The sequence below is a fragment of the Ciconia boyciana genome, chromosome 4, assembly GCF_034638445.1.
Source record: "Ciconia boyciana chromosome 4, ASM3463844v1, whole genome shotgun sequence".
Classification (NCBI taxonomy): domain Eukaryota; kingdom Metazoa; phylum Chordata; class Aves; order Ciconiiformes; family Ciconiidae; genus Ciconia; species Ciconia boyciana.
In genome coordinates this window covers 93,342,325-93,630,682 of record NC_132937.1, presented here as the reverse complement: position 1 = coordinate 93,630,682, position 288,358 = coordinate 93,342,325, and the positions used below count along the sequence as shown (strand labels likewise).

The 288,358-nt window shown below is 42.7% G+C and overlaps 6 protein-coding genes and 1 long non-coding RNA gene across 18 annotated transcripts; 4 read left to right on the top strand and 3 right to left on the bottom strand.

The window, feature by feature from the left end:
- The first annotated feature begins 6,200 nt into the window (after positions 1 to 6,200).
- On the top strand, positions 6,201 to 78,587 carry GRIN3A (glutamate ionotropic receptor NMDA type subunit 3A). The gene is made up of 9 exons (XM_072859182.1): positions 6,201 to 6,932; positions 36,239 to 36,843; positions 42,380 to 43,427; positions 59,362 to 59,507; positions 60,930 to 61,045; positions 63,375 to 63,526; positions 73,387 to 73,551; positions 74,324 to 74,397; positions 77,726 to 78,587. Exons 1-9 carry the CDS (start codon positions 6,201 to 6,203, stop codon positions 78,060 to 78,062), a joined length of 3,375 nt encoding a protein of 1,124 aa, XP_072715283.1. The 3' UTR covers positions 78,063 to 78,587.
- Positions 78,588 to 79,931: 1,344 nt separating this feature from the next.
- RNF20 (ring finger protein 20) lies at positions 79,932 to 98,743 on the bottom strand. 4 transcript variants are annotated; one of them, XM_072860646.1, is made up of 21 exons: positions 98,685 to 98,743; positions 97,055 to 97,117; positions 96,626 to 96,796; positions 96,324 to 96,491; positions 96,062 to 96,209; positions 95,719 to 95,901; positions 94,376 to 94,494; positions 93,365 to 93,511; positions 93,099 to 93,176; positions 92,669 to 92,788; positions 91,191 to 91,370; positions 90,860 to 90,995; positions 90,066 to 90,187; positions 89,337 to 89,734; positions 88,608 to 88,725; positions 86,847 to 86,996; positions 85,679 to 85,891; positions 84,841 to 84,966; positions 83,625 to 83,765; positions 83,168 to 83,287; positions 79,932 to 82,933 (listed from the first exon to the last, which is right to left on the bottom strand). In XM_072860646.1, exons 3-21 carry the CDS (start codon positions 96,752 to 96,754, stop codon positions 82,757 to 82,759), a joined length of 2,973 nt encoding a protein of 990 aa, XP_072716747.1. In that variant the 5' UTR covers positions 96,755 to 96,796; positions 97,055 to 97,117; positions 98,685 to 98,743; the 3' UTR covers positions 79,932 to 82,756. The 4 variants fall into 4 exon arrangements, with proteins under 4 accessions (XP_072716747.1, XP_072716748.1, XP_072716750.1 ...); XM_072860647.1 differs by having other exon boundaries at positions 98,715 to 98,733; XM_072860650.1 differs by having other exon boundaries at positions 79,934 to 82,933; positions 83,168 to 83,269.
- An 11,392-nt stretch (positions 98,744 to 110,135) lies between these two features.
- On the top strand, positions 110,136 to 121,541 carry PGAP4 (post-GPI attachment to proteins GalNAc transferase 4). Of its 2 annotated transcripts, none has more exons than XM_072859541.1 (2): positions 110,136 to 110,193; positions 120,143 to 121,541. In XM_072859541.1, the coding sequence occupies exon 2, from the start codon at positions 120,270 to 120,272 to the stop codon at positions 121,455 to 121,457; it is 1,188 nt and encodes a 395-aa protein (XP_072715642.1). In that variant the 5' UTR covers positions 110,136 to 110,193; positions 120,143 to 120,269; the 3' UTR covers positions 121,458 to 121,541. The 2 variants fall into 2 exon arrangements, with proteins under 2 accessions (XP_072715642.1, XP_072715641.1); XM_072859540.1 differs by lacking the exon at positions 110,136 to 110,193 and adding an exon at positions 117,744 to 118,310.
- Positions 121,542 to 130,751: 9,210 nt separating this feature from the next.
- Positions 130,752 to 142,103, top strand: ALDOB (aldolase, fructose-bisphosphate B). 4 transcript variants are annotated; one of them, XM_072860642.1, is made up of 10 exons: positions 130,752 to 131,068; positions 134,296 to 134,359; positions 138,042 to 138,163; positions 138,426 to 138,637; positions 139,168 to 139,222; positions 139,377 to 139,537; positions 139,761 to 139,844; positions 140,322 to 140,496; positions 140,648 to 140,847; positions 141,072 to 142,103. In XM_072860642.1, the coding sequence occupies exons 3-10, from the start codon at positions 138,052 to 138,054 to the stop codon at positions 141,165 to 141,167; spliced, it is 1,095 nt and encodes a 364-aa protein (XP_072716743.1). In that variant the 5' UTR covers positions 130,752 to 131,068; positions 134,296 to 134,359; positions 138,042 to 138,051; the 3' UTR covers positions 141,168 to 142,103. The 4 variants fall into 4 exon arrangements, with proteins under 4 accessions (XP_072716743.1, XP_072716745.1, XP_072716744.1 ...); XM_072860644.1 differs by lacking the exon at positions 134,296 to 134,359 and adding an exon at positions 133,292 to 133,364; XM_072860643.1 differs by lacking the exon at positions 134,296 to 134,359 and adding an exon at positions 131,196 to 131,307.
- LOC140651324 (uncharacterized) lies at positions 133,928 to 143,367 on the bottom strand. Of its 2 annotated transcripts, XR_012042349.1 has the most exons (6): positions 143,154 to 143,367; positions 140,100 to 140,199; positions 138,413 to 138,564; positions 137,766 to 137,918; positions 135,147 to 135,412; positions 133,928 to 134,016 (listed from the first exon to the last, which is right to left on the bottom strand). It is a non-coding gene; the product is annotated as an uncharacterized lncRNA (long non-coding RNA). The 2 variants fall into 2 exon arrangements; XR_012042348.1 differs by lacking the exon at positions 133,928 to 134,016 and having other exon boundaries at positions 134,418 to 135,412.
- MRPL50 (mitochondrial ribosomal protein L50) lies at positions 143,340 to 144,904 on the top strand. Its single transcript, XM_072860645.1, has 2 exons — positions 143,340 to 143,543; positions 144,384 to 144,904. Exons 1-2 carry the CDS (start codon positions 143,458 to 143,460, stop codon positions 144,772 to 144,774), a joined length of 477 nt encoding a protein of 158 aa, XP_072716746.1. The 5' UTR covers positions 143,340 to 143,457; the 3' UTR covers positions 144,775 to 144,904.
- A 4,370-nt stretch (positions 144,905 to 149,274) lies between these two features.
- Positions 149,275 to 283,998, bottom strand: PLPPR1 (phospholipid phosphatase related 1). Of its 4 annotated transcripts, XM_072860639.1 has the most exons (10): positions 283,746 to 283,998; positions 222,306 to 222,414; positions 208,036 to 208,251; positions 207,624 to 207,780; positions 184,295 to 184,483; positions 170,430 to 170,562; positions 160,547 to 160,797; positions 154,917 to 155,093; positions 152,825 to 152,956; positions 149,275 to 150,801 (listed from the first exon to the last, which is right to left on the bottom strand). In XM_072860639.1, the coding sequence occupies exons 5-10, from the start codon at positions 184,472 to 184,474 to the stop codon at positions 150,769 to 150,771; spliced, it is 906 nt and encodes a 301-aa protein (XP_072716740.1). In that variant the 5' UTR covers positions 184,475 to 184,483; positions 207,624 to 207,780; positions 208,036 to 208,251; positions 222,306 to 222,414; positions 283,746 to 283,998; the 3' UTR covers positions 149,275 to 150,768. The 4 variants fall into 4 exon arrangements, with proteins under 4 accessions (XP_072716740.1, XP_072716739.1, XP_072716738.1 ...); XM_072860637.1 differs by lacking the exons at positions 207,624 to 207,780; positions 208,036 to 208,251 and adding an exon at positions 257,742 to 257,823 and having other exon boundaries at positions 149,276 to 150,801; XM_072860638.1 differs by lacking the exons at positions 207,624 to 207,780; positions 283,746 to 283,998.
- Between the last annotated feature and the right edge of the window lie 4,360 nt (positions 283,999 to 288,358).

Here is a 288,358-nt window from a genome sequence, read left to right as displayed (position 1 = left end):
CAGCCTGGTCCTACAAAAGTCCATGGAATGGCATCCTGTTTTCATGGGGGATATCCTGAGCCAGGCCATGATAGAGGATATCCTACTACCTGGAAGAAAAATTCGGGAAGGGAGTACCTGCCTGCCTGCTGACAAAAAGTCAGAAAAAAACCTGATGTACTCACAGTAATGACATACAAACACATGCACACATCATCCTAGGAACCACTTTCACGCTCTCTGCTCAGGGCTTGCCAGCTCAGGGAAGCTGGCCTGCAGTGGGGATGACTTTTCTTCCTCAACAGCTCCCTGTGGATACTGGGATAGCACATTTCTGGCATATAGCTAGTGCTTTTTTGTTAGAGATTAAAGGCCCCTGGCGAGATCTCTCCTGTACCTTCAGATTTGGAGTAGCCAGACAGCTCTTCCCTGTGCAGTTGGCTCCACCAGAGTTTGACTGCAAGATTCAAGAGGGAGACTTTACATTCAACCAACCCCTGGATTCTCAGATAACCATCCGCCTAAACTGAGGGTCTTCCAAAGGCTCTCTGTGCCACCCAACATGATGCTGTAAGCAGTGCTGGGACCATTCCTATATACTGAAGTTGTTTTCATCACCATCATATTAACTATGAAGGAACAACAGGGGAGATGTGACAACAGAACGGAAAAGACTTAAAAATAAAAACAACTACAAGCAGTGGCAGAAACTTCAGGTAGTTACAGCCAGAGGCTTAGTACTCAACTGAGTCAGTATGGTGCTTCTCTACTAGTTGTAGCTCTGCCCAGGATTAATTTATCTCAAAGGTGAGAACAATGGGGAGCACTGAAAAAGGACCAGCAATGAGAAAAACATGACTAAGCATCAAACTCAAAATATACAGCATGAACAAAATATGTGGCAAGTGGGGATCTCATAAAGGTTTTATAGCTACTTGTTTGGGAAGATATACACCGCCACCTCAGACAAGGAGCAATAAAAACAATTGATCGGATCACTCACATTAACAGAGAGAACAGCGCTTTCACCTGCAACTAAACTCTTCCTTCCTCATTCTGGCAATGAAAACAGGTCTCACAGTGAGAGTATATTCATGCCTACTTTAGGCACCTTTATACAGTTCCAGTGGTGGAAAGAAGCTGTGACTGAATACTAGTCATTTACTTACTTTTTTTCCATTTATAGATACCTGGAATGTCTTGAGATCTTCCTGTAGTAGCATCAGTTTCAGAGAGGAGACTACCAAAATCAGAGGAATACGTGGGCTGTGTGCCACTATCTGGCAATGTTACAAGATCTCCTGCCTGCCCTTTCCAAAAAGGACTAAAGACACAAAGTGGTTCACTGTATGTTTTCCTCACTGACTCTTTTAGCATCCTCTTGACAGTATCAGAGGTTGTCTGGATTTATATTGCCAGAAGAAACAAAATGGGAGTTTTGTTTAGGGAGCCAAAACTCTCTCAGCCTCTTTTCTGGGGCAGTAAAGTAGCAGGTAGACCTCACTGGTGAAAATCAATTTGACTTCAAAGCGATTGTTTGGATTCAACACCAGGCCTGCCCACAGGAGGATAGTTGCAGGCGTAAGTCTGCAGTAGCCAGTGCACTGCCAATTCACACCAGACGAGCACTACAGCGACGTGAAATTTTTCAAACATAATACCCTACTTGCCATTCTTAATGCAGTTTTAGGTATCTGAAAGTATTTGCAAATTTCTTCTGGCTGGAAAAAGAGTGTGGAGGACAGAAAGCAAGGAACACCCAGATGACCTTTTTTTTCCTTGAAATGGCAAATCAAATGAAAAACATAGCATTTTGAAATGTTTGAAACTGCACTTAGATAAACTGAGGGATCTAAATATAAACAAAAGTTTATTCCTAGTCCATTATTCCTAAACCATTATTCCTGAATGCTTTATTTTCCCTAATTCTCATTTTTCAATAATGACTATGAAAGGAAAAAAAAATTTCATTCCAGGCTGACCCAAAATAAATCCCTCACCCTCTCCAAGGCTAAAGAGAGAATGTGTGGAACCCTGCATCTCAGCTAGTGACTCGGGCATTTTGAAAAATGTGAGCGGCTAAAAAAGGGGCAGATGAACATGAGTTTAAGCAATCTGGCTATCATGCTCTGGCAAGCCCAAGGAGCTTCTCCCTCAGACCAAAAGGAGCAGAGCAACACAGACATGTGTGGACAGCGATAACCTACTTCCAAATGAGCCAAGTTGCTCACAGGGAACAAACCTTGCAGAAGGTCGCTGTGAAACACAACTGTTCTGCAGCACAGAAAGCAAACAAACCAACCCTACTTCAAAGAAATGACAATGAGCCAAGCAAGCGGAAAGAGCAGCAAGGGAAATATGAGTGGTGATTTTAATCACATTTCCCTACTGCATTTTTCATTGCTGAAGGGTTTTCACCAGCTTTAACTGTGACGCTCAGCCACCCATCAAGAACGAATAGTTTCTGTGGTCACCATTCCCCAGCAATCAATGCCACCAGCTTTGCTGTACTCACGGTTACTGATAGTGACAACAAATTCAGAGGATGTCCATCCACTTGCCCAGATCTGCCTGGTCTTATTTCAGTTGAATATTTAACATAGGAGAAGAGCAGAGTGGACATTCCTACTGCAGCAATGACCATGAGAAAGGGAAAAGGAGGGAGGAGAGTAGAAGGCATCCAATCCTTTGGCTGAAGATGAAGAAAGTCAAGAATCTGTCAAGAAGTTTATTCTGCTGGCAGCCTTGGAAGAGAGACTGCAGTGTTGCTAAAAAGCAGGGTGCAATTGACACACAGCAGTCTCCAATTCCTTTATTAGACTAAACCAATTGTGCTCTTTTCCACATGCATATGTACACAAATAAAGCAGAAAAATTAATGACACAACTTTCCAAATGTTACATGTATATACTTTTGTGGGGTTTATATCCTTTTTCAGATCACTTTTTGAAAATATTCTGGCCTCTTACAAAGCAGCACTTAAGGATTTAAATGTCTTCTTAAAAAAAGCCTGTGTTTAAGCACTTTGGTATATCAGGGGTATTGCAGAGAACTTTATTAACAGGAATATTTGAGCAAAGAATAAAAATAAACACCAATTGCAAAGAAGGCAAATTCATAATTTGCTGTTATAAATAATCAAGCTGAAAAGATAGCTTCAAGAGCTAGAGTCATTCAAGTCAAAATTATTACAACAACCGTGGAGTTTGCCGCTCTGTACAGTTCAGGTTTCTAACTGTGAGCACTTGCTATGGCTTGCTCAAAAATGAGCTCCAGACCAGGAATTATTTACAGCAGTAGTCCCAAGAGTGATACTGCGTGATCACCAGAAAGAGCAGAGATTGCAATCTGGTCATTCACATCCACAACTGAAAAAACAAAAGATGGAGATACTGAATTATTTCCCTTTATTGATCAATTTCTTGTGTAATTTTCAGAGCTGTTTCAATAATAAGCTTGATTACATTTTCTGAAACGCTTGCTTTTTTAAACTAGTGTCACCTGTGCCGTAAAGCCAGAGAACGATCCACTCCTATAATGAAGCTTCAAATAAGTGACAATTTAGGGCTGTCTGTTAAGACATGAAAGAGTAACTGTCTCTTATAAAAATAATTCCCACATGAAAACCAGCAATTACCTAACTGCACAGTAGAGAAGTTAGTGCTTACCAGTTTTTTCCAAACCTGACAAAAAGAATGCAAATACAGATAACGCCTCTAGAGTTGTACAGCTCATTCTCACAACCTGAAAGCTAACTCTGGTGGTTTGGGGAGGAAAAAAATAATTTTTCTCTGCACTGTGTGAAATTTACCATATTCAAAGCCAGTTCTGCCAGCCAATAATTCCTTATTGCTAACAGAGAAGACTTTGAATACCAGTGTTAACACAACCCATTCCTTAAAAAAAAAAGAGGAAAAGGGACAGGAGGAATCTGGGTTGATCAGAGAAAAAGATTCCAAGAAATAAAAATGTGATTACAAGACTAGAAGAAAAAGGAAGAAGAAAAGGGGAAATAGGAAATTGTTGTTAACTCTTAACATAGCATTAGCTCACCTTTACTCATAGAAGCCAGTATAGTCAGTCTCGGCCTACAGACCACCACGCTGCCATTCATCATTTTCCACCTAGGAACCAATTTTGCAACCACATATCAAGTTAGAGAGAGCAGTATGAGAGAAACACTAGCTTCCCAAGTCATTTGGAAGACGGTAACAGCAGGCAGGTATGCCAAGGTGCTAACATGGTGGAGCTAAGGACGTAAGAGAAATATCAGCACAGCAGCACAAGAGCTTGGTAAGACCTCACTTTGAAGACTGTGTACACCTCTGGTGACGTCCCCTCAAGAAAGATGAATTTAAATCAGAAAACATCCAGTTCAGATCTGTTGGAGGGTAGTGACCACCTCTTTTATACAGCATGATGAAAAGTGTTTCCTTCTACTCAGATTTTGTGCATACCAAATGACGAAAAAGAAAGGGAGCATATAATGTTTCTTCATAAATAGCTCTGCAGAGAAATCTGAAAGCAAGGGGAAAGATGGTTAACATTCGGAGGAGAAAAGCTCTTTAAGTTAAGGAATAAGGCTAGCACTAGGTCAGGGTAAACTGCTCATGAAGAGGTTACCAGAAGATTTCTAACCATTCCAGGAGTGAAGGTCTCAAACTGTCCTTCCACGCGGGACAGCAGACAGCAGGAAAACGCACTGCATTCAAACAGGGCTGAATCAGCCAGTGAAAGATGACAGGAGTCCCACTGGCAGAAAATATATCCAAGTCTCTGGGAATCCCCCGTGTCGGTAGGCAGCCTGCACCTCAATGCCGGGGAGAGCCATGAGGATTATTTCCCCTCTGATGGACAATGTGGCTGTGGGAGAGGGCTTCCTCTAAGATCCTGGAGCAGAGGACACCGTGACATGGAGCAGAGACACCATGCTGAGCGTGTCAGTGCCCTGACTGGAGTATTAATGCTCAGACCTAGGGCTAGCATGGCTCCCGACTACCCCAGGATTAAACCCAATTACCAGAATGGAGGCAAGGCCAGGACTTTCCCCAGCCCCTTGCAGTCACGCACACAAACGCCCATCTCTGCTCTGCCCCATTTTCTCTTAGGATAAGGGTGTTTATCACAAAATCAGTTTTAGGAAGTATCCATGGCTTGCTGAACAGGGATCTCAGGTCCCACGTGTCAAAAAATGCTTCGGTTTGAAGCAGCAGCGCATGAGAAAGGCATCGAGCGCAGCCAGCGCTGGCTTTCCCGACGAGCACGCTGCGGCGGCGAGGGACGCGGTCCGCCCCCGCCAAGGGGGCGAGGGGACCCCCCGCGCCAGCCCGCACCCCCCCCCCCCCGGGACGGAGCAGCCCGGGGTCTCTTCTCGACGCCGGAGAACTTTCACTTCTCCGGCGCTGCGAGGGGGGAAGAGCCCCGAGACAACACCCGGGCAGAGGTTTCCGTCGGGGCTGTCCCGGGACGCTTCCCCGGGGCAGCAAGCAGGCGGCGCGGAGGGAGCGGCCGATCCCCCGAAAACCCTCCTTCCCCCGCCGGGCGGCCCGCGGGGGCGGCGGCGACTACAAGTCCCGGCTGCCCGGGGAGGAGCCGGCGCGGGGCTGCCGGTCGCCGTCCCTCCCGGTGGGAGCGCAGCGCAGCCCAGCGACCGCCCGCAGCCCCGCCGCGGCCGCCCGGCAACTTTTCTCGCCTCCGGAGCCGGGCAGGGGAGCGCGCCGAGGGCTGCGGAGGGGAGCCGGGCGAGGGGGCTGGAGAAGGGAGCCTTGCAGGGAAGCCGGGCGGGGGGGCTGCGGAGGGGAGCCTTGCGAGGGAGCCGGGGACGGGAGTGCGGTGCAAGCGGGGGCTGCGGGGGGGAGCCGGGCAGCGGAGTCCTGCGAGGGAGCCGTGCAGGGGAGCGCACGCTGGGCTCGGAAAGGGGAGCCGGGCTGCGGAGAGGAGCCGGGCAGGGCAGCCTGGCAGGGGAGCTTCTCGCTCCGTGCAGGGCAGCCGCGCAGAGCGAGCGCCCGGGCGGGGGAGCCGGGCCGGGGCGCCTCGCCGGCGGCTGCGGGGGGCGGCGCGGGGTTCCGCCCCGGGGCCGGGCCGCTCCAGCCCCGCGGGTCCGTGGGGGGCGGGCCGGGGGCCGAGCCCCCCCCTCCAGCCCCGGGGCGTGGGTGCGGCGGCGGCGGCCCCATGGGCGGCGGCGGGGGCGGCTCTGCGCGGGGGCCGCCCGCCGCGGCTGATGCCGCTGCCGGCCGCCCGCGGGGCGGCTGAGGCGGGCGGCGGGGCCGGGGCCGGGGGAGGCGGCGGCGGCGGCGGGCGGCTCCCGGCCATGTGGCGGCCGGGGGTGCGCGGGCTCCTGGGCCGGGTATGCCTGCTGCTGCTGCCGCCCTGCGCCCTGGTGCTGGCGGCCGTGCCCGGCTCCGCGTCCCACCCGCAGCCCTGCCAGATCCTGCGGCGCATCGGGCACACCGTCCGGGTGGGGGCCACCCACCTGCAGCCCCGCGCCGCCGCCTGGCCCGGGGAGGCGGCGGGCGGGCGGCGGGCGGGCGGCAGCCCCGAGGGGGGCAGCGCCGCGGGGCCGCGGGGCCGGCGGCCGGGGGGCGGCGGGGAGCGGCGGCCGCCCCCCTCGCCCGCGCCCTCGCCGCGGGACGCGCTGCTGCTGGCCGTGGCGAACCTCAACGGCGTGGCCGGGCTGCTGCCCTACAACCTGTCCCTGGAGGTGGTGATGGCGATCGAGGCGGGGCTGGGCGACTTGCCCCTCTTCCCCTTCTCTTCCCCCAGCGCCTCCTGGAGCAACGACCCCGTCTCCTTCCTGCAGAGCCTCTGCCACACCGTGGTGGTGCAGGGGGTCTCCGCCATCCTCGCCTTCCCGCAGAGCCGCGGGGAGATGCTGGAGCTGGACTTCGTCTCGGCCGCGCTGCGCATCCCCGTGGTCAGCATCGTGCTGGGCGAGTTCCCCCGGCGGAGCCCGGTAAGGGGCCGGGGGGCGCGGGGCGGCGGGCAGGGCTCCCCCCGCCCGGAGGCAGGGCAGCGCGGCGTCCCCGCACCCGCGGGTACCCTGCGGGGAAGGGTCGGGGTCCGGCCGGCTGCCGGCTGGTCGCGGCCGCGGGACCCGGGCAGCGGTCGGGGTGGGGAGGGACACGGCCCGAGCCCCGCCCGGGGAGAAGCACTCTGACGCTGGGGCCGCCGGCATCGCTTTTCGGGTCTTTCCCTCCTCTTGCATCCGCTCCGTGCTGGCCCTTGATCTCAGCCCAGGGGTGGAGGGGGACGAGCATCGTCTCCGTGGAAGGGCAGAGCTCGGTGGCAAAAGCTAAGTTGTGAGCCCGAAGTCGTATCCGCGTCAAGTTGTAGAGTTGAGAGGAGAGAGGGGGTCCAGGACTCGCACTGGAGAGAAGCTGCTCTTCTGGAGGTCATTATCTTGGTTTTTGGAGAAGGGCGCGCTTCCCAGTCCAAAAGAAGGTTGTTAGCAAAAAGGGAAAAAAAAAAAAAAAAGGCCGGCATTCAGCATTCAGTTTATTTATTGCTGGTCTAAATGCTGTGCTTTGTTCGTGTGTGGGCATGGTAGATTGTTCATCAGATGACACTTCTCACGGAAGTTGTTCACTGTAACTTGACTTTGCACTGAGCTGTCTAAAGCATTAGGATTTTCTTTACTCGTAGTTCATGCGTCGCTGCTAGATCAGATTTTTGCTAAATCTAATTGCCTAACTAAAGTCGTAGAAGCTGAAGTCTGACTGTGTCTGTGTTTGATTGTGTAGCTAAAATAGTAGAAACTAAATTCACTGTGTGTGTCTCGGGCACAAATAGTATTAGTGTCCAAGGGGAGCTAAACTTTCCATCATACAGAGGTGGCAACTTAGTGTTACACACTCTGGAAAAGGGTGATAGTTCAATGTTTTGCAAACGTGTGTTTGATGCCAGTAATCATCTTCAGGCAAAAGAATTGGAAGAAAATGCTCTATGTCTGTGTGGCCCATGCAAGGGAAGTCATGAATAAAATGGCAGAAGCTGCCATTTAAGTAGCCAGGGGAAATAGTTGTTTTATATAAAAAGAGATAGCTCAACTTTGCTCTGAAAATGTAATCAGAAAAAAGATTACCAAGTGTATTTGCTTTGCAAAAGCAAATATAAAACCCAGCCTGGATAACTTCTATATATTTTTGTATTAGATTGTGACAGAAAAGGTAGGAAAAGAAAGTCTGTGCTAGGCAGCTCCTAGTCTGTAATTGAAGGTGTGACTGCTGTATGCTGGTCTGAACTGAACTAGTTTTCTCTACCTCAGCAAAACCCATGAAACTCGGGTTTCTGTAGATTTATGCAGAAACTCGAGGGTAATCAGTGCCACCGAATGCCACTATTGGTGCGTGTTTGGTGCAATAGCATCCAAGTTTGCTCAGTTACATGTACCAGCGTTGCAGCTACACTCGCAGTTGTGCCGGAGTCAACAGCCAAAGCTCCCTGAAGATCAGATCCTGAACCCAGCATCTCCTTGTTCTGCCTGTTAAAATCAGAATTTTTTTCTCTTCCACCTTAGAGATGGGTCTAAGTTCATCCAAAGCTGCCTGAGGACACAAGATGAGTTAAACGCATATAGCACAGGGTTAGAGTCATTGCTCCTTTCCACAGACTTCAAAGCTCCTGCTTAACTTTCAGATTGTTCTCAGTGGGGAGCCAACTGGATCAATCTACCCAAATCAGGATTTTGTTCTTAAGCAGACATTTAAGTGTCATTGTCTTCAGTGACAGTGAAACCAATGCCTGACATTGAACCTGTGCTGAACAGAGTCCAGTTTTTTTCAGCTGAGCTAAAAAAATCACTCTTCAAGGCTCTGTGGATTTAAAAAAAATCTCAGCCTTACTCAAAGGGCACCAGGTAATACAAGTATATTAGTCTCTCAAGATTGTCTTGGAGGGCCTGACATCTTTCTGAACACTCTTTTTTCATACCTTCACGTAATAAATACCATTTTAAGGCTAATTCTGGAGGCAATGCTCCAGCAGTCTTACCTTGTATACTTCCCAGATTTACAGGATTTCCAAGAGCATCTTGGACCTGGGTGACCACGGAGATCACCGTGGCCTCAGCAGCCTCTAGTGTCTTATTACCTGCTGCAGGCAGGGATTTTGTGTCACTCACAGTCCCATGCCACCACTGGCATGAAATGAACGTAGCATGGACCTCCCACCTTCCCGTCTTAACAGCCCTGGAGCCACAGACTGGCTGCTTCTACTGACTGGCCATTTTAGAGGAGGCAAGTGTAAATGACATCTTTGTAGGCGAGACAGATTTTGCTAATAGGCCCATCCTGCAGTTTTGCAGAGAAGAAAAGTCGGGAAGAAAAGACTGAGATCTAACCCTGCTTCTGAAATGTGAAGCATCGGCCTCCCTGGCGTCACCCTTCCCGCTGATACTTTGGCAGAGCAATCCTCCCTCCCTCCGGAACACCACTGCAGCACACCTTGGGGGGCTGCCTGCAGTTAGCTTTCTTCCCGGCAGGAACAGAAGCAGACCCCAAACTTGTTTGCCCTTGAAGAGCATTTCCCACTGTCTGCCGTATGAGGAGCACGGCAAACATGCTAACAAACATGATGTTCACTAGATGCTGTCTCAAGCTGCTTCTTCTCAGCGTTCAGAATTTGTGTTAGGATGGTTTTAAGGTAGGGATGTCTAACAAGGTCTCATTTTCCACATCATGCCAGGGCAGAAACGTATGCACACAATACTTGTACTGAATTATACTTGTAGCTACATACTTGTAGCTGAATGTTAACATTATTACTTCATACAGAAGCTTATCATAAGCAGATATTCATTGCAATTGAAAAGCACGTTGATCTTTGAGCAAATCTTCCCCAACATGACAAAAAGCAGTACTTAAAATGAAAAGGAAGATAAGGATCCAGAACTGAATATGTTTCAATAATACTGGCTGTTGCCTCCGTGACATCTGATGATATACTTCAAACATGTAGCATCGGGAGGTGATCCACAGTGTCACAGCTGGGCAACGACGGTCGGCTGGATACCTAGAATGTTTTCAAAAGTTTTGTGGTTGCTTGAGCATCTTTGAAAGTCTGTTTCTCATTAAATCCTACTCTCCTGAAGTTTCAAAAAAAAACCCCAAAAAACAAACAGTCTTCCCCCATGACAATTAACAATCGCAACAAGACAACAACCATCCCACAGTGTGGTACAGCATTTGTTCTCTCACAAGCAACAGCTTTTGTTGGATTGTGTGTGGCAAAATGCACACATGGCTTCAAGGGATGCTACACAGAGTAAAATGTGACATACTTTCTTTGTTTTCATTTGTATATGTGATTTAATGACTAACATATACTGACAGTAAATCCAGATGCTGTTGTGACCTGAAAAAAGCTGTTTACTTTTCCGAGTTTACTGTCACTCCAGTAAATTTTCACACTCTCAGTAAGCAAAAGTAACAATTTATCACTATCACTCAGCAAGCAAAAAACCACTGGATTTCTTTACTACTGACATGAATGCAAATTGCACTGAGGCTTTGACAGATCATTATTTTGGAGACAGCAGCTCACAAGCACAGATGCCATTGAGGCAAGGCTTGCCACGTTACGTATGTTTGTATGAAGAAACACACTTTATCTTTTTGTTCCAAGACTGCCAACATCATTAATAGTTTTCCATCATTAATAGTTTCCATCATGGAACAGGGAACAGATCCGGGGAACATGAACCATAAATAAATACTTCTAGTACTACAGTTCAGAGCCGAGAGTTTGGGAAGAATAGCCCATAATACCCATTTTATAGGTGATACTATCAGAAACACAGGGGAGATCACGTTTGCAGCAGCGTTCTCTGAACTTCAGAACTTAGGGAGTATTTTCAGTGGGTTTCAGATAAATCAGTAGTTCTGATGTCTTTTAACATGAAAAGGAATCTTCTCAGAGCAATGAAACAGAATAAAGTAAATCTGAATCATCAGTCCCTGCATAGCTGGTCTGTGCTTTATCTAGTTTCCTGAGGAACTGGAATTGCCGGCACTGCTGATTACTGCTATGACTTCAGACGGTCAGAAGAATAAATAAATTCAAGTCAGGGTTTTAGCTTAAACAGTGAATTTCCTGGTGAAGGAGCAAGTTCAGTCTCAGAACAGATGCTGTAAAAAGAAACTGACCATTAACATTTAATTTTTCGTTTGTTTTTGAAGGAATTAAGCTTTCTTTTGAAAACAGCTTTATAGTTTATACATATCAAACCACCAAGGGTGCGGAATTCTACATCTTCCCCTTTTGGAAATGGCCAGGAATACCACTGTATGTATGATATCCCCAGAAGTCATACTGACCTGCAAGACACTGGCTGTGCAGAGCACCAGCAAGGGCAGGTAGAAATTGCATCAAGGGAATGGAGATGTGGAGAAGCTTCTGTCCAATTAAATGCTCAAAGACACTTTTTTTTCTCCTTCAAGCCAGAATTCCATTTTTGCAGAAAAGCACTTTTGATCAGAGAGGAAAAAAAAAGAAATTAAAAATCTCATTTTCCAGGAGAGACTGCAAAACACGTGCTTAGCTGCAGGCTCCAGTAATTCAAACTATCATTGCTAATCTGACTTATTCCAAATGTTTAAGTTTGTACTAGTTACTGTGTAGATGAGGAATGTGTATTCAGTCTTTCCCTGCGATCACCAACCCTCCTCACCTCATACTGCACAAAGAGTACGGCACATACCTTTTCAAGAGGATTTATGAGAGGTGCCTTGAGGGAAAAAAGGATGGAAACGGAAAGGACGTGCAAACAAATGTTCAGCTGCTTCTCTTTCAGCCAAAGGTCTCTCTGCAGTTTTGCTCATAGTGAGCTTTTGAAACTTGTACAACTTAGGCCACAGATCTGCTATAAAGTGAGAGCCCTTTTACATTGCCAGCTAATATAAAAAAGCTTTGTGTAACTAACAGTTTTGCTCCGTAGCCAGGTATCCTGTAGAGTCATTAATCCTTTTAAACACAGATTTCAGAGGCATAACTGACGTTTTGCTGGCAGTGTTGTGGTCCTAGCATCATGCAAGAGGTCTCCTCATTGTAACAGTCCTCTGTTAAAAAGCAATTGTGCAATATCTACCACTATTAATCTCCTGCCTCTCACATGCTGTTGCCCAATATCATAGATTGTCCTCAGGTTATTGCTTTGAGAATGGTTTTACTTGTGCTCCTGTGCTGTGTTGAACATCATCAGCTATGAGAGTAGCACAGTTTTCATAGTTCACTCTGTTGTCAGCTGAAGCCAATCTATCTGTTACCTTTAAGTTGATAAATTATGTGTGTTGAAGGGAAATGATTCCTTGTTTATATTCTTGTCCATGGTCAGAAAGCCCTCAAGTTTTGTGAAAGTGATGTTGGCATAACGTTTGGGAGTTGTATTGGCACTTTTGCATTTTTTCACCTTGTTTAATGCTCAGGGTCTGTTTTCTCTGTGTGTTGCATGCTGTCCTGGTTTTGGCTGGGATAGAGTTAATTTCCTTCCTAGTAGCTGCTATAGTGCTGTGTTTTGGGTTTAGGATGAGAATAATGTTGATAACACACTGATGTTTTAGTTGTTGCTAAGCAGTGCTTACACTGGTCAAGGGCTTTTCAGCTCCCCATGCTCTGCCAGGTGCACAAGAAGCTGGGAGGGGGCACAGCCAGGACAGCTGACCCCAACTGGCCCAAGGGCTATTCCATGCCATTTGGCGTCATGCCCAGTATAGAAACTAGGTGGAAGCTGGCTGGGGGGCCGCTGCCTGGGGACTGGCTGGGCATCAGTCAGCAGGTGGTGAGCAATTGCATCATACATCACTTATTTTGTATATTCTTTTATCATTAGTAGTAGTAGTAGTAGTAGATCAGTATTATTATTTTCCCTTCCTTTTCTGTCCTATTAAACTGTCTTTATCTCAACCCACAAATCTTACTTCTTTTTTTTTTTTCTGATTCTCTCCCCCATCCCACTGCGGGGGGGAGCGAGCAAACGGCTGCGTGGTGTTTAGCTGCCTGCTGGGTTAAACCACGACGCACGCTTGATAATACAGGAAGTCATCCTTGTCCCTTGAACTGTCAGAGTCATAATAAACACTTCTTAAAACACCACTAAAGGCATCCAGTCATGTAAAACAGAACATTGCAGCCTACCTACCCATGGGGACTTCTCTAAGGATAGCTCCTCTGTCAACAAGCACACACAAGCATGGGACAGTGAAAGAAAATAAAGAACTATTCTCTTTATTCCAGTTACAGTGTTTAAGGAGGATTCAGTTCATCATGACTGCAAAAGATCCTTTTTCAGAATGCAGGAAATTGGTGAGAGTATTTTTACTTTCAGTTCTCTCCTCTGGATCCTTAATTTTAACATCCCATTGAGACAGAAGGAGCCAGAACTCTGCTGGGGTGAACTTGTCCAAGTAGCACCTTCCAGTGCTGTCTCCAGCCCCTTTCCTCTGGAAAAAGCCCCTCAGAAACCCATTGAATTCACTGTCCTGCCACTGGGCTTTTGAAATTAAGCTGTCTTGCAGCTTAGAATACTTTAGCATGGTATGTGATAAATGTGTACGACACTTCGAGGTATGAGAATGTATGATTTTTCCATGTGTTTTGTTGCTTATGGATGAGCAAATTTTTGAGGTGAAAAAGTGTTTTCAAGCATATTAGTTCAGGACTTGAAGTTCTTTGTAATACTAGAAAGTAAGTTTTACCACCCAAGTCTCAGTGAACTCTTACAGCAGGCTTCTTTCTTAAACTCCCCTAAGTTTCTTCAACACTTAGCTTAGATAGTATAAAGGTGTTCTTATTTTATAGTATTCATAATTGGTAAAACAAGTTGTGAAGCTTGGTTTTGACAACCACCATTCACAGCATTATTCACCATCCATAACTTTCTGTACATTCTTCTTTTCCTTTTCCTGGCAATTATTATTTAAGGAAATGTTGGACATGCCATAGTTTGAGTGTGTGCTTATTTCCAAGTTAGGGGGATATAAGTACCTACATATTGCTCTAAGACTTTGAAAACTGGATAGTGCAGCATTATTTGAAATACATACACTAGAGATTCTTCGTTTGAGTGGCTTCAAGTCAACAGTGAGAAATCTATCTCAAATACAGCAAGGGATTATTACCCAGATTTAGAATGTGCATTGAGTCTATAATTATTTAAGGTATCTGACTCTGGGAATCCTTAGATAAAATTATGCCAATGATCACTTTGTTCTTGAAATACATTTAGTTTTGTCAAGTTTTATCAAATCACTTAGGCAACTTCATAAATTCTGTTGTATGTTCAGTTATATCAATTCCATGTGAAAAGGGTGGTGAAGAGTTAAGATTTGGGAAAGGGGTGGAGGGAAGGTGATTCTTGTAGTTAAATACTATACCAGTAGACATTTCCAACCTAAATGAAAACAAATGTCTGTATTGAATTGATATGAAAACTCAAAAGCAAAGATACCTGCTTTGTAGTTTGATGTGCATTTCTTTATTAGTCTCCTTCCTCACTGTACTCATGATATCATACTAGGGTCTGGAGAAAATGTCTGAGCTGGCTAGTAAGAAGATTTTCTCATTCCTCATCCTGTGCTGCTTCTCTTATGCAGAAAAAGCTGAGTTAACATCAAATTCAATACCATGCATGATATTTTCTTCTGTGTTTTTTGCTGTTCTGGGTATTCACAAAACAATGTCTTCCTCATTGCATAGCTTAGAAGAGGTCTTTCATAATACACTGCACAAACTCATGTTAATAATGAGTGATTAAACTATGACAGGGTTAAATCGTTTATTACTACTTTACTGAATGATGTGCATTATTAGAAGAAACACCAAAGAATACTTAGCTGTATTCACTAAGTAAAAATGAAAAATTTGGCCAAAAAAGACAAATTCAAAGACAATTTGCTAGCAGATACTATATTAATACAAAAGTTACGGTACCAAACAGATTATTAACAAAGAAAACACTCTCTAGCAATGTAAGTTGGGGTGTTCAGTATAACTTCCCTCAAGAATTTGTCCACAAAAGTCAGAGAAAGCACCCCATCTTTCCACTAAAATACGTGGCAGACCTAGATAAGCAGAGCTATGGAAATTAGAAAACAGCCAAGGATCTTTTCATGCTATATGTTACTCAATTCAGTGCTCACAATTAAGTTCAAAGACTGCTCACAAATGTTCTCATCTAGAGTATATTTAATTATTTAAACCCATGGAATATTGAAAACTTGCATCATTAGAACTTTAGGCTGTGTTGGATTTAGTTATAGTTTTAAGTCATCAAATAAAATGTTTATCTCATGTGTTCTGTTCTTTTTGTCTGTGGACTACCATGTAATTTTTTCACGTGAAAGAAATCCAGGCATAGCATGGCTAGAATTTATGTATTTATTGTAATTAGCAGAAAACTGGAAAAAGCACAGTTTCTTTTTAAATTATAGATTTGTCTTTCAAAGAAGAATCAGGCTATAAATCCACATTTCTGTAGATCTTACTGAAGAGCTTTTAAAGAGGGGAAGGATCATCTTTTCAGTTTGGTTGAACAAGAGAGTACACCAAATCTCACTGCAATACCAATAGCTATGCATTGCAGTGCTTATTCTGAATAGCTGAAAGGAGCCAGAGAAAAGAAAGGGAAGAAAACAAGAAAAGGAAGCAAGAAAACTAGAAACTTAAATGTCAGTGACACAGGGAGGCAGAAGGACAAAATAAACTGAATTGAGAAAAAAAGGAAGAGGTACCCTTCTGTGTCTCTTTACTTTTTGTGATTCCAGAAGCATAAAAACAAGGAAACTGAATTTTACATGAAAGCACTGTACAAAGAGCTGGGATCACCAAGCACAGAGCGAAACAGCTTGCCCAAGTCAGGGTTGAATTAGCAGCGCTGTCTTGATCCCTGGCTAAGGACAGTTACTTCCAGCATGTAATGCTTCCCCAAAAAATAGCGCAGACCTCCCAGGGAAGTGCTAAGCCAACATCTAGGAAGCAGTGAAAGGAATAGGGATTGGATCAAAGGTAGATAGCAGTTTATTGCTGCTGCTGAGGGGGCTTCTTGCCCAGGGTGTGAGGCCTCGGTGTGGGTGGGTGTAATTAGTGGAAGCCTTTTTTCCTCCTCGGTGCTGAGAATTACAGGAAGAGAGATGCACCTGGGTGTCTCAGGACACAGTCCCACCTGATGTTCTGGTACCTGGGGTCAGACGTCTTCTGGTCAGCAATTCAGAGCATCAGGAGACAGACCAAGGTCACTTGGATACATGCAGCATCATACCAATAGGTACCCAAAAGGGATTTCCTAAGAAATGGGAGCAAGTTCAGGCACAGCAGCTTTAGGATTGCAGCTTTGGACATCAGCGACTGTTCCTTACCCTGGTCTGGCCCTGAAGGTCTCCCTGTTTTCCCAAACACCCCATCGATCAGCCAAACTGGTTCTCACCACCGTGGGGAGAAGATGTGCAGATGGTGGAAGTAACAGCAGAGCTGGGAGAAAGATTTAAACTTGAGTAGGCAGCAATGATAGATGATTCATTTATTAAGGGAGTCACACTCGAGCAAAGCCATTTGTGCAAGGGACTCCTTGTCAGCGTGACTAAGAAGTTCACAATCTGGCCCCGAGTGCTTCACAGCTGTCACATCAAGCTACCAACATTACTCTTGGTAATTATGGACAACTACATGAAGAACTGAGAAGGGACTCGACAGCGCAGCGTACCACGAACTACAATAAACCACAGTAATTGTTACGTGCTGCCTTTGCAGGGCGTTGCAACCAAATGTTTATTTGCATCTGGCCTCGGGACTTGGTTTTGGCTGCCAACAGGGTTTCAAAACATACCTCTGTTCAGGCTTAGTGTTCACCACTCGGTCCTGAGCTTCCCGTATCCTCTCCCCACAGCGTAGTACAATACACCCATTCATAAGCGTCTTGCATTCCTGTAGCATATATATATACCCTGTTGGTATAAGCAGAGAGCACGTGCGTACCGCTGCAGTGCTAAGCAGCCGTCCCTGTCTCTGCGAGGTATGTCAGTGCGTTATCAGCAAGTTGAGAGATGATGCTGAACCTCCCGGATGTGCCCTGCTGCATGGAGTCTCCCTTGCAATGGACTGCGCCCTTGTGGGAGCGGTGAGCTGGGAGAGCATTCCGGAGCTAACTGGAAGGTTTCCACTTGGCACCGGTTTGAAAAGATCTGGTGTGCAGCGTGCTGGCTAATTAACTTTTATCTGAAATGTTTCAGTCACCTGAATCTGCATGGCTGCAGGCAGCAGATGGGGAGGTGGAGAAGGAGGGGGAGAAGAGGGAACGTGAACAGGGATGCACCTTCAGCTGCCACTAAAGCGCAGTAAACAGGGAAATTACAGTGATCATTTGATTGTTATTCTTATATAGGAGAAATCAAATGTTAGGGAATTCAGAAGCACGCACCAGTTTTTCCTTTTCTTGCTACAGTTTTTTTATTACTTTTTCTTCAGCAGTGTTCATCTGTGATGATAGTTTCCAAAGCCTGTTTTACAATGTGGAAAGTATTTGAAATGCGTTATAAAAATCTATGAATATGCTGCACTGGCATATTTTAAACTCTTAGTATGTCCCTAAAGGCATGCTATTCCACTTCCAGCTTTTTTAAGACTGTGAAGGAAATGATTGCCCATGCTGTTCGTAAGATATTTTACAAGGCTTTCAAACTTAAGACAGAGTTAAAAGATGAGATAGATCTTCAAGCATAAACCGAGATTTTAAAAATGAAGTTTTGCATTTGTTGCAAGGAAAGAACTATTAGACATAGCAATTAATAGCCAGAAAGAGCAGCTGTATTATGCGCCAGGCTCTCTCAATGATGCTACTGATAAAGCAGTTACATTTCACTCATCTTAATAGTGTACTCACTCAAACCGGCTTAAAAAGAACTTTTTTTGCAAATCAGATGAGAAGTCAGTATTACAAGTTCACAGTTTGATAATTTTCCAGTGCTATTTTAGATGAAAGCATAATTATTTATCACTTTCTCAGCGTGTAAGGCTCACTCATATATATCAGTTAAACAGCTCTCTGTAGGAGAACAGTTGTTTTCAAGAATTTACTGTACTCAACCTAAGCATCAGAACATGGGAAAAATAGATCTAACCTTTACTTGGAGCTGATAGCTGCCCTCTTTCGAGAGTGTACTGGAACTGTTTCAGCTGTGATTTACATTTTCTTAGTACAGTAATACCATGGACTTGATTCTATTCCTACATTGGAAGGGCAACAAGGTGAAAGAGTTATGTGCCTGGGTTTCCTCTTTTTAAATTGCATGTGATAGGTGATAAACTACAGAGCTCTGAGGGGACAAATATATACCCAATAACAGCCTTGAGGCAAACGTAGGTAAACAGCTAAAGCAAAAGCATTGTTTATTTTGGCTTAAGCTTTGAGACATGAAAACTTCAGACGTCATTGCACCATGTTGTACTTGCCGGACAGGAGTTTCCAGGAGCTTATTTCTAGAGTACAAAATCAAGCAACGCTTTGAAGGAAGGCTCTGCTCTTCTGCCGTCTCTCTTTCCCCAGTCACCCAGCAAGCACACAACCTGCACCAGTAGCATTTAGTGATGTTTCCTTGCTCCAGGACCGCAGAAGGAGGTGGTGTGGTGCTGTATGATCCCCACATCCCCTCTTCGTTCCCAGTTCTGCAAAACCAATTGCATTGCCTGGTGTGGCAGGCAAATGATCTGCTGCTGTTACCAGCTACCTTCCAACCACAAAGCTCATGCCAAACTCCCACTGGCATCTATAAAATTGTCTGCTGCAGAGCTAATGGGGGGGAAATGATAAAACATGGCATCAGTGTTTCTTCCTCAGAGATTTGGGGGAGGAAAAAAACACCTATTAATCACCTCTTTAAAAGTTCGTATCACAATGTATCAGTAAAGAAACAGACTGGATAGGCTGGTACAGTTAACAATACTCTTGTGGCCTCTGATTAGGAATCTTGCATCAGCAGTCAACACAGGGAAGCCAAAATGATGATTATTCAGTCACCCTTATGATCATCCTTTTATACACATGAATTATTTACATAGTACAGGGTACTTACACACTTGTTAATTAAAACCTGCTTTTTTTCATTCAGTTATACCCCTAAGATCTCCTTAGAACATATAATCCTTCTAATGGCATTTATTTCACATTCATTATGCCATATTTGGTTTAATGTTATCTTTCATTGTATAAATAGAAAATCCTTCAGTGCAGAATACTTGTGGGAAAAGATTCCTTCACAGTGAGAATTTCTTTTGAGAGAGAGAGATGGGTGATCAGTCTGTTTTGAACACTGATGCCCAGAATCCCCAGGAACCCTCAAATTTTTTTCAGCGACACCAGTTTCTACCTACTCTTCCATTTTCAGTGTGGCATGCTCATTTCACCCTTTCTTAATCTTGCCCATTCGTGTTTGTTCTGAGGTCCTGTCTTCCACTGTAGGATAATACAGATCCTAAGAGTCTTTGACTCCAGAAAAAGACAGCAAGGCTCTATTGTGATACAAATGATCAGGAACATAAATTGCTCATCACTCGCTGTTCATCACATTCCCTGAAGAGCACCAAAAATAAGACACTTATTTATAAATAGCTCAGCCTGCTAGATTCCAGTGAAACTCAATTTCATATCTTCCCACCATTTTGACAGTGCATATAAATATGTAACATGTAGTTATGTGAAAGTTAGCTGTGCTGCAATGTCCTCCTTCGCCATTCACAACCCTTACAGGCTTACAGCAAAAGAATAAATTGCAAATTGAGACCTGTGGTGGGATGCAGCATACCACATGATTAGCATAAGAAAGATGCTTTGCTTGACAGAGAATGGAAGCTTGTTGCCCAGGTCATACTGCTCTTGTATTCCTCCCCAGAAGTGTACTTTAAGAGGAAAACAAAGTGAGAATTCACAGTGAATAATACATCTGATAATCACAGACATTTTTTTCTGCCTGAAAACGACCTGAAGTTTCTGGAACAAGCATGAACAATATAAGCATTAGGAGTAACTGCATCCCAGAGCCTTCCAAAAAATCTATGAAAGTGCTTCCTTTTACTTCACTGGCTTTGAATAGGGGCCAGCTTGAGATACGGTTTTGGTTGTTTGGCTAAGCTGCATGATTATTTTTTTTTCTCTTCCAATCTGATAAACACCGGAATTGGAGATATACATGGAAGCTGGAACTTGTAAATACTGCAAGTGTTTGGTTTTGCTATTCATTTTCTATGAGCATTTGTCTTAGTGTAATTTGATTACTGGAATGTTCATGAAAAGCGAATGTTGAGGAGAACAAGAACAGCTGAAGCAAATCATTTCATTCATGTGAGTATCTATGTGTTGTTTCTGATGCAATTGCTGTCATTAAAAAAACCAAACCAATATATTCAGACTTCCTGTTCACTTAAGTGTGGTATGGCTTTGCTTAGGATGAGGAACTAGTCCAACAGGATCTGTGGCTTGCTGCGTGATATTAAAACTATATTCATAAGCAAACTTAACATTTCTGTGAATTTTAACCTTTAATTTTACCTGGCCTTGCCCTATTTTCTGGAACACCAGAGAGTTCCCTTCACTTAAAAATCTATAGAAAGCCATCCACTGACTAAGATCAAGGATAATTCAGACAGCCTTTTTGTGGATCTGTATTATGCCAGCATTATGAGAACAAATGCATGTGTTCCAAGAGTCATACAAAATTATTACAATCTTATTAGAGAATAATAAGCAGCAAAATGGCTTATTATTGTCAGTAAGAGGGGGACAAATGAGTATGCAATCTGACCGTTGAACAGGGAACTCAAATGGGAAAATCAGTCTTCTCCAACACAGTTAAAAACATACAGGAAAATACACTGGGCTGAGTACTGGAATAGTTACTGCTCTACCTGTCCAGGCATGGAGAATTGCAGCTGAATTTCCTTGCTTTGTAAGAAGTTTCCTCTGGAAGGTTAAAAGTTGTCCAAGGCTGTCAAAATCAGCAGCAACCCGTTGCCTGTCTGTAAATGACGCGCTGAGTCTGCGTGCCCGTTTGACCACTACCCAACGTAAGGATGATGTGGTCGCCATTGGAGATGTTGTGCGGTGCTGCGGCATCCATCCTTTTTAAGAGTATTAGTGGTGAGAGGAAGAAACAGCCAACCCAGAGAGCAAGTTCCCTGCTGTGCACGAAATCTCTTTTTGCAGAGGACTTTATTTGACCTGAGCGGTGCTTCCAGTCGCACGGCATGGGCCAGGAGACCGACGATGCCCTCCTGGTGGGATAGTTCCCTTTGCCTTCACCGTGAGCTTGGAGAGTGTTGTTCCAGCAGCCTTCGCACCTCTTTGCCTGGTGTGTGTCCCCAGTTTAACAGTCTGCATGTGTGCCAGTCAATATGCTCAAGCATGTATAAAATATTCAGTCATTTTAAGCGTGGTCTCCAAATGTTGCTTACCTTTCAGAAAAGAAAAGCAAATCTTTCACAGAAGATCCTACTTTCTGCGAGTGTCTCTCTGTCCCTTTTATTCCCGCAGCTGGCTGGCTCTTTCACTCCAATTTATTAATAATACACCCTGGTGTTCTGTGTGCTACCTGGTAAAGGGTTTTAAGCAGGGAATTCTACAGAATATTTCAGTTCCCTTGCTCAGATGGGGCAGTGCAGCATCCATGTCAATGCAAAATATCAAAGCAATATTACAACAAAATGCAGAGCTTACAGTTTTTCACCTTCCTTAGTTCCGTCCCAGGTCACTGAAATATGTAGAAGTATAATTTATCTTTTGGAAAACTGACCAAGACTTATATTCAAGTGCTGGCATCATGTAAACAGAGAAAACTGAAATGGGGAAAGAAAAAAAAGTTCGTATTTCGTGAGGGAATATACATTTTTTGTGATTTTTTTTTTGTTATATGTTCTCTCTCCCTGAAGTAGTACTGTTTCCTGCAGAGAGAGACAGCAGTTTTGATCGTATGTTCTTGCCAAACTCATAGGAGTGGTGGTCTGTCATCCCTTCCTTTCAGGTTGTCTGGGGGAATTAGATACTCCTCTGCAACACTTCCCCTTGTTCAGAGAGTTAAAAAGAATCACGGCACCAAAAATAGTCGATGTAGATTCCTCATCCCCAGGCTTGGTTCACCAGACTCTGCAGAGTCATCGCAGATTATTTGCATGGAGACGGATAGACACAAACATCTTGCTGAGATTAGTGAGACATGACGCTTTCCTATTTTATCACAAGCGCTTATCCATGTTAAACTCCCAGGGTGCGCTTCATTTTCGCTGGTTCTTACCCTCTCCTTTAGGAGGATACAATCACCCACTCAAGAAGCAGAAATAGTGCATGACTAACTATGTCATGGAACAAATGATTAACACTAAGTATTTTGTGCTAGCTGTTTGCAAACAATCCACGTGCCGACAATTATGCTGAAGCAATTTTGTGAATACCTAACTCAATGTATTTTGCATAACTCAAGACAGGCTCCCAGATCATTACATTCATAACTTCTGTCTTGTTTGTTAAATTCATAAATGTCATTTTTTGTTCTAGTCCATGGAACTGGTAGTACTAGACTCAACTGTGATACTGACCGGTAACACTGGACTGTCGAAGGCTGTAGGAAGGATGAATGAGTTGCTGTTCAAAATGAGTTACAGCTGCTGTGCTTTAAGAGTTTATAAGCCACAAAGTGCAGAGGAGGGCAGTCGTACACAGGCAGATCCGTTAATACATTAGATGCTTTTGGATTTGCAGCTATGCAAATAAAGATGCTATTTGCCCCAGCTGCACCCAGCCTACCCACAGAGAGCTTGGTCTGGCTGCCCAAATGTGTCAAAATGCTCATAGAGTTCATTAGCAGGAGCTGAGGGCCTCTTCCTCAGCTGTGATCACTCATCAGCCATCTGCTGACATCACAGTTGAAGAGCTGACCTAGAGAGAGCATAGCATCCATACGCATCATCCCATGGGCCAGGGCAGGAAGAGCCAAGCTGTGAGGAAGAAGATGTCTCATATGTCAGTAGGAAGCTCGAGCACAGACAAGAGTTTATTGATTCATTTGGTTTAGAGTATTTGAGAGGCTTTTGGCTCACAGATATGTGCAGCCTTACGACATCCTAAAGCACAAAGCTCTTAAAAAATAAATACTCAACATACTTGGGTAATTGGTGCTTAGCAATGAGTGTAGTGGTTTTCACCTGCCATGGAGTTGCACGAGCCCTACATAACTTTAAGGAGAAGATACATTATTTTATAAGAGGGGGATACGGAGGCAGTAGAAATTTAAAGGAATTGCAGCAGAGAAGGTAGAGCCAGTATCAAAAAGAAAACTAGATTTGTAAAGGCCTTTCCCCTCATTTCCATGCTGCAAAGCATTCTTCCCATCAATAACATCCAGCCTGTTAAATTGTTGCTGTTACTTTCATTACCGTCTCATAAGTGAAGCCAACCCCTATTAACCTGCCATAACAGTTTTTCCCCTTTCCCCTTCAAGAAACGTAAAGTAGCGGTACAAATAAGTTTTTGCATAAATAGGTAGGATGAAGAATTTTTATTTACAATGAAGTAAATTTGGTACTTAATTCCATCACAAGAGTTTGTCCAGCTACTCCTCACTAGTTTTTTCTACAAGGGTAAAAAGTATATTAAACTTCCCCACACCAAAGGTTTTGGTAGTAAGAGCAGTATGCTAAGTTATTTTTATCCATATGCTATTGAGTTTCTCATTAACAAGGGAAGATCTTGTAGTTCTTTGATGAAGTATGGATTTCCACATTTTTTTTCAATGCTATGCAGTTTATGCGGCTCTCCAGCGTTATTGGTGGCTGCGGTGCTGGCCTCTGCTGCAGAGCTTGCCCCCGGCTGCGCACGGAGCACTGGCGGCACAACCAGAAGGGAGGGAAGGCTGTGAGGCAAAAAGCTCGCTCTTTACGGTAGAGCTGCTGCCCCCAGGCAGTTGTTGGGCTCTGTTGCCACCAGTAGTGATTTGTCCATATGGTGCTTTCATGCAATTGCAGCAGGAAAGGGATCTACAGGGGAAGGCTGACGAGCTTCTCCTGATGGTGTGATACAGGGACCAACCGCACTTCCCACAGGCAGAGCCAAAGGAAAAAAGAATTACATTTATTTGGCCAGTGCCAGTGTCTTGTGATTAGTGCTATCTTCTAGTGAGTGATGGTGTCAGACAGCAACACGAATCTTCAGTACAGCCAGATGGTCCCATCAAGCATGGCATGCTGTTTTTCCCAGTGTGCATGGTCACATATTTATCTTCAGCCTGTGCCCACTATCACATGCTGCATACATATGGATGGACACATTGCTCAAAGCCTACAAAAGTATCAATTACCACTGCTCCACTTGAGTCCAAACTCAGTGGCCAGTACAAAGGAGGGATAAATAAGTATTATTCATATTTCATACGGATTTACAAGCTCCATGCAATCACTTCATTGTTGGTCTAAATGTCCATGCCAGGTGCAGAGTAAAAGAAAACCTGGTAGCAGTAATCTATGCAAATATTTGTGCATAGTAGAGAGGTGATGGTATTGTGTATTTTCTGTCAAGCATTTAGATGAGAGTGGAAGATTGAGTCAAGGCTAGGAGCTGTAAATGTTCACCTGATAATCTTACACATTATAAATCAAAGGATGAAACAGGCATGGGTGGTGATTTTTTATATATTCTCTCAACCCTCACCACAATACTTGCTGTAAACCACTTTCTGCTCTGTGCAGTACCTACTACAGTAAGGTCTCATTTCATGCTCTCTACCCAGGATTCTTGGAATACAGTGGATAATTCGTAAGTTGCTTATCCACTTAAGACTAATGCGGAAATCCAGTATCCAAATGCTTGCACACATGGGGTCCTGATGAGGCAAGTATCAGTGCGATGGGTAACACTTTCAGACGAAGGACAGGCCAGTGAACTGTGAGTGGTGTAATGGTACAAATGCCCAAATTATTTAACAATAACCCATAAAATAAATGTCTGTTTGTTACTTTGCACATTCTTTTATCTATTGAGGCAGCTGTGTCTAGCACAGGAAGGAACAGGAGATTTGAGCCCTAGGTTCTGTTTCTGGCAAAATCTTGGTATACTCTCCAAGACGTGTGACTTAACTCCCCCTTTCCCCCCCCTTTCGCCCTGTGATCCCTCCCTGTGTAAAAGGGTGTGAAATATTTATCTTGCTGTAAGCCTTGGCATGGGCAGAGAGCCGTTTCACAGAGGAGCGAGAAGCCTGGTGCTGGGGCAGTGGTGATCTGTACCCCCAGGGCACTGTGGAGGGGGTTATCCCCATTTTACAGAGAGGGGGTTGCTCGCAAAGGGAGCACAAGACGAGGCAGGGATTTCAAACCCGATCGCTCAGTTTCTATATTCGACAGACAGCCAGGGCCCCTTCCTCTTCCTCCTCCTCCTCCTCCTCCTCCTCTCCCTGTGTGCCTTGGTAACAGGCTCTGTGCAGTCACACACTTTTGCGGGTAGTTGCTATATGCTTTATTGGAAACTCAAATGCTTCTGCCTTTGGGGGTGGGGGGTAGGCGCCTTCTGATTACAGGATCATGCCTTATTTTGTGTTTTGCATGCCCAGAAAAGCAATTTGCAAACACTGCCACAAAACTTATAAATTGTACAGTTGTCTTTTGGGGTTTGTTTTGGGTTTTATTTTATTTTTTTTAACGACAATGAATCAATTCAGTATTAGGAAGAAAAATAGAGAGCATGATTAAAAAATTTACAGTGAATATAAGTCACTAGGCTTTGCTGCATTTTCAAAAGTCAGATTCTTGTCTTCTGTTGAAAGATAGTAAATCTGCAGCCGAGGAGCTAGCTAACAAACATCACACCTCCCAGTTTATTTATTTTTTCCTCCTGCAGCAACTGCTGCTGTAGAGCAGCACTTATCCTTAAACTTAACTATTCCTTATGCAAACAGACTGCCTCCTGCTGAGGAAAGTAGCTTCACCGCATGGCTCAATTAGTGGAAGGTGCCGAGCAAGGTGAGGATGCCTGTGCAGGATGCGACCCTCATACCCCGGCTGGCGGGGCAGCATCGTGGACTTTGGGCAGGCAGCGAGTGGCATTTCACGGCCACTCAAGATGGCATGTCCTGGTGGCCGGTCCCCTCTGTCAGCTCCCTGCCCCACCGCATGCAGAGTATATTTGTTTTTAAAAGAGATGTTTGATTTTTTAAATTTTTTTCCCCTGCTTACCCCCTGCCCTGAGAGCCAATTATAACACTTCTTTCTAATTTCCCATCTTTCTAATTAAATCCTTGGTGTATTAAATAAGAAACCTCAAGTGGAGATGTTTAAATTCTGTTCCTGATTTTAAGCCAAGCAAGTACACACAAGAATTCACCTTAGGGCCATGATTTAAATGTCTAGCCTCAGAAAGATGAACTACTAACTTAATCTACCCTGGCCTCATTTAATAGAGTTAAGAGATCAGTCTTTGCAAGCTTAAATCTCAGCTTTCTTTCATACGAAAAATCAATATAGAGCAAAATGCACCTGTAGGTAAAATTAATCCTGTGCAACATGCCCAGAGCAAGGCTCAGCAGAATAGGATGCGATGATGAGCTGGTGCTGGCTTTCTGAGGAACGGGACACAGGTCGATTAATTTCTCCCACTGTATTTTGCCACATACAGCTATCATTTCAGTGACTGCTCCAGGCATAACTTGCATGCAGCACAACCTGTGGGTATTTCTCTGACAGGCAAGGACCTGTAGAGACAAAGAGGCTAATTTGGTCGCTGGTCATTGTCCTCAAGGTGCAGCACCCGCTGCCCTGCAAGGAGCGTGGGGAGTCCCACAGCAGCCAGGGTTGTCCTGTGCCTGCAGCAGGACAGCCCTGCACGCCACATCCTGAATGTCATTTTACAGCATTGGCTCAGGCTGAACGGGGAAGGTTTCTTTGTTGAATTGCTACCTCCTTCCCTACTTGTCTCCAAGATCAAATGACCTAGTTTCACTCTGCTGAGCTGCAAACACCAGATAGGGTTGCACAGCCTGTTGGTAGGCACATAGTCATTTGTAAAAATAATGAGACACGGGGGCACAGCTACTGAGGGTATGGGGAATGCAAATGCTCAGGAAGAGTTGAAGACACTTTCAAGCTATGCTGGATTTGGACTGGTGAGTGAAAACAGTGCTCCAGATTTTACTCCTTGCTGCAGGTGTTAATGGTGAATAAAATCTAATAATTGGATTAAATGCTGCATGGGTACACCAGGTGCATATCAGAAAGGACAATGGTTGCTTTTGTAAAATGGGATCAAACTTCTTTTGCCTACATAATGTGACTCAGTCTTCTCCATATTCCCTCTCCTTGTATTCTACATTTTCTTCCAGATTAATTCCTTTTTATTCAGCCAGAATTTTGCTCATGCCTAAAAAGCTAGGTCATACAGAAAGTGAACTCATATCCTGTTGTGCTTGTGAAAAAGTAGCATTTTCTAGTGATACACTGCAACATGCCCATCTTCCTGATGGAAAGGTGGAAGCTGCTGTAACAGGGCAAGGAGGGGAATGCCATTGCAAGAGCCCTTTATGCTGAGGAGCCTGGCAGCGGTTACATGCCAAGGAGCCCGGTGTGGAGCAATGCTTGGCAGTGTGCATTGTAATTACAGTCCTGGTTGCCAAATTCTCTGCGCACTGTGCTAATGGTAGTCCTCAAGAGCGAGGCATCAGAGCAAACACCGCATGCCATTAACATGAGCTTTAGAAACCCATTCTATATGCGAAGCCAAGAATTTTTTATTAGTCTAATTAAAGTCCTCGCAGTCTAATCAAAGTAGTATTATTGGTCCGAATGATGCTAACACAGGCAACTTATCCAAGTACTACAGCTCATTCTCAGTAATGACATGGTTCGAATTGTCATACACGCAGTTCCTGTATCTCTTTGCTCAGGTGCTGGGCTCACCGTTCCCTGCACCTCTGGGTCCCAAGGTCAGTGTCACAAATCTTCTTTAGGGAGACAGAGCAAGTGTGTTTGTGTTTTCAGGGGATGGGGGTTGTTAGTGGCAAGTCATCTGTGTCCCAGGATGTCTAAAGGGAGGAGTATTACATTGATGGCGAGAGTTTCTTCCTCCTTTGGATTTGCTTTTGGTCACGTTTATATGTTTGTTAATGCTGTCTGCATGTCTGCTGTATTTACTTGCCCATTCCTCATTTGTTTGCAGTTCCACCTTATATCCACAGTTGTGGTATCTGGTACATATTACATATTTGATACTTGTTCTTTGCTCTCCCTAAACCCAGTTTTACTCAGCTCCCAAGGTTGCAGTCTCCTAGTGACCAGTAGCTGACCATTGGTGAGTTGTGATTTTTAGCCCTGGCACCTCTGGTGCCATCCTGTGCTTGCAGTGTTACGGCTTCTGCTGTCATCTTGTGATAGCACTTCTGTGGATCCTTGATACAACCCCGTTTATTTTTTCCAACAGCCTTTGAGCTGTGATTTCTTGATAATCCAAGTAACATTTTATTACTGCAGCCTGATCACACCTATATCCTTGATCTAGCGTCATTAGTAATCACTCTAAAAGACTAGTAAGAGTTCCTCCATTAGCAGACACACACACAGAGTACTCTGGTAGCTACTTAAATAATTTTCTTCAAGTTGAAACAGCACCACTGGTGTGTTATCAGAATTTCTTTAGAACAGGGTCTTCCTGCATCACACCTCAGACGTTAGGAGGGTGAGGACCAAGGAGGCAGATCTCAGCAAGCCCGAAGTGCATTCCCTGTCTGCTCCAGGTGCTGCCACAGTTTTGGCTCTGCTGCTATCAAAAGTTGAATTGCTGCCTGCCCTCATGAACCAAAAAACTGGGAGAAAAAAGCCCTTCTGCTGGGCATTGCCTGAATAACACACGTGGGAAAACTCCAACTACCTGCTTGGGAGTGGCTTTAAAACAGAGCCCTTCTGACTGATAGCCAGCATGCGAAAAGCACCAATGTTTGTGAGGTGCTTCTCAACAGAGAAGCACACGAACGCCCCTAGACAGTCTGCGGAAGAGCTTTGAGTTAGTTGAATGCCACATCTCCTTAAGGGAAGAATTAAATTCTGCTGAATGCTATTTTTCAACCATTCAAGCTTATAGTGGCATTCAGAAGAACACCGAAAAGATACACCTCTGTGGAACAGCAACTGTATTTTGCACCCTTTACAAGTGTGGGAAGACCTGTAATGGAGTAGCTACAGCACAAATGCCAAATGAGAAATCCTGCTCACAAACGTGACAGTCTAGATGAGGCCAGCCAGAAAAAAATGTGTTACTGGGAAATGGCATTAGAAAGAAAGCCTGGGGTAGAGCTAGCCAAGATCTCGCTCTTGTTGGCAAGTGCTCACCTACGTGTGACAACCTGATTCTGTAACAGTGTTGAGCTTATAGGAAATAAAACCATGCAGTAACATATTGTCCATTGTGGCTAATACTCACACTCCGTATCTCCTGGCATCTTTTGCCCAGACATTTGCAAGGGCTTTGCAGACATGGATTACAATACTGTAGCACTTGGGAGCACGAGTCACAGACGTGGACCTGGCCACCTCTTTCTCCTATTTGAAGTGTACCATGGAGCAGAGGTGCATTGCCATTTTAATGACGGAGGAAAGCCTGTCATGGAGAATTAATGCAGCTCCCCCTGATCTATTTGTATTAGCAATCATCTGTCTTTTCTTAACTATAATGACACTTTTTAGGGAAGGAAAAACTATTTTGGCTCTTGGCATCTGTATGAAATATTCTTTGTCAGACTTTAAATGTTGGATTCTTTTTTTGTTTCCTCCTGAAGGAAAGAACACCTTGAAGTTTTTGAAGTAGTATTACTTATGATAAGTTATAAGTGGCTATGAAGATAAATAACGGGTCTTACTTTCCAAGAACAGCTGAAAGTTCATATATTATATTGCCTCTTTGACCTTGTAGAGAGCTGTACGTATTCAGATTAGTTTGGAGTATTTGTATGTAGGCATTAGAGATGTTAAGCAACCTCTAGTCATGACTGCCTGGTCTAACAAGAGAGATCATTTTCAGGACAAGCTGCGTCAAGACTTAAATTAATGTAACTGTTGTGGTTTTGTGGTTTTTAAAATCAACAATCAGTGCCTTGTTAGGATCTGCTTATAAGTGTTGCCTGGATGGATGCCAGGCTTCTTTTGCTGCAGGAATCAGGACAGCTCTGGCTAGTCTAAGCTAGCTTTTTTCTCTCAGAAGCTTTTAAACCATCTGCAAAAAATAGCCTTTAGTGTGGGGATCTACCCTGTTTCAAATTACAGTCTTGGTCCAGCAGGTGTGTATGTGGAGACAGATGCACAAGACAAGAAAAAGAGGAATTCATGAAGTCATCCTCCTCTTTTTGGGCCAAAGCAAGTCTGGGATTTTCTTCCCCAGAGAACCAAAAGTCTAAATAGCAGGAGAAACGTACTACTGATATTTTTAATCATACTGATGCTGCTGCTTAAACAGATGCTTAAGTGTTTTGCTGGATGAAGGCCTAGAAGCCACTCTAATGCTTACTGATGTCCATGACAAGGCTCTGGGGGTTTAACTGGGACCAGGAGAGAGCCCAGGAGCAGCTCCTGATGCTCTTCACTGGGGAGCGGAGGGAGGCATGCCTGCCCCGCGCACCGCTTGCATCTCTGCGGAAGCTGCAGAATGGATTCTGAGAAGAAAACCCAGATGCTTCACCCTCCACTGTGGGAACCTATGGGTGCATCTTGGCCACAGCCTCCCCCATGGGCAGAGCAGGTTTCTGGAGGTGGACGTGCTGGAGCACACCTTCCCTCTGTTGCTGCTGGGTAGACCGTGCAGCGACTGGGATGCAGTACGGTGGGCAGCTCAGCGACTGGTGGGGCAGGGTGGCAGGTCCTCTGCATCCAAAGTCCCTCCCGTGGTATGTCAGCTGCCAACACAAAATCCTCCTCGAAGCATTGCAGTTTCAGCAGTGAGGCAGATATTAAAAAAATAAAATAACATTTCATAGCATCTTTTTTCATGGCATGAAAGGAAGAAGCAATAGGTGTGTCTGTAGCCTTTAGGGAACTGGGTTTTAAGCCTAAATTTTGTAATTTCAACCATGGAAGAAAGAGCTTCCCAGTTTTTGAAGCTGTGGCATCAGCTTGCTCACAGCTGCCGTTTAGCTCTGTTTGTAAAGCTGCGAGTCCCCACAGTTGCACTGCAAGCCAGAAGGCTTTTTTTTTCCCTTAGGTGGAGCTTTCTCTGATGTAATTATATAGCCTGTTTTCTCTTTGGTATTTCTTCTCATAAATATATATTTGAGCACTGTCTTTGCCCCCAAGAGTCAGAGGGGAATAATATTTTCCGTGTATTACTTGCTTTTACACAGTTAGCAACAGAATATTTACATATATGCTTTTAACTCTGCTAATGAAGCTATCATAATGTCAAATAAAATGTCACTGTGACCATGCCTAATTAGCATTACAAATTTGGTTGAAGAGATAAATGGCCAGATCCTTCAGGGTGTAAGTCAGTCCAGCTCCAGGCATTCGTGCTCACAAGATTTACAAGGGCTAAGGATGGGTCCACAGATTACTGAAACGGAGACTTGAAAAATATTGCATTAATGAAATGCAAATCATGTTTCAGTTGTTAAATGAACCTGCTATCTCAGGTGTCTCAGCAAATGAAACTGTAAAGCCGCTCTGGTTGGGATACAAGAAGCAAATAAGTAGTTACAGTCTCTGCTGAGGTATGGGAGCAAAACATACCAGAACGAGTAAAACTTAATATTCCATGAATGGCTTGGTCCAAAGCCCACTGAAAGTCAGTGGAAAGACTGTTGGTATCTGGTCCAAAGGCAATTAGTCAGAAATTAAGGATTCTAGGCCTGTTCTTTACCCAGTAAAAACTTAAGTCAGTTGATCATGGCTGGTTTATAAAACAGGAGCTAATGACATGCAATAAAAAATTAAGCCCTCATAGACGCAGAAAATGTTTTTGCTAGTGACACTATGTAAATGCAAACACATTATTAAAAATAGATCACAATTAACATTATTCAAATGAGGTTTAATTCTCTGTTTGTATAATTTGAAGAAAAACTGACGCAAGTTGTATCTTTAATGACAGCTTAAAGACAAATTTAAACAAAGCAACTGAATTTCCATATGAGCTTTAATTGACAGTTTAACAGAAATAGTGAAATTTTACTTATTTCCAAAGTGAGGTAATGAAGGAGTTTGCCTAAGAACTTCAGTAAGGATGGATGGGCACAGTTCCATACACTGATACTCATAAATCTGCTGTTCCATGACAAGTACAAAGGTATACACATCTAAACTATCATTTAAGTTGTCAAAAGCCTTTGCTATGAAATTATGCAGTCTCAGTGCTTGCTACTGAATGACAGAATAAACAATTTTCGGAAGTTCCTCATTAAAAAGCAGTAATTGTTTATTTTAAAGAAAGACAAATCAATAAAAATACGTAAAAGCATTAAGAACACTGTAGTATCAAAGGATGTATGGTGACGTGACTTCTGTGTAATTTTTTTCAGGGCCTATATGTTCAACTGCATCTTACAAATGACAAATAAACCTTTCAAAATAAAATTAAGAAGGTATTAAATCCAAACATCTCCCCATCCTTTCCTAAAAGGATCTTCTTTTGCATATAAAACTGGTGAGGTCAACTAACCCCTCACTAGATGAGGCCAGAGAGAGTTCTTCTTGGTTGAGCTGTGAAACATCGTGGCCCATCAAATATCCACTTCCCTGAGTCCCAGTACAAAGCAAACATTAATTGCTATTCCTCTTCAACATCTACAGGGGTGTTTGCATGGTGGGCTGAGAATTCGCTGAAAGTTAAGCAGAAGACAAACTTCTAGTGACTGAATTTTATGTATATTATTGTATCAGAAAAATTTTGAAGACAGGTTTGCAGTCCCAATACACTTAATAAAGAAAAGAGACTGTGTTTGCTACTTTTTCAGGGCTGAATGTTTACCTTTCAAGCATATTGACAGGGAATTTAGCAACTAATAAATCACAGTGGTGGTAAGTGCCCACGTAGATGCACCTGTGGGCTTTTGAAAGTGACAGCTGAAGCACAGATGGTTTCACACCAAGAAGGACTTTTAAATGCAGTCTGAGTCTAAGCCAGGTTATCCCAAATCCATCTCCATTCAGTGTAGGAGCAGTGTCTCACACTGCTGGACCACATCGACACATCCAAGTATATTGCACATAAGACAGAGACCAACGCTAGAGCTCCTGAGGACTAAGCCTGTAATTGCACTGCTATAGGAGAGTCCAGCCCTGCACCTAAGAATACCAAGTCAGATGGAAACTGCCTTCACCTGCACTGCTGAGTAAAATTATGTCCAGTTTTCTGTCCTTGAGGCAGAGTTTCACTTTCTCTGGACTATGTGTGCTTGGTGCTATGTTTGCTCTAGGCCCAGTGTAATGCCCAGTGACCATAAGGTGTAATTTTTACTTTTTGTGTATCTTGACCAGTTCAAAGTGTTTTAACACTGGAAGAACTGTGCCTTAGACAAGCAGAAGCAGTCTTGCATGTGTGAAGCTGTGCATATGCACTGGGTTTAGCATGAGGACGTAGAGGTCTTCAAAGATTTAAACTGCTGGGTGAGATGGAGAGCCAGGTCTCATGCAGTCTTATCCATATTGCCTATTGGGAGTGATCCTCAAAATGTGATAAGACCCAAACTGCCAGTGCATGGGATGAGAAAGCTAATTGGCATGCGCCAAAACCAGACCAGGTACAAACTAAGCACAAATGCTCCAGGTTGTCTCCTGGGGCTGTTTTAGTCAACAGTATGGACACAGCTGTTATTGCTAACTTCTGTCACTCATCAGTGCATGGTTGTTTTTCTGCATCCAATAAATTTTTTTTTATACCTGTGCCTATACCGTAACAGCTATAGTACTATGCTTGGGATGTTATGCTTCTGAATATACTGAAGACATTTGCTCTTCCTCGTACAGGTATGGTCAGGTTGTGTGCTATTATTTATATATGCAAAATGTTCTATGTATACTGAATAACTAATTTCTTCTCCAACACTCAAATTAACTAAGTCAATAGGCTTGCAAAGTTTTGCTGATTGGAGGCAGGTCATCATGTAAAAAGTGTTCATACTTTTACTTGATCTTGGACAGAGAGGACGCAAGGAAAATCCTTTCTACTCCCTTCTGTTTGCAGTGAGAGACAAACTAAAGTTAATTTACCTGATCATCTCATAACCTCAGAAAAAATGTTTGTTGTGATTCAGTTTGCAGAGACTAATTTATTCAAATCAGCTTCCCAAACCCAGATATTATGCACAATGCTTTTTTTTCTGAACTAATCATGTATTTTAATTAGTAGGCAAAGTTTTCCAGCATAGAACTCGCAGAGTCTGCACAGCTTAGCTTCTTGTGCACTCAGTAACTTGTCCTTGATCAAAGAGTCAATCCTTGTGTCTTAATGGCAGTACATGATGTGCATCGATTGTGGACAGTGATCTATTTAATTAGCTTGTTCATGTGTTGGTGTAAAAAAGGCCACAGGTACCAAAACCAAGAGATAACAAAAAGAGCTGAGAGCATCTTCATTTGAGTATTCTCTTTATCAAGCTCGGAATTTAAATTATCTGCTCTGGAAAACAGATTATGAGTTCATGTAACTGCAAATTAACACAATGAAAGCTTGCTGTTTACAAATGGTGTTTAGCTCTTCAGGTTTTTGTCTCATTCCACCTCTTACATCTGTATTGGAGAGCCCAGGATTTTATTTTAGTAAAACTAGTGCAAATTGAGTGATTATCGTATTATTCCAAATTCAGAATGACATTTCTAAGATCCATACAAACTGGAACCTATAATGAACAGTAAAATACTATTAAAATCAAAATGACAGCATTTTTTACCAACTTTAAGCACAGTAAAGGTTTGATCCCTCTTACACATAATACATGTTAACTACTGAAAATGTAAGCGAATGAAGAACAGACCTTAAGTGTTTAGTAACTTAATGGATAGACAGATAAAATTCAGGTACTTGTGTAGGATAAGATATAATTTGAGGGGGCATGAATACAGACAAACGTTGAGATAAAGTCACAACAAAGATCTCACAAACCAAAAGATGCACTGAAACAGGCATCATAATTCACATTTTTTTTAACAGTCTCATGGCTGGAATCAAATGCCAGTGCAAAGTAAAATAACTTCTTTAGAAAAGCTGCACTGAAGACTGTCAAGTTCTCAGCTGAAACCAAAAGTTGGAACAGTGAGTGTACAATGTGCTAGCTGAAGGCCTGATAGAAACATTTTGGTAGAGCAGAGAATTATTTCATAGCAAAATGCCAGAAATTGCTTGGATTCTTTGATTTTTTTTCTTCCTTACTAAATATATAGGTAAAATTTAACTGTATTTTTGGGACCAGGAAAGGGGGAGGAATAGGAGTAAGGGAAAAGTACTTATGGATCAAATAATAAGAAAGAAAGAAATATTTACCTTAAAAGAACAAATGAATTAGCCTCACATTCTTCTTCCTTTTCTGGAAAAGATAAAGCCAAGGGCAATGGTATTGGGAAACGTAATGGGTTAAGTTATGGTATATCATCAATGATGTGGAAAAGATGAGTACGGAATGCTTATTTGTCGACTATTTTTCAGCTCAGAAATCACAGTCTGTGTATCTTAACCTCTTGTGTGTTCAGTAACTTGTCCTTTACCAAAGAATCAATCTTCTCGTGCTTTATTGGCAGTACATGATGTGCATTGCTTGTAGACTGTGATCTGTTTAATTAGGTTACTCATGTGTCTGTGCAAAAAAAGCCCTCAACTACCAGAAAAAAAAGAAATAATGAAAAGAACTGAGGGCCCTTCATTATTTTTCTTATTGTTTACCAAAGAACTTGTCAGCATCCATTGAATTTGAGCATTAACACCAGGGTTGAACCTGAACAGTGAGGGCATACCTTCTCATACCCCTGGTAGGAGACCCAAGGAAATCTTTGCTTGAGAATGCCAAGAAATCCAAAAGTACAAATGGTTTGAAAGAAATACAAATTCTTGGAAGCAGACTCATTAGTGACTACTGAAGTTGACTCAAACTCTAGCCGAGGAAGCCCATGAATCACAGTCCCTTTAAGCTGGGTAGGTATAAGTTTCCCTGTTTCTCACACAGTTCTCTTGGTTGACAGGTGATTACTTTGAACTAAATGAGTGAATAAAAATTAAGGAAACTCATTAACTTTGGGTCCAGCATATTTCTGAACAGTTGTCTTTCGTATTTTTAACTACAGAATCCCCTTCACCTGCAGATGAGTTTAGAAAACTCACTGAGTTCTGATGCTGACGTCACTTTCTCGATCCTTGCGATGAACAACTGGTATAATTTCAGCCTGATGCTATGCCAGGAGGAGTGGAACATCACAGACTTTCTCTTCCTCACACAACAGAGCTCCAAGTTCCATCTGGGATCCATTATAAACATCACAGCAAACCTCACTTCAACCAGTGACCTTCTGAACTACTTACAGTTTTACCTGGAGAGCATCAAAGACACAACATCTACCATGGTGATGTTTGGATGTGACATGGAAAAAACACGGAGGATTTTTGAAATAACCACGCAGTTTGGTGTGATGCCTCCAGAACTTCACTGGATTATTGGGGATTCACAGAACGTGGAAGAACTGAGGACAGAAGGTTTGCCACTCGGTCTCATCGCTCATGGCAAGACAACAGAGTCAGTCTTTGAGCATTACGTACAGGATGCAATGGAGCTGGTAGCAAGAGCTGTAGCAGCAGCCACCATGATTCAACCTGAACTAGCTCTTATTCCAAGTACAATGAATTGCATGGACACAGATGAAAGGAATATAACTTCAGGGCAGTATTTGTCAAAGTAAGTTTTTCCTTTTTTTCTTTTTTGTAGCTAGTATTTGTGGTATACAAGAAAAATTATTTTCCTCCCCCTCCCCACCATTCTTAGTGGCTTAGCTATCATGCTCTTAACCCTCCCTCACACACACATTTGTTTCAGTATTTCCTCCTGCTTCATTACTTCTGGGCACATAATGAAACTTAAACTTGGCCACAGAGGGAGATTAAGCCAGTTGTAGAAGACACTGTTCCACAGAAGTAGAGATCACATAGTAAACATAGGCTAGGTCACAGACTATGATCTGAAAGTATCTTGTATTTATGTTTATGCATATTAGAGGGAAAAGTCAGGGCTAGTGTCAAATTCTCTGAGGTTTTGAGATACCTGAGAGAATACAAAACACAATAAAAATATTTGCACTGCCAAAGCAATCAGAGAGTATAAAAGCAGATGTGTAGCCCTTGCTAGTATGCTTCCGCGGAAAAGAACCAAAGAAGATGCACCTTGACCACCTCAGAGGCCACTGCTGCTGGTGAGAGCACTCAAAACTACAAAGTGCTCTCTCTGTTACCTGGTGCGGGAGGCTCCTCTTTCAGCTTCTGCTAAAACTATTCCTGTAGACCACTGCACGTCACTATACTGAAGTTATTCCCAAAACCGCTCGGGGATTCATGTCTATTAATATTCTGTTTTTTAACATGCGAGAGGAAAAATTGCATGGTTCTTTTTGAAAACAAAAAAAAAGGTCCTTGCTAAGTATGTAAATTCATTAACGGGTTTACATCCAGTGACAGTTGCATGTTTTTTCCCCCATTACACCTGGTTTTCAGCCTACAGATGTTGTTGGATGGAGTTAAGATAAAAGTTCTTGAAGCTTTTTATATGTTTGCAACTTTTTTTGAAATGATATCTGAGATGTGTCTTCACAGTAATGTGGTAACAGCACTGCTCAAAACACAACCGTTTGAGACCCTAACAGTTCCTTAGTCAGCACTCATCCATAATTTAGGGGTCAAAACCCTCCTGTTTCCAAAGACTGAAACAAGGTTTAGGAATAAATATTGCACTGGCTTGCAATATCCCCACTGACCTGTGATATTAATTGTATCTCATTATTCTGGGTATTTTAACTAGATCATACCTAAGTCCCTGAAAAGTGAAACTCAGCAAGAGACTTCTTAAAGTAGCAAATATTTGAGGACAGTAGTTTTATGAACAGACTTTTTGAGGGTTAAGGAAGGGACAATGAAAAATGAAAGCAAAATTAAAGCTCTTAAAAGTATTCCTGCAAAATATGTCTTCATCATTGCTTTCTACAGAAAACTATTAGCTCTCTCATGAACAGTAACTGCTGTAACTTTTGTTATATTTTGGGAGACAATATGCAATTTCACATCTATGAAATTTCTTGTCCCTTCATCTCAGTAAAGATATTGTAGAAGAGAAAAAAAGGATCATATGCTTAGCCTTTTTTTCCCTAGGCATCTGCTTGTGGACGCTATTAAAGACAAAATAACAGGTTAGATAAACCCTTGTCCTGAATCACTGCAGCTGTTTTTATAGTGTATAAGTGAGGCAGATACCTGATGCCAGTACTGACGTATTTGAGTTAGCAGCATAACTATTAACTCTGAGTGGTACCAGTAATTTCTCAGGCGTGAAGCACCTGTGAGTGGCTTAACTGTGACCAACCTTGTCCATTGCACGAGTGCTTTTAGGCAAGTGGTGCACCTCCAGAGATGAAACTTTTGTCTGGTGCTTAATTGAGTGTTTACTAATGTGGGCATTTTTCTGTCTAAATGAACCATTCTGCCTTGATACATAGCCTTGGAGCTGCGGTGGGTGGGGATGGAGTAGGCACAGTGGCACAGAGCTTCACCTCCCTTAACTGCACTGTGTATTTAACAGCAGTCCCACAAACTGCCACAGCTGACACCTGAGCTTTCACTGCCAACACTGCACTTATACATTGTCTGTGCAGACATTTAAATGCCACCCAAGAGCAGAATAATGATTGTGAACAAGACCAGGATCTGGTCCATGGCAAAGCATGCTTTATCTATATGGTTACAGATACGGATATGGATATAGATGTACAAACCCCTGAAGATTATACTGTTGTAAGTCTCCATCCTTCATTCCTCTTATGATGAGATCAATTCCCTGATCTATTCCTGCCTGATCATGGGAGCTTCGTTGTTGACGGAACAAGGCATTAAAATTTCAAAGCCTCATCTTGTCTTATAGCTTTAATTAGTCTTACAGCTTTAACTCCGCTTCTTGAGTAATTTCAGCAGCCTGCTATTTGCTTGCCCGTTATAGTTCTTGCCTCCAGTAAACTTTCCAAGAAAGATGTGGAATGACCAAGCCATCAAGCTTGAAAGAAAATTAAATAATTTAATTAAATCATTCTTAAAGGTACTACAAAGATATCGCTGCTGGAGTATGGTAGTACTGCTAAAGCTCTAATGAGCAGTTCTTACAACAAAGCACATGCAAAACAAAGCTGAAATAAGCAAATTACACATTCTGGACTCATTGGTCAAACTGAAGTGACGCTAGTAAAGCTTTGATACAGCTATCGGTGTGATCATTAGCTCACACGTATTGAATAGCATCAAGGAAATCTATTCAGCTGTCAGACTTGAGGATCTGGCCCTTCGCGTTCTGAAATTTGTACACGTTGTCTTTCCATACAAATCTGTCAGTAGCCCTACTGAAAAGTTATTGCTCAGATATTGCCAATGCGTCTATGCAATACTCGGCACTTGTAATTCCCAAAGATTCACACTAGAGATTGCTGGCTTAAATAATGTAGTCAGATCCTCTTATCTATTTCCTAAAGTTATTGAGTAAGGGAGTTTTTACGTGAAGTCTCTGGCATGAGTTTCCCTAATGCTGCATACAGCGTATGCAAATGATTAGCAGCCATAGCCACTCGCGTATAAAACAAAGTGTTGTTAAAATGTATTTCCCACATCGTTCCCCTCATTTATTTTGATTAATGTCCTGTCACTACCAAAAATATAGAACACACAAATCAGCTGCAGAAGTAAGCCACTAACTCGGTAAGGTAGCGAAGTCATACATTTAAATGCTACTAAATCTCTCAGGTAACCACCACTAACACAATTCAACCACAGGACAGGTACAGAGGGCTCGATTCACCCTCATGGGCACACTTATTTCTACAGTGACAGTCAGAGAACACAGTGCATAAATTCCACTGTTCTCATTCTACCTGCAGAAAATAAATCTAATGCATTATTCCATAGCTTCATCTACTCCCAAAGCACCTGGTCTGCGGCATTCTGATATCCAAGTCATGCTGTAGTAGCAACGTGGGGCCAAATTCATCAGAACTTTGCTAGCTTATTCCCTCTGAGGACTTGTCGCCATCAGTTTTGGCATTTTGTGAACTGTTAACACTATTTTCCACACTTAAACAATTCTTTCAAAATTTTACATACAGACCCATCTATGCATGCAATGGTTTGTCATAGTGATGGCTTCAGCATATAAGCCTTGCAAGGCTTGTAAGGAAGAAGTTGCACAATTTTTTACAAAGGCTGAGGAGGAGAGATAAAAACTAGGTAAGTTTATGGGCACATAAACCTTTCTTTAGTGCTTAAGATTGCCTTCCCCTATAAACTTTGCCTTGATAGTGTTTACATACACAAACATGCAAGTACACCATTAAATATGAAATACAGGATAGGAGGAAAGGACTAGTCAGACAGTGGCAGACACCACTGATTAATGAAGTTACAGTATCATTTAGCTAACTCTAGACTAAGTGGTAAAAGATTTTACAAATGAGAACCACATTTATGTGTCTGTGCCATTTATAAACACCTATGTGTGTTTTTAGGCATAATTCTCAGGCCAAAATTAACACATGTACAGATCAATTGCTTTTGACAGTATTGGCTGTATCATCTTTCTCCAAACTCAACCTACTCAAAATAGACTGCATAAGAAGAATTTTGAAGCCATCTCAGAAAAGGCTGTCATGCACACAGCCACGCTCAAAGCTGTATTACTTAGTTTCATAAATTTACCCTTTGCTGAGGACAAAAACTGATACGATCTTGAGACATACACAGTTCAGAGTCTTAACTGCTGAAACTCCATCAAATTCATCAAAAGTCATCAAAACAAAGGTAGAGACTGGGCAGAAGTATGCATGCACACACACTTGCTGTGGATTTATCCTTTTCAAATCAATTTAAGGTTATTTTTTTATCTGTTCTAACTATTGATAAACAATTAACACTACTTAAAGTTTATGTCTTGCTTATTGAGGCTGGAATACAGCTATAGCCTTTATACTTCTTTCAATACTTGCTTTCATCCAATTCCCAGAACTAATGTGAGGTGTTACATTCCACTATGACAGCTAAATAGTCTGTCTTCTGAATGCCTCTTACTGAAAAATATGTGCCTGACTTACCTTACACCGTACTAGCAGCAATTTAACTTAGTTGTTTTTAATGGAATCAGCATACTAAGACTTACACAGTCTTAGTAGGGTCCCTCTTACAGTGCCTGCAAAATGCATAGCAGCTTTCTTAGTAACAGAGTGCAGTTCAGCTGGTCATGGTGTTTACACTAAAAAGGATTTTCTCCTTATAACACTTATTTCCTGCTCAATTCCCTGCTCCTTTATCCATGTCACTTTAGCCTCTTTGATAATGACTTACTAGAAGCTGAATTCAACATATAGGGAGGACAACTACTAGCAAACGTTGCCACCCAACACAAAGGAAATACTTAATTTTATTGTGAATATCTGGAATAGTAAAAGCCCAGAAATCTCAATGCAAAACGCAGTGCAAAACTGCCACACTTCATGAGATCTGCTACAATGTCAAAATTGCACTTCTAAGGACATTACTTTTGCAGATCCTTTAAGAAACTTCTTTTTTTCAGTAAGAATTAAAACTGACTGTCCTAGGGCAACCGTCTTTCACTGAGTCCCTTTGTTCATTCTGAAGTGGCTAACAGTGATTTACCAATGCCAAATTTGCATTTTCGAATCCAGATTGGTTCACTTCAGAGTGCTTGAAGGCTGTTGACAGCACTTCAGTAGCCTCTCTTACGTAAGCTAGATCTTACTGAGATTATAGGATTTTTCTTGGAAGGGCATTTCATACATAATTTCCATTATTCCATTTTCATACATATTTTTATCTAGGAAACTGACTACAGATTTGGTGAGTTCAGCTTAGAACTAACCTATGTTTCATTAATTTATGAGGCAAAGGTATCTGAAAAAATTGGTGTTCCCTCACTCATTTTTTCTAGTAAGTAAAAATAATATCTTTCCTGAAGAGTTTTCATTTACATTAGATAAGATATGTAGGAGAGCATTCCCAAGTACTTTAGTTGTAAATTAAGTGGCTTGTTCATTGTGCCATAGGAAAGCTATTAATGATCCAGGTGTTCAGCATCCCCAATCTATTCTCTTAAACGTAAATTCATGATGTCTGCATATGTTTTAGCATCATGACTTCAGTTGTCTGCTTCTGATTACTTTGCATTCTCCCTCCAACAGGTTTTTAGCCAACACAACTTTTGATGGTCTCAGTGGCCACATAAAGGTGAAAGGCTCCTCCATTGTCAGCTCAGAAAACAACTTCTTCATCTGGAATCTGCAGCACGACCCTGTCGGGAACCCAATGTGGACTCGTCTGGGGAGCTGGCAAGAAGGAAAGATAATCATGGACTATGGGATATGGCCAGAACAGGCCCAGAGACATAAAAATCACATGCAACACCCCACCCGGCTGCACCTCAGAGTGGTAACTCTCATTGAGCATCCATTTGTCTTTACGAGAAATGTAGATGATGAAGGTCTTTGCCCAGCAGGGCAGCTGTGCCTGGATCCTTTGACCAATGATTCAGCCGTGCTGGATAACCTGTTTGAAACCCTTCAAGGAGGGAATGACACTGTTCCCATTGAGCTCAAGAAGTGCTGCTATGGCTACTGCATTGACCTGCTGGAGAAGCTAGCTGAGGATATGAATTTTGATTTTGACTTGTACATTGTTGGTGATGGAAAATATGGAGCCTGGAAGAATGGCCACTGGACAGGGCTGGTGGGAGACCTTCTTGCTGGCACAGCTCACATGGCAGTGACATCATTTAGCATTAACACTGCCCGCAGCCAAGTGATTGATTTCACCAGCCCTTTCTTTTCAACCAGCTTGGGCATCTTGGTGAGGACCAGAGACACAGCAGCTCCTATTGGAGCCTTTATGTGGCCACTTCACTGGACTATGTGGCTGGGGATATTTGTTGCTCTCCACATCACAGCTATATTTCTCACCTTATACGAGTGGAAAAGTCCTTTTGGGATGACCCCCAAGGGAAGGAATAGGAACAAAGTCTTCTCTTTCTCCTCTGCCCTGAACGTCTGCTATGCGATCTTGTTTGGAAGAACAGCTGCCATCAAACCCCCCAAGTGCTGGACTGGAAGGTTTTTAATGAATCTCTGGGCTATTTTCTGTCTGTTTTGTTTGTCTACATACACAGCCAACCTAGCTGCTGTCATGGTAGGAGAGAAGATCTATGAAGAGCTTTCTGGAATACACGACCCAAAGGTAAAGCATGTCTGTTGTTATTAACTCAGCCTTTTCTTCTTCCCAGTCAGAATTCACTCCTGCATAATTTATGGTTTCTAATAAAATCAGAAAGCCATCTGTGTGCAAAACAGCAGTTGCACTACAATTTGTTACCATCTGACAGCACTTCAGTAGGAAAGTTCAGTGAGAGAGGATCTTTAAACATCCATGTAGCGTAGGGATGGGGAGTGTCGGGGGGGGGGGGATTTCAAAGATTGACGGTGAGGAGGAAGATGAAGGATTTTGGTGTTGCCCACTGCAGAGAAGAAAAGCGGTTTCTACATGCAGATTAAGGGTTAGGTTTTGGTTCTGAAGTCCCTTTGGCTGTAGTTGTTTTGATCAATTGGATGATTTAGGTCATCCTGAGATCGACTCAGACAAGACAACCACACAGCATGAAGACAAAACCACTGATGTTCTAGGTAGGATTTTGCAAGTATTTCACAGGCCATAGCGGTGCCTACAAAGGCATTACTGGCAAAATTCCCCATGAATGCTAAATCAAATGGAGCAGAACTGAAATCTTTTGAAAAATCCTACCTTCTGCATCAAAGCAGTGGAATTCACTTTACAAGTAGTCAAACATTTGATCTGCACTGTTGTTTCTGCTGAGGAACTGCCATGGGAGGAGATGAATTGTGTTGTAGACAACCCATCTGCAAATAGCTCAGGCTTCCTAGAACTTTTTGGTAAGACAAGGAAAAATGTAGAAGCAGGACTGCCTGCACCCATTCTCTCCCCCACTCCCAAGGGGGGATGAAGGCATCTTCAGTTGGAATTTAAGTCCAGTCATTTTATAAGACTATTCTGATTTTATTTGCCACTAAGTAATGATCATGAAAATGTGTGCAGAAGGGTTTGTAGAGAGAATACATGGCTGCAGGTGACACAAGAGCAGGCATCCTCGTCACCTGACAGCCACTCTAGGGCACAGGGTGGCAACAGCAAATTTCCCTTGTTTGTTTGGCACTTTCTCCAGTGAAGGTGTGATTGTATTGTCCACAGTTTTATACTCATGACCTAACTGCTGGTACATAGCTTTGAAACCATCCACCATTAATTTGTCTCAGGTGACTGAATTGACACAACATTGTGCCACTGGAAGAAGTCATTTTAAGAACTCAGGAACTGAACATTTATTTTGCTTTTGTAAACTGTGTAAATAAAGGTTACATATGTCCCTCCAGACAGCAAAGGCCAAGCTCCATCTGTTATGTTAGTAAAACCTTGCATTCAGACTAATGACCATACAGTTTTGACTTTGTGAGTACGACTTGTGACTCACTTCCTCCAACGTTATCTAGATTGTTTCTACCAAAAATATTTTAAACAAAGAACAATACTTTTTATGGTTGGCCTGAGGCACTCTAAAATTGATTTATGGCTTAAAGCAAATTGCTACTAATAATCTGCCCTTCCCCTTCCAGAAAAAACATCATAAATACTGCATCAATAACTTCATCAATTTAAGCCACAAAAGTCCAGGAGTCATGTATTTTTTTTATTCAAAGCATTCTGAATAAGCAAATGAGGGCTTCCAGCTGAATTTCCCCAGCTCCAGGCATATCTCTGTTACAGTCATTGTTGTGTGAGCCATAATACCGGCTTGAAAATGAGATTAGTCTTCTATTCTTTGCATGGGCATCACCTAATCCATCAAATCAAATCACATCAGATTACATCCTATTTTTCTGCATCATTATTGTGACCACACTTGAAGTTCCTAAGACAGGTATTGGGAAATTTGTGCAATGGCAAGAAATGAAATTATTCTAAAGCTGCACTGTAAAGCTTGGCTGTTGAGTTACAAAATTGAGTGCAGAGTATTGAAGCATATCAGGTGCTGCAAACACAGGTCTTAGTCCTGAACAGAAACACCGATAACTCATGGTTAGTAACCTCAGGGGTCCCATTAAATCAGTGGCATTACTGGCCTTTCCTAGACAGGCACTTCTCTGCTTCATGGACTAGATCTAAGCTTCTGAGTAGTTGCCAGTTTTCAATGTCGGAATAAGACAAGGTAGATTTTATGGAAAAGGATTGCCTGCCATTACATGAACTACAAAATAGTTTCATGTATTTCATTCATGCATCTGCCTCCAAAGTCTTAATCTCTAAGAGTACTTATAATAGAAAATGTACTGGTTTAACCTTCTCTCACACAAAGCCTGAGCTGTGCCTTTTCAAAGTTCTCTCTAAGACTTAAAGCTTAGCTTTAGGAAATGTTTGCAGAGTTGCAGAGGTACCTGCACCACGTTTTAGTTAGTTACTTAAAGCATTTTTATGGGATTTAAATATTTATTTTTTTTTTTTCCAGATCTGCTTACCTCTTTCTTTTCAGTCGTGGAGCCTTGTTTCAAAAAGAAGGCGGCATGATGCAGAAATAATCTTTTTAATGTTAATATATTTTTGAACGTTCTCTTGCTGCTCTCAGGATACCTATGCCCTTGTACTGTGCTTTTGAAATGTATTTAAAAAACAAAGTCCAAAATAGAGGAGCAACCTTCTTGAGGTGATAGAAGACATGTAATTTCTTCAGGCTGGCAGCCATAAACAGCAAAACCCATCTGATATTGCAAACAGTCAGGAAGGAAAGCAAGATGGGAAAAATTAAAAGTTTTTTTCCAAGATTAGAAACCTGGTATCTAAAGTCAGTATTGCCAGGAATATTTATGCTCTCTTGTCTGGTTAGAAGAAGACAAGGTTAGATATAGCCTGAACAAATAGCATCTGCCTTTCTAGAAAAATTCATGTTACAACAGTGATGTTTAATTGTCTAAGCTGTACAGTGTTTTAGGAGCTGCTCATTGCAGCTCAGCAAAGGAAGCGTGGTCCTCCCATGTTGCTGAAGTCTCGAAGGTACAACATTTTCATCAGAAATCAAAAGAAAATGAGTTGTGGTACAACCACTAATCACAAGGTAAAGTGGCATACAGAATTAGAGATACCTCAGTTGGACCTTTAAATGCACTAACGATGTAGAAGTAGAAGTAAGGTAATATAGAAATATCATGACACTGCTGAAAGAAGAAGCAGCCAGTGCAGCAAGACAAACCAGAGCAGAAGGCAAGCAATGGGAGGCAGGAGAATTAAGTTCCTGGAATATGTCTTGAATTTTGGAAACTTAGTATATATTTTCCATGTAAGAATCTTAACAAGGATGGGTCACTAAAGCCAAACGTCTGGAGTATCCATCAAAGCTGGCTACTCCCCTTACTAGGTCACATTTCAGGTGACTTTTTATGGTAGGAGCTACAACATAGCCAGTAAGTTGCAGAAATATTAAAGCAATGTCCTGCCACCTTAAAATCTTACCCTTCTAAGAGAATGGGCAATTTTGGGCCACAGCTGCCTTCTCTCCCTCATTTTCTAATCTTACACATTTTAGACCGTGCTGTCTTGCCAGAGGAAACTGGCAAATGCAGCTTTTGGGGAAGAAACTCACTTGAGCATGTTCAGTCTGCTGTTTGAGCACAAGAGGATAGCTACAGGATGAACATGCCATTTACCTGGATGAAAGTTGCAGCAGTCTCCTGATTCCTTCTTAGGAAGCTCTCTACAGTACATGGCAAAGAAGTTTGCAGACAGAGGAGACAGAGGAAAAACATGGTATTTGGATCATTTTATACTGCTTTTATCCCTTCTCTCATCTGAATCCCAGAAGCTTATTTCAGTTTTTCTCCTAGTGTCACATCTTTGGATGCACAAAAAATGACAGCATTCTTCTTTGTCAGAGTGCTTGGCAGACCAGGTACGCTGCTGTACGAGTCGACTTCTTTACAAGGTCAGTTATTCAGCCTACAGGCATGCAGACCAGCAGCCTGCCTTTGAGCTGGTCTGATCATTTGTCGTACCTACCTGTAATGGCCTGGAGACAGCTGGCTTGATTCCTGACATCTCCCAAACCTGTTTATCACCTTGTTTATTGTATAGCTCCTCAGCCCCTTGGTGATGACATTATACTCAACTATAATTGAAAAAGCCACCACCCAAAGTTTTTATCCTTCACTGGGGCCAATGCACATTTTCACAGTGGCAAGACTAGGTTGCAATAGGTAACTCCCTAAAAACAGAGCCGGTGCTAGAGGAGCACATAGGTACACAGATGGGGACAGGTAAGTCTAGGACAGCTGGCCACTGTCGTCTTTTTCCTGATTGACAGGTGGTAATTGTATTACAGATCTATAGCAGCAAGCTGAGTACGCAGCCTCACAGGCACAGGCTGAGCAGAGAAGGGGCACGTTGTTAAGCAAGGGGCTCTGGGTACAAAAAAGAGAATTTGCTACCATTCTGCTTCAGAAGCATATATCTTTATGGCTGTTGTCTCTTTTAGCCAGTCTTGTGACAAATCCAGATATTTTATGTTTCAGTTTCCAGCATGGTTTCCATAAAGCGGTATGATCTGCATGTGAGTAATCTAGGTCTCAGTGCCACAGACAGGGAAAAGAAGAAACTATCTGTGTAAGTAAGTACATCACAGTGTCAGTGCCTTCCTTTGCCCAGCGAGCCTGAAACTAAGGCCCGGATCCAGTAAAACTCTTCATTATCAAATCCAAAAATAGGGTCTTGTGTTACAGGAACTCCCCAGGGAGTGGTTTTTTTTAGTGGCAAGGGGACTTGAAGCAGGGACTTTGCTTTCAGGCTTCTAGTGCAAGGGCACATGTTGGAGATGCACCATAAAGTCAGGAGCATGTTGACTAGTTCAGATTATCTGAGGCAAAATAATTGTGGAAGCCCAGAGGACAGAAGAAACATTTCAAACGTGCCAACAAGAAAGCATACAACAGCAGAAGCTGAGGAGCTGGACAGATTTTCCATGAGGTGGTCCAATGCGTGGCCTTTCTTTCCGCTAAAAGTGTCATTCTTTCAACAATATAATGAGCTTTTCAGGTGCTTTCCAACCATTGTCACTTCTGTGACAGCTGCCAGCTTTTCTTTGCCATCTTTAGGATACGCTTGAGGAGGTATGCCTGTTAATTTACTATGGTTATATTTTTACTTCTCTGGATTACTTTACCTTCAAAACACCCTTCGACAATGGCAAAGTTCCTTTCCACATTGTATTATGACAGAAAATATCGAACCTATTGAGATTCATTTAATAAAAAGGGCTACACCTGTGATTTCCACCATCAGCAATTTCGTTGTGTTATCTCACCTAACTTTACATGTCTGCAGTGGAGACATTATGTATGATTCACTCAGTCTAATATGCTTTTACAGTTAGTTGGGAGAGGTAGGCACATTGTGCTGCTGTTGAAGGCACTTACTTCAGGATGAGATCACCCAAACCATTCTCTGAAAGTGCCTACTTCTCTGCATCACGCATGATGGCGTACTTGCGTGGCCAGCACTGATGTCTCGCAAGGACTGTAGAGGCCCCAAGGAATACACTGCAGACACCTACAGTCACTCTGGCAAGCCCCATCCAGCAGGTCCTTTCAGCAGCCTTGGTGTGCTTCAGGATTAGTCCTCAGACATCTCTGCTTCTCTTCCAATCCATTGTCTGAACAGCTCTTACGAGCTGTTCATCTTTTTATTAAAACTAAACACTTTGAGTAATCCAGATGAGATATTTCTGAGATTTTGTTACTCAGGAATTCAGTATGTACAATCACCCAGATTTTTTTTTTATAGATTTAAAACACACAGTGTGAGGGTACAAGCTCTCATTTCTGATTTATTAAAATCTCAGTTAATTTAAAGGCCTTATAGCCATTATTATACCAGTTAAAACTCCCTGATACATGTATTAAAATAGTCCAGAAATACCAACTGGCAAGTAACTGCAGATGAGCTTCAGCAATACCAAACTGTAGAAAAGGAAAGGTCCAGCCACTTTTTCATCGTTAGAGGCACAATTCAAATACCCCTGCATTTAATGATATTTTCCCTCAAGTTCAGCAAGCTTTAGAGTGAGGCCATAACTGTTGTGTGTTTATTGACAAATTTTCCTCCTGAAAGAAGGAAGCCTTGTAAGAATTACACTGAAGAAAATGCTCTTAAAGACTGCCATTGTCTTTCACTGCAGCAACCTAAGATGAATCATTATAAGGAGTGCCACTTCCACTGCTATGTATTAAATGTGTAATGAAATAGCATGTATTTAAATATGCATTAAATGCATTAAATTGTATAGCAAAAAAACAAGCAACAAACTCAGTGGAGTTAACAGGAATCTCATTGCTCCTCTGCGGTTTAGTATCTGTACAGGACTGCAGGATTCTTTTCTTTTTACAATTAAAAGAAGTTGGCTGCGAAATCTGTAGAGTATACCTTTCTGTGCAGGAAGTCATTGGACACAGGAAGGTCATGACTCACAGCATCACAGCCTGCTAATTAATACACGGTGCATTTCTGAGTATTAATGAGTCAGTGAAGGATTTGAACTCAAGAGGACTTGAGTGTCACAGAAACCAATGTGTCACAGAAACCAATGTGAAAAAATCTCAGACAAAGGAAAAATTAAGTATCAAACTCCAGTCAGAATAAAGAACAGGCATTGCAGAGCTATCTCATATAGGAATGAAAGACACCTGCAATTTATGGAGGTGAAATCTTGGCTTCTTTAACTTCCCCGTGCAATTTATGGTGGTGAACACTTGACTTGTTTAGCTGTCCCATCACCTCATTAAAGGTTTCTTGTAAAGTTATGGCTTTGGAGGCTCAGAATGTCTAGTTCGGATTTTTATCATTCTGATGTCCAGTTTATCAGACAATGCACTGCAGTGTTCTCCAAATCAAGTTTCCTTTCCCATCAAGACCTGCTTTTATGGCTTCTTGCCAACAATTATCCTTTCAGTATCTTTGCATATTAACCCCTACTGCTCCAGGTCTTCACCTACATAGAATGCCTTGTACTGTCACCTACTGTCTTGGCCACTCTTTACCTCACCATGCTAATTGTTTGATCCAAAGAATGTAGGGGTAGCGGTGGAAGGGAGGAAGTCCTGCTGTCTTCATTCCATGTGGTGTAGGTCATGAAGGTTGTTCTGTCAGCATCAGAAGGAATTAATGTGTTTTATCATTTTCCCAGCTGACTTCACATCAGTTTCTCACTCTCAAGCTGCAGTATACCTGTATGTCATGTTATTTAAAAAAAAAAGGAAAGCGAGCCCACCACCAGAAATAGCAAACTGCATCATAGATGGGGCTCAGACCCCTGCAAGAAATAATTAAAGCAGGGAAATATGAGGAGATGTTCCTGAAGTAACTGGCAAAGAGGAGCAGGGAACAGAGAAGATGCAGAAGGTTGATCTTACCGCCTGGCAGATGGAAGATCATCGTACAGCTGACTTAGCAGCATTGAGGATATTTATTATTGTTCACAAAAGTCACAGCCATTGTGATCTATAAACAGAGACCTGGATGCTAGCCTGGGTCACCTTCCTAGTGATAGAAGTCCTCAGTCAGCTCCTGCACTGATCCCCTGGATTTCAGGGATGCCAAGGGGTCAAGCCCTCTAGAAAAAAAGTAGTTTTCATTGAGTACAATACGATTTGACTGAACACCAGGTAAAGTCAAATACTGTTGTCCATATTTTACTGTGCAAGAGGTCAAGGCATCCAAATGAGCCCATCATTTTTCTGTTACACTTCATGCTTAACACATGCCTTGCTGTTCCAAATGGATTCCAAGAAGAAAAAATAACATTTAGTTCCAATGTTGGATCTGTCAGTAACAAAGGACTCCTTCTGATTTAGCTTCATTTGATGCTTTCGAACCAAACGTCAATAGCAGATAACATGTTTAAGAAACTAGGGCTGCGCTGGTAGACGGTTCCGTGATCTGCAATTGGAAACCTCTTCGTCTTAGTAACTGGTGACCCATTTGCAACACGAAACCATTGTCTGTTCCTTTCCTGGAAACCACAGAGCACTAGCCTTGCCTTACAAGTTTAGACTGTGTCACCACAGAGGATTGCATTCAGCCCTGGTACCGAGGGGACAATTGCCATATGGCCAGGGGCAGGGGGACTGACAGTGTTGCCCTAACACTGCTCTAGCACTGCCAGCAACAGCTGGAGCAGGAGAAATTTGTAAGAAAAAGGATTTGAAAGACGATTGTTTTGCAGGCGAGAAAGCTACCTACGCTTGAAGCTACTGTCACATTAGGTTTCACCCTCCAGCCCTCAGTGGATTGTAGACAACTGTGATAGCTTTTCAGCCGCAGACTTGAGACTCGGGATGAAAGGACAAGAGGGATTATTTAACCAGAAATCTCCCACATCTCTTTGGTAGTTTGAGCATGTATTCAGCCAAACAGCTTTCCTTCCCTTGCTTCTAATTTGGAAAGGATTTCACCTGCCTTATAGCAGCATTAGCCCTATTTTACAGGTAGGAAGCAGAAGAACATCGTTGAAGAGACTCAGTCTGGAGCATCTTTATGCCTGCTTTGTGCTGCTGAAGTACAACTGGAAACAGTGATCTATTGCCTGTTGGGAACTACGATAATTTACTCTACCTTACAGTTCTCAGCTCTCCCAGAATAAATTCCAGCTCAAAGATCCCTCTGTCCAGAAAACTCTTTATTAAGAAACAGGCATAAACACACCATTAGGATCATATTCACCAGAGTTCTGTTCTTATGGAGCTTTCTGTAATAAGCTACAGTGCCCAGTGACCCCATCAGCAGGGCAGCTTTCAGAAATTAACTTACTACCACAGACTGGAGTCCCCAGTGTCATCCCTTAGCTGTACAGCTTCTGCAGCACACAGAGGAATAGAGCAGATCTTACAATTAATTATTAGCACTCACCGTGGGAGTGTCAATACAGAGGCTTTATATTTTTAAACAGAGGCCTAAGTCACAATTTCTTTTCATGTATGCTTTTGTTGCAATGCAGGAGAATAAACTGTCAGTACTGGACTGTGCATTTGTTTCTAGATTGAAACTGCTTATTGACTTCAATGCAGCAGTAAAGATTTATGCCAACTAATGACCTAGCTGAGTTGGATTCAAAGTGACAGGATTTTAACAAAATCTGACATTATCCTGGCAAGCCAAGAATCAGCTCCACTGACACTTTTTGCAACTGAGAAGAGAAAGTGATCTTTCAAACGTATTCTGCATACACCATCTCCTGGAGGCCCTGGGAACATCTCCATTTCCCAAGCCTGAACACATGGGACAGTTTCTGAACAAAGCCTCCACTTCCAGAAGTTCATCTGTGAATTTTCATCTGCTAAAATTTGAAATTCATGTGCTTCACTGTGAATAATTTTATTTTCTTTCATCTCCTTCTGCACCCCATAAATATTCACTAGTTAGTTTTCAAAAGCTCTTGCAGAGAAGTAGGGAAAAGCCCATGAAGAGTTCCACATTGTTTGGGGTTTTTAAATTTTATTTGTTTTGTTCTTTTTCCCCTGAAACTTTGCTTAGCACTAGCAATTGCATTTCAGTGGGTCTTGAGAAATCTGTTAGCAGCTAGATGACCACTTAAATGTATTGGTTGGAAAAGGCAAGATAAAATGCTATTACTTCATACACTAAAGACAGAAGACTCATTGCAAAACAGCAGATCTCTAAAAGCATATCAGTTCTTCACAGTAGAGCAGACGACTTAATGCTACACCTCTCCAGCAATTAGCAACTGAAACTGAACAGTTTTTCAAGATTCTGCAGCAGTTCCCTGGCAGAGATTGTGCTGGCACTAACAGCAATTCTGCTGATATATGAGATGTCCATTAAACACTACACTTGGTGTTATACCAGGTAACGAGCACTATAATGGGGCAGAGCTACTGAAACCTTTTCATAACAATTTTTCCTCAGAAGTTGCTGGAAAAGTTAGGAAAGTGTTTTCAGCCATGTTCCCCCTTTCTATATCCTATTAAAATTTAAAAGCAGTACTGTAGGTGGTGGTAAAAGCTGAATTTAACTGGTAAAAGCTGAATTTAAATGGTAAAAGCTGAAGTTAACTCTGCATCTGTAACTGCAGGGTGCAATCACTGGCACTGCACTCCAGCGTATACTGGGTTGCCCTTTTCTGATTTCCCTCAAAGAATAATTCGTGGAGTTGAATTGTGGAAAGGAGAGGCTAACTGAATGAATGATGAAATCATTTTAGTGATTTGAGGTGCTGATTTGAAATTGAGTTCCTGAAGCATTTTTCCTCCAGCCAGCTGTCAAGATGCACAGAATAGTCTTGAATCAGATTCAGTGAGGCAGTTAGTGCACCCCATCGATCAAGTACTGGGAAAGCATTTCCTAGATTTCAGTCACTTATGGGTTCATTGCTTATAGAAAATAGCCATAATTTCACTTCCCAACAGTTGTTCTGTTTAGACCTTCCTTGTCTCGTCACAGCTCCCTGCAAGCTCAAACTCCATGGCATCAGAAGGCAATATTGTATTGCCTGCTTTTTTGGAGCTGAGACCATCTTTTCACTGTATTTATATTCGGAACACCTGGGTTTCCTACACACTGCAAAAACACACAACAACCAAATGCGATGCAAACCTCAAAATTATAGTAGAGCCAAATCTTCTAGCTTTGCAGCACTGAAAGGTCATACAGAAGCCAGAACCTGGTAGAAAGACCTCAAAACCCAACAGCCCAACTTTGGAGTATGTCAAGGTTAACTGCTGGCAGCATCTCATGCTTTTCCGGTTTTAAATCCCAACTTGCATAGGATATTTCTATGCCTGAGTCTTTTCAAGTCTGAGTCTAGGTGTTCTCAGCCTAGCTGATAGCACTGAATGCAATAGCACTGTATTACATAAGCCGGAATGTGCCAAGTAATGCAAAATCCCTGACATTTAGGATTGTATTTTCCTGTTTCTGCTCCTGTGGTTTTATCACATTGATATTTTCATGCATAATTGGCACCCCAAGCCATAGATGTATGCACATGCCCAATTCTTCTCAACATCTTCCCAAATAAAATGAGTTCTCCACTTCCCACTCAGCAGATGTTTTAACAACAGAAGACAGAAACCAAGAAGATCTAGAAGTAAGGTGCCAAGCTAAGGGAACTGGTAGCTGCAGTATTTGCCTTTGGCAGTAAGCAGCACAAACATCATTTGTCTAGTAGCACAATGCTATACAAGGTACAGAAGACTCTGAGAAGTCCCAGATCGTTTCCTGGCACTGTCAGAGAAGCTGGATGTTCTGTAGAGCTCTTGGCTTTCCTTAAACACTACATGACCTCCCTGTCTCAGTGCTCAAGTGACCCAACAACCATTTCACCTTTACAGCCCTTGGAGGCATTCACATTACCCCTTGTTTTCTTACACAGTGTAAGAGAACATTACCCCTTGTTTTCTTACCCATGGTATGTTTTCTTACACAGTGAGACTTGTTCTTGGAAATACCAGCACAGCCCATGCATCCTACAGTAGATATTGTCCTTAGAGGTCACAGGGACAGCACTGGTGCCCCCATTCCAGAAGGAGTAATCACTTCCAAAGTTCTTTAGCCTTTCTCCTGCACCTTCATCCTGCACTTCTCAGCAGCATTTCCTAGTCCTCCCTCCCAAGATCTGTCTTCACAGAAGGTGGGTCATCTTCCTGAACCATCTGTTTCTGACCTATGCAGCAAGATTCTCTGGTCTTGGCATTCCACAGTGCTGAACCTGTGAAGTCAGAGTACTGATTCAAGACAACAAGTGCTCAGCCCCCTCTGGCACTACATCCCTCTGCTGCCAGGGCTCGCACGACCATCTCTTGAGTTTGCCCCACACACTAACCCAGATCCAGATGGGACGTCACCATGTGTCTCACAACTTCATGTGCAACAGCTTTCTCACAGTACACTGGGGAAATGGTTCTAAAAATTTGGGATGCACCTAAGTAGTATGGCCATTCATGGTATACACCAGTGCTTCAGATATAAAACTCAGTTTACTAATATGAAATCCATGATCTCCAGTATTTGAGCTGCAGAAATTATATTGTTAGCTGCTAGAGCCTTCACCTTTTTTGGGAGAGCCACTAACAAGAAACACTAAGTAGCTTTTTAACCCCTGAAAAATATTGGCTTTTAACTACTCCATTGATATATTCATATACACACTGTTACATTTCCCAGGACGTTGGCACTCCCCTACTTCTCCCACTCGGCAGCTCGTCCAGTGCAGTTTGCAGTTCGCTGTGGTGCTGTGGTGGCCTTGCTAGCTAACATTCAAAGGACTGGTTACTTGCTAAACACTAATGAGTCCCCCACATGGCAGCAATGCTTAGCTCCTGTGCGTTTGCATGAGAGAGGCTGCTTGGGAGTAAAGAGTTAGCCTACTGGCTGAGGAGCAATTATATTCAGGAGCAATGATCCTTTTAAAAAAATGAGTGATTTCCTTTGCTCCCAGTCTTCAAAAAGGAGGTCTGGCAGTTAAAGAGATGAATAAAGAGGGATATATCATCTCTACCCATAACTATCTTTACATCTTGTTCAATGAATTATCAAGCCGGGACTTCATTGTCCCGTGAAAGCCTCTCTCTAGGTCAAAACAAACCTTGTTCTTTCGATTTCTTACAGCCATAGATGTTTGATTTTGGAGGGACCTTGTAAGGTTATCTAAGCTGAGTGCCAAGAAAGCTCATGTCTGGAGATGGATCTGCAGCTTTTGCATTCATTTATTTTTAATCATACTCAAATCACCAGCAAATACCCAGGCACTCTACAGATACAAAAAGTGTTAACAGTGCCTAGTGCCCATCACCTGCTTTGTGATGGTTACTCACCTTTCACACTGACTGAGCTTTGAATGAAAAAAACACAGTAAAGTATACACAGAAGTGTAGTCTCCACATACTAGAAATACCTATAATTTGGACAGCTATTTCTTCTCAATAAGAGAGCTTTTATATTTGCTATTACTGATAAAAAAGCAAGTAGCTGTCTCCCCCAAATCACCAGTTAGAAAAAATATAATCCATTCTTGGTTCTTCAAATTGTGATTCTTCAAATGCTGATTTTTCAGAGTTCATGGTTTCTCTGAAGCCCTAGGCATTAGGATTCTGTTACTGGTTTAAAGAAAGCAGACTCTTTCAATATAAGACTCTTAAAATATAAGAAACACAAAAGAAACAGAGCATGAGAAACAGAAAAGATAAATATAAAAGGAGATAACTAATAAGGCAAGACTCACAGGAAGACTCTGACATTTACCTATCCTGTTGGGACACAGATATTTGTGGTTTCCATCTTTTCACAGAATTTTCCCAGGAGAGGACTACAAAAAGTAAGAAAGCAGCAGTGACAACTGATGAGTCTTGTTTCCATCCTGAAGTTTTTATCTTCTGTTGAAGCAAGTAACCCTTAGCAGTCTTAGTAGATTAGCAGTAAAGTTAGTGCAGGTAGTCCTTTATCTGCTTTTGGCAGCATTTTGCATTGTTAATCCACTATTCATATAGCTGCAAGCAAACCTTTTCCTCATGTGGATAAGCAGCAGTAAGAGGAAAACAGAAGTCCCAAAAGACATTAGAGGATTAAAACACTATTAAGATTTATCCTTCATAAAAGGAGTCAAGAGTCATCAAATACAAAGTTGCAGACACATAATTATACTTAAGAAAAGGCATAAATTACCAGAAGCAGGAAGAGCATAGGAGGCAAAGGATCACTACATAACTTCCCTACATAGACTTTCCAAGACTTCCCACCAGACATATGGTGTTGCTAGAGACAGGATATTAAGCCAGATGGACTTTTGATCTAATACATATTCCAATGTTGTCATCATTTGTGGTGAAATTTGACAATGTGCCCAACACAAAGCAAAGCATGGACAGTCCTCAATAAAGCATTTGGGACAGAAAAGTGCATGGAGGTGCAGTTTACTCTCTCTTTTGTACTAGCCTTTCTCATAGAGCCCTAAATATTTAGCTAGATGTAGACATTGGTGACAGTCTGAGTGAGGATACCTTCCAGTGAAGTCACTGGGAGATATCTCTTCCAGTGAGGTCATTGGAAGTCCAGGTATCAGCAGGCTTTATCTGCAGAGCAGATGTTGCACTGCAATTGGCATCACTAGGTGGGCCACAAATATCCCAACAAACACCAAAGTTGACTTGGAAGGTGGCAGTATGGTTCAGGGTTGAGACTCAGTGGTTTTTTTGGTCTCTTCACTGAAACTGCCAAGAAATAAAACCCCCCAAAATAGTACTGACTGTGGTGACTAGCTTCTTAGGACATAGAGTGCATGGAGCCCGCTCCAAGTTCATTCTGTAAGCAAGTCATCTTCAATGTCTCAAGACTAGACCTAGATTTGGGCTGACAGCATTGTGCTGGAAGTCTCCATGATGTATTGTCACAGCACCACTTTCTGTTACTTATGTCTTCTGGCACTTGAATGCTTTTTCCACACTTCCAGGCAAGAACATTTCCCTCTGCGCCCACAGTCCTTCTGGCACAGCATGCACTATGGCCAGCTCCGGATGGAGGCACACCCTGCATTGCTTGTCCCATGATCATCCAGACCAGAACACCTCAAAAAACATGCCAAGACTCCCTCCATGCCCATAGTCTTGCATTTACCCACAGGTCTCATTCCTGGGTTGCAACATAGGGACCAGATCAGCAGAGCAAAATGTGGAAAGCACCTGCCCACTTTCCATATAAAAATTACCAGAAATACAGCATATTCATAGCTTCCGGGACATCAAAATACCATCCAAAAGACCTTTTTCTGTTCCTTTTCAGACTGAACTAGATGACTCTGCATTTACAGTCTACCTCTGTTATTCTTAAAAAAGCTAGGAATATTCTTTTATCCATGGGGTCATTGAAGAGAAGAGTGCGAAAGGTCTTTTGTATAGCTTTGTGTTGCCCTACACTCTGTTTTACATAGATGATAATGCAGAGAGCCAGATGGACCAGCAGAATGCCTCTTTCCTTGGTCTTTGCAAAGCAGAGCATGGCCATGGTGAGATCATCTTTGCAAGCTGCTGTGAAGACCATGAGCTTCCTGGGAAGCAAATAGAGCATGACTACTTCAGTCTTAGCTTTATTTGGCTTCCTGTGCTCTGAAAGTTTGACCTTTTAGAGGCTGGTACATTGCTGAAGGCTTTCCAATTAGTATGGTCTTGGCAACACTCAGCCATCTCAAGGAAGTGCTCAGCGTGGTAGAGGACACTGCCTGACACCTCCACTGCAATTTGAAAATTTCCCCATGAGTCATTAAATGTTCCAAAGACAAACAGGGTACTTCAGCAACAGAGGTCTGTGAAACTTGTGAACATCCAGACTACGCAGGGCTTTAATACAGAAGGTGGAGCCAGTTGTGAAAAGGAAAGGACATAGAATTGCAAAAATTGTCTGTATGTGTATAGCCTGGTAATCAAGCTTACAGCCTGGGCTATGCTGAGAGGTATTCTTCCTCCTTCTCACTGCCAGGGGAGACTTTTTGGTGCCCACAACATTTCAGTCCTTAGTTTCTCTGTGGAGAATGGCAGCAAAGACAGCAGCGGTCTGTAGTATGGTGTCTAGGCTTCTAGAAATGAAATGGTGGTACTACCCTTCTGCAGAAGACTCAATGTCATCCTTAAGGAGTCAATAAAAGGCATTTTGGCAAAACAAATCCAGACTGTGGGTCCTTTGCTGGCTACCCAGAGCCCCAGAAAGTGGATCCTAGCAAGCCTAGAGGCTTCTCATGACATTGCCTGAAATGTTGACTAGTTTAAAGGCAAATAATACAAATAATACAACTAAACATCTAGATTTTGGGGTTCAGGGTATCTCAAGAGAAATGTTTTTCACTTTTGAAGAAAATCCTGAGGGTACACAAACAGGCTAATCAGTCATCTGGTAAGTCTTTTCAAACTTTTTCTGTGATGTGGAAAGCTGACTGCAGGAAAACATCAGAGGCAGGTCCATGAATGCTGAGAATTTCTGACAAACTGTTCACACATAAGACCAAGATACCAGATGTGAAGGAGGCAAATTACTTTGCTAATCTGTAATTTCATCTCCTCAGCTCCACCACCCATCCCAAGGGTTTCGGTTTGGAACCGTGCGAGAAAGCAGCGCAGAAGACTATGTGAGGCAAAGCTTCCCAGAGATGCATGAGTACATGCGACGGTACAATGTTCCTGCAACCCCAGATGGAGTAGCATATCTAAAGTGAGCCTCTGCATGCAACAGCAGATCTGGTCCCTCAACCAGAATGCACAGCAGTGAGGTGGTGATGGGTTTCCCACTTTCAGTGTCACTTATCCCACAAAACAGTCATTGAAGGGAGTGTGGCAGATAGAGAAGAAAGCACGTAATCACCTGGAGGGTGTGATACTTGGAGAGCAAGCTAGCATAGCACCAGCTGGAGGGTTTCCAGGGGAAGCAGTGCTTCGCACTAACTGCTAGGGTGCCATCAAGCATGGGCAACATATAAATCCTGGCAGGTTTCTGTGCTTGGGAGCCCTTCATCAGGCAGTGAGAAACATTCAGAAGAAAACATCACAGTCCAAGCAAAAGCTGCGAATAAGGTTCCTCAGCATCGTCAGCATGCTGGGAGGAGAGAAGGGAGAAACGTTAAAGCATTTATCATTAAAATGAATAAAAGAAGCATTAGACTGGTAAAAAGTAATAAACACCAAATCTTCTTGCTTTAGGGAATCATGGCATCACTGTGTTTCAGAGATATTTGTGTTTCAGAGACATTTGTGCCTAACAGTCTGGGGTCACACAATTGATTCACTCTGCCAGGAAACAGGAGAGGTGATAATAAGCCTGAAATAATTCATTCATTTTACATATAGAAGTTGCATAACAGATGGCCTGAGAATTTTTCACCAGAAGTTGTTTCCTGTTTATGTATTTTTCCCAGACCCATCCTAATGGTAATTAAGATACATGGCAGTTCCTTTGGGTTAAACTGGAATCAATCCATCGAAATTAATGAAGTAATGTAACTTCACATCAGGACCTTTAAAGTGACAGGAGCGGAAGGTGCAGTCCCTGGATCAGATGAGAACAGGCACTGCAACTGTTCTCTTATATCATCATTTTATGCAAGCGTGCTGTTTCTAAATTATTATGTTAGTAAAATTCAGTGCTCTGTGTTCATGAAGACTGAACATAGAGAAAAGCTGATCTGGGTGAAGGAAATTAATTTACCTCATATTTAAGGAGAAAGGAGGACAAACACCTTGGTATGAGTTATCCTTCTGCATTTTTGCTCTAATGAGAAACCAAGACAGCACTAGTATTTTAGCAATTTTTTATTTTTTCCAATAAAGCTTTGTGCTACCTTTCAATTGAGTCGAAGTCTAACATATTGTAGTATTTTCCATGTTTCAGATCAGTAGTACTTCATGGGAGCAAAATAAGTCCTACCCCCACTGTCCTGCTCTAGATGCACAAAGTTTGTATTTCATGGATAATTCCTTTCTTGACAATATAAATCAGTTTTGCATTTAAAATAGCAGTCCCTGGTCTCTGTTTTCATTGAGTAATCTTCCAGAGAACTGCACAGATAAATGTTCAGTGAGCATCACTGAGTCTTAGACTGTGAAGTGATTCGGATTCTGACTTTGATGTTGAATACAGGCATGATCCAGAGAAACTCGATGCCTTCATCATGGATAAAGCACTCTTAGATTATGAAGTATCAATAGATGCTGACTGCAAGCTTCTAACTGTGGGAAAACCCTTTGCCATTGAAGGTAATAATCAGTTTTATAACATACTGCTCTATTTCTCATGTGTTGCGTTTGCTTTATGGTGATTTGGTATTCTCAATGAAAGTATGCAGGTGAAACTGTGGACCCCTTGAAGATTATGGTAAAATTCTCAGTGATTAAGCAAAGCCAAGGTTTTGCCCTTTTTTGTGGTTTTTGAACTTTCAGATCACTTGTACCATCTGTTGCCGTGCTCTACACAGGAATTATTCAAAGGGCTGAGATGGTCCGTCTCCAAACAAGTAGGAGGCATAGTCCATTTCACTGCTCACAATGAAATACAGTAGCTCCTGAAATAAGGCTTGCTTTTTGTAGGCTCACTTTCATTACACGTGTTCAAAACTCAGTGGAATACGTTCAAAATGCTGTTCTACAGTTTCACTCTCATCTGAAGCAGATAAATACATTCCCATTTTAAAGGTCAGCTTAAGATTCCCGCTGAATCTGTAGCTAACTGAAGCTAAAGAAGGGAGCCTACCCTGGTACGCAGCCTCCCGCAGCCCTGGTGTATTAGCAAGGACAGATTGGAAGGCAGCCTGGAAGCAAGGCTCATCTGAAGCTGCCTCCAGCATGGGTGATCACGTTAGCAGCTGTTAGACTTCAGGAATCACTTTTGTGATAGATGGCCGATGAAAATGATTGAAGCTCCCTCTTTCCTCCCCTCCAAGGGCAATCACTCTGGCCGCTCCCATAGCACATTAAAACAACCTCCTTCAGAAATGTTTAAACCTGATTGAGGAAGGCAATATGCTAAATGAAGGCCAGAGGAAGCTGAGCATTTTAATCATTTCAGCTACAAGTCACCAGCACTAGGCATTTTGTAGAACGCTCCTTTTTGCTATACCTCATCAGTGTCTCCCATTTGAATTCACACCAGAGACCTGAAAGCAATCCATTTTCTTCTTTTCTTTTTGTTGTCGGGGAGGATAGATGCACAGAGAGCTGTTCAGGCTGTAGCAAGATTTGTGTGTGTGCAGCTGCATGTTTCACCATGCGCGTGCAACCTGATAAATCTTCCATTTCAGAAAGGTCAGCTCTACTGAAGTAAACCATCAGCGTCCACAACTTTGAATCAAGTAGAGCAAATTTCAATACAGAAAAAACAAATAAACCCCAAACTATATGTTTTTACATAACTGGACTTCATATCACCTAATTACTAAACACTTCAATATGCTGAAAATGTGGTATTCATGAACCCTAGCTATGCCTTCTCTGAAACCATTCCTTCAATGTTAGCAAACATATTCAGGTGTAAATATAGGCACAATGTACAAAAATCAGCAGCAAGGGAGACTATTGCGTTGTAGGTACTCATATCACCACATCACGCTGCATCATTGAAAAGCAAGCCACTGGGATGGCAAATTTACCCCTCGTACCTTTTTTTTCCTTTCTTCCTGTTTTTTTTTTAAAGGAGACAGTCTAAAATTCTGAATTCTGAACTGAAAAACAAAAATCCACAGTGGACTAGAAAGGCATCTCTGCAGGCAACTGGCAGGACATCTTTGCATGCAACTGCATGTCTTCCAGGCATGAATTGTATTTGTTTTTCTAAAGTCAAAACCCAGATTCTGCAAATAGAAAGATCATATTTAGAGTTACTGAATCCATTTTCACTTACACTAAGTCCTTTACCAGCACTTTAAAGTGGTAAAAGACGACACAGTGGCTAAAAACTGTATTACTATCTGAAGGTCCTTGTCACTGCCAGAGCAGAACTACACAAATAGAAAGCATAGTCCCTGGGCTTTAAATTGCTGTGTGACAACGATACAGACTGCTCCCATATACATTTGCATGCACGCAGCTTCTCATCAGAAAATACATAGGAAGAAAAGAAAATGTGACATCTGACACCACAGTCACATCCACTGATCTAAAAATGGAAAGGGATCACAGAATAGTTTACTTGACACTAAGGCCCTTTTGCATTGCTCAAACAAGGTAAAAAAAAGAAGAACCCAGGGCAAGGACATGCAAAAGGCTGTGTTTTTAGAGATAGACAGATTTATTCGTCTGTCTGTACCTCCATCGCAAGTTTTTGAATGTCCAATTTTACATATTACTTTTGTGGCCTTAATAATTTGGAATTTGCATATCCAGTTTGTATTGGGCTACTTTATTTTGCACAGCAAAAAGTCTTATCTTGGCATTCTCAATCCACGGTAAGCCAGCATCCAGGTTTGAACTGGCTTGCTGAAACAGAATGCCAACTTGATGTTCCATGCTGGTAGTTAATAGCTGAAATGAACATACTTTAGCAAAAAGCAAACAAGTAAGAGAGAGATGATTGTACTGGTTTTCCTTCTAGGATATGGTATTGGTCTTCCCCCCAACTCTCCGCTCACCTCAAACATCTCTGAACTGATAAGCCAGTACAAGTCTCACGGTTTCATGGATGTTCTGCATGACAAATGGTACAAGGTTGTTCCATGTGGGAAAAGAAGCTTTGCTGTCACGGAGGTAAGCGCTGAACTTGGGTCACATAAATGAGGATTTGCTCAAGTTGGCAATTATTTCCCCTCATTCACAATGTGCAGTAGATATACACTCATGACAGACATGGGCTGAAGGGAAGCATTAGGCTTCAAACGCAAGAGATGCTAAGCCCAGCAACGTTCAGATCAAAGCACAAGAAAAACATCAGTAAGACTGTGCTGCTAAGTTAGGCGTGCAGTGCATGCATCAGAGAGCACTTCTGGAGACAAACGGGGCATGTAACGTAGCGTTAAAAAAAGTGATCTGGCACACTGCACAACAAATCTATCTGATTCCACTCAATTATGTGTATCACCATTTACAGGATCTGTCAGTGATTCTGGACTATCTTACACAGGAGCAATAGCTAAAATAGCTAACACAGAGACCAACAGGAGCAAAAGAAGCAGAGAGAGTGGGAATTTAGTACATCCCAAATTTCTAATATAACCCTGACCGCTTCCTAACATGGGTGGCAGCTACTTGTACCAAAGATAGGACTTCAGCCTAGAAACGGTCCACTAAGATACCACGCTAAGAACGGAAGAGAAGCAGGTCTCGTGTCTAAGTAGAACTACAGGAAATGGAAGTAAATCTCCATGGTTTTACGCCCTGGTATCAAATCAGAGGAGTTATGCCAGCTCGTGGCAGCTGAAGATGCAGGCCATTATTTATGAGAAAAAGACTCCTCTTATCAGAATAGCAGGTTTTCGTCAAGTTCCCTAGACTGTCAGGTAAAAAAAGATAAAGTACTGAGGAATCAAAAGATCCAGCATGCCTGAAGCATAGAGTATACACTTTTAGCTCAAGCTGTTCCAAAAGACGTAGGTTATGGGTTCTCACTGGTACAAAATGCGTAGCTAGAAATATGCTGTCTCGTCCTCAGAGCATTCAGCCAAATATCAAACCAACCCTATGTGCTCCCTGAGGAAGTGGTAGTATGGCCATTCGCCCCTAAAAAAGAAGCCCAGTTTCCTAGGGCTCTGACTCCTGCCCTGCAGTGGTCACCTGAGCCTCTTTGTCTGCAAACCTCTCGCTGCTGACTAAATCACTAGGAAAAACTGCATTTTTTAGAGATCAGACAAAGAAAACCTTTATTTGACTGCTTTGATACATAGATTGTTGGGGTATTTCTGCATCTCTCATTACATTTTTAACTTTTTCATTAAGATTGTGTCAATATGAAATAGGTTATATTTTAACATCAGACATTCATAGAAGAAAATTCAATTTATTTTTATTCAGCTTGTTCAATTTTTTTCTTTTTTTGTGTGATTAATTCAACACAAGAAAGCACATTTAAACAAAAGTGTGCATTCACTGCTATTTCTGATCTAGCTTATCTGAAGATTATATTATCATCTAACAAGACAGGTATCTGGGGAATTTTCTTTTTAATGTATCTGACATATCTGTTCCTGACAAGCACTGTCATTCAATGACCTCTTGTTACTCTACATTTTAACACAATCTTTTGAATTAAATCTCAGGAAAATTACCAGATGGTAATGGTATTAATTACCACAACTGTCTTAAAACGGAAAACTCTTATAGCAGAGACAAACTTACCCTCTTAGTAATTCCCCATTGATGAGACATAAGGAGCTTCCTCTGATCACGAGAATCTTACTCCAGTAGCTGTATCCAGGGCTCTATTCTCTGTATTCCTGGAGAAATAGCTAAGACACAGAATCAATTCTAAACATCTTTCAGTTAAAAAATATGGTTTTATTTAGTACTGGTTTTGTCCCAGAATATATATTTGCTCCTTTAAGCCAGTGGTCTCTAGAGTGGGGTGCATACAGCCCCTGGAGGTGCGTGAGATGATCCACTGGATTTCAGGAAGAAAATATGAGAACTTCAGTACTACACATATATATATACACCCACACACATATATATATATATAAAAATTATAAATATACATATATGGGGGGTGCATGCTCAAAAAGATACTGATAGAGGTGCATGATCAAAAAAAGTTTGGAGACCACTGCTCTAAGCCTTAGGATCTCAAGACTGTCTCTACAAACAGGAACTTTTTTCTGCCATAGCAAATACAGTAATAGAGAAAATAAGCCCTAGCTGGGCAAACTGCAGAAGGCATATTATAAAACTAATTGGATTTGTCTTTTTGTGAAGAAAAGCAAACACGAGCAAAGATAGAATAAACCTTGCATTCAAACTGGAGAGAAAAAAATCTGATAGGCAGCATGTCATTTTTACAGTTACTCTTCTGAAAGCCCTTTGCAATTTAAAAATACAAGGAAAGACCATACCATTTTCCTGCACAGCTATTGCTAGTACATTATCTCTGAGGCAAACCAAGTTCTTTCGCTTCCCTAGATTTTCATTAACTCCTTCATGTTCAGTGATGCAATACTGAGAGTCACTGGTTTCCAGGTAAGCCTTAAACTTCCCTCTGTTCATGGCATGAAAAAACAATGGCGTGGTTTAAGTACTCAAAGATTCCTCAAGGCCTGCCAACAAAGGGAGAGGAGGTGAGAAAAAAGCTGCTTCAGTCTGAAAAGAAAATTCTGATTTTGTCACATGAATAGTCCCATGGACTTCCTTTTTTCTCACTGTTGAATAAGTTTTAAGCGTAGGGTTTTAAGGGAGGTTTTAAGCATGGGGTCACAGCTGGAAGACATGCTGTGCTTTAAAGTAATTCAGACTTTTGAGTGTAACCTCCACGTGATGGCCAGAAAGGAAGGCAGGTCTAGGTGCTCTGGGGCTGGTTAACTGACTGTAGTCCTTATTTGATCTTCAGTTGTGCTAACCCAACATGCATAACTGAGTTTTTCTCCAGAGGCCAAGGTCGAACAAGCTGGTTCAGGTGACTGAACTGAAGGACTCTAAAAAGTCACTCAAAGACTTTGTCTTTGAACAAATCCTCATGTACTCAAAGGCCTTATGCAATCAGAAAGAGTAAGTAGAAACAAAAGACCACTTCCAAGTCTGTGCCGTTGTGGGGTAAGTTCTCCTAAGTCCAGACCTTCCTTTTCCTGAATTCTTCTACTTCTACTGCATCTCCCATGAGCATCCCCTCCTCTTCATCCACTCCTCTTGGCCAAGAACTTGCAGATTTTAGAAACTGCAGTTTCACAGATGGGACAAATTTACTAAACTAAACAGGGGGGACAAGCAGGAGACACTCTCTAAAGCATAGCTTCCCCATCGTTACGTCAAGAAGCATGGGAATTATTCCTGGTCTTATCTTTATGTCAGTTTGTATCCGTTACTCCTGTACAGCCCAGAAATCTCCGTTATTTAACTCCGTGCAGTCAGTCACAGTAACATGCAACAGATTCACTGAAGTGTGGACAATGTTCAACACAGACGCAGATAATTCATTTTTTAAAAAGTCTCAGCTTCTAAGTGGGTAGTCATTCACATGTGTTATATACCAAACTAAGACCCAGCAATTGTCTTTTGATAGCTAGAGTAAGGCTTTGCATTTTTCTACATCTTTTTGATAAATTCGGTCTGTGACACACTGCACCTGTTGACCAAGAGTAATGACCCAAAAATGGGAATATACGTAGGTGAAATATTGATCAGTATAGCCTTTAAATGGGTGAAATATCCATCTTCCTTTTTTGTCGATACCTCTATAGGTACCTGATTCTTATACACTTGCCACTCCTGCCCACTGAGGTTAATTTTTCTTTAGATTTGTTTTGAGATTCATCTTCCTACTCATAATTTTTTTCTAGTCTTACACTGGGAATGATATTTCCTGTGGCAGAACTCACTGCTAGCTCTTTCCATCTCTCTCTATCTGGCAGCACTTTGCTATCCTAAATTGCATTTGAAAACAAAGTTGTCTTGGAAAGGCATGGTCCAGACCGGGGCTGCAAAATTTGCAGTGACTTCTCAAGCTGAGAAGCCAAATAAAGATGAATTTGAAAATGCAGAGGTCAGTAGGGCTTGACTCCACTGTTTTGTATGAACCTCTTCAGCAGAAGCACTTGCCCAAGACATCTTACTCTGGCCAGCACCCATTGGATCATTCATGGGGGATGCAGCTAACTCAAACTTGGAATTAATTGCTTCAGTGAATTGCATCTTACCCTCTCCACCACAAGTAATTAATTGTTGGTAGCAGTGGCTGTTCACACTGATTGCTAGTCGCTAGCAATATCGCCTGAGTACTCTTGATTTAAAGTTGTCATACTCTAGTCTCAAAGGAATTCTTTGTAAATTTGCTAAGTCCCTACTTAGGGCAGAGCATAGTGCAGGAGGGAAGTGGGGTTAGCAGAGTTATGTTTGCACATATTACATCTGGACATAATCAATATGTCATTCGTTTTCAATTTGCATACAATACACTCGGCCTTTCCTCTGCCCTACTGTTATTCTCATTAATGCCACTTCAGCAGGAGCCAGGCTCCTAGGACTTTCCTCTCCAGCACATTAGCTGCACCCAAGCTCAAAAGAGACTGCAAATTCTTTCTTTCTGTGGCATTTTTCAGGACCAAAATACAGTGAATTGGCAGCTTTGCAACTTCCTGCTCATGGTAGCAAAACAGCTATGGCACTAAGCCACTGTGACAGCAGGCAGGGCGGATAGCCTGAACAGGCACGTTGCCTGTCAATTAGCAGCAGTTTTGACTGTTCAGACCAGGCAGTAATGGTCAGGGCAGAGTGCAGAGGAGATGAGCTGGCACACCACAGTTTCTCAAGACAGTATGAAAGAGAAGGGCCCCTCCTGGTCCAGGGAGTAGTCAGGCTTTGGGAAAAGCTAACTATGTGTACAGACTGTTTCATAGCTTTTAAGCCACATTTTTAAATATGTTATTGTTAAAACTGTTTCTTCTGTTTCCCTTGAAAGGTTTATATATTCTCCGTTCGCAATTGTCACAGGACAACTGAAGCTATAGAACTTCGAGACTGATTTGCAGTTCAGTCAGATAACAACCAATACATGGAATAAAAAAAAATATATTGTTACATAACAGTATCCCAAGTATTAAAACCAACAACTTACTGATGCTTCACACAAACAGCATCTAACCTGACACTTACAATAACAATATATGCAAGCACACAAACAACACCAGCCCAAACTGACCCTGTTACTGCAGAGCCACCACTTTCCACAGGTGGTGACACTGGGGAAGGCACAGTGCCACGCACCTCCTGCTGGTGCATGAGGGAGAGGTCCATGCTGCTAATGGTGAGGATCAGTCACTGACCATGGGCTTCTGTCTGATCCAGACCAGGCACACAGCAAAGACAAAGTCCTTTCATCCTCTCTTCTTCTCTCATCAGTGGTGGGATCTACTGACAGCTCTTCTCTGGAGTCTTTGAAGGAACTTTCTCAAACTTGACCTGCCATGGCTTGTGCCTGAATTGGTGATCTTTGGCCTTGGCATCACCCAGGATGCACAATCAGACAGCGCCTCATTCATCTTGCCGTGATTTTATCCAGTTGTGATCCAGCAAATTGTGCCTTTCTGCTCTGAGCTTTGCCTAGTCTCCTTAAAGGTCAACAGTTAGTTGCCTTTTTTGTTATGCCAATCACCAGACAACTCAACAGTCAGTTTTCTAGCCATTACCTTGAAGCTGTGGTTTATATGCTTGTCTCTGGTGCACTGCAGGTGTCAAGGGAAGGCCATGCAGACCCCTCCACAAAGGGAACGAACTGCCCTGTGCTCATAAATAAAAGCCGCCCGTCAGTCACCTTTCATGGTACCTTGTTACCAGTGTGTGAAAAACAAACACAAAGAACAGGAACGACGATTTTGCTGCCAAGACAATTTGCTCAGTCTGTATGTATGCTGTCTGGGGAGCAGAGCTGGCCCTTGCTTACTGGAGGACTGGGAACATTATGAAGAAGGGTGTCACAGAATGACGGACGCTGCATTGAAAAGGGGTCATCTCAGTGTGGGGAGTGGCATCTGGACTTGCCCTGGGGAAAAAAATGCTTTCCACAATGGTCCTGAAGAAAGGAGTGTATGGGTACGGAGTCTGACAACAAAGTCAGGAGAAGCATGTTTTGAGTCTCCTGGAAATGAGTAACAGATTTAGATTCACCTGTCGAAACTGAAAAAAAAAAATAGTTCACTCTCTGAGGAGACAAAGCTTTTATTCCCAATTCACCAGCCTGTAATATCACAGAAGCAAACATCTTCTCAGTACCTAATTTGGATGATATGTGTATTGTTGTTCTTCCCACTAAAGACAGGGCTTGGATAATGGATGAGTTGAAAGAAAAAGATTTATTACAAAAGGAAGTATTTTTCAAGATCTGTGCAAAACTCCTCACAGCAAGAGGGGAAAGGAACTTGTCTTGCTAATGCGAGACAATGATTTACAGTATCTTAAAATTTGGCACTTGAAACCCTAAAGCCATGGTCAGCAGTCTTTGCTAAGGATAATCTCCCTAAAGACATTAAGTATATACTACTTCAATGCTGCCACTTCTTTGAGAGCACAGAAAGCCATAAGGACGAATAATAAATAAATAAATAACAGTCTGCAGCTACAAGAAATGCTGTGATCTGGAGACAGGGACAGGTTTTAATACTGTTTAGCTACCTAAATACAAGCATCAGCATCAGTAGGATTTTGAAAACCTACTGAGATGCCCAAATGAGTTTAGAAATCTGCCCTTCATATCCATTTATCCCTAGTGAACCTGGAAATAATTCCTTCTTCACAGAGGTGCTGCACAATTTAACTTCCTCATCTCAGCGAAGCTTTTTAAAATCCTTATGGGGAAAATGCTATCAAAAAGGATAGCTTATTCTTATAGCTAATACACACATGATATCCCTATTTAGTGTTTGGGTTCAGCAGTGTGTAGCACCAATACCTGTGCTGTGCTGCCAACCTGCAAAGTATGCACAAAACTCTCTAGAGGCTTCTCATTAGTCAAAGCTGGACCACAGGCGTATTTGTTGGCTTATTCACTGCTCTTAGTACAACCAGGGAGAGTAAAGCATTTACAGTCTCTTGTAGTAGGGAGTAAAGCAGGAGTTTTGCCTATGAAATCCAATAATGAAATCACTGAGTCCTGTTTTTTGTCTCTGCTCCCCTCTTGAAATATCAAACTCTCATCTCTGCATCCCCTTCCTTCTCTTCAAGGCCCAAAGAAAAAGCATATAACTACAGAGGAGACGGCAGGAAATATTTAGGTAGGAATTGCAGATATGTGTTGAAAAATCAGAAAAGTCTCTCCAAGGTTATATAAAAAAGCAAATACCTCCACTTCTGGTTTTGTATTTGTCGGTTTTCAGAAACTGCCAATTTCCCAATTTGCAAGTGGAAAATAACTTGGAGGCTGTTGCTAGTGTAGCATTTAGCGCCCATTAGCTGTAACCTTCACAGGATTGACTATGGCGGCTTATTGCTTCAGAATCACCACATGGGCATAATTAAGTTCTTTCTCCTAAAACACAGGGAGCTACCTCCTGAATTTATGATTACGAAGTTGGAGCAAGGACTGTATTTTTATCCTGGGTAACCCAGGAGAATATGCCACATTATAGGCTTTTATTCCTTAAAAAAAAAAAAAAAAAAAAAAGAAAGAAAAGATATTGCAGTGGAGAAAGTAATCAGTTGGTTTTCTATTGCCAGCAAAGACCTAACACACACACACCTGACCCCTACCACTTCATCAGACAGGAAAGCAGTGATACTGAGAATCCAGTTTATTGCTGCTCTTTCCAAATATATTCTATATATGCACCCACAAATACATACACAAACTACAAAGTAAGTAGAGCTTGCTTCTCTGATACTGGTCAGCACGAAGCTATGAAAATGAGAGGCGCCTGTATTAGATTGTGTCCTTTATTGTTTAACGTGTGTGTCTACAGTAATTATGAACAGCTGATAAATTGCCTTTTTACAATGGTATGTAAATGTGCTGATATTGCTATAAATAATCACTCCATACACTGCAAGACACACTGCTAATTATTTCTCCCCTACCTTGTTTCCCCACTTAATTTAGTCTCAAAAATTTCCCTCTACTGTGCAGCCTTTATCAGGCAGCTCTTTCAATGCATTATCTTCTTTATTGCTAGATGAAATATTACCGATGCTTTGTTTTGGCAGTTCCTTTCCTAGGAAAAGATGTCTTGTTTGGGACAATTTCAAAAGCTATCCATTACAAGTGAAAAACGCATCTGAGGTGCCAGTGCTGGAATTTCTTTCACCTGTTTCCAGGGAAGGTAGAAAACTATTCTGCAGAGCTGACAGGACAGTGAGCCAGACCCTCATCAGCATAAATCAGAGCAGCTTTACTGAAGACAAGGGAGTTATTTTTCATGTAAGGAGCTGGCCAAGCGTTCTCTCTGCAGCAGTACTGGAGTGGCATCAAACACCGACCTCAGGCTGGAGGAGACATCTCATGCATGCAGGAATCCCCACTGCAATTGCCACTGTGTCTCTTTTTTTATTATTATTTTGAATGGCTAGAGTTTTATCATATTCCATTAAACCTAGTTCCTGTTCTCAGAGCAATATAAATGCTCCCTACCATACAGCAACCTAACACTAGCAGATCAGGCCTCCTTACCGATCTCCCCTGCCTTTGGGGACTTCTGCATTACTTCTCAAGTAGCTAAGCAAAAGGATTTTCACCCAGCTGATCCACTGGTTCCTGCCACCAAAGGAGTTTATGGCAATGCCCACCCGTAGACTGTTGTTCTGTATTACACCAAACAGCAGCAGCCTGGGAGCATATATGTATAGGTGTGTTCTTCAGATTTTTCAAAGATTCTGTGATTTATCTTTCAGCTGAATCCAGTTTATTTTCTGGATTACACAGCTATAGTCATAACAAAGTACAACCCCACCACCACCCACCCACGAAACTAACAACAAACTGAAGGAACACACAGGTCAATTATCCAGGGTGATAGCATCCCAGGTATCATCTCCTGACACACAGTTTTCTGCTCCTTTGTTTTCTGACGTGGAGAATAACATTCTTTAATAGAAAGGTACAAGCAGATCTTGTATTCTCGGAAATATTTCTAAAGTAGTCGTGGGCAGTAATTATTAGCAAGAGTTTTTAGTTATTGATAAACTCATGACTGAGTTATAGAAGCATAAGAATAAAGGTACTGAGATCATACATAACATGCAAGCCTGACCCACCCATTGGAGCACAGGTGTTTGTCGTACAGATTGCTGCTGCACATGGCTTCTTGGTCTTCAAACATGATTCATGCCAATAAGAGACTCAAATGAATTAAAGGCTTCCTATCCTACATGAAAAGAGTAGGTTGACAGAACAAGTTGAGAGCGCTCCTGTTTTTCCTGTTAGGAACCCTGCCAGGGTTCCTAACAAACACAATTTCAGCCCTGTTAATGTAGGGAGTGGAGAGGTGCCATGTTTGTGCTACTACTTCAAAACATTTTCTCCATGACCTTCCATCAAGGGTGAAGCACAAAAAGGGGAAGTTAATGATCAATTCCCAGAAAATACAAACAGTCGGTCTTAGCTCACTGCTGATGAAGGACTTGCTCTACAGTTCATTGACTGTATTCTGTCAAGCAATATTTGCTTTTACAAATGCAAAGCCACCACCAATACTGGATTCTCTTACATGTTCAACACTTAATCTCATTAGGGAAACAGCATGAGGAAAAAAATTCCCTGGTCTTTGGCTGATTCTCATTCCCCTGACAGGTCCTTTGTTCTGACTGAACACCGAGCTTTCTGCAACACAGAAGGGCTTTGTTGTGAACAGTATCCAGACCATTCTGCAGTATTTCACCATGGTGTATTCAGTCAGACCACATTTCTAAATGAGAAAACGGAAGCATCTGTTAAAATACACTTAACAGCCTACTTCATTAACTTCCCCTTTTGATTTTATTCACAGACACTGCAAATGGGCATCAAGCATTTTTCTGGGCTCTTTGTGATGTTGTGCATTGGGTTTGGCTTGTCCATTCTCACTACCATTGGGGAACACATCGTGTACAGACTGGTCCTACCACGAATCAAGAAGAAATCCAAGATGAAGTACTGGCTCCATACAAGTCAGGTATGTATTCAGAAGTAACCCTGTGAAAGTCATGTGGCTGATTAAGAAAGCCTGGACAAGAACAAGGTGTAAAAGTTTGTAAGAGCTCTGATGATTGGCATTTGAAGTGTGACAGCAGCTTCTGGAATTTGAAGGGGCTTACTTAATGATGGAATGAGAAGCACAGAGGAAACAGTTCAAGTATTCACAACTGCAAAGCCTACAGAAGCCACCTTTCCACTTGTGCTTGTAACTTTACAACTCTTCTGGACACCAGAAGCAAGAGTGTTGTTATCCTGAACTGGCTAACCAGAACATTTTATCTCAGTTATGGGTTCCCAAACTTTTGATGCATGCAGGAAGTGCTGGGTAACTTCCTTCATTATTCTAGGGAAAATAATGGAAGAAAATTGCTCTAGGTGTTTGCTCTAAAGGAAGAGGTTACTTTGCAGCAAAAGGCACAAAAAGGAAGAGCTTCTATTGCTTTAAAGCAGCACAGTGAAAGAGATCTTTTAGAAAATAACGAAGTTTGCCAAGATCCACTTTTTTCCTGAGGAATTCTAACACCAAGGATCGTTTGCAAACTATTTATCAGCCTTTCAGATTGCCCTTCCTTGGGAAACTACAGGAAAATAAATCTGTTGTAATGACAAAGCACAGACATTGCTTGTATCCTTGAACGTGCAAAATAATTTATGCTCAAGTCCATCACACAAAGCCCAAATTGTTTATCTATTTATGGAGCTATTCTTAATCTTGTTTTTACTAATTTATTTTCTTCTTTTCCCTCTAGAGATTACATCGTGCTCTGAACAGTTCATTTATTGAGGACAAACGCCAGTCTAAGACAAAACGAGTAGAAAAGAGGTAGGAAGTTTTGCATGCCTTAAAACACAAACTACAAAAGTTACTTTGAAATGAAATATGTTGTGTCTGGATATCTACTTATGGACGTAATACACCCCAAAGATAAAAGAACCAAAAAAGAGGAAACAAGATAGAAGTGACAAGGGTCAGGGAGGCAGAAATTAACTGTTTCCAACAGAAAGTATTAAATCTAGAAATTTTGTTCTTTCATGATTTCACATACAGCTAATAAAAGCACCCCCATTCTAAAGACAGGCTTTGCAGTTTAAGTCTGCTGCCCTTGGCTTTAGGTAATTAATTACTCACATACTAAAGCACTGGCAGATAGCTAGGGTCCTGTGAGATAGCTTCACAGTGAATGAGAGATCAGGCACTATGTATGTTAGAAACTTTTTCAGCTTTCTTATTTATTAGAATGAGAAATAAAAAATCTGAGAAGAGGAAAATTCACTCCTTTCAGAAACCTTTGTCTCAAACAACTCTTGCTGGAGAAAAGAAGTAGGTAACAACCTTGCCTTGTTTTCATAGCCTATGTCTTCTGAAGAGGAGACAATCTTGTCTATAGCTCCCAGGAACACAAGGCATTTTATTAAAACTATACATTTGCTCAGTAACTCAAAACTATTAGTGCACTTTTTAAAGATGCAGGCAGCAGTATTGCTTTTCTACAGATAAATTCAGCCACAGACTATAGAAAAATGTCTTCCAGGCTGTTGCTAGGTATTTGGCACGAGTAAAACCCATGTAAGTAAATGTATGTTGTGTTTAGTTTGTCATTCCTGCACTAATGGCAGCAAATGTAAGAAGTAAACATCTATAAGCTTCTAGACTGCCTATATACAAACAAGTATATAAAAGCACATGCAATTAATTTCCTCTGTTCATTCTTTCATCTTATTGCCCCACAAAACCCCATAGTGTGGCACCTCCTTGCACACAGCAACTCCCTGCTTTTGATCTTGGAACAGCAGGACCAGGAGCTGACTGCTGCAAAACATTTCCTCCTCCTACACCCTCCTCGCTGGGTGGTAGCATTCACACTCCCACAGCCTGAGGCACTAATTCAGCCGGAGGGAGAGTCCCAGGGGAGGGGGCTCTCTGTATATTTGCTGATACAAAAAGCACCAGCTGAATTACTTGCCAGATATTGAGCAGTGCAAAAATTTCATAACATGAGATGTCACTAAGACCCACAGAGAATGGCTTAGAAAAGGAACCACACAAATATTCTGTCAACATTGAGAGTGAAGATGTGCTGCTGCCCAAAAACTTCAGCCCACACAGCATCCAGCCTATGCGTGTGTGCATGCACACCCACCCACCGTCCTTGCTCTTCTCATGGTCTGAGCTGCTCTTCGCACAGAATTATGGTGAATTTAACTCAAGACACCTAGTAACATGGTGCCCAGCTTGTCATGAACACTGATATGGCAAGGTATGACCCAGGGCTCTCAAATCCATTATATTATTACACTTTATTTTATTCCTGCTGGGGACTGTGCAATTATTAAAAGCACCACGATATAGAAAAGAGGTGGAAAGAATTTGTATTATGCTACTGCTATTTCCCTCAGGGAAGAAAATCCACAGTTTTTTTCAGGTTGTAACCTTCCAAAATCTAGGAGAGCTGCTCAGCATCAGTAGCCAAGTTGTGAAAGGTTTCATTTACTTGACAAAACTTGAGTGTTAACTGTGGACTCCGGCCTTTGTTAAAACCACCTGCCCAGACCCCCAGACAAAAGCACCACCACCACCAGCAGCAGAAGCTATGTCAGTTACTAACGCTTAAAAAAAAGCTGTGTTTTGATTTGTGAGAGGAAAGAAAAATGTATCGGAAATTATGGATTAACGATATGACTCTGAGAAATACGTACAAAACAAAGGGCTGCAGCTTATCGTATTCCCTGTCCGAAATGTGCTTAAGAGGTACTTGTTTGTTTTCATCTCTTCAGAGGATTAACATAACTGCATCACAAAACACACATCCAGTTTAGCACAAGACTTGAGAGTCTTCCTCTCTTTTATTTTGAAGTATCAGAAAATCTACACAAAAATAAACAACCCTACATACGTGTCCCACTGGGGTTCCCTGAGCCCTCCGGAGCATGACCCAGGCTGGGGCTGCCACTCCTGCCTAAAGCCTCCCCTCCTCCCTCTCTGCCATCCCATCTTTTTGCAAATACTCCCGATTGCCACCTGCTCTAAAGAAATTTCCACTTTCTAACTTCCTTCTCTGCAGGCAGATGAGAAAAGCATCTACTCCCAGCTCCAGACTCCTCTGAAACCAACAGTTTTCAGCAATCCCAATCCTGAAATGTTAATCCTCTTCCTTAACTTGCTAATTGCTAGCTCACACTAATAGGCATTTTGTCCAAGGATACCCACAGAAGACCTCTATGATGGAGAAGTTTTAACAGCAGCTACTTCAGAGGTTCAACCTCAGTTTATAAAACGAATGCACACAGGTCTAGCCAAAAGGTAAAGCAGGTAGGAAGCCAAGCTCCTCTCCCACAACAGCAGACTCCGTGCGTCCTATGTTCCAGTTGGAGAGTGGAGGCCACAGGGTGCTCCTCTATTTGGGAAGAAACCCTGGGAAATGCTCTGATTTGGGAGGGCTGCGGAGTGAAATTCCCAAGAAAGAGGGAAAAGATTCTCTGGAATCAAAGTATTTTGGAAAGACTTTTCCACAAGAAAACATTGAAGCATTTGAAAAAGTTCCCAAATGTTAATTTCTCCCCCAACATGAAAACTCCAAATTCTATTTATTTTGTCAGGAAGCTCATGTCTGTACACTGCAAGGTTTGGATACACTTCATTGTGTCCGTCCCCCAAAGCGCAAGCAGCTCCTCCTCAAGACTTCAAGTCCAAAGGGCACACCTTCCCCTCCATCTCTCCACACCAACTCTAGGCAGCTTCTTTCCTCCTCCGTGGGAGCAAATGCCCAAGCTAGCACAGAGTACTAACACACAAAGGACTAATACTGTAATGAACTTAGGACATTGCAACCACAAAAGCTTTCAGAAAGCTTTGGAGGAGGATTCGCGTTCTCCTGAGCCAGAGTTGAGAGGATTGTAATTTTATAACTAACAAAAAAAATATATTTTAGGATTCTGTTCTAATCTCTGCTATGGTTTAATCACAAAAACTTGGCTATTTACGTTCATGATTTGTGCTTCTCAAGAAAAATAATTCCAAGGATAAAGGAGTAATATTTCTGTGTAATTCGTAACAGCAGCATCATATTTTTCCAGTAGGATGGCTCGTAGGGGAGGTTTGCATACACACAAGAGCAGGCTCTGATTTCATTAACTCTCACATCTCTGTTCAGGTCCCATGTAGGGAATAGCCAGCATGCTGTGTGGAATACAGCCAGTCTGGGCAACTGTCACCGGAAGAAATATATCTGCACCAATGAAGGGCAAAATGAGGTGACAATCCGACAGCACCAAGACATCCCCCTGCCCCAGGTGAGGAGAGAGACTCCGGCTTCTTTAACGACCAACGGGAAAGCAGAGTCCCTCAATATTGCTAGGACCTCAGTGATGCAAGAGCTTACGGAGCTGGAGAAGCAGATCGAAATCATCAAGCAGGAGCTGCAACTCGCCATGGACAGGAAATCGGAGCTGGAAGAGTATCAGAGGACAAACAGGACTGCAGAGCCCTAGGGCAGCATAGCTGGGCCCTTTCCCCTTTTCTTCCGTTCTCCCCTTCCTCTGTAAAATTTGTAACACACTTTTGTAATGCCAGAAAGAGGTGCAAAAATAAAGCAGGCAATATGCTTTTCATGAGAGCAGGATTGCAGCAGCCCACAGCCACTGCCACCCTCCTGAGCCCTCCTCCTTTCATAACAAGTTTCTCATTCTCCTGGCAAACATCAGCCATTCCCAAGGGACTGGAGAAACAAGGAGCATCCCAACAGCAAGAGTTCCTGGTTCCTCCGCTTGACAGTACAGTGAGGTTCCCAGATTTTTTAGCCCTTTCTGTGCATTAATTCAAAAAAAGAAAAAGGAAAAAAAAAAAGAAGGAAATTTAAACTGCTCATTGGAAGCATGTTCCTTGTTGGTATGTTTTTGTTGTGATATCTATGGGTGTAGTCTCCGTTTATGCTAAGGCTCCTTATGGTTGCCTCATTACACCAGGTGCTAGTTCTGTGTTGGCAATCCCTTCCCTCCTGGCACAGGCTGGGGTTTCACGAGACAAATTCGTGGTGGCAATCCCAGTACACGCCCTTCCCTCAGCTCTGTCAGCACAAACGCAGATGTGGCTGCTCTGTGACTGTGATAAAGGAACTCAACCAGCTTAAAAATATCTTGGCAAAAACCAAACCACCACCTCTGTCTGCTTCTGAGCCTAGGTTCAGCTTTCACTCCCACCCAGAGAGAAGCCATGCAAACAGCTGCACTGGCAGATGTGAGGGGATGGGTTGATGGTGGCACAGAGCAAGGATGAGGGGAAGGGAGGGGTGGCGGTACTGTAAATCAGTATTTACTGCCAAGGGGTGAAGTATTTACCAATGTGAAACTATTCCCTTAATATTCTCTGTCTTCAGTTGACACGAAGGTTCTTTCTCACAGCCAAAGTGACATAAAGGGGCTCTGGTCCATGATTTATTCTGACACTAAGCTCCCGCCAAAGTCAAAGGGAGTCACCAAAGCCTCCCTGTGGACCAGGGCTCACTGTGAAGGAGAATGAGAGCTGTGGTTTCAAAGGCAATGTACTGAGTGGAGCTCCCTCCCACCTGGATGAGGAGTAGATGGGAAGGAAGGGTAAACTGTTCAGCATCTGAATAAATACTGCATCAACTCAACTGACTGTGTTATTTAACAGGATTTCTATGAATTTTTAAACAACACTTCCCAACACATCCCATATTACAGAGAAAAAGAACATTTGCCACACTGACAGAATTAATTCTGGTCTCCCAGATACATCACCAAAGTCATTTTTACCCCACCTGTACCTCCAGCCACCTGTGGGAATGTTGCCAGGCGTGGTGTTCTCACCAGGCATGGTTTAAAGGCTACGGGCAGATCTGAAACTGTATTTTGGGATTTGAAAAAGGCATCCTACCTTTTTGCACCTTTAAGTTTTGAAAAACACTTGCAAATGAAAAGCTCTGCATGGACCACTAAAAGCTGATAGCAGTGATACCCAGACTAATTAGCCTCATCAAGAGATGTTCATATTCTATTCCCTGCTCAGTCCTTGGCCTCTGTTTTTGGGCAGCAAGCAGGTCTGCTTCTTTCCATACAGTCAGTAACACAGGAAAGAGTAATTAGGACATAAAACAGGAAAGTGGGATCCAGAGTCCTGCACATCAGATAGGTCTGAAAGACCTAGGATGTCCCTTCTTTCCTTGCTCCTGACAAGCTAGATGACTACAGGCAAGTCACTTTGGTTGCTGTTGTTGCCTTCCCTTACCCTCCCTCCCTCATTTAGATAATCAGCTTTTTAGGAAGAGCTTTTTATTTGTGTAGCATCCAGTACTTTACAACCTCCAGCATCATTTGGTTAGAAGAGATGAACACTGCTTTTTTCATTATTATGAGACAAACACTATGAAAGGAATCTTTCAGCCCAATTTTATCAGTACATTTATCAACACTTTGTTATGTCCTTCTCTCTACATGCATGAGCCCAGAAAAAGATTTTTTTTAAGTAAAAGCAATTGAAAATGCTAATGATATCCTAAAGAAAAATGTTTTAGTTCAAAGTTCCAATCCAAACACCCAATCTTTCAACAAATCACTCTTCATTTAAAAACAAAAAATTAAGTGAAAAAATGCCAACCACCTAATAATGAATGTTAAGCAAAAATCTGTATTTCTGGTGGGTGCCTTAGGGGCTACTCCCATGTCAAATGTAGAAGAGGGATTGCTCCAAATTACTGCAGCACCAGCTAGAAGCCTTTTGGGAGAAGGTCCAAGTTATTGTTGCCCAACAGAGACACATTTTGGCGTGTTATTTTCTTACTCAACTATTGCTCCAGCCTGATCCACAAGAGACAGAAAAAAAAGACTGTCGTAGCTTTCTATGGGATAGGGAGTATCACATGTCAATACCTGCAGACTGCACAAGCAGAAGAGGCACTGGAGAATGTAGATGAGGCTTTTTCTTTGTTTACACTTAATTACTCTGGCTCAGCCATTGAATTTAGACATTTTTGATAAAGAATACTTGTCACCCCTTCCCTTTTACCCCAAAATGCTTCTAGTCTTGATAAACTTTTAATTATTTCCACTCATTCTGGCAAGTCAAAACAGACCATCTAAAATTTTCACTGTTTCTCAATGTTTAAATTATAATCACAAAGAGAAACTTAGTCACTTCCAAAATTAGCTTCAAGGACTTCTGAGCTTAAAATAAAATATTATTTTAAAATAAGAAAATACATTTTTCTTCATGAGGTTTGGAAACTCCTGTTTTCTCTTTCCTCATCTGTGAAACAAATCCAGACTGTTCCAAGTGTTTGTTTCCTACTGTGACCAGAGTGAACCCAACACTGCCAGTATACACACAAAAGTTTCAAGCTTGATTTGCAGTAGGAGCGTGATGTGACTTAATGACTGGGAAAGAGTAAAGGGGCTTTGCACCTCTACAAGGGCTGTTTAAGTCAAATTGTTGTTCACAGCTGTAAAAGGAAGTCTGCTGTTATAGCAAAGCTGTTTGAAGATCCAGACAATGTTTGTTGGTGACCCAGATCCTGGTCATTTGTACCACATTTGTACCACAAAATCTACCATCAGCATTAGTATTCCCAATGCACCATTCTTTCTCCAACTTGACATCACAAACTGTAATCCAGGGAGCAACTTCCAGTGAAAGCAGAGAGAGTTCCTGCTTTCACTTCTTCCACACATGCTGCAACAGAACTTAAGCCATACCACAAACTCTCAGCATCCCAGCTTCCCCTTGCAAAAATAGGGTCATGTGTTCCTTCTCACTTTTCAGGATTCATAATAACTTATAAGGTTTAATTCATATTTTCTGAATGTTTTCAGAAAGATAAAAATAATAATGCATACTATAAGACAGTCTGCGATTAATCACTTTCACTTTACTATTGTTTCTATTATTTCCTACAGTGAATACACGAAGGTAATACAGATTTCATGATTCAGGGAAGGGACACAGATGAGACAAATCTCTGACAGTTGCACCTTCCAGGAAAATTAAGTTTACAGGAAAAACACTGTGCCCTATGAAGGCACGTTGTAAATAAATGACTTTGCATTTTGATTTTAGGAGCAGACTTCAAATACAGCCTTGCACTACAGGGAGCACAGAGACTATAACCTATGCCATGTCCTTTCACAAAATTCCCACCGGCCATGACAAAATGACTGCATAAATAACCCAGCATCTTGGCCCTTCTGTTGTGTCAAGAATAAGGTAGTGAAGATACAGCCAAAAAGGACAAAGGTTTAGTTAACCATTTTTCAAAGCAGAGGAAGGAAATAATTAATCTACTTTAGAAGCGTAAAGCTTGTGAAAAATGTTTCCAATAACTGGACAAAGGACAGGAGCACAGACAGATGCTACCAGAGGCAAGAAAACCAGAAAAAGAACCTGAACAGCTTTTATTAGATTTTGTGCGCTACAAGATTAATCTTTGTGGCAAAGTTGCAACAAAGTAACCCCTACACATTCTTTTCTGGAAACTAAGGACAATGACAGCAATGCCTCAACCTAGGGGAAGATGTCCACATCAACCAGGGTTCATCAGTGGAATGCTATTTTCAAAGATTCCCCAATGTCTTACCTTTCTCCTCTTCTGGATACCAAGATGTGCGTTTGCTTTTGGGGGTAGGGAGGATGTTTAGTAATGCACCAGCCTTCACAGATTCTTGCCCTGACTTAGGAAGATACATGTCTAAGGAGTCAGTCCACTGAAGTCTACAAATGTACCTGTTCATTTGTTATTTGGCCCTTTAACGGGGCAACTATTCACTCTCAGAAATACTACCATACCTTGATGGGATTTAATAATCAACATGCAAAGCAAACTCCTCAAATAAAGGCCTCATTTATCGCTGCTGCACCACAGACAGCTTCCATCCCATCAAGGCAGGACTTGAGTTAGATGTTCCCAACTTGGCAGCGTGAAAGTGACGGATGGGAAATGTCCTCTCGGGCAGAAAGAATCCACAAGAACTGAGGGCAAGAATAAAAGAAATGGGACAAGAAAGGAACCAAGATCCAGAATCTGTTTCTTTCCATACCCTAACCACACTTCCCAGAAGAGACTGCAGATCAGCTGACAGAAGCACTGACTGCCCCAAAGGTGACAATCACAGACATTGAGGGAGGCTGGGTCGTCAGCATAAGCAGCAACTTTCCGTCACTCCAGTGGAAAGAATCAACCGATGTAGATCCTATGGAAGTCGTTGGCACCAAAGGCAGCATTGCACTTGGGGCACTTACGCTGCCGGGTGTCATAGCGAGTTTTCACACACTCGAAACAGAAGACATGAAAGCACTTTGTGAGCACAGCGTCCTTTTTGCGCATGTTACAGCATGGGCAGGTCAGGCGGGCCTGCAAGACACAAACGTTATAGTGAGGGCCCACTGCATTGCACTAGGTATGTTAAAAGATGACTGAAGATGAAGGTCCTTCCATTTCTCATAAGGAGAAGGTGGTTTCTTCAGTGCAAGATAGGGCTACAATGCCAAAGTACAGACAAGAGATGTCAAATACTGAAAACATGACTACACAGCCTTTTGACTAAGGTCGAGTTAAAGAGGGAAGCTGATAGAGACAGCTACTCACCTTGTAATCCTTGATTTCTTCCATCAATATCTCATCACAGTTGGGAACCATGTCAGGCTTCTTAGTGGTCTCCAGCTTCCTGCGTAACCTAGAAATATCTTCCTGCATAAAAACAAGAGACTGAATAAATGAGCAGTGTATTCTTTGTCACAGCTTCTTCAGAGACCAAAGAGAACAAGCACCTGGCCAACAGTGCAGCTGGCTAAGTCAGTCCACCCATACTTTCATCCCCGATAGTCCAACAGACTTACAGCAGGTTACATTATCATCTGGTGCCACATGTATTGTCTGTTATCAGTGGACAAAACCTGAAAGAGCCAAGACCTGATGAAGCTGAAATCGAAGTGAAAGTGGACCCCAAAAAAGTAGTATAGTTGAAACCCACTCCAAGCTCAATGTACAAGGAGACAGACACCAAAGCAGACAGATATTGACGGATTGTGCATGAGATATATACCTCAGCCCTTTTGAAGTTGAACATCTCTTTCTCTCTAGTTACTCTGTTTTCCACAATCTCATCCTGGAAGTCATGTAACTTCTTCTGAGCCAGCTCTAGCTGGGCTTTCAGATCATCTGCAAGCTGGGCTGCATCCATGGCCTGAAAAAGAAAACCAGTATAGAAGTACCAAACATGGAAAAATAGCTTTAGTGATTTCTAGTCCCTCTACCTGGTAATCCAAGACTGCTCACAGAATACTCACCGGCCTGTTGGACATCTTTTTCAATCTAATTTTGGTACTTCAAGTAATAACCGGAATTACTCCCTAAACATTACTTCCACAGCAAAATATCTTATTATTAACAAGCTCTAATAATTTAGCTTCAACGTGCCTCTTCAGTAGAGCCAACCCGTCACACTGCAATGCACATCACTTAGAAAAATACTAACGACCACACAATTCTCTTCTTGTTCAAGTATTTTCAGCGTTCTACATATTCTCTACTAAATTGTTTAGAGGCAGTTCTATAGCTGAACTAGACAGAACTGCAAGATAAGTGTTTATTTTTTAATCATCATCTCTCTTCACCAGGTCTCCTATCACTCTCTAACTGTCCCTGCACCAATAAATCTATTGGCCAAATTCCCTCAATACCAAAGATTGTCATATTAAGCACAAGTGATTGTGCTGAATTCCCCCCATCTCCTCTTCACAGTGATATTTCTGCTTTCCTTTCTGTCTGTTTTGATGTTAAATCTCTAGTAGAAATGCAGGAATGACAACAAAGGCAGGATCAACCATGAGCCTTAGTCTTACTTTGCTCATAACAGACCTACTTTACTGATCTTAGACGTTTGTTAAAGGTCTTAACATTCCCCAGCCATATTTTCCTTTTACTTACCCCACCATTCCTATAAAAGCTTTGACCCCAGTTAACTTCATCTGGCTGCTGCCTCTTCTTTCACAATAGGCTTCCTTTTAAAGGCATCTTACTTCAGCTCCCTAATCAGACTTTCACAGAAACACCTATGACCTGCTCCTCCTTATCAAAGGAAACACCAGTCTACAACACTTGAATCAGAACTCTCTTCAGGACCCCTCAGCCTTCTGGTATACTAGTCCAAAACCAGGGAACATCAGGTTCTGTAATACCAATGAGAGCTAGGGGCCTCCTATGCTTCCCGCAAGACAACTCCATCTTACAATGCAAGAGGAAATCAAGCAATCACTCACCTTGCGTTTGTTCATTTCCAGGGCCTGTGTTCGGAGACCTAGTTCTTTCTCGCCTGTTCCAATACTGCTTTGCAGTAAGTGTTCCTTCTCCTCCAGCTTACGTACAACCTGCAGCTGGGCATCCACCTTGGAAAGGGAGAGAGGAGGTACAGAAGGACTGAAATTCATGTTCTGCAGGTCTTCAGAGTTGTCATTAAAGCCTCATGCTAAAACTATCCCTGCCTCCCCATCACCAAGGAGTACCTCTTCAGCTTGCCTTTTTCTCCCTGAATGGACAGACTAGCAGTCTAAGAGCTGCATTCCAACGTCTCCGGGGAACACTTCAAAACTTAGCAGTCAAATACTCGCAACAAAGATGTCTTATTTTTGGAAGGTGGCTTAGAGAATTGCTGCAAGGCAGTGAACCTTGGTTCCCAGGATGGCAGAATATATATGTAGAAGTACCATTACAACAGGAAAATTACTTCCCACTTTCCTTCTCCCTCCTGCTTTCCATAGCAATGAACCTGTAGGACATTTTATATGCATACAGCAGTCTCTGTTTCTTACTAAGACAGGTCCCTTTGAAGTCTTATGCAGCATACCTAAGTTGATTAGGGGAACATTCCCTCCTGTACTGATTTTGGGAGGGATACAGTTAATTCTCTTCATAGAGATGAACTGTCTTTATCTCAACCCACCAGTTTTCTCACTTTTGCCCTTCTGATTCTCTCCCCCATCCCACTGTGGGGGAGCAAGCAAGCGGCTGCATGGAGCTTAGCTGCCTACCAGAGTTAACCCACACCACCTCCACCTCCCCCCATCAGTTCTGTTATCCTGTCTCCTTCTCCCAGGTTACCTGTGTCTTCAGTGTCAAAACTTGGTCTGCCAGCTCCTCCTTCTCCTCTTTCAGCAGCTTGTGAATCTGGTTGGACTTGATGCGTTCCGACATCAGCTTGAAGTTGGCATCATCCTTCTCCCGGAGCTGCTGCATCAGGCGGATGTTCTGCTCCTGCATGTCTTCAAAGGCTTGGCCTGTGACATCCATTTCTGACAGCAGGGCCTCCTCCTCCTGCAAAAGAATCACAGGCTCTGGCAAAACTGTCTCCTGTACCCCCTACAATGACCCTGAACATTTTACTCAGGGACACCAAACCTAGCGCAGATGAAGGAAGATGTCTCACTATCAGAGAACAGTATCTTCCCAGCAACCCGAAAAAAGCGCTCCCTAGAAATCTGCACCACAGCAGAGATGCCCTGAATTAGAAGGTGTAGAAAAGAGATGGTCATCTCCACAAGCATTCAGACTGTGGCTTGTCTGCTGGCAAAATCACCTGTGACACAGTCGTTGCCAGACCTGGGCAGAAACCGATTCCCAACTTCAGGCAGCTAGCTGAACAGCTGTCATATACACTAGGCCAAGAATTCTACATGTGCACAAGTCAACGGCTTCCAACTAACAGGCTGCCAAGCCCCTTAAACTCACTTAGGCCATTTCAACATTAAAGGAGTAAGTGACAAGACAGAACAGTTCTGAACTATAAGGAAAAGAATCTGAATTCTAAAAAAGTACATGTCAAGTCACTGGCCTGCTTCTCCCCTACTGAGATATCCTGCTCTCTTATTGTTAGATTAAGCCCTTTTTTGTGGAAGAAGGTATGTCATGGTATTAATTATATGAACTGTGCAGATAATACTTTTAAAAAGAAATTGTAACCTCCTCCCCTAAAGGCTGATCCATCCATCTCTCCCCTGTGCTCTTCACCTAGGCCACAAACAGTTAAACGTTCCCCACCACACTCCACCATGAGCTTTGTGACACCCTGGTGTTGTGAGGTTTTTTTGATCGTTGTTGGTTTTTTGGCTGGTTGGTGTTTTTCCCCTTCAATAAACAGGGACAAAACTCACATCTCTGGCACATACAGAGACAGAAATTCCTTCTCTCAGGTAATCTTCCTGGCTGTAACCTGAAGGCAGTTCCTTCCCAGGTGCTCCAGCCAAGACAGAACTTGTCAGAAACTTCTCACCTGCTTAGCCATGGCTAGTTTCTTCTGTAAATACTCAATTTGTTCCTCCACTGCTCGGATCTTGCGGAGGGCATCCTCATCAGCCATCTTTTTACTCTCCTTTTTCTCCTTGTCTTCCAATTCTTTCACCCTCTGCCTCAGTTCTTCCAGCTATAGCAAGGATAAAACAGAAATGACACTGAAGACAACTACGTGGCCTGAACTTTGTTAAGAGCCTGTTTTCTCCACGATCCTCTGAAACATTGGAGAAATTGCCTTCAAGGCATGGGAAAAGAAAACCCATCTCATCTTGACTGGACAGTGTATTACTGGCAGATGGACCATTAAGATAGGCTGTAAGCCCAAGATCTTTATTTCAAAACCTTTGAAAATTCCATAACATCTTTTATCAGAGTAGGAACATCAGTCTCTTGCAGTTGTATATGTAAGGGTATGTGAACAGAGAGCATCTGCTCCTTTAAGGGCATCTGCTCAAGGACCTTTTTCAATACAAAAAGGGATAATAAGAAAAGGAGGAAGCCATAAACAAAACATACAGATGCACAAACCTGACAGACAAATGATAAGGGAGGCAGTGATGAGAACCAAACCTGGTCAGTCACACTAATTGATGACAGCATGTAAGAGTCTGAGAATGTTTATTCCAGCAAGGTTGGACTGTGGACCCTGTCAATTGGGAAACTAAGGGTGGGGATGGGGGGCAGGGAAGGAGGAAACCAGAAACAAAATATACAGACACACACCTGACAAAACAAATATGGAGACAAATAAAGAAATAAACCTCCCCAGTCACAATAGCTGATAGGCTACCAAGAAACTACAAGCACCACTTCCAGGAAGATCAACCTCGACTTTGCAATTGTTAAAACTGAACCAGGGGTGGATCCTGAACTGGGAGGGCTGTGGGAATCGACAGACCTGTACAAACCCAGGAGGGACGTGCAGGGGAAGGGAGAGCACGGGTGAACAAATTGGGGTTAGACAGAGAAGGTTATAAAACGAGCTGGTCACATGTAAAATGAGGGCAGTCAGTACACACTTGTCTGGCTCAGCCCTGCGCATGGTCACCACAGCCTGTGCTATCTTCTTGTATCTTCTTATTAAATATTTTCTTAACTATATCTGTGTAATGTCACTCTATACCCCATGTGTATGTGTGCTGCAGAGAATATGTGCCAGCAACAGGTGAGACTTGTATGTGAAGAAGTTAAGAAGGCCCGGGATCACGGGGGTACCAGGCAGGCAGAAGGGCTGTGCTGGTACTTGAGGGATCTGCGAATGTGTGTGTGCGTGTGAACCTAGAGATTGTTGTGTGTGTGCCTGCACTAGTGATGTTGTATCTCTACCAGCTGAAGAGGAGGAAGGGTACTTGTCTGTCTATGCTTATGTTTTATGAGTCCTATATGTACATCCTACCAAAGGCAGCACCTTGTCTGTGGCAGTCTGGCTGGGTCAGTGTCCTCTGTGTGCGTATGTCTCTGGGACATGTGCTCAGCTTCACTACTGGTTGAATCTGCAACTGAGAAAGCGGGAGCCATGTCCTTCAGCCTGGGCAAAGGGATCATCCTTTCCCAGAGGAGGGCATCCCAAAATCTCCCTGTTCATCTCCAGACCATTCCAATCTCTATTCTAAGTGGCAAAGATGAGAAGAAGAACAATCTCACTTTGAAGACAAAACCAACACAGTTCAGGTGCAGAGTATCCGAAAAGAAGTGTTAAGTAACACGCCAATGAGAAAAAGGGAAGAGAAATGAGATTTACCTCAGCTTTTGCCTTCTTCTCAGCTGCCATCAGCTGCACTTTGTCTCTCTGCTCTTTGGGGGCAGAGCGGTACATATCTAGCAACAGCTTCATCTCCTTCTGGCTCTCCTGGGCCTTCCTGGAGACAGGGAGATAGACAACTGTGAGAACACTGCAGGAAAGCTAGGCTGTTACACATCCAGCACAAGAGTCAGAACAATATTCTTTCCGTCTCCCACATGGTATGCATATGGAGTCATCCTTGGCTCATCTGACCCTGGTAATGTTAAATAGCCAAGGAGTACAGGCTGGAGGCTGAAAAGAAACATGTTCAGGCACATGGGTTGAAAAGCCAAGGGAAGTGGTGTGGGGAGGAAACATGTACCCTAATAGTTAAGCAACAAACTATCCACCTCTGCTTTGTTACTGATCCAAGAAGACAGGGAAGACTACTATGCCCTTTATTAATAACCTGCTGCTGTAAAGCTTTACACAATTGTTATGACGGCAACAAATAAAGATTACTCGACCCACACCATGAAGCATCTGTTTTGGTAATTCATGCTTTAGGCTGTCATAGGAGAAATGTTACTACATTGTCCAAATTACAATCAGATATAGAGGGTGCCAGAAACCTCTCACTTCCCTTTAGTGAACCTAATCTCATAAGAGTGAGCTGCAAGTCATCTCACACAAACACCCCAGTTTGGGCACTACTCAAGCAGGAAAGGGAGAGACAACAACTCTTACTTGAGCTCAGCCTTCAGTTGCTTGATCGCTTCAGCCTCCTTCTTTCTTCCATCTTCATGCTTCCCTTTCTCCTTCTCTTTGGACTCTCTCTCCTTCTCAGATTCCTTCTGCTTCTGCTTTTCCCGCTCTCGTTCCTTTTCCTTTTCTTTCTCTTTCTCTCGCTCTCTCTCTTTCTCTTTTTCCTTCTCTCGTTCCCTTTCCCTCTCCCGTCTCTCCCGCTCCCGTTCCTCTTCATCTCGCCTGGCCTTCATTTCATTAACATCTTCAGAAGCAGCCTTGGGGACAGACGCTTGGGCAGAAGGATCATCAGGTTCCTGCTTGATCTCTGGAGGTTCCTCCTTTGTGTCTTCAGTGCTGGACTGGGACTGTAAGAGAGCACTACCACTGCGAGAGCGGATCTGTTGTGGAATAGCAAGAAAGAAGACACACAATAAAAAAAAGCATTAAGTTCTTGGCCAGAAATCTACCTTATCCCTCTTCCCTTGTCTTCCCAGATACATGCTTGCATGCCCCCTCCTTAATTGCTACTACTTTTCATCGAGCACTATACAGCTACAAAGGAAGACCATTCATTTGGTAAGTGGAAGCAGCAGAGTGTAGAGCACCACCGAAAATTACATTGCATCCTGCATGTCACATCAGAAACGCTGATATTGCAGGCAAGGGTGACAGCATTCCCCCTTCTCCTAAGCACTTTCTGCTCTTTTCTGGCATTTCCTGCTCTGATACCTTGCTCAAGTCAGACTGGGCCTCTCTCAGTTTGCGCTTGTATCTTAACACCTCTCCCTTCAGCTGGTGGTTGTGATTTTGGAGGCTGCTGATGAGATGACGCATCTCCCGATTAATTGGGCCTACAAAAACAGAAACACAACTGTAACAAACCACACTTTTGCCAACCTTAACCTTCTGCGAGGACTTTCATGGAGATGGAGAACAAGCTAAGTGACAATGGCAAAGAACCAAAATAAGACTATTATCATTCTGCCACACAACAGAGCAACACAACACATTTGCACATGCCAGTTTTACGTGCAACCGTAAGTCCTTGCAAACTCCCAGTCCTAATTTCCCCTTAACATTACTTTTTTCCCACGCTTCTAAGGAAAATGTGTCATGCTACAAAAAATACCTATGATTTAAATGCTACTTTAGAAATAATTTCTTTATTTCCTCTGATGAAATTTGAAAATTGCTGGTTTCCTATCCAGGTTGTCATTCCAGACTTTTAAATGAATCCCACCAGAAAGTAATTTTTAATAATGCAAAATACTGTCGTAAGCCAAATTATTAGCAAAATGTATGTATTTTGCAATATCTAAAAGGAAGTCAGGTAACATGGAACTGGCCTCCCATAAAACATGTGAAGAGCTTTGTTTTTTGAGACAGAGACCTGCCATAACAAGTATTTAACAATAACAAAGAATCAAACCAGGCTGCAGTGCAGCCTCTAATGGGCATTGGGGCTGGGGAAGGGGGGGTGGGGTTGGCTGGTTGTTTTTAAGCACAGCAGAGAAACTCCATACCTGCTTGTTCATTGGCAGCAAGTGTCTGTTCAAACTCTATCCTCAACATCTCATATTCTTTGCGGACTTGTGCCAGGGTGTCCTCGAGCTGAATCACCTCTGTGCGTAGTTTCTTGTGAAGGCTGACCTCATCCCTCTGAGGAGTAAGAAGGGGACAGAACTTGGTGCCGTGACCCTGGAGTATCTGTCACCTCATCAACATGAGGTACCAGAACAGATGAATCTTTGCCAGGAAGATAAATTTCCTCAGCATTCCCAGAGCCACCCAGACCCAGCAGTGATGCTCAATCAGATGACAATGTTTCCTAGTCTGATGGAGCAGAGGTGCTACCTCGATTAGTTCCACCTGGCGCTGGTGTGTGGTGCGGGTGCCATGAAGCAGAGTGCGGGCCTCATCAAGATGTGCCTTCAGCTGAAGACTCTCATTATACAAAACAGAAAATTGGGACTGCATGCAGCGATATTCTGGGGTCTCCTTCACTGCCTCTTCCACTGCTCGTCGCAGCTCAACCTAGTCAGGACACAAGGAAATGCCACAGAAAGAAAAATTATCTCCTTGTCTTTGGCATCTATTTTGCAAGGTAGGAGAACAGTAAATCAAGCTGCCACAAGCAAAGACAAAAGTAGAATTTTAATAGCATTGTTGTGAAGCAGATGCAAGTGATACGCTTCAATATCAATTTTAAAAGTCTATGCTTTCTCTGTATGCGCTAGGCTGTTTCTCTTGCCTAGTCACATGACAAAAGTTTTTGATTCTCAGGTTCTGCAATAGTTTCTCTCGAAGATATGAGCTTGGAAAACATTATATACCTTTTCAATGGATTTACTGTAAAACCATAATCACCTAAATCAATAAAGATGGACACATAGAAAAGTATGATAGAAAACTAGAGAAAATACATTTGCAAGTAGGCATTACATTAGCTTTCTACCAGTAAGAGACATAATGACTGAAAGGAAGAGAAATGAGAGAAAGCAGAAGTACAGAATCTGAATTTTCCTTACCGAAAGAAGTTAGCAAATGATTGTGACTATCAGCGATGAAAGACACACATATACACACATACAGCTTAACACTAATTAAGAGAAAAAGAAAGTTGTAAGCCAAATGGTATTTCTCTCACAACAAACTCATGTGGATAAACCAAACTTAGAGGTGCCTCAAGACAGTTTCTGGAATCTCATCTCTGAAACTCAGGTTATCAGCTCAGACATTTCTTATAACAGGCTAAGAGATCTATTGATCGCTAAGATAAAACTTAGATTATTCTTTATATCATATACTTATGTACTATAAAGTCACAGCTTTTTGTGTTACCACCTTTCAAACATAAGAAACTCATATGCTGTTTCCTATCTATCCATTCTACCACACTGGGAAAGATTTAAGTTCATCAACTCTTTCAAGTGCCGAGCTCTCCTACACAAGTTCCCCAGTTTTTTCAGTTCTCTGGTTCCACTTGCACAGGGCAGGGGAAAGGTGGAAGAGGGGTCAATACTTGTAAAGAGGTGAAATTACTTTTAACTAGACATCATTAACATGTACTGAATAGACCAGAATGGAAAACAGGAAATAAGAACCCACTACAATTTCCAGTGATGACCACCTGGTGTCACCTATGCACTGAATTGCAAGTGTAAGTCACACAAACTTGCTAAATTGTACCTTGTACAAAATCTAACCCAGCTAAAGAGCAAGCACAGAATAGAATAGTATTAATGAGGTTTTCCGGAGACACAGTACAGCAAGACAGAGGGCAACCAACCACATAGAACACCTTCATCCTCAAATAGGTACAGATGTCTCACCTTGAGTTTTTCATTCTGTGTTGTTACTTCCTCAAGATCCTGCCGTAGCTCCTCCAACTCACTGAGGCGATTCCCAGCAAGCTCTTTATTCTCTTCCAGCTCTGCATTCATCTCCTCAAACTGTTGGGGATAAACTGCTTGTAAATCCTAACGTTAATGTATCTACTGAGGGTACTAATTAAGTAACTGTTTATACAGTAACAGAAATTACAGACTTAACAGTCAGGTAACATTACCAAGCGAGACAGTCCACTTCCTTCAGGTCCATTTCATAAGTAGGAAACTTGTACACAGACAAAATGGCTTGCCCAGAGTCACCCAGATTTGTGGCAAAGGAGGTATCTAAATTCTGTTGCAATCTATGGCCCTACACACAAGCTCTCCTTGACTTTCTTATTCCCCTTGCCCACAACCAAGCCCTTGACATTACCTTGCGGGCATTAATGGTGATTGTGCCCCCATAGAGGCTGCTCCCAGCTCCATACACCTTGTAGCCTTTGGAATTGACCTACAAAAAAGGCAACAGATTTCATCAATACTCAATTAAATGCCAAGACTGCTGATACAGCATATTCGAGACCAAAGACTGTACACTACAGATCCTCACTTCTCACAGCAAGGTACCATAAGATGATATCACACATCTCAAAACTACACCCATTTCTCTAGTTTCCTGGCAAAGAGGATGGTGCTTACTCGTTCCAGAACATCTGCTAAGTGCCGGTTGAGCCTCTGCTCCCTTTTGCGTATCTTGTCAATGTCCCACTGCAGGTCATCAATCATAGTCTCCAGAACAGACACCCGAGATTCTGCTGTCTCCACTCTCTCTTGCAGCTTGGAGAACTGCAATCAAAAGAGTGTTTCAGCCAGCATACTGAATAGAACCAACATTTTCTGAGACTGCTCAGTATTAATTTTTCTCTTATTCATCATACCCTGGATTCATGTGCTTTCCACCCATCTTTCACTGTGGTGACAGACTATTCAATGAACTGTCCTGAAGTTTACACTGGCTGAACCCTAACACAGTAATGAAAATATGACAAAACTGAAAATGGAGAAAGAGCAAGAAGCTGGAAATATCTGGCAGAGTACAGAGGCAGCAACCTCAGCTTATTCAAAAGCTTTTTTTTTTTTTAAAAATCTTTTCAATCCGTATGTTCATCTGCTCTACAGACCACTGAAGTGCTTAGTGGTGTAACACTGAGCAAGGCCAACGTTAACACAGTTTTTAAAGGAACTAAAACCGCTGAAACAAATACTGCCAATAACGTGAACCCCTTAATGACTGGGATCATCTCGTAATTAATGTCGTTACACTTTCATACATGACCCAGAGAAACCAAGGAATTTGAAATGACAGGGATGTCACGTCAAGTGTCTCAGGTGTTTACACAACCACCTTAGCATCACCTTACCACTTCCTCTGCTCTGTTTTCTTTTAAAATTAAATTCATTCAACTCACTGGTTTGGTTATACTCTTTCATTCAGTGATGTTGTTACAAATCAATCCAAATTACACAGAAAATCTATGTACAGTTCTCCACAACAACCACCCTTTCCACAACCTTTGTTCAGAAGGCAACTTTCAAACCGTGTTGCTCCTCTCCCTCTCCGAGGCAATAATTTGCCTTCCAAACTATGGTAACCAAAAATTATTCTAAGCAGGATCCCAAAGCAGATTTCTTTCTCTCTCCTTTTTATACCTCCTGAGACATGATTCGGTGCTTCTCCTGCAGAACATCAGCCAGCTCCTGCAGCCGTCCATTTTCATGTGAGAGGTAGGTATTAAGCTCCAGGACTGCTTCTTCCATCAATGAAATATCTGAAAGATGCATAAAGAAAAGGAAATGAACAGAAATCAAGGAAGACTGTTTTTAATTCTTGAACAGCAAAGAGAGAAAAAAGAAAACAGAAATTTCTGGTTTTAACTTCTGCTTACTGTATCTCTGCAGCAGGTGGTTCCCGAGGGTCTGATCTCCAGCCACAGAGCTTTAACTTGCATTCACTAAGCAAAAGGCTTTGCAGTTTAACGTACTACACATTTCTGATTGTCAGTTACCATCCCCTAATGTCAGAGATCATTCCAACTGTGGCAGTATCAGCAACACAGAACATGCCCTTGTAACCCAGTGACACCCTAATGCAGATCAAATTCATGCGTAAACCTGCAACAACAGGTGGCTTGAGCTAACATACCAGATGACAATTACAGCAACTGAGTACAGGCTCACACTGCACTAATGCCAATGCTACTACAGACTTTAAGACTGCCAACTAAGGAAGGTAATATTTCGCTACACCAATGCTAGACTTGCCAGAGCTCCTTGATCAGAGCATATAGAACACTCTGGACAGAAGGCAAACCAAGGATGAGTTGATATTCCACCTAAATTTTCATTCAAAAGATTAAAATTCTAACCTTAACCTAATGAAGTTTTTCAGAGAGTCATCTGAGTGTAAACTGAATCTGCTACATTAATTTTCAGAAGCTAGTCATTCGGCCTTCTTCTACAGAACTCTGCTTTGTGTTCAAAACTGACAGCTACACTAGGCATACCAAGACATTAGATGGCTACCATTTTGCTCAAAATTCAGTGGAAACTGAGGAGCTGGTTATTCCTATGCCTTTTACTGAACCGCAAATGAGAAGGAGTCCAACATCAGTTTGCAATACTGATTTCAGTTCTTCACTTGTAAGCATGAAGCCTTTTACACAGTGGCTAAGGACAGCTGGGTGATAAGGTTCAACTGTAATCTCTAATTTCTCAGGTACATGAATACACTAGTGGCAGAAACAAGCCCTTCCTTAGCCCAACACACTGGGCAGAGTTCTCAGCATTCAAATTTAGAGGCAGTTATAATACACTTCTAGCATATAGTACTAGTCTTTATTAGAGGTTTTGGAAAGCTAAGTCAATTTATTTTGGAAAAATAAATGAGCAAGAGAAGGACTAGGCCTTAATGTTTACAATGCGGAATCATGTCTAAGCTGGGGGTAGATCAGGATTCTTGAGTGTCAGCCAGGGATCAGCCACCTTGGTCATACCTCCACTATTCAGCTTGTGGGACAGCACATCAACTTTCTCCTGCAGCTTGTCGTACATCGTCACAATTTGGGCAACAGCACGGCGGGAGGACTCTACACGCTCCTGCAGCTGAGATTCTATCTCCTCACTAGTGCTGCTGGCTAGAGTGGCTAGGAAGGAGAATGCCGGCTCCAGTCCTTCCCCTGGGAACAGAAGGAGGTGCAAAAAAGTAAACGTGCTCTGGCAGGCAACATATCACTAGTCTTCACAATCAGAGAGCCTCTGTCACCCTTTAGAAAGGGACATCAACATTGTCCACAGCCGAAATTCATCTTTTCCACTGTCCCCAGCCAGGTGCCTCACCTCGTTCCCTCTCATCTTTGCGCTCCTGATTACTGTCCGAGTCTGGTTCAGGTTCTGGCACCACCAGTGCTTTTCTTTCAGACAAAAGGTCTCCAAGACCTTGGTCCAGGTCGAAGCGCTTAAGGATGATGCGGATATTTTCGTCAAACTGAATGATGGGACAGGCAAGACAAGATAAAGAATGGATGTGAATAAAAGGAGTGCAGTGGAACAGAAGACAGAAGAGAACAATGTATATAAAATAACAAAGCATGTTACTAACCTGATTCCAGTACCGATTGATAATCAGCAGAGAGGCATCATCAGTGGCCTGCCGACGCTCCAGCTTCTCAATGTGCTCCCGTAGCTCATCTTCAATGGCTTGCCGCTGGTCCAGCATCTCTGCTAGTTTCCGGTTCTTGGTCTGTAGGGTCCGGATGTCCATCTCCTCCTGTGCAGAGGCACAAGTCAGGGCACATTGCACACAAGCCAAATCACTGGACTCATACAGAAAGCAGAGAGATATTTTTGTTTCCAAATGAAAAAAAGCAAGAGGTTGAGTGGGGGTGTGCAAGGAAGACATACCGTTGAAGAAACACCACCGAGCTTAATGGTCTCCACTGTGGTCCCTGAATCTTCAACCCCTGCCTTCTTCTCTGGAGGTGCAGAAGGGCCAGGCTCTCCAGCTGCCCGTTTATTGCCAATTCCTGACATGGTGGCTGAAGCATATAGACTCCCACCTTCTCCAAGTTCTTCCTGAACATTAAAGAACACTATTAAAAAAACCCAGCAAACACACCCCCACACAATCAACTCAATTTAGGGTTTTTAACATACTGATCCATCATCACAACAAGATGCCCAACACAGTACAGACCATATGACTCAAAAGGTTTTGGAAAATACTAGTCAAACATTAAGTCTTAAAAGAGTCCACTAGGATTAGCACTGCAAACAGCAAGTTGATGGGAAAAAAGTCCACTGCTCTGTAATGTTAAAATGGAAGCGCTGTACCTTATCACGCTCTTTGGAAAAAAATCTTCATGCAGGTTCAGTCTCTGCTTTTTTGATCTCTCTCTGTATTAACAAAAATGATCTAGGTTAGACTTTAACAGGCGACTGAGACTGTGTAGATGTGGCACCAGTTCACTTCATACCAACCAAATTGTTCTTTTTACATCAACATTCAAAGTCAGTTAAAGCCAAGAGCAGCAACACCTTGAAAATGAGCCCTGTAAAGAGCTTTCATAAAGATCTTACAAATCCTATGGAACTGAACAGTGATTGCAAGCCAAGGTTTGTAAAGACTCATTTAAAGAGTTTTCCTGTGTATCAGGAGAGACGCAGACATGTTTGAAGACTATTTATCCCCAGGTTATGCTCTCCCTAATGAACAGGCCATTGGAGGGGCTGGGGGGAGCAGCTGTCACTAAAAACACCTGCGACCTATCGGTCCAGCGAGCCAGCAGTGACTACTGCCTTTCACACTTTTTGTCCACGGACAAAATATTTCTTCCATTGGCTGCTGACACCATCCCTCACAGCTCTAGCTCCCCCTCTCCCCACTACTCACATCCTCACATACTGTACGCCAGGACCTGCCCCACTAAGTTTTCATGACCACAGACCCTCTCTTTCCTTTAGGAACTCAACCTTACTCTCAGTCCTATGCTATTCACTTTCTTCTCTTTCCAAACAGATCACACTGACCCACCAAAGATTGACTGTCCTCCCCTACCAGGGACTCAGCTTCATCTTAATCCTCCTCTTATGGTTAAAACCCTCTTACAGAGAAAACAAAATACACCTCCCCCTGGCACTCCCCACACCTACCACTGGCCAAAAGTCCTCTACTCTGACCACCATCAATCAGTCACCTGCAGAGAGCAAACCTCCCCAGGCTCAGTGCTTAGCCACTCATCTACAACTCATGCCCACCAACCACGTTTGAGCCCTTTCACATGCTCGCAGCATCTCTAGCCAACAGACCTTTCAAAGCTCACCATTCATCCTCCTACACACACCAAACACTCTCTACACTTTCATTGTTTGCTCATATAATCCGCAGGCCCTTGGAGATCCCCAAAAACCTGTCGTGGCCACCCATTCAAATCCAGGAGATTTCCCCCAGAGACACTGCCCCACATGGGTACGTAAAGCTCCACATCGCCCACCAGAGACTCCTCCTCACCCAGAGCAAGAAACCCACCCCAAACCGCCACTGACTCCCCATCACTGATGCCCACAAACACTCAGGGACGTGCCCTAAGACCTGTTCCTGTCTTCCACGCCCAGTGGGGACCCCCACGTTCCCGCCACTGACCCCATGCACACCCGGGACCCTCCCACACCACAACCACCGCCCGCGCCCGCACCTGGACACCCCTACTGCGCACCTCCGGGCACCCACAGCCCCACACCCGCCGCTGCCCCACCCGTACCTCCGGGCAGCCCCACAGCGACCGCTACTCCCCGCGACACCCTCACACGGACTCTCCCTTAGGCCCAACCCTTCCTCCGCGGGTGTACAGTGCCTCCGCCCCCGCCACCCCCCCCCGCACCCGCACCCCACCCCCACCTCCCGGCCCGCCCCTCCCCACACACCTGGCCCGCCCCGGCCACCCCACAGACCCCCCATACGCGCCCCAAAAACAGCTGCCGCCTCCGCCACCACCTTCCTCCGGCCCACCGGAAGTCGCTGCCGCCGCCGGCGGTCCAATCCGTGTGCTGCTTGAGGAGACGTCACGCAGCACCGCCCCTCGGGCGCCCGCCCCTTCCGGCGGCCATTTCGCCCTCACCCGTCATGGACGCTCCTCGCCCTGTCGCCTGCCCTCGCTCGACATGGCTGCCGTTGCCATGGTGCCGCGGAGGCGCCTGACGCCAGCGCCCTTACCCGCACGAGAGATGGCGGCAGCCGCGGGAGGCCATGGCGCCTGGCCACACGCTCCTGCGGGCCCCGGGAGGACGCCGTGGGCTGGGCCTCCCCCGGGGGCGGCTGGCGGGCGAGGGGTCGCCTAACGGCTGCGGCGGCAGCCCTGTCCCCCGGAGGGGATGTCGCCCACAGGGGGCGTCCCTCACAGACACCCGCCTGCCCGTGTTCCCGCGCAGTGCTCCGTGGGTGTACATGAAGTGTATGTAAACTTTTGTGATGCAGGTAACATTTACATGTGTAAAATATAGAAAAATACGCTGCGCAGGCCTAGCTCCAACTAAGATTGAAGTAATATTTTAGATAATGCAAGGTTAAAGTAGCATGGTCAGACTGACAGGGTTCCCGCTTTATTAATCAGTTTAAAGTAGATTTGTATCTCTTCAGCAGCTACAAGCTTTTTGTGCAGGTGCTGGGGTTCTCTTTCCCCCAGCCCCACAGCAGCTGTCTCCACTGGGAAATGCCAAAAAAGGTAGTCCCCACGTTGTAATTCACAATATAATGGGCTGCTATGCCCAGGAGCAATAGACTAGCCTAGTAATGCACTATAAGACTTAAGGCTGAATGAACATCTGAGTTCCTGAAGGAAAAACAGAGCTTCCCCTATGATTTTTTTTTCCCCTTCCCCCTGCAGCTGCCAGAACGAGTTTGGCGAGCCAGTGAGCTGCTGCAGCTTTGTGAGCAAGTGTGAGAGCAGCTGGGATGGGGAAGTTGCCCAGCTTGGTTGAAGTCTGTATCTACAGCACACTGCGGCATAAAATAAACTTGACGTAACAGAACTGGAAAGGTGAGTACCTCGGGGGATTTGTTTAAAAGTTGCATTCAAATCACTCCTAGTTAAAAACAAACAAACACACAAACAAAACATTTGCTAATGCATTTTCCACCCACAGCATTTTCTTGCAGCTGGAGACCCCTTAGCTGAGTAAGAAATGGTTGGCAAGTCATTGATTCTCAGTGCAGCCAGTCCTCGACCAAAATGTTTGAAACCAAAAGGAGCTTTTTTGTTGAATCATATGTGCTCCAAATCAGGTCTTCAAGTCAGCATAGCTTTCAGTCCTTGTGTTTTCCCTGCCTTTGCTTTATACTTGTTTTTTCTCCCCTCTACATATTTTTTTCTCAGGTGTTGATCCCATGCAGACTAGCTTTACATCGTCACAGCAAAAGTGTAATTGAAATGGGGACAGTCACAACCTTTTAAATTAATTTTGTGTCTGTGTCTTTTACCTCTATGCACCTTGGCATTTCCTCCACAGGGAAAGAAAAACCCATTTCCTGCAAAGCATCCTCCTATTCTGTACATTCTCTTCCATATCTGTGTTAATTACCATGCTTTAGGTAAGCAGTCAAACTGGTCTTTGAGCTGCTCTTTTATACACTGCAGACCACCTATTGTTTGTGCCTTCCTTAAAACGGGCTTTAAAAGGGAAAGTTCTTGCAGCCAGCCAGATTGTAGTGCTAAAAAAGAGATGGCTGTGCTTCAGGATACCTATATAGCTTTCCACAGCCTGCAAACTCAAGATAGAAAGATTGCCCTCCTCCTCCCCTCCATTACCACTCTGATTTTACGTAACTCCTGACAGTCATTTCCTCTGAGCACTGAGAGCCTTGCTCCCCTCCAGGAGAAGGAATGTGCCGTTCCCGTTAGTAGTGTTTATAGATTAATTGTTTGCATCCTTGCGAATTGTTATGCACAGACAATACAGGAGATGCGGGAAAAAATACAAGCATAAATATGAGCGCTAAGGAGATAAAGAGAGGGAGTATTAATACTTGTATTAATACTTGAGATACTTTTGTGAAGAAACTGTGAGAGCTGAGCAATCTAATATCACTGAAGAGGAACTGCAGAGGATGTCCTGCAGCAATTTGCAATTTATTTAGAGTCTACTAGGAATGTGACAGGTAGGGTTGCTTTTTCTTGAAACTGGCAGGTGCGACCACAATCCTTCACTTGCAAGCGCTGTAAGAGAGAATTAAGCACATACTTCATTCAAAACTACAGCTGCTTAAGAATTTGAATGACTGAAGCAGAGAGTTTCTTGTAGAGGGTGTGCACTTGTTTTAACATGAGCAGGGGGGAGACTGATATGAAGAAACACACCAAAGACCCAGAGATGAACCGAGTAAATAAAGTTGTGTCAGGAACAGCTTACACAGGAGACAACTCTGAGCTCGTAGTGTTGGTGTGCTAAGGGTGTGACCACAAAAAGACACTCAGATTGACTGATTCTCCTTGTGTAAACAAGACTTGCACAGCCTTGTGACCAGGGTTGTGCTGAGCATCGCCCACTACCAGTTCATCTCTATTCCAAATCAAAAGGACCTAAAAAGGCTCAAATATTGGCTGTCCTTCAGGTTGTAAGACTAATAGCATATACCAAAGTTTGCTATGAAAGCCCAGCACATTGGCTTGAAATGTGTCCTCTTCAGTAAGGCAGGATGTTGAGACACAGTGTTGGGAAATGTTCACACATTACCCAGATGTGTCTGGACATGTGGCATACAGATATGTAGCTAAATTTGAAAGTTTGGCACACCCAGGACGGTACCTAAAATGTTCTTTCATCCAGCAGAACTGTGCTGCTTCCAAGAAGAAAGGCCATATGGGAGATGGTGTGATAGCTGATCTCACTAAAACCTGTTAGTGCAACTTGCTTTGAGACCATGGCTAACAGAAGGCTCTACCCTGGAGGGTGGAGACAAATGCTCTCTTTTGCTAGAAAGGTTATGTGCCCTGGAGTCTGCTGAGGAAATACCGGAATACAGATTTATCCCCAAGACGGGAACGGAAAGGCTTCGGCCAGTGAGCTCCTGATGCCGTCAGTGGCAGATGGAGAAGCGGATTGCAAGCTGCATACACAAGGAAAGAGGTCAGACAAATGGACCTGAGGACGTGGACCTCACAAGAAGCAGCTAGCCTAAGATAATAAGCTAGAAAAATGGCACCTTTAGGCAACCACTGTGAATGGGCAAAGCAAAATAGTATCCACAACACAGCAGACTAACTGCCCTAAAAGAGCTAACCAGACCCCAAAACTAAATGGAGCAAAGCCCTTGCCATAAATAATTCTGTGGAAAAGGTATCTTTTTGTGTCAGCACACAAGTCAGACTTTCATTTGCTAAGTTGTAAACTGGAACCACAGCAGTTACTTCATGATAACCCAGTGCCGGTTAACACAGAAGAGCAGGTATGAAACACAACTCTTAGTGTGCCCTGTGGTAGCTTGCACATATGCTCAGAGCCTACTAGATCAGATCACGTAGTTGACAGGAAAGGTAAGGAAAGTCTCAAAAAGGGGAAAAAAAAAAAAAAGGAAAATGCATGTTAGTGGAACATACTTCCAAATAAAAGTGCCAGATCCTGTCATATGTGTGTGCAGGTCTTTGGCTTCAAAGCAAATGTAGCTCTTTCCTTGGAAAAACAACTACAATAAATAAATAAATAGGATGAAGGTCTTAGACTGAACTTAACCTAACACCCTTCATTTCCTCATATACTGGCTACAGACTCCAAGATGATATCTTATTCTGCTAGTTTGATCATTGGTGCTTTGAAGCAAAAATAGGAACACAGGTGTCTTAAAAGACATCCCTTTCTTATTGGCTGATTTGTGCAAGGGGCACTTTCATGTTACCAAAGTGTGATAAACCATAAGAAAATTAATTTTTAAATCTGACCTTTGAAGCACAAAGCTTCAGTCCTTGCTCAAAATTTAGTTATTGAAGGTTTGTTCTAGTATCCCATCCTCTTGCCATGAGTTTGTCTTTACCTTATTGTGGCTAAGGATGTACTGTAAAAATAGCATAATTTTTGTTTTTCTCTCACAAATGTTGTGAAGTAGCCAATGTTGCTGTGGGCATGAAATGGAATGAAAAGGTGATCCTGCAGTGTGCTGTGCTAGGTACACATCTATTAGGGACACCAGTGGAACTATATTTAATAATATTGGGGTACTGTACCCAATAATATCCACCCAATGCAGTGTGTACATCAGATCACACAAAAATATACCACTCTACAGCATCCTTGATCTATCCAACAATCACTGTTCATATAATTTAAGGTGGTATAATTTTCTTGGCAGACAAGCTGACTAAAGAAAATGAACACACATAAAACTGTAGCCAATGCACTTGGACTAAGTGGGGTCTTGCTTTACTGTAAGAAGAAATTGTACTACTTTTTTAAAAAACTAAAATCAGTTAATTCTTGCTCATCTAAGTTCACCCTACAGCATACTAGAATACTTAGAACACACATCTGGGAAGGGAGATACAAATTATATTTTGCCTGTGTGTAGGAATGAAATTCCATTGTCACCTGACCAGAACTGACTTGGACAGAAATGTTTAAGTGGCATTTATATTCTGCACAGAAATTCTCACTTACTTTTGTTTTGTCATGTAACTTCTCTAATTGTCTTCCTCTTGTAGAGAACCACTTGATGCTATAAGCTAAATGGAGAATATAGGTGTGAATGCAGAAGATTATTAAGTGGTTTTATTTTATGGAAAGAATGAGGTCTGTAAAACATGCCTTACCTACTTCCCCTTCCTGATTGGTAACTCACAAGGAGGGCCCCCCGTACTTTTTCCAAATATGAACTTTGCATATGATCTAATTGTATAGTTACAACAGTAGCTTTTGCACAGCTCAGTAAGTCAATAAATATGATCTTCTGTAATAAGCCGAAGACTGTTTGCCCACACCACTCACACTGGAAGTGCCTGAAGAACCACACAGCCCCAGAGATACAAAAAGGTAAGTATGGGAAGCAGCTCAATGAAAGTCAAGACCATAGAGAAGAGAGGTACTCTCTCACTCTTTTGCTCACTCTCTTGACAGCCAGAACATCCTGGCAGGCAATCTAAAGAAAGAAGGAATGAGAATCCAGTCAGTGAGTAACCCAGACTGAGAAGTCTCAACAGAGGTTACTAGCTATTGCCTTGCTGCCTCACTGCCCAGTTGCAATAATGATCATGAGAAATAAAAAGCCCAGCAAATGGAGCAGGAGCTTGAGTCTTTTCTTTCTATTTCTGTTGCTGGGCAGCATACCCCTTAATTTGCTGTCTGTGCGTGGAGTGCTCCTGTGTGGAAATGATTCTGGGAACAGTGCCATGAAGAGTTTCCTCAAAATGAGCCTATGTCCACTATCTATACTAGTAGGTGCTTTTAAATTTTAAAGAGCTGCTATTGAGAAATTGCTTGGTGTCTTGGTAAGCTCTATACTGTTGCACTATGACATTGGAAAAGGAAAATGAGATTTATCTGAAAATATTAATTACTCATCAGCAGTGCAAATTACAGAATGTACAAAATAAATTCTAGAGAAATCACTTGCATCTTTATACTAGTCAATGTAGCTCTAGTAATTATAGCAGGTTATCCTTCTAGATCATGGACTAGTCACAGACTTTTATGTTCTTCTTCAAGTAAGGCCGGTGCCCCTAGTTGGCCTCCCAGGACCTGTCTGAATTTGAACATTCAAAAAAATTAATCTGAATGAATTAAAAATATGAACTAAAAGTGAACTATTTAGTCTCTGTGTTACATCCTGTACAGACCCTATTACATAGAAAGAAAAAGGTTAAATTTATTTTGCTTCTTTCACTTCCAAAGACCATTCAGCTAAATTGAATTATAACTTCTTAAATTTCAAATAGTACTGTCCCTTAGAGATTTAAAGCAGTTTTAAAATAGTCATAATTTGATACCATTTTCCTGAGTCTTTGTGTAGTTAAAACCTTGTATGAGTGGTACCCACACTTTCCGGCTAGACAGGCCATTTCTCTCATGCCAGTAGCAGACCTTTAGTTCCAGAAGTGCACACTTAAAATTTGCAGTGAAGGAGAGCAGAGAAATTACTAATACTCTGCTTCTCACACAGGCACAGAATTTGTTAGTGCAATGTACCCAGCGACCATACAAAATAACTTTACGCCATTCTGCAAGGGAAAATTAAAAGCTTTCCAGCAGTCCCTGGGGGATAATTCCTGTCTGACCCTCAGTCTGGAAACCTTGTGTTTTGCCTCTTTACCCCATTCTCTTTTTTAGCATCTGCAAAAAGTACACTGTTCCAGACTATTCTTCAATGTTGCAACACAGAGCAAGTAACTGAGAGCCAGTGTATTTTAACAGATAATTTGGAGAGCCACTTGACTCTATTTCTAAATTAAAACCTTTGTCCCTCTCTTTGAAATACTCAGTTTGTGGTCTGCAAGAGTCAGAATGTTGGAGCAAGACAGGTAGGAAATTGGATCACCGGAGCATATACAACTAAACTGATTAAGATACATCCATTTCTCTGAATGCGATCAGGCTTCCAGTCCTTCTGAAATTCTGCCATCATTTAACACAGTGCCACGTTACCTCACACTGGCATTTTTTTGCTGTGAACAGCCTTACCTGTTCGTAGCAAATGATTTGATCAGAGAAGAAAGGAAGCATAGAAAAGCTTTGCGTGTGTGTCTGTGTGCAATATTCTCTAAAAAGAACTGGACTACAATTAGCAATAAGTGTGTTTCTGTCATCTTCAGATGTGTGCAGCTTAGGTAGAAGAGATTACAGGAACAGTATTTAATAATGCATCTACACGATGAATTAGTTATTGGTATAAGCCTGAAGTCTGGGGTGCAGTGGTGTATAGGAGGCTGTATAGAGGGAAAGCCTGGGAAACAGAGGAGGAGCACATAGTCCTGAATAGATAAGCAAATGCACAGACCAGGATGAAAAGGAGATCAAAATATTTCAGCCTTTTCAGAGAACATTAATGTACCCTAGACAGCTAAGCCGGCGTGAATTCATCCCCTTTGGAGCTGTATTTCATCTCGCTTTGTTGTCTAAAGTCAAACACAATAGCTCTGACATATGAGCTCACTGTGTCTCCAATAAACAACAAAGGACTTGGAACACTTTTTGTCCCCAGTGATCAATACCAAGTCTCAAAGAAAAACAGAGAAAGCCACTGTATGTAATTTGGCTATCATCGATATTGTATTCCTATTCAAAACAGCCATCAGAAATGTCTGCTGCTTCTTAAAAAGCAGAATGTAAGCAGGAAATATTTATTGATTTACACTGTGGATTTTTTCCTATAAATACATAGCAAGGGAAGAAAAATATTTTAAAAGTTAGCTTTTGAAATGAACAGCAGATACCTACAAGGAGAAGATACCTATCGTGCAGCTGATGGTACAGGAATAACCAGGTAATTATTATAATCTGGTAGCTGAACGTAAAGGAATAATACCATCATTACACTGGAGAACTTCCAAAACTGTTTGTAGAAGAGGCACAGCCTTTACAACTGAGCCGGTTATATGTATACCGGTACAACACATTGTGCTAAACATACTATTCATTCCTCCTGCGAGAATGCAATCACTTTGGATTTTTGCCTAAGGACACCAGGCTTACAAAATCTTTTTGTCCCCCTTCTTCTTCTTTTTTCTCTCTTGTTTTTTTTTTTTCTTTTTCTTTTTTTTTCTGGCTTTTCACAGCTTCCTCCATGTCCCTAATAAATTTTGAACACACTTGTCAAATTTCATTGCAGCTGGCTGAAGGAGGTAAGTCTCGAATACGTTTGCTGCTATATACTTCACGCAGTCTCTTGTAGAGCAGAGAGACCCACATCTCCATCCCACTGAATGAAAGCCTTCAACATACACTGAACAGGAACCTGTACGTTTGATTTGTTGGCTGGATAATCAGCACATGTAGCTCAAAATCAACTAGAGTATGCACACCCTCATGCCCTTGCCTTCTGGTAAAAACCTGAAGCAGTAGGACTACTGTGTGGGAGGAAAGCTAAGGAATTGGGGGGGGGGGCGACGACAAGGAATATGAGACTGGAGTAACAGGTATTTTGGAAGGGATGCATAGGGCACAAATGACACACCTCCATAAGAAACCAGGCTTCTCAATTCAGTAGCCCCCAAAACCATGAATTTCTGCTCTGCTGCTTTCCAGATTGTACAAGCATCTAAACATCACCTGGCTAGCTTGTCCTGCTTCTAGCACTCATGTTTATGAAAAGCAGGAGCTGTACCTGACCTTAAGCAAAGCAAAAGAAAGTATTAGCTCCATTCCCTGGCACAAATGCTCAGTGCCATGAAAGCTGTTACAGTGGATGGTAGAGGGGAAGGCTGCTTTGGCAACACAAAAGACTCTGATCTGAATGGGTGGGCTGAATGATAGAACCATATAATAGTTTGGGTTGGAAGGGACCTTTACAGGTCAGCTAGTCCAACCCCCCTGCCATGAGCAGGGACATCTTCAACTAGATCAGGCTGCTCAGAGCCCCATCCAGCCTGACCTTGAATGTTTCCAGGGATGGGGCATCTACCACCTCTCTGGGCAACCTGTTCCAGGGTTTCGCCACCCTCATCGTAAAAAATCTCTTTCTTATATGTAGTCTAAATCTCCCCTACTTGGATACAATTCTCACCATGTGATTTTTTTCCGATTATAAAGCATTGTCCTGTTATTGTACAGCCTGAATAATTTCAGAAGTAACTATTTCTTCTGAGCATTTCAGGTTGCAGTCAGGTTACTACGTGAGCAGTCATGTCCCCAAATGTTCATCTCTGCTCTCCAGACCCCTCCCTGATGTGCTGACATAGTCATTTGGTGTGGGGAACTGAAGAGATGAAGTGATCCGGTAAGAAATAATCCATCATAAGAAAAGGTTTATTTTTCAGCCAGATCAGTCTCCCTTATGCTAGTGCACAGCAGGAGACAGCACTGTGGTAAGAATGAGTAGTCAGGGATGACAGGCTGTTGTATAAACTGTGCCACTGCCCCAAAATCACTTGTGACTTTTCTCCCTCAGTCTTTTGGGTCTAACAGAAGCTGTTTTAAAGAAATAAGTGTTTAAGGATGAAAGTCAGGTGTTCCCTGAAAAGCAGGCAAGTGAGCGAAGTGGGAGCAGAGGAGACTATACAGAAAGGCTCCTCACAAAATTACAATTACCTAAATATTTTATTCCCTAAGTAAAGGCCCATTCCTTTTAATTTATTACCACCAAATTGTTCTGCTGGCTGAAACCGCATCTGAGATGCAATACTGGGTGCAATGTGACATGTGTTTCTGCTGATGTCACTCAATAGTTGCTCTCCCACACACATACTGACACAGAAGCAGAAAAATAAATATTTTTTGTTTCTCACAAACTCTGCAACTCTAATCCTGGGAAGGACATGATAATGGACCTCCCAGGAATGTATAAACTCTTTCCCTCCTCCAGTACTCTCAAATACCCTTTTGCGTCTGTTCTGTTCCAGGATCTATTGTGTTTCCAGTGCATCAATATTTGCAGACGTGAGAACATTTAAGTGGGAGGTAGAGTATGAATCAGTGTCATTAAAAACTGGTAGAAAAAGAGGTAGAGGTGGTCAGCAAAGAAGGATTTTGGAAAGCAAATCACCTGAGAAACTATGCTTTTTTGTACTGTCTTTCCTTATTGTTTTCAGAGAGTAACATGTATCTAGGTAAACCTGTGGACCTTCCAGTGTGCCTCACCTTTTCCTATAGGTGAGGACATCACTATAGGAACCCCAATGTGATGCTTGATTGTATTATTATTATTATGAGCATTACTGTTCCTCTGGCTTTTTCCCCCTTCATCCACATTGTCTGTGCAATAGGAAACCTTAGCTGAGGGACAGCTCTTGCCAGTTGTAAGAAGTAAGGATCACAGGCATGCGTAACTGAGTTCCTTTGTTCATAATGCTGATCAGAGAGAATAATATAAATTGATACGTTAAAATTAAAAAACAAAAACATGCGTCATGCTAGAAGCTTCTGATCACAGGACTGGGCTCTAGCAAAATTCTAGCTGTGCTTAACAGAACATAGTGTGTTGCTGAAACAGCATAAGGGATTTTTTTTCTTTTTTTTTCCTTGTTGTGGGTTTTTTTCAGGTTTTTCCTAGAAGTAAGGGAGGTCAGAGCCTGAAAATAATTTAGCCTAAATACATGCGCTCACTTTTTTTGGAGCTTCAGGCACAAAACTAAGGAGTTCTTAAAATTCAATGAAAGACAGAAACATTTCTCTGAGGCATATTTCAGATAACTGTAGTTAGAAACAATTTGTATAATTAAGTATTATGGTCACAGAGCTGAAAGGTACGTGTGTAGAAGAACAGGGAAATGGAACACAGAGAAAAGGGGGAAGGGAAATAAGCAGGTCAGAAGCACTCTTGTGTCAGTTTGATACGATTTTTGGATCCTGAACAGCCTGATACAAATTTCGGCGTCGCTGATGAGCCTCCCCACTTCACTGAATGCATCTGTGATGGATTCATTACAGATTAATACGGTGAAAGCTTGGCATTTCTACGTGTCACTGTTGACATGCACGTAAAACAATCTGCTGGTAATTCTGAAGCACTGAGTTTCCACTGGAGTATGCGGGGAGCGATCTTTCTCCCCACGAAGTAAGGCATCATGATTTGGACAGCTGGCAAAGGGCTCGGCGTGGGGCGCAGAGCTGGAGTTCAGAAAACAAACCAGCTACCGGCTAGGGAAGGGATGGGAGCCATGCAGAAGGAGCAAGACGGGGCAGTGCCGCAAAGGCGTGGCCGTAGGAGCCGACAAATTCACCTGACACACGCCCGCAGTACGTTTGAAATCGTGGCTGGGGAAGGGCTTTGGGGAGCTTGGTGCAGCCGCAGAGGAGCGCAGGGCTGTGCAGCACTGCCCGGGCTGGCGTGTCGCTGCTCCCGCTGGAGCGTTCGGGGACCGCGGAGCAGGAATAAGGGACTCTGGCTGCGCCGCAGCCTCTGCCTCGGGAGCCCTTCTGGGGCTCAGGGAATTCGCCATTCGCTCCTTAACCTGCTTTCACACACCTCCCCCCGCTCTGGTTTTCGGTTTCTCACGCCGCAGCTCCCCTTCCCCTCCTTCCGAGCATCCCTCCGCTGGCGTAGTCACATGTTTGGACTTCGATGCCGTTAACCCCACCCTCGCCGCCCGGGAGGGAGGAGAAAAATTTGCGGGAGAGAAGTGGGCGACAAGCAGAGCGGCGAGGTAGAGCGGAGAGCGGGGCTGCACGGCGCCCCCCGCTCTCGCCCCGGCGGGGGCGGAGAGCCCGCGGTGCCGCAGCGGGGAGCAGGGAGCGGCGGTGCGGGCTCTGCGGGCGGCCGGGCTCCGCCGCCGGCCCGGCTCCGCCGCCGCCGCAGGACGCCTCCTGATGCGCGGGGCGAGGCTGCCGAGCAGGAAAGGGTAAATCTCTCCGCGTGGCTCGGGCTGGCCCAGGGGGGCTGGTTCTCGCCCTCCCTGCGGGGACTGCGGAGAGAGGGGGCCGGGCTCACCGGGCGCGGCTTCGGGCCGCCCGGGCAAGGCGCTCCGCCGGCGGCGCGGAGCGGAGCGGAGCGGGACGGGACGGGACGGGGCGCTTCTGTCCTGCCGGCGGCACCGGGCCCTGGGGAGCTGGGCGAGGGGCAGCGCGAAGTTAGTGACCGGTTAGCAGTGAAGAAGGGCATGCTGTCTGGGAACCAGCGGGCTTAGCTCCTGTGGCTCAGGCAGCCGAGCGAGGCGGGAAGTGGGAAGCCCCCAGGGAACGAGAAAGCGTTTTGTGCTTGCTCCGGGGATGTGACTGTACATGGTGACAGGCGGATGAGAGGGTGGCCAGAGCCTGGCTGGGCCTAAAGAAACAGCCCTTCCGTTACCTAAAGTGAACGGAACTCTTTTAAGAAGACAAAAAAACCCAGCGTCCACCCTGTGCTTGGTGCCACCCAAAGGAGCCCGCGGCCGAGGTAGAAGCACGGCCAGAATTTCTCTGGTCAAAAGTCCGGGCAAGGGGGTTGAGGACTGGGCACACTGAAATACCGTCTGTCTCTGCTGTTTCGCAAGGAGGGCAGAGAGTGGAGGGGGATCAGCTTTTCTTATCTAACGCCCTCTCCTCTTTGACCATCATCGCTAAGGTAACTGCTATTAATCCCAGCGCTTTACGGGTCACCTTGTGCTACCTGGCAGCTCTCCCAAAGAGAAAGAGGAGCACCTAAGAAACCTAAGGGCTGAAGTCACTAACATCTAAAATCATAGGCTGTGGAGGAAATTTGCAGCTGTGCTGATGGTGCAGCAAAACATGAAACTATATCAGTGTGCACTACAGGTTCATAGGCTGGCTTGCTCTCATATAGGTGCTGAGAAAATAATTTTAGGTACAACCAATGGGCTGCCATAAAGGCACACTAGGTTCAGCAAGCATTTGCAAACACAAACACCAGCAGAAATACCCTCCTGCACATGTGAAATCTGCTGCTTTCTTGTCTGTCCAACACGGGCAATACTAATTATATAACAGACTGTTTTTCAGCTACTGTATTTATCCCATTTTCTTCCCTTGGGGCTCAAACAGATCATCAATATTGCCCAGAACCAGGGCATCCCATTTACCATGCCTTTCTATGCAGGAAAAATAGTCTGTTTCATACCTGGGGAGGTGGGGGGAAGGAAGACTGTGTATTCCTCAGACACAAGTGGTGAATACAGAGAAAAAGTCAGTAGTACTGTTTAACATTAGTAGACAGTGTCTCTTAAAAGAGGAATGCTGTTTATCAATATGACTAAACATTTTTTCTTTCAAACAGAGGTTAGAATCACAATATTCTGGCTGTCACCTGGTACAGTTCTGCACTTTTATTGTTACATAGATGTGTCCCAACTGGAAACTTACAGCCTTATCATCAAAGGCCTTTGCTCACAAAAATAACATCCTATTTTGTTATTACTGTGTTTTATTCTTTACAGTCATAAATGAACAACAGTAAAGCAACATTTTCTGCGTTAGCAGCCATCACCACATCTGTTTCCTTTCTTTCCCTCTCCTCCATCCAAATACCCACACCCCCAGCCCTACTGTCACAGGTGAATTATTATGAGAAGTCATCATTCTGGGGCTAACAAAAAGGTTTTATTAATGATTAAATGATGATCAAATGATAATTAATGATTGAATGATAATTAAATTATAATCCAATGATGGTTAAGCAATAATTGAATGATAATTAAACAGTGATTTAACAATGATTTAACAACAACTAATCGATAATTAAGCTGTAATGAAATGGTACTTGAAAGATAACCTAATTGATTATTTCAACAATGATTTAAACGTTGTTTATATGGCTGTCAAACACTCTGCTAGTTACTACACTTCTAACACTTAGGCTATAGCTGGATATATATACATGCCAATAGCATACAGTATACTTTTAGGCCTAATGTAAAATGTGGTTACCTCATTATAGATATCAGATGCCAGGTAAGGGATCTCTCAGCCTCAAGGGGTAACCTTGAGAGGCGTCCCTGCCCAAGGGGAGATCACCGCCGTGCAGCCGTACAGGAGAGCTCAATGGGCTCGGGGGGGCAACAGATATTTATAGCATAAAGCGATTGACTTGTAGTCAAACCCCCCTTTGGTGTATGTGCAGGAGTGCAGCTGTAGCAGTTGTAATTCTGTCCAGTCCCAGCTCAGGCTGGTACTGTTAGCTCCTGATAAGACGTGGCCTAGACTCCTTAGTGCCTGAGAAGGTATGGCCTAGCACCGTTCTCATGGTTTGCACAGCAGGACTGGTTTCAGTCGATGATGCCTGAACCAAAGTGCTGCTCACTCACTCAGAGTGGGTGCACCCATCACACCTACGCAAATCACAGATACTCGGGGAGCTGATTTAATCTGCACGTTGCTCCTTCAGTGAAATGGCTGGTTTCCTAGCAAGCCCCGAGGGCACAATTGCATATAGAAATTTAATAGAAGAGCTATGGCAGAAGGAGCTATTCTGCAATAGCTGCACTGGAATACCTCATTCCTGCTGCTCTGGAATAGCTCCTTCTTGACAGACTTCTCCAAGACCCAGAATTCTTCATCCTCATCTGTTCAGACTGCTTTAATTTGCAAAGAGTTGCTATTACTTCAGCATACCACATTTAGTAGCTGTTATTTCAATAGCTATTCTAGATAATTCACCTGTGTGGATTACCACTATGGCTAAACTATAAAATGCTAGTTGTTCATGACAACAACACCAGGCCGATTTGTTACATATCTGGGAAAAACAGATTCCCCCCTCATCTTTTATATTCTTAAGCTAAAGATCCACTAAGGTAGTGTCGTGATTTAACACCAGCTGGCAGCTCAGCCCCACCCAGCCGCTCGCTCACTCCCTCCCGGTGGGAAGGGGGAGAGAATCGGAAGAGCAAAAGTGGGAAAACTCGTGGGTTGAGATACAGACAGCTTAATAGGGAAAGCAAAAGCCGCATGCACAAGCAAAGCAAAACAAGGAATTCGTTCACTCCTTCCCATGGGCAGGAGGTGTTCAGCCATCTCCAGGAAAGCAGGGCTCCATCACATGTAACAGTTACTTGGGAAGACAAACGCCATCACTCCGAATGTCCCCCCTTCCTTCTTCTTCCCCAGCTTTACATACTGAGCATGATGCCATACGGTATGGAATAGCCCTTTGGTCAGCTGGGGTCAGCTGTCCCGGCTGTGCCCCCTCCCAGCTTCTTGTGCACCTGGCAGAGCATGGTGCAGAAAAGTCCCTGATTTAGTGTAAGCACTACTTAGCAACAACTAAAACACCTCTGTATTATCAACACCATTTTCAGCACAAATCCAAAACATAGCCCCATACCAGCCACTATAAAGAAAATTAACTCTATCCCAGCCAAAAAGTTGCCTTGTGCTCTACTTGTGTACAGTATCTTGTATGCAGGGGCCCTGGTCTTATTTTAGCAAAAGACTGTGACTCAAGGAGGTAAAATACCAATTAACTATAGCACCTCTGATGAGTCAATGCACATTTAGCTCTGAGATTCCAAGAGCAGACAGCAAAAGGTAATAGCTGGTGCCATTATTAGCAGCAGTTCTGTCTAATATAATTTTTATTTTTTTACCAAATAGACATGTAAATTTTATACTAAAGCAGAAGTGAGCTTAAAGCAAAAGCCACATTTAAGATTTTGGAAGGCTCCAGGCAGATCTCTGTGAAAACATGCAACAGTTTTTATACAGATCAGTATCAAATTCTCTAACAGCATACCCTTTTTTTAACTCTGGCACAAAAGAAAATGTAAATTCAGAGAGATACAGATTGCATAATTGATTTTAAAGCCATATAAACCTTTGGTGTAATCTTCTAAAAGACATCTCCTCACAAAATGCCTTGCCTTAAGTCTCTCTGTTAAGCTGTTATCTTGCAGAACTCTCTTCTCCAGGCTGCTTTCCACGCCCACTTGATCTGAATACCGTTGCTTGATAGCAACAGGGAAGAGCATTGCTTTCCCATGACATTGAATAGCAGGGAGGCAGCCAGGTGAAAGTCAGCAGGTGTTGAGAATGGGCTCCCTTCAGATTTACGTGGCAGAGGAAAATTAATATACATGAGAAGCAAGGCAGAAGTTGGGGAAATAACTGTAATTAATATACATTCAGTTCCTAGCCTGTTTTACTGGTTTTACCAGTAGTTTCACCTAGCATAGTTTTACCTTCTTAGTTCAAGGGAAAGGGAGAAAGTATCTTCTAGCAGCCACATCCATGTACCTTGCCTGTTAGTTCAGTGGCTTTCAAACTGTCATCCCTGGATTTCTCGGGATTTATGAACAACCTGTAAAAGTTAACTACAGTTAAATGAGAAAAGCAGGCCAGTCTATCAGTAAATTGACATTCACGATGCAATTCTGCAGTTTCTGAGGTCTCCTAACTGGACAGGGTTACTCCCTGAGTACCTGTGCATTTTCACTTTTCTAATAGTGCTTAAATTCCATCTCCTTGGACAGAGAAAGTTTATCATAGAATCACAGAATACCAGGTTGGAAGGGACCTCAAGGATCATCTGGTTCAACCTTTCTTGGCAAAAGCATGGTCTAGACAAGATGGCCCAGCACCCTGTCCAGCTGAATCTTAAAAGTGTCCGCTGTTGGGGAATCCACCATGTCCCTGGGGAGATTATTCCAATGGCTAATTGTTCTCATTGTGAAGAATTTTCCTCTTGTGTCCCACTGGAATCTCCCCAGGAGTAACTTGTACCCATTACCCCTCACCTTTTCCATGTGACTCCTTGTAAAAAGGGAGTGTCCATCTTCTTTGTAGCCACAAAGTTTATTGACAGGCTCTGAGGAATGGTAGATCAAAACAGACAGCTGTGCCATTGATTTCTACCTCTTACACCACAGAAGTCCTGCAAAGGATCAAGGCCAAACCCTGTCCTGCTCCCTAGCCGCTTCTCTTATGGTTCAAGCTATCATTAACCTGTTAGACTGTAGCAGTGTTGTGCCTTAGTACATAGACCGTAAGAAACAAAAGTAAAGTTCTAAGAGAACTGAGAGATCAAGTGCATCACCAGCAGTCCTGGTCTTTGCCATAGCAGGAAGCATTTTAGAGGAAAGTTAAATTAAACAGCCTGGCTTATTTGACATTCATTGTCTAGAAACAACATAATGACAACTGCTTTAAGCGGCACTTGAAGTAGAAGAGGTAAGAGATGTATTTGGTACCTGCTAGTAAAATACTATCACAGAACAACTGCTGAACTCTTACCATTAAGATTCTGCTGAATGTCTTTAGAAGCACAGCTCTTGCCAGGATGGTTTGTATTTTCCAGGGAGCCGAACTCCCAGTTTGGCATCTAAGTGTAATGGTCAGATTTGTGAATGCTTGGCTTCTGCTGGACACTGCTGTTTTCAAGGCAATCGTGAACACATTGCAGAAATATTATCTGGCACCTGACCTACTAAAAGCTGTCAGAAAACAAGAGGAATTGCAAATGAGAAAAGCTGGCCATCTGGTCCAGTAATAGGGATCAGCTCATGGTAGGGACCTCAGGTTTTGGAAGCTGAGGATATCTGTATACAACAGTCAGCTGTCAGCATGCACATATGAAACAGAAGGAGACCTGTATGGCTCTTTACGATTTTGTGAAGCTTGCATCAGTTTCCTCAGATTCAAGCAGGACTGTTTGCTGGTGCACTAACAATATCACAGCTAAGACAAAGCTCTTGTCTCTGCCAGAGAGGGCTAATTAGTAGAGGACTGGGTCCTGAGGTTGCAGCTTGTCCGCACAATGTTAGGTTGGGGCGTAGAAGTGTTTTTCGCACCAAGGTTTCAACTTGGGATGCCACTATAGGATCAACACACAAGTCAAAACTACAGCTTGTGTGAACACCATTACTACTGCCACCATTATGGCTGAGGTGGGGACAGTTGGCCTTTCCATGACATTTTCTGAGAGCCTACCTTTGTTTCCCAGAGAGATGACTCTATGGCTTCTGACCACATGACTTCAGCCAGCTGTGTTTATGTTAGGAATCGAATGGCTTTTTCCATTGACACTGAAAAGAAGTGTAGTTAGGCAAAAAGGAATCATTTAATATTGTAATCATAAAGGAATAATTACGGCCTTGTCTCACAGAGCAGGCAATAGAAGACAGAGATGCCCTCTCTTACATTAGCCATCCAGGAGCCTCCTAAAATTTCGCTGCTTTGAAACACAGAGGAAGCTTTGTTCCAGGAATGCCTGCCCGCAGGAATACCTCAGTGGAGAGGAGTTTGGAGCAGACAGAAAATCAGCTTTCTCTTTTAAAGCACTAGCACAGCAGACAGTATTCTGCACCCCAAAGAGGACATTACTCATTTTTCTGCTCTTCCACAGTGTGTGCAGAGGTAAGTTTTTCCTGAACAGTATAACTCAGCCAAGTAATTAGGGGACTAATGAAGATAGGAATGTAGATTTGGAACCAGGTGAACCAGGTGTTTCTGGAAGGAATCTTCATCATGAGGATCTAAGTAAAGAAACAAGCTGAATATATAGCTGTATATCGCAACAGCTTCTAAATGTGTTTAAGCAATGGCTCAGTTCTACACAGAACATATATAAAAGTGGCCTCCACTGCAAGTATTCACATGGTTGCAGAGTAGTTACTATCCGGGATTCATACAGGTTTTTTTAAAGCACTATACAATCCAATTCTGATTCTTGCCTTTCTCCTCAAACTTCATTTTTCTGTCAGAAATGCCACTTAAATATTTAAAGAAGAACAAACAAGATTTTTTTTCCCCTAAAAAGGGAAAAAAATGACAGTACCAACAGCTTCTGAAAACAGAATAGCTTCTGAAAGTCAGAACTGTCCTAATGACTGGAAAACAACCTGACCAGAGACTCTGGATTCAAGTCGTGCAGATAAGATCAAACTTCACCTCTGTAGAAGCAAGAAATTTCTATCTAGATTTGGAACTCTTGGGTTCCCAGTGTTACAGCCAAAAAGTGGTGAGGAGGTCAGCGTCTCCCCTCTTTTCTAGATCCTTCAGCTTGTTTTTGGCATGAACTAGATTTGTATTTGACCCACTTTAATATGCTCCTGACCATTTTTAGCCTCTGTGGTTATTCCACTACCCAGTGAAAACAGCCTTTTCCTCTGCAAATGAACTGATAAAGAGCATGGTAGTCAACGTGAGTGCTAACAGCCCAGGCAGCAGAGGAAGACCTGGAGAGAAGAAAAAGTGCCTGTTTGATGGTTGTTTTCCTTGAGGTGTTCTGAGTTGCAAAACCAGAACAAGAGCTCTGAGATCTTGAGTTATGTTACTGATGAGGTGAAGCCAGGGTAAGTCAGAAACGCTTGTGAATATGACAGTGTGACCTGCATGGCTGGCTTCCAGTCTTATGTGCTTTTTCAGAGTTAGCTACCTTCTCGTATGAAGCGAGGAGATACCTCCTGAGCGGATGGTGCTCACCTGCACCACCTTAGCTACCCTACCGTGTGCCAGGAGCTGGGACGCCAGCAGGCGGAGTCCCAGCACAACTTTCCCAGCAGGCAGGTCCAGTGGAGAGCTGACCAGCAGCAGACCCAGAGGGACCAGGGGAGTACCTTCTCGTGGTGCAGGTGAGCCTGGCCCTTGAACATCATGGGCTGCAGAAGAGCAAGACCTCAGGCAAGCTTCCCTTTGATTCATTTTGGAGGCCGCAGCCCCCACAGCTCAGCTGGCCGCCAGCCAGCTGTTCCTGCTCCTGCAGGTAAGACATGACACCCATTTCTCCTTTTTCAGTAGAAGACAGCATGAAGGAGGAGGCCTCTTGCTTGGCTGGGGTTTATTAATGCTTCAAGGTACATCCTGAGAGCTACAGAGCTCACTGCAGGCTCATAGGTTTTTGTAGCTCAGATCTCCAGCATAGCTGGCAGATGGAAAGTAAGTTTCTTTATTCCCCGAGAACTAAACTACCTTCTAGCTCTTCTTCATCTCCTTTTCCCACTGTGGTCCTCACTTTCAAGTTTGGAGGTGGACTCAGCAACAGTGCCAACAATGCTGCTCGCATCAAGAGGAGGCACAAAATTATGTCAGTGTGAGTTGTAGAATATGATTCTGTATTTGCGTTTTCCCTGAATCTTTGTGACTGGTTAGCAGAAAATGAGAAAAAGGAAAGCCCTGGATTTTGGATGAATGAGTGCATTTAAATACCAGGTCTTTGCATCTGATGGATTTCAGGTCTTCATGTCCTGAATCATCATGGCTTGGATCTGGAGGCTGAAATGCAGCCATCACCTTTAAGGCCTTTACAAGGTCCACTGATGCAACACAACACAGTGTCTGTAAAACAAGATTGTGTAATCGGAAAGAAAGGAAAAGAGCTATATGGGAAGACACTGCAGACGCTCATGCATCAGTGTGTAAATTTGTTTGATGGTTTGAGATCTCACAGCATGAAGTGCTTGGTCTCTAACAAATATTTGGAATAACTCTTGTATATTTTCCATTAATCTTAGTAAAAGGCCTTTCATATACAATTGTCAGATTCCTATATGGAAATAGGAAGTGGTTCTCTTCATGGTAAATACAGCAAATCTGTGACTACAGTAACAAAGGCAATTTAGAAGTAGTTCCAGATTTAGACCCTGCTCAGTGTCCTCTGAATAATTTCTTCTACATGGTCCATTCTTCTGAGACAGAGAAGAAAAGCCATGGTCCTGATTTCTTTCCATCCACACATCATTGCTTAGGCTGCTTCAGACAACAGTGCAGAGAAGGAAAAAGGGTAACATTTTGGTCTGGAAGCACCATTTGATGATCAGAACCTGGTGCAGGCAGAAGGTTAAAAATGGGAGAAACTCTCCACTGAATGGGGCACAGTCAGTCAGCTTGGGGGGACATGAGTAACTGTTCATCAGGAGAGGGAATGGAAAGTAAAAGGGAGAATCAAACAGCAGATTAAAAAGGGAAATTACTGGTACAAGAGAATTCATCTGAACAGCCTAATTGCCCTGATTTTGTGTAAGCTTCTTACAGCCAGGCTGTTAGGTGTTCATGGCAGCCCAGAGAAGCAGAACAGAAAAGCCAAATATGGCAAAATCTAATTTTTGTGAAGGTGGATTTTTGCTTAAAGTGTGTGTGTATATTAAAAAAAAATATATAAATGTTTCAGTTTTAAATTAAAGGCATGTAACTTTAAATTACAAACTTTTAAATAACAAATATGAGTCAATGGCTCAATTGCAACTTGTTAATCTTGCTGTGACTCGGTATTTCACAGGGCCTAGAGAGGAGGAGACATCTGAGAGAGAGACACACATGCATTACACTTAGCGTACACATGCCCTTAGTGAAGTAAATTGGTGTCTTTGTTATCTTGCTTCACACTCTGGGGAGTAGTGAAAAAGCATGTGTTTGGAAGTGTGTGAGCAACAGAAGGGAAGCATGTGTCATTCCACAGAGGTAAAAGTTTGTCTCTCAAATATGTGCTAGGCTAAGATACCAGAGATCTGGCTTTGGTTCTTGGCTATGGCCCAAGTCTTACTATGTCACTGTGACCAGATAGTGGTATCTAAGTTCTCTGCCTTTAACAGAAAGGGATTTCCACACGTCTTGCATCCACGTTGCCTGTTTGTTATGTCTTTGAAGCATAGTAACAAACACAACAAAGTCCTATCTAGCTAAGTCAGATCAGAGCTCCTACGTGCTGAAAAGGCCTTAGGGGCACTTTGCTGGAAACTAAGTTTGGCTCATCTTTCCTCAGCCTCCCACGACAGTTCTGTGATGCCCCCACCACAAGGGACTCCTCAGAGGCCTTTTATTTTGGCTCACTCAGTGACTAGCCCTCAGCTTTCCATCTTCTCAAATGACAGTCTTCCCACTTTGACAGTTCCTATTTCATTAACCATCTTTTTTCTTCCTCTCTAGGCTTGGACAAATTGTGCGGGTTTGGCAGCCACTGCCCCAGTGATACCTTGCAGTCCAGGGAGGATGCATCGGAAGTGAAGGAATGAGGTCATGAGTAGAGCAGGGGTGCCCTCCTTCTGCAGCAGCCATGTTACACCGAGCCTGGCAGCTCTATGGGAGGTGGTGCCGTTGGTCCAGTCCTTTTATCCATCTCCTCACACTGACTGTGGTGACATTCGGTGTGCTCGCACCTTTGATTTGCCAGCGGCTCCTCCACTCTTACTTCTATTTGCGGCGCTGGCACCTGAACCCCATGAGCCAGGAGTTCCTGGAGCAGAACCAGCAGGAGGGCCAGGCTGCCCTCCATTACTTTGAGAAGCTGCAGATACCAAATGCCTCTGAGGCCTCTGACAGTGATGCCTTCCAGCCCTTGCTGCTGGTCACCATTATCACTGTGCAGAGGCGGAATGATTTCCACTATGTCTTGCAAGTGGCCTCCCACTTCCACCGCCTCCTCCAGAAATGTGGTGCACGTTGCCGGAGCCACCGCATCCTCGTCTGTAATGTGGAGTCAGACCCCAGTAGCCATCAGGATGTCAGGCTGCTGAGCAGCTTCTTTCCTATGGTCAGTCGTGACAAAACTGGGGAGAACGCTGACCCCAGAATGAACCAGTTTGAGAAGGAGAAGCAGGACTACGTCTTCTGCCTTGAGCAGTCGTTGTTGGCGTACAACCCAGAATACGTCCTCATAGTGGAAGATGATGCTGTGCCAGAGGAGGAGATATTCGCTGTCTTGCAGCACCTCTTGCTGGCCCGGTTCTCCAAACCATACCTCAGAGAAGCACTCTACTTCAAGCTTTACCATCCCGAGAGGCTTCAGCGCTACTTCAACCCCGAACCCATGAGAATCCTCGAGTGGCTAGGTCTGGGCATGTTTCTGGGGCCCGTGCTGAACTGTGTGTACTCCTGGGCAACTGGGCGCCCCAGCCTCAGTTGGCCCATTGTCTTGTTCTTTGCTTTGTACAGTATGGCTTTGTCCGAGCTGGTGGGACGGCATTACATGCTGGAGCTGCGCCGGCTGGCCCCCACGCTGTATAATATTGTGCCGGTCACCGAGTGCTGCACGCCTGCCATGCTCTTCTCCAGTCCCTCTGCCCACCGTGCCTTAGGTTACCTGAAGGGGCTGCACTGCCGCCAGGGTTTTGCTAAGGATATTGCCCTCTACTCGCTGCTGCGTACTAAGGGGGAGAACGCCTATGTGGTGGAACCCAACCTGGTCCGGCATGTGGGAATGTATTCCAGCCTTCGGCTAAACGACAACCCGAAACTGCTGTGATCTGTTCATGCTTTTCCAGACACACAAAGCCCAGAAAACATGCCGCTGGGCAGAGAGACAGTGTGCAAACTCAGATCTTGTGCTGCTCGCACCGGGCATCCTGTGCCTCCAGGTGGACAAAGATTAAATCTCTTTAAAAAAAAGTTTCTTAAAAACTAAACTGATGTACGTGCAGACTCTATTTAATATATACTTGGAACTAATCACCATACACATGTGGAGGGGAGTGGAGGATTCCAGCTGAGGGGGTGGATTGTCTACTCTCCTTAGTCATTCTTAGGGAAAAGCTCTCACACCAATATAAACAGCTATACTGCCTACTCTCCTTTACATTGGTTACAGAAATCCTCACTTTAAGGCAACAGAAATGTTGGACAAAGTGAATGTTTCAAATTTAAGCTAGTGAGGAGGAAAAGCCTGTGTCTTCCTATGCTTAATAAGGTCTGACCTCTGTCTGTTTCAAAGCTGTGGTTTTGAGCAGACCTTTCAAAAGCAGCAGTGATTTATGCAAACTTCCCACAAATTTCACCTAGATTCTTCAAATTTTACAAAGCCTCTATTTGTTACTGTCTCCCCCTACAGATCTTATCTGCACCACCACCCTTCCCGCTCCTTTTTCTTGGAACAGAGGCTCTTAAAAACAAAGCCTCCACTGCTTCGTTAAAGGTCACCTCTGAAGGTAGGAATAGGAAAACAGAATAACATCCATTGATGTTACACAGCCAGGTCACAAGTGCACGTTTTCATTGATACATTACAAGCATTATAAACAACATAGGATGACTACTGTGTTGATTGGTATCATCACTGGTTGTAGTGGGTCCAGGTCATTAAAAGAGGACTTATCAGTTGCTGATTGGACTTAGACATTCAACATGAATTTACCTTGACTTCCTATCAGCACAGAGGCAAAGGAAATATTAGATCAGGTGCCGCTATTGTGCAGGATCCTTGTTTCATTTTGGAGCTGTAATTCACAGCTCAGCCTAAGTGGTTCATTCACTGCTCCTGGCAGCAAGCAAAACACCCACAGGAAACAAAGCTAGCATAAAACCAAGCAACAATAGCACAAGACGTCAAGGGGCCACTCTGATACTGACCCATTAATTTAATGTGCTCTGGTTGTTAGGCATTTGGGATAGGTACTTTGTACCGCAGTTGTAGGCACAGTTAAATATAAAACCATGCAGATGACAGAGACCTCATACAGAATCAAAACTGGCACCAAAATGTTTATGTCGAATTTATGTCAAATTCACTTAGATGTGGAGTTTGGTTGAACTATTTTTGAAACCATATTCCTAGCTTTGGAACAAACCAAGTACAATATTTTTGTCGAGTTTTGGTCAGTGGTGGTTGTTTGGTTTTTTGTTTTTGGTGAAGGAAGAGCTCCACTTTGAATTTGCTTTCCCCCAGTCTCTCCCAGGTAATTTATGCCTTAAGCTTTTAACAAGTCTGGTTGTAGATGTGAAAGACATAAAACTCTTGAGAGGTGAAACCAAAGAAAGTTGCAAACCTCCAGCTGTCAGCACGCGATGGGTATCAATTACACAACACAAATGCATAATGCAAGTTAGCTGAGAAATGGCTTCACAATACAGGGCAGGGCTTTGCTTTCTTGGTAATCAGCTGGGATACTTTTCTAACACCTTTGGAAATCAGATGTCAGTAAAAACTGCTTGTGGATTCCATGTCATTCCAAAGGCAAAGCACCTCTCCTGTCAGAGGACACAGGAAAAATTGCACAGGCAGAACCACGATTTATTCCCAGCTGCTGAAAATCCCAGAGATACCAGAGTGGTCACAGAGTGGCAGGTGGGCAAACCTCTTCTCAGGCTTTACTATAATATGGTTAAGATGGCAGGATTTGAGTGTCATTGTATATTTATTCCACTAAGTGCCTGCTCATGTGAGGAAATACAACTTGTTTGTTTATGCATCTTCAGCTGTGAATGTTTCAGTGCAGTGTGCTTTCTCTTCACTCTTTTTCTATCTTTGTACTATACAAATCCAGGACAATGCCCTATTCTTTTCATGAGGGTCCATTCATACTCATTCTTGGAAAGACAATCTCACAGCAAGGTACAATAAATGGGACAAGGAAAGGAAAAAGGAAAAAGGAAAAGAAAGAAAGAAACCTTAGAAAAGAAACCAACTAACTATATGCAGTTAATAAATGTTTTGATGCGGGAAATTATTTATCTCTTTGTCTCAAAGTTATTTTCCTTGTTTGCCCAGTAGTACTTTATTTGTCATCCCAGAAGTCCAGGGGAGGTCAATAATTTCACTGCGCTTCATAGCTGAAAGTTAAGAACATGAATTTGAGGCATCCCTTCTAAACTAGAAGACAATTTTCAGGGCATAAGAGACAAGAGAAGTTGACTGGAAGACCAAACAATATGCAGAGGGCCTACAACTTGAACGTGCCAGTGAGAGAGTTTCATATAAACCCATTGAGAACAAACTCCTTTGTGCAAGGAGCAGGTTAGTAAATTCTTCAGGTCCTTCTGCAATAATTTCCTCACGTGCCCAATTCACCTTTACAACAGAGGTGCTTCTTTTACTGAGCCTGCTAGGGGCTATTTCTGAGTTACTCAGGACACTCAGGTGCCCACCATGCCAACATGGCATCTCAGGCAAGCATTCCTTCTTCTGCCTCCTCTGAACCTTCACAAGTAGATTGATTTTTGTTTCTGTTTTCTGTGCCACATGTTTTATTAGAAATGACAAGTTGGAGAAGTTACTTCACCCCTAGAACAGCAAATGGGAGGTTACTGTAAGTTCTTAATTCCCGTTGGGTTTTGTTCTACAGTTCGGGCCACAACTGCGGTTTCAAACACACAAGCCTTTTCCATCTGTTTTCTATCAGGGGAGCGGAGCTGAGTTGCTGTATCTCAGCCTACGTAAGTTCAAAGCCTAGCATTAACTCCTTGAAATGCATCCTTAAGAGTTTGGTTTTATTCACATTAAAACAAACTTAGTGACTATTTTTGAAACAAACAATATGGATTTTCTTGTGTGCTGGTTCATTCCCAATAGTTCAGAGACTATTTTTCAATGGAGGCACTACTGCTTGCACAAGAGGATTCTTTCTTGATGGGCCAGACAGCAAGACTCAAGGCATTATTGTCCAAGACAATTCAGGGGAAGTTATTCAATTAAACAAAAACTGCCTTTGTTTCCAAGGCATGTCATGAACACAAAGCATAAATTGATAGGTCTCTATTAGATTAGAAGGCCAAGAGGATTTTTGAACTACAGTAGGCATCAACGTCTTAGTGAGAAGGCGCTGCATTGGAAGAGAGAAGGAAAAAGCCTTCCTCTCAGTTGTGAGGAGCTGTGAATTGCCAGACTGGGTATTTCAACAGCAATTTGGCTTTTTTTGAATCTTTTTTTTTCCTAAAGATATTTACAAGCAAACTTTCTACCAAATAAAGAACTTTTCTATTAAAACGCTATTGTCTCTTCTTTCTGTATGACACTGTTTGTTTTCCTGACTGGCAGATCCATCTCTTTCCTTACTATATTTGACTAAGAAAGATACTTCTGTGTTCATGCATCTGCATGGATGTAATAATTTTGCTCCTACAGCAATTCAGGTTGAAAAGGACCTCTGAAGGTCCCTGGTCCAACTCCCCACTCAAAGCAGGTCTTATTAGACCAGGTTGCTCAGGCCCTTCTCCAATCAAGTATTGACGGATTTTAACAGGGACTTGAGATAAAATCAAGCTCTAAGTGCTGGGATTTAACCTTAGTATGCTTTTGTACAGAAAGGCTATATATTTCACAGAATAAAAAAGGTAATTTTCTGTGGGAGGCAGTTGTAGTTAAAAAGGCACTGGCAGTTTCTCCCCAAAGTTAGAGTTTCTTTTTGTGTATTTCCACACCAGCTTTATAGATGTTGTATCCAAATTCAGCAGATGGCAGGGCCCAACATATGGTTCGGAATAACCTTCAGTAAAACATACATCTGCTAAAAACGCATATAGAATTAGGTACTCCATGTGCCTCTGTTGCTAGAGTAACTTCATTTCCACAAACTGTCTGTCCTGACAGCTCATGATTTGAGAGAATCCGCCCCATCAGCCAGTTTATTCATGCACCTATAGGCTAAGAGTCAGCAATATCAATGTCCATTTCCAAGACTTTGTTCTGCATGGCAAGCTATGAATGCCACATTCCCAGCTGTGTAACCACTGCCGATTTTGAAATGTTAACAAAGACAAATAGTGTTACATTTTCTTGCCCTGTTAGCCTCTGGCCAGCTATGTATTCTTCAGTGCCTACTTTCTCTTTGAATTTCTGCCATGGTGTTCAGTGTTCCTCCAGCAATGCAGAAGCCACATCTACAATAGTCTTTTCAGCAAACTGGTCCACTTCAGACATCTGTTGTAGTTTGTATTTTGCAAATTGTATGCCAACGTTAACATGCAGCACCTAAGTGTGCTTTTTTTGCGGGACTGTGTGCTGCTTAGATAAACAGTTAATAAACAGTTAAGTGTCTCCCATTATAGCAGCCAGTTGTTTGCCTACTTGCTTTTTTAAAAACAAAATGCCAACAAAAAGGCACAGAGACCAGTGTCATTACTGTTTTTATATTCATGTCCCATTAGGGCTATTTTGCACAGCCCAGAAATGTTGCCACTGGCACCCTGATTTAAAGTTGTATCCTTGTTTGCTATCCCCACTATTGAAATTATTACAAAGATTTGGGTTTTGACAACTGTAATTTTATGTGCTTGCCTGTTTTTCATTCCAGGTCATGGTGTTTGTTGCAGCCCAGCTTCAAGACGCAAAGAATGAAGAGCAAGCAAACCCTCCCTGTGCAATCCCCTCAGTGCTCTTTGTGGGCCTGAGTCTGTTCTGCCCAACAACCTCCATACCTCCCTGATGTACGTGTCTGCAGACACTGCTGTGGAGCCAGAAATACAGGTGATTTCTTTCAGTGGGGTTAAAAGCCAGGCTCTCTGCATTGGGGGTGAGGGCTGTAGGTGAATGGGGAAAACAAACCACTTAATAAACAATACCTCTGATTAGATAGGGATGAACAAGCTGGACTTTGAGACAGTTAAGCAAGACTGCAGAGTACAGAAAACAGGAAACCTCCAGCACGGTGTGGAGAGGTGAGGAGGAGGCAGACTCCACTCAGCTCAAGTCTGCTCTGATTAGACTTTAACCCCATCACGCAGGCAGCACTCTCTTGGGACACACGGACCCAGGTGTTTTTCACGTGGATGCATATTATACTTGGACATTCTTCCAACTTCCAGTGTTTTTTTCCATTCCCTTTCAAACACTTTTAGAGGCCTGACCACATACAGAAGTGTTGATAAGATTAATAGTACTTCATTTACTGAAGTGCAGAGGGAAGCTTTAACTTTTTCATTTTTCTCTTGGTGACTATATAATCTCTGAAATGGCTTCATCCATTTCTTTCATGTTTCTTTCTCAGATGAACTACAGTTTGTCTCTCTTCCCATTTACTTATTATTTTCATTTAAAATGCTGGTTAATATGAGTAATTAAAGGCAAAATCAGTATCGGAATGATACTGCTAGAAACACACAGAAAAAATACAATCATCAACGTGAAGAAACATAAGCAATTCTAAAATTTGTACCCACTGACTTTAAGCCAGGCTTTCCATTGATTTTAATGTACTTCATCCAGCAACAGTCTTCACTCAAAACTTCAGTGCAGAACTGACAGATCCTTTGACAGCAAGGTTGGACATAACAAGGACAGCAATGAAATTAACTTCTACTATGAAAATCCAGTACTTGCATTGTCAAACTCAAGAAAGCAAAACCACAAATTAAGACCTAAATAATAAACCAAGCCACCTGTAAAGACAGTTTTTAGTGGTCTTTAAAATTTTTAAATGTGTACTTCTGTAAACTTTTGTATGGTAATTTCAGATGGAAAAGTCAACATCAGCAAAATCTCCAAGCCATTCAAATACAAAATTCACTTATGCTGTGCCACGTTTGTGAGAAGAAATGCTAGACACTTGTGTTTTAACATTATCCATCTCTTATAGCTGACCATCATTATCTGTTTTCATGCTATAAAAGGCACAACAATGAACATCTAAGCTCTCTTACTAGTTATAAATCTTGTTTGCAGTGACGTTTCAAACACAGATTTGAGTGCACTATAAAGATTTTTATATTGCAAGACTGTTTATATCAGCTTTCTCATTAACAGATAAAAAAGCCATAATCCATGCAGAAAAACTTCAGTCACCATATTTAGCTAGATATGTGTTTAAGTTTCAGTTCTCACACATCCAAAACTCTCAAAAAATAGTTAGTAATCCCTCTATCAAAAGATTTTTCTCTTCACTAGAAAAGTGGATCAGCAATCACTGCAATATTCCGTAAAATAATTTTTAAGAATACCAGTAACTGAGAGTACTTGTTCTTTAGCTCAACTGCCCTCCCTTCCCATTCTCCCTGTCCTTATACTCAGCCTGGGATCTTTGCAGTACTTCCCCCTTCCCATGCCAGAGGCCAAGGGGGATGAGGAACCCTAGGGAGGCAGAGAAGAGCTGGTGCTTCCTCAGGAACTGAACTCCCACAGGAAACCTTGCCTGCATGGCCAGCCCTACAAACTGCAGAAGACAAACCCACATACCACTGAGATGGGTGGCAACACAAACAACAGTGGATGCTACAAAGGGGCATCTGTTTCACACCATTACCGAGCCACTTTGTCACAAAATTGTTATCTGTACCTCTTAACATTCATCTGCATCATCTCTGCCTCTCTTTGCCTCCTGTTTTTTCTGAAGCTCCCAAATCTGATTCCTGACCTGCATCCTTATTCCTCTGAACACACCTTCCACCAGGGCTTTGGTGTTCCTCACACTCCATGTCCACCAAAGGTGTCCCAGTCTTCCTGTGTTGTGACACCTGTATCAAAGTCATGCTGTCCATGGCCACAAATTCAATCTCTGTCAAAGTAATGTCTAGATGTAGCCACCTCTGCCAGGGGTGCTCAGACCAGCAGACAGCCTCTTGCTAGCTACAGCCCTTTGGCTGCATCACGCCACCCTGAAAAAGGCTTAAACAAAAAAAGAAACCATTCCAAAATTAGTTGGGTCACTGGAAAGCTGAGAGAGTTGGCAATACTATGAGTTCAAACACTAACTCAATGAAACAGGTTTGCAATTTGGATAATACACTAATTTTGCCATAGAATAATTAGTGCAGGCAATGCTTTCGTATTTTTTATGGGGCAGGTTAGTTGCTTGGTTAAATGCAAGTACACTGCATTCCCCTCACAATGCAAGCTTATTCCTTTTATCATTTAAGGATACACGATACCACTATAACCTAATTTTCAGACGTGTAAGTATCCCCAAACTATGGTTACGTAGCTGTGATGATGAAAGTATGTACTCTTTTCCAGTGTCATTTTAATATCACTCTAGTACTAATTTCTGCACAGCATGGTCAGTGTCATGGGTCTGCATGTTAACAGTACTGAACCTTACAGTGACATTATCTAGCATGATTGCTTCTTCCATATTTTGGCTGAAAAGGCTTCCATTCCTAAGTTAAGTGAAAAAGTTAATAATTTTGTCCATTCACTTTTTTTTCCTCCTCAGTCCCCAGAATCTCTGCTAGGAGCTGTAATCCTAGTGCCGGAAGTGCTGGATATTGGCTCAGGAGGCACATACTAGCTGTTACCCACCTGGAAATACATATATATACTTCTGAAAGAGTTAAGAACTCAAGGTGGGCTGCAGGGGATTATCTAAAGTGGTTTCTAAATGTCAGGCACTATGTTTTTCAAGAAGACTCGCCCCCAGCTTTTCCCTAATAGCCTGTCAGACCATATCGCAGATGACACTGGGAAAGAAACAATTCCAAGTACTTTCCTACTTGTGACAGCTTCTAACCAAACTAGGAATGACAGGACTCAAACTCTGATTTTCTCTGTGGCCCTGAAGCCGACCATCAGTATGACACCTTCTTGGTCTCAAGAGGGTCTTAGATAATGTATTTCATTCAAAATATTTTTAATTCATACTAGGTGCCTCTGTTTGTGGTGGAGAAACTTTAAATTACCACGGGGTTCATCTTTCTGCTAGGATGGGAGAAATGGAATGTAAAACAAACACTGTAAAGCAGGGAAGGCTTTACGTCCATGTTATATGCCACAGCATTCTTCAGCAAAAAGGCATGGATCAGGAAGGAGAATGTTAAAGAAAACAAAACAACACAACCACAAGGCCTTCAATTGGACCATATCCTCAGTTTTTTCAGAGGTTTCTCTGCTGACTGTCACGGAGTACCACCACTGCCAGCATGTAAGCTGTTAAGATTTCCTACAGGCACTGACCTTGGCATGCAGCTCTAGAAGAGACAGGCTCAAGGAGGAAGTGCCCTAATGAAGACAGTGTTGCTCAGAGAGAGAGGAAATCGTATGTCTCACTGTGTCCATGTAAAGGCTAAAGGTGTCACTACATAAGCCAAACAAATGGAGAAACTACGTCATTCTTCAGGCAAACACTGGGTCTTTGTGGTAAAGACATGCTAATGTCCAAGGTCGCAGAGCGTGTTATTGCTGAGGGTATGATGTTTGCCCAACAGTCCCTACGCTGTGCTTCCCTCCAGGAGTACTGACCTGCAGTACTGGGGGGGGGGGGAGGGGGAATCAAGTCTATCTACCTGGATTTGGTGGATAGCTGTAGTGTGATTTCATATAAACTGGAATGCTGATATACTGTTTGTAGAGCACTAGCATTTTTCACAGAAAAAATTTGCTATGCAACTGAGAAGTTTGTATGTCATTGTCATATGGGTAGGTGTTTCAGTGGGATTTTGGTGGAAAATTTGGTTTGCACTTGTGCACCTCAATGTGGGCATATTTCTTCTGATAACCATCATTCTCACACATACACTGTGTTAAAGGAAATCAGAGCTGGCAGTTTCATTAACCCTGATACTGTAGCATTGCATTTTGCCTTCCCATATACTAACTGGAAAAGGAAAATATGTTTCTGTGCTTAACTGTTAAGTGAGGGAAATCAGTGTAAAACTGAGGAAGCCACTGAAATGACAGTAACTCATGTCAATTAAGGACCTGTTGCATTGTTTCTGCATTTTGTTTTCTACCCTTCCTTCTTGCACTGTGTAGTTCCCTAAGTATGAGCTTCCAGAAGATCTAACCCTAAACAGAAAGTTATGCCCAAGATCCCTGTAAACATTTCCATGGTTCCTCTTGTGGTCCTTTTCAGTCTGTTTTAGAAAGAGGAGGAATAATTTGAAATACCTGTAAAACGTCTCTGTTTCACTGCATCATGAATGGCCTTATATATACAGGGGAGGGGAAAGAGGAGGATCGCCAGGAGCGAGAGTAGGTCCCATTGGTTGTGTGTGGTTGTGGTCTGACAGCCAATGACCGACCTCGAGCAATGCCACCTCTCCAACCAGCCTGGGGAGGAGGGAGAATGAAGGAGTGGAGGAAAAAAAAAAACAAAAAAACAAAACCAAACAAACCTGTCAAGAATTTTATAAAAGTTAGTGATTAGAAGGACCAGGTCTCTTCGCCTGCAACCACCTCACCAGAAGCTTGTAGGCAGAGGCACTGTCCACAAACAAGTAAGTATAATAATTTCATTTCTAAACTGTAAAGGCGGTATGTATATCATCAGCTGAGACATAATGTGTTTATGTAAAGTGGGCTTGGGGAGTTGTTTTTGGTTTTGTTTTTATTTTTTTGTTCCAGGAACAGCTTGCAAGAAATAAGCGCTCAGCCATTCTGCAGTGATCTTCCAATGTGACCCATTTGCTGCTAACACTGGCTTTCTAACTTAGCTTAGTCACTCAGAACTCCTGGAGTAAGTGAATTCTTAGTCTAAGGGGACTACAGCAATAACATACCTGCATTGCTTTCTGCTGCTTTGTTTTGCATGTGTTTGTTTATGCTTGTGGAGTATATAAATTTATGTTCTGCAAGGAGAAGAGAGAATGACTGGAGAATGCAGCTGGTCCTGACAAACACCAGTGCTGACAGAAGTGTAATTATGCATGTTCGTTGTGCGTCTTCTTCTGAAGTATTAGTGCAGTAGTGTTGATAAGATTCTTCGGCAGGGGGATGTAAGGTAGTCTGCAGTGCAGGAAATGAAAAAGTGCTTTTGCGTTAGCCTGTAACCTTTCCAGTTGTGGACAGCCAGCTTCAGGAAAGTGCTCAACAAACTCAAATCCTCACCGAGTCTGTGATCCTCCATCACTTTCCCAACTATCACATGTTATGCCTGGCACCCAAAACTATTTAGCCCACCTGAAACCCTCACCACCGCTTCCCCCAGCCTCCCCTGCTGGCTTTACAAGACTTGAATCCTCCTGCAAGTCTGACAGCATTTTTTTACCTTCTCTGAGAAGAGCCCAGCCCTGAGGGAGAATCAGCTCACGCTAATGACCACAGTTAACTTCCAAGAAACCAGTTTCTTGCCACCTCAGCCATCTCTAGCCACCATGAGTCCTCCAGGAGTGCTCTGCACCAATACAGAGGCCAGGTCCCTGAACACACTACCTCCTTTCATACTTGCTAAAGAGATGAAATGGGGATACATTTGCTCAGGGCTTGAGTATAGCTCTGAGGCTAATGTGGGAATCCAGACAGGGAACTGCAGGCCTCACATACTCCCATCCACTTGAGACAGGATGTTGAAGCAAGGTCCCTAGACAGAGCATGAAAATTGAAAAAAACTTTATTTTCACCCTTATAAGAGAGAGCAAAAACCAACCACGCAATTTACCATCGTATTTGCCCCAAAGGACCTATCCAGATGGTAAAATTAATATGTCAATCAAAACCATCTGCTGCTTTGTCTAGGTGACAGAAGTCTGAATATCTTTTTGTCCCATACCGTTGACTCACTTTTTAGAACCCAGAAATGAAACATTTTGCTATACTTCACTCCCACTGCAAAGATAATGGGAGAAACATCCTGTTCTTCCCTCAGAGCTCCTTCATACATACAGGAGGCACCGCTTGCACTTCAACTCCCTAAAGCAAGTACTCACACAGAGTCACAGGGTAATTCAGGCTGAAAGGGACATTAGGAGGTCTGTAGTCTAACCTCCTGCTCAAAGCAGGGTTAGGCACAAGGTCAGACCAGGCCAGTCACAGCTTTATTCAGGTGGGTCTTGCCAACCTCCAAGGATGGAGACACCACGGCCTCTCTGTCAACCTGCTCCACTGCTTGACTGCTCCAATAGTGAAAAAAAATTCTTCAGATCCAGTCTGAATCTCTCTAGTTTCTGCTTATGCCTGTTGTGTCTCACTCTCCCGTCATATGGCGCTGTGAAAAGCCTGGCTCTGCTTTCTCCGTCACCACTCTGTAGGTATTGGGGGTTGCTGAGAGGTGCCCCTGAAGCCGTCTCTGCTCGAGGCTGAACTAGACCCAGCCCTGCAGCCTCCTCCTTGCAGAGCAAGTGCTTCAGCCCCCGACCTCTTGGTGGCATCTTCTGAACTCACGCCAGTTTGTCAGCGTCTTTCCTGTACTGCAGGGACCCAACACGGGATGCAGTACCCAGAACGTGATCTAAAGAGTGCTGAGCAGAGGGGGATAATGCCCGTCTTCCCCTGGCTCCCTGGGCCGGACCCCTGCTCACACGGGATGCTGCTGGTCCTTGTTGCTGGCCCGTGTTTGGCTTGCTGCCTGACAGGGCCCTGGGCCTTCTCCAAAGAGCTGCTTCCCCATCCCACTAGCCCTGGTGGGATCACTGCCAGGGCTCTGCCCCCCAGGCAGTGGCTAGGCATTTGTCCTGGCTGAACTTCATGGTGCTCCTGTTGGTCTCTTCCCACCCCCTGTCCAGGCTCCTCTGGATGGCTGCACAGCAATCAAGCGTATCAACTAGTCCTGCCAGCTTGGTGTCATCTGCAGGCTAGGTAAGAATGTGCTCCGTCAGCAGGATGGGGCCAGGCTTGCCCAGCTGTTCATACTTATCAGTTTGCCCAATGTCTGAGTAACCAGACTTACTTAGACATAGCTTTTTAATGGAGCTCCATAGAGAAGTGAGGCCAATAAATATATTTTTCCACTATAATGAGAATATAAGGTGCATAACTCATTATGTGTCTGTCTCTCCTAAGCATACAAGTGCAAATGAGGAGTAAATCCAGTCAGGTTAACACTGTGCCTACATGTGATGGGCTAAATTTTTGAATACTTTTCATTCTCCCTATCAACTGTATTTATCTATTTATATATGCAACTTTTGCTTCTTCAAACCTGCTCTTTGGAAGCAGAATCTCTTGTGTGCACAGTGCAACGACATGCACATGTGATCTGTATTGCTGTCATAAATGATGTTGAAGGGCTGTGTTTACTAGTAACGGAACAGGAAGAGCTACATGCATGGGATGCAAATTGTATTTTGAGAGTTTGGTCCTGCACTTTTGGAACCAATTTTATAAAAGAAGGCAATGAAGAGACCCAAGAGAAAAACTTACAGATTCTAATCCAATCTTTTCCCATCTGCAAACCCGGACTCAGGTGAGATTTTCTGTAAGATTAGAAGATGCCAGTCACTTGAGGTGGCTGAAAAGAAAAGATGCCAATGAAGTATTAATGTTTCTGAGATGACCTGAAGTGGAATGTAACAGTTGTTTGTTCCTTCTGTTTGTCTTGCCTCTGCCCTTCGGTTCTCACTATTAATATTAACAGGATGCAGTGCTTGTGCTGATATCCATGAAGATATTTCCCCTGCAGTCCTCCATTATGGTAGCTGAGAAAAACTTGAGACTTCAGCAGTACAATATTTACTTTTACAACTGTGCTGTCCCCTTTCCCTCCACCCCCACCTCCTGCTGGTCACAGGCTGAGGGCTGAACAAAGACCTTTGTTGGCTTAAGGAGTTGCTGAAGCCTGACAAACACTCAAGGTATCCATAAAGCTGTTTTTTTTGTGCATTCTGTGCAGTTTTATTCTTTTGGGTTTTTATTCCACTTTTAACAAATGTTATGTAAGCAGTTACCACAAAGAGAATACATTGTATTCATACAATGTCAGATCAATGTGAAATCACTTGAGCTTGTGACACTATGATACTAGCCCACAGCCTAAAATGGGTAAATAAAAACAAAACTTCCTGAAAAACTTCAGTGGTGGGACAACTCCTAAATACTGTTACTGAGAACACAGTTCCTTCGAGTTTTTTCCTGCCTGAAGAAGTTGTCAAATTAAACAAATAAAGCAGAATAATAAGGCAAATAGGCTTATTTCTCGGAAGAATGAAATGAGATGTGCAGCTCTGGCAGCCAGGTACAACCGTTGCTCCTCAGGACCTGTAAGGTGACATATCCAGCTCTTTAAGGGGGGACATTAATGTTTCTGTGGATGTGGTGGGAGCTGACTCTTTACAAGGCAGCTGTATGAAGCGTTACTGAAGCGTAAGACTTCTCCACTCCCCTTTAAATGCTCCGAGCAGTACCTTGCAGCAGAGACAGCCCTTTCTGAATCCAATGGGGAAGATCCTCAGAGATTATGCTCCTCATGAGAATCACAGAAAAATAAAGTCCTAAGTCAAGGGTCCTTGAACATTCTGGACCTTAGAGCTATCATTAGCTTTACAACTGCTCTTCTGCACTCATTTCTTCACCATTTCAGATAGAAACACTGTGCATTTTATTCATCCTTGTAGCTCGGCAGGGTAGCTGGGAACCACTTACCATGGCCTTAACAGATCATTTTGAGGAGCCTTTTGGCAAATCTCCACCTACTCCTTCACACTCAATGAGATACTTGCATGGAAACTGGAACTAATCTGCTGTCTTCCAATTCATCATTGTGGAACGACACTGCATTGTTTCAGTCTCTCAGAGTACTCACTGGGACCAGCATTATCCACTGAAAACTTGTATTTCCGTATTTTGGCAATTTGCTTTGCAGGCTGGTTTTGAGTGATAACTGTCTCTTTGTTATCTTTATGCAAACACTGGAAACAAGCAAGATAAAACAGACATCAGTCTCATTGCTTATTGCATTGCTGGAGAGAAAGTATACCCATAATAACATAACTAGAGTGACTGATGATCTTGTAATTCAGCTAGCTGGATTAAAGATTATCTGGATACACCTACTTGTGCTGTAGCATACCTCCAAACTGCAACTCTGAAATCCCATTACTGATTTAGCAATTCATTAGCTTTGACCTTGGACAAGATCATATTCTTGCCAGATCACAGTTTTCCAGTCTTTTCCACAGAGACTGTGAACTACTGGAGTAGTAGATTCCTCATCATTTTGCATAGCAATTTATTTAACAGTGCTATGGTTTTGACTGAAGTGCTTACAACACAAACTATTATTACAGTAATCGTAGTAATAAGCCAGTTTCCTATTTCTAAAGGACATATCAGACACAAAGCAGGTGAGGGATAAGGAGGGTTACAGGTGAACTTAATTAGCTATGCAGCATAAACCATAGCTCTTCAAGTTCTTTTAGGTGGGCTGAACAGGATAACAGTTGGGAATGATGGAGTTGTGGTCACCACTGTAGAAGGATGCTTCCCAGTGCCAGGGCCACAGCCTGGCATACAGAGAGGAGTTCAGCAAAGCCTGCTTTTGCAGGACCACAGCAAGGCATTTCAGCGCTTGGAAAAGGAGAGAACCCTCCCTCATTTGACGCAGTCTTCATCATGCACTCCTTCAAATTCCCTCTAAACCTAGAATGACTCACCGTTGATAAATTGCATAGGATGAATTCTAGTCTCAAACAACTTACAAAAAGGTAAAGCAGACATCTGGACACTGCATCTGACTGGTCTGTACTGGTAGACAATGCCATTTGAATCTTGCACAATAACATTACCAATACCAAAGTACCTTCAACTATAAATCAGAGACACAGATTTATAGCTGTCACAGTACTGTGTTGGCATTGTTGCCAGAAAATTTTGGCACCATTTGGCATGGTGCACAGAACTCTGTTACCCTATCATGAATAGTAGCCAGACCCCCGATCCTTTCTCCCCATTATGCCCTTCAGCAGGGAAGGCAAGACAAAGATTCCCTGGCAACATAATATCTGTGTGCAGAGAAAGAGGATGGAGGACTTGGCTGCATACATGCTTATATGGGGAGACATATTTGCTGGCCATCTCTAGCACATGGTGAAATGGGAAATGGCATGTTGTCACTCCCCTCTAAGGCTGAGTTTGGGAATAGAAAATGCAGACATTGCCTAGAGGCCTGCCCCTCTGGAGGAAAACTTGTTATTGGAGATCTTTTGTGTTGTTTTTAATGATTCATGTCATGGATTTACCACCCGCTGATAAAAACATGGGTGTTGCTTTAGCTATACCATATGATAAACAGAGGGAAGAGAGTCTTTATGTGTCAGCCTCACAGGCTTACACATATAAGGAAGTAACTTGGACTATTCAGATCATCCAAGCAATGAAGCTGGTGAAGGGTCTAGAGCAGAAGTCTTACGAGGAGCGGCTGAGGGAACTGGGGTTGTTTAGCCTGGAGAAAAGGAGGCTGAGGGGAGACTTTATCGCTCTCTACAACTACCTGAAAGGAGGTTGTAGAGAGGTGGGGGTTGGTCTCTTCTCCCAGGTAACAAGTGATAGGACGAGAGGAAAGGGCCTCAAGTTGCACCGGGGGAGGTTTAGACTGGATATTAGGAATTTTTACTTCACTGAAAGGGTTCTCAAGCATTGGACCAGGCTGCCCAGTGAACTGGTTGAGTTGCCTTCCCTGGAAGTATTTAAAAGACGTTTGGATGAGGTGCTTAGGGACATGGTATAGTGGTCGTCTTGGTAGTGTTAGGTTTACAGCTGGACTCGATGATCTTAAAGGTCTTTTCCAACCTATACAATTCTGTGATTCTGTAATTTAATGCTATATAATTAAAACTTTAATAAGATCAAGCATTTTGTCATAACAAGACAGAACCTGGATTTCAGGTGCTTAGTATCTGCAGCTGGTAAGCCTCTGCCACAGTTGAAAAGATAGAAACAGGTGGTGAATCCTTCTAAACCTTCAGGTCTTATATAGAGTAAGCAATGCGCTACAGTCCTGAAAGCAGCCATGGGGAGGACAGAATTACAAAGCAAGGCAGGAGGGTGGGGACAGAAAGGCAACTAGACAAAGTAGCAAATACTGCCAACGCAGGCCAGGGAATGGGAGAGGGGCATTGGTAGGAAATGTGTGAAGGTGAGCAGTGTGATAATTGGCATTCTTTGCAAATTATTGCAAAGAGTTGTAAGTTGTAAGTGCTTTGCAAAGAAGTTTGCAGAGTCTGCAATTAGCATGTTTGGTGCATGTTTTTATGACAGACTGACCTTCTTCTAGTCTCTGAGCAAATCCATGTAAAGTGCAGAGTTGTTCCCACTTCATTTCTGGAAGGATGCGTTAGGATGTGGCTCCTCCATTTCTTTCTTCTAGTTTTGCCAGACACACCAAGCCAAGAAGAACTCGGATTTCTGGGCATGTGCCTATGATAACATGGACCAGACAAGCACCGCGGGCACTCCATTAGAAATACCCAAGTGATGTGTCTGGTTCACAGTTTGTGTACATAGTCTTCCCCAGCTTGTAACAGTAATTCTCTTTCACAGATAAGTAAACATGACCCACCAATTCCCAGCACTGTCTCCAGAGCAGAAGAAAGCTCTTTCAGACATTGCTCAGCGGATTGTGGCATCAGGAAAGGGGATCTTAGCTGCAGATGAATCAGTGGGTGAGTTTTGGTTATCAATCAATTAGCAGTACCCAAGACTTTTTCTCTTAAGTTTGCTTCATCTTTGAAATCAGTGGAGTAAATTAAAAACACTTAAAAACTGTTGACTGAGCAGGAACAACTCAGCTAGGCAGGGCTGCATCTATAGCAACAAAAGCTGACAAACTATGGGTTGAGAAGGGAAGGTCTGAACTGAAGCCCCAGTTCATTACTACGTACTGGGACCAGGAGGCCAGGCAAGCCTAATACCTCTCTGACCTAGGTACCATGGGGAACAGGCTGCAGAAGATCAACGTGGAGAACACAGAAGAGAATCGCCGGGCTTTTCGAGAGATCCTCTTCTCTTCAGATGCTTCCATCAACCAGAGCATTGGGGGAGTGATCCTCTTCCATGAGACTCTCTATCAGAAAGACAGCAATGGAAAGCCATTTCCAGCTCTCATCAAAGAAAAAGGCATTGTGGTGGGAATAAAAGTGAGTATCTGTACACGTGTGGCAGGCAGCATACTCCAAACCCCGTTTCCAGTGAAAATTATATATGGGGCTGCACTCTCTCCTGCCAAACACTTTTTTTTCTTTTTTTGTGCTTGATTTTAAAATCCCTAGAGGATCTCTGCCACCATTCTATGCATTGCTTTTGTACAACTAACCAGGGGCACATTTGCATTTGATGTAGGAACTTTTCATTCACCAACTCCCATCTACTCACCATTCACTGCAATTAAATCCCTCCATGCAGTAACCTAAATCCAGTCCTTTCAGCATCTGACAGAGCTCTTGAACCATTCCCTGCAGCCTTCTACACATTGCCCCTTCCTCTTACCCAGTTCACTCCTTTTCTTCCCCTTTGCTCCAGCATTTCCCTCCTTTGCACCCTTAGTGTGTTCAGCCCCATACGTTACTCACAATCAGCCTGCAAAGACAGACTAGCCATGGGTAAGAAGATAAGGATGACACTGATCTCCATCTCTCTGTAACCCTTCCTGTTTTTCGGGTCTCCACAGCTGGATAAAGGCACAGCACCCCTAGCAGGAACAAATGGAGAAACCACCATTCAAGGTAAGGAGAGATCTAAGGAACCTAAGCTATGACTGGTGCAGCAAAAGCCAAGGGGTGACTCGCCTGAGTCACAGCCTTGGCTGGTGTCACGGTACTTTTCAGAGCTATGTCCTGAAGAACTGCTCTCAGTGAAGCACTGTTCTTTCATCTGCAGGGCTGGATGGACTGGCTGAGCGCTGTGCCCAGTACAAGAAAGACGGTGCTGACTTTGGCAAGTGGCGTGCAGTGCTAAAGATCACCAGCACAACACCCTCTCAACTCGCCATCCAAGAGAATGCCAACACATTGGCACGCTATGCCAGCATCTGCCAGCAGGTATCTACCCTCCAGCAACCCTTCCCGAGATGCTGTTGCCCGTTCTGACTGCTCCCTGTGATAACATGCTAGGTAACTTGAAAGGCGGATCTCTGCGAGGGTTTTGGGAAAGATGAGGAAGAAGGGCAGCGCAGCAAGAAGGAATACCAACAAAGTCAGGGTAGACAACAAGGACTGGTTTTCTTCCACGCTCTCCCAAACTTCCCTGTTTTTCTTTCCTTAGCATGGCTTGGTGCCCATTGTGGAACCAGAAATCTTGCCTGATGGAGACCATGATCTCCAGCGCTGTCAGTATGTCACAGAAAAGGTAAGAGATTCCTGCCCCCGTCCTCCCCTTCACAAATCAGTCGCTAATCTTATGCAGAGTTTGTGTTCACAGATCTCAGAGAGTTTTGACCAAAAATGTACTTCATAACTGCATCACAAAAATGAGTTGCTCATGGTCAAATAATGAATTAACAGCCAATGTGAGAGTAGAATCCATGCTTTTGGATTTCCACTCAAACTGCCAATATAAGCATTCTCAATCTCAAAAAGATGGATTGGGAGCAAAACCACTTACCCCTCTTTCAGTGCCTCAGTTTGCAGGGACAAATCCAGTAAATAGGAAGAGGGGTATCCTGGTCATCTCAAAAGCAGTGGTGTCTCCAGGGCTGCAACCCCTGGGATAAATTTCACAAGTTCAATTTGATCTTCTTACACTCCCAAGCAATAAGCTGTCTTTCCACAGCAGGTTGAGGTGAAGATTTCAGCAGAGGTCTGTATTCAATCCTTCTCTTTTCAGGTTCTGGCTGCTGTCTACAAGGCCTTGAATGATCATCATGTCTACCTGGAAGGCACACTGCTGAAACCCAACATGGTGACGGCTGGGCATTCCTGCCCCAAGAAGTACACCCCTCAGGATGTAGCCGTAGCAACTGTCACTACTCTTCTCCGTACCGTTCCTGCTGCTGTTCCCGGTGATTCCCAATTCATTCCTATGTATCCGTTCACACTGTCACTCTTGCTGGCCTTGCTCCTACATCTAACACGCTCACTCCTCTGGCACGTAAAGGTCAGGGATTGCAGTGGCTGGAGCACTCTCTGAACCTCAAAACCTCTTTCTTGCAGGAATCTGCTTCCTGTCTGGAGGTCAGAGTGAAGAGGAGGCTTCTGTCAACCTGAATGCCATGAATCAGTTGCCTCTGCCTAAGCCTTGGAAGCTGACCTTTTCATATGGGAGAGCTCTGCAAGCCTCTGCCCTGGCAGCATGGGTGGGCAAAAGCGAGAACAAGAAGGCTGCACAGGAGGCCTTCCGCAAGCGGGCACAGGTACGGGGCTTCCCCCCAGCATAGAGAGGAGATGCTCACCATGAAGGCAGACATGTTGTCACCTTCCTAAGGCTCCTCTTGTTCCCACCCCTCCTGGTGCTTCATGTTCACCAGGAATGTTACTCTGTCATTGCTGCCTTGCTTGGTTACTCCTGGTGTCTCTCTACATCTGTTTTCCTTACTCCAAGCTAACTGGTTTCCCCTCCTTTTTGTTTCTTTTTCAGATTAATGGTTTGGCTTGCAGAGGACAGTATGTCGTGTCTGGGAAGACTGACACAGCTGCCACGCAGTCACTTTTCACTGCCAGCTACACCTACTGAAAGTGCAGGAATCTTCCTTCATCCTGTGCCTCTTCACAAGGTGGAAGATGTTCAGCAATGAAAGAAAAACAAAGAAATCTAATTTCCCTTACCCTAAACAAAACTGGAGAGAAAATGGATTAGCTTCCTCTCCACCCTTCGCTCCCACAATTTACCAAAGGAATATTCTTGTTTCATCTGCCCATTCCAAAGAAGTGGAATTCCTTCCATATAACAAACAACAGCTGCAAATGAATCACGAACCTGCTCTCCCTCTGGTTTAAACTTAACCCCCAGAGTAGTAGGCAAATTAAGTAGCTCCCTAGCAATTAAAATACATACCCTTGCCCAATACCAAATTTTGCAGCCCAAATCCTGAATTAGAAAACCTGACTGTGTCTTCAATCATAGGAATAAAACAGTAATTGAAAACTAATCTCTATCTCACAATTCTTTATCCTGTATAAACTTTACGGTCTCTTTCAATTCATCTGTGATTTTCAGTAGCCTGTGCAAAGATTAAGTCAGAAAGCGTTACTGCTGATGACCTTGGGAAACCCTGAAGAGATCAAAGGGAAATAATCCAATAGTGATACAGCTGGAGATATTAATCCTGCTGACAGACACCGAGGAAGCTTGAGAGATGTATATGGTGAGCAGTGCACTGGACTCAGGCCACAGACAAATAACACTGCCTTCAGAAGCTTTTTGTGTCTCTGGAGAATCATGGTTGGTGTGATGAGGCTGCTATACACTGAGTTAGGGTTGCACAGGTTGAGTTAGTGCTGTGCAAAGACTATTTTTCCAAAGTGCTTTTAAGGTGGCATTTTCCACAATAATTAACATAGAACACACTGGGAGGCATCTTGGCCCACCATTTGACCTTTGGTATGTTGCCATGTACCTGTTAGAGGTGTATGCTTCGTTAAGCTAAAGCACAATTAGACAGTTGTTATGAAAAAAAAGGCATAAATGGCAGAAATAGCAGACCTAAGATTATACAAGAACATTCACCCAGCAACACGCTACACCAATCAACTAGCGACACCTTGCAGCAGCCCACCAACCAGCAAAGACCATGCAACCCAGAAGGCGGCCCCCTCCCCTCCCTTCAGGGAACCTGGGACCAAGCCTGGGCAGCTGGGGGCACCCCGCTCTGCAGGCTGCTCCTGCCAGAAGGAAAGGGGAAAGAGGGAGAATCACTGCCCTGTAACCTCCTCGTGTTCTCTGCCATTAGTAACCGCTCTCCCACACAGGCAATAAATAGCTAAACTGCTTCACAGGGATCCCATTGTTGCATAATTAACGCCTGCATTTAGACTGTCCTGACTTCAACCATGAATGAAGAGCAAGTGACTTGTCAAAAAACACTCCAGAGCCTCATACTGGCGTCATGAAGAACACCTCTTCTGTGGTTCGGTTGTGGTCCTGTAGGTCTCCGTGCACCTGAGTTAAAATAAACCTCTGCTCCTGATGAGAAGCATCCTCCTGATCCACTGTTCTACGTAGATCACTTCTCTTACAGTTGAGAGTGGAAAAAATGTTTCCCCAAACTGGCAAAAGAAAGTCTCTCACACTTTATAAAACTAAAGCTGTAGCTTTGCTAAATAATTCCTGCTCCTTTGCTGGACATCTGTCACACACGCTGTGCCTGATGCGGCTGGCGGCTGTGGCCAGGCTCCTTATGTTTCTCTTTGATGGAGGCATTTGTGACCAGAGCAATGTACCACCATGAATCAAAGCAAGGCTGTGCACAGATGAAGGGTTATTTCTCACTTTTAAAAATGAACATCCTTTTTAAAAATAGGAAAAGTGATATTCTCATATAATTGTGTGCCCGGATCAGAAATGGGGCCTACAGAACAAACGGCCTGGCTGACGGCACCGGCAACCGTCACACCCCAAAGACGGGATGAAAACCCCCAGAGACACCTGCCAAGTGTCTTTGGCTGGCAAAAATACACAGCGATCGCTGGAGTCGCAGCGGGTGATGACGTATGTCCCTACCTCACATTGTTTTAGTCCCACGCACTCTGTTGCCAAACCTCCTTCCCACGCCTGCTGGCACGGCCTCTGCCGGCCCCGCCCCGCGGGCTGCGTGGGGCAGGGGAGGCGACGGCCGCTCCCCGCCTCCCCGGCCTGAGGGGACGGCGGCGGCGGGAGGGGGGGGGTTCGGGGGCGACCGTTAACGGCCGGAGCGTCCTCAGCCGTGCGCGCGACGGAACTACAGCTCCCGTGAGGCAGTGCGGCGTGGGGAGGAACTACGTCACTCCCCGCTGCCTGCCGGGAAGAGGCTTGGCGTCCCCTGGCAATGGCGGCCGTTGCCGCGCTGCGGCTGGCGGGACGGCGGCTGGGCCTGGGCGCTCCGGCGCGCAGGGCGTTTTGGGGCGGCCTGAGGTAACGGCGGGGGAAGCGGGGGGCCTCCGGCTACCGCCCAGTGTTTTGGGGGGTGGCTTCTGGGGACGGGCAGGCGCTGGCGGCTTTCGACCCCTCTTCTCGCTGCCTCCCCGTGCTGGGCCTGCGACCGGCCGGGTCATTCAGGCCTGCCGTCCTCGGTGCTCGGTTTTCGTCCTCCAGTCGAGAGCGTGTTGGGTCGCGGGACGAATACCCTCGTCGCCTCCCTGCCGGGGGTGCACGGCTAGCAGGCGGGGTGGCCCTGCAGAGTTACGGTGTCTTAATGCTTTTACCTGCTTTGGTAAGGGAACTTGCTCGGTGTGGAAGAAGAGGTGTTTGAGGGCAGTACTACAATGGGGATGAAAAATCGTCCTTTCTGTAAAACTTTTCAGGTGAAACTGTGCTTGTGTTTTTGACTAGATTGTGACGTATAAGCAAGTCAAATAACTTGGGGTAGGCTTCAATTTTCTAGTTAAAACTAGTGATTTTTTTTTTTATGTGTGGGCACTAATTTTTTCTATAGCAGTGGTTATTTTCTGTTACCCTTTTTTTTTCACCGTAGATTAGAAAATGGAGCTGTAACTGGGAAAACAAATCATTAATCTAGTTAAAATTCTATTTACAGTCAGACCAATAAAATAAACTCGGCAGGTGATCGCTATGTAGAGACAGCCTATGTGCTTTTGTTCTTGCATGCGTAACAAACCAGCCGGTGTCTACGGGATGTGTAGGCTCTCTACAGGCTAGGTCAAGTCCAATATTAAAAGACTGTGAATAGAAATGTGCTCTGACTCAGTCTTAAGTAGCGCAGAGACTGAAAATACTTCTGTCTGGTGTCAACAGGAAGGAGAAAAAAGAAGCAGAAGCAGACAAAATAATTCATCAAGAGAAAAGTGAACCCAGCCTGATCTGTCCCCCACCACGCAGCAGAAACTATCTTCCTCCTGAGGATATACGGAGCTGCCTTGAGTCTCACATCAAGGAGATTTTTGGACCCTCGCTTCCTGATAATTGGCAGCAGACAGCCCTCAAAGAAAACAGGTTAAAGTATCGCCTCCTGGCTCAGCTGGCAGCAGAACTTGGTCATGCTGTCCCCAATTCACAGCTCCACCTGATGCGCAGTGCTGAGGATGTCTTGAATTTCTATAGCACTCCTGTGAAGGATGTGTCCAAGTTTGATGAACTGTGTGCTGCAGAGCTACCCCCAAACCTGAAGATTACCTGGGAGCAGTGAGTCACACCATGAAGCATCGCTTTGCTTTGCTTGTGTTCTTAAAGCAGGACTGCAGCGCAGAAGCACAGCCCTTTCATTGTGGTAGCAGCCGAATATATAAATATTACTAATAAAAGTTCATTTAGTTGTCCTCAGGTTTCATTGTTGCCGTTTTCTTATATACGGAAAAAAGAGCAGAAGTTCTCCCTGTGAAACAGTGACGCAGTGTGGTCAGTCACGGTACTAATGTATGCTTTCTGGCCTTTGCCGTGCTGCCTGACAGTTACAGGGTCCAGTGGGGATAAACAGGGGGGACCAACTCCCCAGTTTCTGCCCTGCCGCTCTTAAACTTCTTGTCTTTGGTTCTGAACTCTGTAATGGGCTTTTGCGAGTGCAGTTTGAACAGGACTCCTGACATAACCAACTTGGCCACCAAGACTAGCTGGGCCAGCAAACTCGGGGAAGGAGCGAGGAAGTAAGCCAGCATCTTGTTTTGTTTGGTTTTTTTTTTTCCTTGAGATTGAAAAGAAGACCCTGTCAGCAATAAGGTTTTTAAAAACCATCACAGGTGCCATCTTAAAAAAACCCCACTTGTTCTACTCAAAATTGCTATGTGAAGATAGTGCCAAGTGGAATTCTGAAATCTCTTAATGGTGAACTCTCCAACAGCCCTATGAAAACAGCTGCCATCAAGGCAGCTTGTAGAATTTTTCCATGTCTGTCGAAGGACCCTGTTTTTATAAGTTCTGTTGCTCCTTCTAATAGCTATTAGTTTTTTCTTATATGTTAGCTATATGTTAGTTTTTCTGTAGCCATGGAAAAAACACATAATAGCAATATGTTAGTTTTTCTTCCTGTGTAACTGATGATGTAGGTTTGCTTTTAATCGGAGGAGGCAAGCAGTGAAGTCAGGGCAACAAGAAAAGAAATGCAACAGTCTGAGGAATGCATGGTACTTTGTGAATGTTTTCTAGAAAACAGGTTGTTTACAGTGAGGTTAGATTCTGTATGTGTGATTGTCGTGGTTTAACATCAGCCGGCAGCTCAGCCCCACACAGCTGCTCGCTCACTCCCCCCCGGTGGGATGGGGGAGAGAATCAGAAGGGTAAAAGTGAGAAAACTCATGTGTTGAGATGAAGACAGTTTAATAGGGAAAGCAAAAGCCATGCAAGCAGAGCAAAACAAGGAATTCATTCACTCCTTCCCATGGGCAGGCAGGTGTTCAGCCACCTCCAGGAAAGCAGGGCTTCATCACACATAATGGTTACTTGGGAAGACAAACGCCATCACTCTGAATGTCCCCCCTTCCTTCCTCTTCCCTCAGCTTTATATGCTGAGCATGATGCCATATGGTATGGAATAGCCCTGGGGTCAGCTGTCCTGGCTGTGTCCTCTCCCAGCTTCTTGTGCACCCCCAGCCTCCTCGCTGGTGGGGTGGGGTGAGGAGCAGAAAAGGCCTTGGCTCTGTGTAAGCACTGCTCAGCAGGAACTAAAACATCTCTGTGTTATCAACACTGTTTCCAGCACAAATCCAAAGCACAGCCTCATACTAGCTACTATGGAGAAAATTAACTGTATCCCAACCAAAGCCAGCACGGTGATATTTCTGGGAATGATCCAGAAATACTCTGGTTATGCCACTCGCTCTCCTGAACCCTAGCTCCACTGGTTTCTTTTAGTGTACAAATACCTGAAGTATGCTTTTGTGTGTTACAGTGCTCAGTTTCTGTATTCAGCAGCAAACTTCTCAAGTGCTGCTTTATTCTCATAGCTCTGAAGAAATTTGAGAAAGCTGTTCTTTTTCTCCTTTTGAGTCCTGGGGAATTACAGAATAGCGTTAAGTGTACAACTACATGTTCCATTGCGGGGTGAACGTGAGGGAACTGGGGAAGTTTCACTGGTCACTGTGGAAGGCTGGCTTTTCACAAATCCCTTCCCTGTAGCTTATGGAAAAACACAGTGTGATAAATAGCTAAATCTGTGTCGTCACCTCTGCTTCAGAAGCTGTTTGGGAGCAATGAATCGGAAGTATTTTTTTCATGAAATTATGTCTTCTTTCTGTCAAAGGAGAGATGCTTACGCCTCCTTGTTTCCTCTTACTCAGTACTCATTATCTAAAAAAACACTTTCAGTGATAATTTGGACTTTCTGCTCACCCCCCCCCACTTCTGTGTCTCTCCCAGTATGTAATTTTCATAGCTCACCTAATGTGATCAGAAGAGAGAGTGAAAAACAGGAGACTGAAAAATAGGAGGGTAGGCAAGAAAAGAGCCTGACAACAGCCTTGTCATGTGTTTTGCTGTATCTGAGTTATGTCAAATTGAGACTTCCCTAACCTCAGATAATTTAGTCCCTCCTGGTGCAAACCTCACACTTCCATTCAGCACACCTGTGCGAGAAGCTGCAGGAGCTAATGTATAAGGGAATAAGATCAGACATGGGCATTTGAATGCAAAACTTTTAACTGCTTGTAACAAGCTGAAAAAGCAGAAGTCTGAAATGAGATCAAAGTCTTGCATAGAACACCTGTGCCATGGAAGGGCTAAGACTTCTATGTGCTTAAACACTTTTTTTATCCTTGGGCTTTCAAAAGTACCTAATTTCTATTGAATTCAATTATAAATAAGTAAAAGCCCTGCATATGCATTTGCAGGAAGGCTGATCTTCATTTGTTTTAGGCAGAACAAGTAGAGAAGATTTAAAGTGTAAAGAAGCCAAGTTAGGAGGGTATTTCTTAACAGAGAGACTGGATGCCAGACTGGGTGGACCGGTGTCCCCACGAATGAGAGAAAGCTGTGGTGCACTATGAAGAGGCTCCTGCATATGTACAATCAGCTGAGGGAGGCTGTCCCACACCACCACGTCTGCCAGCCTGTCCGGGTGTCAGCAAAGTCTGCCCATTCAAGTTTGCGGGAGGATGAACATTGTATTTCTAACGCTGACCTCCGTTTTTGATGAGATGTGCCAATTTTCCCTCCATGCAGGTACTCGATTAAGGCAGGGGCAGATGGTTTTCCTGATCCTAAGAGTCACATTCCAGAGCCTTTGTACAGCCAAGAGGCACAATCTGCACACCGGGAGGAGCAAAAAGAACAGCTCTGCAGGGGTACCCACTTCCCTGTCAATGGGAATTAGCTGGGGGGCAGAGAGAGGCCACAGCCACCCAAGCAGGGGCCTCAGACACTGCTGCCAGTCATATTACATATTACATAGACCAGTGCATGAGACCGCACACAGCCCAAGGGCCACACATCCATCTTAAGAAGTGATCCAACTCCATGATGAAAAGCTAGCCAGTGCAACATGTTTATTTTACACAGTTGACCCTAAGACTGGACTACAGAAGCAACTGTTAGCTGCCTAATCTCACTGTACACAGCACATGGAGAATAGTATGACTCAGAACAAGAACTTAAAAAAAAAAAAAAATCCAAAGGCTACCTAAAGACTGATTTTTCACTGGGTCACAGATTCCAGGAGGTGGACACACATTGCTCCTCAAGGGAAAGGTACCTGGGAAAAGCAAATGTGCTGTTAGGTTTAGACTTCCTGTGCAGAGGGTTATCTGTCAACTGGAAAAGACCGAGGGTACTATAAATCTAAAATGTCAGCAAACACATAGAGCTAGCCAAGAGGAAATGCGGTGAATGGGTGTGATAGGTCTAGCTTCATCAAACCAGTCATTCAGAACTCAGTCACTTGCAAACAAGCATGCACACCCCTGTGGATCTGCATCTACCTGCAGACCTACCCTAGGTGTAGGCATTCCTACATACCATGTCAGAGAAAAGAGCAGGGCTCACTTATTTCAAAGTGCAGAGAGATGCCTCTCACTGTGCTGCACTATAACTGGAAGGATAAAACAGTTCTTCAGGAAGTAAAAAATCGAGATTCAAATCCTTCTTCAACCTGGAGGACAGGGAAGAAACTCAAAACCACATCTTCCACCTTCAGAAAGAGTGCCCACGCCATCATGTTAGAGGATAAGCAGTGGGGGACAACATTACTACCAATTCTGTGGAAGCTATTGACCAAGAACACAAGATTCACCCTGCGGTAACAGCACAGTTGGAAGGAACACAGCCCTGGGGTCCACAGCTGCAAAAGCTAGGCTACAGAACATAAGGTTTTTATCTTAGAATTCAACCCCCTGCTAACCCTTTGCAGTATGAGTGGACTTAGGTGCTGCTGACTGGGTGTCTTGAATGGAGTATTCATTGCTGATAAGCTTTCCTAAAATGTCCTTATTCTCCTAACACAGAACGACAAGGACCAGTTCTACAGCCAAATTTATTCAGCAGGAATTTTTCCTGTGGAATTTGGACCAAAGTTGTAGTGAGGGACCCAGAACACTATCGATGGTTCCTCATGGTTACAGAAAGGCTGCATGGCCCAAGTCTGATCCTTATATTCCTAAGACTGAAGCAGACATCAGTAGAGTCAGAAGAAAATACCAACCTGGAAGAAACACTGCAAGACCAGATACAGATAGACATCCCAAATTTTCTTTGTGTCACAGGCAAATGACAGAGACCAGGCTACATGTTTTGGTTTTTTGATAGTTTTTTTTTGCATCTGTTTTGGAAAAAATATACAAAAAAAGCCAAGAAGAACCAACATGGAAATGTGAGGTAAACATTCCAGTAAAAGTACAGACAGAGGCTCCATTCTTTAAAGGAGACACACAGCAGTTATCACCATGCTAGAAGAATGAGATGCAGGAAAATCCTAGAAACAGTGAAAAGTCATGTAATGAAGCCTTTGCCCCATTCTAGCCATTGTAAATGGGCTCTTTTTTGTTCTCCCACCCCCCAACCCCACTTAATTGTCTTGTTTTTCCTCAAAGTTGTTAAATTGTAAAATAGCAGTTTTGATATAAATTCTGTATGGCAGAATTTACAAAAATACAGACTGCTACTACAGACTGTGTTAGTTTTGGGTTTTTTTTTTTGGACTTGCCAAAGCCCCTCAGTGAAAACTACACTGTCAGGGCAAAATTGGCTTCTTGGTTATGCCAATCTGAATGCCAAGTAATGCCACTCCACTGGAGAAGTGGTGTCACTTTTCCTTTGCACCAGTGTTACTAGTTACCCCACAAATCTATGATGAAGTTATGAAACACTTAAAGCACAGCCTCAGCTCCACAGTGGTGGCTGTATATCCCCATAGTCAATTCCTGAAGCCAGGTTTCACTGGGAGCTTTAGCTGGGCATCGGGGAGGAACAGAGATCTAGGGAGATGATATAGTCAGCTCACATGCTATCAGCTACTACAATAAATTTTCATGTCCAGTCTGTCTATATTGCAGACTAAGTATGTTGTTTTAGTTATTCTTCAATAACTAGCACAATCACCCACACCAGAACAATCAGGCTTTGATTCAGTAAGATGCTTAAGGACATACTTCAAGTCTGCCAAGTAGTCTGGAAAGTGGATGGCTAGCTGAAGTCCATAATGCTAAGGAATGCTTAAGTAGCTCACTGAATCAAGGATGGATGTTTATTACTTGTTGATAGTATCATTTGGGTTAGATTCCTGATCACCATTATTTTAATCCGAGTTAAATATATGCAATTACTTCAGATCTATGCTGAGCTTACTCAGATCAGAATCTGACCCACTGGTAGAAGCACTTCTTATGGTAAGAAAAGGTAAAAGTGAATTTTTTTTTTCTAGATATATAAATTCAAAAATGAAAAAAAAATCGTGTACAAATATCACATAACAACATCAACAATTCCATAGATGTAGTTCCTCAGTGCACACTTTAAACAAGAAAAAGTTTTTTTTGTTCTTTTTCCATTTTGCTTTTAAATTCTGGCATAATAATATTAAAGCTGACAAAAAATCAGGGCAAGCTACATCACTTCCTCATACAAAAAAAGTACAAAACATTAGCCTCTAACTAGACATAACATAATACTGGTCATCACAGTTAGACATTTAGTAACTGTGTGTCTTGGAGTATTGTACTGGAGGGTAATAAAAAATAGCTTCTGTTGCCAATCTTCCATCTCAGGTTACTTCAGTCATAGAGGCAGAGTGATTCTGCAAAGAGGAAAAGGCAAACACATGAACATTTGTATACATTTTGGCATTTACATATCCTAGTGTGTAAAATGAATGAGAAAAACCTTCACTAATAAAATCTGTTGCCCAGCTAATGTAGGGCTTTAAAATGAAGAGATCCCTGCAAATGTGACGGCCGTCTATCCTGAGCTTGTGGTGGGAAATGCTGAACCCAAGCCCTGCTTTGAGGCTACGAACACTCAGTAACAGGCTTGACAAACAAGGTGCCGCTTTTTCAATAGAGACTTTCAAACTGGACTGGATCCTGTCCAGAAGGACATGTCCGTACAGGCTCAAGTACTTCATACAGTCACATAACTAATACAGTGGGTCTGTCTTCGGTCACGAAGAGCCTAAAAGACCATGGTTTGGCTTCATGTGATGTGTGCATGTAGATCCTACACAGTTTGATACTAGGGAACATATAGAGCTTAAAACCATACAAAGGTGGGGTCACTATGCCAAAACACATGCAGCCACAGATATATAGCAACACAGAAGTCCTCTTTAGGTGGAAACTGTTGATTCAACCTTCTTGGAGGCCAATGTCCACGACTTCAGTGGCAGTACTGAGCTGTCCTTGGATTATGCTGCATCTGCAGGGTTTGTCTGGGTGCAAGGCAAAACAAGAGTGGGAATGGATGCATAAATCTGCACAGAGAAGGATGATGCACCTCCTATATCTGAAGAAGCAGTAATAAGCAGCCACTCCCAAGGACTTGTTTATCATAGCTTCAGATTTATCATAGTATCACTTTTTTCCCAATCTACTCCTGCATGGTAGATGTATGGTCATTTAGAGACTGATACCCTGAATCAGAGAAAATTATCTTGTTGATTATAGTGGACATCAACAGTTAAGGCCTAGTCCCTTCCTGCACTTCACGGTCCAGAAGCTATAAACAGCTGATCAGACAAAATTTTTCTCACAGTCTATGAATATTTTCACCTGTTCAGCCCTTTTGTCATACACGATGCAATGTGGATATATGTGGCACATAGTTTCTGGGCTGCAAGTCCACCAAGAGAACAGTTAATGCACATAGTGCTGCAGATTTAATTGAAAGTCTTCCAGCAAATCTTTGCCTAATCAAAATTGACTTTTCAATTAAGCAAAATATTTCCAGGAGTTAGAAACAGTGTCTTTTCCATTTTTTTAATTCCTATTTTCAGTTTATTTGTCAAAGGATTTAGCAAAAGTCACTATTGATCTTGCCACACACCATGTACATAGGAATGACAGGCCACCTAATACAGGAAGTACAATTTAAAGAACAAATCAATTACACCAGGGCATTTCAGATAACTAATAAACTATAGTTCCTCCTTGTTCGCAGAAATTCTTGGCAGGTGGCATTTGCTTGTCTGTTTTGAAAGGACTGGGTATGATTCAGTTACACCAACATTTGAAGTTAGTAGTTTAACAGAAAACACCGTCAGTGATAATGCCCCCGCTAGCCTATTTTTTTGCAATCTTGAAAGAATGCTATTAACTTCTTTTCTGATGACTTAGAGATAGAAAACAGTATATGATTACTTCTTCTTATAGAAGATACTGAACAGTAATACGGATAAAAAACTAATCTCTATAATATTTTTCTGGACAGCATAGTTTAGCCTCAGGATTACAAACATTAGAGTAAATCCTTAAGACATCCCACAAGCATTCCAAAGTGTAATTAGACAGAATTATCTTTACTTTTCTCTCGGTTTTCTATTCTTCTAAGCAAAAGTTTGTTATCACAAATGATATGCAGAGGCATGTGAAATCCTACTGCTTTAGCTTTGGATGTGCACAGGGGCAGAAGATCTACATTATTTGGTAGTTTAAGGGATAAATGGCTTAAACCAAATTCTTCCCTGATACAAATTCACTCTGTTCAATGGGCTTAATGTTAGGAATAAAACCAGCTGCCTGTGTAGTTACGTATGCAACTAGTTTTTACTCTGCCATAACAGAAGATGTGCTTGGTGATGGTCTGGGTGAGAGGATTTACAGTACCTGTGCACTCAATGTCTCCAGAGGACTTTCCACTCTTGGAAAAGCCATTAGAGGCATTCCTCGTGGGTCTTCAGGCTTCGGTTTAGAAGGAGCTCCGTGAGTGCCTTTAAAGTTATGGACGACACATATCCCCTGTGTGATACAGAAAAAAAAGAAAAGTGAGGTCAGGTTGTTCTATCTCCAGGAAAGCTCACAGGAATTATCATCAGAGGTCTTACGACTGCCAGTTTTTGCAAAGAACTTAACCTGGGTTTTGGTTCAAAGCATTACCTCTCTCAGCCTTGGGCTACAGCGCATTTACTGATATAGTTGGCTGTGGTGGACTACCTTGGTAAATGGGTTCATCTGGCCTGTAATCTGAGGTGATGAACCATTCTCAGCCTTTTTATGTTTTATACAGCAGAGACTCCCATGTCTGCTTTATCATCACACAACCATGGGCTACCCTGATGATGCATTTTATTGGCCAAATATTCCCTTCAGACTGACTGTCATTTACAAACAGTGAAAACAGCTCACTGGATGGCTAATCTACCTCACATCTGGATGACATCAAGCTCATTTAGCACCATTCCTGCATACGTCCACCACAGCTGCTGTGGTGTTTATCCTACAAGCCCTTCCCTTGTGCATGACCAGACTTACTGCACCCACATGGTGATGCTAATAAGAGCAAACACGCATGGCAGGTTGGGGCTTGGGAGCACAGTGGAAAAAAAGACATACAGGAGCTGACGCATCTGCTGTCAGAGCGATTCCTGCAGCCAGCTCCTTGCTGGCTCTTCCTCTTCGTTGCTCTTTAGACCTGAGCAAGGAGCAGGCTGCAGCCTGGGTGAGCCTTGTGCCAGCAGCAGGAATCTCACCGCACCCCTCCCCTCCAAGCTCCGGGGAGACCCCTTCCACCACTCTGCAATTGGGCTGGTGACACTTGCAGGCTGGCAGAAGGTCTGCAGGGCCAAAATGTGGCTAGGAGCAGGCTGTCACTGCCAGAAACAGGAACTGGGGGCACGTAGATTGTCCTGACCAGATACATGGGGTGACTGCCTCTTATATTGCATGAGCTAGATTTAAACTGCCTTTCCCCGTGGGAATCAGACAAACTACTTTTTTGGAGTTTGGAGATTCAGGTCAGAGGTTGCAGATATCTTTTTATTTAAAGGGAACACAGGAATAAATGATAAGTGAAGGTTTGGTTTGTTTTTTTTTTTAAGTACAGAATAGAAAAAAAATCAGTGACAAGACAACCTAGACTTAAGGGAACTTTGAAACCTAATCTCTCCTGATTACAGGGATAAAGTGTCTGTTGCTATGCAGTGGATAGTTTTGAAGCATATTTTGATTAAATGGAACCAGGCACATTTCTTGGTAATAGTGAGGATCACCTTGACTGCTGTGTGGGCAAATCCTCAGCAAGAGATCTCTCACCAAACAAAACACTTAAACCACACAGCCAACAGGGGAGCAAGTAACATTCAAAGTCCAGAGAGATGCTGCTCCTAGATTCTGTGGGAAGGCCTTTGATATATTTTAATACATTTGGTTGTCCTATGAGATGGTGAACAATTTCAGATCAACTCCAAATGCTGCAAAGGGAGGTAGTTTTGTCTCCCAGGGAGTTTGTCCTGACCTTCCTTTCTATTGCACTTCTTTTATGGTCTGAAACAAAACGGGGAACCAGGATCACTGCTTAGAGCTCCAGATAACATCCTGTATCCTACATTTTTTGCCAGATACCAGGCAGAGAGTGGGGTTTTGCAACACAGGGGTGTCAGAGAAGTCTCAAGCATTTTTGACATTACTTGAAATCTACACCATCTTTAAAGCATTTTCCAGGACAGGTCAAGTAAGGACATGCACAGTAATCAAAATAATCTTGAAATATAGACAATGCACAAATGTCATCATATTAGCCTTATTAATTAGTATCAACCTGATTTCATATTAGGATTTTCTCTGATGATACCTTTAATTAGATGGGGCTAGAATTAGTTCTTAGCAACTGGATTAATCAGCTGCAACAGGCCACAAGAGAACAGTAATTTTTTTAACTGAGGTATTTTTAAAAGGAATGCAGAAGGACTGATGGGCTTACCAGAAACAAGGCTACAGCACTCCCCAAGATGAAGCCTGCGATCACATCCGAACAGTGGTTTCGATACTCGGAAACTCTATTTAGCCCGGTGAGGAATGCAGCACACAGGGTACCCAGACACAGCACAGGTTTGGCTAGCCTGCTACTCTTTGTTTTAATTGTGCTTGTGATGTACATCTGAAACAAAGGGCAAGCCAAAAATGAAAAGAGGCTCTGCCAGAAACGCATCTTTTTCCACCCAGACAAATCTGAAATCAGCAAGGATGTGACAAAACCCATGATTCATTAAAAAAAAGCATTGTGAAATGGAAGAAGAGGTTTAAGGTAATTCAGAGAACACTTTTAAGAGAACAAAATGGATACTGTTAAATGCTGTTTCAGGATGTCAAATATCCCATCAACTGCATTTACATACTGGACTTTTTCTGAGCAGGTACGTACAGGCTGTTTTACTGACTTCCTAACTTGTGCAAATACTTGCTCATATGCTAGTAAACATGCACTCTGAAGGTACCTGACTAGATGTTTACAAAGGGAGTCCAGAATTTATGTTTATACTCCTGCAAAAACTGTAATGTGCACATGATGGAGTGCCTAGCATCCATATGAACTAGCTGCTCCAGTTTCCTAAGTGGTGTTAAGGTTAAGAAACAGAGAACGTTACGAGAAACCATTCCAGACATTTTCTCTGCAAGATGAAAAGAAACACAGAATATGAGAGAGATTTCTTTCAAAACAAAGTTGATTCTGAAAATGTAATTCCAGAGCATGAAGTTTCACTGTGCTCTGAATATTTTTTAATGAACCCCACGTTTTTGGCAGTTTGTATTTCATTTTAAATGCATTTTGACAGAGAGAGTAAAACCATGTGGGTCACAATTAGGAGCCAGTCATTAATTCCAGAGCCACAAAATGACAAAGATCAAGCAAAGCAAGCCTGATGGCAAAACAATTCAATAAAATCCTTTTCAGCAAGGAAGTATGAATGCCTGCATGATTTCCAAAGCTTTGATAAGCAAAGCAAATATGTCAAATACATTTGCCAGAAATGTCTCCAGATGACACATTGCCTCCCATACGTGAAACTGAATCAGGAAGATGCATTTGAAAAATTAATTCGGTTCTTATTACCAATCAGCTGGTAAATCCACCTGATTCACATAGTGTAGATCTGATCTTTTGAAAGTACAAACACCTGTTCTGCTGGGGAATGGAAAGATTACAAACCACGGAAGTGTCTCTTCCAGTGCTTAATATCAAAAGATGCCATTTTATTTGTAAAGAAAAAATATGTTATTTTGTTGTAAAAATAAGTAAAATAACCAGAGCTGAAAATATTTCCATTCTTGACCCTTTTTCAGCTGTCAGAAATGGAAATATGGTTCTGTTAGTCTTCTGGACAAATAACTCTGTGGAAGATCCTTATTGTTTTAATTACATCTGCAATAACACCACAACTGGGATCTCTGTGCTGTCTGCAGGTCACAAACCTCATCCTTCTCTGGGATGACTTCATTTCTGGTGAAGGGCACTGCTGAGCGCTTTGCCATGGGCAGCGCTGAAATCAGAGCGGGACTCTGCAGGATGGTGGAGACCCAAGGGTTGTTCTCCGTTGTTGCTGCTGCGGCAGCTCAGGACACCACGCTGGCTCACACTGCCAGTCTCTGGCCAAGACTGCAATGGCTTGGCTGGGGTGAAGCTACCTCGGGATTTTCCTGTGCCTGTGCTGAAGGAAGGAGGTTTGGCTTGGTGCTTCCAATTGCAATTACCAGCACAGGTCGCTTTGCACTCCGTGACCTATCTGGCAACCACAGGCAATTATTTTACTGTATTTTAATGCCTGTCCCTTTCTTCATGAGCCAGGTATACAGAGGTCACTATGGTCTAGCACATAGTTTTGGGATCAAGAAACAGAAATTATATCCATTCTCAAGGTCACTCTGTTCATTGCCTTTCATATATTCCTTTATTTTGCTGTATTGTGCATATTTTTTACTCTAACTTTCTCCCTGTCCATATTTCTTTTCTTTTTTTCCCTGACTGGGCCATCAAATGTCCCTACAGCTGGCTTCCCCTCACTGGCTGGCATTAAAAATGTTAGCCTTAAACCCAGTACAATACGTAACTCTAGAAGAAGGGAAGGGACACAGCAACTACCTCCTGGAAGGGAAAGGGACAGGCCAGAGAAACCAACCAGGGAAAGGCAGATCTAACTGCCTCCGGACCGATACCTAGGCAAAATTATACTTTCACCTGCCAAGAAACTGCAGTACTAGACTTCTAAGAGCTGAATTTGCCAGACCTCTGCCTGGGGAATTGAAGTCTTCTGCCCTTAAATGTGCTGCTGCGCACATCATTTGAAGGTGAATATTATGACCTGGAATATTATGGTGTGTAATAGCACTGGTATGGGACTAAGCTACTTGAGAGGTTCCTGCTTGCTTTGTTTTTCCAACCTAATATCTGACTGCAGCACATGCCTTGAAATGACAGCTAGCAACTGAGCACTAGGCGGCAATCTTGCCCCGGTCCTTGCTGGTAGGTCGAGCTGCACCTGACTATCACCAAAACTCACGTTAAGGTTCTTCTTGGGAAACAATAGGAAAAAATATTGTGAAGTGCCACTGTGTGACTAACTACTGCCCATCCTTTCATCCTATGCACTTCTTTTAGCAGAAGCCAATTCAAACGAGCGATAGGGAGCTGGATTGCTTTCCTATTCCCCACCAAACCACTACTGCGGTTTACAGCATCCAAAGGAAAAGCATCACCTGTTTAAAGTAACAATGCAGTCCTGCTGCGACGGCTGCAAACCCTAGCTACAGAGAACAACCACGCATGCTTGTTTTCTTACAGGTATGAGATGAAGCTGGATCTTTGGGTTACCCACATGGGAGAATTCTCCTTTTTACAGATGGGAAGTATCTAATGTATTTGAAGTTTCACACATCTCAGCAGGAAAACGTAAACTTGTAGTAAAGAGAACATTTTTAGCAATGAAGGTAATTAACCATGCGAACAGATTGCCAAGGGAAATCTGTTAAACCATCATGAGGAGGTTTTAAAACAAGACAAACTGTTTTCCCAGAAGGTATGCTCCAGTTCATCCATAAATCACATGCTGAGCTCAGAAATAATTGGGAGAGCTTCTCCATTCTGGTCAGACTTCCCGATCACTACGGTTTGATCTTTATTGTCCTCATCCCTAAAGCCAAGATATTTTTTAAGATTCTCACAACGTGTTTACTCTTTCACTTACAGCATGTTTTCAAAGCTTTGTGTAAGAGTCCAAAACTTCAGTGAAAGTCACTTACATTTGATTTCCTACACGCAGCAGGTGTTTTTGAAAATTTCCCACAATGCTATTTATAGGGTAAATTCATTTACAAAACTCTAAATGTCAAAACCAGTTATTTGATGGGTGGGAGAGGGAGGAAGAAAGTGAATATAAGAAGTTGTGAAAAAACCAGAATAAATAATATTAAAAAATAAACTAGATTATATGATTTAACTACATAAATTATCTATTCAGCTTCTTTGCTGTGCTCTTATCAGTACACTCAAGCAGTGTATTTAGCAATGTGCAATATGTGATAGTAGCACTCATCCTGTGTGTAATTCCTCGCCCATCTTTTTCAAACAGGCAAAAACATAGACAGTTGAGGAGGCTTTTTTGTTTGCAAGTTTAAAATAGACATACATACATACATACATATATATGTATATATTTAGAATGTATGTTATATCTATGATGAGAAAGGCAGAGTGGAAGAAGTCTGTCTTGTCCTTTCAGCAGAAAGTGGGGAGTTTCGTGATAGTTTATTTTCCTTGGAAAGTTCACAATTTCATATCAATACTGCAAAATTCTGTGTCCTACAAGCTTTACAGACAATCTTTTCCTTTACCATAGAGATTTCTACAGTAAGAGAGAAGCAGAGCCTTTGACAATGATGTGTACTGTAGAACACGATACAGTCTCCTAGATGCTCAGTGCAGCTGCTCGAAGTGCCAAGGCCTTGAATTTCATTGATTAGTCTGGTAGGTGTTAATGCAGAAATGGAAGAAATTGTTGGTGGGGTCACAGGGACCTGGGTTGCAGAAGGGATTTGCTGTACTGTTCTCTGCTATTCAGAATTTCCCAAATGTTGAAAGTTTCATGTTCAGGTATATTGTATCAGTCTAATCTAGTCAAGAAGCAATGCACCCAGGCGTAAACAACAGATGCCAGGTCATGATCTGATGTGATGAGGTAGAGTCTTCTAGCCGGATGGATGTGACAGAAAGCATTACTTGTGGATGCTGCTAGCAAGAGCTTAGCTGGAGAATCCAAAAAACACTACTAAACAGTCAATGTAAGTGATTAGCTATATCTTTCAACCATAGAGACCCCGTTGTGACTGTAAAACAATTCTCCTTGCTTTCACTCCAGAGGCAAACAGAAGGATCAGCAAGGATATCTTCTTTCTCTCTACAATAAGAGGTCCTCCAGTTGTGCTGGTGAAATACTTTTAATTTTCCATGTTCTGGTTGAACACTACCATCTGTAGGTGTCCTTGTCATTGACTCTTCCATGACCTTTCTCAGAAGAGCATGAAGTAACAGTTGTTTAGAGATGATGTAACTGGGATACCCATATGCAACATATGCTTTTATCATCTGTTTTTTGTTTTTTTGACAGCAATGTTAATGAATTAAGGAGTATTTCTAGCCTATCATTTTCCCTTGGGAAAGGTACCTAGAGGCATGTGTTTCTAACTGTACAGCAGCATGTACTATGTACAGTAACTGCCATCTCTTCCTGTGATACTTCTGGGAGACAATAAAACTTAATTAGATGCCATTCTAATTTTTGTGTAAGTATGGAAGCCAGGGCTGCCAGCTGTTTTCTCTCTCCCCTACTTTAGGCATACAAGATCAATCTCTGCCTGCAGAGATCACAACAGTGATGCTTTGGGTTCTCCTCAGCTTCTTTGGCAGGTGACAAGAAAGAGCCTAGTTGGTTAAATATAAAACCCAGATTATAAAAAAAACCCAATTTCCTTCCTGACCGTATAGCAGTGTCACCATCTCAAGATGTCAACTGGGGTCCATTTCTCTGTGATAACAGCAAAATTCTGGCACTGACTTGTATTACAACCTTCTTTGCATGGGGAATTCAGGTCCTAAACAAGGGGAGCAAAAACCAGCCTAGTTCAGCCTCCCATTGAAATGGCACAATTTAAATTTTAAATGTTCAACAACCCATGGCATGTGAACAAAAGAAATAGTAGTGATCCAGGAGCCATTTAAGCATCAACTTAATTTTAATGTTCATGAGACAGAGGCAGGGAGAAGAAGAGGTTGAATGCATACTCAAAGGCCTCTGAGAAAATCAGCAGCAAAGACAAGATTAGGATGTCATGCCTCCATATCATACAGTGCCTCAAAAGCAATGAACATTTGATTTGCTTATACTAGGACTGGTAAAACAGGGAGAGAAGGGGATTTCCCCCTACAGATAAAGAAGAAAGCCCCCCCCGGCCCCAAACAACCCTCTTTTTCTTCAAAAACCCATTGTAAGAAAAATGACCCCATCTAGATGCACATACAGAAACCTCTCATACAAGTTAGCAATCATCATTGGCACTCACCGTGGCATATAAAGCTGAGTAGATGCTCAAAGCAGCATGTTTGGATGGAAAGGATCTCCTTGCCTTTTCAATCACCTCCACATCCCCAGTGCAGATGTTGCCATTGTTTATGAACTGGTGGTGTGCCCGACAGTCGTTTCCAGTGTAGTTGGGTTTACATACAGTCAGGAAGTAGGGAGCCAAGTTCCCAGTCACAACCTGGCCAGCATTTACAAATATGTCAGTGGCAAAAAGTCCAAATGCAAACACTCCTGTGAGGAAAGGTTAAAAATAATGATTATTCAAACAGGTTTAAAAAAAATCTTGGTACTTGAAAGGAAGAGACATAATGAGAGGTAAGGGACCAAACCCTGCAGTTGTTACCCAGCAAAAGCCCCTGCTGACTCCAGCAGAGTCCTGCATCAAAGGCATGACACAGAAGACTGCATGCTTAACTCTGACCGGTGCTTAACTCAGCAACTCCACAAAGACTCAGAAACAGCCTGAAAACGATAAGCAAGTGCCGAAGTACTTTTGTGATTCCGGCTCTGAACAGAACTGTGAGCTACAGATTTCACTGAAAACTCTGCACCTATACTATGCCTGTAAAGTTACCACTATGACAAAGGCTCACAGCCTTTGTGTCAAGTGTCATGCACCTGAGTTACTAAAAATGATTATGTGTTTTTACCACATCTGGGACAAAAAATGGTAATATAACAGCTCTGAACCTGAAAGTGCTGACACACAATACTGCACTTAACATAACTATCTGGTGTTAAGTACCTTTTGGATATTGGCTATTCACCATCCTCATGTTGAAAATTAAGATCCTGATGTAGCGATATTTGGCAGGTCCTTTGGGAAGCATCCTAATGCTTTGCTCTGGCAGACATTTCCAAACAGTTGCAGTTCAGCTCATGTCACTGGGAGCACATACCCGCAAATCCTATAGCAGGAAGCATTCATTTGAATGCAGGAACATTTCCAGGGTTGTGGAGCATCCCTTGCTCAATACTGCAGTTGTCATATCCTCCACTAACTCCCCATGAGTGTTACCAATACCTGCTACAGCTGCTATGAACATATATGAGGATCTTTTACTTGCTTATACTGAGTACATACCAAAGGAACAGAACAGCAGGTTTCCAGAAATGCCAAATCCAAACATCCTGAAAAACTAAATCAGCTCCCCTTTTCCCCTTCCCATCACTAAGGTGGATTAAAGTGTCACAAAATCTTAGAACAAATAAATATTTACTTTTGGTGTGGAAATGTTGAGGGTCCTATATTTTTGCTTTCTCCCTCCTGTAGCTCTGTAAGCAAAAGTCGTTTAAATTATAAATTAGCTGAGATTGCTATCTATTTAAATATGACTAAGAGTTGGAGCTCCAGGGAAAACATCTTAGGAGAGCTGTGATAAAATGTTCAGAGCTGGCACCACCATGGCTATAACAACTTCACTGCTTATCTGTACTGAGTTTAAAAAAAAAAAAAAAGAGGAAAAAAAGACTGCTATAGTCTGAGAAACAAAAAATATCAGGGAGTCAGCAATGTAATGCAGCAGAAAATGCTTTACCATGAATTAGCAAGAATCAAGGATCGTTCTGCAGATATTGTCACCACCACGCAGCTAACAGAAAGCAGAAGGCTACAACTAACAAACAGAGTTAGGTCTTTCTAAACATTCGGGGCCCATCTACACACAGGACACTTGTACAGACAGTAACATAAAATAAAACCCATAACTAAAAATGGATTAATTGTACGAGTGTCAAGTGGGGCTTGCCAGCAGCCCTCGCTCACAGAGATGGTGTAGTGTGACTGCCACGGCTGTGCTGTGACACAGATTCCTCACTGGGGTACCGATGGGAAGAGCCCTCTCCTTGGCTAGCAGCCTGGAGCGGCTGCAGGAGTGCAGAGCCGTTTGTCCTCTCCACACTTCCCCAACGTTAGGAAGGAGCATTACCACAGTGAAGACGATTTTGGGGACTGAGTTTATTACCATTCTTTATACGTGTTCATTATTATTCATTATTAATGAACTGATGTGTGATCATGGATTTAAGAAGCCAGTGGTGGTCAAAGGAGGTAGCCTTCCTCTGGTTCTAGATGGCAGGACTGGCCCCTGCCTTTTTACTGGCATGACAGGCTTCCTCTCGTTTATCCTGCTAAGTGTCTGTGTTTAAAAGGGAAATGGAGAGAGCACTGACACTGCTCCTTTATTTCCTTTATCCCTCTGCTAATATTTTAAATCCATGGTTTTCCACAGCTGGCAGGAGCTCCTCATCTACTTTAGCCAGTGCACAAGCAAGTTCAAGGGAAAAAGGCAGGAGGTATCTTTTCAGCCTGGTGAAACAGCAAGTTATGCCAGAGATGAATCTTGTTTTATATACAGCGCTCTGGCCAAACTCTTACAATTTTTTGGCACAGCTTGCTTTAAATGGCATCTTTTTGATGCGCTGTGCAAATCACAGGGAATGCAGTGAGGATTATTATCCAGCCCTTTACAATACTTAGAGGAAATCTAAGAGCCAGGCAGTCTGGCCCGCAGTCTTTATCATGTAAGTACAAGCCAAGAATCAAGGTGTTTCAGAAAAAGCTCATGGGCTTCACAAAGTTATTTCAATCTCTAGGCAGTGCACAGGTACAAAGGTGGTCCAATGTTTTTCTCAGAAAAAAAGAAGTTTCAACACCTGCCTTTTCTTAGTATTTGGTAGCACTGAAAGTGCTGGCCCAGACTCAACTGCTGAGGGCTGCAGTATTCTGCAGAACAGCAGAACAAGCCATGGCTGAAACTTTTATCATGCTCTGACTGCGATGCATATTGATCTCTGTAATTCCCCTCTTGCAGTTCTGCCAAACTGCACCTTATGAAAATCATAGCTATGTGCAGCAATGAATTCTGCTAGCAGGAATTTAACCCTTGCAGACTGATTACACATCATGTAGTCTCTGGAGACTTTGAGATAGGGTTGACTGTAATTGATTTAAAGTGTGTAACACCAGTGAGCCTGGGTAGTGATGGAGAGTCCCCTGATGGTTTTTGTACCTCAGGAATCCATCTGTTCAATGGATTTGTTCAATGACCTACAGCAGCTAAGCTAACTGACCAGAGCACGAGGATGCAGTGACGTGATTGCCAGGTTTTTAGAGGCAGACAAATCGCTGCTGAAAGGCTTCACAGGAAGGGCAACTAGCCATAGCCCTTCAGGGTCATACAGCTGAAGTCCATGATAAAATGCCACAGAGAGAGAACGTCAGAACATGTACCTCTTCCAGACTTTGATGCTCAGGTGTAATGGGAGGTGATGTCATCCTGCGAAGGAGCAAGTGCTTTATCTCAATCTGCTCATTCTGGCCTAGAAAACCTGGGAGTGAACTTTAGTCCAGAACTTAGCATATGCTAAGAAAAGATGTCAACAGTGCAAGCCACATGGGAAGAAGACCTACAGCCTCTACAGTTGGTAACTAGCAGAAAGGATGGGCAGAGGTTAATTTCATTTACATAAAGCCACTCCTTCCCCTCGTCCACACATGTCACATAGCCTGGCTGCACAAAGAGGCTTTAAAGAAGGAGCCGAAGTTATTTCTGGAAAGGCTTCCTGACTTTTTGTCACTGTCCTGGCTCTCAGCTATGTTGGTGTGTGTCAGGAGCAGCCAGACAGAAGAGGCTAGAAGGCAAACCAGTAAGCAGAATGTAAATGGGAGAGAGACTAGTTTAGGCCAGAGATAGAGGGTAGGCTATACTCCCTGCTACTCTCTTTAGCTGCCCCAGAGTCAAGAAGAAGGAACTGAGGATCAGATTTGCCTGATATCTTTACCTCCAGTGAGAAAGACCTTAGACAAACTAAATGTGCAAACCACAAAGAGAACAAACAAGGAAAGTCCTGTTCAAAAACGCTGACAACAGACAACATGAACCTTAAATCTTTCCAGCTCCATCTCACCTGAACTAACACTTGCCTTGGCAGAAGAATCTAAATCTTCAGCAGCTTCAATTCTGAATGCTTCAGTTTCAATTTCTACACTTACACCTCCCCCTAAACTGCTGCCAAAAGATCCTCCAAGCACGAACCCATAATTTCTGGGCTCTCACTCACATGCTACTCTAATGGTCTTTCTCCTGTCGAGCTCCCTGTGTGGCTGTTCATCAGTGTTGGCACCTCCACCTCTGTCTATTGCTTTTGCTAACGGAGACATCTGCCCTGAAGAAGAATCCAGCTCTCCTTGCTCACAGTAACCTCAGTGCAACCCTGTCTTCTCCCTGCAACTCGTGCTGAAGCTCTCTCTTCTTCCACCCTGAATCTGTCTAACATCAGTGACTGCAGCTGCTTGTTGACTCCATGGCAACTCTCACTATTACAGACATTTAACATGCCACTGATTTGAAACAAAACAACAAAAGAAAGCAAAAAAAACCCAACAAAGAAACACTGGGAGTTGTAGAAGAGCAGCTGAAAAGTCATCAGGAAGAGAGAAGTGAGAAGCCAGTGGGTGGAAATGAGAATGAGGAGGTAGAAGGCTTTATTAGACAAAAACCATGAAACCCTTAAGTAAAGTGACAAAAGAAACAATGCATTGAAGGGCTCACGAGACATCAGAAGCTGTGCTCTTCAGTAATGTATCACCATGTCTTCTACCAAGTGCATTTATTTAGGCACTCCTCTCTCTCCCAGTGCCCAGTCAATTATCTGAATTTTTCACACTCAACCTAATTTGCTCGGAAAATGTTCGTATTACATGTTCACGCTCACACTCCCCCAACCCCTTTTCCACCCCTATGTTTTTTAAAGAAGATTAGAGTTTCAATGGAGTGAGTCCCTGGAAGGACTCAGGGCTCTATGGAAATGCTGATCCACAGCCCATCTCTGACGGTTTTTCTCTAATGGTACTGTGCATCCAATAAAGCCATACATTTATGGTCCTGTGACTCAGACTCTGCTAAACTACCCTTCATCATTATATCTTAAAGGGTGTTGTTAAAGGAGATGTGTATCATTAATCCATTTTACAACTGGAGAGATGGGGGTTGCAGGGAATTTATTGTCTGTTGCTATGGCATCAGGAACAGGCTCAACAGCAAGCTTCTTCCAAGCACTCATAATCCGATCCCAGGATTGGCTTTGATCTCCCAGTGAAGACCCCACAAAGCTCACTGCTCCAGGCATCTACTGCCTCTTGTGTCTGCTTCACCTGTGAGTGTCCTGCCTGGATACAGTTCCCTCAAGACGTAAGAAGGAAGACAAGTGGTCTGAGCACGCAAGAAGAAATTCAGTTCCCAGTGCAAAAGTACTCTGGAGCCTCAAGACTCCTCCCTGCAGACACACAGGATAAGAAGGGAGACATACAGTAGTTTAAGCTGGTGCAGCAGTTTTAAGTTAGAGGCAGCACACTCAAATACAGCTTCAGCCCTCCTGGAAGGCAGCCTTAATAGCAGAATGTGCAGTTTCACAGTGAACTTCAGATCCAAGGCAGACAGAAGGAGAAGGTCAGGCAAACTATGTCCTGCTGCTGCCTAGGGAATTGCCATCAGAGCTCTGGGGTATATCTATCCTATTACAATAAACTCAATGTGTGTATAAATCTTGTAAACCTTTATTTGCTGAACTAAAGCCTTAATTTGCTGAAATAAAGCCCTAATTTCATTATTTAGCTGCCCACTGTGAGGTGTCACCATGCTTTAAATTAAGCTGTCAGCAGAAGCTGATCGCCATTTGTTAACTGCAAATTATGCAGGTCCAAAGTAAAAGCCACTGGTAGCAAATTCATGAAGCACGCTGCATTTCTAAATATCTGAACTGGAGAGAGGCTACTTGTATGTTATCAGGGCTTTGCAGGTATACAAATTAATCACATGGATTAGAAACCTAATATAATGAAATGCAACACAATACACACACTAGTCACCCTGCCGAACTGAGTCAGGGAGGTCTGTATCCATGACCCTGGGGGTAGGATAGCAGCTGTATATAAACAGACTAAATCCTTGACTGAAACCATTCACTAAATAATGCTAAAATAACTTATAACCTCTATTTGCAATACAAATGATGAAGTAGAACACGAAAGCCAATGCAAGATGACAAGATGTTAACAAAGTACTGAACAGGAAATTACCACAAGACAGGGTGAATACAAATACAAAAGGCTGTGTGTACTCAAGTTGGGAGATAGGGAGAAGAGGCAGAGGCCCAAGAAACAACCACTCTTATGCCCTGGTTTCTTAAAGGTCCAGCATGTAAACGGTGAATTTTGGCAGCAGAAATTTGTAATAAAACTGCTGGGAGGGGTGGGGAGAGGAGGGAGGAGAGATGAGGTGACTAAAGGATAGCAGTGCAGCACCAATATTTTAGACAGAAAAAACTGCTCCAAAGCAATTGCACACCACTTGTTTGACCTGAAAATCTTCAAACTTCAAACTAAATATCTGTGGAAGCAGCTATAAAAGATAAAGAGGAAGATAGAAAAAATTGCAACATATAGTAAAGTCTGATGTTTCCAAGCTAAGCCAGCTTTTTTTCACTGATAAAGGAATTGATTTTCTAAATACAGCGAACATAGCAGGTTTCACCAACACAGGCTGCAGCAAAGGACTTGACGTACACTGAAGCAAGTTGAGAGGCAGCCCTTCACCACAAAAGCAAATGTCTACCAACGTGCAGAATTCATGCCTGGGCCAGGAAGCAAGAAGAAATGTTGGCTCTGCTTCATGTGGACAAAGAACCGGGGAGAGATTTAAGACAAAGCTCAACATTCAAGGTCCCCACTAAACTCAGGAGGGGAGAATCTTAGAAATAGACAGCTGCTGAGGGCTTGAGGAAAACAAGGAGAGAATAGGCACAGAGCATAGTAGGCAAGATAAGAAAAATCAAGGAAAAGAAACATGGGGCTTTGCCAACATCCCAGAATAGTTGCAGGTTTTTGGTTTTGCTTAATTCTTTGCTCCACTATCAAAGGGCAAAAAAGTGCTTCATTCTATATACATGAAGAAAAAGCAAGAAGGGAAAGGGCTCAAGTCTAACAACCAAACCCAAAAGATCCCATGGAGATAGTATGACAAGGGTGCTTATCTTTCACATCACCAAAAGACAGTCTGGCTTTTCCCTTTTTGCTTCTCTTTTCTTACAAAATCTAAGTGAATGTTCAGTGAAGTACCTATAACTTTCTGCTTGTTTTGTGGAAGGCACGTTTAAGCTACTATTCTTAGAATCCCATCTCTTCCCAGCAACTCTAGTTACAGAGTCAGGGAGGGAGAAAAAGCCTCTTTGCCTTCCTAAAATTTGGGAATAGCAACTCTCAAAAGCTCTCCATGACGTGCCTTGCAGAGTCAGGAAGCAGTGTTCATTTTTCCTGACACTGAGCACCCAGACACATTGAAGGATTTTTCTCATCCTTTTGAGTAATAATAACTATAATGACTTATAAGGCAATATTCCAAGGAGTTCAATTACTACTTTTTGCAGGTACTCACTTAAGATTCTTGCTCACATATCTGGGCCAAAAGAAATCATCAGACGTGGAGTTTCCAATGAATTTGAACAAGACTAAATTGGCAGCAAACTTCTTTGCAACAAGCCAGACTGCTTGCTCGGGTATCTTGCAGAACAACCTACTTAATCAGCTCTGTAACTTATGGCCCTCAAGTTTAGCAAGAGAAGACGCATGCAAGGAAATCCATGAATGAGCAACCTGGTAGTCTCTCCACAGCCAAGCATCCAGGTAGCCTGTTTTTGGAGTAAGCAGCTGTATGGAGCTAACTTCCCTGATCATCCAGCATGGGCTACAGCTGCTCAGTCCATGTAATGTTTTCAAAATGCAGGTGGAATGTCAATGAAAAAAGTGTGGTTATTTTTAGTTCCTTTCATGAATTTTTTCAGCCACTTTTCAACAAATTCTACTTCTCTCATTTTACTGCAGAGGCAGGGAGAAGGTTTCAGAAGAAAACAAGCAAACAATCAGTGTAGTTTAAGATGAGACGAACACTTTAAGCCATTTCTAATAATGTTAACTTCATTATTCTCAGGAAAACAAATATAGCTGCAAAGTGAAGACTGATTTCTCTAGCAAGGTTAATTTCATATCTTACTACTCTCTGAGAGTCCACTGTATCATCGCTACCTCCTTCTCTTCCACCAGCAGAGAAACAATAGCATGAATGTTTAAGAATAAAGCTAAATATAAGAAAATATATAAAGCAAGTGCTTAGCCTCCATGGTCTAAGCTCTTTTAGTGCTGACCCCGCAGGCAAGAGTATTTGCAACATGCCGACTGTGCTGGAACAGTCAAACAGCCCTGAGTGGCCCAGTGGACTCCGGTACCCTGCTTCTCTCTTAATGGCAGTTTACCATCCATCAATATGTCCTAAAGGTTATGTGAAGTTCAAGGGTATTTTACTTTTAACTCTATTCCCATGTCTTTTGTTTTCATCAGCAGCACACAGGGCAGGCCTGAGTAATGAACCACAGGTGGTTTGTGTCCACCCCCAGTGTAGAAGAAGGTAAAAAACCATTTCACTTCCTAATTTCCATGCATAAAGCAGGAGGCACAGAGAGAGGAGAGGGAGAAAGAAAACCATGGCTCTTCCTCCTCTGCAGCATATATTTGCTGATGATGAAAACCTTAACACAGGATAAGACTTTCAACTCCATGCTCTGAACAAGTATCCCTGCTTGCAGCCAGGGCTGTGCTCGATGGAAGCAATACAACCCGTGCCACAGTCACGGCAGATGTTTTTCTTCCAGATAAAGCTGAAAAATTCAGCAGTGACAGGGAAGAAGTGACCCAGGTGTTTTCAGCCTTTTTTCCCATTGCTTCTTATAACTCGGACTGTGAATTCAGACCCAGCTCTCTGTAAGATGCAGTGTGTAAGGATGCTTTACCTCTAAGAGTATACAGGGAGGGAGGTGCTGTGCTGGTCTGTAGGCAAAGCCCCTCTTGGTCATTGAGGTCATATTTACCACTGGCCCATGCCAGCAGCGAGGCAAGCCATCCCATCCCATGCATGAACTTGGGACTTCTCATGAACGAGTAAGAAGGAGGGAAGCTAGAGCCCCTTGCACATGCAGTTCAGAGCTGCCCTCTTACTCTGCTGCTACAAGGAAGTGTAAATGAGCAACCAGCCCTCCTTATCTCTAAACACCGAGGGCTGCAGTTTGGGCAGCCTTAAATAGCTGTGAATTGGGAAGCCTTCAGAGGACAACCAGATTCTGTCAGTGCCACAGCAGAAATGCAAGCTCTGATGCTGTTCCTCTTCCTGCTCCAAAAGAACCATGGGACAGTCCCCTCAGTAAGGTCTCTTAGGCATTTCTCCCACTAATCAACAGTGTGAAAAAGGCATAGCGGTTTGCAGGCACCATGTAAAGCAACCTCCAATGGTTTAATGACAGGCTTCATTCATTTCTCAGCGATTAACTCAATGACAGCTCTAACAAAAAACAAATACAATAAAAATAAGAACGTTATTTTGAAGTGGGCTCTGGGCTTTTTTACACTGTGCTCAGCTGAACATTATGTGGCAGAGCTATGGATGTTAAAATTAGAGCTGAAAAGAAAAATGCCAGGACATGGGCTGGTGAGGATCAATTTGTAAGTAAAATGGGTAGCTTACACAGAATAGCAATGATGGAATTATTCGTACAAGGATTTGATTGGCATAACCTTTCTTCAAGGGTCCAGAAGAAGCATTAAGCTCAGCAGAATAGGATATAAACCAGCTCCAGACAGCATGATATGGCACATTTTGAATGTTACCTTGCAAATCCCGAGAGGGACTATTCCTCTAAGGTGGAAGACGCCTGCAAAGATTTCACAGCTTAATTAATTTTGTAGCGTAGATTATTAGGATGTTTCTTTCTGTTTTCGTGCAAACAGGGACTAAGCTTGCAGTGCTCAGGATGCTTACCTATAAAACGTATTATTCTTCGAAGCAGTGGGTTCAGGTAACAGCACTCTCCAGTCAAAATAGTTTTCTCTTGAATAATTAGGGTTTCTCGGGTTGACTTTATGAAATACATGGATATCTCACCAATAAAAATCTGCCAGGAAAGGGAAAGAAATGGAAGGTTAAAAATGACACGAGCAAACATTAAAACATGGGTGTCTGGTTCCAGCCCACAGAAACTGCTACACAGCAGTGTGTCTTTGGGACATTGCACTGCCACAGCGCGGCTACACTTATTCACTTGAGATGAACTGACATAGATCCAGCTCCCAGCCAAGAAAAGGATCTGTCATTCTTGCACTCAGTGGCAAGACACAGCAAATGTTAGGCCTTCTTATACTAACTCCTGGGATACCGGGGGCAAACAGAGCTTTAACAAATTCTGTGAATTTCACATTTCACAAAATGGGATAGAAGCTCCCATTTTTACTGAGATTGGCACAGAATTTGTCACATCCTGCTACTAGCATTTAAAATTTACTGACAGTATAGACTTCATGGACGGAAGGCTTCTATTGATCTGCGGAAGTGGAAAGTAATGCTGCAGACTTCCACCCCAACATTTTACCAGCAAGCCTCAGCAGTACTGGAGGCTTCCTGCAGCCTCCACACCTTCTCAAACTTATATTCGTCTAAGTCTGCCAGATAGGTTACAAGAGCTCCTGCCAACCTTGAAACGAAATTTAGATGAAGCACATCCCTGCAATGGAAATTGATCTGAAGTCCCAAAACTTTTCGGGAGGTCAGTGAAAACTCTGGACAAACACATCACATTTGTACTAATGAAGTAAAAAGTGCCAGGGTATGGGTGCAGCGTGGCCGGTCACCCATACTGTTACATTGCTAGTGTGGTCCCTGCCATAGCTTGGCCTGGTGACAGCAGTCTCTCAGAAAATGCCTGGGAAAAGTCCCACAAGGAAAGCTGCATGCAGCCACTGCTATTTATGCAGAAGGAGTTTATCCATTTGGCCACGGGTGGTACACGCCAGCTAGTCTGAGGGCCAGAGGATGACTTCTGGCCTTTTTTATTTACTAAATGTCCTGTTTTATTTATTAAAACATCAAAAATGAGGTCTCCAGGGATCCACTGATCTTGATGTTAGCTGTGCTTATGTATTACGTATTTTTTTGCGATCAGAACATTCATGCTTTCTATAAAAATGATAACTGCTTCCCATAGGATTAGGATCAGTATTTCCTAAGCACTCAGAATTAACTTAAGTCCATTGCACAGCAGTCTACCTGCCCTAGCTAAAGCTGGACAGAATTTGATCACAGGCTTTAGAGGCAGAGACAGTCCACTCACAGTGGGCACTTTTGAAAAACCCACCTAACATGTTTTGTCAGCAGGCTTCAGAAGGGGAAACTGGGAGCTACTTAGAAAGACAGAGTCTGTAATGAAAGTCTTTAGAAAAAGAAAGCCAGTCTGAGGTGGAAGAAATGAGCTTTTAAAAGGGAAGCACTCAGAAGAATTAATTCAATACATTATTGTAAGACACAGAAGAGGAATCCATAGTGCTAGGGAATGGTCAGAGAAGTGCATAACAAAAGCATGTGCGCACACACGTGTGCATGCAGACACCCAGAGTTAGTATAAACGTCAAGGAACTAGTCTTAGTTCACTTTGACTGCTGGAATGGTATGTTGTTTCAAGGGCAACAATTTATCCTTATTAAGCCAGATGAGCATCCTTATTGATTATTGACATTCAAGCCAAGTAAGCTCAACCTCTTTATAATTCTAACCGCTGATGGCAAGAGATGTGGAGTTGTAAAATGTATGTCGATAATGGCATCTGGGGGTGGGAGCTGATGCATGGGAGCCGCACTGAAATATTGCCTTCATCCCATTTCACTCCATCTGCTCTTAACAGAATTGGCAAGCAGTTCAATAAGCTCAGCTCACTAACTACGGGGTTGGGAATTAAGAAAAAGACCATCTGCACTAAAGCAGTTTAAAACTGACACTCTGTTTCAAACCATTTATTATTTGAATTATGATAATGTTCAGAAGTTTGAATTAATGCTTTGGCTCTCTGTCTGCCTGGGGCTGTACATACACACTGAGAGACCATTCACACCCTGAGGAAATTCTACCCTGTGAAGACAGGGGTTAGTGGACTTTAAAAAACCCAAACTTTTGAAATAAGAGAGACTTATGTATAAAACATGTTAATAGTCCTCCTTTAACAATACATCCATTTTTAAAGCTCCTTTGCATCAGAAGTTAACTGAATATTTTCCCACTTCAATTCCCAGCTTTATTTCTATAAATTTATCTGTCTGGCATACTCCTAGCAACTCCCATGTGGATAGATCAGCTCCACTTAGATTTAGGAGTAAATTTTGCCAGGCGATAAATCTGTTCAATTCCATTCCACTGATTTAAGCAGAGTTATCCCAGATTTCCTATAGTATAACAGATCAAAATGTGATTTTTTAAGTGAACAGTGCCTTTGGTTTAATACAGAGTTTAGGTATATAGTAATAATGCTGTATTTGTGAGGTGATATAAGATGATACAATATAACTGAACTATTCTTGTTGTGCTATCTCTGGTACTGAATTTAGTTGTCTGAACTTGAGGATTTTGTTTCCTTGTTATGTTTAATGTGGGCTCTAGAAAGTGAGCCTTGCTGTTCTCTAAAAATTCAATGAGGGCCTGGGCACCTAGTTCTAATAGCTAATCTAGCTGTGCAAAATTGAATGTGGTCTGAATAGTTCCTCAAAGAACTGATTTTTTTTTTCTCCAGGCATTTCTGAAGTCAAGTAACTCCGCGAATTCTCACGATTCAAAACCTGATGATTCTGCCTGAGCAGGGTCCGCATCCAGCCAAGTTGTCCAGCTGGCCTCCCAAAATCAATCACTGACACTGTTAAGTACCATAGCTTCTGCCAGAACAGAATCAGCAGCCCAGGAATTGGTACGATTCAGTTCTAAATCTGAAAGCTAAATATAGATACACAGATATGGGTGGAAAAAGAAAACAGCAAGCAAACTACTTATTTCTGTTTGGGAAAACAATGCAAGGTTAATGAACTGTTGTATCATACTGGCTTAATTAGTTAGGAGAAATGGCAAGAAAATGGCACTGGAGGTTGAGGACTGAAAGCACTGAGATCTGCAGTCTGGGGTGATGCAGGCAATAGGGAAGCAAAGGTAGTGCCACTGGATGTGATTTTGTTCTTGATTTCCTGAATGCAATAGCAGCTCAACTACACTGAGGTTATGTTGCTTGGACGCTCTTGCTCACATTTCTTTTCATATTACTATTAGGTAAAAATACTACGATGATTCCCCAACGCCCCAGTATGAATTAGAAATACCTACCCAGCAGTCATTATTCCTCTGCTGATTTCAACCTGTCCATTGAGAAAACTTCAATTTGTCCTGCCTTCCCATTACTAGCAGTGTCACCAAATACTTGCTCCTCAACATTCAGCTCTCAAAAACCTCGGCTGCACATGCTTTACTTATTTCCTGGCTCCTCCTAAGCAAAGAGACAGATAAAATGATCTGTCCCATTTTCCTCTTCAACTGCCCTTTGTCCATGATAGCTTTGGAAATGATAGTTCTTCAACTTGTGAACTGACATTTTCAGACAGTGAAATATCACACCTTCCCCTTTCAAGTTCTCAGCACAACATGAGCACCTAATTCTCCCTGCACTCCTGTACAGGTTGCCAGCAGTTTGTTAATTTAATTATCAATTTAATCAACAAAACAATGTCACTTGCTTTTAAAGGGATATGGAATCTTTATATTTTTATTTTTTTTTCCTTTAACACTTTCTGATAAGCTCACAGTCTCCTTGCCAAATGGTTCTTTGCACAAGTGCATTCTAGAAATGGATTGGGGTAAACCGCAAGAAGAGCTGTTTCTGTAAGGATAAATTAAGATAAACTGTCCAGGAATGAATTTGGGTTACAACTAAGACAAGGTTGCAGAAGAGTGGCATCCTGGAGCAGCAATCCTGCAGGAACTGGGCAGTGGGTTGAGGGTGGGCGGCAGCCTTGAAGAGTTATATTCAATTTAGAAAAGTAATTACTAATGATGCTGACAGCCAAAGATGGGTCCACCCTTAAGACTTCTGTTCTTTTTACTAGTTTCTTTCATTCAGGACATTAGCCTTGCACCTCAAGTCAAATCCTCTAGCAAAGCTGAGTACTGCACCCCTGCTTCACTCCTGCCATGCTAGCAGCCAAAATCCTCCCCCTTAGTCATGTTTCTCCAGACTCCTGTGCATGCAGAGTGCCCCAGTCTGGGTCCTCCTATGCACAAACTGGCTCCTCACCAGTCAGTCACACTGGCCCAGTCTTGCCTCCTTTTTTAGAATCATAGAATTGTTTAGGTTGGAAAAGAGCTTTGAGATCATCAAGTCCCCAACCATTAACCTAGCACTGCCAAGTCCCACTAAACCATGTCCCTAAGCACCACATCTACACGTCTTTTAAATACCTCCAGGGATGGTGACTCCACCACTTCCCTGGGAAGCCTGGTCCAATGCTTCACAACCCTTTCCGTGAAAAATTTTTTCACAATATCCAATCTAAACCGTCCCCGGTGCAACTTGAGGCCATTTCCTCTCTTCCTATCACTTGTTACTTGGGAGAAGAGACCGACCCCCACCTCTCTACGGCCTCCTTTCAGGTAGTTGTGGAGAGCGATAAGGTCTCCCCTCAGCCTCCTTTTCTCCAGGCTAAACAACCCCAGTTCCCTCAGCCGCTCCCCATCAGCCTTGTGCTCCAGACCCTTCACCAGCTTCGTTGCCCTTCTCTGGACACGCTCCAGCACCTCAATGTCTCTCTTGTAGTGAGGGGCCCAAAACTGAACACAGCATTCGAGGTGAGGTTCAGCTGGCTGTCAACCAGCACCCCCAGGTCCTTTCCCACCAGGCAGCTTTCCAGCCACTCTTCCCCAAGCCTGTAGGGTTGTATGGGGTTGCTGTGGCCCAAGTGCAGGACCTTGCACTTGGCCTTGTTGAACCTCACACAATTGGCCTCAGCCCATCGATCCAGCCTGTCCAGGTCCCTCTGCAGAGCCTTCCTGCCCTCGAGCAGATCAACACTCCCACCCAACTTGGTGTCATCTGCAAACTTACTGAGGGTGCACTCGATCCCCTCGTCCAGATCATTGATAAAGATGATAAACAGAACTGGCCCCAATACTGAGCCCTGGTCACACCACTTGTGACCGGCCACCAGCTGGATTTAACTCCATTCACCACAACTCTTTGGGCCCGGCCATACATTTTCCCTGCCTCCCTTTGAAAACTCACTACGGATTCACTGCAACTTAGTCAATCTGCTCGCCCCTTGTCTCCAACGGGGTCTGACCTGACGGCCTCCGTGCAGCCCCACATTGCTGCTGGCAGAAGCTGCATCTCAGCAGCCCTCCTACCTCTCATTCACTCACTCACTTAGGGGTGACAAATGGGAAAACACTATTTTTCTATTTGTTTCTCACACTTTCAGCGAACGCTGGGGTTGTGTGAAAGTTGCCACAGACAGTTTTCATTTCAGCTGCAATTCCACACAGATAAAGAAGGAGCAGCGTCAGCCAGGGTGCACAGAAGAGATGCAGGAAGCACAGTTGTGCCCACAGCCTGAGACTGCCTGAAATCTCCCTGTGAAACAACACCCTTCTGCTGCTTCCCTTGAAAAAGTACAGCTGATGGCATGTCTGATCTCAGCAAGAAGATGAAGATGCCATATTAGGAAGAATTATGTGAATTACAGCTGTCTGTCTTTTCTATGCATAAAGTTTATGTTATTCTGACAGTTTTTAAATCTTTCAACTTGTTTACTCTAACAGCATCCTTGTGACACAGTCCATCCTTGTTAACACCACTTTATACGTAGAAACTGCATCCAGAAACATCCTACTACACACAAAAATCTCTGGCAGCAAAGAAAATTGAACCTGGGTCTCGGGACATCATCGGTCTCCATTCTGGGCAGGTTTCAGCAAGCTCTATGATGTTTCCTGAATCCTCTATAAGAATGTGTGTGGCTGCATTTTTAATGTCACAAATAGGAAGACCTAAATTAATCAAGTCTGCAGCATCCAAATAGCAGCCAAGGAGAGGAGCGCATACAAGGAAGGCACTGGCTGTGAGACAAGCTATGTGCAGAGTGCTCAAAAACAGAGAATATAAGCAGATGGGGGTTAAGGGGCTCAACTCCAATCAGCCAGTTTCAAAATGACTCCACACAACTCTCCCTGGGAAAAGCAGGCCTGTCCACCAAAAGGTGACCTTTGCAAAGTGCTCCAGCAGGTGTTTCATCAGCACGGGCTTGCATTGGTGGTGCACCAAAAGCAATTCTCCCCTTTTGCAATCACGGTGTTATCTGAGGACTGCATTAGCACAGCTGCCTCTTCAGGCTCTACACGGGAGCTCATGGCTCCGTTCATCTGTCATCAGTTAAATAGCAGAAAATTTTCACTAGCACTACAGAATGCAGCGGCACGGAACCACACAGCGATTCAGCTGGCAAGGGGCCCCAGAGGCCTCCAGTCCAACCCCTGCTCAAAGCAGGGCCAGCGCAGACCGCAGCCTTGAGCAGTCGTGTTACGAACGTCCTCAGGAACAGAGATGCCACGGCCTCGAGGGGGGCATTGTTGCAGTGCTTGACTACTGTCATTGTAAAAAGATTTTTCCTAGTATTTAATCAGTTTATTTTCTTGCAGCTTGTGTCCATTGCAGGGTTGCCTCTTGTGCTTGGAACAGTCTGTCTCCATCTTCTCTACAGTCCCCACTAAGAACATGGCTCATATTGACTTTCATGTAGTGATGTTAGTTCCTTAATTCCTTAAATCTCCCTCGCAGTTAGCCTTAGGCCCTGAGGGTTATTGCTCTGCCATCCTACCTGCTACCTACAGTGCCAAACATTGACAATGCACAGCTGAGACTCCACAGTCAAACCCGGGCGGCAAACACTAAGCAACATTCATATTGAGAAAAAAAACCTTAGGAGGCAAGCGGTCACTGAGGTCTGCCTTGGCACCCCCTCCAGGACACAGTATTTCTGCTGTGATCTGCAGCCAGGACCCTGACCCAAGCCTGCCTGGGAGGGCAGAAGCTTTCCCTTAAAACACCAGTACCACGGCTGTTCATGAGGACTAGGGATCAGCTGAGAGTTTTCTCAGACACTCTCTCATCTTTGCCATCACCATCCAGACAGATCTTCTCTAGCCCACAGGAATCAATGCTGTATTTTGCATAACTGTAAGAGGAAATGAAGCAATGTCTTTAGCTGAACATTGCAGAGCCAGCTCACCCATAATCTTCTGAGGACAAAATCTTAATCTACATTCAATTACTTATTATCTCTTTTTCTTGTTGTTGTTGTTGTTCAGTGAAAAAAACCAGCAAAGAACAGTTAAAAGTCCTTTTCCAGAAAAAGAAAATTGGTTTCCTTTATTCCAAGTAAAAAGGGCCAAAACCCACAATTTGGATTCTAGCCTGCCCAAAACCCACAACTGCCTTATCATTGTGCTCAAAAAACCAATTTACTGTGGTAAAACTGCCTGAAATAATTATACTGCAGTTCCAATCAAGAGAAGAAATTTCCCACAGCTCTGCATTCTTCCTCAGAAACTGGCATGTGACCGGGACCATTAGGAAGTCCTGGAGACACTGGCAGCAGAAGTGCCTGGAAGTGTTACACCGAACAAACAAGGTGTATTTATTTTCCAGAATGGTGTGTAAATACCAGAATATAAACATTTACACAGAGTCAGGGGCACACCTTGGCCTCACTCTTACGTATCCCGGCTTGTCATTCACCACTTCACAAGCTAGGTCCTTGGCAAGCCTCAAAGAGAGGGAGACAAGCCACCACTCGCAGAGGACCCCCGACAAGCAGCAGGGCGCTTCCTCCAGCCTTGCCCTGTGAGCAACCCCAGCTCTGTTTCCCGACAATAAAAGGAAGGTGTAGCCAAATGCCCTTGAGTGGAGATCCCCCTCCTCCGCGACCAAGCTGAAACGGAGGCCAGCCCTGACAGCCAGGACCACGCAAGCGCCATGTGTGGTACATCTCCTTGGAAAAGGGACGTATCCTTCCTTAGCAAGGAGTAAGGGACGCTCCAGGCATTGACACCGACCTCTCCTCCCCGCTGCCACCCAGCTTGCCACGCCGGCACAGGGGTGAAGCATGGTGGGTGGGAGAGCGTAGCGCAGGAGTTTGTCCTTTCTGGCAGCACCGTCACCAGCAGAGCCTTGGGATTTCTGCCTGAAAAAGCTGGGAAGAAGCTATTGTAACAGGGCTCTGAGCTGCATTAGCTCTCTTGGTTTTCCCAGCATCTGCTGCTGAGCAGCCACAGGGGAATCAGCCAACACAGGCAGAAATTCCCTGGCTTCCCTTCTAGAAATAAATCACTGTAATAACATGGCTGTACTAAGCCAAAGCCAAGGAAGCAAGGTGGCACAGAGAATAGGAAAACCATCTAAAAGAATTATGTTTCAGAAGCTTGGGAGGTAAGTGCAAATTGTGGAGACAAGTTTGAACGGTTTCCTCCTGCTTCAGGTAAATTTGATCAACACTGTAATTAATCTTCTAATTTATAATCAGACTAGTTTGGTTTGACTGATTCCAACATCATCTGAAAACAAATACTCCTTTGCACAAATTAATAGCACTGGCCAGTTAACAATTATATGTAGGCTGCCACTTCCTCCCTGGAAATGGAAGGAAAGAAACTGAAGATTGCGTGAAAACAGTAGTGGCACTTTCTATTCTACTTTTAGGAAAAAAAGAATGGTGCCCTTGAAGCTTTCTGCTGCTGTTCAGTATTCATTTCAGTGAGCTGGCTCTGTTCCTAAGCCTCTCTGCTTCTCTTGGGTGGGCAGACAAATCACAATGGATGGAGCAGTGCAGGCAGCAGCTCTGAGCTCTGGAAGGATTGTTTAGCACCAGCTGGGGAATTGTCTGAATTGCAGTAACCTCGTAATGGGGAAAGCTAGTCTTGAGGGACACTAATGAATGTGGTGGAGTCATCCCAGAATATTTTTAAGGAAATGGCTTGAAAATTTTTCCACTTCAAGCATTGTTTTCTTAAAGTTGTCATACTGGCAAAAATTAAAAGAATTATTATTTCTTACACACCTCCCCAGTATTTTGGAATTGACAGTGAATTGAAATATCATGCTTTCTCCCAGGCTCTGCATAACACACTGCTGTGGGATAGGTCACTTTTAAATATAAGCTCCGCCGCTTAAACTTTAAAGCTGCTCTTAATTTTTACATTCCCTATCACTGGAAAACCAGCTGAGTAAAATACCTATGATTTACCTCCAGGAAAAGGTTTGCATTCTAAGACCTCCAACTCTGAAGAAAAATACAATTATTCTCTGGCTAATTTCACCTGTTCTGAAGTACCTATAACCACCAAAATGAGGGGCTGTCTGTCTAAAGCTCTGTAAGGCAGAGGTCAGCTATCCAAATGTGCAGACATGTTTAGGCCACCCAAAGCCCAAGATAAAAGCATTTTGGAAACTTGGAAACTTTTGATCCTTTGAAATGCAGTGGAGGCAAAGACCGAAGTTCTGTGCTTTTCTTGCAAGGCCACAGAGACAAATATCCTCCTTCTCACTCCCCTTCCCTGGTCCCCAGAGACTGTCTGGTAGGTACAGTACCCAAGTGCTTGCCATGACTGTCAAGGATGGTACCTTACTGTCTGCAAAAATTAAAATGATAACCATAACTTCTACTTTACCGTGAGATAGGCTGAAAGCATTCCTATACCCATCTCAGCACGACAACAGGAACACTGTAAATTTAGCCGTTGTGCAATCACCAGCCACCAACAATGTCAGTACAACTGAAATCAGCCTGCAAGAAGGGGAAAGTCTCTGAGAAAAACAAAAAAGGTATTAGAAACAACTGGCATGAGATGAAGACGAAACCATACATATCTTTGTGGCACCAGAACCTACAGATAACTACAAGTTCAATCCAAAACAGACAGGATTCCAGGAATCCCCCTTTTCTACCAGTGCTGGCAGCAAAATTTACTACTTGAGTCTCAAGATGTATGTTTTAGGCGATAAATCACTAAATCTGAAATAAGATGGCCAGTTTTTTCTTTACAAAGAAAACCATTTTTTTCCTTATGTATGTGCAATTTACTACTAAATTCACCATATCCTACTACTTTGCTGCAAAGATGCTAATACCACCACACTCAGAAAATTAAAAATGAATAAGGCAGATGAAAGCCTTTGACCTATCCTCAGTGGAACGTTTGGGAGAAAAATGCATTTCACAGAACAGAGTCAGGCATACATGATTTTAATTTATTTAACAATGTCATCGTGAGATTCAGGCATCTCCCCTTGCAAGAAACTCTCATTATCAGAGACTAAGAGGTTACCAGTAGGAGCATTAAAAGACTTTTGTAATTCTGATTTATGATAATTAACTACCCAGTGTAGCAGAAAAAAATGGTTAAAAGGAGTCAGTGGCATCACATGTTTCAAGAACAACAAATAAAACTGCAGAAAACCAGGCCAATCTCATTTATTTTGCCACTAAAAGTGCAGGGAAATGCACATACAGTGCTACCAACCCACAACAGCACTTCTGAGAAGTGTTGTCAGGGAAGAAATAAAATACATGCATTCATTTTCCCCGTGGCCACTGTCATAGCCAAATGACTGAGACACAAAGATATTCCATTAAATTTACAAAGATGTTCCCTTTTGGCTTGCAAGCATTATAACACCTCACAGCTATGCTGAAATCAGGGCTTTGAGTCCTCTCCAGACCTGTGCACACAGGACTGCACTTAAACACTGCTTGTGTCTCAGATGAGGGAGCTTGTACTGACTCCTAGACTATTTTCCATAGCTCCAGAAACACTGTTAACTAGTACCATGACTGCTCCCTCATTGCTGCTGGGTTCCACCCCTTCTAACAATAATCACCACTCTCATGCCATGAGGCGTCAGGACAGTGGCAATATACAGGCAACACAGACAGATCAGATTTGCTACTGTAAATCCTCTCAGCCAAACCAACCAATTTGTTGTCAGAAAGTGAAGCAACAAGTGCCTTGCAGAGGAGAAACAAGTAATTGTAAGGAGGGACCGGCGTTACCTTTGACTTAAGTAATTTCTTCACAGTGGAGCTGCAGGATGTCAGTGACTATTCCTGAGAGCGAAGTGTAGAGAGTGAAGATACAACTTAACCCACGGTGAATGCACGCAAAGCTCCCTCCCATGAAGCACAGCTGTGTGGATTCTTTTGTTTGTGGGGTTTTTTTTGTTTTGTGGGTGAGTTTTTTGGGGTTTTTTTGTTGGTTGGGTTTTTTTTTTTTTTTGAGAGAGAGAGAGTACAATTATCACAGTATAAATAGAAATGGCTGTGCTTGCTCCTTTCACTGAAATCCCTGGGACATTCCACTGGATCAAACATCTCTTCCCAGACTGTGACAGTCTGAATGGCAGGTAGCACCCATTCAGGTACCAGATGACAGCTGAGGATGCTCACACTCTGAGTGGTCTGACCAGCAGTGCAATGCAAGGGCAGAGTTTAGGGAGGCTCTGATCTCGCTTTCTGTCTCATTTACTGGCTTTCTGTTAATGAGCATTGCCAAAACTCAGTCTGCAGAGTCAGCTACTAGCTGAAGCAGAAGTCTGAAATTAGCCTGCAAGGAGAGGAAAGTCTCTCAGAAAAAGACGGGAATGAGAAATCAAGTGAAATTACTCATATAAAAACATTGCGCTGAGCACCAGTCAGGAGAACAGAAAAATACTCCTCTGACATATGCCCTAGTTGAAGATTAGCCCAATACTAATACATTAAATAATGTATTAATAATACAATACAACAATACAAATAATGCAAATAATGTATTAAATAATGTATTAATACATACTACATTAAAAACAGAAATAAAAATGTTTTCCCAGGAAAGTTTGATCTATTGTCTCCTTGAGGTTGTATGTAGACATCACAATGAAGCATGGTGCAAAGAGCCCTGTACTATCCCTGCCCATGTCTTCTCTAGATGAAGCAGCATAGCCAGTGTAATGACATAGCATAACCCAAGAAGCAGAGCTTACTAGCTTCTATCCAGCACTGTATCCAATCATCTAGGATGATTACTGTACTTCTGGACCCAGGCTAGTGTCTCTACACAGCTTGAATTGTATGAGATAGTCAGGCCAGCTCCACACAGCACTAAGCTGAACATTTCTCCACCCAAAAATTTTATTTGGCATTCACTACAGTCTTTCATTCTTTGTGTTTAACATGGGCTATGGAAACTGCAAAACCAGCGTTGTTCATCTCCTCAAGAAGACTCCAATTCAGCTTTCCATAAATAAGAGTAACTAGGAAAAACTTCTTGGGCCACTGAAAAGAAAGAAAATGCTGATCCAGTGGAGCAAAACTTGGAAGGTTTGTAGCAAACTTTGCCAGAGCAAGATTTTAAACAGAAGATCCAAATAAAGAGCAACATTCTTACTTCCACTTGCCCACCCAATGCTGTGTCACTGAATCAAGTGACAAACCTGCCACTAACTTCACTGTTTCGGCATCAAGGAATGGTAGTGACACTCAATCTTCCCTTAAAAACATTGCCTGTGAACGTTACTTCCCTAAACGATGGCACTATGTTTTTATGGGGGAAAGTTGGAGAAATGTATGTATTTTTTCATTTGCAAATCATCTATCACTGCAGCATGAAGTAAAATGAAAGTCTTAACATTCAACTGAGATTCAATACAGAAAATAATAGTTACTGCAGAGGATTTTCATAAACCCATGATGTAATCCAATTCAAAACCCCTACTCATTTTCAGAAAGTGTCCTGTACCAAAAACTATAGCCTCTTCTGCAGATCTGTTTCATATTTTGTATCATGCTCTGTGTTACACTGTTCCATGCATTAAAATTACTGCAGACCAAAACTTAAAATGGACTACGGTGCAGCATTCACCTCTCACAAGTAAATACATCATGCACAGCTTTAACCAACTTTTTAAAGGGATGCAAAGCAAAGTTAATATAAGAAAGAAATACTACAGATAAAGAAATAAAAAGAAAGACAAAAAACAACAAAGTACATAAGGACACAGTCTGATAGGAATTTATCAATGTAATTACAAATGCAGCAAAGCTGGCTATTTGTGAAATTTGCAACTTTCTGCACTGAAAATGGAGAAGGGCCAAAGTTTTGCTAACCAGTGACTGCAATAATCTGTTTGGAATTGTATGTACTCAGCTAATTGAATATTTTCATCTGTTGAGAACAGCTATATTGCAGCTTATTGGTTGGATAGTAAAGAAAATCAGGTAAAAAAAAGTTAAGTGGATGTGACTGCCAAAAATAAAGAGATTATAAATCAAAAGGAAATAGCATTCATACTTTTCTTTGTATTGAGCATCTTTCTGCTCATCTAAGCCTTTTAAAGCCCTTCAACAGTCCTTTTAATATAGCAGCAAATAATCCTGGATATACTGCATGTCTCACCCAGCTTTTACTTCATCTTTATCCTGTTTTCTTATTTCCACTAATACATCACCTTTGCATTAGAGCCTCTCTGGAGCCCAGGCAATTCACAACTAATCACTGAACTGAGCAAGCTATTGTAAAAGGCTTAACAAGCCTACCCCTCAGTCTTGCATTGTGATTACCTCAGAATAATTACTTCTGGAGATAACTGATGAAGATCATATTAGGCTAAGGCAAAACAGAGACCCGGCTAAGTGTAAATCAATTACAGCTGAAAAGAGAGGAGAGGGGACAAAGATTTTACAGGACTATTGCTATTATTTATGGAGCAGTTGTGGAGAATTCATATAATTTCTTATACTTACAATAGCTGTCGGAGTTGAAGCCAGCACACAGTAGAGCACAAGAGGTGAAATGAAGCTCTCATCTTCTGTTCCAGGGTATGGTTTCATCAAATTGCCATCCTGACAGAAGAAACCTTGGATATGCACCTGAAAAGTATCGGTGCACTCGAAGTAGTAGGCGAGCAGAACAGTCCCAGCCATGATGACAAGCTGAAAATACAGCATGGTCACACAGAGATGTTAGTTGCTTTTTTAACAGATGCAGCGATGCCTTCGAGCTACTCCAGTCCTGCAGACCATCCTCCCTTTATCGTCACCCTGACAGCCCTCGTAATACTGGTGTGTGAGTGTGTGTGTTTCTGCGCGTCCGCTTTGCAACATCTGTTACATAAACCTTTTGGCAAACGACACTAATGAACGTCTCAGATAGGAGTGGGTCCGTAACGCGGCTTGCACAGGGACGGGAGCTTTGACAGCTACTTTATCAAAGGGCATGTGAGTGTCAATGGCAGCAACGATCAATGAAAGCTAGCAGGACGAGGGGCAGCGCTGCAGGAGCCAACAGTGACAACCTAAAACCTGTGCACAGTGGTAGGGAGCTGGAAAGGATTATTACAAAGGATAAAGGAAGCTAAAGCCAAAATGCTTCCCCGCTGCAGCTGCACACCCATGCTGGGGAATGTGCACCCTGTGCTAATCCCCTCTGTGTCCCAGATGAAGACTCATCCAGAGGGAAATCTGCCTCCTGCCACTCACCTTTCCTTGGAGCTGCTGCTTACGAGTAATGCTTTAAAAGTCTGCTCAGAAATCCTGACTCCCCGAACAACTGGTTGCACTGCCTGGCTTCCCCACTCCATCACAGCTGCTTTTCAAAAAGACTCTGGCTTGAGTCTGGATCTTCATCTTTATGCATATAAACTGCAAGGAGCCTTTCTTGTCTCTTTTTTGATAGTTTATTGCTGGCTAAATAGGCTGGTTGGAAAACCTCAGCTATCAACTTTTTTTGTGTATATCCACAGTTATTGCTCATGAGCTATTGTCAGTGTCTGTGTCAGCTTCCCACGCTGCTTCAACAACACATCTCAAAACAACCTCCCAAAGGTGGTCACTAATGTCACCTCACTAAGTTATGTGGATATACTAATTCATCATTCTTGTTCCCTTTCTGCCAGATCGCAAAGGAAATCTCACGTCACAACCCTCATCACTTAAAAAACCAGCAATATTGATTTGGAAATTATGACAATTACAGGATCTGATTCAGAATCTTCTTTATAATAGATTAGTGCTTCCTGCCACTATTACAAGAGTTGTCATGTACACAAGTTATCTTGCCACACCACCAAAATAATAATAATAAAGAAAGTGAATTAACAAACTCCAAACTGGCATGTTTTCAGTATTTTGCCTCCAAGATTTCTGCATCAAAACTGTGTTGCTGTGAGATTATTGTAAGAATAGACCTTTAAAAAAAAATTTGGCAACTTCGTCTCAAAGATACACTTACAAGATGCCCATGCATTCCTCTGGCCTAACCTTGCACATACGCTCTGACACACAAGCCATTAAAGTCATAGTGTATTTGAGAGGGTGTTGGACTAAAATAAGAAAAAAACATTAAATCAGAGAAATCACTGATGAAAGTAGAAGATCACTGAATCACAGAGTGTTTGAGGTTGGAAGTGACCTCTGGAGGTCACCTGGTCGACCCCCCCTTGTCCCTGCGCAAGCAGGGCCACCTTGAACCCACTGCCCAGGAACATGTCCAGGCAGATGTTGAGTATCTCTCAGGATGGAGACCCCACAGCCTCCCTGAGCAACCTGTAAGATAGACTTACGCAGGACAAAGTAAAGCCAAAGTTGAGAGATTCTGCACCTTCCCCCATTTTTTACCTTCAAAATGAGCAATATCATTTTGTAGCCAGATTCTAGAGACCACAGACTAATTCCACCCCTGGAAAATACAGCCTGGATTGTTTAATGTTTTTAGCTGAACCAATTAGCTCTATGGATTCAAACATCAACTTCCACTGATTACAGAATTATGGTACCAAGTGAAATTTATATAGACAAAGCACATAGTCCCTTTTTAGAAGCTCAAGCAAGTAGGAATCTACATAATTATTTCCCCAAAAGATGCATATTTTCTCTCTCTTCCACCCTGATTTACAGCATGAATGTAATACATCAACATAAAATGCTAATCAAGCATTTGTTTTCCAGAGATTTTGGCTTCCTTCAGATGATTCAGTAACTTTAAGATCCAGAACCTTGAAATCTACTGCCCCACAATGAATTGCAGATAACCTAACCATGTGTGGTCAGTACCAGGCCATTGCTCTCTGCTGCTCCTTCCCTGTGTCCTGCGGAGTCCAATGGAGACAGCCGGAACTGGCTGGAAACTCAAAAGATTTAGTCTGTGTACTTTTTCCTATGCAATATCTACCTCTAAAGGTGCATGAACAATTGTATTCTTTCATGTAATTTTATCTGGATCATAGAATAATAGCTTTAGATGGAACTGCTAGAGTATTCAATTTCTTAAGTGTGTAGCTGAAAAAGTACTTACTTTTTTCAGCATTCAGTTGTTTATCCTGACATTTTCAAGACCCCATACCTGCCCCAAAGGATTTTTCTTTTAACAAGCGTAAAGCAAGATGCTGTTATTTGTGTATTTCCCGGAGACCTCTACAGCATCCTGGATGAGTCAGTGGGATTCCCTATAAACAAACACAGTCTTATAACTGAGGACTTAGAAGACCTGAATTTAACTCCTTGAGCAGCTATAGATTTCCTAATCAACCTTGGGCAACTCAGTTTTATAAATTAACATTAGAGGAAGGCAATGACACTATCACTGCTCTACCTGACATGGCCAGATAAACACATTAGACATTACAGGATGCCTGGATATAGAGGTATTTAAGCTCAGTTCCAGCATCTCATATGCCCGGGGCTGTCAGAAGCAATCATCTGGCCCACCCTTCCTATCTCAAACATACCCCCAGACATGCTTTAGGTTGCCAGCCCCAGCCAGCATACACAGGGGAGAGAACAGGAGGTGATACAATAGAGACAGCTGTTTTTTCCCCTGTTACTGGGAAAGGGAGAAAGCAGGTACTGAACTTATATCCTTCTTTGGGTGTCATATGGAAAAATCACTTTTCAAAAAATGTGTTTTTTTGATACAGGATGAAAATTTCATTTATACCAAATGTGCTCTCTAGCCAGTGGTTGCACAACTAACTTTGACCTTCCCAGTGCCAAATGCTGCCTCAGTGTTGCATGAAAACACCTCCTGCATATAAAATACAGCTCTAGTCTGACTTATGTCAATGCTGACCTACAACACCACAGATACCTCAATAATAAACCCAGTCCCGGTCACACGTCAGTTTCTGTGTTTTGTTCTTCTGAGAAAGAAAAAACATATTATCTGCAAAAAGAGATTTGATGAGTCCCATGATGACAGGGATGATGTGAGGTACAGAAAGGACAGTCCAGCTATTACTATGAATGTGAGCAATATTTTTGCTGCTCACACAGTCAGTAAAGACCTGACCACATTTGTGTGGCATGTTCCTGTGCCTCATGTTGAGTATTCACTGCTCTAAGCAGCTTCTCAGCAAAAGGCAAACAGAAACATGAAGAACTTCTTTTCTTTTTCCTTTCCCTTCCCTTCCCTTCCCTTCCCTTCCCTTCCCTTCCCTTCCCTTCCCTTCCCTTCCCTTCCCTTCCCTTCCCTTCCCTTCCCTTCCCTTCCCTTCCCTTCCCTTCCCTTCCCTTCCCTTCCCTTCCCTTCCCTTCCCTTCCCTTCCCTTCCCTTCCCTTCCCTTTCCCCTTTCCCCTTTCCCCTTTCCCCTTTCCCCTTTCCCCTTTCCCTTCCACTTGGTGACTATTTCATATGTATTTATTGTGGCATGAGTGAGTTTTTTTCTTTGTTTGTGAAGGGGAAATTCTAATTGTAACTGCTCAGCAGTGGTAATTTGTGACTGGGGAATGATCTGGCACGGAGGGCAGGAAGGTCCAGCTGCAGAAGGGGCTGAACTGGCTGGAAGCAGGGATGCCAGAGACAGAACTACGCCCTGCAAGGGAGTGAAGTTTCCCTTGGTGATGAGAAAAGAAACAGCCACAGCGTTGTCTTGTAGCCATCCTGCAATGGGAGTGCTCAGGGGCCACCTTTGGGCAGCAGAGCTGGGCTGGGGGATGGACCCACGGCCTGGCTGAGGTGCCCCGTGCAGCTGCTCACGGGATGGGTGCTGGTGCGAGTGGATATAAGGAACCTGCTATGTGATGCATCTTTGCAGACTCCACATAGAACTGCCTATTGTGGTAGCACTCTGCCCAATGCATTGTTCATTAAATTTTTCTTTTCTATCTAAGCACAAACATGTGTTTAATTAGCCTCAAGGGGCACCATAAAAATTCCTCAACCTATGTTTTGATTTACTGGTCACAGATGCCTTAATCAACTTCAATCATGTAATCTTTTTCCATTTCTAAAGCTAGGACCTAAAATGACAGATGCACAAATCCCTGATTTTTGTAGCCACAGTCGTTTTGTAGCTGGTAAAAACTTTGCGTCTTCTCCCTATTTTCAGGTTCACAGCCATTGAAGGAAGCAGTGAAGAAGAACACGTAGGTTGACTTAAGATAAAGATACAAAACATCCAGTTACATAATTCAGAAAACACAATGCAGTTTAACAGTCGACATTTTGCAGTGTTTATTTATTAATCCTTATCAACTAATTTCCCTGAGTTTACTTGGGAAAAATTTAAAATGCTCAATAATTCAGTTTAGAAAAACAGCCAATGAATAGAAGTGTCTAAGGTGCTTAATGGCCTCCATTACCACAGTATTTAACCATGTCATAATCCTTAATATTTATCATCACTACTCCATTGCAAGATAAGAAAATGCTCTTATCACTATTTTACAGAGAGGGGACAAAAGTAGAGGAAATAAAATGACTGCCCTTAGGTCACAGTAGAGCCTGTGGCACAGCCAAGATATACCTTTCTTCTGGACTAGATTTTTCTGGATTAGCCAATGATCTGCACATGAAAAAGCTCAATGATATATGCATAGGTCCTGATTCTGCAGAAGCTCATTCATGACAGTGTTAAGGAAACACATCACGTGTCTGATTCAGCCCCATTTAAAAGCTCCTGCTTGGTTTTAGATCAAGCTTGACAAGCTGGACTCAAACAATTGGTGTGTGATTTTTCCTCAGAGCCAGCTATTTGAATGGATTAATTCTGTAGTACTCAACACCTGTCCCTCACCACACCATTAAATTCTGCACTGCCCTACAAGCCCACACTGATTCTGTCCTTGCAGACCTTCCTATCACTGCACACCCTTGCTCCTCTTTAAGTTGTGGGAGTTCTCTGCAATCAAAAATAACTTTCTTAAAATAACCAAGAAATATGAAGCAAGTCTTGCAATCTTCTTTGGGCAATTGGTAATTGTTTGGTGCAGGTGCTAATCAGGTATTAGTGTAAGATTGTGTCCTGAGTATAAAGAGAATCTTCAAAGTAAGCAGTACAATTCAGTCACACTAATCCCAGGGCTACTGGGATACATGCAGAAATCCTCCCCTTTACCTTTATACTCTGACAGCATAACTCGGAGGCTACTGCACATCCAAAGCAAAATTATTACAATACCAGATAGTGGGACTGAAGTCCCAGACTGCATACACTCTCTTCATTCACTGCAAAGCACTTCCCAGTTCCCTTAACAACAATCGGAAAGAATTTTTTTTTTTTTTTTTTTTTACTGTTATGCACAGAAAAGAGGCCCCTGTTTTGCAAACAAGAAAGCAAGAGGCCAACTCCATTTGGGAAAGGGACATAAAGCTGTAAAAGATAGAGATTAATGTTAAAAGACAGTAGATACAGTGGGAGGCAGAGCTTTTTGATCAGCCTATACTGAAGACTCCCCAGAGTTCTTAATAGAAGAGCAAGAAATTGAGGGAGAAAAGGAAGAGGCTATAAAAATTTATCGTGTACTCTCTAGCCATACAATCTCTATGTCCTGTAAGACAGGCATACAGCCACTGCAAAAATTTCCTTTTGCTGTGTGTTTTGTCACTCATATAAATCATAACGCAAATCCATATGAATGAACTTGAAAACTGCCAAGTACTGGTGGTATTTATACACAAATAGTTAAATTCTTTCAGCTTATCAGCCTTCCCACATGCTACTGATAATATATCTTACAATGCCTTTAATGTGCATGACTGATAATTGGAAAATTGTTCTTGCACACAAATGTCAACGTAAAAGACTATATTTTTATTCCTTCTGAAAGAAACCAGTATTTTGCATGAGGTGTTCCTTAGCATATAGTCAGTGAGATACCTATTGATACCCGTGCTCAGTTTATTTGCTTCCAGCAAGCTTCAGTGGGTTTCAGTTCATGAACTGAAACGGTCACAATTTCATGAGCAGAGCACCACAAACCTGCACGAGTGTTTTCAACTCTCGATGCACATGCTAGGGCTCACAGATCCACCCATTTTAATCAGATTTCCACCTCCCCCTTTGAATAAACTCTGGTTACCAATTGTTACGCAAAGCCTGAAAAATTTTGGCATGGTTTTTCTGAGCTAGGTGATGAGAGCATGACTCTTGGAATAGACACACTGGAGGATCCAGCAGTCTTAGCATACGTGTGTCACGAAAACAGACAGGTTAGCTACATATAGGACTCCTAAGTTCCTGCTGGAAGGAATTGTTAAGAGTGTGTCTTTGCTCTCGACTGGATAACGTCAGAAATATTTAACCGTGCATCCCAGACTGTTTTGCCCAGGGATGGTTCGGGTCCTTCTCTGTGAAGGAAGCCAGGCTGTTTTCACTTGGAGATGGGAACTCTAGTCTTCCCGCTGCAGTAGAGGGATGTGAGAAGCACAGCAGATTGGAAGAAATCACATGGATTGTTAAATTTCATGACCCACTTCTACCTTTCTAAAAGCAGATCAAGCCTCTATCTAAAAACAACTGAGGCTGTTTCCTGAAGTATCCTGCTTAGGGTGCAACCTCAGAAACTCATGCTGGTTCAGGGGTCAGGAACCTTTTAGTAAGTATTGTCTGTATTTATTTGTGGCCAACTGATATCCACTTACTAAATCATCCTTCACCTGATATAGATTTCTTACCTCTAGTGTTTGTACCTGACATAAATAGAGAAAGAAAACATCTCACTAGTTACATTTTGTTTTCTTAAACAATCAAACTTCCTTCAAATATTGGCAGAATAATTACAGAAAATACTGGATTTGTATTATTACATGATAATTTTACTTAAAACAATTACTTTGACAAGCTTTTTCACAGTATGCCTCTGGGAATGTTTTCAGGACTCCTGAAATTGCCTATGCTGAAACCCCGACTATAACTTCTTAAGAAGGGTCTACATTTTCACATTGTAGAGTGGTCAAGTGGTAAGGAAAACGTTAAACACCCCCTCAGACAAGCCTATCCTTACAAATAACAAAGAAGATGGAGACAACAATTAATTAGAAGTCCACCTGATCCAGGTGTGCTAGCAGCTAAAAGGCCTATTTTCGCACTGAGGTGTGAGGGTAGTAGGTACGTATCTCCCATTAGCATTAATGGGAGTTAACAGTGTGAATTCTTCAGGGAGCAACAAAAGCCTCAGCTCTACAGCAGTTTGTTAAGCATCTGTTCTGTACCATTTTATCACAAATGACATGACTTAAAAGGTTTAACCTTCACACTTCTGTAGCATATCCAGGTCTATAGAAAGAGGAAGAGCATATCAGACAGTAAAGGCTCTTACAGTCTCTGACTGCAGTGAATTAATGTTTTTAATGGATGGTAAGGATCTGGCCGACTGCGTAATCTTTTAGGTTGCCAAGGGATTGGATGCAGCAAATAATCTACTTTTAATGAAAATATTACAAGAAAAAGATGAAGCAGCTAGAGGAATGCATAATGAACAAATACTTCTTTTGGAGACAGTGAGATAAACCACCTATATTGGACTTCCACTTAATGGTAAAATAATTCCAAGTGAATAGTTTTATTATGCCAAATAACCATATATTTTACACTGTCAGAATAAGTATAAAAGCCAATGATCTTTCTAAGCTGCCCGTTTTCAGAAGTGTTTTATCTCCCTCACCTGATATAACTGACTTTGCAATCTGATTCTGAAATCAGTTTTCCTAAGCGACTGCAGCACACAAAAGTCATGGTCTGTTCTGAGAGCAGCCAATTACAGGACATGGCTTTGTTATAGGAGTTTTTAAGTTCAGTCAGCATGGTGGCACAAGCTGGAAAGCAGCTTGGAGGGAGAGAGGGGTTATTAGTGCACACAGGCTTTTGAAGCTGGAGCTGTGTAAGAAACCAGAGTGGTCTCTGCAGAGCTTCTTACAAGTCCATTCCAATAACTAATTGTATTATTTTAGCATTTTAGTAATTAAGTTGGGACCAGGTATAGTTTAGAAGGCTGAACAAGACACTCTCGGACAAAAGAGGACTTTACATCTTCCCAAGGCACTTGTTTCAGGAAAAGAAGTTTTGTGAGAGTAGCATGGCCTCGAAAAATACTGACGCCTGGTTAAAAACTGTTTCAGCTTGTTTTTTATGTAACGGTCCTTGAGGAACTTCTATGTGCTACACTACAGAAGCTTAACACTACCTAAGAGCTCATCCATATAAAGAAGCCAGGTTTCTCCAGCTCTAGCTGTGCAGTTAAAGCAGTACAGTTCTCCTAATAGCAACAGAGACATAAAGGCGTAAAAATGCTGTAACTGATACAACTTTTTCATATGTAGGAAATAAAATAAATAACAGTATGAGGCACCTTGATTATCAGGTGTAACTCAATCCACTCTACACACTGCTCCAACTCTCTCAGTTTAAAGTAATGGTTTTCAACCTTTTAATTTGTAGACCCTTCAATTTTACCAGTGATTCTTATGTAATAAATTTAAGCCTGCTTTATTTGACAGGTCACTGTGACCCATGGATCGATCACAGGCTGAAACTGTCACCTTGAAGGGAGGAGGGACGCCTACCACACGCTGTGCTGGGTATTATAATAGCGTAATAGTTTTTATGTAGTCAAGGTCTAAGTATAAAAATGAACCGAGCCCAAAGCATCAGAGACAAATATCTTCGCATTTGCTCAGGTACCCAGGTAGGATAGTAATAATCGTAGATACGGGGCCCAGTTTGTTGGAAGCAGTATTTGTTAGAAAAGTGATGCAGAGCTGGCGGATTTCTGAACTCCAGTTGCATGGGTCCATTACAAGCTATAATCCTCTGGTACTCCTATTAATTAAGGAGACATTTTTCTCCTGGCATCTGTGTTTTCAAAGTTAATAATTCTCCATATCGACACAAAAATCTAAGCTGCATATGACCTCCGCTACTATTTTGGGTTTCCACTAGAGATGGATTTGCTTGTAATGGCCTTTGTTTCTGCCTCCTCCATTGATTCTTTTGGGACCTGTAAGAAGATGGGAGGAAGACCACCTTCATGTCCGTAGTACTCCTGGGCAGGCACCTGGCAAGGGCACCTCCCACAGGTATGGCAGCAGCAGATAGAAACATGGGCTGTTCCCAGAGGAGTCAGAAGAGCTCAGAAAACATCCCCCACCCTTCCGAGGGAACAATAACGACATGCCATGAACAAACTCGGTAACTCTGTGGCTACCTTCCCTCTCAGGCTGCTGACAAGGATGCTAGAGCATGTTCTAACCTTTGGGGTGATTCCTCTGACATCAGCACTGAAAGTTGTATAAGCTGGAGAGGAGACAAGGTGCCATATCAGATGATGCCATACCACCATCTCATGATACTGCCCTGTCAAAAAAACACTCAGAGAGTAGACAGATTTTCCTAGATCCACTGAAATCTGACACTGACTTTATCAACTAAGACAGACAACTGACATAATAGCAGTTTGCCCTCCTTTCTCCATCCTACATACCCTACTTGCTCAGCACAATTCTCCTTTGTGGTGGAGAAAATTCAAGAGATGGACATATCTTGTTTCAAATCCTGGGCTGTTGGCTGTCTACTACAGCAGAAATGGGCGTGCAAGAATTTGCCACCTCATGCTGTGGTTGTCCAGGAACCACGTACCTGTTTCTGACCAAATAGTGGATGAACGATTCTGTCCTATTGTTTTTTTTTTCCTTTTCTCACTTGTAATCTGTAACCACTGCCTTTGTAAGGAAAGAGACTATTAATTCAAAGACTATTAAACATGCTTTTACAAACAACAAAGGAAAATTCTTTATAGATCTACCATGCTGTTTTCCTGAGGGTACTGGTAATGGTGATGCTAACTTGCCTGTTTAAGAGCCACCAAAGGAAAGCACATTTGTTGTAGGCCTGATCGACTGGCCTCTTCACTCAGATGTCAAGCTAAGTGTAAAGTGGGTACTTCCCAACCAGTCCTGCCTTCCTCTTAATTCTTCCTGCTAGTGACTCGAGTACAAGAAGCTGTACACATCTGTGTAACTCAAGGGTGCACTTCCATCTGTTTTGTAGCTGTTTCAACCACAGGCTGATGCATGGTATGCATCGGATCCTGTACCAGATGCACAGAAGTTAGGGGTCAGACAGCATTCCTTGTTCTGTTTTCGTGGTAAGTCTGTGACGCCATTGAACAATGCTCTGCAGTCTCCTCTCACTGATAAAAATCAGTGCTTTAATGCCACAAAATGTGCTGGCCGTTTCCCACACACTCTTCTCTATTAACGTTCCAGAACTATGACATATGTGCAAAAGTGTACCATAGGCATGACACTGCTGTATGAAATGCCCACACGGCCACGAGCTGCAACAGTCTTTCTCCAATCTCTTTTACAATCTCTCTGAGTTCCTGCTGAAAGGGAAAAATGCCCAATTCTCTGCATTCATAAGGCAGTATCTGTGCAAGCTGTTGATGACTGGGAGCAGAGCAGGCATGGGCAGGTATCAGTTTCCCTGCAGAAATCCTGATCTTTGCCTGGGACCCTGCACAGAGGGAGGACAGGAGGGCACCAGGAGTGCCTCTGTTCCACCCCTGCCCAGCCTTCCCCCAGGGATTTGTTGGCCCAATACCCCGTTTTGTAACAGCCTGACCCTGCTCTCACTGCACTCTTTGCACTGCTGACGATCTAGGCTGCCTTGGGACAGCCTCTTCCCATCAGCTCCGCCTATGAAAGGCTAAACTCACTCCTCTTTGATGCTTGAAAGGGACAACATCTCCTCACTCTCTTCAGAGGGAATGACACACAGGGGGGGATGTCCCTACAAGCTTTAGGTGGTCAGCCAACGTTACGGACAATTGCACAAGATTTTATGTACCTCAGAGAGGCAGGGAGATGAATGGACAAAGAAAGATTCAGCAGCACAGGTGTTGGAAACTGGAAAAAAAACAGTAGTGTCTTTTTAATCACCAACAGCAAAGGAAAAGCATTTTCCCCGTGGCTTGAAGAGGGAGGAAATGAATTGCCAGCTCTCTTATGGAATCAGGTAATACCTGTGTTGCCATACGCAAGAGAGTCTCCATAAAAATAAATACTAATGATATCTTTTCTTTAGCCAGAAAATAGATAACAAATGCTGTGAAAAGGCCTATCGTTTAGCTCCCCCTAGTATAACCTTGAATAGCAATACACCTGTTCAACCTCTTGCAGTTTCTCTATTTTGGCAAGCTATATTTCATTATAATAATCTTCTTTCTTTACAAAATTTTAAATATTCCTCCCCTCCTTTAAGATTTAGTTCCTACACAGTCATGCTGCATCACTTTGTCCCTTTTACTAAACAAACAGTAGAAAGGATTCATATGTGACAATTATAAAGACTTTTTTGTTACTGCTTTTGTGACAGCAGAGGCCTTGTTATGGAGCAGACTTAAATGAAATGTGATTTATTTAAGATGAATCCAGTTATGATGAGATATACGCTGGATTTTTTTTTTTTTAATTTAAGGAAAGTATTGATGCACAGTACTATTAAATACTGAGCTTGATCCAAAGTAGATCTTTGAAGGCTTATCAGCAGGGGGCATTAATGCGACATTAAATTCCAAATGCCAAACTCCCAAACAACCATGCAGCGTCTGTAGTGTTTTATGTTTTTAATATGTTTGGTTTATCCCCTGTATTTTTCACAAGATCATCTCATTTTTTAAAGTAGAGCTAGAATTCCAGGCCATTTGCTGACAGTAGCAATTTGTTCAATAACCTATTGTGGGCTTTATTCTGATTTTAAAAAGAAGTCTTTGTCCCTGTTTTATGTAGTTTAAAAAAGGAGAGGCTGATTTTATGATCAGTAAATTTGCAGCCAGCAATTTCGAAGGGGATTATCTCCAGCAGGAAGAATAGGTGGATTCAATACTCGTGAAGAATATTTGGTCACGAGCATCATTCGCTCCCTGACATCAGATCATGCACATTTGAGGAAACGACTGACAACACCACACTTTCCTACGGTTGCACTCTGACAGGAGCTACTGACCTGGAGAAGAGAGGTATTTCCAGGAGGCAATTTTTAAATAGCACTATTTTCCCCTCAAAGTGCCCATTTCACTCTCCACTGACTCTGAGGGAAAAGTAACCATGCTGATAATTTAAATTATCCGTTACAAAGAATGAATCGAGGTGTTCCTGTCAGTAGGATTCTATTTTGTGTTAGTTTTCCTACACTAACAAACAACAGAAAGAATAAACCTTTTTTCCTAAACCTTCCTGAAGGCAATTTGCAAAGCTCCTCTGTCAGAAAGTCAATCTAGCAGTGAGCTGGTGACTGAAGGGGTTAAAGAGGAAGAGATAACTGGTGCAGTGGCTCTGCTCCTTGGTCTTTTACTCAGGAATGACCCTTACTCCTGGCACACCGTCATCTTGTTCTTACTTTGTTCACTGTTAGCATAAAAGTCACTGAAGTTGGTCTGATCTTCCTGCATTAAAATCTACGTGTCATTTACATTAATCCACAGTATGTCCATATGTGTAGCATAAAGAGCCACCAATTTAAAATTTTGACAGGAATTACATTCCTTGGGCTAGCACTGTAAATTTTTTTCTCCACAATAAAAAGCTGGAAATTTAGCTAATGTTTTTAAACTGAAGTTGAGATTGTCACATCATCACCTGACTCCAGGAGTGGAATTTTTAAGAAAAAATGAAGAATAGTTTTAAATATACAGTACCATTGGGACTTTAAGCACTATTCAGATGACATCCACATTAAAGATGTGGATCTTTAAGCTGTTTGTCTGCTACAGTAGCAAACTACTCTCTAAAATGACTTAGGTCTTGCTTTCAAGCTCTAGCTTTGCCTCCAGTATTGGGGACATCATAGTATGTCCCACAATTTTTCTGTCTCTCATATACACATCCTGTAATTCACTTAACATATTCTCCTAGGTACAGGCAGCCTGCTGCCTTTGTTATGGCAAAAACCAGTTCTGCAACAGTATAACAAAATATATCCCTCAAACACCTGTAGTAATAAAGGCCTTCTGAACTTCCTGTGAAATTGGTGGCTATCTTCTGTCTGTGCAAATTAAGACTCCTCTCTTAGCAAAACCTGATGCTTGTACTTTAATTTTCCTTTATGACCCCAGAAACATGGAGTAATGTCAGGTCTGATAGCCTTCCTGATAAATGTCAGGATGAGATTTATACAAGCAAGGGGAGAAGAGAATTAAACTTCCATCTGCCAAGAGGGAGAATGTATCAGATTATTTTTTTTCTGTACATGAAGAATGTCATCACTATTACCAAGTGTTATTAAAACCTCCAAGCCCCAAAAATAGTATATATCTTCCCTCAAGCAGGTCCCATGAGGCTTTTCAGCAGGTGGCATTAATGCTCCATCCAGTTCCAAATGGCACACAGCCAGGAAACTGCTGCTTCCAGCACTTAACACCTTAAAATGATCAACAAACTATGACAGAGAGTAAGTAATTTTCTTAGGAGAAAAAGGCTGCATTAAAATGGCATCTGTTCTGAATGATTTTTTTTAGCAACAGAAGCAGAGCATAGATACATTTTGACTACTCTGATATTGAATTAGAAGCAGCCAAGGGCATGTTTTTTGTTTTGGTTTTTCTTTTCTTTTCTTTTCTTTTCTTTTCTTTTCTTTTCTTTTCTTTTCTTTTCTTTTCTTTTCTCTTCTCTTCTCTTCTCTTCTCTTCTCTTCTCTTCTCTTCTCTTCTCTTCTCTTCTCTTCTCTTCTCTTCTCTTCTCTTCTCTTCTCTTCCCTTCCCTTCCCTTCCCTTCCCTTCCCTTCCCTTCCCTTCCCTTCCCTTCCCTTCCCTTCCCTTCCCTTCCCTCTCCTCTCCTCTCCTCTCCTCTCCTCTCCTCTCCTCTCCTCTCCTCTCCTCTCCTCTCCTCTCCTCTCCTCTCCCTCTCCTCTCCTCTCCTCTCTTCTTTTCCCTTCTCTTCTCTTCTTCTTCTCTTCTCTTCTCTTCTCTTCTCTTCTCTTCTCTTCTCTTCTCTTTTCTCTTCTCTTCTCCTCTCCTCTCCCTCTCCTCTCCTCTCCTCTCCTCTCCTCTCCTCTCCTCTCTCCTCTCCTCTCCTCTCCTCTCCTCTCCTCTCCTCTCCCTCCCCTCCCCTCCCTCCTCCCTCCCCTCCCTCCTCCTCTCCTCTCCTCTCCTCTCCTCTCCTCTCCTCTCCTCTCCTCTCCTCTCCTCTCCTCTTTTCTCTTCCTTTTCCTTTTCCTTTTCTCATCAAGGCATCTGCAGAATCAGCGTTTTTCAACAAAGAGAACATCACTGAACTTTTTAGTGTTCAGGCATGCACCAGCACCAATAATACCTATACAGCATCTCCAATGACAAGAGCAGGCATTTCTTTTCACAGCAGCCCTATACAGGTTTCCCCAAGTTTAAAGACTTGCTGCTGCAACTGAGAGAGGGAGAGAGAGAGGAAAGGAAGAGATACTGCGATGGCAGATACACATGACCACTTGGGGCTGAGTGAAAATGAGTTACACTCCAGGACTGGTTATCCTGCATATCTAGGGCTTGCCCAAAGCAAACAGTACAAAATCCTGGGATCATCTTCAGGACTTACTTGTTAAGGGAGCTCTTACAGACTCTATGAAATCCAGCACCTAACACATTAGTAAAAACTTCTCTGTTCCAAGCATCATATGTCCAGCCACTGCTAGGAAGAGGTGCTTTGGAAGAGCCTGTTTGGTTGGAAGGCTTGGAACATTTGTCCCTGATTCTTCTAAATGCAGGCTGACTTCTTTGCATCTCATGAAACTGCCCACAGGAGGGTTAGGACATAGAAAAATGTCTGCCAGGATGTCCTCAAAGAACTGTTCTCCAAATTGTGCTTCAAAGGATTCAAGGTTTGCTCCTCTAACAAATGAGATTCTCTTCTAAAATACAACAGATCAACATCTAGCACTGAGCCAACCAAGGCTTTTCACTCCTAATCTAACTGTGTGCTACCCCAGCCCCCCAGTGGAGGGCATGTTTTACGAGGCTTCAGTAGGTCCAGTATCTCAGCACTCACTACACAAAACTGCTCCCTGGGGAGTGAGTCCAGGCACTGGATATGTATTTAGAGAGCAGATCTTGCCCCAGTTATCTGCCTTATAATGAATTTCACTCTGTCTCCCCTGAGCTTAGGGCAGATTTGACAATGACTGTAATGCAAAGAGCATTCTGCAGTGCAATAAAGCCTAACAACACCCCTATGACTACAGGGATACTACAGCTACAGCAGCACAGGGACTCAGGTAATGCACAAGCACCCAAATGAGGTGGGGTGGTAGAGGGACAAATACACTGGGAGGTAGACAGGACAGGACAGGACAGGACAGACAGTTGTCCCCTCATGACATCTTCACACTGTATGATAAGTTTTTATGAAAGAGATGCTCTAGTCATGAACAAGACATTGTATTCAGGAAAAGGTTGTCTGGGTAAAGTTCTGCAGCTTGCTTTTCACTGGAGATCACTCTGGATCTACCTAATGGTCTGTTCTGGCCTTAGAAATATCTGAATTCATGAAACTTGTTGGAATACTTAAATATTGCAATATAGCAAAATAATAAAAGTCTTATAAAACTCAGAGCAACTCCAAAAAGTTTAATGAGAATTTGATGTTGAATTTTGTCCTTCTAACTTGAAACAAGATGTGTCCTTCTGTGAAAGGGCTGGTTTGTGTTTGATTCTTTTTGACAGAAGTTCTTAACCTAGACTATACTGTTGTGAGTCATCCAGTGCATTAGAAATACTGCAAAATCTTGTCATAATTCATTATCTGCCCAATTTCAGTAACCAAACCACAAAATTACAGCTTATTTAGTTTTGAAGTACCACAGTCATTCCGCGCAAAATATGGATTTGACTGGCACACACACACATTTTATTTGCATAAGGCTGTGTACTCCAGAAGTGTCCAATACAAGGACTGCCCTGGACAGCTGAAACGCTGCCCTTGGCTAAAACAACTTCCAAGTTGCCATACAACCCTGAGAATGGTTCAGTGACTGATGGTATTTCACTGTACAAATGGCTCACAAAAGCTGTTAAATCCGTCATGCACTCTAAAGGCATTTTAATCTAACGACTATTTTCACTTATATAGAAGCTGTCAGGAAAATCTATTCCTCAAATGACAAGAAGCAACAGATCCTGACAAGACACAGGATTCTGGCACAACAGACTAATATATCTTTTCAGTATGCTTTTCATGATTGCTCTGTGGTATCTTCATGTGGTATCTGTAAGCAAAGCTGTTCACAGATGCAGAGGTATATTTTGATTTCTGATGTGTCCTTGTAGATAGAAAAGCAAGCATCTTTCTGAAGATTGAAGGGACTGACAGTGGGAGAATCAGATGAAAAGGAGAACTAGGATAAAGCAAAATAAAAAAGGAACAAAGATCTGAAGAAAGTGAAAACCAAAGCACACCAGAACACAATCCTTACTTTCCCTGTGCTTGTTTTCAGACCATAAACTTAAATGTTAATGATGGATTGGGTGACATTTCTAGCAACATATTTGAGGAAAGTTCAAGGGAAAACATAGTCAAGAGGGGACTTTTGCCCACTCTGACTTCTAGACAAGTGCCAAGGTGCATTACAGCAGAATAGCCTTCTACATAGTAGTACATACTCTCCTCCCAATGAACAGTTGTTTATTCTTGTACCCCGTGCATCTTTCTTTTCCTGAAGATCACTCCTGGCCTGTTACTTGGAAGAAAGGAGCTACCTTCTTGCAGACAGCTGCCATGGGGTCCACAGGCCATCGCCTCATCCACACATTACTCTTCCAGGAAGACCAAAGAAGCTATAGAAAAGCTCCCCATCAGGCTGACATATCCGAAAGCTGCTGGGATCATATCTGGCCAAAGGAAGGGGAAGCTGTTTTTCGCTCCCCAGCATCCCTGCCTTGCAGGCTCAGGGAAGCACCTGTCCAGGGAGGGAAACCTTACAATAAAGTCATAGAGTAACTGTGCATGGTTAGGAAGAGCAGCTCGTCAGAGAGCCCATCGTCTCACTTTCCTCACACTGAGAATACTTTCCAAATCTGCTGTCTCCTCAGACATTTTTGCCTGTACTTTCATCTCTTTTGTTCTGGTCATCAATCTGCCTGTTAGGAGAGAATCTCAATCACAAACCAATCCTGTCAGGTTCTTAAAAGATGTCACTTTGGGCAATGCAAATGTGAGTAGAAAGGAAGCCTAACTCCAAAGCAAATCAGTACATATACCCGCATTTATATTTTAGTGAATATTGCAGGTAGACTGGCAAGTTGGAGAGCTGTGAGGTTTTGAAGAACAGCAATAACTTTTATTTTGTTCTTAGAACAGACCTATTGTTCTACAATATTTCTCAACCCAGAAAATCCGATGGTAAATGTAAAGCCTCAGAGAAGCCAAGCACCTAGACACTGTACATTCTTGGGCCCGTTTCTGCTGCCTTTCAAACAAATGGTCATGTTGCCATTGATTTCGAAAGGTGTTAACAGCTGGCCCTTTCTCTGAAAGCTTCATTAATTACGGAAGCGCTCTGGGTAGGTATTTGGGGTTAGAAAGGGGCAAATGATTTCCCAGCAGTAAGTGTGTATGCAGAGACGAGAGGCTGCAGTCATCCCTTGCCACAGCCGCCTTTCCGCAGCAGGGCCTCTCCCTCCACCGGGCTGGTGGCAACTCCACAAGCCACTGAGGCACATACCACAAAGCAGCACATTTTATTGCTCTTTTGCTGTGCTCAAACTACTGGTCTGTTAGGAAGATTTTGATAGGCATTCAGATCTCTACTCTCCTTGCAGTCAGAGAGTGCTTACTTGTGTGTGCCTGGACTGTTCCTTTCCTTCATAAATGACGCTCTGATAGTTTTATCAATTACAACAAATGACAATTTTAAATTCTTTGCCCTGCTGCCAAGTTCTTAATTTATCATTATTAACTACTTCTTGCAGCACTCTCTCTAATATTCTCCCTCTCCTTCCCACAGTGGCATGGCACTCGGACACATTTTAAGCATCTGTTTAATCCCCCTCCTTTTCCCATACGCATGAAAACACTTTATCACATTTTTAAATGACTAATGCTTCAATATTCCTATTCTGCTACCTGCTGAGAAAAAGAAGAAAGGAAAAGGCTGAGTAATTGTGTTTCAGAGACAGCAGCTTTACAGATGACTGCATTTATTTATTACTAAAGTATATTTTAAAATGTTGTGCCAGTGCAATGGAGCTATAACTTGATAAATGTTTAGTTCTAAGAGAAAACTACTGTCTTTACCTATGAAAAATTCTGTTGATAGTTCAATGCCATTAAAAAAAGAAAAGATTTACAAAGAGAAGAGGTGAGTATTCAACTAGCAGCCGTTAGTTTTCTCAGACAAATCTGAGACAGTCATGTCTCAGACTGAAGCAAAAGTCAGGATAAAAGGCTTCATATGCAGATGCTGAGATCCTGACCCTAGCCAAAGGAATAACTGTAGACAAGTCACTCTGTGCCTTGGTTTCCCCATCTGTAAAACTGACATACAGCTCCCCTTATAATTCTTACTTTACAGTAGTTATCTGAGCATCAAGGAGACCTGGCAAATGAGAGAACAATTATATGGAGCCACGAGCTACAAACATGTCTGAACAAGGTGCCAGGCTGTCATCTGTAGTTCACAGAATTGCTAGAGTTGGCATGCACCTCTGGAGATTGCCTAGTCCAACCCCCTGGCTCAAAGCAGGGTCAGCTAGAGCAGGTTGCCCAAGGCATCATCCAGCTGGGTTTTAAATATCTTCAAGGACAGAGACTCTACAACCTCTATGCACCTCAACCACCCTTAAAGGAAGAAAGCTTTTTATTCTGTTAAATACAATTTCCTGTTTCAGTTTGTTCCCACTGCCTCTCATCCTTTCACTGGGTACCACAGAGGAGAGTCCCTCTCATACTGGGAAGCCCAGCACAGCTCTCCAGATGTATCTCACCAGTACTGAACAGAGGGGAAGGATGATCTCTGCTGATGTGCTGGCAATGCTTCTCCCAGTGCAACCCAGGAGGCTGTTGGTCTTCTTTGACACAACAGCACATTCCTGTAGCACGGTCAGCTTGTCCACTAGAAACCCCCGGTCCTTTCCCCTTCACAATGAGGAGATCAGTAGTCATGCCAAATACTCCCAAACACTTTCTTGTCCTTCATGTGCTTAGAAATGGTTTCCAAGAGTAGTTGTTCCATTGCCTTACCAAGGACTGAGGAGAGGCTGACCAGCCTGTAGTTCCCTGGATCATCCTTCTTTCCCTTCTTAAAGATAGCAGTGACATTTGTTTTCTTACAATCCTCAAGAACCTCTCCCTATGACCATGACATTTCAAAGATACTCAAGCATGGCTTGCAGTGACACCAGACAACTCCCATGTGTGCATCCTGTTGGGGTCCATGGACTTGTGTCTGTCCAGTTTGTTTAAATGTTCCCTATCCTGATTGTCCTCCATTGAGGGTATCTTCCTTGATCCAGATTTTCCCACCAGTCTAAAGGCCCTGAGATTCCTGCAGGCCAGTCTTACTGAGGCATGGAAGGCACTGAGCACTTCTCAAACTTTTCTGTGTCCTTTGTCACCAGGTTCCCTAACCCATTTAGTAGTGGGCCCAAATTTTCCCTAATCTTCCTTTTGCTGCTGATATACCCATAGAAACCTTCTTGTTGCCCTTCACATTCCTCATCTGATTCAACTCCACGTGGGCTTTGGCTTTCCTTACCCCACTCCTGCATGCTCAGACAGTGCCTCTGTATTCCTCCTGGGTCACCTGTCCCTGTTACTGCCTCTTCTGTACTTCCTTTTTGTGTCCGAGGTTAGTCAGGAGCTCCTTGTTCATCCATGTAGACCTCCTGCTGCCTTTGCTAGATTTCCTGCTCATCAGAATGGACTAATCTTGAGCTTAGAGGCAGTGATCTTTGAAAATTAACCAGCTCTGCTGGATGCATCTTCTCTACAGGGCTATATCCCATGAGATTCTTCCCAGCAGTTCCTTGAACAGGCCAAAATCTGCTCTCATGAAATCTAGGTCTGTGATCCGGCTTTTTGGCTTGCTCCCTCTTCTCACAATCCTAAACTGCATCACCTCATGGGCACCGCTGCCAAGGATGTCCCTGACCTTTGCATCCCTGACATTCACATCCTAAACAAATTCTACCTTGATTGTAAGTATGAAGTCTAGTAGAGCATCTTACATCAGCAACTTGATTGCCTGTGTTAGGAAGTTGTTTGTCATCAATGCATTACAGAAACCTCCTGGATTGCTTGGGCTCTTCTGTGTTGTCCCTCCAGCAAATACCAAGGTGGCTGAAGTCCTGCATGAAGACCACATCTGTGAAACTGAGGCTTCTTCCAGTTGTCTGAACACCTCATCTACTGCTTCCTGATCAGACTGTCTATAGCAGACACCCACAACAATGTCACCTATTTTGGTCTACCAGCTAATTCTGACTCACAAGCTCTCTGCTGGCTCATCATCCATCCCAAGACAGATGTGTGATGTGCCCCAGCTGCTCCCTTATATAAAGGGCAACTCTCCCTTCTTCCTATCCCAGCCTGTCCTTCCTGCAAAAGCCTGTCTATCCATGGCAGCATGCCAGTCCCGTGAGCTATCCCACCACATCACTGTAACACCAAAGAAATCATAGTCCTGCAAATCCACACAGACTTCCTCTCATTTCCTTCCCACAGTGTGTGCGTTAGTGTACAGGCACTTCAGAGAGTGTGACTGTGCATTCGTCCCTGGCCTTGAATACTGTCAAAGCTAGAGTGTGCAGCCCTGGTCTTGAATGTTGCCCAAGCTCAGCAACAGTGAAAGATGGTCTCAAGCTGAAGCATTGAATCCAATAATAAACTGCCACTTGCTGGAAGAAGAACACCTGCCAATAAGCTAGACAAAGAAAACCTGCTAATGGTATGACCTGTGCTGCTGGCCAAGAAACCGGCTATAAATATGAGCTTGCTTTGTTAACCCTTTGTGCTGGCAACAGGGTCCTGATCGGTGGACCAGAGGGGCTCCTGTTACCACCAACAGGCAGGGATGCCTCCTGTTGCTTGAAAAACCTACTTCTTCCTGCAGAATTGAGAGGATGGTGATTGGGATCAGAGGTTCAGGAATCAGTTAGTGCTTGGTATGTAACAGTTCTTACTTGGTGACTAAAGCTTATAATTAATCCTAAGTAAGTGTGTGTAATCTGGTTATCTCACAGGGGAATCCACGCACTCGAGTCAGGAGCTCTCAAATGTGGTGTGACAGAGAAGCATCCAGCTGTGCTGATTTCCCAAAAATGGCTTGAGAGCTTTCCCTGTCACTTCCTTACTTATGTGTTTATGCTTGGTGGGATCCCACTTCACCACTATTTTGTTGATTAGTGTCTGTTCTGTTCACATCATGCTGGGCCCTTTGCTCAGTCCTGGTCCTTCACTGGTCCTTCCAGCCTGCTCCTTCACTTCTTCACATGATTGTTGGTCATTATCTCCCTCCCCCATTACTATTAGTTTAAGCTCTCCTCTCCAGGTTGGCCAGCCTGTTGGCAAAGATGCTTTTGCTCCATTTGGTCAGGTTGATCCCCTTCCAAGTAGTCTTGATCCTCAAAGAGGATCCCATGGTCACAGAAGCCAAACCCTGCTGACTTCAGCTGTGCAACCAGCTGTTGACCCACAGTATCCATCCAGTCCTCTTCAGGCCTTCCTCCTCTTCGCTGGCAGTATCAAGCAGACCACTGACTGGCTTCCCATGCTCTCGATGATTGCACCCAGAGCCACGTAGTCACACTTGATATTTCCCAGGTCAGTCCCGACAGTATCATTGGTGTGCAGGTGGAAGAGCAGCAGGGAGTAACAGTCTGAGGTAAGTTACAAAACAGTCTTTCCACAACATCCCACTCCTGAGCCCCCAGTAAGCAGCAAACTTCTCCAGACAACAGGTTAGGTCGGCAGATGGGGGCCTTCATTCCCCACAAGTAGGGAGTCTCCCACCACTATCTCTCACCATTTCCTCTTGCCATATGGTTCAAGGTCAGCTGGCTCAAGCGCTTCACTGGACAGAGCTCTCAGCCCAGGAGCTGTCACAGCACCGAATCTATTTCATAGCTGCAGATCTGCATGTGGAGCAGGAGCCTTCCCCCCAGGGCCAGAAGTCACCAGCTTCCAGCCTTCACCACCATGGGAGTTTCCACTTTTCAACCAGATACACAGCGACTCTGCCTGACCCCTGCTGCAGCTGCAGGTTCAGGCTTTCGAAGCTGCAGGTTTGTCTCAGAGCAGACCTGATTGATCTCTTTTTGTCATCTCTGACGCTGTGCAGTCTGATGACCTGCTCCCACAGCCTATGTACTTCATGACACAGATTCTCAATGAGAACAATCCTCCTGTTGGCCAAAAGGCCATCTCCCATTGCCCAGCCACAGCAAGAAGCCCCAGGTGCCTCTGCAGCCTGAGACCTGCAAAGCTCCATCCTCCTTCTGCAGCTCCATGTGCCGGTCAAAGCCTCCACTGTTACAGGGAAAATTGCTCCAGTGGCTGATGAGGACCAGATCCTGTCACACATCACTGTCATAACTGAGGACACGGGTGCCGTTGTGAGCAGAGTTACCAGTTCCCTTCTATGCAAACAGCTGTACAAACAGCCACCTCTGAGAGCTGTGCTCTGGGCCAGGACTTACAGATCCTCTGCCTAGTGCCTGCTGGAAGAGTGCTTGACCCTCCCTGAGCAGCACTCATGATCTGCAAGCTCAGAGCCCCCTTTGATCAGGAGCAGCTGGCAGAGCTTGCCAGAAGCTGCTGGAGCATACTAGCAGCCACCAGCTCATCTAGCTGTCCTCACTGCACCCTAACATTCCTCCAAGGGTTCCCAGGACTCACCTGACCATCCCAGAAGATGTTCCCAGAAGATCAAGAAAGTCTCAAAGCAAAGCCCAGAAACAGCTGTGCAAATGGCTGTGTCTGGCATAGAGGCACAGGTAAACAGGGAAAGATTGCAGTCTTTTTGAGCATTAGATGTAGGAGACTTCAAATGAAGCTATAATTGGGTGACATAAACAAAAACATAGATGGCACAGGTAAGTTGTAAAACTCCCTGACATAGGAATTATGCGTGCTAGCAATTTACAAGGGTTCAAAAAGCAACTATACAAAAACCTGGAAGAAAAATCTATCGCAAGCTGTTAAATACAGTGACACTCCCTCTGACCAGGGGAAGTACCAACACCATGTCAGAGACAGTCACCATACAACAGTCCTATTTTACACTCTTTCCTAGCTATCTCCTGCTTACCACAGATGTTCAGAGCCCTGCTGCCAAGACAGGCTTTTGGTCTGGCTCACAACTGCCTTATATTCTACTGGAGAACGATGTCATCCTCCTGCGTCCAAGGGTTGCTTGGGTTGGGGACAAGGCAGCTCTTTTCCCCTCTCTTCTAAATCAGCTCAGTATCTTCTTAATAGCTGTGAAGCACTTTGATGTCTTTAGGCAGAAAGATCTCCAGTGGCACTACACAAACAAATCACAGTGTAATTAGCATGAACAGAGCAGTGCAGAGAAGGTTACAAGACAATGGTCAGCATAGGCATGTGATCAGCCTTGCTGTCTATTTGACTTTCACATAAGGACAGCACACAAGTGAAAATACCACAGGGAAAACAGTGCAGGACCCCTGCGTTGCAGGTCTTGCAGGTACCCCATGCCCTCAGCACACATACAGAGGCACAGCGGCTCCCTCTTGTCCTGCCTTTGCTTTACGGTGCCTGCGTGTAGAAATGCAGCACATGATTTTGCGCTGCTGGTGTCTCACAGCCTCAGACAGATCTGCTTGCTGATGCTACGCTACATCCTAACCTAGATCCTATAGGAGCAGAGCATGCTGAAGAGCAAAATCTGCAAATTTAATTTCAAAACACAAAAATATTTCACTGGGAGATATCTCTCAACTTCAAAACTTCCCGGCTACATGCTTCTTCTGACATGTTATAACTTCCAGGTCTTTCTCTGACTCAAGAGCCTACAAGACTCTTTGTTGGTATCTCCAAGCAGTTGATCTGCCTCAGACCATAAAATCTCTCAAAGCCACAGACCCTGCAAGCCTACCTGCCCAGTTTGCTTTCCCTGTCAACATCAAGAAACCAAGCCTCCAGACTTGCAGAGAGGCCCTCTTCTAGAAGCAGGAGCCCTGCTGCACAAACCCAACCTGCAGCTCCCTAACCTTCCTGTTAGTCTTAAAGGTGACAATGCCTTGGCAGGCACAAGCTTGGGTAAATTTATGGGGTTTGTATCAAGCTGTGCCACAACAGTGAATCTTAAAAATCCAGGATCTCTAGTTGCTTCCTAGGTGAGCTAGCGGGACAACATGGTATCTACTAGCAGAGTTTCAGTAAACACACCAATTCATTACATTAAAACCTCAGTTCCAAACAATGTTTTCTGATCGAAATCTCCTGACGTATTCTGTATTTTGGTATTCTGTGTTCCCATACCCTTGCACTGGACTGCGCCACTGGACTGTGGACCAATACCCTTGCTGGACTGTGGTCCAGCAGAAGTCGCCAAGTCCCTCAGTATCAAGGCAATCCAGAATTCATCATTCCAAAAACATATGTAGAAGATGGAAAATCAAATCTAGTCTTACTCTAACAACACTGACCTTATCATCTTCTTAGATGCTTGTTCTGTTGCCTGTTTCTTCCAGGTATAAAAGCTTTGTCCCTAAGTTGGAGGCGGTTCGATCTCTGAATCTTTGTCATTAATAGAACAGCATTCATTAAAATTCATAAAACTTGCCTGAGCTTCCAGACCGATGCTATTTAATAGAGTAGTGCAGGTTTACAGTCGTTAGACATTGATGAATGCAGCAGTTACTGCCAAAAGAAACTATCTGCTGATATCAAGACTGCAGGACTCTTAGACCAATCATAAGAATCAAATAGAGACAACGTTTTAAATTAAATAGGAAACTATCAAAGACATTTTACTTCACCTAAATGGTCACAGTCTTATTAATATGTATAATGCATTACAAAATCCATTTTATTTGCCTCCAACATTTTTCCAACTGAACAGGAAGCTTTTAAAAAAACAATAACCTTATCACTTTGAATCTCCTCTGCTGCTTGCAAGTCATGTTGTGCCTGAGCCAATCCTTTTGTACAACTTTTTAATCACTGGTAGGCAGTCATATTAAAAAATTAATAATGTCCACTTAGTTTTTCAGAATCTGTAATCATCTTGCTACATAATTGTGAATGCAGGGTAGGGAAGAAGGGAAAACTTGGGTTTTGAAAACTTTCATAAAATCCCTAGGTTCTGGTGCTCACTTTTGTCCCTTTCAAAGATACCATTCGCTTTTCAACGTTAGCCCTGTCAAAACAAGTAGAAATACTCACTGCTATTTGTTATGGCTACTTATCATGACAAGGTTTGGTTTTAATTCAAGAATAGTCTGTCTGAACCTGGATTTAACATCATTGATGTTCCTCAAGATTCTCTTTTAACAAGTCTCCACATACACAAAGGGCAGTTTTATCTCCTTCAGAGTCTTACTAAACCAAGGCACAGTAGCAAGAGGCATTAAGATGCATATGTGCTTTTTGTAAGAAGCTAAATAGTGGAGATTGTGGAAAAGAGTCCAATGGAAGTTACTTCAGGATGCACATGTTAGGAAAAAGCAGCACAGCGATACAGCTCATTGATTTACAAAACAGACTGAGGTGGCAAGGCTTGGAAGAGGAAGCTTTATCTAACATGTTGGGTTCTACAACAAGGAATGTGGACAAGGAAATCAACACAATGACTATTGGTAATAAACATGCATTTTCATACTGGGCATGCAAATATCTATGTGAAATTATTGCAACAAAAGGGGCTGGGCAGACAAAACTGGTCTTAAGGTTCCAAATGCACATACCTCTAAAATTTAGGACTATTTTTTACATGATTCATTCCTTTACTGCTTTCCTTTACCCATCCTCTTTTTTATTGCATCCTACCTTTTCTTTTCACTGCCATTGAGCCTAGATTCTTTCTCCTTCACATCAGGCTACATCACTTTACTAGAAGGAATATTAGGACAAGTGTTTTTCCTATGAGGATTCTCAAAAACTAAGCAAGTTGCCTAGTAAGGTAATAGGACAACTCAACTGGACAAGGCCCAGAGGAACTTAATCCAGCTGCCTCTGTTCTGAGCTGTGCTGTGCCTAGAGACCTCCAGAGATCCTTTCCCACCTAAATTATTCTGTGAGTCTATAACCTTTCTTTTAAGTCAGAGAAGTGTAGACTTAGGTTTCTTACTGACTTGGTTGACCCTGGCTGCCTTTCTTGTTCAAATCACACCTACTCTGAGTTTTTTCCAACTCCCAAACTGTTTTTCTCCTTTCTGTCTACAGAAAAACTCTTGCAATAAGAATGAAAAGACTGAAACTCATAATGATAAACCAATGCTGGTATGCATTTATATGAAACTAACGCTGTATAAAGCATGCTGTTCCCACAGTTTCGTCAGTTTAAGAGATTCAGTATGTTTCCTACCATTATAACAGAGCAGCACTGATTTTTGCTTTGGCTGGTTTAAATAAGATCATAAAGATCCCTGATGACTACTGATTTAACTGGCTCCAAGTCAAAGATTAGCACATCTATAAAACTAATAAAAGTGTAATCTGGTATCCAATCTATTTGAAAGGTTAATTCACTCCATTATAACTGGAATCTTATATTGGTCAGGCACTAATAAGAAACTAGATTACATTAATGAGGTACATTTACACATTTTTTGCTATAATTTTATAAAAAATGCAGTATTGATTAGAGACTACCATAAATCAAATGAAAATTTGATCAATAGTTCCACTATGAAAAACAAAGTATCACAAACTATTTTGAGAAGAGATTTAAAGGCCAAACCTCATCCTCTCCATGAAGCGCGCAAAACTCACAATGAGTCTTGAAAAATCAAGTAGACTGTTACACATGGTTTAATCTAAATAAAAGTGGTATTAATTCAATAATGCTGTACATCTGCACAAAAAAATCACACACTAAATTTCAGTGTTTTAATAAAGTATATAACAAGTATTGATCTATCATTATTATTAGAGCTCCTTCCAGGTATTCAAAGTCTACGCCACAGAAATAAGCCATTAAGTCGTGACAAACAATAGATTATTGATTTTTAGGGTAGACTTGCAGCATTTAATAGATGGGAGAAGGCAATACAGGGATAATTCAGCCATTACATGACCAAATATAGCTATCCTTTACAGAATTCACCCTACTGAAATTGTGACAAAACTGACAGTAACTCCAGTAATAATTGCATCGTTATTTCCAAGCTGCAGCATATTTTTGGTAGACCCCATCAATAATTACTGTAGAACCATAAAAAGTTAATAATGCTGTAGAATTATGAAAAGTTAATAAATTATTCAAACTTATTTTAAACTAGTAATAGCCTATCCCCACATGTCCTATTACATGGGCTCTCCCATTCATCTGCTCATGTGATCAGGTTGTAAAGAAAATGGCGTGAGAAAGAAGTGTGTAGCAGGGTTTTGGGGTATGTTTAAAACTTTTGGGCCAGGCTCTTTGCACTGACCCTCTGCAAACATGCAGAGTCTTCACTGCAAGGCCGCTGGAGACCACAGCCAGCCACGGGACTCTAGGTATGTCTAGTCTGATGCAGATCTTAATCCCAGTGAGTACAATAAACACATCAGCCGAAAGTAAGAGTTACAGATCATTATGAACAACCATTTGGTTTCTTGAACTGTGTAACAACTCTTTAAAAATTGACTATGTGCTTAGTAAAATATTGATTAATCATTCGTCTAACAACCATTTCTAAAAATCTATCTGCAACAGAAATCTTGACCATTAAATCAGTCTGTTTCAAAATAAAGATGCATCTTTATGCCTGACTGTTTAATTTAAAACTAGAGTATTCCAGGAAGAGCTAATACAATTTATCACTGTGTATTTATACCAAAGTCACTGATATCCTAAATCTTATGAAGCCTGAACTTCTGAATCAGAAGTATTGTTTTAGGCATGGCATCAAGCTGAAAGATAATCCATGAAGACTCACAAACTCTAAAAATGAGGGTCAATCTCTAATCATTGTTGTAAGCAATCATCATCACAAGTAACAAGTTCATGTGTGTTAAGACCTGAGTGCCCATTTAGCATCATGTGCACAAGATGTAACAACTTTCAAAACATCAATTGCCAGCAATACCACTCTCTCACATATTTCCTGCAAACATATCTGCATATGATCAGTTTTCATATAGTCTCTTCAACAGCCCCACTGAGTTCACAGCTGTGAACAAATATATGACACATGCAAAATTACCTGTGTGAGAGAGTATATGATCGGACTTTAGGAATGTGATCTGAGAACTAATTGTACTATATCCAACACCTCACAGAACTTCCTGGTGAAATACACCACTGAAGTGCAGTATGACTATAAGGAAATATATCAGAGGAAAAAATGTTTACTGCTAAAATGCTGGGATGTGGGGATGGACTGAGGGGAAGTAGCAGGCCTCCCTTCAGGCTGCACCAGAAGTCACGAAATAAATCATGAAACCTGAGGTGCACCAGCCAAGTGAGTTAGAAATACGGAAACATACAGTATCATTTCTCCGGAAAGCTGTATTTTATTTTACTTGTTACCATGTTCTGCTGCATTCATAATCATAATAGCTTTATTTATTTTGTGTTACTCAGGTGCTGGTAACTGGATTATCCATTTGTGCTTTGGAGGGAGAAGATACCACAATTTAGAAGCTATTTGCTTCCCACACAAGGGCACCAAAATGTTCTGTCAGCAGCTTGGGGAAGTTCCAGGCTGGTGCAATACCTTAGGTTTGTAAAGGAAGCGCAAGACTTGGCAGACTGATTCCTAAAGCTGGTCTTTAAACTCTGTTGGAATTTCTAGAGAGCAGAAAATGCCAATATACTTTAAAAGCTAAATTGCTTGTATGAATCTCTTTGCTGTAATACTGATCTTGATGACTTCACCCTTGTAACATGGCTAAAAGAAACCCCTCTTTTCAATGTCTGGTCAGGAACCAGAAATCAAGTCCTTTGCAAGCCTGATGAAATTGGACATAATGCTTAAAGAGACCTATTTTACTTTTGAAAATTCTCCTGACGTGAAAACCATTGTCAAAAAGTTTGCATGGGTTTGATATTGCAAAATATGCTTTCAGCATCTTGCTTTGCTCTGATGTCTCTCAGATCTTTCCTACTGATCAGTTCTGGGACAGCTTGACTGTTGTATTTAGGGTTACTTAGTATGGATTTGTGAGTCACTATTAATTCCTTTCCACCCTTTTTAAAACTTCATGTAATTTATGCAAATTAAGTGTCACGCTAAATAAACTCAGGCATATTCCTACAGATCAAAGAAAAAAATGTATGTTCACAGATGCAGACCAGAGGAAATGGTGCAGCTGTGTCACAGAGGAGTCAATAATATGATAATGCACTGCACCTGCAATGATCTCCAAATTTTCATATATCTGAGCAAATAAATAGCTCAACATTGTGTGCTTGGGAGACAAAATATGAAAAGCCCTCAGGTCTTTGAAGTATGCAAACAAACAAAGAAAAAGTAACACGTCAGCTGCTCTACCATAATCTGCAAGAAATGTAAAAATCTAAGTATACTTCTGAAAAGAAAGGAGGGAAAAATTCAGCAGTATTTTTCACTGATAATATCACTCTGTTCCCGTAGGGACTAGCTGCCCATGTTACATATTGTGTCATATGTATTTTCACATTGCTATCTATTTCAAGCCTAATTAAAGTTGCCCGGTCATTGCTGGAAATACCTTGCATCTTAGAAGGCTTCAAACATGGCTTGTAGAGTTCTGCAAGTATAATACAGAAAACTTGCATGAATGGTGCCTGGTTTTACAACCAATTTTCTTAAAATCTCTATACAATCAATTCTGATTACTAGTTTTTCTAGCAGTAATCTACTAAAGCTATGGTTTTTTTAAACTTACAAATTGACAAAATGGATTTCTACTTAAGAAAACAAAGCAAGTTCAATCTCACTAACTGCTGCATAATTAAAAAAACACAACTCCTCCTCTTACAAACTTGGTTATATAGACCAACATATTATCAATTGAAGTAGTTCTCAAAAGTGTTGGCTAGTTTCAGAGCACAGTGAAACGGATAAAGCAGTATGTTCACAACATTTTTCTCTACCACCAAAAGCATTTTTTTGTTACTCATAAAGACAAAGAATTGTTTGTACCTTTAATCTCTTCCTTGAAAACTGCACCAAATTCATTGGTGCAAACCCTAAGATGTTATTCAGGCTGTCAAAGGGATTATTTGTGATGGGAAATTTTCAGGATAAAGAGGGAGGATACAAAATAGGCTTCACGTGTCTGCAAGCAACAATACAATCCTTCTTTCATTTACGTTTTCAAGAAAAAAGCAGTAAAGCAGCTAATCCCTCTTGGGCAGTCCCTTAATGTTAACTTTAAAATGTCCTCAAGAAGCTAAGGAGTATCAACTAGTAATCAGCTTTTTTCCAGAGTGCCAATTCTGGCCATGAGTTTTCTGTGCTTTTTGCCTAATTGTGAAGCACCTAGAAGGATTATCTTTTCAAAAAATATTTAGTTTATAGTCAGGTAATATGAAAGCTGCCTAGCAATTCAACAAAACTAATCCAACATTCAGGAGACACCTATTCACTGAGATTAAGCCAATTTTACAATATGGAGTTGTCCAGTCATCTGGAACAAAGGAGGTACGTGGTGGAGAGACAAAGAAAGCAAACAATAAGGAATGACTGGCAAATGGGGAACATAAAGAGACATTTAGAAAGAGCAACAAAGAGAAACAGATACATATGCTGAGTGAATAAAATAAGAAACAACGCATCCCAAGAAACAGAAGTGACTGAAGCATGGGGATTATGCAGAAACATCACGCTGCTACAAGAGGAGCTCCTCCGAATTTGCACAGCATCTGTCACCATCAATTCACACAGTCGGTCTAACTAGAGGATCTAATGACAGGCGGTTTATACAACACCAGCACATGACATGTCCCTCAGGGCATTTTGTCCTCATAGCATCCCAGAGGAGCAGCATAGCACTACTGCTTGCGTGGCACAGATGGAGAAACAAGGCACAGGGCTTTAAATAGCTATGTGCAAGACACCTATAGCAAGTGAAAGGATTGAGCCAGAACACACGAACCACTGGAAAATCCTTCTTTTCTGCCTCAGCAGGAAACAAAATCAAAAAGCCCTACATGGTGGATACTGGATACTGCTACAGAACAGAGTCACTGATCATTGCAACTATTTGGAAGTTAGTTCCACTTGGGATGCCTTTTTAGTTAATGTTTATATTAAAATCTGTCTGGAATTTTTTGGCATTTGCTAGGAGAACTGGACATTACCTTGCCAAAATTAAAACCTGTAATTTGAATATCCCAAACTGCAATCTATGTCCTTTCTGCAATTTTAATTGTACCATTAAAGCTCTAACGCAATCAGCAAGTTTTTCTTATGAGACAAGTGACTTTTTTTAAAGAAACACAAATAGAAAGTCACTCCCAATACATTCAATGCCTCTTACAAATGTTGCTTTGAGGACTACAGCACACAGAAAGAGACATTTCACGCTCCCCAAACACTTCTCAAAATTAGAGGGCACCAGCCAGTACACCCAAAGGTGCAAAATCTTTTGAGTTTTCAGAACACCTAAACAAAAAATAAGAATAAAAAAAGTGCCACATATGTCATGACTGTTCTGAATTCACTTATTTTTCATAGCTTCCTAAGGCCTGCTGTGATGCTGATGACACAGGAGTTCAAGAGGCACTTGTCTCACTTACACAAATGATTTCAGTATCGCAGAAATTCTCCTGCTAAAGAGTAGTTCAGCTGTTGGCTTGACTACATTAAATACTGGCAGGAAAATGTAGGCAGGCAGAGAAAGAAGAATGCTTTCCTTCTGTGCTTCTGTAAGTTGAAATATTTTTTTTAATTATGTTTGAACTGATATTTGAAGATGATTCAATCTGTCCAAAACTAAAATAGCAAAAAGTAAAGGAAAATTTACCTCACTGATTGTAGAAAGAGAGATCCTGTGAGGCTGTAACATACTTACAGTTCAAATCAAAGTTTGCATCAGAATAGATGTAAGACTAGAGTTTTGCATTTTGCAGCATTTTTCATTTTATTCATGGGGGGGAAGGGGACAAGAGATTTTTCTTACAGAATCTTCTGCTCTTTGCAATGCACTATATATTGAGTTGTCAAGAAGAAACAGTTTCCACTCTGCCTGCAAAAGCTTTTCTGAGGGCAGAATAATGGATTTAGCATGAAAAAGTAGGATCTTCAGATGACAGAATTTGAAAGATGTCCAGTGTTTTAGGTTTTAATGGTGTTGCTTATTTGAGTCTGCCCCTACTACCTTGTCAATGCCAGGATTACAATAACCTACAATAAAGCACAATGTGGCACATACATCAGTCATATTAAAGTCACTTGGTGTTCAGTAACTCTTGATCAGTTTAAGACAATTTAATTAAATCTGGTGCCAGAAAATTGCAGTGTTTTTGTGTGCAAAGACACACCTCAGATGCACCTGACTCCTTTAGAGGTAACTGTACTTGAAAATAAATCCTCAGAAAACTCACACCCTGAAACAACTCAAGCCCTCAAACCAGGAGGAGGAGGAGGAAAAAGGAAGTAGAAAGTGCCACATCAGCAGAAATTCCAGAATTAATTTCTCCTTTTGTTATCTAGAGAGCCATTATAGTCCTAACTGCAGCTGACTCAGAAGAGATGAGAGGGTTTTCTCTGGAGAAAAAAGAAGTGGTGTTGCTTGCTTATTGCTTCTTTAAAAGCTACCATTCAAACAGACACAATGGCTCAAAAGTTGTTTGCATGCTTTCTTCCTGCAGTCACATATAGTTGTGGGGATGCTGTTTACTCATAGTGTGTAACTATCCTTCCAACATCTATTAGAAAATGCAATTATCACACCGCATTACACTTCCTGTCACTAATTATAAGCATCAAATACACTGCAAAAGCAAGTATAATCACTTTGACCCACCAAATTCAAAGCCAGACTGTACTCAGCTCCCCCACACCCCCTTTGCATGAGTTTTGTCCTAGAAAGCTAACACCCAAAATGGGATGAATAAAGACAAAGAAAGACCACAGCACATGGAAAGCACTGCTAGATCTAGACCTCAGGGCAGCTCACCAGTCCTCTAGGAAGATAACTGGGATTCGCCACACTTTGCCCTTCTCCCATTTCTACACCTGATGTTGCCTAGATCTGAAGGAGTTTAGTTGTTCTGAAAATTTATTCCCGGCCTGCAGAAAACTGGGCCACTGTGTACAAAACACACCTCCACTAGTTGTGATTTTACCTTTCCCCACCTTCAACCAGTACACATGTGGATGTTATGTGGAAGGATGTAACATAGCACTCCTTGGACCAAACCTTGCAAAGCGGGGTTGCAAAAGAATGAGACAGCAGTGCTGAAGCATCATTAAAGATGTTTCTAACAGCACTTTGTCACGCATGTTCCAGCAGGTGAAGGAGGGAGATGGTCCACAAAGAGTTTTGGCAACAAATGCCACCACAAGCCAAAAGTATGTGAAAAAGAAAGAATATGTTAGAAATTTTTTCCTGTCATCCCAAATGCTGCTTCTCTTACTTTCTCTCACGCCTGCCTACAATCTGTAAGACCACTTTAGTGATCAGTCCTGGCCATCAACAAATCCTCAAACAGGCTGCTGTGCACTGTTTGCATTTGCTGGGATAGATCCAGGGCATACCAACAGCTAGGAGCTCTATAGCCTTTACTGCATGTTCTGGGTCCATCACTGACTCCAAAGGGTTCTGGAAGCTACTGGGGTAGGGCATCCTGCTCTTTGCACTTCTGTTTAACAACTGTCAGCAGCTAGCAGCATTAGTCCTCATGGACCAGGTACTCAATGGTCCCTACACCGCTCAAAGCAGTGGCATGTCAGCTGAATGAGGAACAAAACTGGTCTCATCTTGTTGCAACCTCTTACATGTAAACCAAGGCTGGGAGAGAGAGCCTCCTGAAGGCTTCTTTCACTGATGCTGGCTGCAAACAATGCTGCAAAGGGGGACAGGGAAAAGGAGAATATTAGTCCCCTGTACTTCCTAATTAATTGCTTACGTGTTTAACAAAATGTAATATACCAAATCTTCTAGACATTTGGTGACAAATGCCAGACTATAATGATACCTCTTATAATAGAATAAAGAACCATCTAGAAAGCTGCCTGCATTATTTGGGAGAGGGACTCAGATTTGATAAGTGGCTAAAAATTAGTTTAATTATTCCCTGTTTAGCCTTTAAATCTACTCATGATATGACATTGTGTTTCTAATTAGGGACTGAAAATGTTGATTTAACATTTCTGTCATTACAGATTAGACATCACATGCTATCTCTATATTATTAAAAAGTTCATATTTTGAACATAAAAAGGAATTTGTAGAGTCTGGCACGGGTTTAAGTTTTTATAATGAGCCATTCATCTTCAGGTCAGGTTTCATAATAACTAACTGCTACAAGTTAGTTGAGAGTGAGGAAAATGAAACGGAAAAAAATGGAAATGCGGATAACTGCTGAAATTGTAAGTGTCACATTTGTACAGACTGAAGCATAATGGTATTTAAAATGTCCAAACTGTTTGTGACACCTCGTTTCCACCACTGCCATCACAACTTCTTTGAATGCACACTGCATACTGGGCAGTTAGCAAATATCTACTGGCAGGGCATCTGACATGACAATCAAGGCTCAGCATTTTTTTATATATATACTCATATATATACAAATACCTCAAAACTATATATATATATATACAGTATATATATATATATAAAAATTATATGTAATATATAAATATTTTTATATATACACACACACTATATATATATGTATATAAATATATACAAATACCTCAAAACTTTTAATCACAGGACCACATTCCATGGAAGACAGTGGGAGAGGCAGCACATTCTGGGGAACAGGCCTATGATAATATTTACTGACTATCTCTTTTCCTACTCATGATCACCTAAAACCTCTGCTGCTAGATTGTTTTTGCATGGAAAAAAGTTATCAGGAAAGCAGGCAACATATTTTTAGCTGTCCTGCACGCACCTTTAGCAACTGCAGCCAGGTATCCCACAGCTAATCAATTCTCATAGTTGCTTTCAAACTACAAAAACAGGGCCCATGCTAACCCAGGCAATCCAGCACAGGGCTTGGTATCTGGGGTAGCTCATCTAAAAAGCACTTCCTCTAGCCTCAGAATCATGGCAGTAGGAAAAGAAAAACACCTTCAGTGTACCTTACGATTTACAGGGACTTTTCAGACCAAATGGTTACTATCAATCATCCCTGCACTCCCAGCAGGAAATTAGATTTCCTGTTGTTTAATGCTACAATGCTTGACATAAGTCTGTGAATTCGTAGTTCCAGTAGTGCTACATTAAAAATCTACACTGTGGACAAAGAGGAGAAGAAATACATGTTTTCATCAAATGTAGCAGAGAGAACATCTTTTCAGACACTGCCTCTCTGCTTTTTACTGATTTTTAATTTAAAATTGTGTTTTAATCAGCAAGGCAAATATATGAAAGGACAAGGAAAGTACATTTACGGGGCAAAAAATTCTTTTCTCTTCCTCCTGTAAAAAGATTTATTTTTATTTTTTCTTATCTATTCTTATCTTCACAGTCTTGTCTACAGGAAGGACAGTTTATATCTCTGTCATAGTCTGCCAACCAGGCTCATCATTCATACCTTTAGAGGACTAAAAATCTTCAGAGCTGCTTGTTTCAAGCAATAAATGTGAGACATCTCATTCCTGATGGTGTTTATTTGGTTTCTTCTGAGCTTATTGCTGTTTTTTCCTCGTTTTTAACTTTTCTTTCTCCAGCTGATGGGATAAAGTAGTGACCCGTATTCTCAGTCAGAACAGCCCCTCGGTTTCCCCAGGGAGCAGAGGCAGATTCCCCAGGAAGCTGGACATCATGCCAGTGACAAATGCCTGTGAAGCACTGCAAGGCTCAGCCACCTTCCCACACCGGTGTCTGCCATAGCTGCAGTTGGGAAGGCCCTGTGCCAAGCTTCACTAGTGGTTTTATTATGCTTTTCCTCTGTCCTCATCTTCCAACCAGTCAGATTCCTCCTGCAAGGAGGGCCCATTGAAGTCAAAATGAAAACTACTACTTATATTAGATTAAGCACCCAGGGATTAGCTGATTGTGTTCTGGGGGCTAAGCTGGTAGTACAGAAAGTTGGGAGTGTATATAAGTGAACTGTATCTCCTGGCTGGAGAAGATGCTATGAGGCGAGGACTCCAGGTGACTAAGCGTTAGAGAGGTCCTGGATACCACTGCATGCTTCTCCCATGTCCCTGGGGAATGGTCACTGCTCAGGAGCTCTGGAGAGCAACCATTCACAGTGCTCATTACGCCTGCTGCTGCAGCACACTCAAACCTTTCCAAGATTTCAGTGGCAATGGGATAAGTCTTACACAACACCCAGTATTACAATTAGTCTTTTGACTGTTCTTAGTGCTTCTCTGGTGGAAGAGTGCAAGTCGCCTCATGATATGGGCCAAAGAGTGAGTATTGCATCCAAGCTACATCAGACAGGTGGCTCTGAAGACGGTCAGTCACAGGCAGTTATCTCCTTTTCACCATCTAAGTTTGATGGAAGCTTTCATCCTCCTTGGAAACCCGGCATTGCCCCCCTTGCCAAGAAAACAATCCCAGCCTTATAAGCACCAGTTGAACATTCTTTGATTTGGATAATGATTCTGGTCAGTCTGGCAGTGTTAGCATAAGTAAAAGACCCACCACAAAAAAGCAGAGTAAAATAATAAGCCAATTAAAAAAAAAACTACCCTTAACAAAGACGTGGAGCCATACTCCACTGTCGGAACAACCACTCCTGTAACTTCACTGTTAGTCAATTCGCAGTCCTTGTGCTAGCCAAGTTCCTTCATCACACTTAAAGGACAGGCAGGCCTCATCTAAATTTTACGTTCCACCTGAACTGAAATCAGAGCTGAGTGTTGCTTCTAAGCCTATGAACCATTAGGCTGTGAGATCAGGTATTTCCTTAAACAAAGTCTAGTCCTTGTGCAGCAGCAAGAGGGATACAGGTCTGAGGAAAAACGGAAAGATGAGCAATCACCTGCTCCTGACCTGCAGCTACTGCCCATTCTCTACCAAGTACCACAGGACTAGCTTGTAAATCAGGTAGAGGCAGGTCTTGGAACTACAGCATCTACTTGTTCTTGTGTGCTTGTACTTAAGATCTGGCTAACTCATGCAGGACTGTTTTCAGGGGGACTTGATGGCACTGAGTATGAAGATAGATATTCATGTTACCAAGTAAGAAAGCATTCTTCCTTGGCCAACAAAAATGGCCAACAAATAACTTCATTCCTGCAGGGCAGAGCTGCCTTCTCTGTAGGCTTGACAACTGAATGCTGCACTCACCTCAACAAAGATGAAGCAGGGGATGATGGAATAACTTCTCTGGGTATTGTTTCCTAAAGCCATTTCTCATCACACTTCTTGGGGAGGCACTGTTCAAAACTTTATTATCCTGAAAAAGAAAAGACAAAGGTATTTCAGTACATTTAACTTTTTTGCAAACTCCACATTTAACACAACAAGGTTTGCAACATGGAGCACTGATATATTGGACCAGGGATACAGACTAAAAAGGACATCAAGGTGTAACTTGTGGTGGTACAAAATAACCTGAGAAGGCACTCCCTTTGCAGCACAAAAGCAAGAAACAGACACAGGTTACAAGATACATCATATACAGAGCAAAGAGCGATAAGGAATACAACTGTTTTCCTTAATTACAATTTGCTCCAAAGCAAAGGCTTCTTCCCCAGGCCTGTAAAATCACATTTTCAGCCCACTGTCCTGCCTACAGTGTGTTTTAAATCAAGAGGTTTTGGTAATTGACTTGTGAATTTGTACTTTAAAAGACACACTTATAGTACATTGATTGTACATGTGATCAAAATGTTTATCTGCATGAAGTGTGACCTGCTGAAGACGACAGCATGTCTTATGCACAAAGAAACCTAACAAGCAAATACAACAAAAATGCAATGAAGGACTGGACCCTTGTGGCAGAGCCTTTCTAGCCTGCTATAAATTTGTACATTAACCCACAAAACCCTACCTACTTAACATTACTTTGGGATACTGGCTATTCTAATTAACATAACCTTATAACACTCTGTGCTGAGACACTTAATCTCTTTACAGCACAAAAAGTAGGAAAGGAGAGAACAGAAGACTAACACGGAGAATTTTTACTGAGAGTGCGTGTGCCTTTCTGCATGCATGAGGTAACACATCAAGAAGCTAAGTCTGGCTTAAATGATTTGAGAGAGAGGAATAGGCTAGCAGGGAAGAGGGGCTGGAAAAGCAGCATGTAGCTCAGAGCTGCCGGTGCATGCTTGCACAGAGCATGAGACACAGAAGAGAATGGAAATCCTTTGCTATCAATTTTAACGTGAGCACATCAAGCAAGAGCACAGATTGAGGTGGGCCTGACCTCACTGCCAACACTCAGACAGAAACCCTGCCCTGATCATAAGCATCTCCACAGGCCAGGGCCAGGGGGGAGGAAGGAGGTGAAAGCTGGTGTATTTTCCAGAGGATGTTTTGCACAACATCTTCGCCCGGCTCTTTGACCTCACTGGCACCTGGGTGGCAATTCAGGCCTTGGCATATGGAGCCTGTGAGGTTCACAAAGGGGTCAGTGCTTTCTCACCAGCTCTCAGCAGGTTTACTGGAAGAAATACTATTATCAGAGCACTGAGTTCAGCCGAGGTTACGAAGCCTGAGGAGCTGGACCAGCTGCCAGTGCTTGCCACCTGCACCCTGATGCAGGCTCTTGTCTTGCCACCTATGAACTACTTCAGGTATTTCTTATCTCAGCTCTTCACGATTTGACCCAGAGCTGTGAAATACACAATGTATATGATGGTTTTGGTAATACAGTTCTAGGCACAGCGCAGCTATAGTGTCCGCAGTGAAGCCACATCCTGTGTCAGAAAGGCTTCTGAACTATTAACCTTTGAAAAATGCAGTTCCAGGTCAAACAAAATACTCAGGAAATGTTACCTGTGACACGCTTCAGATGCTCCCATCCTACACTGTATCCCAGTTCTGAAATACAAATATTCTGGATTTTCAAAATGCCTGTTTTTCCAAACATACTTCAACTTTACTTAGGAGATAAAATGGGTTTTATCTTAGATGTTAGTGTCACTGTTTTTTTTAAAAAACCAAGCTAATCCAATCCCATTTGAGCTCTGGAAAAAATTTCCAATCATTCATTTTTTAACAACATTTTTCATACTGCCAGCTCTTGTGCCATGTGGCTCGCCCTTTAATTTGGCAAACACATGGTGCCTGGTAGAATAGTAGGTTAAAGAGTTAGAGCAGCTTACAGAGCATTATTCCACTAAACTCCTTTTGTATCCTGGAGCTACACTATCAGCACCTTTTTTGCAAATCCTGCTTTTCAAATGGCTTAGTGCAAAGATATTAATACCTCAGCACCTCCATGAACGCTCTCCCAGGTCAAACTTAGAAATAACAAAGATTTTCCATAACACTGTCCTGTAACTTCAAGCCATGCCTTCAGTTCCAACTGCTGTGACTGCTGTGTGTTCCTAACCAAAGCAGAGAGCTGCAGGGCACCCAAGAATTTAAGAAATGTTCTCAACAGATGACTGAAAGCAACTGCACAGACCAGCAAAGAAGCTGAGGATTCTTAGTAGTCATATAAAATTGCTTAATTTAATGCTAGGGGACTCCTGATATCATAAATATGTATCACTATGTCAGTTCTTTTAAGCTTATTGTGCACTGGTTTAAAAAACTGCATTGCCTATGGGAAAGCATTTTACATGTCAGCTTCTCTCCTATGTGATGACACATTCGTGTCAGACATAAGTAGTCAGAGACCAAATAGTTGCCTGATCAGGCCAGCTAATTCCCAGACTGTGGGAAAACTCTCAGCTAGCCTGTGCTTGTCATAGCAGGTCTTTTCATCAGCTCACTTGACAGAAAAGGAAAGGGGAGGAACAGTGTGATCTTGGTGGGAGCACCATCTTTTGTCTCTCTCCAGCTGGCAAGGAGTCCTCTAGGGACACAGACAGCAAAACACAGATTACAGCAATCCCTAGACGCTTCAGTCTGCAGAGCAGTCAGAGATAACCCACTTTTGCCCAAAGAATCCAGGAATCATAATAAGATGTAAAACAAGTGTTTAGTGACAGTCTTGTTTTATAATCCATGAAGATCTCTTCGCATTGAACAAATTCTCATAGCGCAAAGCCTCTGACCAAAGCAATGGGAAATAACAGCTACAATACCAGCATCTCATATTGCCTTCTCCATTTTTTATTTTTGTTTTTATCAATTTGACTCAATTGTTAAGGAACTCATGTTAGCAAAACTATAAGAGGCTTTTTAGATCCCACTAGCTGTGACCTTTTAAGGTCTGGTATGTGAGCACTGCGTAAGAGCAAAATTGGTCAAACCTACTCTAACTAATTAGGGACCACTGTAGAGGGAATATTAATAATCTGAAGCTCTGGTATTATGAGGTGCTTCTACTCTTTAAACATTATATATAATTGTATAATACAACATTTGTGAATCAATTAGCATTAGTTAGTTCTCATCTTGCTCAATTTACCCCACATGCATTTTCAGAAAGGCCCTGAACTACAGTGTAGGAGGTTATTGTCTGACATCTCCTGGGAGAACAAGTGAAGACACAGAATATACATAAGTGACTTGAAAATTAACTGAAAAGGACAGCAAAGAAAAAAGAATTCAAGCTGAAGAGATTTTCTTGCCACAGGGATCCATCCAGGGGAAAAAAGAAGAATGAGAGTCAAAGACTGGCGGAAAGAATAATGTTCTAAAAAAGGCATTTTCTTACAGGTTACTAACCAGCAGAATAATTTCTAAAAGCCCCATTCAGGTATGTTCTAAAGCTTTTTACGTGAGCACGTGGCAGACAGCAAAAAGGACAAATCTAGGACAAACTAGCACTTGCTGATCCTTTATAGTATAGCTCCTGCAGCAGACACAGTACAGCTGATGGCTGTTCTGTGTTACTGGTGCTCAAACCAATTAATTGCTTGTCCGTTCCTCAGAAGACAGTGGTCACCCTTATGTTTTTTAAACCATGTCCTGCATAGGTGGGAAGAGAAGATGAACGTTATGGCTTTACATATTGCTACAGTGGATATCTGGGCACCTGTGGAAAATACTAAAATCAACAATCCAGAAAAGCTAACAGGCACCGTTTCTCGCAGTTTTTAACCTATGTTTCATTTAATCAATGCCAATGCATGTTTCTTTTGCCATTAGCTCAGAGACTGCCAGCCTGAAATGCAGTAACTGCTGCGCAGACGAAGACAGCCGCGTAGCCGCTGGCGCAGGTGGGACACCACTTCACTGCAGAATCCCAAATCTGCCCAGACCGGGGTGAGAAGCGCGACCACTGATCATTTGGTACCAGGATGTGATGCAAGCACAAAAAAACAGATTGGATTTCCTGTCCCTCTTCATCTAGACAGTTTCATGATCTTTTCAGCAGCAGCTAACTTTCTGTTTCAAAATAAAATGTAAATGTTATATTAGGAGGACCACAACTGTGGTGTTTCTGTAACTATGTTAAAGACACTGAAAATGCACGCATTCCCCCATTTGTAAATTAGCTTAACCTTGCATTAACAATTTGCAATTCACTGTTGGCAATTGGCTTCAAATTATAAAGATCTTCCTTCTCATTAAAATAAGAATTCTGTTTACTAGTAAAAAAAAAAAAATCACGAAAACTTCTGCACCAGTCCATCAAGGATCAATTTGCCCAACTGAAACATGAAATTGCATATGTCAAACCTCCATTCAGTTACGAAAACAAATTCAAACTAATGCCACTGCTGAAGATCATTATCCAAGCTTTTGCAGAGAACTGTATCATTATAACCATTATTTATTACAGTAGCTCTTAGAGATCTCATTCTAAAGCAGAGTCCTCTATTTCCTGTGGGGGAGACAGAGCCAGAAAGAGTTGAAGCAATTTGCCCGACATCACACAATGGCTCAATGTCTAGGCTGAAGAAAGACATATTATTCTCAGACTCCTGTCAAGTGCTCTATCCACTTGACTATACAATCTCTACACTTGAAATGGACTTGCTAATTCCTGCACAAGAACTATACAGTTCTTATTGTGCATTTAAGTAACAGAGGTTTTCTTTAGCTTGCCACTGAAGCCACGACAGAATGCACATCACAACTCTGCACAAGCACCGATCAAACATACACCAAGATGTGACAGCCTCACATCCTCTCTATGCAACTTCTCCCCTGGGCATGTCCAAAGGCACCTCATTATCCCAATGCAACCCTGGCATGAACATGCATGTAATTTTGAACAGGTTGCAGCAGGATAATAAAGGGTTAAAAAGTCTTTCCCAAAGCTCTTTTCCACATAAACCTAACCAATGCATACAAAAGGGCTTAAGGAATCAAAGGTAAGATTTTCCTGCAAAAGGCAGTCACGTCTATTTAATATTTTCCCGGCTAAAGTACGGACATTTTTAGTGTTTTCAAAGTAATCAGAAACACTGAATAGTGGCATGAATCCTTCCAAAATCCAAAATGTGTGAGGAAAAGTCCAAATGACATTGCAGCATAAAGATCTATTTGTGATTTGGTTTGTCTGCCTTGCATCCAAACATAACACAGACTGTTTGCTTGCTGTTACTGCATAAAAATAGTAAAGCTAAGAAAATAGCACCATGTCTGCAACAGTTAGAAGGTACCAGGCAACTGGCACTCAGTTTGCTGTCTCAATAAGCCAGAACACACTGGTTTTGACCTACAAATGAGAAAGTTATCCTTTGGATCAGGTTGCCCTTGATCTATGGAAAAGTGCATACACACAATGGAGCCTGGGCAAGAGAGAAGACTCTCACCTAACTCTGGCTTCCCATCATCACAGAACTCTTTACCCCATCCACCATGAACTGAGAGGCAGTCACCAACACCATGGCCATCAGAGCAGTAACACAGTGTCAGACTGATGACATTGTATGCCCAAACCCCGACTAACATGTTTGAGTCACACTTGATTTTCAGTTGTTAACTGACAAATTGCCTAGTAGCTGATCATAAACAAATGTGTGTTTTAAGTTTCAAGACTTGCCTGCTGTCTGTCTCCCAGAGCACTCCCATATCAGCAGCACAACTGTCTACTTTGCAAGAACACTGAAAAGAGGAGCTGAACAGATGAAGCAGGAGCTCAGTTTACTGGATCTAGATCTCACCATAGAATAAAATTTATTATTAACTTCCCTAACAGCATAAATGCCTGGTTTCTATTTAAGCTATGGCCATTCAAAGAAATTGGCCTGTCAGTGAAAGTGCTTCTCACGCATGTCTCCACAGACTCAGTGACAAGAAACTAATTACATATCACTAACGATAGTGAATAAAAGAACAAAAAATCTGCCACCAACACACAAAATAAACCCACACATGTTCACCATCACAATAGACAATTTTGCAGCATTCGAGTATTAAGCCAGAAAAACACTTTATCTGATTAGAGTTCTGACCTTTTTCTGCTAGCAGAGGTTACATTTTAACATTTCTGCACTCATACTAGCAAACCATTTTGTGGCAAACAATGATACCTAAGTAATATAGTTCACAGGACATCTGAAATTATGATCCTTGATACAAACCCCACCTTGTTACGGAAAAAGCTATCTGGATTGTTAAACTACCAGTCTCTTAAAAATGTGTTGTGGAATCCCTGGTGGCAAAGCAGGATTTGATCCGCAGAAGAAAGTAATGCCAGAGATTTTAAGAATTCTGTTAGGGATGTTTTCCCTTGCTACTAGCTTCATGTGGAAAATTATCCCGTGTCTCAGTGATAAGCAGCAGTATAAAATCTATAGACAGGCAGACTGATAAGGGATCTGCACCACTTATATCTTCAAGAGAGTTCAAGTGTTATGTCAGCATGGCAACTTCTCACTGCAGGGAGGCAAGTAAAATCCCAATGCCACAGCTGCTAGCAACAAAATTTACATTGATGCCACTTGGCCAGAATTTCACAGATGTTGTTCAAGTAGAACCCAAAACACAACTGTGTAAATAGCAGGTATATGCATGCGAACATCCAGGAAGCCAAACAAAATGGCCACAAGCCTTATTCTGAACACCAGCAAACCTTTCCTTGTCCTGCAGGTCTGAAAGTGTTGTCATGGTTGGTCTGTTTCATTCAGTGAGGCACTGAATTCCTTGCAAAAATGATCAGTATATCACTTACTCAGTGTCGTTTTGAATGATACCCACTAAAATGTGGTGTCACATCAGCAAAACCATATGAATAAAAAGTTTAACCTGCTATAGCTGATAACGCTTCTCTCTTTCTTGCAAAAGGATTAGCAGTGCATGGTAAATGAAGAAGGAATCTGACGACAAGATTCATTAGGAAATTCTTTAAAAAAAGTAACAAAAAGTCTCTGAAAAAAACCCCAAATCACTGAATTTATCCATGCAATTAACAAGACTGATCCTGCTCCTAACTTTCATTTAACTCAAAAAAGCTAATTGTTCTAGCTCTCATTTCATTCCTTCAAACTTTAAAGTCAATCTAAATTAAACAGTTGTGCATTATCTTGGGCAAAACAAGACGGCTATTTCTGGCCTTTACCCATCCACCTGAAGGCACATCATCTTGATTTAGACTAATTAATTTGCCTTGTGAGCTTCTCTCGAACAAATGCAAAAGGCAACTGGTCATTTCTGTTACTTCTAACTGGTTAAAACTCCATGTATCATTAAGGACATTTATAGCAACAAACTGGCAGGTGTCGTCAGCAATAAAGTAACACTTCATAGACATCAGGGACTCTGAATTCCAGAGATTAGGAATATGATTAGTTTAATGAAAATATAGCAGTCTATAGTTCCAAAAGTATCACATTCAAGACCCAGAACTGCAACTGATTGAATTAATTAATCATGGGCTTGAGACACGGGTACTCTGTTTAGCTCTATGCTAAATCACCACTCTTAAAATATTGTATAGAGTTCTAATTTCACTCTCTCATATGAACAACCTACAAAGACAATAGTCAAGACCCCTTTTTATTTACAGCTGACAGTCTTGCAAGGCTCAGGCTGGAAACCAAATATTAAAGTATGACCTCCCTGATATTTGGGATACTATCATGAAGGGCCTGTGACTGAATTTCACCCTTTGAAACCAATTCCATTGCATTTGGTGCCTCTCCATACAAAGCACTGACAGGCACTGAGGAAACTCCGGACAGTTTCAACAGGAAAAAAAGAGAGCAGCCTTCTCCTCAGGCTCTTATCACAGTTAACTGGTGGAAAAGGAGGAAGACATTGAAGAGAAAGAAGAAAACAAAAGAAAACCTCAAGTTTTGTAACACCAGGTTGTGGAATACAGAGGGTAACAATGCAACAGTGCAGAGGAAAGAAAAACTGGATAAGCTACAGAAAAACTGCTATGGAATGGAGGGCAGATGAGGAAGACAGACCACAAGTTTTGCCTGTGATGGGAAATGACAAGACTGAAAATTTTGTGCACTCTAATAAAGGAATATCGATACAACAGATTATAGGAAACAATTCTCCTCTCCCTCCCAAATTTCTCAGGGTTTTGCAGAAGAGATTTTCATATGAATTAAAATAAATTTATTTAAAAGTTATTAAAATAATTAATTTTAATATAAGAAAAAAACTGTCCAAAGAAATCTCCCTCATTCAGAATAAAACTCGTACTTTACTCCAGAAAACTGCTGGTGTTGTTTGGTTTTTTTTTCTTTTCAAAATATCCTTAGTCAACGGTCCTACTGAAATCTACTGAGCAACTAAAAAAACAATTGGTTGCTTATGTGTCAGCAAGAACAAAAAGTAATGGTTGTTTGTTTGTTGTAGAGTTTGACAGCTATGCACAGAATGAATTTTGGGAACCCCAATATTAAAAACATATTTCAAAAATATATGCTGCGTGGTCTTTTTGTATGCCACCCCTGCTGAGCCTAAGTCCAAGCAAGCCGCTGATTCACACATTGAGTTATGCCTTTTTACTTGCAGGAGGAACTGAGCAGTTGCAATCTCACCTTAACTGGCCACCAGGGATTTCCTTGATGCCATGAGCCGCTTGCACTGGAACAGATCTAGTGCAACCAGTCCCGGCACCGATCTGCCCCGCTCCCTGCTAACTGGCACTGCCACGCATCTGCTCCCTGCCAGTTCCCCAGGGGGTACAACCAGTCCAGCTGACAGCGATGAAAGAAAAGTCCATGGGATGCTCTGACTGACAACTGAACCGAGAAAAAATGAATGGCCCTTTCATACTTCTGCTTGCTGAGCAAGCAATAGCATATCCTTCTCCTTTGTTTGAAGGAAGAGGCTTGTGCAAAGTGCCAGCTACGCTCAGGCTTCAGATGGAGATCTCCAAGGAAATTTCCAGACCCCTCTCCTCCCATTTTCCTGCTACAACTTAGGAAGCCAGCGCTTTTGGAGAGTGTTCATACAAGTCATTGTGTAAAGATAAACAGCGGGAATATTGAGATGAGCACAGGAATGAACAGAGTACAGCTATCTTAGACAGGGTGAGGGGAGGAAAATCAGGTTGAGTAATACTTTTCTATTTATTGCCAATTTTTTTTCAGGGGATGAATGCTGCATTGCAATTTTCAACTCAAAATAATGGTGACCTAATAGTAAACACTAGGCATGTAATAGGCACAAGCCAGTGGACTCTACACAGAAAAAAATCCCTTCATTTTGTCCCCTCAGGGCCAAGCAAGGAAAACTATGTGAATATTGATTGCAAGCTGTAATATTATGAAAGTAAACAAGCAACTGCCTCACCACACTGTAGCCTTTGGTGATCAGACCCAGAGGCACAACTTCTTGCTCTTCTGATATTCTGGTATTCATATTGGCAGTGGAGCTGCCAGAGATACACAAGGACTATAAGGACTCCCACTCCTGCAAACCTGGCAGCAAGCTCAATCTTATGTGGATTTTTTATCTATTTACCTGGTTTATAAACATCACTTTTACCTTCATCCCTTGCAAGGACAGAGTACAAAGGATTTCTGGCATACCCGCTCTCTTCCTTCACACAAAACACTATGTTAGAAGCTCTCCTTTATAGAAGAAAAAAAAAAAAAAAAAGGAAAGGGGAGAAGAAAAATAGCCGTAATTTTTTGCTTTCCTCTTTTTATCTCTGTGTCCATTATGTGGCCAAGGGAAGCAAGTATAACCCCTATAGGCTGAATACTGTAATTTGCCCACTTCTAAGGACAGTATTGTACTACAGCTCATGGAGCTTATGTGGGCCTCAGAAACACAACCTGGATGGAAAGTCAAGAATTTAGCAGTTAGACTACCTGACATCTTAACAGTCTAATAAAATAACTGTTATTAGTTCAGATCTATTTATTACCATTAAAAAAAAAAACAAATAAAAAGAAAATTCAGCAAACTATAAGAAAAACATTTCAAAACAGTTACAAATCTTTTACAGACTTGTAATACCTCTCCTTTCTCTGTGGTGTTATGCTCACCACAGACCTCTCCTTGAGTCCTATGGCTGATGGCCTTAGTCTGGAATGGGAGAAAGGATTATGGCAAGCTGTCAATGATGTCCTGAGTTTTCCTCTGAGAGGAAGGCATCAATGCTGATGGTGGGAGCTTATTCCTCTTTAGTCTAGGATCCAATTGGGCTTATTTTTATACATTTTCTAACATACCTTATACCTTGCTTTTTCTACACTCTTCTGCAATTCCATGTCACATTCAGATTTGCCATATATGGTATACTTCACATATTCTTTCTTTTCTCTCTTTGTAACACCTAAAACCAGCTTGACCCACCCCGTGGCTGCATTCCTTTAGAGACCAGTCACTGACCCCTGGTAGGCTGGCTGGTTGTCGCTCCGCTGGCTCTGGTACCACCTTGTGCCCACACTTTTAAAGCCTCTGCTATTATCCTGTGTCTGTTCTCCTCCATGCTGCATTTTTATCCTAGGTTCAGACAGTTCATTTTACACAGAATAGTGACTTGTTAGTTCTACCTATTAGGTAGAGAAATATATGAAAATTATTATAAAAATAGGCACTACATTACACAATCATATAAAAGTAAGCTAAAGCTAAAACTGATTAGGTAACAATTGCTGTTACTGTTAAAAAGACCAGAACAAAGCTCCAGGCAGGCCAAGACAAGCCCTGGCAATGCAGATCTGACAAAACCTTGTCCTCGCAGAATTAGTCCAGAACTTGTGTTCTGTTACTAGAAAAGGCAATATAGCATTTGTCTGTCTGCAAGGCCACAACCGCGTCCCTCAGCTTTTGATAGACTGCAAAACATAAGCTTTCACCTATGAATCCAGCAAGGCTGTTGCAAACCCTTCTATGGAGTTAAGCTCCCGATTAGGGCCAAGCACTGCTCTTCTTGGAGGCCTGTGCTCTTCCCTGCCTGATTTTGTCTCATGACAGCTATACAGGTCTCAGAGGAGCTCACATGGCCATTGTTTGACCTGTTAGGCATTTGATTTTTAAAGCCAATACAGTCTCCACAAACAACAAAACTGTTTCGATTAAAATGACAACTACAGCATACAAAGCCAAATTCTGAAATTCCTGTATCTGAGACCGTAATGTTACTTCTAAGAGTGTAATGGGATTAAAATCACATTCTTTAACAGAGTTTTCATGAGATATACACCTATTATCAGGTAAACTGTATACAGAAAGCTAGCTTATAATATTTTGTGCACACTTACATGTGCATATTAGTGTACACGTGCATACAAATTAATATACACTCAAATACAACTGGAGCCTACAAACTGCATGCCAAGATGATGACTGGAAATAAATGGAATAATTTTGTAATCGAACTTGGTCAAAATATGATTAAACAGTCACTCAAACACTAAAAGCTGACATAGGCATATAAACATGCCCATCTTGCCCTGTGCTGTTTGCTGCCATCCTTCTAAAGAGACCATCGGGAACATCGTATCTTGTTGAATAGCCCTTCATTGCTGATGCACAGCTCTCACCTCTAAAATACTATTATTCTAATTTTCCAAAATTACCTGATCAGGTCTTTAAAAATGAAAAAAATCCTTTCCAGCAAACAAAGATAGTCTTTTTCTGTTTTGGAGATTAACACCCTTTTAAATTTGATCCATTTTTCTGCTTCCCTTAGTTTGTTCATATTTTTCTCTTCTTGTCACCTCAGCCATGACAACTGACCTAAAAGAAAAGTATTCCATCATTCTGTTCACATGTATGTATATATGACATTACAAACAAAACAAAAACAGTGAAAGCAAAGCTAAGACATGCCAAGTTAACAACATCCATAGCGTTGGAATGGATTACAAATTCTTCTGTACTATGGAAGACAAAAATAGCAAAGATTGCAGAGACTGTAAACTCTTTATTTTCGTATTTATATCACTGGCATTTGCTCTGCTTGATTCCTTTATTTTAGTCTAGTTGCTTTACCTGTAAAAACACTCAGATATTATTTGTAAATGTTTCTACCTTTTCTCCCAGAACGTTCTGGAAGGCATGCTAGAGGAGCTATGGAGCCACGAATGCCACCCTTCTTACTCCTTGCTTCCCTACACGCGAGGCTCGCAGCATGATGGAGGCTCCTGCTTTCACGGTGCTTCACACCCTGCTCTCTCTGCAGCAGTCCACGCTGCCGCAAGCCCTTGGTTAGTGCATGTTTCAGACTAAACTGGTTGCAGTGTATTGCCCACTGCCTGCTTTGTCACTGTCCTTCCAGGCTGCTCCTTACAGTCAGTGTGATCCTGCAGCTGTACCTCAGCAATCATGGCACCCTGGCTTCTTCTACTTGTATGTGCATCTCTTCTGTCTTTCTTTGCTCCTGCTACAACCAACTCTTTAGCCCCTCATTCTCTTTCACTATTTGCTTCCTTAGAATAGCTGCCCTAAGTGCAGGTATCACAGTCTGCACCTGATATCCAGTATCTTCTGCTGTATCAATAGACATAACAGTATGCAGCAGCTCCTAGGCACTTTAATTCCTGATCAACTCTTAATTCTAGCAGAACCACAGGCTTTCTCCAGTCTCCACATTTTAACTTTGCGTGAGCCCCAGCAAGACAAGAGATGGCTATAGGCCGAGACTGAGAGGTTGGGGGCACCAGGTTTTATTTCTTTTCTTGTACTGATCTCCACCAAAAGGCCTGGTATGACACGTACTGAAGCACTGCCCCACTGCTTCAGTTCCCCCTGTGACCTTCATATTAAGCAAAGGTACCTGCCACAACCTTCTTAACCCCAGCACAACACTTTTTAACACCACTTTTCCCGAGAGCAGTGGGAAGCCACAGTTGGCAAAGGTAGCACTTCGTACTGCCTCTGTCTTTGCTACCCCTGGGATTTTTCTTTAGCTTACAGCCATTTATTTTCCTCCCAAACACTCCTATTTCTCTCACCAGGCTTCTGCCTCAGGACATGTAGTTCACATATTTATAGGCCCTAAAAGTAGGTGCCCTCCTGGGCAAGACCATTCACCACAGCTGTTCTGTATGCAGCCTGGTCGATATGCAGATCTTGTCCACAGCTATTATTTAGGATGGCACTCTCCAAACTTTCGTGATCATGAACCTGTATCAGTAAAAAAATTTTGAGCACATAGCCCCAGTGTTTGTAATTTATAAATCATATACATGTACTACTGTACTAACCTATTATATAAATTATAAAACATACAGAAAAATAGAAATTAAAAAGGATGAGCTAAAGATGAAATAAACACTGTTCTAAAAATTTATTAATGGTCCAAAAATATTTTCTTCCACACCCCAATGGACTGTCTTATGCATCCCTTGCAGTGCATGCACCCCGCTTTGGAGACCGCTGGTTTAGAAGACCACAGACAGAGCCTGACAATCTCTTCTGACCCAAATATGCTTTTATTTGGCACATAGCCTTTCATCCAGTGTAACTTTTCACTTTTTGATATTCCTTTTAAAGCTTGCAGAAGTGAATGCACCTCCTCAGATTGATGATTTGCGGATGCAGGGGATACATCTAACCCAGCTTTTACAGCCACCCACTGAGAAGCTGTAGTGGAAGCTTGCACGCCATTTTCTCATTCAGCCATGGTAAGGCAAATACTTCCTTCTTACTTAAGCAGCCACTCAGTGTGCATATTTTTTTTTAAAGGGCCTAATTCTGCAGCCAAGTCTGTTTAAATTCTGGGGTCAGCTCAGTAGTTTTGTAACAACTTGGTATGTCTCCGATTGCACACTTCCCTTTCCTCCCTTCTTCCTCAACTTTCTCATTTTACAGCAGGAAAGGGTGCTCGAAAATTCACTTTGAAGATTCCCAGCATCTCATTAACAGGAGCACTGGGACTTGTGACCCTCTACTCCTTTGAGTGAAGGATGCAGTTGAACTAGGTCAAACCACAGGTCCACCCCATCACACCTTTTGCAAGGTGCTTTAGTATCAGCTGTGACGCGGCATTACATTGCCCCAGTGCTGCACTTAACTTTTTCACCTCAGCTTCACAGTCTCAGAAGTCTGCACCCTTCTCTTTCAGGATTTGCATCTCCTACACCATTATTTAAGCAATTTCAGCTAAGTCTGGGCTTCCACCTGGCTCCACCTTGCTCAGACTCTCAACTATTTTTGCCAAACTCTGTCATCTCACACTGCATAGGCTGACACCTAACTAAACCCAAATTTGCCTAGGTTGAGTTCCAGCCAGATTAAGACAAGGAGGCAAAGACCATCTTTTCCCTCCTCTGTGTTTTTCCTGTGACCCTTTATCACCTAGGTTGTCAAAAAATCAGTTAGATTTTAAGTGACATACTTGTCAGGTCCGCAGGCACACACATTACCTGGTCCTCAGGGATGCCCCAGCATGCCATGAAGGCCCCCAGCACGGCTTGCCCGCTTTCTCCACCAACCTGATGTACTTGTGCCATCTATGTGAGCCAAAGAAATACACCTTGCATCAAGAGTCAGGAATTTATTGTTGGCCTGAAATCTTAAAACTAATGAAATTACTTCAGTCTGTGGCTTGTCACTAGCAGTCGATACAATGGGGCACATTAGGAGCTGTAGTAGGTCCCCTTTACTATTTCTTAACAAGTTTAAGCCAGTATTTCATAAATGTAGGCTCACTCTTTTAGCTGTTAATGTCACATGTCAATTATCCATTCATACCTCCATCAGGATTATAATTATTCAATAGATGATGGGAGCAGAAGAGCTGCAAGTTTCTCCTTGGAGCTTCCAGTGGAGCCATTCCATGTACCATCCCATCTAAAAAGCTAGGCATCAATCATACAACATGGCCACAACTTAGCTTAAAAGCCACCATTATGCATCTACTTACCCTTGTATGTGGAGAAAGAAACAACCAACACCTGTGTGATGGCTGGCATCTTGGCCAACAGACCAGGGACTGACCCCGATTCCTCCAAAACAAAAAGCTGCTTTAGCCTGTGTCCAGTTCTCTACAGGAAGTGTTGCAAAAGACATCCAAGCTCTGTAGATCAGGCAGACAAGGAGCCTGTGAGACATCTTTTAACCAGCTGGTCTCAGCAGCTCATCATTTAAAAGTGGCCAGACCAACACAGACCAAATCGTTGCCCTCCACTGCCGATGACAGGTACGTCCCCAGGGAGATGCTTCTGCTCCTCTTGCAGTCAGATGCATGAATGATCTCTGCAGAGCACAGCTGCCATAAAAATGGCCAGGGCTGAATTTTTCAAAGCACTGCTAAGCTAACTGTACAGTCACTGAAGGCAGGGATAAAACTTCCATAAACAACAGAGTTCAGCAACAGCTAAGACTGTGTCTCAGTGCCACTAATATTCAGCTTTCAGTCTCTCAATACTTGGATCAAGAGTACCAGAGCTGTGTGTCTCAATGCATTGCTCAGGTACTAAGCATAGCTATAACTGAGAATTATTAAAAGGAAGATCACTGGTTAAGTGCATTTGCAGGCTCTGTTCTGAATCAAGTATTGCCTGTCCTCTTACAGCTGCCAAAAAGCCACAGAAAAGCCAGATTTTGCATTCAGTGAATTCAGCAGAATCCCAGTCACAGGCCTACCCCCTTACCCAGATGAATTTACCACTGCTTGGCAATCCACAGTGCACTGATCTGGTATTAACGAGTGTGCAACCACTCTCTCAGTTCTGACGAATATGAATTGGACCCAGAGGACCTCTGCTTGTATGCAGGAGCTGAATGTCTTTACCTGCTCCTACTGACAAAACTGGAATATCACCAAACCCCACCTCCCTGCGCATCCTGTCACAAAGGAAAAAAATCAGCAGGAAATTGACAGAGAGATGGATGACAGTGGGGAGGAGGAGATCCACTGTAATGAGTTTGGTCCCGTGGAGCAAAGCTCACAATAATAATGATTGGCATAAAAGAGTCTCAAGGTAAGCAATACAACAATTATCACAACAGGAGGTATTTGCTCGTAAGAGAATGACTGTGACAGCTAAACATAGCCAGCTTCCCCAAACAATGACGAACATATGATAGTGCTTTTCAAGTATTTTGGAAGTATAAATTACTTTACAGCTTTGTTCTCTTGAGAGTTACTTGCAAAAGGATCTTTTCATTTCAGGACCTGTTTGCAAAGAGATATTTGAGTCCCGAGATGCAAAACAACGTGTCTCCTCTAACAAAGGAATGGAAGCATTTAGTGTGCTGGTGATAATGACAAGTAGCAGGATGGAATCTAAGAAAGAAAAGTTGTGTAAACTATCAGATTTAATATATCACATATTTCTAGCATGGAAAATTTTGGAAAGATTTCAACACACTTGCAACTGCTACATCCAGCCAGTAATACCAAACATACAGCACCAGAGAGATGGCTGCTAATATGCACGAGCTAATAGCCTTTTCTCATCTTTTAACTTGAGTGATCAGGCATGTAGTGTGATATCTCTTCAACTCTCAGTGGATATACAAATAAATAAACAACTGAAAAGTAACCATGTTCTCATCTCTCTTAGAAAGCTGAAAGGACTACCAACCCTTTCTGCATACTGTTTTCACCATGGGAGTATCCACATAAATTACAATGAAAAATAAGCCCCACAGCCATTATAAGCCATCTGCAGATTCACTGTCCAAATCTAATACTTGACACTGCTTTTTCAAATGATCCCTGTCTCTCTCAGTGCTGATTTGTGCACATAGCAGGACTTACAGAAAATGAGAAAACCTTAAGATGTAGTTAAGAAGGAGTTCCACAACTTTTGCATCCATATTGGGACAGTCTTGCTGCTGACAGTGGCTGCTACTGACTTCAGCTGGGTGAGGTTTCACATTTGCTTTTTACCAAGACATTGCTGTCAGAGAAATAAAACTCATTCTACTGTTAAGCTAGCATGTTCTCTATCATCAGGCAAGGTTTTATAAGAGACAGGAAAAGGCAACTTAATTTATGTATCTCTCTGTCCAGGACTTCTTGGAGGAAGTCCTACTGTGCACAGTCTAGAAAGCAAGAGACAAGAATAAAACATTTGCTTACAAATCACTGTTTTAGAAGGGCTCCTCACAGACTTTAGACAATTTTAGCTCAGCATTCTCATGTAAAAACATCATTAAAAATCAACACAAGTAATACCAGCAGGACATGCTCCTTTGAAGAAAACCTCAGCTTCTGAAGTTTGCAGTCTGAACCAGCCAGACACTAAAGCTATGCACAACTTCACTCTTAGGCCATGTCTCAATTGTCCTTCATGGTACCCATCTATTTGGTCACAGCAATGGAAGTGAACTCTTACTGATACGAATGTGCCAGACAGGTCACACAGGGTATAAAAATAAAGCCCTCTGTATTGCCATAGCTGTGTTTCTGCCAGCACAGTTGAATTTGCTCATCAAAGATAAGTATGCACAAAGGCAATTGGAATAAATTCTAATCAACAGAAGTTTGGGTTTCTTGGAGTACTTTGTTTTCCCTGGAATAATCTAGCAGATTGTTGCCAGTCCAGGTAATCCACCAAAATAATTCGAAAATAAATTAAGTTCTAGAAGCTTTTTTCAAACATTCATGTGACTGCTAACAGACAATCAGCCCTCTTCACTATCACTAACTCAAATCAAATTAAGGGCACTCAGGGCAGCACAGGAAGCAACTGCATATTTTTAGTGAAGACAGAAGTGAGTCTTGTAGCTAAACCATGAGTGAGCCCTGGGTTAACATACAGCCTGATGGATTTAACAAAGTTATTTTGAACACTTGGGTCAGTTTGATTCTTCTGACACTAACATAATCTCTGCATGAATCAAGGGCAAGTAGAGGCCTGTCAGCAGACAACATTTTCAGAAAAGTTAGAGTGTTGCAACAGAACTATTAGGATTTGTATGAGGAAAGTATGAATGTAAGTAAGTGGAGGGAAGAGGGAGGCAGACAGGGAAAGCGCCAGAAGGAACAACAGAAGAAGAGTTAAAAAGAAAGACGTGCATTAATTGCCACAGAGCACTGTAAGCAGTTTCACTGAAACAGAAAAGATAAACTGCCAAGAGGGTGAAGAACATATCTGGAGACATGAAATAGCCAGATAAGGAAAACATGAGAACTGTGAAAGTCAAGAACTTTGCACAAAACTTTTAAGAAGGTTGAAAAGGTTAAAAAAAAAAATATGAGGTGAAAGATCCAAACTGGCACCCACTCCTAAAGATTACAAAAGAAAAGTAGGTCTAAACCCCATTCACCATTGCCAGCCAAGCAGAGCCCCAGAGACGCAACAGGACTCAGCAGGCACCATGATAACTGGGTCCCCTGTCTGAGTCACACCAGACCCATGCTGTTTAATATACTCAAGAACAACACGACACAAACTTGCCTTAGTCAATGCCCCATTACAGAGAAAGGGTTCTCCCATTAAACTGAGTGAAAACATACACAGTACTAATAAAGTCCTAACATGCATGTAACTCATCTACACACATTTTCAATAAACCCACAAGCTTAGGAGGAATTCAGTGAATACAGAACTATAAAGATAACAGGCAGCTTGAAGAATAAATTCAAAGAGGTAGAATTACAGCATCAAAGGGGGAAGTGTAGCCTAATAAATGTGATATTGCCATAACTAGTGACAGGCCACAGGACTTGTATGAACTCCACAAGGCCTCCAGTCTTGTCCGGCTTTATCTTGGCCAGCCTGGAGCTTTGATTTATCTTGCATAGCTGTCTCAGCAGGTGACAACCAGGTTCCCCTGATCGACTTTAGCTCAGCTTTGCGCAGTTGTGTGGTGCAATGCCTATTACTATAAGACTTCTGGTATGTTTCTGCAACTAAGAGTCTTAATGTGAAACTACTTTGTGTAGAGCAAACTATCTATGAACCTAGAATAAAATCACAGCACAGAGGAGTACACCTGCAGAATGATAGCAGAGGCTTTGAAATCACAGGCACAGGGTGATAAACAACACAGCAACAGTCCTGGGCCATTAAAGCAATGCAGCCCAGTTTATCAGCGTTACAAGAGAACAAAGGAGAAACATGACACATAGAATAAATTCAGATGTAATGTGAAATTGTGGACCAATAAAGAAAGGGCAAGAATTTGCTTGTGTTTGGAGAGGTATGAAAATCATAGAATCATTACGGTTGGAAAAGACCTCTAGGATCATCTAGTCCAACTGTCAACCCAACACCTCCATGCCTACTAAACCATGTCCCAAAGAGCCATGTCTACACATCTTTTAAATACCTCCAGGGATGGTGACTCAACCACTTCCCTGAGAAGCCTATTCCAACACTTGACAACCCTTTCAGTAAAGAAATTTTTCCTGATATCCAGTCTAAACCTCCCTTGGTGCAACTTGAGGCCGCTTCCTCTTGTCCTATCGGTTGTTACCTGGGAGAAGAGACCGACCCCCACCTCGTTACAACCTCCTTTCAGGTAGCTGTAGAGAGCGATAAGGTCTCCCCTCAGCCTCCTTTTCTCCAGGCTAAACAACCCCAGTTCCCTCAGCCGCTCCCCATCAGCCTTGTGCTCCAGACCCTTCACCAGCTTCGTTGCCCTTCTCTGGACACGCTCCAGCCCCTCAATGTCTCTCTTGTAGTGAGGGGCCCAAAACTGAACACAGCATTTGAGGTGCGGCCTCACCAGTGCCGAGTACAGGGGCACGGTCACTGCCCTACTCCTGCTGGCCACACTATTCCTGATACAAGCCAGGATGCTGTTGGCCTTCTTGGCCACCTGGGCACACTGCGGGCTCATGTTCAGCTGGCTATTGACCAGCACCCCCAGGTCCGTTTCCGCCGGGCAGCTTTCCAGCCCCAAGCAAGCCCAAGACGAAACCATTGATGTCAGTGTCCTCCTTTCAGCCAAGACCTGAGATGCTGATAGCTTACCAGTGTTTCCTCTTCTTGATAAAGACGGAAGCCACTGACCAAAGGACCCAGAAGGGCACAGGAAGGGCCAGTATAACACAGGGGAAGGGGCATGTACTGGCAAGAGTATAAGTAACAGTTTTACTTAAGTTATGAAAGGGAATTACTTAAAAAAAAAAGGTAATTTGGACTGCTAGTATCATTTCAACCAGAGTAAGAACAACTGGTGCACGGTGACTAAACTGTTAAGAAACAGATTAGAAAATAAACTCTTGGCTGTGCATAGAAGGTATATTCTTGTACCCTACATAAGCTGCAGAGTAACAAAAGGAAACAACCCATTATCTGATGAATTTAAAAAAAATCTTATCAGTCTGAAACAGTTATTGCTTTTAAACTTTTTTTAATTCCTTCTGGAGTTACTAGTCACAGAATATTTCACTAAGTGGTGTGACAGGGATTGGTAGTACCCAGGACCTTATATCTTTTCCCATAATATTTTAACCATTTAAATGTCTTTTCTTCTCCAATGCATTTTCCACACCAATTTTTGCGTTAGTTGCTGTTGTTATTGATACTGTTCCTAAGTCATGAAACCTGATGATTACCCACAAGCCAAAATATTTTAGAACAACTTTGAAATGGCAAAAAGCAAGCTGGATGCACTTTCAAGGACCCTTAGGTAAGAAATGACAAACTACATACAGGCATTCGGAAATCACAAGAAAGATGCTCGTAATTTACAATATTTACTTGAAAATTATTATTTTTAATATGACACTCTTTGATTCATTTTTCCTGTTTTTTGAGCTTTTGGAATGCACATCTTCCTACCATAAAGCTTTTTGTTGAAAGCATTGTGCATAGGACTTAAATAAAAAGCAAGAGAGAGAGAGGGATTATGTAACCACTGGACTCTGGGAGCAAAGGCTTTGAGACAAGCATGAAGTATAATTCTGCAAACCCATTTTGTATAACCTTATCATCAACACAAGATGTTACACACATGGTCCCTGGAGGATAGAAGAAGAATGGAAATGCCTGCGTTGTCTTCCGGATGGTAATAGATCTCTGCCTGTCTTTGAGGGGATGCAACGCAGGAAGGCTTTTTGGTTTTTAGGCATAGTAGTGTAATCAGAAATGTTTTTGTTGGAGCTCAGCTGTTTTGGCCAGCCACACACATAAGTTTGGTGCTGGTGCATGCATAGAAGAATGGCTGTTTAACACCACTTTCACAAATGACATTTTGTTTTGAGACACTGCAGAAGACAGCTCAGGATACGAGCTGCCAAGAACAGGCTGCCTAGCTGATTTAAAACCACTGGAGTGAAACATGGTTATTATGCTGTTTATCTCCATACAAATCAAATGCCTTCATTCTCTCACCCACATTTACCAAAACAGCATCTGACTAACAAAACCTGCTGTCCTCCTGTTATGATGATAATCACAAAGGTGTAACTGGGAGGAGAGGTGCAGAGGGGGGGGGGATGTCAGTCCAACTTGCTAGTATGATACTGCAGTAGAACAAAAGATGGATAATAAGTCCCATTACCCAGACAATCTTATAAAATTATCTTTTGCTTACACACAGACCAACAAACCTATGGTGTGAAGGGAAAATGATTTAGTTAAAATCAGTACAAGTTTTAGGGAACAGATGCCTTTGTTTCACCTTCAGTTTGGATAAGCTTAATATGGTTTAAAAAGAGATGTTTTCTAAGACAAAAGAAACAAAAGGCACACAGAAATGAGTGTGTCACTATCATAGCCTTCACTGGCCTATACCAAAGAGACTTCTCAGGCTGAAGACACTGACCTCTAATGAGATAAATCGTGCTGTTCAAATGGTTAGTTGCCTCCTACACTGGCAGTGAAAAAAAGAGGTGACACAAACCAACAGGTTGTCAATCTCAAACTTGCAGCAGCGACATTTTCTTTGCATGCTTTCTTTTTTTGTCTTTTCAGGTGCAAGCACGGAACATGTGTAAGTGTAGGCTTGCATGGGGTAGGCCACAAAATGCCCTCCCAAGGGCCATGAGGAAATCTCACCTAAAATTAGATCAGGTAAAATAGTAGAGAACATACTGCAATTACATAGTGCCATTAAAGTTAGGAAGAATTTAACTCTGCAAAAGCATTCTTTCCAAAACCAGAACTTTTCAACAGAAAGCTGTTTGGACTTTTAAAACGCTTTTTGCTATCCTGAGCTAAAGGCGAGTGTGCATTGTGTGTGCTTGTCAGAGAAAAGAAGAGAGGAAAGAAGTCAGAGGCAGAAGGAACTCAAACCACCAGAAGTATTTGTTTTCAGAACAGTCATTTTAATTTTCAGCTTGAACATTTTGTAAATTTACTATGGGTAAAAGCCCTTTTAATTAGCCAAAAAAAAAGCCCCAACCAGCAAACAACAAAAAATCCTGAAATACTGAACAAGCTCTAACTGTCAAAATTTGAGATGAAACATATAAGCAAAGTTTTTCTCTCTCTCCTCCCTTTTCTCCCACTTTCCTCTTGAGGGTTTAAGCATGTTATCTGTGGATCAACAGGGTTTTCTGCGTATGTCAAATAGCAATTTTTTCACATTTCCCTTAATCTCTTTTAGTTTAAATATTTAGGACTTCTAATAAGCACAAGCTCAGTAAACCTTTAGTTGAGTTGCTGAATGTGCCTTCTGTCTATATTTAGCATGAATACGATTCCTATTCACTTGGGTCCTCGGAAGCAGAGGGAGGGCTGTTAAAATAAAAACAAATAAACCCTGGGATCACTTTCTAAAAGTGTAAGCTGTTCTGCAAAGGTAGTTTTGACTAATGGAGACATTTTTCTGGCTGGTATTTGTAAACCTATTGCCTTGCCTCAAAAGTCAGTGAAAAAGACTACTTCTTTCAGCTATTGTGCATCATGGCAAACACAGAAAACAACTCACCCTTCCCCAAGCATAATATATTCCCCCTTGCTATTCCCTGACGAGTGAAATGGAGGCCTGATTATACCTCTGGGACCAGGTTTTAATTCTCTGCTTGTTCTACTCCTGTTACAGTTCTCCTTGGAGACTTTGATTTGTAACTGCCAGCAAGTGAAATGCTTTAACAAAAACAAACAAAGCCAAAACACAGAAAAGAACTCCACATATACCATACATCCTGGTCTTTCTAAATACTCTTTGCATTGATATAAAGATCTTATATTTATTCCTATTAACATTATTACTGTCTCACTTGAAAACACACTTCCTCCCTCTCTTCTGGCTTTTCCTCCCTCCCTGTCTCCCTTCCTCCCATGCCTCCATCTTTCCTTCCTTTTTTTCAGACTGAATAAGCAAGGCACCAGTCTGCCCCAACAAGGCAGTCCCTAGATTTTGCGTGTATAGAAAGAAACAAAAAAAACCCAACCTCCTTTGCCCATCCACCCTCTTTGACAGAGGCATGACCTCAGGTGCTGCCATCCCTGCCTTGCAGAAATGGTTATTGATGAGCCCAAACCCAAATCAGCCCCCAAGAGCTGGGAATAAGGATGTTTCCCTCATTTTTCAGTCCTGCAGTTAGCAGCATCCTGATTTCAGATTTTTGAATCAAGGAGACTGATACATCTGTTACACTCATGTTTTGGAAAATGCTCTCCAACACTGGAAACCAGAAACCCTTTAAAAGCAGCTGCTGCCCATTTCTGACTATAAACTGGCAGGAAACACATCTATGTATTTGATAGCAGAACTATCCTAGAATTCTGGTTTTGTTTCGGACTCAAAACTGAACAATATTTTAGGTCTACTTCTACCTTAGTTACATTCAGAGACAAATTACCATCAACTTCAGTAACAGCCAAGCTTTGCATCCTTTTCCAACTTAGAGGGTTTGCAGCAAGATAAAAGACATCTAAATAAATTTCTCATATGAATAACTATTGTGTTAAACATACCCCTTTTTTTGCATTATGCAGGTTTCTAGTGCATAAAGTAATGAATCTGTCACCTTGAGGGCACATTCACAGTGGTGGTGATATAACTTATTCCACCCTGCAAGGAACCCAGATTCCCATGGCACTGCAACTGATAACAACCATTTTAACACCTACTGTGTTCCTTACTGTCAGCCACAGGGAACACCTTTGCAAAGAGTCAGTCTTGTGCGTTTTGTGCATGCACTGAACCCCCCTCCCAGAAGACAGAAACAAAATGCAGAATTGACAGTGAGAAGATACATCCTCAAGCTTAGTATTTTAAAGACTAAAATGTGAGAACCTTTAAAGCCAATATCTCACATATGATTCTTATTTTCTGAAGCCGCACTGTAAATCCCAGGAGTTCATTTAGCCAAGGTAGCATAAACCAAATGCTGGGCCATGTGGTATGAACAGACGAGCACTGAGGCAATGCCAGCAGAAACTGCAGCAGTTCAGCATCACTTCAGCTCTGATCCTCAGTATGAAATACAGCCTCCTTCAAGCTAAGAGGGAACCTTTGCTGCCAGACCTTAGGCCAGATCAGACCTGTAATCAAAGAATAATCTTAAAAATAGAGTTTTCTCTGTAATAGCAAAAACTGCAAAACTTGCAGGAAAGTGAAATTGGAAACTACCAGTCTTTCACTTTCTCAGATTTTCCTTATCATTATTGTTAGATGCTCCAAAGAGAAGTATTTACAAATAGAAAGGTTGGAATTCTTTACATTCAATGGACTTATAACTTATCTGATTTGGTCTCAGAGAGGCATAATATCTTTCTTTGATGAATTACCAACAATGAAGACTGTTTCAGCAGGAATAAAGGGGTAAGACTTTCCAATTAATCTAACTGAGACAAAGTTACTTGAGGTTAGTAATATTTGCTCAGTCTCAGGAGTAACTGATAGGGCAAAAAAGCAATTAGAAAAAAAGGCATTAGATCACTAAGGTGTGTTTTACAACAGATTTCAGAATATCAGTACAGAGGCGCACTTGTTTAATGAACTCTATAACATCAGATAGTACTGAGCAATGGAAAGCAGATTATAGAAACTGTTAATAGACTCATAAGGTTTCAGTTTTGCTTTTAAGAACTGCTGCATACAGACAAGCTCCCATATGCTTCTTTGGATAACTTAAATGGTTTTTACTTCTGCTCTCTTTTTCTCCATGTCTCTGTGCACTACTTGTGAATTGAGAAGTCCTTCAAACGCAACAAAGTCCTGATTGTAAAAAGGCAGGGTACATTTTTGTTTGCCATCACAATGAAGAATTAAAGAATAGTAATCCAGGATTCTATTCGAGTGTCATTTCCAAATGTTGTTCATTTGCCTGTCATCAGCAATGGCATTTTTTTCCCACTACTTTCTTTTCACTACCACGTAATCATTTTTCAAACTTCACTCTGTCAGTACTAATGATTTCTGCATCTAGTGTATTCAGACAGTGCAAAAGTATTTGCCTGAAGAAACTGCTCACAGAAAGCCTGTGAGCTAGTACTGAATGCAGAGACTGCATTCCAGAAGTCCCCTCAGCCCTAGCTGCTTTAAATAGAGGCAAAGTCTTACGATCCTGCAAAGTATAAAACTTGCTCTCAATTTATATTATCACTTTTATTCATCACGTTGTTCACTGAAGCCAAAAGCACAATTTAATCTTTCTGTGTGAACTGCGGTATCATTGCAGCCTCTGTTGTGTAGATGTAATTCAGACCTGCATTACACGGCTGCAAAATGAGCGAGGTGACATCTGCAGTTATTCTGTGTTTACACCAACGCACTGAAGGAACAGGACGTGATATTTTATGAGCAACTGCACCTGTAATGGTACAAAGAGATTACGTATTATCTGGGGTAAAGTAGGCCTTTATACACCCTGTAGCACATTAATGAAAGCAACATGAGCTTTCTTTGATCAAGAGCTGTCATCCCAAGTTTTACAGCATGCTATAGCAGTGTAATAGTACAAAGTAATTCCAAGTGTCACTGAGCAAGTTTCAGCTGTCTTTCCCTTGTTTTTTGCTGGGAGCGTGCTAAATCCTGCCTGCTGCCATTGCTGGTCTCTGACATTCATGAGGACGTCACGAAGGCTCCAGATGATTTCAGACTTCAGATCAATCTTCAAACAGCAAAAGTTTTCCATATATGGCAGATGTTCTTAAAGATCCTTAAAGTAATACTAGCCTCCTCATGCAAGACATACAAGCCCTTTTCGGACAGAGGCTTCATCACTCTGGAAGTTTTCAGAATAAAATCCGGCATGGGAGTTATGTATGTTCATGGGAGTAATGTAAATGTTCAGTAAGATCAGCTCCTACCCATACGTTGCAAGCATTTAGCTTGCAATAAAACTAAAAAAAAAAACCCAACCCCAAACTTCTTGAAGTCAGCATTAAGACTTTATTTTGCAAAAGCATTCAATTTATTAGGGAAATGAGGAAAACAATCCATAAAATCTTGTTTCTAAAATGGAAACAAATTTCCTGAAACAAATGAAGACCCAAAGCAGAAATAATGTACATCTCCAGGAGGGTCAATCTGCAGAACTGCTCTGCCTTATCATATGATTAGAAATTTGCAACGACCATAATGAAGAAGAAGCCACTTCATAATTAAAAAGCAAACAAAAAAGTGCTAGAGTAGATGAAGTGTTTCAGGTGAAGTGTTTCTCTCCTAATTTTACAGACTCACAGACCCTTGAGAAACATACCAAATCACAACAGTAATAAGTACAATTCTTAATTTTTGAACAACAGTTCCCATTAGGAGATGAGTAGCATGGGGAGTAGGAGCCTCGTCTCCCACATCCCAGTCCAGTACCCCACCACTATGCTACCATGAAAATTAGATAAGAAAAAATAAAAGAAGCTTATTTCTAAATGTATTCACATTTTTTGTGTTCTGCTGACATAGCTGAAAGTGCAGTACACAGTCCTGTAAATTAAGATGTGGATACTTCAGAAGTCAGAGCTGTAAAATGCTTTCAGAGCTCCAGGCATAGCACTCTGTTAAATTGCCACATTCTGCAAAGGTCTTCCTGGAAAAGGATTATACCACGAGAGAGAAGTGAGAGGGAGGGAGTGAGGAAGGGAGCAACCTACTTAATGCTCTGATTTAGAAAAGTTGGAGAAACAGTGCAGTAATTGGTGTACTGACAGAGCTGTGGGATAGCCAGCTAGACTGAACGTACCTGGATGTGTAACAGAAGCATTAAGGTTGGTATAAATAACATAAGAATATAAACGTGTGTGCCTGGATAGACAGGAATAAACAAAAGGAGACCCTGTATTGGTAAGAGTGGACGTGAATTCCAGAAGCAAAAGTGGGGAACGCATTCCTTCTGCCAAGCCCAGAAGGTTGCACCCTGACACAACCACAGCACCAATGACCTCCATCCCCACATCAGGAAGATGGCAACAGGACTGAGCAATATTGCCTATGCCATTTCTCCAATAACTGAAGAATTTCCTTCCGACACCCTACCACAGAAACAGACAGATATTCCAAACAAACAAGGGAAAACAGACAACGAGCAGCAACCTTGTTTGAGATTAATGAAACCAGAGGAAGCAAAATCCTGGTGCACAGATTTCCACAGTAAGCGCAGCCTCCTAAGGGTTATGAAAGACCTGTCCCAAACCTACTGTGTTCTCCAGTCCAGAAGGATCCCAGGGACATAACGCCATCTCAGTCACCGGCTGCTCTTGTCCCGTGTATTGCACACAAGTGGTGCTGGACAGACTACTTGGGAATGCAGGTCTTGGTGCCTGCAAATACGTGAGTGTGAGAACTTAAGTAAACGAAAACTATGAGAGAATGAATGCAAGTAAAACCACTTACTCGGAGGTTTTGTAAATAAATACAGCCTTTCTCTTCTGTAAGATCTCCCACGGAGTTTTGTTACACTTACTTCCAACAAACATATGTTGAATTGCCAGCCCAGGGATGGCAACTGGATGAACTCAATGCTCCTCTTTCCTTGTGCCTGCTCTGGTACAGAGTTCTAGCTAATCTTTACTTTCTAACAGTTTGTTTAGCTCAAGTATTGTCCAGAAAGTTTTCCAAACGAAGAAAAAGGTGGGGAAGCAAGAATTTGGAACAGGCTTTCATGAAATTTTCCTCATTTTTTCATCTGAAATTTGAAAGCCTGCTGTTTTTTGCTGGTGTGGAAAAAATTGTTATATTTTGAGCAATTTTTACCAAACAATTTTGCTAAAAATGTCTTTCACTTGCCAATTTTTTGTTTCATCTTTTCCACCTTTATTGTGCTTTCTTTCCTTAAATCACAGCTCTCTAATAAAGTGAAAAAGATAGCAGTGGAAAAAATACAATAAATACAGTGACTGGAAAAAATCCCCCCCCAAAATCAAAACAGATTGAATGTCATTCCAAGTTTGTTCTTATTTCAGGAGAAATTACAAAGGTTTCAAACAAACTGAGATTTTTGGTATACAGTCCTGTAAAAATGAATATGTCCGCTGCCATTCCATCCCATGCGTTCTTATCACTGGCTTGCTTCTGACAGTTGTAACTAACCAGACATTAGTAAATAATAAATATTTTGTACACATCTGTTTAGAACAATGAAGATGTAAGATTTTTCACCCTAAAGATTCACTTATCATCTTAAGTCACTGTCTGTAAATTCTAAGACTCAATTTCAGACGTGGCTGTTTGGCAACCAAATGACCACCAGTATCACAATTCTTTCAAATAACTATCTTCATTTATAGCCTAGTGCCTACTGCCCTCCCCTCCTAAATAGGATATAGAAGGTGTAATAAGCAAGTTTCTATTAGTCAGGTACTAGGAGAACTCAAGAGTGGAGAAGAGCAAAACAAGTTTTGGCTTCTGGAACTATGCTTTCAGCGAGCTCACCATCTTAGGAGCCACTGGACACAGTAATTAGATGCAGTGGAGTCCATCAATATTTATTAATGTTTTCTATAAACATCAGAGCAATTGCATGAGTACATTCACATACCTGGTAAATCGCTTCTGAATACAGCAACATGGGCTCCCTTTTACTTTTTTAAGCCACTTCATTCTGAAAAGTCATATCATTGTTTCCAACTAGAATTTCTGAACAACAAATCTATTCTTTTCTATTAGTTATGCAATTGCAATTAGAACACAAACATTTTTTTTCAGGTCTGAAACAGATGCTGACATTTGAAAAGGGTGCCATTGATTGTACAGGTCCATTACACAACAGACATTTCCTGAGCCTGCTGAAATCAGTTGGAAAAATAGCTATCGCAACAGGACTATATTGAGTACAACAATGCTGTTTCCTCTGTACAAAATACGTGTCAGCTGAAGAGAATATACCTGATCGGGGTATCAACCACATACAGTGAAATCCTAAATATAGTGCTTCCAGAAATAACTGCTTCTGGCAGTGTGGAGCTTCCCAGAAATGTCTCTTGCTAACAGTGCAAGAAACTCAGCAGTAAACATGGAAATGCTGTAGTTAACAATTTTAGAACACAAGGAATGAATCTTTTTAGATATTCTACAGCTAGAACCCACACTTTCCAGCTTCACTACAAAGCTCAAACCTCAGGTGTGGGATAACATTAAAGGCACATTACTCAGAATTAAATGCAACCCCTTATCACTCCTCATCTGCATAAGATGGGACTGAACTCAAAAGATGGGATCCCATATGAAAATGTGTACACCAAGCAAATTTTGCTATTAGTTCTTATGAGTGACTGCAGATTTTTCACATCTTTAGGGGGGTTAAGAAGGATGATGTTTTTGAGATTTTAAGCTGCCCTGAAAATCAAAGGGCCTGAAAATATTGAGTTAGCGTTTTCCTTTACATAATAATAATTCCAACAAAGAGCTGTCAGTCTGAGATCTCTATGTATTGTTGTTCTGTTTATATTCACTTTTGAATTACGCAAGGAAGCTTCTTCACATTATGGTATTTGCATACACTGTGTTATAGCATTGTTCCATATTGTGATTTCCCATCCTTTCTATACTAGAAGATTGTCTATCTCCAATCAGGATTCCCTTTCCCTCTCAACAGCACAACAGAGGTAAGACGGCTAGGATTCTCTAATATCCCTTCACTAGATCAAGAAATAGAACTGCCAAAAGGACGTGCTGTATCCTGGCAAAACAGTAAACTCGTGTTTTCATTCTGCATTGGAAATTGCATATCTTTTCAAGATACAATTTTCTTAAAATAGCCCATTTTCAAGTCCAGAAGTTCAGGATCATGTTTTCACTCACAGAGACTTTTTTTGCCCTTGATCCCTAATCAGCAGTGACCAACTGTAAAATATATCATGATAAAAGCTAAACTGGTGTCCATGTATCGCAGGAAAAGTTCTGGATTTAATGGATGAGGGTTCTTAACAGGTCCACTGGAAGCACTTTGTTTCCACAAGCAGAGAGACAGCATGCCTCAGCTTTCCAGAGAGGAGAGATGTCTCCTCCACGCATGAAAGAAAAGCCAGTGGAATTTGCTAAATACCACAGTGTTCAGATTTGCATGTTCCCTTACAATACAAAGAAGCGGCTATTTATTTAGAAAAACAGCTCTACATTTGACAAAGGAAAATGCATAGTCCATCAGCTCTACATGTTTGACACTTGTTGAAAAAGCTCTTGAACACGTTTACCTACCACTCCCTCTTGTTACTCTAAGGCCTCTGTTTTCTGACTTGTTTGGCATTCCACGGAAACGGGTGAGCCGGCACATTTTCTATAACGCATTCAAATAAAAAACAACCAAACTAGTGAACAATATAACCAAGTATCTCCAGGCTTACACCTGTTTATGCTGCTCAGCCAGCAACAGCAGCTTCTGGGAGCTCCTGCCTGCCTTGAATCCTCCTGTCTGCGCAATTGCCAGGTACCTGCTGCTGCTCAGGAAGCAAATTAATGCACAAGGCTTTCACCTCTGCAAGTGCAGGTCAATGCTCTCAAAATGAATGCTATGCACTTCTAAAAGGCCTGCTCTTTCCATGCATTTGGGACACCAGACTGAGAATCTGGAAAGACGGTACCTGTTCCTACCCCCAGCACTACACTGATAGAGAGGTGACTTGACTTCAGGCAAGTCACTTCATCTCTGAGCTTCATGACATTTTAGTTTCCATAATTCAGCATTTGTAATTCTAAAGAAACGTGTCCAAAGAATTCTGTGAGCTAGATACTACACTATTATCCCTCAGACGAAAAGGTAAAGTACATTACAACAGCCAGGCTACAGCTACTCAACTCCCATAAAGCTGAGTGAAGTGCAGCCAAGTGGCTGTGTGTGCTCTGGCATACTAAAAACTATCAAACTCTTTTTCTTCACTACAGACCTCTTAGAGAACAGTAAGATGCCTTTTTTCCCAAGCTATTTTAGTAGAAAATTCAGTGTAGTCAACAACATTATTGCAGCACAAGGCTTCTTGTGACCCATTACTGGGGTTACACTGCTGCAAAAAAACCAACAGAGGAAGCAAGTCCTTTGCAGCCCTTCTTATGTGACTGCTCCTAAGTTGTCTGACACACTGGAGACAACCGCTAAAGTTAAAAGGGTAAGTTGTGACAGCTTGAAGAGAAACTCTCACTCAATCTGAAAAAAATTCATACCATACTGAGAAGAAACATGGATACGTAGCATATATTCTCTATTGTACCAGCCTTTAAATTGCAGCCAGATTTTTTTTTTTAAATACACAGACTCCCTTCTTTCCAAAATGCCTGAAAAGCAACTTGTGGGGTAAAAAAAACCCAATAACAACAACAAAACCCCCAAAAAACCCCAACCCCAAAGAAAACCCCACCCTACACAGCTACTCCCTCTTTCTCTGGTCCAGTTAAATCTACCTCTCTACTCGGATCAGTAACTTGTTTGTCCAGCTCATGGAACAGCACCATTTTCTGTATGTTTCTCCTCAGTTACACATCAAGAACTCATCTTGTTCCTTGTCTAAACTACTGAACTAAAGGCAAGTGACAGTGCAGGACAGGTTACAGTGGCATAAAGGTGTGAAATGAGAATTTCACTGTATTCCTAAATTATTGTAAATACTCAAGTCTAAGCAGGTAATGGCCAGACTGTGACATCCTGAGTAAAACTGGACTCCATGGGAAATCTTGATGGAACCACTTATTGAGTAAGGTACTGCCGAAAGTGACTAAGAGACATAATATCAACTCATTTGCTTAAATCACTTGGGATTCATTTTTTCACAGATGCTTTCCCATGTATTTGAACAAAACTCCTTCATGCTCCGTGAAAGTTGTATTGCTGTATTCTCCATCAAACAAAGGAAAATAAATCTTTGCAAAGTGTGCACAAAGGACACTGCCTACTCACACTAACAGTTATTTTGCAACCATACAAAAGAGTTCAGATTAACTGTGACCAACAATTGCTGTACTGAGGCTAGAGAATGCAGCTTCTCACAAAGTGCATCCAGATCACGCTCTATGCTGGTTCATTTCCAAATGTCAGCAACTTTCTGCATCCTAAAAAAAAAGTAATCCTGTAATTGGTAAAGAATGTAAAGCCCCATTCTAGTTAAAAGCAAAAAACAAACCATGTTGCCCCTAAGCTATTGTATTGACCGAGTGAAACTGCTGATTTTTAATCAATGTATTCTAGTCTGTCCTGTTTCAGGTCATGGCCCTATTAAGCCACCTGTTAGTTCACTGGTGTGAGACTTTTTTTTTTCTTTCTACACGGACCCATTAGTACTAATAGACTTCCCTTTTTTTTTCCATTAAGGCATTTCAAAGACAGTCTGCAATGAGCTTATCATTTGCAAATGTTTTTCTACAATTTAATACCATGAACTGTAGTATTATATTCAAATAACAACACATATTAAGTTTCATTTGGCATGTGGGAAAATAAAATGAAAGGATGAGTTTTGAAGCATAAACAGGATAAATAGATAGGATTCTACTTCATCATATTGAATAATTACATCCTGGCACAGTGCCCAAAGCATATTCATCATGAAGAGACTATAGTGTACAGCACACTGCCAACGTCTAACTTCCTCAGACAAAGGCTAGACGACTGACAAATCGGAAGTCTTACAGATTTGCTTGCTATTGCTGCATTATAGGTTCCTGGAAATTCATTGAACTGCAATTCATCATTACAGTTCATTAACAAGGTCCATAAATACAAAAGCTGTTAATTACACCTGTGTTGTGCAAGTGTTCACATTGCACTGATTGCATTCCTTGCATCTCCCAGCCTGCAATGGGTTCCCCTTCAGGGCTGCTCCTCAGCCCGGTTTAAGGACTGAGGAAGGCTGTCATCATTGTTTGCACTGCAAGGAAGCATAGTATTGTTCCCATCCTGCTGCTGCTGTGAGGCTGGGCCATCTGTGCAGCTTACAAAGAATTTACACTTAGCAGACCTCTGTCTTCTGCTGGGTTTTTGCTTTGGAAATATACTTTACTTCTGGCATTGCCTAAACTGCTTTATTCTGGTCTACAAGAAGCATTCCCAGTAGCCTACATTCTACCTTATTAATAAAAAATTAAAAAGCTCCAGGCACCTAATCCACACATCATGAAAGAAAAGGATTCAGTTCCTGGTTGCGAGAGCCGCATTGTCGGTCCTGCAGCAGCTGCCATTGTTGGCTGCATTTGCTCGCTCTGCAGAGTTGCCAAAGAGGATATGAAGTCAAATTTGTCATTTTCAAAATGCAAAATCTTTTGTTTTCTCAGAACAGTCATTCTGCTGTATGTTATCCTCCTGATATAATATCATTCATCCACCCCATCAAAGGTATTTTACCCAGCTGTCAGAGCCCATGGAAGTACCATTCACAAGATCCAGTGTACTATGCCCAAATGAAGCATAAAGAATTTATAACCTGCCATGGGATATTGCATTAGAATATGCTTCCAACCAAATCAGTGGAATAAGATTCTCCATGTCTTAAAATGAAGGTAACATAACGTACACAGATATTTTTTTCTTATTGAAGTGAAATATGAAAGACTAAGTTAACCATACATAACTATACAAAATCATCTTTTCTCTCCTTTTCCATTTCAACAGCCCTGGCTCAGAATTACACTGTTTAAACCTGAGCATGAGAAGCAACCACAAGTTAAAATCCTTTCCTCCTCCAATGCAGAAGCAGGACTGAAACATATGCATGGTATTGCCCCGGGCCATCACCAAGGTATTTCACTGGCCTGCATGAGCCCAAACCTGAGACCAGAAGCCAACAAGGAGTGGGCATGAGGACAAGGGGATTGCACTACGTCTCCTGGGGCATAGGGTTAGCACAGAGGAGTGTATTTTGACATGTACCTTCCCCTTGTGGTACTCAAGGCAAAGCAGTGCCACCAAGCTGCAAGGGACACAGCAGGGCAGCTGGGGCTGGAATCAAGGGCTGGAGAAAGCCATGAAAGGGGATTTCCTATGGCAGAGGTGGGGACAAATCTCATGTCTACAAATGATTCATTTCTTAGTAGACAAGAAATGTACAAATCTCTCCAATCTTGGAGAGATTTCTTGTCTAAGGCCTGTTCTGAGAGGGAGCAGGCAGAGTGATCTGTTCCCCAGTTGTTTCATTTCCAAAGGGAAGATGAAAAACTATTTCAGTCTCGTACCATAAACCCAGCCTGCCTCTTTCTCTATCACAAGCAATTTCTCCTTTAGGGAGGTCCACAAAGCACATAGCTTTTCCTTTGCTTCTCACTGGTGCTTAAGGACTTTTTTACTGTGATTGCTCTTTCTTAAGTTTAGCAACATAAGCATTCCTGAAAATTATACAAACAGCTTGGACAAAATGAGGGTCTCAAAGTCAATACAGACACAAACACAGAAGCTCAGAACTGTTAATTCATCTTACAGAAACTGCAAACACAAAAGACTAAGGCCATTGTCAGTCGAAAGTCCCACTCTATGTTGGCTAATCTAGTTACTTGCCTGGAAAAATATTTAAACCAGAAATGCAACCTTATGCTAATTGCACTGTATCTCTTCCATGACACAGAGTAAGAAGATTTGCTTTGTAAGAAAACCAGGAAGAGACACAAAGAGGCATGGCTCTCTGAAGAACTAGAAGACATAGCTGTGGATCCATTCTCCTATAAGAGAGATTTTTAAGTGCAAAAGTTTGTCCCCCTTAACTAATTCTTTATGTAACAAACGTGAACAAGAAGAAAATGCTCCTCCTGTTTTAACGCAAAACAAAAAAAAAGGTCAAGATTTCACCTGTCCAAAACACAGAAATTAAACGGACATTTACATTACTTTGCTTTTCTTTTGATGGGACGCGAACTCGAAACTGAACCAATTACAGTCAGTTACTGTTCTGACATGAGACAAGATTAACAGGTCTGGTACTGGGCTTCTTACAGGCAGCCTAAGATCAGGCAGCTGTCTACACCTAGCCAGAGCAAGGCTGTAACTCACTCTTTCCAGGTCACAATATACCTTTCAATTACTGTACAAAACACCCACTAAAATCCATGACAGCTTCACAAAAATAACTGGAGTTATACCTGGATCTCTTAGCACATATACCGAAGGTTGAGGCTCTGTTTGGTTCAGTTTAGAACAATCTCCAATACGTTTTAGTGTTCACTGAAAGGAAAAAAAAAAAAGAATTTATTAAAGATAACACAGATTTTTTAAAATGTTTCTGGCAAGGGCTGACTAATCTTAGAACTGGTTTTATATTAATGCCCTTTTATGGAGGATTTGAAAGTACTCTGTGGTTTCTTTTCTGTTGAAGTCTGAACAGAAGCACTGCAATGGGAGTACTACGCTTTACATGCTCTGTACATGGACTTATAAATTTCTCAAAGCCAGAAATGTCTCTTTTGCACGGAAACAAAGCTAGAAAGAAGAAAGGCTAATACTCTAATTAAGAACAGGTTGAATTACTATTAATGATCAGAATAAAAATAGTCAGTTCTCTACCACCTTGAAAACACAATAATGCTTGTTGCTAATGTGGTATTACGCATTACTCCTTCCCAATAGAAAAAAAATACCACTACAAGATTGAGTATCTAACTGTAATGGCAGTTGACTGTATTTCTTGTCATCATTCAGCAATCATGCCAGTTTTAAAAGACATCTTACCATACTTTCATAGAAATTCTCAACTCCTTTACAGCGTTGTTGAAAGGACTGAAACATGAACACCAAGAGACCTTTTAATGTGCTGTGCTGGTCTCCAAATATAACTATAAACTAAAAAAAAGTTTTGACATCCCACTCTGATTTCACCTTCTCAGACAGATGCAAAAGCTTCTCCACATGGAGTCAATCTTTCTTTTAACAACAGAGGGGTAGGGACAGGTGCCCGACTTGGCATTTGAAGGCAAGCAAAGTCTGAAGATAAAGAGTGACCCACTTAAAGCATGTTCCACTTTAGATTTGAGAAGGCATTACCCCAGTCTGACAGCTGGGGATCTGTTTTGAAATTTGAAATTGCTTTATCTTTTGCACAGCAAGGGTAATGAGATGAAAGGGATTAGAGACCTGAGCTGTGATTGAGACCAGAATAAGTTACTACTTTCTAGCAGCTTAGGACGAGAGCAATGTCCTATTGCTATTCCTTTACAACATCACTGCAATTACAGCAGTGATGCTCTTTTTTGTCTCCCAGTGAAAATGTTTCTATTATGGTTGTGTTTAAAGGGGTTTGCTGACAGATATTTAGCAGTCCCATGTGAGCTCTCTCTTGATTGAAATAGTATATTATTGTCATCAGCTATCAAGGAACTTTGTACCTCTTCTGGAAATTTACACTTTGATAGAGGCTGCTAGTGGATTTGTGTGTATGTGTGCAAGCTAAAACTTGGTATTTGAAAGGGTTACATACTAGCAATATAGAGTATGACTTGTAGGTGACTATACAGACAGGCGCTGGGCAGAAAATCCACACCTAGGATTACATACTGCTTCTACTTCCACCTGCAAGCTCTAAGAGACTCTCTGTAATTGACATTGCAAAAGGACACACTGCAAGGCAGCCGAAGGGTAAATGGGAGAGACTGCAGAGCCTGCATTTAGACATGCATCACTGCCTGAATCAAGATCTATTTACCGGCGTCCTGTGGGTGCAGGGCAGCGCTGCCGTTGCAGTGCCTGGCTGTTGTTCCCCAGCACAGGCTGAGAGCACAGAGCTCGCCCTCTAGGCAGGACATAGCCTCAATGGCAGATCCAGGGGGGCAAAAATTAATTGCTCTGAGCAAGTATGTCTTTAAAAAGTCACCGAGCCTCAATGGCAGATCCAGGGGGGCAAAAATTAATTGCTCTGAGCAAGTATGTCTTTAAAAAGTCACCGCTTGCTTTGTGTGTTGCCCCGCATTATAAAAAGGCAAAATCTGTATTTAAAAGTCTCTTCTGATTTCAGGGGGTTTTTCTTGTTAGTTGGATTCTTACAGGAACACCTAGAAGAATGGTTCTTTTTCTTTAAAAAAGAGAAAGGAAGGGGAGGGAAAAAAAAAAGAATCAGTAGCATCTATACCATGAACCGGCTACTCAAGGGTCATTTCCCAGATGTCAGGAGGGTGCTGAAGGAGATTTCACTGAGGGAGATACATCTGGTGAACATGGCCAGCCCATTCCCGAGGGTGGCCTCATGACCAGAACAATTTGGGAACTGCTGCCTGTGATCATGAACTGTTTGGGAAAAGGGAACATATTTCGCCTCTGTAGTCCCAGCAGTTACAGAACCCTTAAGCACTTTTGAAGAAGAGTTTCACATAGATCAGTAACAACAAGCCTTTTTACCCTGAAGACCCGGGCAGCCTTTATGCACATTTTTCAGCGCAGCCACTGGTCAGAAGTTTTGGTTTCAAAGACCAGGGCAGATGACTGAGATCAGCTACCCAGACTTTCCTCACACAGCTGAGGAGATAACTGTATCCTCTGGGTCTTGCGTAGATTCATCAGTGTTTTGCGTGGTTGAGATTATTTTTTCCTACTGCTAAAGAAAATTTGAAATCAGATTTTTATAGTATCCTACCAGAGCCCCTAAGAATGAAAGAGATATTTATTTTGAGAGTTAAAGGTGCTTCCTTGGCAGAGTATTGTGGTGGGATCACCTTGGCCAAGGGCCAAATTCCCATCCAGCCTCTCAATCACTCCCCCTCCTCAGCAGGACAAGGGGAGAAAATAGGATGAGAAACCTCGTGGGCTGAGGCAAAGACAAGGAGATTGCTTACCAATCACTGTGGTGGGCAAAACAGACTTGCCTTGGGTGGAAATTAACTTGATTTATTGATAGGTAAAATAGACTCAGGTAGTGAGAAACAAAGACAAACCAACCAACACCTTCCCCGCACACACACCTCCTGGAGCAGCACGGGGTGATCAGAACATGGCGATATCTCTCCGCCACTCCTTCCCGCTCACACTTTCCCCTGCTCTGGGCTCTCCCCTCACGCTGCCGTACCTTCAGGAAATCTGCCCCGGCGTGGGCTCTCCGCAGGCGGCAGGGCAGATCTGCTCCCGCCCCGGGCGCTGCTCACCTCCGCCTGCCCCGCCTTGCTCTTCCCCCTCCTGCCCCTCGCTCTGTTTTCCTCACTCCTCTGCTCGGCCGGGGGTTTTGCCCTTTCTTCCATTCGTTTTGGCAGCCACGCCCGTGGCTGAGGGGCTGGAGCCATCTGGAACGGGCCATGACCAGCCCTGGGCATCCCCCAGCAGAGACACTGACACTGATCTCCCTTCAGCAGAGAGCCTGAAACTGAGCGGAGACTGACACAGATTTATCTAGGTATTACAAAGGATAGGACTGAGGGGGAGAGGGGAAGGAAAAAAAAATCAAGCTGACTGTTGCAAGGCTTGTTTGCAAGGGACGTTAGCGTATTTTGTCAGCTAAACCACGCAGCTATTTGCACGCAGGTCAGATCCCAGTAGGAAGGGAGGAACCAGCAGTTCCTGACCTACTCACTCCCTGGCCTTAGGCTTTGAGGGCATTGATTCATGCCCATCGTCCCTGCCAGGGCTCGCAGGGAGAAAAGGGCAGGCAGCCTGCCCCACCGCTGCCCCGGCTCTCTCACCCTTCTCCCATTCCCCATCCACTGGTCCCAGGAAATCCTTCCCAAAGCTGGAGACGGGACAGGTCAACAACCTCCTTGCTCTCTTGCAGCTCAGCGAGATGGAAGAAATTGCATTACCCCTGAATAAGGAGAAACAGGTGACATGTCTTCAAGGCACAGAGAAAACGATAATTTTCTTTCTGTTGATGCTGAAGACATATGCTGAATACGCTGAGTTTCAGTTATATTCAACAAGGAAAAGAAAAAAAGACAACTAAAAAGTTATGTCTCTGTCATTAAAGAAGAGACATTTCCTCAGGTCACTGCACCGCTGCTGGATTTGACAAAAACGATGCTGGCGTGAGCAGGCAGGTAAACAGGAGCTGCAGATTTGCAGAAGGTAGAACTGGCCAAAATAAGGGCTGCAGCCGCTGAGGCAGCTGCTCTGTCTGACCTGTACCCATGGAGGCTGGCGATGCCTGTGCTGCCCTAATGAGGACTGCAGAGGAGCCTGGAAGTTTTGCTTTTGACCTCATTCACTGACTTCAAGGGAACTGGGGTCTCCTATTAAGGATTCACATTGCAACAGGCTGCCTTCTTCACCTCCTAACAAGCACTTACTTGAAAAGCCAAGGAATGGATTAACACTGCAGCTTTATTCACAAAGGATTCTTGTGTGGTATTAAAGGCAAGATGATTTGCAATACAACTGCATGGAACGTCTGGACTGATTCCAATAGTAAGACTAAGACTGCACGACAAGTGAGTTTGGGTTGACCTGAAGAACTCTTCATTCAAACCAAATCCAATTTTCAGCCACAGCTAGAAATGATTAATAAAATGTCTCTTAGTGTTAACTCTCAAAGAAAAGGCAGTAAAAACTAACAGAAGATGATAGCACTCTCCTTGGTTTTGCTAGCTCTGCCATTTACAAAGGTCATAATTGAAGAAACAAACACGGTTTTGATGCACCCATTTAAGTCCGGTGACACCATCACAAAGTTTAAAGTTAGGATGTGTTCAAGTAGTTTGTTAAACTTAATATATAGTTAGCATGTCAGTATGCCATACTCTAAGCACCACAATATTTTATGCTATTACTTGACAGTGAATACCTTTTGTCAGAGGTCTTTCTTCTGACAATACTGTGCTGGCTATTGCATTTAGCATGCAGGGATTTCAGATCTCTCTCTCTCCACTCATTGCTATGATGTCTGAGCTCTTGGTTCAGGCTTCCCTTATGAATGGTTAAGAATCAGACAGTCTAATATGACAGTGACAATGCTTCCCTATTGTGACAATGCTTCTCTACATAGGATTTTCTACAGCACTAGGCTTAAACTCTTCATTCACTGACACCCGTACAAACTGCACCATCAGTTGCTACGCGAGGAAGGTTAGGCCAAGGCTGTATGCTTCAGAAAACCTTGCCCACAAAGCCCCAGCGCATGCTCAAGTGACAGCACTGTGAGTGGCAACCCAAAGCACTCTTTCCCACTGTTCAGATGAAATAATGCCTCCAAGACTATAGGCAGGCTTCTGCACACTCACATGGCTGTGAGTCTGCAACAAACAGTGTTTCTAAATCAATTTCAGTGCTTAATCTGAAAGGCCTGGCTTTAAACACACCTGATTTACAGTTTTTCAGACATACTGATGTTTGAGTAAGAGACAAGAAAACCTTTTTGTCACCCTGTTACTTTGCAAATGCAAACCAGAGACTGGTTGGAAATAAAAACAGAATAGCCAGTGCTCCATTCTGGGCGTTTTGTCTCTGGCTGTAAATCAGGCTGGCCCCAAATCATTTGGGATTTGTTTACGAGGAGGTCACATCAGAGGTGATTACATACTCCCGCTTGTGGATTATAAGGACAGGCCTTTTGTGATCTGAAGAACAAGGTGAGGACAGCAATTAGATCTCCATCGTAGTCAAGCTCCAGGCATAAGCACACAAAACACCAGAAAACAAAACCACTTTCATATGTGCCAACACATGAAACTTGTTTCTCCACTGAGCCTTAGGGTTCACTGGACCTAAGAAGAGTTCACCCAGGCAGGCAGCCTCACAACCCTATAATGGACATTTTGGTCTCCCCGCCCTCCCTGAACAGTGCTGTCCTCCTTCCTTCCCTGCCCCGGAGGGGGGAAAGAACATGCCCTCTGACACAAGACCGAAGATGTCCAACTACTGCTAGTCCTGCTGTGCCACCACGCAACCGCCACACGAAGCCACACTTCTCTCTCATTGTTGAATTTGCACGTAGGGTTGCTCTTCTTAACCTAGATCCCGGCTGAGCATAGACGGGTCCTTTGCCCGCATGTCAGGCCATTTACAAGCTGTCTGCCTCTTCTGCCACTGGAAACGTTAGTGGCTGCTGATGTCATGCTTATGGCTCCTTAACAGCAAGATAATATAAACATCTCGAGAGCAGGAGGTGCTTGCTTCCCTTCCAGGGTTAAAACCCTCTGTTGACAGCCTTCCTTCCCTGTCTGCACCAAGCAAACCTCTGAAGAGGCACAAAACATTAAGTCCATGTCCTCATTAGTATTTCTTAACATAGAACAAAGGTTTCCCACAGAACCTTTTAGTTGTGATTAATGCTGTGAAGACATTGGTAGGCAAAGCTTGGCCAGGCAAAAAAAGCACAAAACATTTTTCATGGATGTCACCTCCAATTCAAAGACAAATTCACTGCAGCTATTTCCCTGTCTCTCCCTGCTCATGTGGTTCTCTCTCTAGTGAATTAAAGCCTAGTAAAAATATGCTTGCTTTTCTCCTCTGTACACAGAAATCACATCCAACTTGGGAAGTCCTTGGACTGAAATGGTTGGAGGTGAAAGAATGATATAAAGAAGTACTGTGTATGTGCCATTCCAGGCAGCATGGTACCCTTTCCTGGATGCCTTACTGCATTATGTGGATGTAGTCTGGCGAAGAACCCTGAACCACCAAAGAAAATGATTGCAGCTCCAGATGGAAATTGTTTTTCAGGTGGTCAGTTTTTAAACAACAGAATGCTTTCTACAGAAAGCAAAACATTTATGTTCCAAAAAGCCATTACACAAAAAATATTTTTTACATCAGAAAGGCCAACTTTGTGCCTTTGAACAGTCTAGAATACTCATCAGTGTTCATTAAAAAAACCTTGCATGTAGCACTCTCACTTTAACAGCAGAGCAAGTGAGTTTTGCATATGTGGTTTCTGGAAGCAAGAAGCAGTGGGACAAGAAGGAAGAATAAGACAGAGCAGTAGCATCAACAAAAGCAAAGTCATCAGGAGAACAGCCAGCAGAAGCAGTTAGTTTTTATCTGTATCTTGTGTGGGGGATGGACATCTATTTGCTAGGATAGAATAAAATGATCAGGCAGGAGAAAATCCAACTTCCAATACATGCTTTCAGTCTGTGCATGCATCCACCAGTGGCACTCTGGGCTAATGAGACTTTTAACCTCACCTTCTGCCACCTGTGTTGCAACTACTTTGCAATTTCACATACCCTACACTACTTAACAGTCTAGCTTCTTTTTAAAGCGACAGCTGTTGGATTCATGTGTTACTATTAGGAAGGTGAAATTATGCAAGTTCTCTAACTCACATTTGCAGGGACAATGCTCAATAACAGAAACCCTAGAGAACGTGAAAAAAGCCAAAGAAAATCCAGCTGAAAAAAAGGAATCTGTTCTAACTCTTTAAGTTCCCAGCGCAAAATCTAGCAGCTATAAGCTGCAAAATCTTGCAGCTAACAAGTCTACCCAGATAAAATCAATAACCACATCTTCCTTATTGTCTGTAGAGTATGAAGACATTCTCCCTTCCGTGTGTCCTCATGACTGCTTGCAAGCTAAGACACTGGTAGCAACTCCTTTTTTCAGAGGCCAAAACCTATGAAGATAGCTCTCAACTACCATTGAAAGACTAGGATACCCACAACTTAGCAAGGTCGGAGGCAGAGTTAGGAGCTGAGCCTGTGCTTCTGAAGTTGTAGGGCATTATTTTGATCACCACATCTATTCTTCCTTCTCCCAGACAGATACAGATTACCATTCCCTGAGATCTCCTTTCTGTTCAACGAAGCCAAGTATGAATGAGGGAATGGAGGGGCTCTACAAGGAACAGTTTTCTGCTTAACTGGTCTCTGTACAGTATCACAGGTCTATCTGGACACAACTGGAACAGGAAACACAGCCTAGGCTACCTCTACACTATGCAAGTCACCAGAGCTTGTAGCCTCCTCTTTTTACATATCTCAATTTCTTTGCAACTAAGAATATAGTCTTAGAGAGTTCCTTAAATAAGGTTTTAGATAGAAAAAAATACAAGAAGTTAAAGGAAATAACAGCAGGTAAAAAAGCACCCTACCATTTACATAGATTTTTAGGTTTGGTTTTGATAAATCCATGCAGTCAAGACTCAGAGCCTATACATGGAAGCCAACGGGAGTTCACCTGTGCTAGGCATCAAGAGATTAACATGACATGTTAGGGATTCTTAAAAACATAATATATGTCATCATAAGCATAATGCAGAATACATAATGGAGATGAAATTCAACCCTGCTGGGAACAGGAAGCAACCCCAATCCAGCCAAGGTAAAAAAATTTCAGCAGCAGAGCTCTACAATGGAGACTATAAAACAGCTGGACCAGAGAATAAGGCAGTTCAGTGGGTCTAGTGAGTCTGATGGATGGTTAGAAGAATAAAGAGGACAACAGGACAGAGAGCAAGATACTGAATCTCAGAAATGGAATTTGTATTGAAACTGAGAATAGCCCGAGTGCATACCACCACTCTCAGGCATCCACCTGAGTGAAGGAACCAGTGCATCAAATACGGGGCCCCAGATGGCATCTTATCACCCAGTGCCCTGTGTGAGTCAGTGGTCTAATCTCAATCACCTGAAGTCTAACTGGATCAAACCCTTGCTTTCCCCTCCATTTGGTTTTCCTAGCTTCTCTTCTTATACAGCCCAAGGCTTCATCTGATGTTAATGCTTGTATTTCACACTGAAACATGAGATTTTCTTTCACCTCTTGCCAAGTGGCTCTACAAATGCACCACTCAGACAGCAACAAACAACATTTTTGGTTTAAACCACTCCTTTAACCCTGTGTGTTATAGAAGATGGCTGAATATGGACCAGCAGCTTTTAGAAAGACACTGTGAATTTCTGACAAACACACTTCTATATGACACTCAAAGGTTAAGTTATGTTCAGATACAAGATTTTATTATTATCTATATACTTAAAAGTGAGTGCCACGCTGCTTATCTCTGTCTTGCTCAGACAACACAGAAACTTCCAAAATAGTTAGCCAAATGAACAACCTCATGCAAGAAGATATTTAAAGAACTGATTAAATCAAGCAGTTATTCCTTGGGGACTGACGAAAGTGGATAGTAAATAATTTACCTGATGCTATAAGCCTTCCCTGCAAACCTTCTCATTCCCTCTCACAAAAATATTACCACACCTGCTTTCTTCTTCTTCACAAACCTGTTAGGGCCAGGTACAGCTCTTGGATCCTCAGGGCTGTACTCTCTACTGATTAAACTGGTAGAGCTTCAATGAAGCCAGGGTTTTGTTCCTGACTGAGATTTGGGCCTTTATCAATTAACTGAAAAATTTCAAGTCCTCACCAAGGAGCAAATTAGCTACATGCCCTTTCAATGGTTTTCATCATGGATGGAGCAAACCTGCTTTTCTACTTGCTAGCTTGCAAAGCAATGCCAGTCATGAAGCTTGCCAAAAAGGAGGAAACATTTATTTTAAAGTTAAGCAAGCATAATGGATTAGACTTCAAGGGTCCGATACAGTCCAAGGTGTGTTGAATTGCAAGCTAAATGTTGGTCTCTAACATCCAGTGGTGCCATCACTGTCAAAAAAGAAAGTTGACCAGAAATAGCATTCAGATGACCTTCAAGGGCTGCCGTACCGTTGCTGATGGCTTAAATCACGGTAGAGCAGGTGACAAAATTCACCTCTAGGTGACTGGCTCCTGCATTCACCATGCTCTTGGGCCAGTGTCCTCTCTGCAAGTTTCCGGGGTCTAATTCTTGACGTTGACATTTTAAAACTTGTGCTTAGCCATGATGCAGCCTGGTGGGCTCTCATTCCTACAAACACCACCATTTCCCAGGCAGGTGCATTTAGAGCAGCTCTAGGGCTGGGGCTGCTTTGAGCAGTGTCCTCAAACTAGCTGTTCTCCTGCCTGATGAGCAGGCCCAGCGACTGAGGGACATGCTTACAGCACACTGAAGCTGCACAGAGAGCTGAGAAAGGGTTTTGGAGATATGGCTGCTCTGTTTCCACCTCAAATCACACACTGCACGCTGCCTTTGGTTGAGATGGCCTGTATTCAAGGCAGTGGCAGGCAGGTGAAGTTTCAACTCAGTTCTCCCACCTCCCAGATGAAGGCTCCCACCACCATCCTATGTGGATACTCAACGCAACGGCGGTGACACAAAAAAGGTCACTGGTAGAGTCCAACCATCAGCTTTTCACTAGTGCTATCGCCTGTCCAGGGAAATGTAACTACAGGGGCCCTAGTTCCCAAGCTCGGCGTGACTTCGTGTAGCACCGCACGGCTTTGCACACAACCACCTGCAGGTACCGCGGGCTGTCCCCACGTCAACCACCCAAGCAACTTCAGCTCTCACACATGCACCTGAACCAGGTTTGCGGTACCTCCTGGGATGCTACCAAAACCACCCAAGCACACAGAAATGAACAGAAACTGCAACCGAGAAGCTTGAACTCTCTGAAAAACCGCATTTCTAAAACCAATAATCTCACCTCTAAGCTTCTGGCTGGCTGCAGGAATATTTCCTGTGAAACATTTGTAGGGGTGATGAAAAGGGTGAAGAAGCACTGCTACTCTTTAGAGAGAGATAGTCGTACATCACCAAAACAGTCATCACTGGTGCCGCCTTCTCTCTTTTGGCTTTAGGGAAGCAAAGGGCACCCAGATCTTGCTTCGTCTGACTCCTATAGACCACCCACTGTGACTGTGGTGAAATAGAAATGTTTCACGGCATAAGTGAGATACATTATAGACGACAACTTTGCTATCACTCTAAAAGAGCGGCAATGCAAATAAATCTATACTGCAAAGCACGAAGGACATAAGAGGTTAGCTTTGATGCCTTTTCAGAGAGAGTCAAAGTAAGAGGGTAGAAGGTTAGAGCAGCGAGAGGGTTCAGGGTGAGGTTGTAACAGAGACAAAATGAATCCCATGGCATAGGCAAGTGAAAGCCATTAGAGAATGCAAAGGGCTAAATTCTGCTCTTCTTTACACGCCTTCAAATAGATTATACAGATGCAAGTGTCAGCAGAGCGTGGCCCTGCATGTCCAGCCGGGCTTGCGTGCGGTTGCGGTTGTAGAAGGTGGATCTTGATTGGCAGCAGAAAACAACATTCACAGAGCTAGCCCTCGTGGGGCTGCCGGAGAAAGGTCAAAGAGCAGGCTTTCAGACAAAAAAGGAAAACACATCCTCAAAAGGAACAGCAGACATGATAAGAAACTTAAGTGTCAGGATATTCTCCCACCTTTTATCCAAAGATCACAGGCCTTCGAGAGGAGAGGCAATTTAACTGCCACTGGTCAATACTTCTACATGAAGCATGTGTTCATGTGAAGAGTGGTATGACAATCACGTCCACTAATTTAACAGCCTTATGATAAAGAAGGAAATCTGCTACTTAGGAATACACCCTTGTGCTAGAGAAAATCTATCAGAGAAAACTGTATGGCACATGATCAAATATCACATAATACTGATTGTTTTCTAAATTTCAAATTCTTACCATTTCTTCCTTTTCATCATGCACAGAGGGGAACTACATTTCAGTTTAATGTACTGGGTTTAAAAATACATGCATTAAAAGAATACTAAAGTTGGCTTTTTTTTTTTTTCCATTTTGACCATGGAAATGGTCCTTTCCTCAAAACCCATTTTTCAAAACCATTCTAAAAAGGAGTATAGCTTCTTTAAAAAAAAAAGACAAAGCAATTGACCTTAAAAATCTTTTTTTTTTCCTTACAGTTTTGAGAAAGAAAACATCTATAATTGGCATATCTCATTAACAAACTCAGCTATGCTATGATAGTAATAAGTGGGTAGCGAAGTGAGACTAACATTTTAATTAAGTCCGTTTCATTTCTAGGCTAATTTTCTTTATATTATGTGAACCTTTGAGGGTTACAGAAGCCTGTCCTATGGTCAAAGGCATGCTAAAAACACCATTCCTCAGCCAAGTCTCTCTCAGTTACATGCCCACTGCTTTTGTTGAGAGCATTTTAACTCTTTTATCCAGTCTCTCCCTTTCCATCTGGATCTAGACAAAACATAGCACTTGTAGCAACCTATCTCAAGGCCCTGGCTTCTTCAAGCTCGGAAAGACTACATTATGATTGATCTTCCCAGGCACCCTCTTCAGGATGCTGCTTATTAGGCAGGTAGTTACTGGAAATGCGAGCAGCTTGGACACCCGATCTGTATCCACTCAGCAGTAGATAAGCTGCACTTCCAACCACAGATGTCGGCGCTGGTATAAAGGCATCAGAGCAGTCACATATCACACTCAATATCCCACCTGACCGCAGCAGCCTCCAGGTGCTCAGCGGATGGTAGCAGACTGCAGGATAATAAACTTACCTACAGCTTCTTCCTAGTCCCTGGACAGAGAGGTCCAGACAGACAGACGGAGACTCATGACCTAAATGCATCAGAGTACTCATCCCTTCCACTTCTGTCAACCTAATGTATATCCCCACCATTTGCTTTCTGGCCAAATCACCAAGAAGTGAAACTTCCTGAAGAAGTCTGTGGGTGTTAGCAGCTCTTCAATGTAAGACTACACATTTGAGCAAGCTCCAGGTCTTTTTTTGTGTCAGAAAAGCTAATTTGATTAGATTGTGTTTCCAGTAGGTTGTGAGACTGGGAGACAAGGCTAGCAAAACAGAGTGGAAGGTGACAGAAAAAAAAGACAAGCACATACTGAGGGCTAACTCAAAACAGCCAAATACACATTTGGCTAGAAGAGAAGTGCCTTAATAAATTGGTGTTCATTGCATGTCAGCATGCACAGCCTAAGTGCTCATAAACAAACACAAGAACTGTACTGTGAAACTGTCCCCTGAAAAACATTTGAAATCAAGGCAAGATAGTCTATTTATTTTTTATTTTAGGCATTAGCCATTTTTGTGGCTTTTGTGGTTTCATGTTAAGCAAGATAAAACTTAAGTTCTGGGGAGGGGGTTACAGCACTTGCAAACACTGGGTCAAACCTTGGTCCCAGTGAATCAGTAGAAGCTTTGCCATTAAGTTAAAGAGAATCAAAGATCTATCAAATTCTATGAAAAACAATGCAACAGTAAGGGGAAAGGTGGTCTGAGAAATCTCTTGCAGCATAGCTTCTCCAAAATGTGAATGAGTTGACATAAAAAGCTCTAGCATTTAACTTGAAATGTGGATACCCAAAGATTTCAGTTTGCAATTTATTTTTTGTTTCTATTTCATTTTCAGGGCTGTAACAATGGCCAAGATGGGAGTTGAGACTTCATTAGCAGAATGAAGATTTCTAAAAAATGAACAATTTTTAAGTAATACAGCCATTAGAAACAGTTTGAGTGCCTGCATTAATCACTGCTTAACCTGAGCAAACCAGGAATGAGAGAAAAACTCAATTCCTTTCTATTTGGCTTAATTTCACTCCACTCAGTCCACCCAAAGCTGTGTTGTACATAAAACTTAGGCTACCTGCACAGGGTTATATTTCACCTTTCACATGCCACATGCCATCCTCTCCTATAAACCTGTATAACTCCGCTGGCTGCAACAAACCAGGGTATTGTCAACAGATCAGTACCATGAACTGTACCTTCGTGCATAGACAGAAAGAGAGGGGAATGAGACCTATGCCTCTCTGAAGATACTTGGAAAGCTTAGATACCTTTTTAGAGGATGTTCCTGAGACTAGACGTACATTACAGGGTTTAAAAGACCAGCGAATGAAACTACCTGCCTGCTTGCACAGGAGGTCAAACCAGGAGCATGTTCCACGCGCAGAAGCAGAGGAGAGCTAAAACTGCTGTAGACACACTAGTAAGAAGCTGTATGGCCTTAATCCTGATATAACAGCTCTGCAGTATAGGACTGGTTTAGAGATACGACATTCTGTGTTAACATACGCATGAGTACAGACCCCAGGACCAAGTGGGGGGATCCCATCTTCTGCTCAGCCTGGAAGGTATAAAGAAAAAGGGATGGCAACAGAGACCAAGTCTCATTCCTGTAATACTTGTCAACAACAACTGATGCTCACAGAACCACTACCATTTACACCATTTCATTCCCTTCCTTCTCCACCTCCACTTTACATCATATCACTTGCCTTCTGCCCTGAAAGTCCAGCTATATCTGTGGTAACTCATATTCATCATACATGGATACACAGTGCATATATTAAATGTGGAGTTTTGCACTACTTTCAGCTACACCCTCCCAGCACCTCAGCATTTGTTTGCAAGCTGTCACTGCTCGACTGTTCAGCTACTGTTTACAGCAGACTGATAAAACAGGGCACGAACTGTTTCTGCTACACTAATGCAGAGGGAGAGAGAAGTTTTGAAAATCAGTTTCTAATTCCTATCTGTCACTCACCTGAACTGAAATCTTTCTACTACCTCCTGCGCTCCACAACTCATCAGCAAAACCTTCCAGCAGAAGAATTGTTTGAAGGCTTAAAAGCAAATCATTTTAAAAAGTATCAATCGTGAATCACTGATGATTTGACCAAAACTTTGAGTCTCTCTCTCAGGCTGTTAAGGCTTAAAACAAACTCAAAACTGCAATTACTACCAAGAATGCCTTAACTAATACTTGCAATCAATCTCAGTTTACTTTCCTGGCATAGTGCAGTTACTGAGGAAGTTTCAGTTTCCTCCTTCTGTCACCATCACCGGTAGATGAAATCAAAATTATAAGAGACAAAAGTAAATAAGGATTGAGAAGACCAGTACATTAAGGAAGGCCAAGGCTAGACACCCAAGCAAGGTCAGAGAACACCAGACTCCTCTGGTAACCAAGCTGGGAACAAACCTGCAAAGGACCTGACTCCTGCCAGCCAGGCTGTTGAAGGCTTTGCCACTGAATACATACGAGTAAACAAATCCTAGACCAGTTGCATGACTCACAGAGTCACACCAGAGTAGTCATATAAAGCAGAAAAAGCTTGCAGTTAAGGTACATGAAATCTTGTTGAGGAGGATGAAGGAGATGAACATGACTGGTTTGAGTCCTGAGATGGACACATGTGGCTTCAGGGCAAAGGGCATGGACAGAGGAGAAAAACCAGCTTTTTCTATTACAAGAGGATGGAGAAGGTGGCAAGGGACAAAGAACCACACAAAGAAAATGCCCAGGCCTGAGGTCTGGGAAGACTGGGGTATCCTGACCTCTTATCATCTCTCTTTCTCTCTGCCCAGGGAGCCATTCAATGCCAATCAAAACCCATTTAGGTATTGACACTACGTCTTCATTGAGGCGCAGAATACAAAAATATCAAAATGTGCTTTTCGGTCCTGTGGTTTGATATGAGCTTTACCTGAAACACTCACTGTGCTCTCTCTGTTCTGATTAACATACCATTTACTGCCTGACTCATTCACCTCTCCTCGCAAAACAGTGTAGATTTTATTCCTGCCTTTCCATTGCCCTTGTTGAAAGCTTTATAATAGAGACAAATACTTTTCCCTTTTTCCTTTTTTTTTTTTTTTTTAATTACCTGCATCATTGACTGGCTTCTGCTGAAGATCACCAAGCTAAATGAAATTCTACAAGCGGTAATACTCAGTATTTTGCTACGGCTATCTATCCCTACCTTGAATAACAAGGAAGAGGAATGGCAGTTTTAAATGATTGCTTTCTATTGTTCCACAATACAGTAAGGTTTTTTAAAATCATCCCACATCACATCATTGCAAACAGCAAGCGTGCTCTCTGTGCAGTCCATGGTGACATTTAGTATGAGACCTGTGTAATGGGATTTAAAGCTGAGCAGCTGTTTTGCTAGCCCTGTATACCACGGCAAACACCTTGGAATCAGGAATCAGCATGATCTTGGCAGGAATTTAGCAGCCAGACAAATACTTATCAAGAGAATAATAAAAAGTAGCCTCTACTCAACAAATCTTTCTGTTCTTTCGACAACTACCATTTTTTAAGTCCCCCTGTCTGTGGAACTCATGTCACTCACACTTACAAGCTTATTTCCCTCCTCCATAAAAGGAGTAATGCTACCAAACATCTGCTCTCTGGTGCATGCATTTTAGATCTGTGAAGCCATTTCACTGAGTTATTCAGCCAAGAACCCCATCAATAACTTTGGGCCAGATTAAGTCATCTTTAAGGACTGTGAGATACATCCATCAGAACAAGTCTCTGACAGCAGCAGAAACTGTCTCTACTGTATAAATGAAGCCAGGGGAGGAATTCTTCTTAAGATAAATGAAGCCTTACCATTATAAAAGGATGGCAACATTAATAATTTAAGAAAGTGTTATGAAGATGTTAGTTTCCTAAGAAGAAATGACTGAAGAAGACAGGGTTGTATGTTAGCCAAGGTGAGTTCTGGTAAGCAAATGAAGACTTACAGAAAAAAAAACAGTCTGTCCTAAAACGTTAATCAAGTAGCTATTTCTAATATCAAAAAATAACGTCTTAAAATACTTTTAAAAAAACCAAAACAAATTGCAAATTTGGTCAGAAATTTCCTTCCTGATAATGCTACACTGAAGTCCACAATGGAAAACTTCAGTCACTGGGTGTGTATCATCATCATCATCGCCATATTCTCCTAAGGAAAGCAGCATATTCTCCCCTTTGGATGTCAGTCTCTCTTTACAGTGCTACATCAGCCAGAGACCAAAGAGAAAGTGCTGTCCTAAGAGGGCACTGACATCGTGGACTAACATCTTCAGCTACTGCCAGGAGTGTGGCAATGAGCAACACAGTAATTTTCAAAGCGAGTATCTCCCATCACGCAGTTCAACAGTGTAAGTCAGGGTAATGATGATCTGCGCATTGACGCTATCCCGGACATGGATGAGTAATACAAATTTCAAAGTCATGTCCTGAAGGAACAACGTATTCCAACTTTTGTCCTAACTACAGATCACCAGGAATGGTACTAACATCCACCCCTAAGTTAACTTGTCTAACCTGAGAGAGAATACAGTTTGTGTCAGCTACTAATTAATACTATCAATTAATTATTTTCAAATAACATCAGTTATCTGATAATAATTAAACTTTTTTTCAGCACTGAAAGAATGTTTATAGGGCTGATGGGTTGAAAGACATTACAGGATGAGCTCCTTCTTGAAATTGATTAGTTGATCTCGTAAGAGCTTTGTTTTTCCTTTGAGCACCCTAGTGGTGTTGATTCCAAAGACATGAGCATTTGATTGGATAAATGACTGAAGATTAATTGCAGATCATTATGTACTGGAAAATACAGGCTATCATGCCAGGAAATGCAGAGCTATCAGTATTGAAAAAATGTCAGCAAGTTTATTTACCATTTCCTTGACCTATATATTCCTATTTAGAGAACAAAGCCAGCAGGAGCACAATAAGGTCAATGATATTTACTAATTTTTTGCCATTCCAGACAGGGCCTCTTTCTGTCACTCTTTGTTTAGCCTGGCATTAATATTTCTTCATGCAAATGGCTTATTCATGACTCTTGTGGTGATCAGAAATGAGGTCTGATGTCATGCTTAAGCAACAAGATTGTTACAGGTTTTTACCAAAAAAAAGCGCCTCAGTCTTTTATTTCAAGAGCTGTTACAGAGTGGCAGGAAAATCTGTCTTTGGTGGTCCCTTTTCTGTAGGGACAAATGCAGTCACTTCCTGGGGAATCACAGGCAATACTAAATAAATGCAACCCATGCAATTCACACCACTGCTACTCCGTTGAATAGCAGCTCTGTGCTTTTCCTTCTCTTAAAGGAACTGGGGAATCCAAAGGAAAGAGCAGGGGAGGGGCTTGGGGACATGCTTTTGGTCAACAACTCCAGCAGGTAGTTTCAAAATTGAACTCTGGGTAAATAAAAGACATCTTTTTACGAAAAGAAACTGCAAACCATAAAGAGATAAAACAGTGGTACAAAGCAAACAAAGTATTTCATTCTGTCTGAAATGACACCGTGTTTTCTTCCTGTTAGCAAGAAAAACAGGTTATGGCTTTGGTCATTCCTGATTCCCTGCTCTCCTACTTTACCTCTTATTTCTATCATAGAACCACAGACTCAAGAAAATCTCTATAACAATCCCATTAATGAACACAGATATGTACACAAACAGAATTACTAGACATAGGGGACCTTCACTGGATCCTTAATCTCTTGTTACTTCAAGCTCCACATCCCTTCTCTTACTGTAGATACCCAAATCAAAAGTAGAATCTTCTCTGCCAAACTCAAGACACTACACAACACAGAAAAACAGATAAACCCTCACCCCCTCAGCTGGAAATAAACAAAGAAAACAAAAAACCTAATGCAACTCAAAATGGTGGATCATTTTATGTTTGCAATTTCAAGTAAATATAAAACTAACCCTCAAAAAACCAGCTCTACAGCAAAAAAAAATTTTGTATGCATAAAATTTCTGCTCAATGTTTTGGGCCAAAACTTTTCAGAACTGAGTAATTTTTGGCAGAAATCTGTATGTTCCAGAATTTTTATTTTGCTATGGAAACTGCCTGCATAAGAGAAACAAAGGCATAGACCAGCCAGTTCTAGTCAAAATTTCCTCCACTTTCATACAAATCATACAAGTGAATGATTGGCATATAGTCGTTGAACAGCTTCTCCTTAAAGATCATTCCTTGTAGCACAGACACTGCTTTTCTTGCTGAACACCTGTGAATTAGTTAAATTCTGCAACTGCCTTGCATAATCTGTTAGCTGATGCAAGTCGTACGCAGTCCAGCTCCAATATCCCCTAAGTGAGCTGAACTCGGTGACAGCCCGTGGGTGGGCCAGGTGCTGTTTTGCTTATGTGAATTACATCTCCTCTAGGACGGGTGGCAGGACAGATTAATGTGGCCTTATGCTATCTCTGCGTTGCCATCACAGCTTCTGTAAAAAGCTCAAGTGGAGTATCACCAAACCTCTCATTTTCTGTCCTTTCAGTTGCCTCTGTCCTTATCTAACCTAAGATATCTGAAAATTTCCAAGTTGTTTCTCAGACACCTGGGTCACTGGCTTCACGCAGAGGGCACGCATGAGAGCAGAAGCAGATGTACTATATGTGACAACCCCACATAAACAATGGCCTCTCTCCATTCACTGCTGTAGCGGTGCCTGAAATGATTATGTACCAACGATTTTTCTCTGGTGTTTTTGGCAGCCTCACAGTAGCAATGTGGCTGCAGTGCACAACCCGTGACCCACCTCTAGTTTCCCCAATACCACAGGCTGCTACAAAGGGCTGCCCTCTGTCTGATGCTCATCGGCACAGAAAACCAACCTGTGACCGCACAGCCGGGACACCACTTATGTCTGCATACCGTGTCTGCATTTGGAGTACACAGCCCCGTGCGGCGAGCAAGTAGCAGGGTCTCAATGAAAGCCTCAGGAAGCTGGGTATTTCTTGAATGGTATCTTATTTTTCTGGTATTTTATTTGCCAAAAGACATTACCTGCTCCTAATAGCTTTCATGACTGACAAATTGTGTTACATCTTTTCATGTAACAAATAACATTCACTGTATTCTCAAGATAATTGAGACTAATTTGCCTGAGTGATGCAAGGATGTGAAACCTTTATCAGTTTGTGGCTTACATTTGCACTGGGGAGTCCTGAAATTCCCTTGACTCAGCCCAGTGTTAGAAGCGTAACACTGGAGACTGGTGTCTTCTGACGGGCCTCGTCCTGCTCTTAAGAAACATACCAACTCTCACCACACATTTCTTAAGGTGGACCCCTTTCTACGAGCAACTCAAATCCCTGAATACCCCAGTTGCAAAGATGATCCACTGTCAATGAGTTTTTCACACCCAGTTCTTTAAAATCTGTTCCACTTTCAGCTTGGTAGATTACAGACAACGGTTCTGCAACCTAGCGAAGGTTTTGAGCTACCTGACATATCTCTCAGTCACACCAAAAAGATGTGCAGACACTCCTGTTCAACACGCATGTGCATTTTCCCTCCTCTGTCGACAGTGTTCCAGCATGGTGACTGATAAGACAACTCCCCAGGGTACCTCTTCATCAGGAGCACAGTCGTGCTCAGAGTGGCCAGCAGGCATGATCCTCACAAAGAAACAAACGGCACTTTGGGGCACTGTGCAGTCTACTGGGGTCATCATCCCACAGCCCTGCATTTTGTAGGCTTCCCTGTCCTTCCCTGCTTGTCCTCAGGTCTGCTTGCTGAACTGGCACGGCATTTCACCAGCAGGGCCAAGGCCACTCTGAGAGGTAGGAAAGAGTTTTAGCATAGGAGAGCACGAGTTTGTACAGCAGGTTTAGTCTGTGAGAGGGCAAGATTCCTCCTACATGAGACTGTGTAAACAGTTCTTCTGGCTTCATTTATCCAAACACGGCACTGCCATCAGAACTATGTTATTCTGACAGGTTACTGATCGTGTTTCGTTGGTATTACAAGCTTCAAGCACAAAGAAGCGTGATTTAGGTGTTTTAGGGAAGAAAAGACACACTTGTACAATGACTCTTCATTCCTCCACTACTTTTCCTTTCTCCTGTAAATGGTTCTCATGGGATGCTCCAAAAATCCCAGCTGCGTTTTATGGAATTATACTTTTCAAGTTTCTTTCTAAATATCTCAGTCAATTTAAAAACAAATAGCTAATACAAACTGAGTTTCTCTTCAGTTCATGCATTATTAAACACCCCTCCATGCACAAGGAATGGAAGAAGGGCTGAAATAAGCAGAAAAATAAGTTACCGTAGAAGAGCTACCAGTAATTACTCAGCAAATACAATAAATTATTGTATATGTGGAAATTAAATGTACTTCATTTTGTTGTCAGTGAGTATTTTACAAGCGTGGGTGACAGAAGCATGCAGCAGAATATAAATGTGATACACTGCCTTTTGCAGTATATGTGTTTCCATCAAAGTTGTATTTTTTTCTCCTCCTCCTCTCCTTTTGATTGATTTAAACTGATGGATGGTGAAGCAGGATTCTGAATTCACTCGTGCCTCAGCAAAGCAGTAAAAAGCAGCACAAGAAACATCTATGAAAATTCACGCTGAAATCTCATGCTCCCATTTCAGTTACTGAACAGGGCAGCTCTTCTAACAGCGTCCAGCCCTCAGCTTCTCTAGAAACCCATTAGCTTTGACAAACTCTAAGCAGGCATTCAGGTCCACTCAGGTGAGACCATGCCGGGGACACCAGGCATGAGATTCAGACATGTTTCTTGAGACTTATGCAGCATCTGTCCTCAGAGGGGCTTAGGAATCAGGCTTGGTTTTGCAGTTGTGCAGAGTTCAACTTCAATTTTAAAATCAGTTCCACCTTCTAAGATTGTAATAGTGGACTTAGAGCCATTAATAGTCAGTGTCTCACACACATTTGCCATGAATTCTGCAAACCCTCTTTGTCATCAATAGTAAGAGCCATTAACTCTAAGTGTTGCTCCTCCATAGAGTAACTTCTCTTACCAAAGCATCAGCCCTCCACTTGCTAAAGCACAACAAAGAGAAAATAAAAATCAAAGGAGGGGTGCATTGTCAAGGCTATTTAAACAAATGGCTTAAAGGAGTGGAGGATGTGCAGCAAGGTAACCACTCTATATTGTCATGAATAAAAGTGACACCTTTTTGTACTCCAAATGCAAAGGATGTCCAAGCCCATGGGTAACTTTAAACCTCTATCTTGCAGATACAATTCTGTTAGGTGGCAACGAACGGCATGCCTTTACATTTATGGTGGTCCTCAGATCCCTAGAGGACGTGGTAATCAATGATTAGCACATTTGTGCGCGTGGATGTGCCTTGAAGCTAATTCTCATTCTGGTTAAGATACACGAATAATGCAGCATGAATCCTTCAGAAAAATGGATCAAAACACTGTCTTATACATATAGGCCCATTCTATCCCCATTCCCCCACCTGTGCCACCCCTTTCCGACCAATTATGTCCTCAATCACTCCTGTACAATTTTCACTATAACCAGAAGGGATGGCAGCTGCACAAGACACACCAGACATTGTCATGGGATGTCCTGCACCCCGCACTAGCAAAGTTTGACCCTTTTGAAATAAAACACAGAAACCCACTTGGGTAAGGAAAGTTATCTTGTATTTCAGGAGGATAGACAGACTGTGATCCACTTGCTTATCAGAAAAAAAGGTAGCACAACAAAGATGACCATATGAATGACGCTACCCTCCATTCCCTACAAAGCGTGGAATTGCCCCCATCACTGTTACAGGTGATTCAGGCAGCTACTGACTGTAAGGAGGTCTGACTGTTGACAACACAGACAGGCTGTTCAGCGCTGTTTTGACAGTACACAGGGTACAGGCTACCAACAGAGCAGGTTTTCAAAAAGGGAGGAAATGGGTGAATGGTGACCCCATATCTAACAACCCAGCTAATGACTACTCAGAGTGGATACTGATTCTGTAGCCTCCCTTTTCGAACCCTTGTTCATGCCATCCAATAGACACTGACAGTAGCATGATTTTAACAAAAGCATGAGATTTTCAGAATCAGGACATGCATCGTGAACAACAATGCAACTCACAACTGTTCTCTCAGCTGCTGCCAAGCAAGCATTTCTGAAAAGCACCATGGAAAAGCAAATTTCATCTTGGATATGCATTACCTAAATAGGTAAGAGAGGATATGTGAGCAAGCTGCAGCACCAGCTTCGCACACTTGTAGCAATGAACATGCTGGTTGTTAGTTTTGTGTTTATGCCCCATCTAAACATCTATTAAAAACCTCAAGAGTTGTTCTTCAGAGAACAACTGGGTTTGCAGATCAATGTTTGCACCCAGTCTTTCATGTCTGTGATCAGATTAAAAAAAAAAAAAAAAAAGAGAAAGAAAGATCCAAACAGAAAGAAAACACGGCCCGTGAAGAGTATAGGGCTAAGTCTGCAGAACTCAATGTAATATCAAGCCAGGCTATCTGAAGAGCATGGATTTCCTCCAGAGCTGGGAAATTCAAAGCACAGAGCATCGCAGACCCCCAGTCAGAGCCACAACAGACACTATTCAGCAAGTTCTGGAGAACTAACCTCCTGGCTGCCAATCAAGTTGACAGAACAAAACTGAACCTGTTTAATTCACATGGGAATCTCAACTGGGAATGAATGGACTAAAAACCAAGCAAAGGCCTCAAGACTTAAGCTGTCATAAGCAGGGGTGCTCTCACTTCCTAAGAAACAACCACTCTGATTTCAGTCTCTCCGAACGAGGTGGCACAGCTGATGTCAGCACCCTTGTGTGAAAACTAGCAGAGAACTGATCACGTATCACAGATTTGCTTGGCATAAACCAGTAGAAAGAGAAGAGAGAGGCTCACAAAGGCTTCTGGCATCAGTACTACAGAATTTGTCTTTGTTCTACGTTTATTTTCAGGAAACAATGATGGGGAAGAACAATCCTGAAGACAGATCTTACTCTTGAAGAGTTGCCAACTTAAAAAGTTACATCTTTTGCCATAACTTCAACCAGTACAAGTAGGCCAGCATTAGTGGATTAAAAAAATGTTTCTTTTAAGCATTGATGATATGTAGCTGTTTTCCATTAGAGAAGTTTGGATATCTTGAGAGCCTAGTTCCATGATAAGTGACAATTCCACAATAAAATCCCAGTCAAAGTGATATTCACAATAGGCCCTCCTGAACACAACTGCAAAAACACACTTCCTCCATGCTGTTGTATTATCTGCAGAAACTATTAAGAAGAAAAATTAGAGCACCAGAAAGTAGGCTAATCAGTTCGGCATATTATCTGATGAAGCCACAATTATGGAAATGTTTTCAAATTTAAAAAAATCCATCAAAACAACAAAGTGCATCTAGGCTCCTACCATTGAACAAAGAGGCAGGGAAGAGCGAGCAAAGAAAAAAAATGGAAAGTTTTTCGTGATGATCAAAGCTGTCAAAAAAAATTAAGGTACAATATTAAAAAAAAAAAAGACAGCTGTGATGCAATTGCAAATTCAAAAATCTCCTCCTTTCGCTACTGAACTTCTCAATTCAGTCGAAATACGTCTCCAATTACAGACCCAGCAAAAGGTTCTGTAACTGAGCAGATGTGACTGCATGGCTGAGGAATTAAAGATATGGTTCCCTACCAGCTCTTTCTCTCTTCTGATGTCTCATCAGTAGGAAAAAAACCAGCATGGTTTTTATGGTGTGTGTTGAAAGAGGTTAATAAGCACCAACAACTAGCACAGTTTTGCACAGTAACTCTACATATTCTGAAACAAATTCACATCCACCATCAAAGGAGAAATAGCAGTGAATATCATCCTTGTTGACACACGTGGGTTTAGAATGTTTTTCAGCATCACTGGTTTTCCACCCAGAGTGAGCGTAAGCCAACACTGAAATATGCCACATGAGAGCTAGCAATGAAAGGTGAGGAGGAGAGGAAGGAATACAAATAAATAAAGGGAGGTAGTAGGGAGCTGTTGTCATTGCTCCCAGCACTTGACAGATCCTCAGTTGATGTAAATTTTTTCCTTTTTCCTCCCGTGTCGAGCTTCCAAAGCAGGTTCTTCTCCTGTACAGCACATTCAAACTTACATATGGACAAATGCAGAAAAGACTTCCCCTAAGGTCTTACCCGTCTTTATTTTTAGAAATAACCCCCCAAAAATCACACCTGAGAGTAGTGAGATGACTTTAAAAAGAGGGAGGTCCACAGCAATGCCCTCAGACTAAACTGGATCTTGAAATTCAAAGGCTGAGGGCAGTCACACCGAGCAGCCTCTGCCTCAGAGGTAACCCTGTCTGCAGTGACTCCTCTGGAAACCTTCCTTCCCAAGTGAAGCACAAGAGCCCATTGTACAAAACTGAAAGGTTTTAAAAAAACCTCCTTCCTTGTGCCCAAGTAGAAACAGACAGAAATCTAAGCAGAGCCATGACCTCTGCTTTTCCTCACCATACCCATCTCCTTTGCAATAGGGAGGATGTCACCTGAAGTCCCTGCTCTGTCCCAGGCGTCTTCATGCCCCCACAAAGACCGCATCACGTGCAGAAACAGTACTGTTACTCTTACCCATTTATTTCTTAAGTACACACCCAGAGGGATTAAGAGAACTATTGTAACAACCTCAGATGTCAGCCAGGAAATCTCATCTCACTACCTGCAAGCTTTAAATGACAGCCGATCAAAATGCCTGAATTTTTTTCCTTCTGGTACCACCGAGGTTTTCTAGAGATGCAAAAAGACTCAGAGTCACGTCTCTCAAAACGTCCAAACCTGACAGGGACATTGCATATAGTGACATTTTTGCATCTCTGCTCCAAAGCGTCTTTTCCCTGCATGCAGCGTATCCATCACGCCCTGCTGCAGCATGCAGTCTTCTCCCAAACTACCAACCAACTCCGCAGCACTGCGAGAGACCGGGCGAGAAGAGCACAGCTGGGGAACAGAGTAACAGAAACATGGTGTCCGCCTTCACTGACAACCGTCTCGCCGTGGGCTGCTCGCCGGAATCACCGCTCCGTCCCCGCTCTCGGGGCGAAGACAACCCACGCGTTTTCACTACGGACCCGGTCGCACGGTACCACGGGCTGCCCGGGCAGCGAGCTGGGGCGAGGGGAAGGTGTCTGCTCCCCCGGGGACCCCGAGCCCAGGCACAGCGAGGTGCCAGCCTGCACGGCTCCACCGAGGCGGGCAGCGGAGGCGGCGCAGAGGGACCCCCCTTTGCGGGGGAGGTTCCCGCGTGGAAGGGCGCGTCCGCAGCAGCACGGCGGGGCAAGGGGCGGCCCGGCACCTTCCCGTGGGAGAAGTGCCCCTCCGAAAATGAGCGGCGGTCGCCGCGGCGCTGCCGCCGAGCACGCTCCTCGCCCCAGCCGGCCACCCCTCGTCCTCCGCTCGCCACGTGGCGACCGGCGAGCCCGCACCGGCCCCGCGCGGCCCCTGGCTGGAGCCGGCACCGCGGGCTCTGCCCCCGCACTGCTTCCAGCGCATCCCAGGGATGCCGAGGGTGCGGGAGACAAACCCGTGCGCTCCCGCATCCCAGCCCGTCTCGGCTCGCAGAAACGGGGCGGGGGGGGGGCAGGAAAGCAGCCGCGCCGCCCCGGCTCCCGCAGCCCAAACGTCCCCAGGGCCGTGGGGGGCTCCTGCCGCCGCCCCGAGCCGCCCCCCCGCCCCGGGACCCGGCGCCGCACGGGCGCGCCGGAGGCACCTCCGGCAGCGGGCTCCCGCCCGCCCCCCGCGCCCCGCGCCCGCCCCGGCCCTCCGCACCCCGCGGGGCCCCCCGCACCCGCGCAGCCCGGCTCACCCCGCGGTGCGGCGCGGCAGCCCCGCTACGGGCGGCGGTCTCCATGCGGGCGGGCGGGCAGCGCCCGCCAGCCGGGCATCGTGGTCCGCCCTCCCTCCTCGGCGCGCTGGAGAGGGGCGGGGGCCGGGGACGCCCTCCCTTTTCCTTCGTCTTTTTCACCCCCTCCCGCCCCCGTTTTCTCCCTAACGCTGCCCGGAGGATAACCGGCGCGGCTCCTTCCCCATCGCCCGCCTCTCCTCCTCTGCCTCCCGTGCGCCGGACCCGGCTTCCAGCCCCCCGCCCCGGCTGCGGAGCGGAGGGAGGGGACAGGGGCCGGCCGGGGAGGGGCGGGCGGAGGGGAGGGGAGGGAGCGGGGTCCCCCCGGGCACGGCCGCGGCCGCCCCCCGCTCGGCCCGGCGCTGCCGTGGCCCCGGCGCCCTCCTTTGTGCCGGAGCCATCGGTCCCCGGGGCTTTCCCCGCTCCCACAGGCCGCGGGCGCGGGGAGCAACACGACCCCCCACCCCCGGGACATTTCTACCTGTAATTCGGCAATTGCCAGGCAGAGGCCGGACGCGGTCCGGCAGCCCCCCTCCTGCTATTCCTCCCCCAGCCCCCGCTGTTGTGAGCATACGGCTCCAGCGGCTTCAAACCCAGCATCACCACCGGCCGGACTGCACACCCCCCCAAAAAGAGGGAGGGGGGAGGAGGATGAACCCAGGGAGCAAAGCGAACACACAGAGGGCTGAGATCTGGGTGACCCGTAACAGCGTTGGCGCCCCTAAACCCCAGGGATGCTCTGGGTTAGAGGACCCTGGCAGCCTGGAGCACAGGCCGTGCCAATGGCAGCAGCGTGGGACCAAGGCCTTGGCATCACTGGCGTGCTTCCTTCCCCATGCCTCATCAAGCACGCACAGGGCACAGGGGACCGGGCAGGACTGCTGACCAAGATTGCTGTGCAGCCTTGTGGGCCCATACTCAAAAACTGTGCATTGCCCCATCCACCTGAGCAGCTCTTGCTGTGCAGGAGCTGCCGGGCTACTCTGAACTCTCAGTACCCGGCATAACCTGTCCTCAACAAACTAGCACTTACGAGCTCAATGAGAACACCGAGAGAGTAGCTTGCGCTTACTCTGCATTAGGCTCAGATTTGCCTCCAAGTCACAGATGTGTTCTCACAAGTGCGAATGGTACCAACTATTTATACGTAAGCCAAATTCCTAGTTGGCAGGGCAAAGAAAAGGTCACCCAGGAGTTATTCTACTGCAAATGAGTGCAGAGTCCTGGCTTCCCGTAAGTATGTGAAGTCCTCTTGCCAATATGACTTAATTGTAAAATTGAAAAAAACAGCATCCACAAGCTAGAGTAAATCATGAAAGCAAATTTTTTATCTGTGGAGCAATGGAGCTTCGTTCCTCAGTTGCCAAGGTAGCTGCAGAAGCGTTACCCCCCATTTCACAGATGGGGAGTGCAGTGCCACACAGCAGTGAGGTGACTTGCCCAAGATCACCAGAAAGCCCAGACTGTTTGCATCTCACCAGCACACACTGTGGGCCACGTGGACTGAGGGGCACAAGCAGACAAGTAGTGGAAAGTTATCCACTTAAGGCTGGGAAGTACTAAGTTTTGTCTGCTGCAATGCAGAGGAAAACATATTTGTGTATCCAGAGCCCTTTTCCTTTGTAAGACATCAGGAGCACAGGCACAGCCCACCGAAGGTGTCTCAGTTGCGTGCAAGAGGTATTCCTGTTCGTTTAAGCAGTGCAACAGCAAGGGCAGCATTGGTCTGATCATACCCAAAGACTGATATTTGTCAAACAGATCAATCAAGTTAAGTTAATTTGAAGAACGACTGCTTGGCAACTAACATGAAAATCTCTTCTTTGCAGCTTCACATCTCTGCATTTTCATCTTTTCCTTCACATCTCTTCGTAAGAGAAGTGGCATCTACTGTCCTTGGTGTATGTGGAGAAGGCAGAGGGAAACCAAAATACCAACATGCCATTCTGCTGTTTCCCCAGTTTGCATCACCAGCAAGCCTAGCAGAAGTAGAGCAGGAAGGCAGGATTTGTTTTTCCTCCTGCTTTTTGGTCATATGGATTTCTGACCTGCTTGTCATTTCAGGGAAGCTCAGTAGGGCATGAGGTTTTCCTTCCTAGTGTGGGTGTTGTATGGCTTGCGTGGAGCTACAGCAGTAGCAACAAGGGCTATTTTTAGCCTAAAGTAGGCCAGGCAGTTCCAGAAGACATATTGATAGGAAGAACATTTGAGAACAAAACAAGCAAACAAAAGACAAAACAAACTGAGAAATGTAAACAAGAATCATTTTTTACCAGAAGCACTTGCTAAATAGTAAACATGTAGAAACTGGATCCTCTGTCTCAGGAGACATGACCCCACCCCACAAAAACCAAACAAATGCAACCTCTGAACAGTATGTGTTGCCTTCAGAACAACCAAAGTACCTTGTTTTAGCGCCCTACATCTGGACTGGGATTTTTAGAGATACCCAATTCAGCAGTTTTCAGCATGCATTCATTTCCCAGAAAAAGCATACCTAGTCTGGTAATTTAAATAGATATTAATCTCCTTCCTAGAGTTTGATACCCATCTATGTTTTGAGTCAGAGTGTAGCTGGTACCCAAAATGCATTGAAACTGGTTGCCCATCTTGCTGGGAGAATACCTGCCCACATTAGTTAGTGAAAGCCTGTGGGCAAGGTGCTGCTCTCTGTGCAGCTCTCTACAGTAGGCAGAAAAAAGAGGTAAGGATATGTACTATAGAAGAAACATTCATTTTCTTACTGCTAAAAGCAACAAATTTTAGTTTTCGATCAACGATAATTCAGTGGAGGGCACAGATCTCTGTCAGCTCCTTCATCTAGTATTGGAGTTGGAAGAATAGATTGCAATAATTAGAAGTAAATCTTCACGGGAGAATGAGTGTAACGACATTCACTACAACCACATGTGTACTTCCCACATGGACTGACATAGCTAGTTTTTACTGATTTTTTTAGCTCCTGGTAGTAGTTTCTCCTTTCTCCAGAAGTCCCAGTAAAACATCTCATGTTCTGACTCCTCTTAGAAAAGTGTGAGTCATTCCATTGAAGCATATTGCAGGACACATTCAAAGCTGTTTGCTTGCCTGAGTGTTTGGGTAGACCCAATCCAGAAATCCAGAATAATCTGTGACACCACAAGCCTTTAAGAGCTGAGTTTGTGTAGCACAACATATAGGTCAGAAGCAGTTTCTCCTTCGTACAGGGGATCACAATGAAACTTCATGTGTCTATCAGGAGAGATATGGCTACCGATACAAGCATGTTATTCCATCATGTCTTGCAGTAGGATGCTCATAGTGACAACAAAAGTGTTTGCTATATTTAGCATGCATTTGCTTGCTGTTAATTTCATGAGACAATGTTCTCAAAAAGAAGAAAGAATCAGCACTTTTCGCTTTATTCCTGTGTTTCATAAACACCTCTTTGATGTCCCCATCTGACTTTTTCCATACCAGTATGAATACGTACAAGGTTTCAGATGAAGTCACGCCACAGTTTAGTGCATAAGAATTCAACACAAGCCGTCATTGTTATCATCTGTCAATAGATTTGCCCCAATACTCTCTTCAGTGTGCAAAAGGATAGACTTTCTGCAAAGTTTTTGGAATCCAGTTAGACTTTTAAGTGTTTCACTGACCAGAACAGCTGCATCTAATTCATGCCCACACCTATCTGTGCATGGAGCAAGAAGATAACATACCTATGCACAGACCAAACTGCAGCTGTAGGATCTGTGTATAAGGCATGGAGATGCAAAGTTTGCAACCAATATAACAAAAAATAATTTTAGGACTTATTTGGGGATTTTTTTAGCTGAGTACATTCTGTCTAAGAACACTGCACTTACTTAATCATCTTTGCTAAGTGCTTGTCAAGCAGCAGTGACAGGTTACCAATCCTAGGCCTGCTTAAACCAATTTAGGCTACAACTCCGCAAAGCACCTAAAGCTAAGCAGGTTCCCATTGATGGCAGGTCAGGCAGCAGTTAGGTAATGTGTCAGTCAGGTGTCGCTCTGGAAAGCTGGGGCTGACTGCTACAGAGCTGCCAGGGAATTCAAGCTTGGGAGATTCCTTTTCACCATGGCTTATTTTCTTCTGCTATCTTGAAATGACATTACACACCCCTCATCGCTAGCCAGAGATTTAACCATACCAACTGTTATGGCGTCCGATGTTTCTGGTTGAAAATTCAGCGCACTTATTTGTAAGTATGTCAGTTGTCGTGGACTCAATAGCAGAGCACACTGCTGTAGTACTACTGTCTCTTAAAATCTAGATTTACACAGGTTCCTTAGATTACAGATTGAAAACTCAGTTTCTCTAAGATCTGAGGGGGCCTCAGTAGGCCACCATCACATCAAGAACTTCCTGAGGGGGCAGGAAGGAGGCAACATCCCTGCCCTGTTGTGAAACTCCACACCAGGCGCTGGCCAGGCTGCAGAGGTGCCATAAGCCCGTCTTCACAGCACGCAGCCCGAGAGGCTTCTCATCTCAGCTCTGCGTGCCAAATACGCCTGAGTCAAGCAGCAGCTCAAGCAAGCCTCTCATGACTAATTATGAGTGATTTGTCAAA

Excerpts from the sequence above, each read along its gene's own strand:
- GRIN3A (XM_072859182.1), top strand. The coding sequence starts at position 6,201 with ATGCCGCTGCCGGCCGCCCGCGGGGCGGCTGAGGCGGGCGGCGGGGCC. Across the intron at positions 6,933-36,238 it reads AGTTCCCCCGGCGGAGCCCG|AATCCCCTTCACCTGCAGAT; the intron begins GTAAGGGGCCGG and ends TTTTAACTACAG. Across the intron at positions 43,428-59,361 it reads CTGGAATACACGACCCAAAG|CTCCACCACCCATCCCAAGG; the intron begins GTAAAGCATGTC and ends TCATCTCCTCAG.
- RNF20 (XM_072860646.1), bottom strand. The coding sequence starts at position 96,754 with ATGTCAGGAATTGGCAATAAACGGGCAGCTGGAGAGCCTGGCCCTTCT. Across the intron at positions 94,495-95,718 it reads CCACAAGCTGAATAGTGGAG|ATATTTCATTGATGGAAGAA; the intron begins GTATGACCAAGG and ends TGCATCTTTCAG. Across the intron at positions 83,766-84,840 it reads TGGAAATGAACAAACGCAAG|GCCATGGATGCAGCCCAGCT; the intron begins GTGAGTGATTGC and ends TTTCTTTTTCAG.
- PGAP4 (XM_072859541.1), top strand. The coding sequence starts at position 120,270 with ATGTTACACCGAGCCTGGCAGCTCTATGGGAGGTGGTGCCGTTGGTCC.
- ALDOB (XM_072860641.1), top strand. The coding sequence starts at position 138,052 with ATGACCCACCAATTCCCAGCACTGTCTCCAGAGCAGAAGAAAGCTCTT. Across the intron at positions 139,538-139,760 it reads ATGCCAGCATCTGCCAGCAG|CATGGCTTGGTGCCCATTGT; the intron begins GTATCTACCCTC and ends TTCTTTCCTTAG. Across the intron at positions 139,845-140,321 it reads GTCAGTATGTCACAGAAAAG|GTTCTGGCTGCTGTCTACAA; the intron begins GTAAGAGATTCC and ends TTCTCTTTTCAG.
- MRPL50 (XM_072860645.1), top strand. The coding sequence starts at position 143,458 with ATGGCGGCCGTTGCCGCGCTGCGGCTGGCGGGACGGCGGCTGGGCCTG. Across the intron at positions 143,544-144,383 it reads GCGTTTTGGGGCGGCCTGAG|GAAGGAGAAAAAAGAAGCAG; the intron begins GTAACGGCGGGG and ends TGGTGTCAACAG.
- PLPPR1 (XM_072860637.1), bottom strand. The coding sequence starts at position 222,368 with ATGGCTTTAGGAAACAATACCCAGAGAAGTTATTCCATCATCCCCTGC. Across the intron at positions 170,563-184,294 it reads CTTCAACTCCGACAGCTATT|ATTTTTATTGGTGAGATATC; the intron begins GTAAGTATAAGA and ends CTTTCCTGGCAG. Across the intron at positions 160,798-170,429 it reads AAGAATAATACGTTTTATAG|GAGTGTTTGCATTTGGACTT; the intron begins GTAAGCATCCTG and ends CTTTCCTCACAG.